At 51.3% G+C, this 269587-nt stretch overlaps 22 protein-coding genes and 1 long non-coding RNA gene across 50 annotated transcripts; 13 read left to right on the top strand and 10 right to left on the bottom strand.

Annotated features, from left to right (window-relative positions):
- The first annotated feature begins 44111 nt into the window (after positions 1-44111).
- LOC125135344 (dehydrogenase/reductase SDR family member 4) lies at positions 44112-57807 on the top strand. 2 transcript variants are annotated; one of them, XM_047795375.1, is made up of 8 exons: positions 44112-44358; positions 45781-45958; positions 51195-51296; positions 53901-53971; positions 54326-54377; positions 54650-54784; positions 55227-55282; positions 57404-57807. In XM_047795375.1, exons 1-8 carry the CDS (start codon positions 44228-44230, stop codon positions 57516-57518), a joined length of 840 nt encoding a protein of 279 aa, XP_047651331.1. In that variant the 5' UTR covers positions 44112-44227; the 3' UTR covers positions 57519-57807. The 2 variants fall into 2 exon arrangements, with proteins under 2 accessions (XP_047651331.1, XP_047651332.1); XM_047795376.1 differs by lacking the exon at positions 54650-54784 and having other exon boundaries at positions 44145-44358.
- An 869-nt stretch (positions 57808-58676) lies between these two features.
- On the top strand, positions 58677-77167 carry CARMIL3 (capping protein regulator and myosin 1 linker 3). Of its 6 annotated transcripts, XM_047795371.1 has the most exons (40): positions 58677-58868; positions 60314-60408; positions 60701-60751; positions 60870-60929; positions 61015-61130; positions 61335-61432; positions 61676-61746; positions 61848-61921; positions 62156-62231; positions 62312-62400; positions 62861-62955; positions 63165-63251; positions 63478-63587; positions 63727-63804; positions 64334-64410; positions 64487-64591; positions 64686-64755; positions 65527-65608; positions 65737-65833; positions 65983-66037; positions 66118-66290; positions 66769-66837; positions 67057-67150; positions 67245-67343; positions 67781-67909; positions 68086-68199; positions 68611-68786; positions 69524-69611; positions 69733-69870; positions 70155-70218; positions 70336-70544; positions 70942-71042; positions 71919-72234; positions 72581-72709; positions 74228-74294; positions 74403-74492; positions 76028-76146; positions 76233-76413; positions 76585-76695; positions 76821-77167. In XM_047795371.1, the coding sequence occupies exons 1-40, from the start codon at positions 58829-58831 to the stop codon at positions 76844-76846; spliced, it is 4119 nt and encodes a 1372-aa protein (XP_047651327.1). In that variant the 5' UTR covers positions 58677-58828; the 3' UTR covers positions 76847-77167. The 6 variants fall into 6 exon arrangements, with proteins under 6 accessions (XP_047651327.1, XP_047651326.1, XP_047651325.1 ...); XM_047795370.1 differs by having other exon boundaries at positions 58684-58868; positions 70155-70544; positions 70939-71042; XM_047795369.1 differs by having other exon boundaries at positions 58684-58868; positions 70155-70544; positions 70939-71042; positions 76818-77167.
- A 2008-nt stretch (positions 77168-79175) lies between these two features.
- Positions 79176-86413, top strand: CPNE6 (copine 6). 2 transcript variants are annotated; one of them, XM_047795510.1, is made up of 17 exons: positions 79176-79381; positions 80692-80863; positions 81621-81800; positions 82449-82523; positions 82679-82753; positions 82929-83012; positions 83105-83194; positions 83538-83642; positions 83872-83958; positions 84198-84257; positions 84497-84630; positions 84707-84761; positions 84854-84905; positions 85219-85352; positions 85467-85703; positions 85927-86102; positions 86209-86413. In XM_047795510.1, the coding sequence occupies exons 2-16, from the start codon at positions 80696-80698 to the stop codon at positions 86062-86064; spliced, it is 1674 nt and encodes a 557-aa protein (XP_047651466.1). In that variant the 5' UTR covers positions 79176-79381; positions 80692-80695; the 3' UTR covers positions 86065-86102; positions 86209-86413. The 2 variants fall into 2 exon arrangements, with proteins under 2 accessions (XP_047651466.1, XP_047651467.1); XM_047795511.1 differs by having other exon boundaries at positions 79373-79391.
- Positions 86414-88333: 1920 nt separating this feature from the next.
- Positions 88334-93196, bottom strand: NRL (neural retina leucine zipper). Its single transcript, XM_047796158.1, is given in 4 exon segments — positions 88334-89504; positions 89507-89798; positions 90732-91140; positions 93040-93196. Coding segments are annotated over 3 exon segments (798 nt in total). The 5' UTR covers positions 91113-91140; positions 93040-93196; the 3' UTR covers positions 88334-89379.
- An 8851-nt stretch (positions 93197-102047) lies between these two features.
- Positions 102048-112113, top strand: PCK2 (phosphoenolpyruvate carboxykinase 2, mitochondrial). 2 transcript variants are annotated; one of them, XM_047796281.1, is made up of 10 exons: positions 102048-102246; positions 104404-104649; positions 105391-105575; positions 105662-105865; positions 106433-106620; positions 106939-107101; positions 107381-107599; positions 110688-110825; positions 111125-111220; positions 111458-112113. In XM_047796281.1, the coding sequence occupies exons 1-10, from the start codon at positions 102218-102220 to the stop codon at positions 111910-111912; spliced, it is 1923 nt and encodes a 640-aa protein (XP_047652237.1). In that variant the 5' UTR covers positions 102048-102217; the 3' UTR covers positions 111913-112113. The 2 variants fall into 2 exon arrangements, with proteins under 2 accessions (XP_047652237.1, XP_047652238.1); XM_047796282.1 differs by lacking the exon at positions 105391-105575 and having other exon boundaries at positions 102105-102246.
- Positions 112114-118181: 6068 nt separating this feature from the next.
- On the top strand, positions 118182-128087 carry DCAF11 (DDB1 and CUL4 associated factor 11). Of its 7 annotated transcripts, none has more exons than XM_047795706.1 (15): positions 118182-118490; positions 119023-119257; positions 120149-120276; positions 120969-121096; positions 121330-121394; positions 121913-122013; positions 122244-122390; positions 122602-122656; positions 123101-123169; positions 123772-123829; positions 123926-124111; positions 124558-124711; positions 125355-125507; positions 127030-127136; positions 127239-128087. In XM_047795706.1, the coding sequence occupies exons 2-15, from the start codon at positions 119103-119105 to the stop codon at positions 127371-127373; spliced, it is 1641 nt and encodes a 546-aa protein (XP_047651662.1). In that variant the 5' UTR covers positions 118182-118490; positions 119023-119102; the 3' UTR covers positions 127374-128087. The 7 variants fall into 7 exon arrangements, with proteins under 7 accessions (XP_047651662.1, XP_047651663.1, XP_047651665.1 ...); XM_047795707.1 differs by having other exon boundaries at positions 118345-118490; positions 119051-119257; XM_047795709.1 differs by having other exon boundaries at positions 118348-118490; positions 118890-119234.
- Positions 128088-130423: 2336 nt separating this feature from the next.
- On the top strand, positions 130424-132343 carry FITM1 (fat storage inducing transmembrane protein 1). The gene is made up of 2 exons (XM_047796973.1): positions 130424-131329; positions 131704-132343. Exons 1-2 carry the CDS (start codon positions 131064-131066, stop codon positions 132314-132316), a joined length of 879 nt encoding a protein of 292 aa, XP_047652929.1. The 5' UTR covers positions 130424-131063; the 3' UTR covers positions 132317-132343.
- Positions 132344-134773: 2430 nt separating this feature from the next.
- Positions 134774-137492, top strand: PSME1 (proteasome activator subunit 1). The gene is made up of 11 exons (XM_047796091.1): positions 134774-134933; positions 135518-135550; positions 135692-135754; positions 135872-135982; positions 136071-136116; positions 136234-136331; positions 136581-136649; positions 136735-136802; positions 136896-136950; positions 137026-137112; positions 137274-137492. The coding sequence occupies exons 1-11, from the start codon at positions 134895-134897 to the stop codon at positions 137352-137354; spliced, it is 750 nt and encodes a 249-aa protein (XP_047652047.1). The 5' UTR covers positions 134774-134894; the 3' UTR covers positions 137355-137492.
- On the bottom strand, positions 137491-139909 carry EMC9 (ER membrane protein complex subunit 9). Its single transcript, XM_047796092.1, has 5 exons — positions 139421-139909; positions 139206-139282; positions 138076-138145; positions 137889-137983; positions 137491-137727 (listed from the first exon to the last, which is right to left on the bottom strand). The coding sequence occupies exons 1-5, from the start codon at positions 139616-139618 to the stop codon at positions 137547-137549; spliced, it is 621 nt and encodes a 206-aa protein (XP_047652048.1). The 5' UTR covers positions 139619-139909; the 3' UTR covers positions 137491-137546.
- Positions 139910-141155: 1246 nt separating this feature from the next.
- Positions 141156-144500, bottom strand: PSME2 (proteasome activator subunit 2). Of its 2 annotated transcripts, XM_047796416.1 has the most exons (11): positions 144360-144500; positions 144021-144053; positions 143527-143589; positions 143199-143285; positions 143064-143094; positions 142878-142975; positions 142204-142272; positions 141981-142048; positions 141762-141816; positions 141373-141459; positions 141156-141283 (listed from the first exon to the last, which is right to left on the bottom strand). In XM_047796416.1, the coding sequence occupies exons 1-11, from the start codon at positions 144405-144407 to the stop codon at positions 141203-141205; spliced, it is 720 nt and encodes a 239-aa protein (XP_047652372.1). In that variant the 5' UTR covers positions 144408-144500; the 3' UTR covers positions 141156-141202. The 2 variants fall into 2 exon arrangements, with proteins under 2 accessions (XP_047652372.1, XP_047652373.1); XM_047796417.1 differs by lacking the exon at positions 143527-143589.
- Positions 144501-145277: 777 nt separating this feature from the next.
- On the top strand, positions 145278-158428 carry RNF31 (ring finger protein 31). Its single transcript, XM_047796423.1, is given in 24 exon segments — positions 145278-145664; positions 145751-145871; positions 145874-145896; positions 146046-146201; positions 146408-146467; positions 146563-146638; positions 147098-147132; positions 147134-147276; positions 148011-148152; positions 148154-148405; positions 148574-148864; positions 149109-149357; positions 149478-149663; positions 149774-149980; positions 152789-152962; positions 153046-153144; positions 153238-153327; positions 155077-155191; positions 155297-155415; positions 155663-155776; positions 155924-155981; positions 157681-157777; positions 158024-158192; positions 158304-158428. Coding segments are annotated over 24 exon segments (3222 nt in total). The 5' UTR covers positions 145278-145472; the 3' UTR covers positions 158358-158428.
- Positions 158429-158957: 529 nt separating this feature from the next.
- On the top strand, positions 158958-164986 carry IRF9 (interferon regulatory factor 9). The gene is made up of 9 exons (XM_047796411.1): positions 158958-159074; positions 160112-160292; positions 160619-160802; positions 161034-161164; positions 161267-161357; positions 161746-161817; positions 162703-163044; positions 164351-164466; positions 164601-164986. The coding sequence occupies exons 2-9, from the start codon at positions 160113-160115 to the stop codon at positions 164727-164729; spliced, it is 1245 nt and encodes a 414-aa protein (XP_047652367.1). The 5' UTR covers positions 158958-159074; position 160112; the 3' UTR covers positions 164730-164986.
- A 7103-nt stretch (positions 164987-172089) lies between these two features.
- On the top strand, positions 172090-179892 carry REC8 (REC8 meiotic recombination protein). 2 transcript variants are annotated; one of them, XM_047796406.1, is made up of 20 exons: positions 172091-173201; positions 173359-173515; positions 173615-173683; positions 173788-173930; positions 174016-174091; positions 174504-174624; positions 176197-176281; positions 176638-176717; positions 176937-177051; positions 177134-177206; positions 177292-177368; positions 177535-177584; positions 177812-177961; positions 178262-178328; positions 178433-178566; positions 178752-178800; positions 179059-179125; positions 179238-179369; positions 179442-179548; positions 179672-179892. In XM_047796406.1, the coding sequence occupies exons 2-20, from the start codon at positions 173460-173462 to the stop codon at positions 179761-179763; spliced, it is 1743 nt and encodes a 580-aa protein (XP_047652362.1). In that variant the 5' UTR covers positions 172091-173201; positions 173359-173459; the 3' UTR covers positions 179764-179892. The 2 variants fall into 2 exon arrangements, with proteins under 2 accessions (XP_047652363.1, XP_047652362.1); XM_047796407.1 differs by lacking the exon at positions 179059-179125 and having other exon boundaries at positions 172090-173201.
- A 3-nt stretch (positions 179893-179895) lies between these two features.
- On the bottom strand, positions 179896-188741 carry IPO4 (importin 4). Its single transcript, XM_047796401.1, has 30 exons — positions 188554-188741; positions 188380-188466; positions 188144-188223; positions 188025-188066; positions 187408-187537; positions 187137-187316; positions 186828-186893; positions 186622-186723; positions 186167-186250; positions 185751-185915; positions 185598-185651; positions 185339-185448; positions 184952-185060; positions 184663-184792; positions 184362-184475; positions 184138-184251; positions 183783-183903; positions 183544-183655; positions 183325-183434; positions 183113-183190; positions 182977-183034; positions 182775-182880; positions 182482-182675; positions 182290-182331; positions 181940-182065; positions 181623-181831; positions 181385-181517; positions 181193-181297; positions 180348-180417; positions 179896-180223 (listed from the first exon to the last, which is right to left on the bottom strand). The coding sequence occupies exons 1-30, from the start codon at positions 188620-188622 to the stop codon at positions 180093-180095; spliced, it is 3231 nt and encodes a 1076-aa protein (XP_047652357.1). The 5' UTR covers positions 188623-188741; the 3' UTR covers positions 179896-180092.
- Positions 188012-191943, top strand: LOC125135917 (uncharacterized). Of its 2 annotated transcripts, none has more exons than XR_007137075.1 (3): positions 188012-188334; positions 188760-188969; positions 191858-191943. It is a non-coding gene; the product is annotated as an uncharacterized LOC125135917 (long non-coding RNA). The 2 variants fall into 2 exon arrangements; XR_007137076.1 differs by having other exon boundaries at positions 188013-188277.
- TM9SF1 (transmembrane 9 superfamily member 1) lies at positions 188976-195124 on the bottom strand. 4 transcript variants are annotated; one of them, XM_047796403.1, is made up of 6 exons: positions 194984-195124; positions 193992-194349; positions 192358-192979; positions 191876-192061; positions 190203-190476; positions 188976-189636 (listed from the first exon to the last, which is right to left on the bottom strand). In XM_047796403.1, exons 2-6 carry the CDS (start codon positions 194331-194333, stop codon positions 189243-189245), a joined length of 1818 nt encoding a protein of 605 aa, XP_047652359.1. In that variant the 5' UTR covers positions 194334-194349; positions 194984-195124; the 3' UTR covers positions 188976-189242. The 4 variants fall into 4 exon arrangements, with proteins under 4 accessions (XP_047652359.1, XP_047652361.1, XP_047652358.1 ...); XM_047796405.1 differs by lacking the exon at positions 194984-195124 and adding an exon at positions 194771-194896; XM_047796402.1 differs by lacking the exon at positions 194984-195124 and adding an exon at positions 194614-194739.
- A 276-nt stretch (positions 195125-195400) lies between these two features.
- Positions 195401-204549, top strand: TSSK4 (testis specific serine kinase 4). The gene is made up of 5 exons (XM_047796424.1): positions 195401-195668; positions 202067-202609; positions 202939-203153; positions 203533-203932; positions 204367-204549. Exons 2-5 carry the CDS (start codon positions 202385-202387, stop codon positions 204547-204549), a joined length of 1023 nt encoding a protein of 340 aa, XP_047652380.1. The 5' UTR covers positions 195401-195668; positions 202067-202384.
- Positions 204550-205768: 1219 nt separating this feature from the next.
- On the bottom strand, positions 205769-210742 carry CHMP4A (charged multivesicular body protein 4A). 2 transcript variants are annotated; one of them, XM_047796418.1, is made up of 7 exons: positions 210676-210742; positions 210046-210590; positions 208104-208253; positions 207842-208019; positions 206816-206930; positions 206533-206668; positions 205769-206118 (listed from the first exon to the last, which is right to left on the bottom strand). In XM_047796418.1, the coding sequence occupies exons 2-7, from the start codon at positions 210104-210106 to the stop codon at positions 206060-206062; spliced, it is 699 nt and encodes a 232-aa protein (XP_047652374.1). In that variant the 5' UTR covers positions 210107-210590; positions 210676-210742; the 3' UTR covers positions 205769-206059. The 2 variants fall into 2 exon arrangements, with proteins under 2 accessions (XP_047652374.1, XP_047652375.1); XM_047796419.1 differs by lacking the exon at positions 210676-210742 and having other exon boundaries at positions 210076-210202.
- MDP1 (magnesium dependent phosphatase 1) lies at positions 210622-212095 on the bottom strand. Its single transcript, XM_047796420.1, has 6 exons — positions 211958-212095; positions 211782-211842; positions 211598-211708; positions 211184-211291; positions 210998-211083; positions 210622-210835 (listed from the first exon to the last, which is right to left on the bottom strand). Exons 1-6 carry the CDS (start codon positions 211992-211994, stop codon positions 210744-210746), a joined length of 495 nt encoding a protein of 164 aa, XP_047652376.1. The 5' UTR covers positions 211995-212095; the 3' UTR covers positions 210622-210743.
- Positions 212096-213370: 1275 nt separating this feature from the next.
- NEDD8 (NEDD8 ubiquitin like modifier) lies at positions 213371-227785 on the bottom strand. Its single transcript, XM_047796421.1, has 4 exons — positions 227654-227785; positions 214744-214791; positions 214493-214575; positions 213371-213739 (listed from the first exon to the last, which is right to left on the bottom strand). Exons 1-4 carry the CDS (start codon positions 227669-227671, stop codon positions 213643-213645), a joined length of 246 nt encoding a protein of 81 aa, XP_047652377.1. The 5' UTR covers positions 227672-227785; the 3' UTR covers positions 213371-213642.
- Positions 227786-227944: 159 nt separating this feature from the next.
- On the top strand, positions 227945-237492 carry GMPR2 (guanosine monophosphate reductase 2). 3 transcript variants are annotated; one of them, XM_047796412.1, is made up of 10 exons: positions 228018-228255; positions 228593-228713; positions 228860-228979; positions 232794-232877; positions 233027-233200; positions 234686-234767; positions 234859-234965; positions 235152-235194; positions 236518-236677; positions 236883-237492. In XM_047796412.1, exons 2-10 carry the CDS (start codon positions 228627-228629, stop codon positions 237070-237072), a joined length of 1047 nt encoding a protein of 348 aa, XP_047652368.1. In that variant the 5' UTR covers positions 228018-228255; positions 228593-228626; the 3' UTR covers positions 237073-237492. The 3 variants fall into 3 exon arrangements, with proteins under 3 accessions (XP_047652370.1, XP_047652368.1, XP_047652371.1); XM_047796414.1 differs by lacking the exon at positions 236518-236677 and having other exon boundaries at positions 227945-228255; positions 234686-234965; XM_047796415.1 differs by lacking the exons at positions 228018-228255; positions 228593-228713; positions 228860-228979 and adding an exon at positions 230336-230483.
- Positions 234197-241362, bottom strand: TINF2 (TERF1 interacting nuclear factor 2). 3 transcript variants are annotated; one of them, XM_047796409.1, is made up of 9 exons: positions 240829-241360; positions 240582-240686; positions 240361-240462; positions 240175-240282; positions 239993-240086; positions 239181-239643; positions 239027-239094; positions 238823-238920; positions 234197-235269 (listed from the first exon to the last, which is right to left on the bottom strand). In XM_047796409.1, exons 1-9 carry the CDS (start codon positions 241018-241020, stop codon positions 235141-235143), a joined length of 1359 nt encoding a protein of 452 aa, XP_047652365.1. In that variant the 5' UTR covers positions 241021-241360; the 3' UTR covers positions 234197-235140. The 3 variants fall into 3 exon arrangements, with proteins under 3 accessions (XP_047652365.1, XP_047652366.1, XP_047652364.1); XM_047796410.1 differs by lacking the exon at positions 234197-235269 and adding an exon at positions 235904-236207 and having other exon boundaries at positions 240829-241361; XM_047796408.1 differs by lacking the exon at positions 234197-235269 and adding an exon at positions 238454-238683 and having other exon boundaries at positions 240829-241362.
- An 11017-nt stretch (positions 241363-252379) lies between these two features.
- Positions 252380-268117, bottom strand: TGM1 (transglutaminase 1). Of its 3 annotated transcripts, XM_047795677.1 has the most exons (16): positions 267721-268117; positions 267425-267505; positions 266418-266741; positions 266104-266292; positions 264909-265157; positions 264398-264516; positions 264183-264290; positions 263559-263733; positions 263013-263151; positions 262773-262876; positions 260100-260188; positions 259456-259609; positions 259070-259351; positions 258791-258951; positions 258061-258197; positions 252380-252771 (listed from the first exon to the last, which is right to left on the bottom strand). In XM_047795677.1, the coding sequence occupies exons 2-16, from the start codon at positions 267447-267449 to the stop codon at positions 252546-252548; spliced, it is 2481 nt and encodes an 826-aa protein (XP_047651633.1). In that variant the 5' UTR covers positions 267450-267505; positions 267721-268117; the 3' UTR covers positions 252380-252545. The 3 variants fall into 3 exon arrangements, with proteins under 3 accessions (XP_047651633.1, XP_047651632.1, XP_047651634.1); XM_047795676.1 differs by lacking the exon at positions 267721-268117 and having other exon boundaries at positions 267425-267632; XM_047795678.1 differs by lacking the exons at positions 264909-265157; positions 267721-268117 and having other exon boundaries at positions 267425-267633.
- Between the last annotated feature and the right edge of the window lie 1470 nt (positions 268118-269587).

Below are 269587 nucleotides of genomic sequence, written 5' to 3'. Positions count from 1 at the left end.
TCCTCACACAGCAGGCCTGTGAATAGATGTTCATTCTCTTAGGGGTTCTCAGTGAATAAATGATTTTTGAATCTATGTGTATGTGTGTATAGGTCAGAATTTGATTCTAGACAGCAGAAACCACTCCAGTGAATTTAAACAAACGATTTCATATGGGTAAATCTGTGTTCAGAAAAACCACTGAAAGGCCTAGAGGAGCAGGCTCTAGGCTAAGCTTCCCAGGCAATTCTCCAAACACCCCAGTTCTAGCCCAACCAGGGAAATGCTACCTCAGCTCCTTACACAGAGCAACTACTGATTGGAATTATGATTATCTGTCTGGAGGCCTCTCTGGACCAAGATCACCAAGAAGAAGGCCAAAGAGAAAACCACAATGGTTTGGCCCCTGACCAGAGCTTGGAGGGCCCTCCTACCCCCTGCAGCCCTACTCACCATGAGGAGCATGAGCAGCAGAGCCAGTGATGGAGCCAAACTAGCCAACAAAATCACCGTGGTCACAGGATCCTCAAAGGGGTTAGAGAACACTGGTGGGAGGAGGGGAGCTCTGGGAAGTGTGGGTAGCTCTGGGCTCTGTTGACCTCATGGTCTTTGCCTCATCCCCACAAAGCAGAGCCTTCCAGGCTGAAGTGATCATAGTTTATCTGGGAATGTGATCTTCAGGAGAAACAGGAAGGAACAGGGGAGGGAGGCTGGAAAGGAGAGAAAGCCAGTGCAGGCCATGCATGGAGATGGCCACCACTACAGATCACTGCGTGTTGGATTCCACAGGTCCTCCGTGACACAGGAAATGCATCTCCAAGCAACCGCTAGGAAAAGACAGGGGGGGTACGTTTCATCTATTTGCTCCCTTTTCTCCTTTGGTCAAGATTTGCCCTGTCCAAGATTTGTGGCTCAGTGGTTAACGAACCCAGCTAGCATCCCTGAGGATGTGGGTTCCATCCCTGACCTCGCTCAGTGGGTTAAGGATCCAGCGTTGCTATGAGCTCTGGTGTAGGTTGCAGATAAGGCTTGGCTCTGGCATCGCTGTGCCTGTGGCATAGGCTAGCAGCTGTAGCTCCAATTCGACCCCAGCCTGGGAACCTCCATATGCCAAGGATGCGGCCCTAAAAAGACCAAAAAAAGAAGGAAGGTAGGTAGGTGCGGGGAGCCAAGGAGATGCAGGAGGCCAAGGAAGGGAACTAGCCTGACGGCACAGTTCCGAAGGCAGGGTTCCTAACCGAGGAAAAAAAAGCCTACCTGCCGGCACAGTTCCAAGGGCAGGTTTAGAAATAGGGGAAAGGGCTTACCCGGTGGCACAGTTCCGAGGGCAAGTTCTAAAAATAATGAGGCTCACCTGCTAACCTGACAACAATGGCTACAATAACAAAATGAAGGCTTTGCACAACAGTGCAAGAATAAAATCGCTTCTCGGAAAAAATCAGTCTTTCTTGTCATTTACTTATTATTCAATCTTTCCTGTTATTTGTTTGTTAATTTTTGTTGTTTTTCTATATTGTTTTGTGATTCAATAAAATTGGAACAACAAACATTGGAACAGTAATAAAATAATAAGAGTTTCACCTTGGTGAAATTCCCCCTATTCAGATCTAATGTAAGCAAAAACTAAGTGTTCATTGGTTTGTTACAAGTAAGAATAGGTTTTAGAGTTAGGTAATTGTGGAGTGTACAATAGGTTAGAACAGGTTAAACATACATTATTCTTGATGGAAAAAATAATAATCTTGCTTTTAATAAATTTTGTAGGGGGCTTTTAAGTTTTATGAAATTAAGTTGCTTTGATATAAAAAATATTTTCTCATACTGTCCCCTGACCATAACGCTTTGAAGTTAGTACCCCAAGCTGTAATCTAAAAAATGAGTTTTTGTAAATGTTAAATCCTTGTGCTTGTGACCTTTCTAGTTGTTAAAGATTAGCTTAAAACAATAATGGGTGGCACTTGCTAAGAGTAACCATGAGATGTTTTATACCGAATTGCCTTATTTTCATATAATGTTTTTTCCACATAATGTTTTGTACCCATTATAATTTTACATGATGCATTATATCTGTCAGTTTTAATTAGAATTCTTAGAAAACAATGTAGGAGTTCCCGTCGTGGCACAGTGGTTAACAAATCCAACTAGGAACCATGAGGTTGCAGGTTCGGTCCCTGCCCTTGCTCAGTGGGTTAAGGATCCGGCATTGCCGTGAGCTGTAGTGTAGGTTGCAGATGCGGCTTGGATCCTGCGTTGCTGTGGCTCTGGCGTAGGCCAGTGGCTAAAGCTCTGATTCGACCCCTAGCCTGGGGACCTCCATATGCCATGGGAGCAGCCCAAAAAATAGCAAAAAGACAAAAAAAAAAGAAAACAATGTATATCTACTGTACCATGTAGTCTAAAATCTAACCTTTGAAAATATAACCTAAGCACTGTGATGTAAGTTACAATTAAGCTGTCTATATAAACTGTTACCTACACTAATAAAAATTTTTTTTTGTCTTTTGTCTTTTGTCTTTTTGTTGTTGTTGTTGTTGCTATTTCTTGGGCCGCTCCCGCGGCATATGGAGGTTCCCAGGCTAGGGGTTGAATCGGAGCTGTAGCCACCGGCCTACGCCAGAGCCACAGCAACGCGGGATCCGAGCTGCGTCTGCAACCTACACCACAGCTCACGGCAACGCCGGATCGTTAACCCACTGAGCAAGGGCAGGGACCGAACCCTCAACCGCATGGTTCCTAGTCGGATTTGTTAACCACTGTGCCACGACGGGAACTCCCTATGCTAATAAAATTTGAGCAGTCCAGCGCCCTGAAAGAAGGGACAAAGAGGCTGTCTCCGTGTGCTTCGCCGACACTGTCCATCCCCGGAGGGACACCCTGGCTGCTGGAGCTGGACTCTGGCAGGAAGGAAGGAAGGGAAGGGAAGGAAGGAAAGGAAAGAAGGAAGGAAGGAAGGAAGGAAGGAAGGGAAGTGAAGGACAGGAAAGTCCATATAGGAGAAGGAATTAAGTAAGGCTTCCTTCCTTCCCTCCTTCCTTCCTTCCTTTCCTTCCTTCCCTTCCCTCTCCTTCCTTCCTGCCTTCCTTCCTTCCTTCTTCCTCCTTCCCTCCTCCTCCCTCCCTCCCCTCCCTCCCTCCCTCCCTCCCTCCCCTCCCTCCCTCCCTCCCTCCTCCCCCCTCCTCCTAAAAGCAGTTGGCCTTATTTAATTAGCGCCCCCACACCTCCATGTTGTGAGGTTGTAGGTGCTCAGTGGTCTCACAGGCCTGAGGCAACAAGCTCTGAAGGTGCAGCTGCAAAACAAACCAAAGCCTTGAGATATTGAGAACCTGTTTTCACAGTAGTAGTTTGAGCAGGAGGTGAAGCCAAGATCTGATATGCCCAGGCAGGGAGGTCCAAACACTCCTGAACCAAAGTGTTCCCTCTTGATGCTCTTCTGGTCCTCTGACCACCCATAAGCAGAGCACGGGGTTCGCTGCTCTGGGGTAATAGGAAATTCACTTGGGCCCTTAGGGCTAGAAATGCAGCAAGAAAAGAAGGGCTCACCCCTAGGCTGATTGTCGTACTTTCTCCACCTCTGCCTGCAGGTTCGGGAATCAAGAATTCTGAAATGATGGAGTTGCAAGATAGAAGCAGCCAGACTCCCTGGATTTCTACTTGAAGAAAACCTGCCCAGGAGCATCACAGACCCCACACTGGGCAGTGACACGAGCAACAAATTCTTATTGAGTTTAAGCCAAAAAGATTTGGGGATTGCTATGTATCCAATAGTTTGTCCTACTACCATAAGCGAATGTAGATGGGGAGGGTCATGCAACCACTTTTCTCCGCAACTGGTGATGACCTCCAGCATAGGCTCCTTGAAGCCTAGAAAAGAGAAGGAACTGGATTCACTAGGCAGGTCTAAGGCAGGGACAGGGGTCTCCTAATGGCCTCCAGCCTCCCTGGTGATTGTCACTGGGATGGCCATGGCTTCCCCTTCTGGCGAAATACCTCCTACTCACAGGGCTACAGCCTTCCCAGTTGGCCTTCCAGGTAGATGGTGGTACCACTTGCCACCACTTTCAGAGGAAGAACAGCTTAAAAGAGAAGCAAACGCAGAGATTCAGATGTGTGATGCTGCAATGGACACCTATCCACCAGGGCGCCAGAGCTGGGAGCCTGTTTCTAGAAGTCACCCAAGATATGAGTGAAGTAGGTTTCTTCATTCCTCCTGTTCAGAACATTCCCTGATCCTTCCCAGCTCCATCCTAGCTAACCTGTAGCTTCATGCCCTTTTGGCCTCGAAGCTATAAACTTCTCAGATGCCCAGATGCCCTCTCCCACCCTGGACACCTGCCTCGCTTTTTTCACTGCAGTGGTACTGTTTACCAATGGCATGTATGCTTCCCCAGCCTAAGGCAGCCTGGGATCATTCGGCCGTCACATAGCAGCCCCTCGATAAATTTCTGCTGAATTTTTAGGGAGGACTGAGAGAGCTTGGATTGGAGGCACACCCTCTTACATTTCTGGTAGCCACACCTCCAAATCAGATGTGAGGAGGAGCCAGTGGCCAGACTCATCCCCAGGCAGAGAGAGAACAGCTGATCCCACAGCAGGATCAAGGGTTCCATAGTCAAGTGCAGACTCATGAAGTTCTGGCGTAAGAAGGAAGAATTCTTCCCTTCCCCAGTCCCGCACATGGTCCAATTGTGTTTCCTGTGTCTGAGCCAGGATGCTGGAGTCGCAGAATCATTAATCTGAGGAACTGACACTCCCCGGGAAGGGCATGACTTTCCCAGGGAGACAAAGAGAGACGGAACTGGGGGCTACTGACCAAACCCAGTAATTTTGTGGCGAATCTAACCCTGGTCAGGGGGAATGTAACAGAATTTAACAATGGAGACTTTCACTCCATTGTACCTTGTTGTTATAGGAGTCAAAGGATATTAAACTGAAGGAAGGCCTGGATTCACACTCTGTAGGCAAACGGAGTCACCTCAGCCTCCCCTGAAGTACCCACTGGAATATGATGTGTGGTTCCTGGATGCTACCAGCCATCGAGACATGTCTCTCTTTGCTCCTATGCATTTACGTGGACACACAATTCTTGAGTCCCTCTGACAGCCAAGGTTACTGAGGAGCTGGAGTCTCCCTGTCAAGACCAGCTGACAGGACAACTGACATGAGAGAAAATCACGGACGGAGAGAAGGAGGCAGTCACTGTGGAAAGAGGGCTCTGCTGATGCCAGAACCTGCCCTAAGCCTGCCAGCCCCAAGACAGAAGGGCTCAGGGCTGCTCTGAGTGGTTACAGAGGGAGGCTCTATCAATCATTATGTGGTATGATTCACACACACACACACACACATACACACACACACATTTTGTAACCACACATAACCCAGTAAGAGACAGCTTCACTTACTGGTAAGCCTGAGGTGGTGGGTGGGAAGTGAAGTTGCCAGGAGATGACACGCAAACAGATTCTTCACCACGCTGCTTCATCTGAACTTTTGGAATTTAACCAACAAATGATTTGAAGCCCAAAAGGCAGGAACAAAATATTAACCCCACTCCCACTTCTTTTCCTCATTTCTGGATATTCTTAAATAGCATTTGATCATTTTTTAAAACAAAAAAATGTAAAGAATAAAATTTAAATGGCTTGTAATCCCACATCTCAGACATTTGCTATGAACCATTTACAAATGAAAGCAACGTATTATGTGGATGTGATAAGTCAAATATCAGAAAAAGGTATCAGGAGTTCCTGTTGTGGCTCAGTGGTTAATGAATCCAACTGGGTAGGAACCATGAGGTTGCAGGCTTGATCCCTGGCCTCGCCCAGTGGGTTGAATATCCGGCGTTACCATTAGCTGTGGTGTAGGTCGCAAACACGGCTCAGATCCCAAGTTGCTGTGGCTCTGGGGTAGACCTGAGGCTGTAGCTCTGATTAGACCCCTAGCCTCCATATGCTGCAGATGTGGCCCTAGAAAAAGACAAAAAGACTGAAAAAAAAAAAGAAGAAAGAAAAAGACAAAAAACAACCTTCCAATGTCATTCCCAAAAGTCAACCACCCCTCCCAGGGAGGCCAGCCGGGTGGCCAATAATCCAGCTCTAAAATCCTATCTCATCATCGGCTTTCTTAGAACACTCCTGGTACACACCGTCTTTGCTTGGATTTCCCCAGATGCGGACTCGGAGATGGAGATTAACAGGCAGGAGGTGTATTAAGGAGAGCTTTTGATGTTAACATCTGTGTAGGGAGTTCCCGTGGTGGCCCAGCGGACATGAATCTGACTAATAAACATGAGGTTGCGTGTTCGATCCCTGGCCTCCCTCAGTGGGTTAAGGATCCGGTGTAGCCATGAGCTGTGGTGTGGGTCGCAGATGCGGCTTGGATCCTGTGTTGCTGTGGCTGTGGTGTAGGCTGGTGGCTACAGCTCCGATTTGACCCCTAACCTGGGAACTTCCATATGCCATGCGTGCAGCCCTAAAAAGAACAACAAAAGAGAGAGAGAGAGAGAGAAAATAAAAAAAAAAAAACCACCTGTGCAAGGGAAGGGATGGAGGCAGGTCAGGGCAGAGGATGAAGTCTAGCTGAATGTAGTCCCAGCAGAACACTTCAGTCAGGCCTACAATGGGATGACTCTTCTGAGCTCTCCTGAGTTGGGGTGAGAGGGCTGGACTTCATACCACACATTCATCAATCATTGGATGTGAGCTGCTGGGAAGGGACAGGACCTTGGGCAAGAGGGCTCTCTTCAGGTAAAGAAACCCCTCAGGGGGTTGACTGTTGAGGGCTTTGCGCAGCAGCACTCCCAGCGGCTGAGAAGATAAATCTAATCCTAAAGGGTAACTTGGACAGCAAATATAAGCAACTACCACATAACCCAACATCTGGAACACGGCACACCGTGATATAAACCCTTAGGTACTCTTTGACAACAGAAAAATGTATCTTGGGATTACCCGTGCCATCCTCTACTTATCACCAGGAACAGGGAACCTTGATATCAAAGAACCTGTGGACTTGCCAGTGGCAGAATCTATCACAATGGTTTTTTTTTTAATGGCCTGCAACATATGGAAGTTCCCAGGCCAGGGGGTTGAATCTGATCTGCAGCTGTGACCTACATGGCAGTTGTGGCAATGCCAGATCCTTTAACCCACTGCACTGGGCTGGGGATCCAACACAGGCCTCTGCAGCCACAAGCTGCTGCAATTGGTTTCGTTACCCACTGTGCCACAGGGGGAACTCCCTCACAATAGTTTCTTTATGGCTCCTGGCTTTTGGCGGGAGGCCTCAATTTCCCACCACAGGGGCCTCTCCTTAGGGCTACCTGAGTGTCCTCACAACATGGTATCTGGCTTCCCCCAGAGCAGGTGGTCCCAGAGAGCAAGAGAAAGGAGAAAGACCAATAGCATCCCAGTCCTAATCTCACACATCACAAACCACCACTTCCGCCACATTCTATGCTTTGAAAGCAAGACACTAAATAACTCCTACACTTAAGGTGAGGCGAATTAGGCTTCACCTTTTGAAGGAAGTAGTATCAAATAATGGTGAACATATTTTCAAACCACACATAGGTAGAGAAGGATATTTCCCAAATCAACAATGCTAGATACTTCTAAGGAAAGGAGAAGTATCTAGCAGGAGTCAAGTAAAAAGTTTTTTTGTTTTGTCTCTTTAAATGAGTGTATTCTGTTGTACTCCTCTAATTAAAAAAAAAAAAAAAAAAGTGTTATCAGCTATTGCAAATGTGGCCAGCAGTGGAACTGGTAGGAAACCAGAAGCTCACCTAAGGGGCAGCCAGGGCTTACTGCCCACTTCTGTCATGGTTTCTCCTGCCTGCCCCCACCCAGTAGACACGAGGGAACAAGGAACAAAATGATTATTGCTAAGAGCTTCTCAGAGGAGTCATCATTTTCCTAGCACACAAACAAGGAGTCAGATGATGGCACTTTATTGAAACGTGAAAGGTCGGGAAAAAGCATTAGAACCATTAGTCAGTTTCCTCCATCCCCATTCTTCATCCACAATTTCATTTAATGCGGAAATCATCCTATTAGTTTTGATGGCTTGATTACAGGCTTTGGATGGGGCACAGACATCCAGGGAAAGTGTCCAAGAGGGCTTAGCTGGGGGATTCTGCACCCTTGCACCCCGCCCCCCAGGCCCTTGGGCCACTCCCTTTCCTGCATCCCATGTGGACTCTCATTCTTCAACATCCAGGGCCAGCCCCACTGTCTCCAAACAGAGACAGGCGGCCAGGTAGGGGCTGTCCCCTGGGACCTGACGGCCTGTTAGGAATTTTCTCTCTCCTGGGAGCCAAGATGCCTCCGCCCTTCCTGGGTCTTTGCTGACCCCTTCAGGGTAGGGAAGGAACTTCAGCCGAGTCCACACCAGCACACCACACCCCTCTCTCCAACCCCCACCCCTACCCCACATCGCACTTACCTGACCCTTTGCATAAGAGGCAGCCAGAGCCGCCAGGCCCAGTCCCACAAGGAGGAAACCGGGCCTGTTAGGGCAGGAGGCAGGAATAGGACCTTCTCCTCTTCTCCTCCAGAGGAACGTACTTTGTAAATATGCCTATCCCACTCACTTTACAGATGAAGAATCGTTGTTAGGGCACCCAAGTTTCAACCTAGCTAGCCCTAGTCTAGGTTCAAGTCTTGCATTTGTCTTATGGGTGTGACACTCTCCCTTTTGGAGGCGATCATACATTGGAGAACTCCCAGCTTGGAGGAATTTTTGGAACTGAATTAGGAATTTTTGAATTTTGCAATTTCCAGCAGTGAATACTGGAAGTGCCATGGTCGCCACCTCTGGCTTGAAGGGTCTCAGAAAGGGAGAGTTGGGGCACCCAGACTGTAGCTACAGGAAAGGGCCATCCACAGAAAATGAGATGCAGGCATCCTTCTTGAACTGGAAAGGGAGTGAGCCTCTGTAACAAGCACCTCCAGCTCCCTCTGCCCCACTCCATCTCCTTGTCCCGCTGATTGTTTCTGCCAGCCAAACCCAACCAGAGGCCAGGAGGCATCGGCGTATGTTGATGATGTCCATATGGCAGCCTCCCCGGGTGGGAGTGGAGGGGTGGAGAGTAGGTCTGGAGGGGCAAAGAGAAGACACCCAATGCAGGAGCCAACAGAGGAAAGAACAAAGAGCTAAACTGCTTTTCCATCTGCCTCTATTCATGACAAGCACAGATTGGGAAAACAATACATCACGCGTTAGAAGCACGCCCAGGGAAAGCAGTGCCTTGTGATGTGCAGGGCTGTGCACCAGAATCTTGATTACAATTGGTCCATTCAGTTTTGAGATTTATTTGGAAGGAGTTATTAACTTGGGCTTTAAAAACGAACAAGCAGAATGATTAATTCTAAAACTGCTACTGTTGCAGATCTTATCCTGAGTGTATCCTCATTAAAAAGGGAAAAACTTTGTTAAGTCATGAAACACGGTGCCGGTAGATTAGTGTGAGTGTGGAACAAGGAAGCAGGTGTCTATGGCAAGAAGGCTTGAGCAAGGACACCGGAGAAGCTTAGTGGGAAAGAGAAGGGTCTGGAGTTCCTGTCGTGGCTCAGCGCTTGGCAAACCTGACTAGCATCCACGAGGACATGGGTTAGATCCCTGGCCTTGCTCAGTGGGTTCAGGATCCAGCCTTGCCATGAGCTGTGGTGTAGGTCGCAGACGCGGCTCAGGTCCAGCATTGCTGTCGCTGTGGTGCAGGCTGGCAGCTGTAGCTCTGATTCAACCCCTAGCCAGGGAACCTCCATATACCTCGGGTGCAGTCCCAAAAGACAAAAAAACAAAAACAAAAAAAAAAGAGAGAGAGAGAGAAGTGTCTGTAAAGCTTAGAGGAGAGGCAGAAGATTTAGTAGGACAATTTCTGCTGGCAGATGGTTTTCTTCTTCTTGGTCAGATGACCTGCCTGTTTGGGGGTTAATCATCTCCATTTTATTCATTTCAACATGAAGGCTGCTGGTAAAAGAACAAGATAATTGAGGCAAGAATTCAGTCATCCATCTGATCTACTAAAAGAGCTGGAACTTTTCTCTGCCCTTTTTTTTTTTTTTTTTTTTAATCTCATAAAACCCTAAACTTCATCTCCCATCTTCCTTAAATTATATCGACATTTCTTTCACATTGTATGGACTCTCTTGGGTGTTCATAAACAAGTCATTCAAAATAAGATATGTTTAAAACCTTTTCTTATCTCGAGTGGGCTTATCTCAAGTGGGAAAACCGAGATCTTTTTGTCACCGATTTTAATAAAAACTGAAGGTATCAGCGCCTGATCTGGATGAATTCACCAACCACTTCTCACAAAGTGGACACTGAAGGGGAAGCTTTGGTTGATTGGCAGCAATTGTAACACCTGGATATGCAGTCAGATTCCCTTTAATTGGAGCGTTCAGGGGAGCTGGAGTTTCGTCTCTTTGCTCAGAACCTCTGAAGGGGAAAGTTAAGAAAAGTTGAGTTTATTGCTATTAATTGCTTCTTCTAGTTCCTGCAGTCCAAGAGTCTAATGAGGTGACACTAATAGCACAGCATTTGCTGTGGTTCCACACGCTCTGATAGGTGGAAAGATAGTCAACCAAAGTTTCCATTCATTTGCTCACAAGTATGAGCCAGTTCCAGGGTACAGTAGAAAGGATCATTAAATGTGAGGTCAGGGGTTTGGTGTTCTAATTCCACTGTTTTACTAATGAGCTGTGTATGCTCGGGTAAAATTCCCTTAATTCTGCATGTGTTTTCTATAACTTTATACTTAATCTACATTTAAGAAACTAAAATGCCAGGTCTTAAGAAAAAGGGAGAGGGATGTGGTAGATGATGCTGGCCATGAGGACAGGGACTGGACCACAGGACCTCAGAGACCTGGTTAAGGATTTTACTCTTTTTTTTTTTTTTTTTTTTTTGCTTTTTAGGGCCATACCCGTGGCATATGGAGGTTTGAAGGCTAAGAGTCTAATCAGAACTACAGCTGCTGGCCTACACCACAGCCACAGCAACACGGAATCAGACCTGCGTCTCCAACCTACACCACAGCTCATAGCAACACTGGATCCTTAACCCACTGATCAAGGCCTGGGATCGAACCTTCAACGTCGTGGTTCCTAGTCGGATTCGTTAACCACTGTGCCATGACAGGAACTCCAAGGATTTTACTCTTTATTCTAAGATCATTAAGAGGCCCCTGAAGGGTTTCAAGCAGGGGTTGACATGGCTGGATATTGGCTTTGAAAAGATCATGGCTCCATTTGGGGAGACGTAACAGAACCCCCACCTAGCATTTAAAGTTCATTATAGGAGTTCCCACTGTGGCTCTGACTAGCATCCATGCAGACATGGGTTCAATCCCTGGCCTCGCTCAGTGAGTTAAGCATCTGGGGTTGCCCTGAGCTGTGATGTAGGTCGCAGACGTGGCTCAGATCCTGCGTTGCTGTGGCTGTGGCTGTGGTGTAGGCCAGCACCTACAGCTCCAATTTGACCCCTAGCCTGGGAACTTCTGTATGCCTTGGGTATGCCCCTAAAAAGACCAAATAAATAAATAAATAGAGAGAGAGAGAAAGAGAATTATCAAAACTAAGGGACGCTCCTGGATTCATAGCTATTTGGTCAAAAATGTGTGTGACCTGGGGACCAGTGAAGTATGTCCAGCATCTGAGGTGGGAGTAGTTTTCTGGAGGACTGAGTCCCACCAGTGGAGTCTGCACCAACTCCAGAGGGTTAGCGCCAGAACGGGACTGCAGTACGCCAGGTGGTGTTAGACCAGTGCAGACTGACACAGAATCCAGGCTATTTTGGTTTCTTAATCATTCTTTTTTTTTTTGTCTTTTTGCCTTTTCTTGGGCCGCTCCCGTGGCATATGGAGGTTCCCAGGCTAGGGGTCGAATGGGAGCTGTAGCCACCGGCCTACGCCAGAGCCACAGCAGCGCAGGATCCGAGCCATGTCTGCGACCTACACCACAGCTCACGGCAACGCCGGATCGTTTACCCACTGAGGAAGGGCAGGGACCGAACCCTCAACCTCATGGTTCCTAGTCGGATTCGTTAACCATTGCGCCACGACGGGAACTCCCTTAATCATTCTTAATTTCAAATCAAAAGAACGTTTTGTCGAAAGTATTAAAAAAAAAAAAAAACTTGTCTGAAAATTAAGAAATGGGCAAACTTATCTGCCTTTGAGAAAAATTGGTTTTGCATGCTCAAAATTCAGACCCAGTCACCTACGTGTTCCCTCTATGTCACAGTGGGTTAAGAATCCACTGCAGCATCTCAGGTCATTGTGGAGGAGTAGGTTTGATCTGCAGCCCAGCACAGTGGGTTAAAGGATCCAGCGTTGTTGTAGCTGCAGCTTGGTTTCATCCTTGGCCCGGGGGATTTCTACATGCCATGGGTGCAGACACAAAATTTTTTTTAGGAGTTCCCGTCGTGGCACAGTGGTTAACGAATCCGACTAGGAACCATGAGGTTGTGGGTTCGGTCCCTGCCCTTGCTCAGTGGGTAAACGATCCGGCGTTGCCATGAGCTGTGGTGTAGGTCGCAGACATGGCTCGGGTCCTGCGTTGCTGTGGCTCTGGCATAGGCCGGTGGCTACAGCTCCGATTTGACCCCTAGCCTGGGAACCTCCATATGCCACGGAAGCGGCCCAAAGACGTAGCAAAAAGACAAAAAAAAAAAAAATTTTTTTTAAATGACAGACCTGGTCAGGTAATTAGCTCTATTGTAACTGGGGGGTGAAATCTTGCTATTCCATTAATGGCCATACTGTAGCCACTTGTCATGTGCTTCTGAGACGTGTTAATTTCACTGGTCCTGGGGAGCTGCATGCCTGTCATCTCAGGCCATGACTTTCTTCTCAGCAAACAATACAGACTAAATGTTTTGGTGATCTTTGAAATGAAACTGCAAAGTTTCATAGTTCTTTAAAACCAGCTGCTTACATAAGCATTGTTTGCCAGCTCTAAAATCTTTCCATCTTCATACCCTATTTAGACCAGCACACTCCTTAGTTTCCCTGCTGACAAATTAATAAATGTTGAATTATACTTTGCAGTCAATTCATCTAGGAAATCGTGTCAAATACCTTCTAGAAATATTTATAGTAAGACTTCAGGTTAGTAGTGGACAGAAGTAAAAAATCTCTTCCAGACTATCTTACATGGCCCATTTCAATCCAAGCGAGGCGCATGAATCAGAAAGATACTGGTCTTTATGATTAATATATCATTTAAAAAATTCTACCATTAAAACTTTTTAGCCCTTTTTTGAAGTTCTCCTGTGGCTCAGTGGGTTAAGGATCTGGCATTGGCATTGCAGAGGTTCAGGTCGCTACTGAGTCCCTGGCCCAGGAACTTCCTCATGCTTCAGGTACCCCCCCACAAAAAAATTTTAGGCCTTTTTAATCATTTGTATTACGAATTTGGTTATCAAATTTTTCACAACTACAAGTAAAATCCCATTACTTCTTAAGCTGTTCTCAAGAATATCTCTCTTCCTTAACAAGGGCCTACTGTATGGCACAGGGAACTCTACTCAATATTCTGTAATAACCCATACGAGAAAAGAATCTGAAAAAGAATAGACATATGTATATGCATAACTGAACAACTTTGCTATACACTGGAAACTAACACAACATTGCAAATCAACTCTACAATACAAAAAAAAATTTTATTATGTCCTCAGTTTGAATATAATACAAAAGTTTAAGAAAGGAATTCCCACTGTGGCTCTGCTGGTTAAGAATCTAACTAGTATCCATGGGGATGCAGGTTCAATGTCTGGCCTCAATCAATGGGTTGAGGATCCAGCGTTGCAGTGAGCTGTGATGTAGGTCACAGATGCCGCTCAGATCTGGCATTGCTGTGGCTATGGTGTAGGCCAGTAGCTGTAGCTCTGATTTGACCCCTCACCTGGGAACTTCCATATGCCACAGGTAAGCCCTAAAAAGCAATAAAATAAAAATAAATTTAAAGAAAACTGGAGTTCCTATTATGGCTCAGGGGGTTATGAACCCAACATTGTCTCTGTGAGGATGTGGGTTTGATCCCTGGCCTCACTCAGTGGGTTAAGTATCAGGCGTTCCTGCAAGATGCAGCATAGGATGTAGGTCACAGAGGTAGCTCTGGCCCTTTGTTGCTGTGGCTGTGGTGTAGGCCTCAGCTGCAGCTCTGATTCAACCACTAGCCTAGGAACCAAGGAAAAAAAATTTGTGGAAAAAAATAAAAAGAGCTAGTAGATCCTGCCCTAAGCTTCCTTGCTACCTTCTTTATTTCATGCCACTAAAAGGAAGCTTAACTGCAGGTTCTTACCTATAGTCAACCTTATCAAGATTTCCAGGGAATAACCAGAAATACGTCATTACTAATTGTGTTCCTGGGAATACAAGACAAGAATGATATCCTCTATTGCAGAGTAGAAGGAAGAAAGTGTATGGTATATAATATATATATATGTGTAGAGTTATGTGTGTATATTTCTATACAGATGCACACATACACATGCACATACTGTTTATATATTTGGCCCCTTTTTTTTTCTATGTGATTTCCATACCTTCTCATATAACTTTTCCCGTTTTAAAAAATATTTTCCCTTATGGACGGTATTCAGAGATATTTTCAGGTAGTAGTTACCAGGAAAAAAAAGAAAGTCAAAGGGCTTTAATAAGAATTATGGGTTTCATCAAAATGAATGCTTTTAAGTACAATGAGTCCTTATGATTATATAAATATGGTCATATTAAACCTGGTAATGTCGTTGATGAGATTTTTTTTTTTGCTCTCCAATAATTGGACCAACTACAAAGCCAAGTAAGGTTTTTAAGTGTTATTTTTATTCCTACAGAAAAGAAAGGGAATAAAAAAAGATAAAATCTGCTTGGTCACAGCAAGAACCCAGAAGACTAGTCCCCCTGTCTCTTGGCATGAGTTTTGCCCAAACACACACAGACAAAATTCAAACAAACCACTCCCAAACCCGATCAATAAAGTCAGCAGAAGAGGGGTCCTCTCTGTGCCATTACAGAGAAGATACACCCCCATTATTTGGGAGACCTGGGGAGGAAGAGATCTAAAAAATTTTCCCCTTGAAAATAGTAAGGAAAGTAAAGAGCCGTCTTTTATGTTCTGTGAGTGGGGTGATACGGCTGGAACTTGTTATAAGGGTCTTCAGGAAATTCTTGTGCTAAAGTTTCCATTGTGGTTCCGGTCGTGGTTAAGACCCCAGCTAGGATCCATAAGGAGACGGGTTTCATCCCTGGTCTCCCTCATTGGGTTAAGGATCCAGAGTTGCCACAACAGATGAAACTCAGATCCGGTATGGCTGTGGCTGTGACTATGGCCAGCAGCTGAAGCTCTGATTCCACCCCTAGCCTGGGAACTTCCATATGTCACAGGCATGGTCCTAAAAGGGAAAAAAAAAAGATTGTGCTGCTTTATTTGTTTAACCTTTTTTTTTTTTTTTTGGTCTTTTTAGGGCCATACCCCTTGCATATGGAATCGCCTTACCCAAGCCACATCTGCGACCTACACCACAGCTCACAGCAATGCCGGATCCTTAACCCACTGAACGAGGTCAGGGATCAGACCTGCGCCTTCATGAATACTAGTCAGATTTGCTTCCACTGAGCCACAACGGGAACTCCTGTTTAACCATTTTTTTAAATTGAAGTATAGTTAATTTACAATGTTGTGTTAGTTTCAGGTGTACAACAAGGTAATTCGGTTTTATATATATATATACACACATATATGTATAACTGACTATGTATAGTCTTTTTCAGGTACTTTTCCATTATGGTTTGTTACAAGATATTGAAAATAGTTCCCTTTGCTATGCAATAGCACCTTGCTGGTTATCTATTTTCTATCTAATGGTGTGTATGTGTTAATCCCAAACTCTTAATTTATCTCCTCCCAACAACCCCCTTGGTAAACATAAGTCTCTTTTCTATGTCTATGAATCTATCTCTGTTTTGTAAATAAGTTCACTTATATCCTTTTTTAAGATTCCACATATACGTGATATCTTTGATATTTGTCCTTCTTTGGCTTACTTCACTTAATATTTCACTTCACTTATTATACAGGGTCTTTAGAAAAATCCTTGTGCTATTTAATTCTAAAGTTTTGTTCAGTCTGGGAATAATTAAAACAAGAGTTATGAGACGAAACAATAAATTCCCCTCTGCTAGCAAAAATGGACTTCCACACTGCAAGTCACAGGACAGAGCTGGTCCTCTTAGCTACATAAATTATTCATTTCTCAGGATTTGAACCAAGAGAGCACAGCTGTTCTGTAAAGGGCTCAGGGCAGACGCCAACCTGGGTCCCTTGATGCGAGCGGGACTCAGGGGAACAGGGTCAGCAGGGCCGGGTCCCTACCATTTCTGTTTCCTGTGGAAAAAAAGGCATGTGTCACGGAGTTCCCTTCGTGGCTCATCAGTTAACGAACCCGACTAGGGATCCATGAGGATGGGGGTTCAATCCCTGGCCTTGCTAAGTGGGCTAAGGATCCAGTTGCTGTGAGCTTTGGTGTCGGTCACAGACTAGGCTCGGATCCCAGGCTGTTGCTGTGGCTGTGGCTGTGATTCAACCCCTAGCCTGGGAACTTCCATATGCCTCAGGTGTGGCCCTAAAAAGCAAAAAAAGAAAAGAAAAAGAAAGAAAAAAAAAAGAGGCATGTTTCACAGAGTCATGGAGCACTTGTACCACCCCTGTTTTATGAGATGTGTACAAAAGTGGCCTCACCTGGGAGATTAGACACTTGAGATGTACACCAAACAGTTCTCCTCTTAGGTGCCACTGTCCGGGGGGATTCTCTGGGATGCTCTGGTTACCAGACCTTGGAGACTTCGAGAGCCCTCAGTCCCACGGGCCATTGAGTCTGAGAGCTGGCTCATTGCCACGCAACTTAGAGAGGGGGGGCCCCAAGGTCAGAGTCACACACCAAACCGAGCTGCCTGCCTCCACAACACACAGCATATACAGTTGCACACAAATGTATACACAACATACACGAATCTACAGTTGGGGGGAGGCGGTAATGAATAGATTTTATTTTTAAGAGCAGTTTTAGGTTCCAGATGATGATGATGGGTCCATGTAGTTTCATCAATTGCAACCGTATCTACTTAGGTTTCAGTGTTTCAAGCAGACCGCAGTCAGAAGCAGTCCCCAGAGCCAGCTGGAATAAGGTGAGTGACCGCTTGTCTTTTTAAGACCTTGAAGAGCTGGCTTAATGAGTCTTTGTTCATCCCGCAAGAAGGGCACTTTGTCAAGGTCAAGAAAGAACAGGCTCCCTCTCCCTTCCTCACTTTCTCTCTCTCTTTTTCAGATTCTTGTTACTAGGGTTCCATATCCTCCAAGCTCTTTTATGTTACTAGAAAAGGCAATAGTCTTTCTAATTTACCTCGTTTTAAGAATGTTCTTCTCAGTGGGTCAAGGATCCAGCATTGTCACTGCAGCGACTTGGGTCACTGCTGTGGCTTGGGTTCCATCCCTGGCCCAGGAATTTCCATATGCCACTTGCGAAGTCAAAATAATTTTTTTGATAAAAATTGTAAAAATGCTCTTCTCGTTTTGCTTGTTATTGCAGCTGTATTTTCCTTATTATTTAAAGTGTGTATAAGACCCTCCCACTTTGGAGAGCAAGACCTCAGCCTCTTCATTTTCTAGTTATATTCCTGGGGCAAATCATTCAGCCTTTCAGAGGTTATTTTCTATTAGTAATTTGAGAGAAAAATAGTATCTGTCCACCTCACATAGTTGTGGTGAAGATCAAAAGAAAAGATGTATGAGTCTGATTAACAAAGTGAAGGATAAAAACCGCATATGATCATTGCAACAGGAGAACTATTTTGTAAAGACATGTCATTCCTCAAATGTTCAGATGCGTTCTCTTAGACCATATGACTCTTCTGTATCTAAAATCTAATCTCTTATCGGTTCTGGGAAAATGTATTATTGCTTCTTTAATTATTGATTTCATGTCTTCTATTTTTGGTTGCTTATTCAGGAAGACCAACTATTCAGAAATTGCAATGCTGAGCTCTATTCCCCAGATCTGCCCTTCTGAAATGTTTCATTTCTTTACTCAGTTTCTTAAAATTCTGGCTATATCGCTCAAGTTTTCTTTTTACTTATTTAAATGCCATTTCTGCTCCATGCAGCTGAAACAACATTTTCAGTCTGTCTCTTGCAAAGATCATTACCTTCATTTTTTTTCATTCTGACCTTCGCTCACTCGAGAGGATGTAGAGTCCATTTTATTTCTTTGAAAAGAGGCTCCAACCATTTTCTGAATTCTGTAGGAGGGTCCCTGTGGTTGCTCTTTTTCCAGATGGATTAAAGTTTTCTGTATACTCTTTGGTCTTTTTGGAGTGATAAAACTTTTTTAGGGAGCCCACATTAATTTTTCCAGTTTAATGCATTTTCCCTTAAGTTACCTTAGTGACTGATCCCTGCTATACTGATGAAAATTCTTTAGTAGAATTTCTGATTGATTTTGATAGACTTTGTGATTAGGATTTTGATTGGATTTCTACTCACTCCACCATCTTCCTGGATAATTTTCTTACCGTGTCAGATCTTTCTACTCTCTGGTTCAATACAGTCTAGAAAGACTCCAAAGACCAAAGGTAGGATTAAAACCAGAGAGCCAAATATTTTCCATAGAAAATGTCTTTTTGTGCTTTGCTAATGCTGTTAAGGCTGAGACTGGGCCAAGAAAGGGGACTCAAGGATGGGACACTGAAATAAAATCTTACCACATGAATCAACTATAATGGAAAAAATAAAAGTCATAAAAATAAAATAAAAACAATTACAATTTAGAAAATCTTACCACAAACCCATTAATAACTCTACTTATTAACCCCATTCCTAAAAATCTCTGAACTTTCCAGGCATCTTGCAAGCAGCGAAGGCTGCATTGGTTTCCTTAGCTATAAACAAGGGGGGTGTTAAATTATTGCCAAGGTTTTTATTTCCAGCTCTGAATTTCTAGATTAAAGAATATTTAAGCTATAGGTTCAACCATGAGTTGATGTGACCAGAATTACCCCCACTTCCTGCTATCCCACCTTCAAAATGTACACATACAGGTCTGTGTGCATGTGTGCACACGCACACACACACACACACACACACACACACACACACACACACACACACACACACACACACACATATGCCTACTTTGGTTTCCCCACTTGTAAATTTTTCAAATCAACTGTTATTAAACAAAATAAACCAGTGAAAGGGCAAATAAAGGAACTGAATAGAAAAGTCATCCCTCTAGAGTCAGGGCAGCCTCTGCTCCCCAAGATCTACTCTAACATGTCTGCCTAAGAGTAGACCCTAAAGGCAGCAAAGGCCAGGGTGAAGCGCCAAGTCTCAACCCAGTCTGGACTCTGTGAGGGGGAGCCCTACGGCCCTCTGGTGGACGCATTCTGGAACTGCAGCCTTCTCTGCATCCAGAAAGGCACCAGTGACCTGAAACACTAACCAAGGGCCTACCTGAGGGACAGGCCGGGGTCTTTGCCACAAAAAAATTGTACCTTATGTCATTTTGAGGCACACTATCTATGAATTTGTTATATCTGAGGCTCCAGAAAAATAGGATGGATTTCGAACTGGGTAATCATAAATGGCCTATATCTTTACTAGTATTTTGGGTACTCCCAGCAGAAGAAAATTTTTCAGTTCAAGTGTGTTTCAAAATAAAATTAATCAGAATGAAGTTGCTGGCCCCAGGGCTCTTGTCTCTCCTTTGAATTTCAATTACACTTCATTTACATTATCCAAATTCATGTCTCAAGAAAATACCTGTGGAAACTTATAGCAGAACAGTGAGAGATGGAATTGCTTTGACAGGATGTGAATGAGAAGGTTAAGACAATTTTTAATGATCAGCCTTTTTTTTTTTTTTTTTTGCGCTGTAGCTGCCAGCCTACACCACAGCCACAGCAACGCCGGATCCTTAACCCACTGAGTGAGGCCAAGGATGAAACCCACATCTGCATGGATACTAGTCAGGCTTGTTACCACTGAGCCACAATGGGGATTCCTGGTTCAGCCAAAATTTAATGCATGCCCATAGGCCTTTTCACTGATGTAAGCAACAAATATTTACAAGTTTATATTGTACCAGACATTGCCTGTTTGCTCTCACATCTCTTCTCATCCTTCTCCTGAAAACTGCTCCTGTTTATCTTGGCCAACGATCGGGATTAAGATGGCAGAATAGGAGTTCCCGTCGTGGTGCAGTGGTTAACAAATCCGACTAGGAACCATGAGGTTGTGGGTTCAATCCCTGGCCTTGCTCAGTGGGTTAAGGATCTGGCATTGCCGTGAGCTGTGGTGTAGGTTGCAGATGCAGGTCTGATCCTGAGTTGCTGTGGCTCTGGCGTAGGCCAGCGGCTGCAGCTCCAATTAGACCCCTAGCCCGGGAACCTCCATATGTGGTGGGAACAGCCCTAGAAAAGGCAAAAAGACAAAAAAAAATGGCAGAATAGAAGGACTGGAGCTCAACTTCTCTCTTAAAACAACAAATTAACAACCAAATACTCAGCAATTTTCAACCAAATGGACCAGAAACTTTCGAAAAGATATCCTACTCCAGAAGACAAAGAGGAGGCCACATCAAGAGGTATGGGGGGTGATTACGCGATATAAGCAACCCCATACTCCCGGGTGGGAAGCCCCACAGACTGGAAAGTAACTAGTTCACAGAGACTCACCTACAGGAGTGAGAGTTCTGAGCCCCACATCAAACTCTCACGTGTGGGGATCTGGCACTGGGAGTAAGAGCCCCCGAGCATCTGGCATTGAAAGCCAGTGGGGCTTGTGCACAGGAGCTCCACAGGACTGGGGGAAATGGAGACCCCATTCTTAAAAGGCACACACAAACTTTCACATGCACTGGGTCCCAGGGCAAAGCAAAGTCAAAACTGGGTCAAAACTGACTGCAATTCTTGGAGGACCTCCTGAGAAAACAGGGGTGAATGTGGCTTGTTGTGGGGAAAAAACATTGGAAGCAAAGCTCTTGGGAATATTCAGCAGCCTGACTTTCTCTGGAGGGGGACATTTTGGGAAAATCTGGCCCCACCCATCAGCACTGAGAAGTCCCAGTGCAAACAACAATCCAGGTGGGATCACAGCCCCGCCCCTCAGTAAACAGGCTACCCAAAGACCCCTCAGGCACACAGCTGCCTCTAATCCCATCCAGAGACTAAATAAGCCCCACCCACCAGAGGGATTAGAATCGGCTCCACCTACCAGTGGGCAGGCATCAGCCCCTCCCATCAGGAAGCCTACAGCAAGCCCCCATACTGACTTCAGCCACAAGGGGGGCAGACACCAGAAGTAAGAGAGGCTACAACTTTATTATCTATAAAAAGGTCACCACACCAAAAACCTATAAAAATGAAAAGACAGAGAATTATAACTCAGATGAAGGAGAAAGAAAGAACCCCAGAAAAACAGTCAAGTGATCAGAAGACTCTCAGCCTCCAGGAAAAAGACTTTAGACTGTTGATGCTGAAGATGATGCAAGACATTGGAAATATCTTGCCCAATGATCTTCCAGCAAGAATGGCCAATGGCAGACACAAGCAGGAGACCAGAGGTTGAGAAGTAAGGAGAAGACAGATTCTTTTTCCTGGCCCTCTTTTTGCTTTTTTTGTTGTTCATTTGTTCATTTTTAATTTTATGGCCATACCTGTGGCATACAGAGTTCCTGGGCCAGGGATTGAATTTGAGCCACTGTTCCAGGTAGGGTTTTATTTATTTATTTATTTATTTATTTAGGCCACTCTGCAGCATATGAAGTTCCCAGTCCAGGGATCAGATCATAGCCATAGTTGTGACCTAAGCCACAGCTGCGGCAATGCTGGATCCTTAACCTACTGAGTGAGGCTAGGGATCAAACCTGCATCCTCATGGACATTAATCAGATTCCTTTCCGCTGAGCCACCACAGGAACTCCTGCAGCTAGATTCTTAATCCACTGCACCACAGTGGGAACCCACCTCTCTGTTTTGAGCACCATTTTCCTACAGTGATTCAGCTTCCCATCAGACAGCCCTTCCCTCCAGGGTCCTTGGCAGTTCCATCCACAGGACAGCCTCAGCCTCTGACTCTGGTGACACCAACCCTCTCCTGTGTCCTTCACCCTCGTGGTAGTAGCCTTCTGATTCTCACCCCTGTGGTTTCCTGTGTATTCCATTCTCTGGGGTTTTTTTTTGGGGGGGGGGTGGTTGTTTGCTTGCTTGCTTTTTAGGGCCACACATACTGCATATGGAAGTTCCCAGGCTAGGGGTCGAATTGGAGTGATAGCAGCCAGCCCACACCACAGCCACAGCCATGTAGGATCAGAGCCACCTCTGTGACCTACGTCAGAGCTGACGGCAACGCTGGATCCTTAATTCCCTGATCAAGGCCAGGGATCAAATCTGCATCCTCGTGGATACTAGTCAGATTTGTTTCTGCTGAGCCATGGTGGGAACTCCTCATTCCCTGTTTTAAATTCCCTCTCTGAAATGCCCAGGATGATTGTGTTGTGCTTGGTAAGAAGCATGTGGCAATGAGTAAGAAAGGCTCATTTCCAGTGTCATGGAGCTCGGAATCTATCAGAGAAAACAAATGCTACATAAACAATCAGTAGCGTGATGAGTACCTGAAAAGAGAAGTCTATGAGAACATGAAGCAGAGAGACATAATCTAGAATAAGAATGAATTTTAGAGTTCCATGGGTGACACTAGAGACCACAAGTCAATGTGTCTTTATGCAAACATAATTCCACCAGCTGTAGTTGCATCACAGCAGGTTTTAAGGCTACCTTCCTGGATCTGGCAGGGAAGAAAGGAAGGGTCCTTAGCCAAAGAGGGAAGTTAGGGGTTTCAAGCAGAATTCAGTTCACAGAAGTGGCAGAGGAGCAGAGAAGTTATTCTGGCAGCCTGCAGGAGTCCAAGAAAATTAGGCTTTACCTGGTTCAGGCAGGGGAGAAACCAGAATCTTGGAAGAATGTATCGTCCCCCTGGCAACCATCAAAACCCGAGTCAAATGTCCAGGCCAAGCCTGACTCAGAGAAAATCCCTTCCCAGAGATTTAAGCTCCAACAGTCCAGTATTTCCCCCCTCACCAACACCACGTGGTGGGGAATGGGGCCAGGCAGGCCAGTCAGCTGCTGGCTCTTTTGACCCAACAGGTTTCTGCTCATGTCTTGATGAGCTCAGGGTGCCCTTATCCCCTCCATCTACCCTCCATCCTGAAGAAGTCCAGATTTACTCAACAGCTTGATTCCTCTTGCCAAATCATAAAACTCTGGATTTATATATCACATGGAATAAGCATACTCTCTTCACTTTTGCCCCTTAAATCACTGTTTACCAGATCTGCCCCTTAAATCACTGTTTACCAGATCTAACGTGTGTGTTTTTAGGAGTTCCCATTGTGGCTCAGTGGGTTGAGTTTCCGGCATTGTCACAGCTGTGGCATGGGTTCAATCTCTGGCCTGGGGGACTTCGTCATGCTGTGGGTGTGGCCAGATAATTCATTAATTAATTTTTAAAAGTAAAAAAATAAAGCATAGTTTTCTGTTTGTCTTTTTAGGGCTGCACCCACGGCATGTGGAAGTTCCCAGGTTATGCAGCTAATTGAAGCTGTAGTTGCTGGCCTACACTGCAGCCACAGCGATGCAGGATCTGAGCTGTGTCGGCAAACCTACACCACAGCTCATGGCAATGCCAGATCCTTAACCCACTGAGCAAGACCAGGGGTCCTCATGGATACTACTCCGGTTCATTATTGCTGAGCCACTATGGGAACTCCTACAATGCAGTTTTTAAATGGGGGGTTTCCTATTCTATACTATAGGGAAAGTCATTGCTCAAATGCACAGGCATTCTGAGACACCCTGCCTTTTAGGAGCTCCTCAGTGCAGAAGGAGAGAGCGTGGAGTTTGGGGGTCTGCTCCTCCCTCCCAGCTCACTGCCCACTTGAGGTCAATACTAGAACGTAGCAGGTCTAAAAACATTATAACTCCACCTACTACCACCCACAGGCTCCAGCCTCTCCTTCCAACTCCAGTTATTCCTCACAATCAAAACTCAGGACTCAAGAAGTCATTATGGGGAGTTCCCTTCATGACTCAGTAGTTAACGAAAATGACTAGGATCCATGAGGATGTGGGTTCAATCCCTGGCCTCACTCAGTGGGTTGTTGTGAGCTGTGGTGTAGGTCGCAGACATGGCTTGGAACCTCATCAAGAAAGGCTGGCCCACTAGCAGGAGCTGGTTCCAGTAATGCTTTTGTCACTCTCTTGAACATGTCTCCTTCAAAGGATCATTATGAATGATTCCACCCATAAGCACTAGCGCAAGTTGCAGGGGGCGGGGGGTGTTTATTTTGAGAATATGGGTAAAAAACATAGTGAGAGAGCCTGGCAAAACAGCCAGAGGAGCCCCCAAGAAGTCCACACCTGGGTCTCCTAATGGTATTTTATCTTCCCTCTAACCCATTCAACTAAGCAAATCTGTTCAATGTTAACAGATGATTGAAGAATTGAACCTGGAGTTCCCATCATGGCTCAGCGGTTAACGAACCTGACTAGCATCTATGAGGATGCAGGTTCGATCCCTGGCCTTCCTCCGTGGGTTAAGGATCTGGTGTTGCCATGAGCTATGGTGTAGGTCACAGATGTGGCTCGGATCCCGAGTGGTTGTTGTTGCGGAAACTGCAAAAACCGTGGCAATGGAAGGAGAGAAACAGCACTCGGAGATATGGAAAAGCAAGGTTTATGCAGCACTCGTGTGGGCTCAGAGGAGTCACCTCCAGAGTCTGAGCACCAGGTCTTTGTTCTCAGTAACTTTTATACACTACAAGGTCTTGATTTTCCCATGTAAGCATCCCAGACCTCCCCCATCCCCAAGCAGACAGTGTTCCTCCCTAAGAAATTAAGCAAGCAAGGTTACAGAAGCAGAACTGATAAGCAATGCTAGGTACCTAATTAGCAGGGCTGCTGGCTTGGACAGAGAGCACACAGTTGTTACATTATTACAAGAAGGGTGGCATAGTGATTAGCACAGCTGGAAAGGCTTGCAGCTGCCTTCTTAGCCAAGGGGGGTTGTTCTTTAGTTAAAACTCCATTTCATTCCCCCCTCTTGATGTTCAGGGTGCATCTGCACCCTTTACAGATCATCATCAGTCATAACCCTTTGGTAGCCTCTAATAAGTAGCAGGTGGGAGGCTGTTTTTCTTTCAACCATGGTTCTTATAAAACCTTTTATAATACTTATCAGGAGAGGTTACAAGGCAGGGAACAAGTAGGCACCCTGCGAGTATAACCATGATTATTCCGACTATTGTCTTAATTCCTCCCAACCAAGAGAACCATTTACCAAAGAGACTGTCTGCATCCCATCCTTTCCAAGTTTGTACAGGCACATGGGCAAGTTTAGTCATGCAGTCAGCAATTTCTTCTACCACCTTTTCAGTGTCATCTATTTGTAGACAGCAATTACTTAAGTTAAATTTTTTACAAACCCCTCCTTCAGAAGCAAGTAAGTAATCCAAGGCCAAGTGATTTTGGTAGATTGCACTGTGCATTTTAGTTTGTTGTTGGGCCAATATAGTCAAGGCCCTTGCAGTGTCATTTGTTATAAGTTCCAAAACCGCCTGTAGTTTGATGATGCGGTTCAGCATATAGACAGGGGTGCGATATCCCCAAGAGCCATCCTCTGCCCAGGTGGCAGGCCCATAATATTGAATTATCCATTCTGGGGGCCATTCATCATCTTTCCAGTCTCCAATTTGGAGAGCCCTCCAGTCTCTCTGGGCACCCTGTGCCCTATATATAGGAACGCCCAGTTGCTCCCCTAGTGACAGCGGGAGCAGGAAGAAGGAAGGTCTGATTGTTCCCAGTACACATGCCCCAGCCCAATTTGGGGGGAGTATGGAATAGGCCATTTTTTCACAAATCCAGTATAATCCCTTTGGTGCCCGCCACTGGATATTAGTACTGATATCTTCCCATGCTTGTCGAAGGTGGGAAAAGTTAGACAAGGGATTAGGCTTGGGCTCTGAGCGATTGGAGGATGACCACCATTGAGTCTTTTGGGCAGTCAGATTATAATACCTTAGGCCTAAACATGTTAGGTTTCCAACTGAAACATTAAACCATCCTCCCTGCCTCGCAAGACAATTTCTCCCAATAATAGCAGTTTTGAGGAGCCATATCCCATCGGTGAGTTGGGGGTATGCAGTCTCATTATGAGGCTCTAATGGGTTCAGTTTTCTGGCTTGCCAAGGCCAGTGGTCTCCTGTGTTCGTTCCCCCGCATACATAACAAGAGGAGACCTTGAGAGTTTGTGCAATAGTTTCTGCTAGGGCTAAGAACAAGTTCTTAGTTGTGGCCGGAATGGGAGGTGGGGTGTTTCTTATCTCTTCATAAAAGGAATGAAAGACGCTGTAAGAGGCAGCTTGGAGCACAAACGTGATTCTCTAAAAATGTAGCACAGCTCCAAGGTCAAGGCCTCTTTCGTTAATGCGAATGTTTATTTTGAAACCCTCCTTTCATTTGGGCTCACAGGCTGCCGATTCCTCAAGCTTCAGCCGTGCTTTGACTGACCAGCTTCCGGTGTGGTCAGACCAGGGCTTTGAGATCATCCTCCCGTCTCTGTATTGTCAGGCGAAGAGGTCTCTCCGGATGGAGGGCAGTATCCCACTCTCCATGGTCGTCAGCTGGGCCAGCCTGTTTAACCCTAGAATGATGGATCCAAGCATCTATTCCTGTTACTTTAAGAGCAGTGGGGGAGTTCCCGTCGTGGCACAGTGGTTAACGAATCCGACTAGGAACCATGAGGTTGCGGGTTCGATCCCTGCCCTTGCTCAGTGGGTTAACGTTCCGGCGGTGCCATGAGCTGTGGTGTAGGTCGCAGATGCGGCTCGGATCCTCTGTTGCTGTGGCTCTGGCGTAGGCCGGTGGCTCCAGCTCCAATTCGACCCCTAGCCTGGGAACCTCCATATGCCGTGGGAGCGGCCCAAGAAATGGCAAAAAAAAGACAAAAAAAAAAAAAGAGCAGTGGGGGTGGTTAGAATTACAGTATTAGGGGCCCTTCCATATCGGCCTCAAAGTCTCCTTTTTCCAGTCCTTTATCCACACCTGGTCCCCCGGCTTGTGGGAGTGTACTGTTATACCTAAGGACACAGGTATGCTGTCTGTGACCCATTTATGTATCCGAGAAATAGTGAGCCCCCGTCCTTGTAATTGTTTATGTAATTCCAAGTCTCCCAACTCCCTGGTGTTTCCTTTAAAACTGATTAGTGGAGGTGGCCTTCCATATAAGATTTTAAATGGCAAGAATCCTATTCCCGCTTGGGGTGAGCATCTCACTTTTAAGAGGGCCACCAGCAACATGTCTATCCAGGGCAAGTCAGTTTCCTGACATAACTTTGCCAGGGTCTGTTTAAGGGTCCGGTTCATGCATTCTACTTTCCCTGAACTTTGAGGGCAATAAGCAGAATGTAGTTTCCATCGGATCTGTAAAGCTTTTGCCACCTGTTGTACTGTTTCCGCCACAAATGCCAGTCTAGTATCTAACCCAATTGTCAGAGGCATTCCATGTCTGGGAATAATGTCTCTCAGGAGTGCCTTGGTTACTTCTCTTGTCTTTTCAGTTTGGGTAGGGAAGGCCTCTACCCATCCCCTAGGCAGTTGTGGTCTGGGAGCCCCTCTTCATTTGGCAGAAAGGTGGCTGGGTTCAGAGTTCATACAACCTCCAGTCTTACCCATGGATTTTCACATAGTAACCCTTGATATTGAGTTATTTGTGTATGTGTGAGCCAAGGGTGGCCCCTGGTATCCATTAGGGTTACAACTGAGTGTGGGACTTTAACATTGAGATTTTGTCCCAGGGTCAACTTGTCAGCCTCTCTTACCAACAAGGTGGTAGCTGCCAGCACTCAGAGGCAGGGAGGCCATCCAGCAGCAACTGAGTCAATTTGTTTAGACAGGTATGTCACTGGCCTCTGCCAAGGCCCAAACTCTTGAGTTAAGACTCCCAAAGCCATCCCATTTTTTTTCATGAACAAAAAGGTTAAATTCTCTGGTTACATCAGAAAGTCCCAAGGCTGGAGCCTCAGTGAGTTTGGTTTTGGTTGTCTGAAACGCTGTCTCCTGGCTTGGTCCCCATTCAAGGGGAGCCTTTTCTTCCCCTTTTAGAGCCTCATACAGAGGCCTGGACAGGTCTGAAAACCCAGGGATCCATATCCAGCAGAATCCTGCTGCCCCTAGGAACTCACGAACCTTCCGGCAGGTAGTAGGGACAGGAATGGCACAAACTGCCTGCTTTCTTTCCGTCCCCAGCATTCGTTGGCCCTGCATGATGTTGAAGCCCAGATACTTGACTTGTTTTTTGCAGATTTGTGCCTTTTTCTTTGATACCCAATACCCTGTCTCCATCAGTAGGGAAAGGAGAGTTCGTGTTCCCTCTAAGCACTGAGCCTCCGTGGTGCCAGCTAGTAAGAGGTCGTCAACATACTGTAGCAAAACACAGCCCAGTTTTTGTCCAGGAAATTTAGCCAGGTCAGCAGCTAAAGCACCGCTAAAAAGAGTGGGAGAGTTTTTGAACACTTGTGGGAGTCTAGTCCAGGTGAGCTGTTCCTTTGTCCCTGTATGTGGATTCTCCCATTCAAAAGCAAACAAGGGCTGACTGGCAGGTGCCACCCGGAGGCAGAAAAAGGTGTTTTTTAAGTCCAGGCAATTAAACCACTTAGCAGTGGAGGAGATCAGCCCTAGCAGGGTATACAGGTTAGGGATGGACGGGTGTAATGTGACTGTTGCTTCATTTATGGCTCTCAAGTCCTGTACTAGGCAATAGTCCTGCGTTCCCGGTTTTTTCACGGGCAGTAAAGGGGTGTTCCAAGGGGACTGACATTTTATTAACAGTCTGTGCTGAAGCAGCCTATCCAGGGGAACCTGGATTCCCAGTCGAGCTTCTGTGGGAATTGAGTATTCCCGTAGCTTTACCGGTTGAGCTCTGGGTTTTAGATCAATCAAGACAGGAGCGTGGCATTTTGCCAGTCCTGGTGGGTTTCCTTCAGCCCAAACCAATGGGTATTTAGTCTCTAGTTCTGGGGGAATGGTCCCCATTTCTGAAGGGGAAGAGTACAAGCGCCATTCCTCTTCTCTTTTTACAGCAAGAGCCATGATTAAAGGAGAGGGGGGTTCTGTCAATTTAAGTTGGGCTGATCCATCAGTAGAAAAGGAAATTTGTGCCCCCATTTTAGCCAGCAGGTCTCTTCACATCAGGGGGACTGGGCAGTCAGGTAAAGAAATTCATGTATTACTTCATGGCCTCCTTACCGACATCATCGAGGACCGCAGAAGGGCCTGTGGGTTTGGTTACCTGTGGCCCCAACAATGGTGGTTTCTTTCCCCGAGAGGGGAGCCACAGGTTGTGTAACCACAGAAAGTTCAGCACCTGTGTCAACCATAAAGTCTATGGGGTGGCCCCCTACTTGAATTCCGACCATAGGCTCTCGGGGGCCCAGTTGGAGAGAGCCTGGTCCCCCCTAATCAGACTCAGCTAGGCCGATCAGGTTGGTGCTGAATAGCTCAGATCGGTACCGGCTAGGTGGGGCCTTGGTCTTTTTCTCAGGACGGTTGGGGCATTCATTTTTCCAATGTCCCTTTTCTTTGCAGTAAGCGCATTGGTCATGTTCCAGGGGACTCCTTTTCCCTGGCCTTGTGCCTTGTCCCCTACAGGGTGGTCCAACTGGGGGCACCAGTTTTGACAGGGCTGCTGCCAGAAGAGTCACTTTTTGTTTCATTCTCTTTTCTGCATCATGGTGGGCCACCTGGTCTCGGTTAATAAAAAAACTTGTTGGCTATTTCCAACAGTTTAGTGGCATTCTCTCCTGCAAAGCCTTCTAATTTCTGTAGCTTTGTATGGATATCTGATTGGGCTTGTCCCACAAAAGCAGCATTTATCATCCATTGGTTCTCAGGGGACTCGGGATCAAAAGGGGTGTAGATTCGGAAAGACTCACATAGTCTCTCATAGAATTTGGCTGGGCTTTCATTCGGCTCTTGTAGTATCTCACTGATCTTAGCTATATTAGTGGGCCTTTTAGCCCCAGCTTTTGCCCCCTGTAGGAAGACCTGCCGGTACCTCTCTCAGTTACGTTTCCCTTCTTCAGTGTCATAGTCCCAGTGGGGGTTTTCTTCTGGGAAGACTTCCCTCACCCAGTTTGCCAAGTCTGCTCGACCCCCCGCATTGGCCTGAAGCCATTTTTGGGCTTCTGTTACAATTCGCCAGCGCTCTTCAGTGTCAAACAGAGTGAAAAGGAGTTGCCGGCAGTCTACCCAGGTGGGACAGTGTGTCTGGAAAACGAATTCTAAGAGATCAATCAGTGCCTGAGGCTTTTCAGAATATGAGGGAGTATGGTGTTTCCAGTTGAGGAGATCGGCAGTGGAAAAGGGCTGGTAATAATAAAAACGTCCCCCCTCTTGCATGGTCCCTTAAGGGCATTTGCAATGTTGGAGTAGCTGCTCCCTGAGCTGACCGGAGACGCCTGCTCATAGGTTCTGGAGAATCTGGCTGCGGGGGTGATATCGCCTCGGGAACTTCAGAAGCAGAAGGAGGAGGAGAAACAGAAGGCAGTGGGCTATCTGGCATCTGGGGACCTTCGGCTCCTGGAGCTGGGGCCGGCAGCACATAAGGTGGTGGCATAGGGGGCGAGTCCTCAGGTTCCCCTTGATAAATAGGTGGCACCTTCTTTTGAGACAAGGTTTTCTTCTTGGACTGGGCTACTAGCACCCTACACTGTCCCCGGTCAGTGGTGCAGAACCGAACCCATGGGGGCCTCAAATAGGCAATTTCCAACCATTGATCAATATACGGAAATGGGTCTGGGTGTCCAGGGTCTCCTGTTATAACATTAAATACTGCTGTAACTGTGAACACATCTAAGGTCCCTCCCGGAGGCCAGCCAACACCAAAGGAGGGCCACTCTAGGGTACAGAGGGTACACGGTTTTCCAGGACTCAACACCATAATCTCTAGAAAATCCTTTCTTAAAATTCTTAACCATATACTCTAAGACAGTGGGCTTGGAAGCCGATTTACCCATTGTGAAGTCGCACCCTGTGCCGGTGACGCAAGACAAACAGTGAGGGCAAGGCCTCAGGTAACAATCACTTCATCCACCTGACTGCTCCCCCAGAGGAGATATTTCAGGCACCTCTTAGCATAGGTGGGGCTGTATAAACCCCAATATCAGGATCCCCCCGAAGAGGGCCACCATAAGCCGTATGAGGGTCGCCACGGAACTGCAGGTTAGGACTCACTCTGGCTCCGTAGTCCAAAGACGGTGGAGCACGGGCTCTCGTTCTCTCCAGTCGCTCACTCTCTCTCTCACACACACACACACACACACACACACACCAGAATTGACAAGCCTCCCGATCCCAAGGGAGCAAACCCTGACCTGAGTGATCACTGAGAGGTGATCAGTCTCTCCTTCCGCCGTATGGCAGGTTCTGACTTGGGCAGATGTCCCCGACGTCCTGTCCAGGAACCTGTTTCCATTCTCCTTCTGAGTCCGTTCAGGAAGCGGTGTGGGCCAAGGCCAGCACAGCCCAAGTGAGGGTCTGGATCCGGCAAAATGGCCGGTGCGTGCTATCCACCTGTCACCGGGCCGGCGACCATGGCCTCCCCTGGTTCCCCAACAACGGTGGCACAAGAGGCCAGCTCGGTTGTCAGCTTCCCAGCCAACGCACCAAAATGTTGCGGAAACCGCAAAAACCGTGGCAACGGAAGGAGAGAAACAGTACTCGGAGATATGGAAAAGCAAGGTTTATGCAGCACTGGTGTGGGCTCAGAGGAGTCACCTCCAGAGTCTGAGCACCAGGTCTTTGTTCTCAGTAGCTTTTATACACTACAAGGTCTTGATTTTCCCATGTAAGCATCCCGGACCTCCCCCATCCCCAAGCAGACAGTGTTCCTCCCTAAGAAACTGAGCGGGCAAGGTTACAGAAGCAGAACTGATAAGCAATGCTGGGTACCTGATTAGCAGGGCTGCTGGCTTGGACATAGGGCACACAGTTGTTACATTATTACAAGAAGGGTGGTATAGTGATGAGCACAGCTGGAAAGGCTTGCAGCTGCCTTCTTAGCCAAGGGGGGTTGTTTTTAGTTAAAACTCTATTTCAGTTGTGGCATAGGCCGGCAGCTTCAGCTCTAATTCAACCCCTAGCCTGGGAATTTCCATATGCCACAGGTATGCCCCTAAAAAGACAAAAAAAAAAAAAAAGATTAAACCTATTTTCATCTGGGCTGGATCCCCTTTGCAGTGTCCATTTTCTGGAATTATCTCCGCGTGATCTCTCACTCCTGGCCACCAGCACTGAGCCCAGTGGAAGGCAGGGGACTAAGTCCCCAGCATGAGGAGCAGTGGGGCCCGGCATTACCTGCCTGGTGTCCCTAGGGTTCTGCCGTCTGGGGCCAGGGAGAGTCTCCCTATAGGAAAGAGGCGGAGGCAGGGTTAGGAAGGAGTTTTGGATAAATAACACTCAGCCGAGCTCTAGTCTTTTTTTTTTTTTTTTTTGTCTTTTTGCCATTTCCAGGGCCGCTCCTGCGGCATATGAAGGTTCCCAGGCTAGGGGTCGAATTGGAGCTATAGCCACTGGCCTACACCAGAACCACAGCAACTTGGGATCAGACCCACATCTGCAACTTAAACCACAGTTCACGGCAATGCCAGATCCGTAACCCACTGAGCAAGGCCAGGGATGGAACCCGCAACCTCATGGTTCCCAGTCAGATTCATTAACCACTGAGCCACGACAGGAACTCCTCCGAGCACTATTCTTAGCAGTTGTTTTCTAGGTGTTTCATTGACATGTCCAACTCTGCAGCTAGACTGTAAATTCCTGAGTGCAAGGACTAAGTTTACACTGTAAATCTTTAATCTCCTACAGTGTTCAGCCCAGTGCCTCTCCTACAGATGTTTAATCAGCATAGTATTGATTGATTAGAATCTGCTTGGGGGGAAAAACTGTGTATCTTGCAACAATTACAGTCTAAGGTTTATGGGAAAGTACTGTACAGATATAATAAGGTTTAAAACCCAAGAGAAAGACAAATACCATATGATATCACTTATATCTGGAATCTGATATACAGCCCAAATGAACCTTTCCACAGAAAAGAAAATCATGGACATGGAGAACAGACTTGTGGTTGCCAATGGGGAGGGGGAGGGCATGGGATGGACTGGGAATTTGGGGTTAATAGATGCAAACTATTGCTTTGGAATGGATAAGCAATGAGATCCTGCTGTATAGCATTGGGAACTATATCTGGTCACTTATGATGGCACATGATGGAGGATAATGTGAGAAAAAGACAGTATATATGTATGTGTGACTGGGTCACTTTGCTGTACAGTAGAAAATTGACAGAACACTGTAAACCCGCTATAATGGAAAAAATAAAAATCATTTAAAAGTAAGAAAAAAATTAATTAATTAATTAATTAATTAAAAAAACACAGAATACTGGTGCACCATGAGCCAGATCTCCCCATATTACCCATCACCAGGCCTCAGAGGAACCACGCACCCCACCCTGGACGTCAGACAGAGAAGCCCAAATGTAGGAGAAGCTCCTCATGGCTGGAAGTGAGCAGAACTTCCCCTGGAGACAGAGCCCAAAGACCTCTTTTTGCCTAACTTTCCAGGAACAGCAGGTCAGACCGACACTGAGGATGAAACTGAGCTTCCCACTCCCTTTCTCTTCCACCCCTGCTCTGCTCCCAAGAGTCCAAGGTCTCTCCCACCCACCCCCATATGAACACCCCTTTCTTGTTGGACTTCAGAGTCTCGCCGGCAGTCCAAGCTTGCTGCTCCCCGTTGGGAATCAGCATGTACTTCTTCCCCCCACTCCGGGGTCTTAGCTCAGCCTCTGGATGAGGGGGGGCCAGCGCTCCTCCATGGTCTCAGAGCCTATGAGATCTCACTGCCCATTTCAGGCTGGGTCCCACTGGGTCCTGAGCTTCCTGTGGCCCTCAGACTGGTCAGCCAGGAACTTGGATCATCAACATTTGGGGTCAGGGGTATCATACTGATATTCCCACACCCCAAACCCACATGAAATTGATGTAGTCTCAAAAGCCAAAGGTTTCAGTTCAGATGGGGAACAGGCCCATCCAGTGAGGAGAAAAAGTGTTGTCTGTGATCTGGACCTCCTGTCTGGAGTAACAACCAGAAAGCAATGGAATGAATACAGAATCAGGTGAAAAGGAATGGGCTGGTGCTGAGGGTCCTTCAACCTGACCTTGAGGCCCCGCCACCCCCCCGATCAGCACCCCCCCCACGCTGAAGTACATCTTTGGGGGCAACTAGAATATCACATCTACCAGAAAGCCTGGCTCTTCTCCGGAACAGTACTACAGACCCTATGAGTTCTTAATTCGCAGCCGTCTTCATCGTAAACTTAGTGAACGGAAGTTACCATCCTTTTTGCTTAATCATTCCATTGGAGTTTTGACATAGTTTTGCTGTTTCCTAACTATGGAACCGATCTTACATTGTGTACCGACATATAAGGATCTTCAACGGATGCCAGGATGGCAGGGCTCCCAAGGTTTCCTGGGAAAATGAGGGTGTTTCCCTCTCCTCTGTACTACCTTCCAAAACTCCCCTCCTGTGTACTTTGGGAATTTTCCTCTCTGCCTTCCGCTCCCGGCCTCCAATAGATTCTGGCAGCCAGGCCTGCCCCAGGATCCACGCAGATCTGGCCGAAAGAGACTCACCTGACCTCTCACCTAGGTCTCATTGGTTGTAGTGAGTGGGTGATGTGTTCTCTTCCCTTCCTTTAACTGCACATCTCTGGGGGTCAGTGCAGAGCCATGCTAAGCACTCCCCTCTCCCCATCTGAGCCAAGCCTAGGGCCAGAGTTCTGGGATGACTACCCTGCCATGCAGTCAGGATGCCATCTGGCTCTGCTACAAGGCGAATGTGGTCTTCCAACTACTGCTAATCTGCAAAAAATTGATAATCAACCACCATGACCTTTAAACCACATTTATCAACCTTAGCAAAGGGAAATCTGGACTTTGAAAGCTGTTTGGCAGACTTGACTGCCTAAAGAAGTTCAAAGAACAGCCTAGCCAATTGTGTCAAAGTTGATGGCACTCTCTAGACCCCATGACTAATACATTTTTATTCAGTATATTTTAAGTCGCTGTGCTCAAGCAGGCAAGAAGGCCTAAAATCTGATCTGCAGTTCTCATTCTGGGGCGGCCAGGAAACTTTCTAGCTCAGTGAACCATACACAAATAGAGAAACAGTTCCATGTGGAATAGGACAGTGGCTTTCAATCTGTTTAGCTCCATAGTAAGAAATGCAGATTAAATGGCAACCCACTACACAGAGACAGACGTACAGACACACACACGCACGCGCACTCACACACACACACACACAGAGCCTGACACATAACTGAAACAAAAGTTTCTTGAAACAATACTGCCTTAGAAGAAGATGCACATGAAAGAAATTTATTTGGAAATATTTCCAGGGAAAAGAGTTAGAGAAGAGGGGAGTTGGGCCAGGAAGGGGGCGAACAGGGCTGCACTATTCAAGCCGAATCACACAGAGGGTAATTTTGACTCACTCCCACAGAGGGCTTGGGGGGCACTGTGGGTCACACCTCAAAGTCACCTCCACGAGAGGGCAATAGAGCTGGAGTGTGTATATCCCCATCACCAACAGTCATGGCCAAGAGCTGCAGAGGGAAGGAAGGGACACAAATTCTGAGGCCTCTCTTGATCTCCCGCACCTTCCAACAACATGCTGGGGCTGGGAGGAAAGAACTGGCCCTGGAATTCAGGTGCGCACAGAGGTGAGGAAATCCCAGGTGATGTGGGCGGAGAAGGGGCAGCACCTGTTATAAACATCCTAGCCATGACGGATTGACTGTGAGGTTTTCTATTCTGGTTTGGAACTGTTTCTTTAACTTGTTGGCCATGGATTAGAATCTCAGGGCAGGCACTCATGAGCTGTTATTTAACCTACTTGAGGTTTTTCCCTCATTCCTAAAATGGGAATAATAATATCAATTTTGCTCATTGTGGTGAATAAATGTACCCTCAAAATGCCTGGGAAAAGTAATACAAAAATTTCTGTATGCTCTTGACTGTAGTCAAGCCATGCATGCATAAAAGCACAAGTGGGGAGTTCCCGCTGCAGCTCAGCAGGTTAAGAACCTGACATAGAGTCCTGAGAATTCGGGTTTGATCCCTGGCCTCCCTGAGTGGGTTAAAGATCTGGCATTGCTATAAGCTGTGGCATTGTATGTCGCAGATGCAGCTCGGATCCCGCTAACATTTTCCTGTAGTTATTTAATGTGTGTGTGTGTATGTGTGTGTGTGTGTTAAAATCTTTGGGCCACGGAGTTCCCGTCTTGGCGCAGTGGTTAACGAATCCGACTAGGAACCATGAAGTTGCGGGTTCGATCCCTGCCCTGGTTAGGGATCCAGTGTTGCCGTGAGCCATGGCGTAGGTTGCAGACGCAGCTCAGATCCCGTGTTGCTGTGGCTGTGGCATAGGCCAGCGGCTACAGCTCCGATTGGACCCCTAGCCTGGGAACCTCCATATGCCGCAGGAGCGGCCCTAGAAAAAGGCAGAAAGACAATAAATAAATTAATTAATTAAATTAAATTAAATCTTTGAGCCATCTGATATTTGCTCTTATATGGAAAGTGAGATAGTGATCCAAGTTAATTTTTTCCCCAAATGGTTAATCAGTCATCTCAGTTCTGTTTGAGTTATCTGGTCATGCCTTGATTGTATTTATTATTCCCATACGCATTCAAGCCTATTTCTGGATTCTGTTTCATTCCATTGATTTGTCTATCTGTTTCCAAGGGAGGATTTTAATAGATATCGCAAAGAGGAAAAAGGAAAATGGAAAAAGTTCCATAAAATAATTTTAAATAGAACAGCATGGCAATTCAGGGGAGGGAGAGAGTATTTTTAGTTGGGGGTGATCTGGAAAAGCTTCATGAAAGAGGGACATTTAAGACAAAGCTTGAATGATGAGCAACATTTGTTAAGAGAACAAAGAGCAACGGCACGGAGGCAGGAGGTGGGGAACATTTGTGTGGATGCCTGTTGTGTTTCTGCAAAGAAGCCCGCACTCCACCACTCATGTTTTGTTTTTGTTTTTATTTTTCCTTTTTAGGGCCATACCTGCAGGGTATGGAAATTCAAAGGCTAGGGGTCCAATCGGAACTACAGGGGCCAGCCTATGCCACAGCCACAGCAACTCAGGATCCAAGCCACGTCTGTGACCTACACCACAGCTCACGGCAACACGGGATCGTTAACCCACTGAGCAAGGCGAGGGACCAACCCCGCAACCTCTTCGCTCCTGGTTGGATTCGTTTCTGCTGCGCCACAACAGGAACTCCAGGCACAGCTTTTCTGAGGGGCCATTGGTAACGTCTCTCAAAATGTCAAAGGCACATATCCTTGGCCCTATCGCTTCAATTATTTGCCTGGGCTCAACACAAACAAGTTCTATTGCAACATCATAGAAAAAGCCATAAAGAACTGAAGTGGACTTCAGTAGGTGACTGATGACTGATTGTCCATCCAAATAATAAAAGAAGGAATAAGGGCGAAGTAGATATATATGGTCAGAGATCACCAACAGGCACCCACAGCTAGGGAGCAGGGATGCACTAACACATACAAGTGAGAGCACGTAAAAAACGATGCACACAAGATAAAGTCTTCAGTCTGGTTAACAGGAGTTCCTGCTGTGGCACAACAGGATTGGCAGAGTCTTGGGATCCCTGGGATGCGGGTTCAATCCCTGGCCCGGCACAGTGGGTTAAGGATCTGGCATTACCACCACTATGGCTTAGGTAGTGACTATGGCTCGGATATGATCCCTTGTCCCATGTGCCGAGGGGTGGCTACCAAAAGAAAAAAGAAAGTCTGGTTAACAGTGTTACACCAGGAGTTCCCGTCATGGCTCAGTGGTAATGAAACCGAATAGAATCCATTAGGCTGTACGTTTGATCCCTGCCCTTGCTCAGTGGGCTAAGGATCCAGCATCGCCGTGAACTGTGGTGTAGGTCGCAGACGTGGCTCAGATCTGGTTTTGCTGTGGCTATGGCATAGGCCAGCAGCTATAGCTCCAATAGGACTGCTAGCCTGGAAACCTCCATATGACTCAGGTGTGGCCCTAAACAGACAAAAAGACACAGACACAGACACACAGACACACAGACACACAGACACACACACACACACACACACACATGAGAACTTTCCTAGTTTGTTCTAATCTCTGATCAAGAAGCCCTTTTCGCAAGTACTGTTATTCTAGGCAATAACCCAGAAGACCACCATCCTGATCGCCTCCTGACTCCAGCTTTGACGACTAAGATCCCCCCAAAGAAAGAAGAATGCGTGTTTGTCCCAATCCTGATTCTTATCCAGAAACCTGTTCTTCTCTTTTTAACTATAAAACTTCTCTCAATCCTTCCCAAAGGGGGGCACAGTCTTCAAGGCACTAGCCTGCTGTGACCCTCCTTTGCCTGGCAAAGCAATAAAGCTATTTTTCCCTCCTTTACCTAAAACTCTGTCTCTGCGTTTCAATTTGGCACTGGCAGACAGTGGCCGAATTCCAGCAATAGTACCTGCAACCAAACACACATCTTGGTAGAAAGTTGCTCCTGGTCAAGAAGGACAGATAGCCCCATCAATAATTTTAGTGCTTTTCTAGGTATGAGAAGATACAAGAAACTGGGTTCATAAAATTTTATCTTAAAATGGTCTTAACTGACAGCCTGTTACGCCAGATTTGCCCAGAACAGAATGTGTCCTTCCTTATCTCCACCCTGAACTCCTTCAGTATGTGTTAAAGGCCAGCAACTATTGCAGCTGATGACTTCATTGTTCCAGGTAGCATGTGACATTCTTTTTTTTTAGGGCTGCACTTGCAGCATATGGAAGCTCACAGGATAGGGGTCAAATTGGAGCTGCAGCTGCTGGACACAGCCACAGCAATGCTGAGCCGAAATAGCAATCTGTACTTCGACTTGCAGCAAGGCTGGATCCTTAGCCCACTGAGGCCAGACACTATGTCAGGTTCTTAACCCACTGAGCCATAAGGGGAACTCCCCTTCATGAATTTCTTGGTGCAGTGGCATTGTGAGAAAAAGAGGGTAAGGCAGCTGGGGAAGGGTGGTTTTCCCCACCCGCACCTGCCCCAAAGCCTGCATCTCAACATTCATGTGGAAATCCTGCAAGGGCTATAATCCTGGAGTTCCCCGAAGGGACCAGCAGCAGAGAGCACTAAAGCCCAAGACGAAACCAACTGCTACTTGAAAATTGACAGGGGGACCCCCACCCCTGTTGCCCCTTTGCAAATACAGCAGAAGAAAGCAATCCTGGGTATGAGGAAAAAGAGAGCCTGGTGCCTTGTCTTATAAGAACCTTGCCTGCTGCTGTACAGAGTTCTGGAAAAGTACCTGCACAACCACTGGGTAGATGATTTCTGAACAGTGTTTATAAGAAACTGCCTAAATACAGGGCAATTGGGGGAAAAAAATTGAAAAGCCAGAAATTGAATAAGCTATATAATAGAGTTATGAGATTCTAGATAGAGCAATAGCTCACAAACTTAATAAGCCATTACATGTAAATAGGCAAAGACTATATCGGTCTCTGGCACCTACAGATATAGTCACTGTTTTTGTTTGGGTTTTTTGTTTAGTAAATGTACTGCCAACATTTAAAATCAAATATTTCATATTAAAATCAAGATTTCTACCTTCTGTTTAAAATTCCTAAGATCTCAGGAGTTCCCTGGTGGCTCATCAGCTTAAGGATCCATCATGGTCACTGCTGTGGTACAGGTTCAATCCGTAACCTGCATGCTGCAGGCATAACCAATCAATCAATCAATCAATCAATCATCAATCAAATTCCTAAGATCTGTCAATGGAAGGCTGGCAGTGTCCATAACAAATGTGAGTGGAACTGAATGCACCTCAGGTATGCAGGCTGCAGGTTTGGGGGACCCACGGATCCCTGTGGATTCCTAGTCACCGAGGCCAATTAAGCTGGCTCTGATCACACTGAACTTACACCATCAACCACAGTTTAAACCATTCTGCATACAACATAGAAGAGGGTAGGGCAGCAGTTAAATTCACTTTAGAAAAACAAAACTATCAGAATCGGCTAAATCTCTCTCTCTATCTCTTTTTTTTTTTTTTTTTGGTCTTTTTGTCTTTTAGGGCTGCACCCTTGGCATATGAAGATTCCCAGGCTAGGGGTCTAATCCAAGCTGTAGCCACTGGGTTACACCAGAGCCACAGCAATGCCAGATCCAAGCCACATCTGTGACCTACACCACAGCTCACGGCAATGCCAGATCCTTAACCCACTGAGCAGCACCAGGGATCGAACCCACAACCTCAAGGTTCCTAGTCGGATTCGTTAACCACTGAGCCACGACGGGAACTCCAAATCTCTTTTAAGGCCATTTGACCATTGCAGTCAATTCAAAACATTTGACCCAGGATACAAACATATTTGCACCAAATACAAAATACATATACACCCAAGGTTTTTCTTTATAACAAAACACTGGAAGCTACTTACATGTTCATCAGTAGGAGCCTAGCTAAATAAATTATGGAATATCCACACAGTGAAATAGTACAGCTATTTTTAAAAGGGAGAGAGAGAATAAAAGAGGTCTATTGTGTACCACTCAGAACAGTCCAAGAATGTATTGTAAAAAACGAGAGAGAAATGGGAAGAAAGAAAAGAAACAAGCAATTTGAAGAACATTATGTATAGTGTCATCCCATTCATGGGAAATATTTTTAAGGGCAAAATGCATATAAATGCTGGAAACTTCTAGAAGGATACAAAAGACCAAGAGCTTATGAGGAGCAGTTAAAAGAAGCATAGGGAAGAGTTAGTTTTTTACTTTTCACTTTATAACCTTGTATCTCTTTTAAAAATCATGAACCTGTATTGTTTTGTAATTTAAAGAAGAGCTATTTTAATGATAAAAACAAAAATGCACTGATGCTGAAAGTAAAATTCCAGTTCAGAGATAATTAATTTCCAAGAAAACTGTCATTCTCCAACAACGTCAGAAAAATTAAGAGTAGCTATTCAACAGTGACAGCAGGTCAGGTTGTCATAACTCACTCTGATTTCACACATGGAAATAAAACTACCTCCCTCACTGGATTTGACATATTCGATAAAATCTATAAAAAGCACCCAACAGTTGCCAGCACTCAGTAAGTGTTCAATAAAAAACTGCTGTTATCACACAGCCCTCCCACGCCACCCAAACCTGACTTGTGTCAATAAGGTAAGAGGCAATGACCAACGTGGAATGGCTACTGCAAAACACAAGACTTCATCCCAGGTGAATTTCCTTCCAGACTGCAATCAGCCCTTGAGAAAGGTGGGTGTGTCCTCCTCAGTCGTGGCGGCCTTTCCTTAGGATCTGCAGCTGATCCACCTCCATGCAAGAACAACCCCACTGCCTGTTAAAGTTCCCACTTCAAAGGGACTCCTACTCGCCCATATATTTCCCTCAAAGGTTTCATACCCCCAACTCCAACAATCCAGCTTGATTCAGAGTAGGAACTGGAGACACCTACACTCTTGCCTTTCCGCTACCCTTTTCTGTTCACAGATCCCCTCCCTAATATCCCCTGTATTCTTCCAAAAGAAGAATGGTGCTGTGCCTCAGCTGGTTAAGAACCTGCATTGTTTCTGTGAGGATGTGAATTCAATCCCTGGCCTTGCTCATTGAGTTAAGGATCTGGCATCGCTGCAAGCTTCAGCATGGGTTGAAGATGTGGCTCGGAATTGGTCTTGCCGTGGCTGTGGCATAGGCCTTAGCTGCAGCCCTGACTCAACCCCTAGATCCCTAGCCCAGGAACTTCCATATGCCATAGGGGCAGCCATAAAAAAGAAAAGAAATGGTGCTAGAGGCCAAATAAAGACCTTGCCCAGACAGGGAGCAGCCATGTGATATTCCCAGGCCAGAATTCTCTTTCCCCAAAACCCTTTCCTCTTTGGGGTGTGGTCTCCCTCCACCTCAGCCCCCGGACCTGGCTGCCCACTTCTTCACTCTGGAGGTGAAGAGATCAAATGGGCCATGACAGCCCGTCCCTTTGAACCAAAAGCCCTGAGAGGCTGGCTCCAGCCTCCTACATCCCCTCCCCCAGGCTTGCCCGTAGGTGGAGAGCGCTGGGAAGGGTTCCCACAGTGCATTAGCTCTGAACAGGGCAGGAGGAAGAGGAGCGTCATGCTATCCAGCCTCAGTTGTCAATAATTCATGAGGTTCAGACTGAGGGGCACCAGTTAGAGAGGCAGTTTTCCTCGGACATGGGGGAAATTAGACTCAAGCTCTCTTATATCATAGGGATGTGCTGAGTACCGCAGCTGTAACGTCTCCGCAGAGGAATAAATGACAAAGCCAGCGCATGCTTGTTGTGTCATTCACTACGCAGACACCCCCTTCGAATGCTGAAATCCTTTTCAGCTCTTCAGCTGACCTACACATACACTAAATGAATCTTTCACAAGTATTACTTCTATTCAACAGCGATTCCCGGAACTGCATTTCACAGACCAGGATTGTTTCTCCTCTAATTGTAAGGACCGACATCGAGTTGTCAGACTGGTTTTTTCACCAACAATGCTTTTCTCAACTACCCATCTGCCTTCATCATCTTCTCTTAACCAAAAGACAAACTTCAAAAAAAAAAAAAGAGCAAAAGCCTTTCCCAGAAAAAAAGGACTATCAGTTAAGTTAAATGAGCTTATCTTTATGAAACTCACTATATGTTCTTTATTTTTCCTTTTTTGCCTTGAAGTAGTGAAAACACTGCCATGGATCAGCCCAACTTCTCAGCCTGGCATTTGGAGGCCATGGGGTTAAACCAATTCAGCTGCTGACACGGGGTCTGTCAGGGCCTTTCTACAAGGTACCATAAGCCATCCAGATTTATTAATTCTCCCAGAAGCCCAGGAGGGAGATCATTTCAGCTCAGTTGTCAGAAGTGGAGGCTGAAGTCTTGGACACAGAATTTATAGGCAGAGAGGACCTTATCCATCATCTACTCTAGCATCTTCAGCTTACAGACAAAGAGCCTGGCCTGTGGCGGCAATAATAATTACTCTATGGTGGCAATAATTACTATGTGTTTAGTAGTTTACAGTTTATGAAGTGCTTACACACTAAACAAATATTTATTGAGCTAGGATGGAGGCTAGGACCTGGGGACATAACGATTAAAGAGAACCTGAGTGCTCTCGACTTCCCTGGATTTCCACCACTGTTTAGGGGACCTTCTAGCCTCCTTGCTACTGCTTAATCCTTAAAATGGAGAAGGCCTCTTACGGTGTAGGGTATAAGAGCTCCTATCCTGTCAGGATCTTTCATTGCACACACTGGTCACTACTGGTGATCAGAGTCCGCCCTCCAGGCCTATGGGGATGGAGGAAAACTTGAGCTAGGGTGAAGGGTAGTGCCTAGTTCAGCTGCTCCCCATCATGTGTCTCTCCTGGGCTCCTCCACCCTCACCTGGGACCCTCACGTGGTGCTCTGTGGGGACCACAGGCCTCACTGCCATGGGCAATCTCAAAACATTTGCCCTCCCGTGGGCCGTTGCAATTGCAGAAGTGGACTTCCTTGGAAAACGAAGTCCATCTTGGGGTTCTGGGAAGCAAAAGCAAGCGACTCATAGTCCCCTCTCCCCCAAGAAAAGACGTAGAAGGAGGGGTGAGAAGCAGAAGTAGAAGGAGGAGTGGGAAGACAGATGAGTCTTCCGGCTCCCGGAGGTGCGGGCTGCCCTACAGGAAACCAGAACCGACAGCACGGTCCACACCCACCCGCCGCGTGGACTGGGAGACTGCAGGGCACCACGGCCGTGGCCAGCAGGGGGGGGCCGAGGCCACAGCGGGCCCTCAGCGCAAAGCGGGCGGGGAGCTGGAAAAGCCGTCCAAATCTAGGGCTGGTGGGGACAGTGGAGGCGGGGATAGAGGGGCGGGGAGCAGGGGGAGGGGAGAGGACAACTGGGAGCGGAATGCGCAGCTGCGCGGGGACGCGGCTCGCCCCACCCCCGCCGCTGGTTCTATTTTGTCAACTTCCCTGGGCGGGGCAGAACTCAGGACCTGGTCTGCAACATGCGGGTGGCGGGGCAGCTACTGAGGGACTGTGCCCAGACGTGGAAGTCGGTGCGGATGGCCAGCACCGGGGTGGTGCGCCGAAAACCGCTCGAGAATAAGGTGGCACTAGTAACAGCCTCCACTGACGGGTGAGTGCCCGGGGCCCAAGTCTCAAAGGCCCCCCGCTGTCTGCAAACAGGTACTAATTCCTTGTCCTTTGCCTCCTGTGCCCCCGTCCTCAGGCCTCACACATAGCCAGAGTTCCTCCCAGGCAGAAAGGAACCACTTGGTTGGCCTGGGACCCTTCGGAATGCCCGGGGCCTGATCACCACCCCACACTCATTGCCAGCCCTCTTGTCCCTGTTGCCTCTGGCTCTACTGCTCCACCTTGGTGCTGATCCTACCTCACCCCCATCAGTCCAACCTCCCAGGGTCCTGGACTGAAATCCAAAACAGTCCAGATGCCAAAAATCCATCCAGTGCCTCCACCCACTGTGGAAATGTTCCAGGCACCCCATTTTGACACCTAGGAGTCTCACAGAGCTGCACCCCTTACCTAGAACAGACACAAGACCCATATGCTGTCCAGATTTAATTTTTTTTCTCGCTTTTTAGGTTCCCAGGCTAGGGGTCTAATGGTAGCTACAGCTGCTGGCCTACACCACAGCCACAGCAAAGCTGGATCCTCAACCCACTGAGCAAGACTGAACCTGTGTCCTCATAGATACCAGTCGGATTTGTTAACCGCTGAGCCATGAAAGGAACTCCCAGATGTGTGTTTAGTTCTGTACATTTTGGCCTCCCTCACCTAGCCTGTTTCTCACTAACCACTTTTGTCTACGCTGTTTCTTATCCCCACAGAACCTTGCTAGATGCCAGCTCTTCACAAATCTCAAATACAAATGGGAAATGCTAATGGCTAACAAGGGCAATATATGTAACCTTTTCTCCAGAGGGGGTATGTAAAAAATTTACATTTGTGGAGTTCCCATTGTGGCTCAGCTGCAACCCAACTTCTATCCATGAGGACTCAGGTTCAATCCCTGGCCTCACTCAGCGGTTTAAGGATCCGGCATTGCCACGAGCTGTGGTATAGTTTGCAGACAAAGCTTGGATCTGGTGTTGCTGTGGCTGTGGTGTGGGCTGGCAGCTGCAGCTCCGATTTATTTGACAAAAGATAACTCTAAAAGATCACTAAGGAGAGAATATTGAGATGATGTAGACTAGTAGATATTTGGGCAAAGGGGCTTTTCTGGGTGAGTCTGTCCAATCAGAGTCTCACTGCTATACCCCTCCCTCATTTCTCTCCCCTTAATCCCTGAGGGATGGGGGGCCTGTGACCATGGGAACCTCACTTCAGGGTCCTGAGAAAAATAAGTAAACCAATGCCGAACATATGCTAAGCTTGTCCATCTTTATGGTAATGGCTATGCCATCAACCTTGTCTAACACAGGAGGTCATACAGAGGGAGAGCTGGAATTCAGAGCGGAGGCAGTCTGACTCAAGAGCCCATGCTCTTACTCGTTTCCTGTGCTAGACTTGACTATCCTTATCTCTCTCTGGCCCACAGGATCGGCCTCGCCATCGCCCGGCGTCTGGCCCAGGATGGGGCCCACGTGGTGGTCAGCAGCCGGAAGCAGCAGAATGTGGACCGGACAGTGGCAACACTGCAGGGGGAGGGGCTGAGCGTGACGGGCACCGTGTGCCATGTGGGGAAGGCTGAGGACCGGGAGCGACTGGTGGCCACGGTGAGCAATAGGATATGAGCACAGAGCCTGGACAACATGGGTGTGATCCATGCTGGCACTGTTAACTAAAAGATAACAGTGCTTTCCGCATACTCACACAAGTCCACCAGCACATTTTTATTGTGTGCCTTTCAGTTCTGTCTCCAAAAATCATCCCATCTCAGTCAAAAAATCAAAAACCACTCTAAGGCTGCAACCCTGCACTGTCCCTTGGGGCACCCAAAAAAAGCCAGCTGGTCCTGGCTTTTCAGTAGCTTCCAATCTCATTGGGCAGATGAGAAGGGTAATTACAATCACAAAGTGGGTATTCCCACTATGAGCTAATAAACTGTTTATTCATCTTTTAAAGTTGAGTCCCTAGGAGCCTGCAGGAGGCAGCCCACCATGTTTCAACCACCTACTGTGTGCCATTCACTTTGTTCAGAGCCTTATGTGGGTTATCTTTTTGTTTGTTTGTTTGTTGTGTTTTGTTTTTTAGGGCCGCACCTGCAGCCTATGGAGATTCCCTGGCTAGGGGTGGAATCAGAGCTATAGCTGCCAGCCTATACCACAGCCACAGCAACACCAGATCCAAGCTTCATCTGCAACCTACACCGTAGCCCATGGCAATGCCAGATCCTTAACCCACTGAGCGAGGCCAGGAACCAAAGCCATGTCCTCATGGATACTAGTCCGGTTTGTTACTGATGAGCCACAATAGGAACTCTGTGGGTTATCTTTAAACAGCAACCCAAACAAAGCCAGGACTAGTCTCCCTGTTTAAAGGCTGGTTTAGAAAGCTAGAGCAACATCCCCAGTCCTACAGCTGGTAAGAGAAGAGCTGTGAGTCAACCCAGACTTGCCAAGCTGCTTACAGATTACCAGGCATTTCCCCATCAGCTCAGGGCTTAGGTGCCCACTTTGACTTTAGTTTCAAAGACAGTGTCTAAGCCACCATCTGAGTTAGTACTTGGTACCAGCCTTCCAGCTGCACAAGAAAATATGACCATCTGGCAAAGGAGGCTGCTCTTTGCTAGGCTTGGGGCACATACTTTATCTTTTTTTTTTTTTTTTTTGGTCTTTCTGCCTTTTCTAGGGCCGCTCCCGCAGCATATGGAGGTTCCCAGGCTAGGGGTCCAATCGGAGCTGTAGCCACCGGCCTACGCCAGAGCCACAGCAACGCGGGATCCAAGCCACGTCTGCAACCTACACCACAGCTCACGGCAACGCTGGATCCTTAACCCACTGAGTAAGGCCAGGGATCGAACCTGCAACCTCATGGTTCCTAGTCGGATTCATGAACCACTGTGCCACGACGGGAACTCCCATACCTTTATCTTTTAGAACAGAAGGGAGGCTACCAAAGAATGGTAAGTAAAGGATATTGTGCTAACGGAATGGAAGGTGATGGCAATAATTTGGGTGATCATAGACAAGGACATGAAATGATGGTAGTATAATAGACAGCATAAGGTTGTTCCATGTGTAAGGACTCATTTGGCAAATGCTCACATATACGTTGGAGAGGAGTTTCCTGGTTGCCTAGGGGTTTGGGACTCAGCATTGTCACCACTGTGGCTCAGGTCACTGCTGTGGTGCAGGTTTGATCCCTGGCCTAGGAACTTCCGCGTGCCATGAGCATAGTGCACACGTGCGTGTGTGTGTGTGCGCACACACACACACACACACACATACACAAATGCATTAGAGAGAGCCCCATGGGGGTCCAAGAATGTCCTTGCCTGGTAGAGGCTGCTGGACAGAGCCTGAGATTGAAACCTTGCTCCTCAGGGTGAAGGGAGCCACCCCGGATTTGGGGCCCAACTAGTAATGACCTGGATGAAATGTACATAGCCACTTAATGTCAGATTCCTGCCGGGAAAAATTACCTCTGGCCCTTCACCAGGCCACTTTTCCCATCCTGCAGCTCTGGCCCAGAAGTGGGGTTTGAACTAGACCTTGAGGAGTGGCTGGATCTGGGCAGACGGTATAGGACCTGGATTCCAGATGACCCTGCAAAATGAGCAGATAGCCAAGGAGGGACAGAAGGGGAGGGGGGAGCACTGTGAACCCATAGTAAAGAGCAGAGGCTCAGGTGTGCTGGTAGGAAATGGTCCAGGAGGGAAGGATGGGGGACAAGGGCCTTTGTGGGCTCCCAAATGCATCTAGACGTTCATGGAGGAAGTAAGCCACATGTGGTTTTGAGCAAGGTGGAAATGGTTGTTAAAGAAAGATAACCTGGGGAGTTCCCATCGTGGCTCAGTGGTTAACAAATCCGACTAGGAACCATGAGGTTGAGGGTTCAATCCCTGGCCTTGCTCAGTGGGTTAAGGATCCAGCGTTGCCATGAGCTGTGGTGTAGGTTGCAGACGTGGCTCGGATCCCACGTTGCTGTGGTTGTGGCGTAGGCTGGCGGCTATGGCTCCGATTAGACCCCTAGCCTGGGAACCTCCATATGCTGCACGGGAGCGGCCCTAGAAAAAGACAAAAAAAAAAAGATAACCTGGCACTGGAAGGAAGGGTATATTGTAGAAAAGAAGACTCTGAGCCAAGGACATCAGTGAGGAAGCTGATGCTGTCATTTAGGTCCAGAGCAATGGTGGTGGGACCAAATGTGCCCAAGAGACATTTAGTGGGAAACAACCAAGATTTCCTTTTTTTTTTTTTTTTAAGCCACACTTGCAACATGTGCAAGTTCCCAGGCCAGAGATTGAACCGTTGCTGCAACAGCGACCAGAGCCACTGCAGTGACAACACTGGATCCTTAACCCGTTGTGCCACAAGAGAACTCCAAGACTTTTTTTTTTTCCTAACTGATGTCAAGAAATGGGAAATAGGAAGGATGAATCAAAAATGACCAACATGGAGTTGTTGTTGCCAGGTTGTGACTTAGCAAGTTAAGAACTCAATGTTGTCTTAGTGAGGATATAGGTTCAATCCCTAGCCTCTCTCAGTGGGTTAAGGATTCAGCATTGCCGCAAGCTGTGGTGCAGGTCACAGGTGCAGCTTGGATCAGGCGTGGCTGTGGCTGTGGCGTAGGCTGGCAGCTGCAGTTCCCATTCGACCCCTGGCCTGGGCACTTCCATATGCCACAGGTATGGCCCTAAAAAGAAAACAAAAAACAAAAATGACCAATGTTGGGTGGAGAATGATAGGACATTTGTTAACAATTTGAGATGTGTCCTGCCTACTGGCCACCGTTATCCTGGGATGAGGAAAGCTGCTTCCTTGAGGATAGTTACTCCCTAGTGGCTTCCTAATCTGCACCTCGAAGCTTTTCAAAGGCATCGTGAGCTGAAACCAGATTAGCTGCTTCTCCATTCCACTCTACGTTTTCTTAAAAATAGACCTGTCAGAACACAGAGCCAGCAACTCTTAACCACCTTAGTGTAGCAAGCACCCAATTTAGAACAAGGCTTCCAAAATACCTGGGTGGTCATAGTAGACTTGCCATTAATCTTCCACGGTTCTTGGTCTCTGTTCAGTCGGAAGCCAGCTTCCTCTCCTCTCCATGCTCATAGTCCTAGAGAGAGAAGGGCACAGTGCCCAGCAGAGGTGGAAAAATGCTCCAAGTGATTTCGGCTGCAGTCCACTGTCTTCTCACCCCCAAACACACACTCCCAGAGCCCAGCACACACCACATTCTGACACATCCTGCACTTTCCGCATCGCTGGTCCATGAGACTTACACAGAGCCATGGCAGGTGAGAGGGACTTTGTGCTCGGACACCAAAATTGAGAGAGTGCCAGAGTATTGATACAGGTTTTCAAAGATTGTGTGATTTTAAATTTTGTTAAATTTATATGTTGATAGCCCAGGCATTCCCTCAGCAGTGTGGAAGCAACCGAGCTTAGCACCTAGTTAGCAAGAATAATTAGTTAAAAAATGGGAGCTAGCAGATGGTACATATCGTTAATAACACCCCTCTGTGTGCCAAATCGTAAAGCACAAAGTTGATGGAGGGCCCATGTAGTGCGGCTTGCCCAAGGCATCAAAATTGCCAGTTCTGGGCAAACGCAAAGTCTGGTTTCAGGGTGCTGGGCTGTTGGCAGATTCTGTTTGGCTGCCCATTGCTCCAGCACATGCCTCACCACCGACTGACAATTTATTACGGAGGTGAGATGTCGCCTCTCTTGGTTTTCCCAGTTTAAATCTCAGTTTCTGCCTTGAATCTTCCCTGCCTCCAGGCCCCCTACCCCCCTGAAAAAAAACCGGGGTGGGGGTGGGGTATGTGTAGCAAATGCCATCATAACTGACTGTGAAACTGTGGCTCTTAGTAGTGAGTTTCATACTGATCTCAGCTCACGTGTGGAGGACTCTAGGAATTAGTTATGGGTTAAAAGTAAGTTCTGCCACCACTCACTAGCCTTGTGCTCTGAGCAATTCTCAAAGACCCAGTGAGCCGGCCTCCTGTTCTTAGCCAGCCCTACTGTTGTCATTACTTGAAAAATTGACTTCCCTGGACCTCAGTTTCATCCCCTTCACCATGAGGACATGGGTGAGGTGATTTCAAAGACCCCTCCTGGTGACAGTTGTCTGTGTGTCCCTTTAAACCCATTTCTCCATTCAGTACATGTGGAAAGGCTGCGTTGGAGATCACGGTAACTCATTCAAGGAGGAATGGACAGTAAGCCCTTGGAAAAATGGGGCTGGGACGCAGTTTGACAAGAAGAAGGGTCTAGAACGGGTCTCGAGGTGAGAGCCGACGCCAGGAGAATCAAGGAGCTCCCCAAAGGGAAAGTCTACAGAGCAAGGGGGAGCTCCTGTTGTGGCTCAGCAGTAATGAATCCGACTAGTATCCATGAGGATGGGGATTCGATCACTGGCCCTGGCTCTGTGGGCTAAGGATCTGGCATTGCCGTGAGCTGTGGTGTGGGTCGCAGACGTGGCTTGGATCCTTCATTGCTGTGGCTGGGGCATAGGCCAGCAGCTGCAGCTCCATTTTGACCCCTAGCCTGGGAACCTCCATATGCCTCCGTGGGGCCCTAAAAAAAAAATTTTAAAGCATAAATAAATAGAATGCAAAGGGTCAGTGACAGCCTGTGACGAAGGGGAGGAGGAAGAAAAGACTGCAAAAGAAATCCAATAAAATTAAATGTTTTAGCAGCAGAACCTGGGATACCTTTGGAGAGAAAAGGTTTCAAGGAAAAAAGGTCATTTTGACAACCGTTCCTAAGAAGGAATTCTTTCTCCACATTGATGAACGCACCCCCCTGACTGTCCTGCGGCCCTAATTCAGACCTTCCTCCTCGATAGGCTGTGAACCTTCACGGGGGCGTGGACATCCTGGTCTCCAATGCAGCCGTCAACCCATTCTTTGGAAGCATGCTGGATGCCACTGAGGAGGTGTGGGACAAGGTAAGAGGGGATGCACGCGGCAGGGGCCGGCCTCCGAAGACAGCACACACTCAGTCTGCTTTTAGAATGCATTTGTCAAGTACAGTATAAATGTGAGGAATCTTAGCAATTTGCCGCACACCTGGAGTGCACCTGGTAAAGGACGAATGGGGGGTGGCTTCCTCTGTCCCTGCCCTTCTCTTTCATTTCTGCTTCTCCCCAGTTTTATCTTCTTTATTTGCTCCTCGCTAGCCATCTCCTGCTCCCCTCCCCCAGCTCTCTCCCCACGGCAGCCTTAGCCGGGCTCCTCTCCCTGGTTCATTTCCAGCAGACCTGGCAGCTAATATGCCAATAACTAATACACTCAAACTTACACACCACCCCCTTCCTCTTTTCAGCTGCCAAAAAAGAATGATTTTTCATTAGTTGGAAAACTTTAATAGCTGCTGGTTAAGTGAAATATCAATTCTGATGAAATGAACAAAGTTGCTGCTTTGTAACATACAGCCTTTGAAAAAGACCTGGGATCTTTTCTTTTTAATTCAAATGTCAAGATAACCTGAGTTCCAGATGTCTGAATTCAAGGGCCAGAATGTTGGTTTTTATGTGCATGTGTATAACTATATTATATTTATATTTCTCATACCTATATCCTTTAATTATAAAGCCTTAACTAAAATATTTGTCTTTGTCTACTAAGGTTAATATTTCAATATGATTTGGAAATGCTAAATTTTTTATGATCTCCCATGGATTTTCTTTTTGCCCTAATGTCATCAATTTTTTCTCAACACTGAAGTTTAAGGGTATTAAAATATTCTAGTTTGTTTATCAGTGTTTCACAGACATAGAGTCCAAAGTGCCAAAACGCTCTTCAGTGAGTCAGTTCTTGATTGATATTCTTTAAAGCAGAGAGACGTCTTTCATGAGCAGTCTGAATAGAGACCACATGAAAATCAGTTACAAAACAAGTAATTTTTCTTTTAAGTTGGCTTTTTTTTTAATATCACAGTACCTCACATCTAAATGCAGTAGTTGGTCCCTTGATGGAACCCTGGACTTTTCAAACAAGGACATTTGGGCGACAATGGGGGAAGTTTTATTACAGACAGTCTACTAGGTAAAATCATGATTTTTTTTTTGCTATTTCTTGGGCCACTCCCGCGGCATATGGAGTTTCCCAGGCTACGGATCCAATCGGAGCTGTAGCCACCGGCCTACGCCAGAGCCACAGCAACTCGGGATCCGAGCCGCGTCTGCAACCTACACCACAGCTCACTGCAACGCCGGATCGTTAACTCACTGAGCAAGGACAGGGACCGAACCCGCAACCTCATGGTTCCTAGTCAGATTCGTTAACCACTGCGCCACGACGGGAACTCCCAAAATCATGATTACCAACGTTAAATTTCTTGGATGTGATAATGGATGGTGGTGTGTAAGAACATCCTTATTCTTTTGTTTTTGGGGGTCTTTTTTTTTTTTTTTGCCTTTTCTAGGGCCGCTCCCGCAGCATATGGAGGTTCCCAGGCTAGGGATCTAATCGGAGCTGTAGCCGCCGGCCTACACCAAAGCCACAGCAACGCAGGATCTGAGCCGCATCTGCGACCTACACCACAGCTCATGGCAACGCCGGATCCTTAACCCGCTGAGCAAGGCCAGGGATCGAACCTGCAACCTCTTGGTTCCTAGTCAGATTCGTTAACCACTGCGCCACGATGGGAACTCCAGAACATCCTTATTCTTTTGGAAATAACACTAAAGTTATTTTAAGGCTAGAGCATTGTGATGTCTGCACCTTACCTTCCAAGAGTAAGGAAAGAACTGCATAGATGCACAGATAGGGTGAACGGTACAAAATGTGAACCACGGCGAATGTAGGTAAAGGATATCTAGATAGTCAATGTCCTCCTTCAACTTTCTGTAAGAGTGACATTTTTCAAACTAAGAAGTCACTTGGGGGGGAGGATGTTATGGGAGGGGACCATCCCAGCAGCACCTACAACAATGTAAACAAGGGTCATGCCTTTGTTCCAAATTAGGGATGTGGGATTTTGATTGTAGACTATGTCCCAGCTCCCTCAAAAGTGCCTCCTCATGATCCCACTTGCCAACAAATGTCCAGCCATACAATTCATCCTGGGGGGCAGAGAGCATCTCACTCCCTAAGCTCAGAAGCCAGAAAAGTGCTGGAACAACCCCAAGTGTCTAAGGTTGGGCCGCATTTCCCCTGAGAAGCACAGCCATGCTGGGGCAGGTCCAGGAAGCCAGCATGGGCTCTCTCTAGTTGGAAGACACAGAAAATCTGGCTCAAATCCAAAGCAGCCCTGAGAGTTCAGGTTTGTTCTGGGCCAAATCACACTTAGCCGGTGAGGAAACAAGATAAACCAGGCTCTGTTCTTTCTCGCCTGAACCTAATGTGTCATTCATCTCTAGCTGAATAAGCCAGAGAAAGCCACTTCTGCCTGGGCCTCAGTTTCTCCACTTGTAAGGGCAGGATAAATCGTCTCTAAGATCTCCGCCAACCCTAACAGACAGATCTAGGGAACACACCCTAACTCCCCATCACCCTGCCTTCTCCAGTCCTATTCCCTCATGCTGTTCCCCCTCTTCTCTCCACTGCAGATTCTGGACATTAACGTGAAAGCCACAGTCCTGATGACAAAGGCAGTGGTGCCAGAGATGGAGAAACGAGGGTACAGAGAGTGAGAGGGAGCCTAGATGCAATAGACCCCACATGGGCTGAGGGCGGGGGGTATCCACCGGGAAGAGGATCATCTGTTCTTGTTTTTGTTTTAGGGCCACACACACAGCATATGGGGGTTCCCAGACTAGGGGTCAAATTGGAGCTGTAGCTGCTGGCCTACACCACAGCCGCAGCAACGCCAGATCCAAGCCACATCTGCAATCTACCCCACAGCTCACAGCAACACCGGATCCTTAACCCACTGAGCGAGGGTGGGGATTGAACCTGCATCCTCACGGATGCTAGTCAGATTTGTTTCCACTGAGCCACGACAGGAACTCTGATCATTCTGTTCTTTTTCCAGAGGCGGCTCAGTGTTGATCGTGTCCTCCATAGGAGCCTACCGCCCATTTCCCGTAAGAACCCCCTTCTCTGCTACTTTCACCCCTTCCTCCACCCTGTACCTCCCACCCCTCCAATCACCTGAAGAAGTTTGTGTCCCCTTTTGGAGTCACACCACCAAGTTCCTTTGCACAAAACAGAGGCCTTATGTCCACAAACCCTAAACACAAGACAGTTCTCTAACTGGGACCTTCCCTTACCAGAGATGCGCTGTTATCTGTTGCCCTTTATATCTTATGTTAAGAACCAAGAATGAAGAGACTAACCCATTCTCTCCTCTTTCAAGAATCTGGGCCCTTATAATGTTAGTAAAACAGCCTTGCTGGGTCTCACCAAGAACCTGGCCATAGAGCTGGCCCCAAGGAACATTAGGGTGAACTGCCTGGCGCCTGGACTCATCAAGACTAACTTCAGCCAGTTGGTGAGGAACGGGGGTCCTACATCCTGCTGGGACCCTAAGGGGCATTTGCTCAGATGGGGAAGCCAGTGCCTGGGTCTTGGGCCCCCAACCACATCCCCCCTCTCCTGGGCTCTTCCACATCCTTCCTCCATAGCAGCTGTGGATCTAGACCAGATCCCCACACGATTGTTTCCTGCGGTGCACTGTGAGGCTGAGGAATTCAGACTCCACTCAGGCCACTTCACTTCCCCTTACATGGGGGAGACCTGGGGCAACCCAGGAAAATCCCTCTCTAGAACCTGAAGAGAATGAAGCACAAGAGGATGGTGGGTGAAGATCGGGAACTGGGGAGGACTAGCAAGTGTAGGGGCTACCTCTCCACCCTTCCTCTCAGTTAATGTGAGGGTGGGCAGGTCCCCCCTCGCTGTCCCTCACAGGACAAGCATTCCCTTTTTACCTGCAGTTGTGGATGGATAAGGCAAGAGAGGAGTACATGAAAGAAAGCATGGGAATCAGAAGGTAAGACTCTCCCCGGGGAGGGGTAGGAGGGATAAAGATGGCAAGGTCTGGTCCTCACAGCACACAGCTCACTGACTCCGTCCCAGAGACAGCACGGGCATGCTTTCCTTTTGGGGGTTTTGTTTGTTTGTTTGGGGGGGGAGTTGCTTTTTTTGGCTGCATCTGCTGTGTGTAAAAGTTCAGGGTCAAGGATCAAACCTGCACCACAGCAGTGACAACACCAGATCCTTAACCTGCTGCTCCCCCAGAGAGCTCCCAGGCATGCTCTCCTTTGCTTCAAACACAGACTTCACAGGTTTGTGAACACTGCTTCACTACAGTGGCATGTGCAAGGAGTCTGCCACCACTGGAAAAACCAAACTCAGAGGTGTCCGAGTTTAGCAGAGCAGAACCCTGGGGGAGACCCTGACACTTCTCTCTCCACCTGGGGGTTTGCCTAACTCCCAGGCTTCCCTAACAATGAGAGGCCAAGCATGCTTTTTTAGTTCTCATTGAATAGAAAGAGTCATATTTTTCTTCCTTTTTTTTTTTTTTTTGCTTTTTAGGGCCACACCCTCAGCATATGGAAGTTCCTAGGCTAGGGGTCCAATCAGAGCCTACGCCACAGCCAGATCCAAGCCGCATCTGCAACCTACACCACAGGTCACAGTAACACCAGATCCCAACCCACGGAGCGAGGCCAGGGATCGAACCCTAGTCAGGTTTGTTTACCCCTGAGCCACAAAGGGAATTCCAAGAGTCGTTATTTCCCAAGTTCAGACTGATGATCCTACAATCCACATAAAAGGAATTGAAGAGCTTTCCTACGTCCCCAAACTCCCAAACTCCCGTTGCCTAAGAAAACTAGCCTCTTCCCCAAAGGATTAGCTGAATTTTGGGCACCTTTCTCTGGCTCCCTGACTCTCTCCAGCTTCTGGCTTCTGAGAACTCTCTTGTCTTTAGCTCCTCTACCTTGTCCCCTCAAGGACACATACCAGCAATGCCTACTTGAGGAGGGAGACCCCCTCAAGTGCCCCCAAAGCCGTTCTGCTGTGAGGCATGAGCTCCAAGGCCTGGTTCACAACTCATTATTGTCACGCTCCAGCCGCAGTGAATGATCTGGCCCCAGGCTCCTTAGTCTTGGATGCAAATTCAAATCAGCTGAGGTGCCTGTAAAACCACAAATACTAAAGCCCCACTCCCAGAGATTCTTTTTTTAACTGGCCTAAGGTAGGACCTAGGCATCTTTAAGGGGCAGGGGCAGGTGGAGAGGGAGAAGGTAAACCTCCCAGATGACTACATTGTGCAGTCAGAGTGGAAACCCACTAGTCCAGGCCTTCTAGGTTTGAGGTACCCATTCTACCCACCTCTAGAGCATTCTATGGTAGTTAGAGTGTTCCCTAACTATGTAATCACTGATACAAACACTGGGAATTAGCACAATCTCTCAAAATGACTTTGAGTGACAGAAACAGGTTCCTGAAAAAGTTGTCTGTGAATTGAAGCTGTACAAATGGAATCATTTTTTAAACAAATCATTTACTGTCTCACAGACTCCTTGGCACTTGAATAGTATGCACACATGTGAAACAAATTCTTTGAAGAATGAAATAGCTGCTCATCGGTTTATCTATGTAACTTTAGATTTTGGTGTCCTGAGTTCAGTAAAAAACAAAGTGTCTCTGGGTTCCCACTGTGGCTCAGCAGTAATGAAACCAACCATGAGGATGCAGGTTTGATCCCTGGTCTCACTCAGTGGGTCAAGGATCTGGCATTGCCATGAGCTGTGGTGTAGGTCACAGCCACAGCTCGGATCCTGCATTGCTGTGGCTGTGGCAGAGGCCAGCAGCTATAGCTCTGATTCGACCCCTAGCCAGGAGACCTTCCATATGCTGCAGGTGAAGCCCTAAAAAGCAAAAAATAAAAAAGAACAAAAAAACAAAGTGTCTCTATTTTACATGAATGTAATGTGTGGTGGCTTTTGCAAAGTACAGTGTTAATGCTTATAGTTACCTTTTCTTCATGGTAACCCTATTTGATGGACAGTACACTGGTCCTGAAAAATCATCTGATGCTTTTTGATTAAGCAGATTTCTTTCCCTGTTTGATTTTTACTCCCTTTCTGTTTCTCCTCCTCCCCAGGTTAGGCAATCCAGAGGACTGTGTGGGCATCGTGTCTTTCCTATGCTCTGAAGATGCCAGCTACATCACTGGGGAGACAGTGGTAGTGGGTGGAGGGACCGCATCCCGCCTCTGAGGACCTGGAGAGCATCCACCAGGGCAGAGATTGGGCTTCAGCTCCTGTTCCAGCATTCATCAACTGGTTTCCCACCTCTGCCTAGCATTCTGCTCACAATACACCATAACCCCTACCCAACCCCCCAAATCAGTTCTGCCCTGTGAAAAGAGCAAGCGTTCTTGTCCTCTGCTGTCAAGGTGTGGTCTAATGAGGATTTTCCCTGTTGCTGTAGCCTTCAATAAAGACCTCCCCTGAGAGCACAAGGTAGACCTGCTCAGAGGGCTGAGTCTACCTTGGCAAAGATCAACTAATTTTTTTTTTTTTTTTTCTGGGCATCAGGGTAATTTGAGGGATATGGGAGAAGGAAACCTGGATTGGAGGGAACAGGGTTAGAAATCAACGACGTGCAAATCTAGTGCAAAGAAAATGCAAATGATCACAGTGGTTTGAATCAATGTTCATTTTTCAGCGTAGGGTGCATAGGTGTGTTAGCCAAGCAGAGAGCCTAAATTTGAGTGGACGGGATGCCCTTAAGGTTCTCCTGGATCCCAAAGTCTGCATCCCCTTAGCCTTCCTCCCTGTCTCCAGGACCTGAGCGTAAGGCTCCGGGATGGGGATGGAGGTGTTTGCAGAGCTGCCAGCAGGGAGGAGGTGGCGCGGGAATTCCCAGGTGCTACTCTCGGCCGCACACCCTCGGGGACGGTGCCAAGGACGCCGCAGGGATCCCCAAGGCTGGGCAAGCGGGAAAAGAAGGATAAACTGCTCTAGATCCGGCCAGGTCCTCTCCCGACATTGCCCTCAGCCGCGAGTTCCTTCCTTCGCGGTTCAGCAAGGACAACCTGGACGGGTCCCGAGCAAGAAATGAAAAGGGAGGAGCCTTGCAAGAATGACCCGGCAAGGGGTACACAGAGCTACAAACAAAAGAAATGGGTTCTGCTCACAGTGCCCGAGGAGTGGGGTGACACGAAAAGTGGGGACCCTGCCCCCCGCCTGGGAGATGGCCGGGGCTCCAGGAGACAAGCACAGGGCGTCGCACGCGGGGGCCGGCGGGAGGGGTGGGCGCGAGCGCGCGCGGGGTCTCACGCGGCTCCGAGGCGCGGCGCGCATGCTCAGTCTGGCACCTCTCCGGGAGGGGCGGGAGACCCGGCGCTCCGAGGCGGGGGGAGGAGCGCTCGCGCAGCCGCCCCTGACAGGAGCGGGCTCCGCGGCTGCTGCAGCGCTCAGCTCCGGGGCCCTGCCGGAGCCGGGTCTAGCATGTGCCGCGGCTCCCCGGCGGCGGCAGCGGCGGCAGCGGCTCCTCTGAAGCAACACCGGCAGCAACGGCCGCCATGGCCAAGTCCAGCGCGGAGCTCACCCGCGAGCTGCAAGGTACGAGGCTGCGGTGGTGTCCGGGACGCCCCGTCCGGGAGCCTCCCAGACCCAGTGCGTTCCTCTCCGCGGTACACCCCGGTGCCTCCCGCCCCTCATGCATCCCCATTCCAAGGCACCCCCCTGCCCCTGCATCCCAGCTCGGGGTATCGCTGTCCCCAGAGCATCCTCCGCTGGCCCCCTCTTCTCACCCTGTCAGGACCTTCCTGTCCCAGAGCCGCCCGTCCCGATCTTCAGTGACAGGTGCAGTCCCTTTACGCTCCCTGGGGCTGACTCTCAGCAATCCTGGCCCAACCCTCGGCGAAGCATCCAGTCTCTCCTCCAGAGAGTCCCGGTTTCCCCGCCGGGCGGGGCCAGGCCCGCCCCGCCGGGTGATGGGAGCTGCCCCAGGTCCTGACCGCCTCTGGGCTCAACACCCTTCCTCCTCTGGGCCCCGCCCCGGAACTGGCTCCAGAGAGCCCCATGGCAGCCCGTCTCTGCACCCCGGCCAGTGGGGCAAAGAAGGGAGTCAGGGAAGAGGGCCCGAATTGGAGCAAAAACCAAGAGGAGGGTCTCTGCAGCTCTCCTACCACAGCCCCGGTCCCAGCCTGCCCTCTTCTCTCTACCCCACACCCAACACCTCAAGGCCTCTCCTGCCTTGCAGCAGTTCTTAGACTTGGTCCAAACCAAGGGCCGATCCCCTAGCTCTGCCACAACCCTGACCCCCAGAGGCGGGAGCACAGGCTAGCCCACGCAGAGACCAGGACGCTCAAGGATACTCAGAGGCATGCTCTGCACCGTTTCAATTTCCCACACCTCCACAGACACACAAGCACAATCTTGAGATGTGTGTACACATATCTTTGCAGAAACAGCACACACACACACACACATATGCACATACATACTGGGATATCTGGATGGTTCCGCCAGCAGATGGGTTTGGGACTCATTTAAACACTCCTTCCTACCTCCCTACCCCCTACTCAGAACTGGCTGGCTCTATGCCCCTTTCACAACTGCAAGCACAGCATACTCATTCACACTTAGCCATGCCCACCAATACCACACACGGGCTCCCTGGCATCTTCTTTACATGCATAGTAAAAGGCAGACACTCACACCCAGACCACCTAAAATATAGTCAAAGGGACACCCCCACACTCCCCACACTGACTCACTGTGGATGTGTCCATAGCTGCTGGACTACACGGGTCGGAAAAATCCTTCACATTCTCCCACAGTGTCACTCAGCTACTGTCCCCCCTCGGTTTTCTCCACACCCTCCAGCCTCTCTAATAAAAAAGAAAAGTCACCCAAGAAGGAAAGGTCTCAGTCCCGGTCCTTCTTTGCCTCTCTCTGATTCTCTCCCCTCCCCTCCCACCCGACCCCTGGAGCACCTTGGGTAAGTGGGGGTTGCCAGAGTAAGGAGAGCTCTGAGCAGCCCACCCCACCCCCGCCTGCAGACAGCATCCGAAGATGCCTGAGCCAAGGGGCTGTGCTCCAACAACACCGTGTGAAGCTGGAGACGAAGCCCAAGAAGTTCGAGGACCGAGTGCTGGTGAGGGCACTGGGCTGGGGGAGGAGAGGGGGTATCAAGGGCACCCGGGCAGAGAAGGGCAAGGAGGCTGGGCGACAGAGGAGACAGAGGTGGAAGAGAGCTGAAAAGACCTAGCCTGGGGCATGGGGAGGCTGGACTCCGTGGATGTCCAGGAGCCTAGGGTGGGGCATGATGGGGAGGAGCTTCCAGAGCAGAGGGTCACTGCCAACAGGGGTGCACACGGGCTGAAGGGGGCAGTGTGACTAGGGCCCAGGAAGCTCCTATGAGCTGCTGATGTTTCCTCTCTCTGAAGGCCCTGACCTCCTGGCGCCTCCACATCTTCCCCCTTAAAGTCCCAGCCAAGGTGAGTTGGGCTGACGAGCAGGAGAGCAGCTGGCATGCACCTCCCCCCTCCCCCCACCCCGAGCCTGGCAGCCAGGCTCTGACCATGAGCGGGGCATTCCCGTGCCCCCTCCCCACAGGTGGAGAGCTCCTTCAATGTCCTGGAGATCCGCGCCTTCAACACGCTCAGTCAGAACCAGGCGAGCATCAGGGCTTGGGCCTCACCCTTGGGCCGGCAGGAGGAGGGAGCCTGCATCTGAGGCCCCACTGCTTCCTCTCCCCTAGATCCTAGTGGAGACGGAGCGTGGCATGGTGAGCCTACGGCTGCCATCAGCTGAGAGTGTGGACCAGGTGACCCGACATGTGAGCTCTGCCCTCTCCAAGGTCTGCCCTGGCCCTGGGTGAGTGGCAAAGGAGGAGTCTCTCAACAGTGTGGAGACCTCCCTTCCTGCCTCCCTCCTTCCCCTGCACCTGGGCCCCTGAGACACCAAGGAGAAGAGCTCTCATGTCCCCGCTCCTGCTTTTCCTGGGGATCCAGAAGCTATAACAGAGAAAGAATTGAGAGCCTCTTTCCCCCTCTTGGGATGGATTTGTTCATTTTCCAGGAGTCTAATCCGGCGTGGAAATGCGGACACCCCAGAAGGGCCCCGAGACACATCCCCCAACTCTGAGACTTCCACATCCACCACGCACAGTGTCTGTGGTGAGCAGGGCAGACGTGAGGAAAGTGGGGCCCACACCCTACCCACCCTGCCCCTCGCTCTGAGTCCTCTGGGTGTAGGGCTCTGCCTCCCCTGAGACTCCACATTCCCGGACCTCAGAGGTTCACAATGTAGCAGGACCCCAGGACACGGGTACATACAATGACCTTGACCTTTCCTTAAACTCCAAGTCTGTTCCCCACCCCCTTACCCCTCAAGGAGCCAGCCCATCTCCTGCCCCACAGGTGGCTTCTCCGAGACCTACGCTGCCCTGTGTGACTACAACGGGCTGCACTGCCGTGAGGAGGTGCAATGGGTGCGTTGGGCAGGGACCTGGCAGGTGGGCAGGCGGGACCCAGAGGCAGGGGGCTGAGGAGGAGGAGGGGAGCAGGTGTGAGCCTGTTCCACCTCTCCAAGGACGTGGACACCATCTATCATGCCGAGGATAACCGGGAATTCAATCTTTTGGATTTCAGCCACTTGGAGAGCCGGTAAGCAGATGGAGGTGATACTCAACCCCCCCATTCCAAACCCTGTCCAGCCCCAGCCCTTTTAGGTTCTCTCTTCCGTTCCCACCCACAACCTCAGCTCTGTCTCCCAGCCCGCACCCCCACTGCCTTCCACTCCTCTAGGCTTTCCCCAGGCCAGCCATCCCTTCCTTAGTCTTTTCTTTCTGCCCCAGCCACCTGTTCACCACTTTCCTGCCCCTTTCAATCTCCCCATAGAGACTTGGCCCTAATGGTGGCAGCCCTGGCCTACAACCAATGGTTCACCAAACTCTACTGCAAGGACCTGCGGCTGGTAGGGTCTAGGAGGGGCAGGGTGGGGAGGGGAGAGCCATGCCTTCTCTGGCTCCTGATCACATGACCCACTCTCCTCAGGGCTCTGAAGTGCTCGAACAGGTGCTACACACCCTCAGCAAGTCGGGGAGCCTGGAAGAGCTGGTGCTGGACAACGCTGGGCTTAAGACGTGAGGCCAGCCTCCTCTTTGGGCAGTGGTGACCCCTTGATGTATTCTTAGGGTCCCGGAACCTCAGTGCATGCTATGGGCCTCTGAACTATCTAATTCGGCTCCTCGCTTTACAGAAGAGGAGACTGAGGCCCCAAGAGGGCTCCAGGCAAGGCACACCTAAGCCTCCTGCCCCCCCAACTCCATGGCTTTCCCCAGTATCTCCATATGCCCTGCCCCTTTTCCACCATCAACCACTGAGCAGAGTGCGCTGCTCTGGTCTGGAGGACCCAAAGCTAGGCTTTGTCTCTGCACAACTTCCCAGGTACTCCAGAGTGGTGACAAACTCCCTGGCAGGCCCCAAGCTGCTCCCCGCCGGTGGGGGCCTCTAAGCATTGCAGCCCCAGCCAGGCAGGCAGGTGGAGGAGGAGGGGAAGCCCGGGGCCTGGGACAAACACAACCTTCCTCCCCTCCCCTGAAGGGACTTTGTCCAGAAGCTGGCCGGGGTGTTTGGGGAGAACGGGAGCTGTGTGCTGCATGCCCTCACTCTGTCCCACAACCCCATCGAGGACAAGGGTGAGCCCCAGCCCTGAATCCTACCCCCACCGCAATGCAGACCCCTTGTCCCAACCCAGAGTCCAACCCGGCTCTCCGACCTGATGCCAGCCCCTGTCCCATTTCTGCCATTCTTGACCCAGGCCGGCATCCGCTCAAGCCCCCAGTCTGACTCTGTACCACCTGCCCCTACTGCCCACCTCTCAGGGGGCCCATTTCTCTCTCCTCAGGTTTCCTCAGTCTGAGCCAGCAGCTCCTCTGCTTTCCCACTGGCCTCACCAAGCTGTGCCTGGCCAAGACTGCCATTTCCCCTCGAGGTACTTGCCCCAGGACCCCTGATCTCTGACTCGGACCCACCCCCCCCACCCGGCCCCCACAGTGCTGCCTAGGTGTTGAGCCCCAGGGAGGGTACCCACGCAGTCGCACAGCATTCCAGGAATCAAGGAAGGGAAAGGAGCCACATTTCGGGAGCGGGGAAGAGCTGTGTACAAGGGAACGAGGTGGGGGTGGGGGCCAACCCAGCCCAGTGCCCGCTGTGCGCAGGGCTCCAGGCGCTGGGCCAGACCTTCGGGGCCAATCCGGCCTTTGCCAGCTCCCTTCGATACCTGGACCTGAGCAAGAACCCTGGGCTGCTCGCCACAGACGAGGCCAATGTGAGTGCATGAATGTAGCCTCAAGCCCCTGTAGAAGCACGTTCAGGCTTCAGAGCCTGGACTCTCTGCCCTTTTGCCCCTAGGAGGGGAGGGGCTCTGTCACCTCTTCCCCTGCAGCCCTTCTGTCCTTCCTTCCCAGGCCCTCTACAGTTTCCTGGCCCAGCCCAACGCCCTGGTACACCTGGACCTGGCGGGGACTGACTGTGCCATTGACTCGGTGAGGGCTTGGTGATGGGGGAACCCAGCCTGCAGGGATCTGGGGAGGCCAGAGTGGGTCTCTGCCTCACCCCCGCCTTGAGTATGGAGGTGGGCAGAGCTGGCCAGATGGTTTCAGGTTCAGCTGAATTACAAAGCAATGACAAAGCTCACACCTGTGCCACACTGTGTCTTGGTTGTTCTGGCTGTGCCTAAGAGCCAGCCCAGGTCCATTCCCCAGCTAGGCACTCCCACTCAGAGCAGAAGGAGGAGGACAGGATCCCTTCCCTAACTTGAACCAGGCACCTTATGAGCCTGCGGTGGCCCTGGCTTTCCATGTCCATTGCCTGTGAGCCTCTCACACCACTGGGGGCCAAGCGGGTGGGATAGACCCACTTTCCACAGAGGGAAAATTGAGGCTTGAAGGGGCTGCGTGGACAGGCACAGTGGGGCCCGCATAGACTGCCCACCGAGGGGGAAGCACCAGGACCTCAGTGGGGAGAGAGGAGGGAATCCTGGCCCCGCGAGACACACCCTGTCTCCCCTGACAGCTTCTGGGTGCCCTGCTCCATGGCTGCTGCTCCCACCTCACCTACCTCAACCTGGCGCGCAACAGCTGCTCCCACAGGTGGGGGCACAGGGGTGCAGAGGGCAGGGCCAGCCGTAGGCGCCCCCTCCCTTGCTGACCCCAGGTGTCTCCGCAGGAAGGGCCGGGAAGCCCCAGCGGCCTTCAAGCAGTTCTTCAGCAGCGCCTACACTCTGAGCCACGTCAACCTGTCGGCCACAAGGCTACCCCTGGAGGCCCTCAGGTCGGGTGGGTGCAGGGTTGGGGGGCGTCCAAGGGGGAACCTCGGGAGAACGGGGTGAGGGGTAAAGGTGGGCCTGCTGACCTTCCTCCCACAGGGCGCTGCTCCAGGGCCTCTCCCTCAACAGTCACCTCAGCGATCTGCATCTGGACCTCAGCAGCTGCGAGGTGAGCCCTCAGTCCCCCATCCATCGCCCCATCGTTCGTTCCTCTGACCTAAGTCAAGCCCTGGCTCCATCAGGCCTCCGCGCTACTCCTCTGTGACCCCCCCCAGACCTGACTACATTCCCTCTGTCCCCTCTTGGACTGTGGTCTGCGTCCCTCTATCTAGAGGTCGTTTTCAGTCTCCAGGAGCTCCTGCGTGACCTCTTTGAGGTGGGAGATACCACGCTCCCCCACCAGAGGGCAGGAGGAAGCTGTCTCCAGAGCAGCCGCCCCAGATTTTCCTGACGGAAGTGAGGGAAGAGAGCCCTAAGAAAGGATCTGGTGTAGAGAAAGGGTCCTGGAGTTCCCGTTGTGGCCCAGTGGAAACAAATCTGACTAGGAACCATGAGGTTGCGGGTTAGATCCCTGGCCTCACTCAGTGGGTTTAAGGATCTGGTATTGCCGTGACCTGCGGTGTAGGCTGCAGATGCGGCTCAGATCTGGCGCTGCTGCTGCTATGGCTGTGGCTGTGGTGTAGGCCAGCAGCTATAGCTCTGAACCCCTACCCTGATTGAACCCCTAGCCTGGGAATCTCCATATACTGCTAATGAGGCCCTAAAAAGAAAAAAAAAAAAAAAAAGAGAGAGAGAGAGAAAGGGTCTCCTGATTTTACACCAAGAGACCTGGTTTGACCTTGAATCCTGGCTGACTACTCTTATTTCTCAGCATTAAAAGTGCCCTCTCCTCCACCCCTACCCTGCCTCCCTGCCCCTCCCCCACACTGTGTCCCTGCAGCTGCGCTCAGCTGGAGCCCAGGCTTTGCAGGAGCAGCTGGGGGCTGTCACCTGTGTGGGCAGCCTAGATCTGTCAGACAATGGTGAGTGGGGGCACCTCCCTTCCTGGAGGCCAGGTGAGGACAGGGGCCTAGAGCATGGGGGAAAAGCCCTAAGGAGACTCTGGTGAGCCTTGGGCCTCAAGGCCAGCCCTCTCCCATCTGTTGGCCAGGGTTTGACTCGGACCTCCTGACGCTGGTGCCTGCACTTGGCAAGAACAAGTCTCTCAAGCACCTGTTCCTGGGCAAGAACTTCAACGTCAAAGCCAAGTGAGGCCCCCTCCCTCCACCCACAGACCCTCACGCCATCATCCTCCTATCCTTTGGGGCTCGCTGTATTGCCTCTGGCCACCTCTCTGCTGCTCCAATAGCATGACCCCAGCCCCCTCCCTCCTACTCTGAGCCCCCACTCCCCGCAGGACCCTGGAGGAGATCCTCCACAAGCTGGTGCAGCTGATCCAGGAAGAGGACTGCGTGAGTGCCTGGGCCTGGGAGGGGACCTGCGGTGATGGGATCTGTGGGGACAGGGCCCAACCCCCTACTTGCCCACACAGTCCCTGCAGTCACTGTCCGTGGCAGACTCCCGGCTGAAGCTTCGCACCAGCATCCTCATCAACGCCCTGGGCAGCAACACCTGCCTGGCTAAGGTGGATCTGAGCGGCAATGGCATGGAGGACATCGGGGCCAAGATGCTGTCTAAGGCCCTGCAGATAAACTCCTCCCTCAGGTGGGGCCCACACCTGGACCCTCTGATCTGAGCCCCAGCCCTCCACCCCGCCTTACACAGGCCCTCCCTGCTGCCTCACTGCTCTGTCCGCCAGTTTCTGGGAACCAGAGTTGGTTCCCAGAATCATCTGTGAGTCAGCCTCATTGCCTAGGGGGGTGGGGGGTGTCCCTGCCCTCTAAGAGAGGGAGGGGTGGACTTCCCGTCGAGGCGCAGCAGAAACAAATCTGATTAGGAACCATGAGGTTGTAGGTTTGATCCCTGGCCTCATTCAGTGGGTTAAGAATCCAGCGTTGCCGTGAGCTATGGTATAGGTCGCAGACGGGGCTTGGTTCCCACATTGCTGTGGCTCTGATATAGGCCGGCAGCTGTAGCTCCGACTGGACCCCTAGCCTGGGAACCTCCATATGCTGTGGGTACAGCACCCCCGAAAAAAAGAGGTGGGGGAGGGGTAACAGCCTAGTGCTCATCCTTTCCCCAGGACTATCCTGTGGGATCGGAACAATACATCTGCCCTGGGCTTTCTGGACATTGCAAGGGCCCTAGAGAGGTGAGTAGACCAGGGCCCGGCCCTGACCCAGGCCCCCAGCCTCCCTGAACCTGGACCAGGCCAGGACTACTCCAGCCCAAACCCAGCCCACTTGACCTAATTGCGCGGAAAGGTTAGGAAGGGCCCCAGGAGAGGGGGCTGGTCAGCAAGAGGTGGGGGTTGGAGCGGGTGCCTCTCCTGACACCTCTGCCCCCCCAGCTGTGCTGCTCTGTCCCACAGCAACCACACGCTGCGCTTCATGTCCTTCCCTGTGAGCGACATCTCCCAAGCCTACCGCAGCGCCCCCGAGCGCACCGAGGACGTCTGGCAGAAGGTGGCAGCCTAAGCAGGGTGGAACCCAAGGGGCAGGGGTCAGCCCGCACCACCTGGCCCTCACCCCCTCTCCCTGCCGAACCCATCATCTCCAGATCCAGTGGTGCTTGGTGAGGAATAACCATTCCCAGACGTGTCCCCAGGAACAGGCCTTCAGGCTGCAGCAGGGCCTGGTGACCAGCAGCGCCGAGCAAGTAAACGTTTCCCTCTGGGCCACAGGGGGCACGCCCAGGGCATGCTGGGCATGGGTGTCATGAGATGGAGCGCAGGGTGGGGAGGCAGCACGACAGAGGCATTGTGTGATGTCCACAACTGGATCGAGCACGTGGGAAAGCAAAAATACGAGATGTGCAGGATGTGGGTCCTCAAAGTGAGAGAAAATGTGGTCAAACAGCGAGGGGACAGCCGGCAAGGGGGCTGGCAAGGGGGCACAGGCCTGGGAGCTGCACCAAGCATGGAAGAGGGCAGCCCCAGAAGAGGGAACAGCCCCCCCCCCATCACACTTACCCGTCAGTGCTGGCACCAGTAGCACTGCCTAACTGGGCCCAGAAATGGGGAGCCCGGGGGGCTCACCTGGGAAGGTGAAGATGCCCGGGGTCTCCCCCTGACACTCTTGCCACCTGTGCCACAGATGCTGCAGAGGCTGTGCGGACGGGTGCAAGAGGAGGTTCGGGCCCTGAGGCTGTGCCCCCTGGAGCCTGTGCAGGATGAGCTGCTCTACGCCCGGGACCTCATCAAGGATGCCAAGAACTCCCGGGCGGTGAGCTCTCCGCAGCCCCACCTGCCCCTGATGGTCTGGACGGCCCAAGAAGGCCAGCATGCCAGCCCAGGAGTGTGCAGGCCCTGCTCCGGGCATCTGCCCTCCTAGCCCAGGGTCCCCAGGGACCTAGTGAGGCCTGATTCTGCCCTTCTGATCAGAGCCCCTTCCTTCCCCAGCTGTTTCCCAGCCTCTATGAGCTGGGCCACATGCTGGCCAATGACGGGCCTGTGCGGCAGAGGCTGGAGTCAGTAGCCAGTGAGGTATCCAAGGCTGTGGACAAGGAGCTGCAGGCAAGTCCCAGGGAGGAAGCCAGGGCTGCCCAAGGCCCTAAGCAGAAGGCTGAGGACAGCCTGGGGAGAGGACTGTGCGCAAGAAGGAAATGAAGAGAGGAGACCATACTCCCACTGGGAGAGGCATTGCTAGGAACCCGGGCTTGGATGTTTGTTGCTACCTTCAGCCTTAGCCCCTCATCTCTGACCTCTCCCTCTGGAGTCTGATCCTTGGACTGACTCCCCTCTGTCCATAGTCCATGTGTTAGGATGGCTAGGATGTGAGGAAGCCTGAGTGTCCAAGACTCTGCTGCTAACTAGCCCTGTGACCTTGGCAAGAGCTGGAATAGACAGGCTGGAGTCCCTTCCGCTGTGGTGCCAGCCCTGACCCTGCCCTCCCTGGGGCTCCGGCCTCCTTTCCCCTCCTACTAGGTGATCCTGGAGTCCATGGTCAGCCTAACGCAGGAGCTATGCCCCGTGGCCATGCGGGTGGCCGAAGGGCACAACAAGATGCTGAGCAATGTGGCCGAGCGTGTCACTGTGCCCCGGAACTTCATCCGAGGGGCGCTGCTGGAGCAGGCGGGCCAGGACATTCAGAACAAGCTGGAGTGAGAGGCGGGGGTGGGGCTGGGGCCGGCTGGACTTGGCCTCGAGCACTTAGGGACTTGGGGCCCAGTGATCAGCAATGAATAATGAATGACACACTCTCCATTATGAGGGATGAATCTTTAACCAACTGCAACCTTGCTCTTTAGGGTCTGACTGGTCTTTGCCCTCGAAGTCTAAGTGCTGAGCTGGGATTTTGGAGGCCAGGCAGTGCACACAGGTGTACACACACGTAGCCACACACCTACCCTAGGAATTACCCCCTAGACACAGAGGACAGCCTCCTCGGAGGCACAGGCAAAGAAGAGGGGTACATGGACGGCACAGCCTCTGCCCCCAAGTGTTCATGGCCCCTAGAGCTCTTCCATTCCAATCAGGGCGCAACCTGTCACCAAAGCAAAGGAAAATTATTACACCAACCTGCGTGGGAAACAGCCAGGTTCAAGATGCTGCCGATTTCTGCTCTCACAGCAGAGACCAGCAGGGTTCACTCGGCACCCCCAATTTACTCTCCCCTGTTCCACTGGAGCTCCGGGGACCTGACCCAGAGCCCCTCTCTTCCTCCTACCCCTCACTTCCTCTTCGTCCACCCTCCACATCCACACACCCCAAGGCGGGAGGGGCTGTGGGTGGAACTGGATGGTAGACCTCAGATGTCTCCGTGGCCCTCTGGGGGAGGCTGGGGCGGAGGCTCGGGGGCAGGGAGGGGGGAGCTGAGCAGCCCCACCTGTGCCCACAGTGAAGTGAAGCTCTCAGTCGTCACCTACCTGACCAACTCCATAGTGGACGAGATCCTGCAGGAGCTATACCACTCCCACAAGAGCCTGGTAAGGCCCAGGCAGGCCCTCCACCCCACATCACCCCATCTTCCCCCGCCGCCCCTCCCCAACAAGGTCCTGGGAGGGGGGCAGCTTCCTCAGGATCCTGTTCACACCTGTCCCTCCCCAGGCCCGACACTTGGCCCAGCTGAGGACACTGTCAGATCCACCAGGGGGGATGGGCCAAGGACAGGATCTGTCCTCCCGGGGTCGAGGCCGGAACCATGACCTTGAGGAGACCACGGATGATGAACTTGGGACCAACATCGTGAGTGCCCCCATGCCCACTCCCCTCCTTAACCTAGGTCCTGCCCCTGAACCTACAAAACGCTATCCCATTCTGCTTTCCTGGACTCTACTCTCTGCCCTTCACTGGGTCTCCTCCCTCACCCCGATCCCACCCAGCCTCTTCCCTCGTCCCAGTGCCTCAGCCACCTGAGGACAGGGAGGCAGGGTAGACTCTAAAGAGAAGGCTCGATGAGGAATGGGAGGCTCCAGGTGAGGCTGCTGGGACTTGCCACCTGTCCCCTCCATTCGCCTCCATCTCCGCAGGACACCATGGCCATCAAGAAGCAGAAACGCTGCCGCAAGATCCGGCCAGTGTCTGCCTTCATTAGTGAGTCTTCCAGCCTCCAAGCTCATGGCCCTGTTTCCCTTTCTTTGTTCTCCGTCTCACCTGCCTGCTTTCTCCCCAGACCTCCTGCCAGTCCCTCTAACACTGCTGTCCCCACAGGTGGGAGCCCTCAGGACATGGAAAGCCAGCTGGGGAGCCTGGGGATCCCCCCTGGCTGGTTCTCAGGACTCGGGAGCAGCCAGCCCACAGCTAGTGGCTCCTGGGAAGGCCTTTCTGAGCTGCCCACTCATGGCTATAAACTAAGGCATCAAACACAAGGGAGGCCCCGGCCCCCCAGGACCACCCCTCCGGGACCTGGACGGCCTAGCGTGAGTCCCTCAGGCCACACAAGAGGACCGACCTCACTTGGCAATGCCAGAGCCAGGGATTCTAGCTCTAGGACACCAGTGCCAGAGGCACTAGCTTTGGGGGATGGGGCAGGGGCCCAGGCAGACTATGGAAAAGGAATTAGCCAGATCGGGTAGATCTAGACCTTGGCACAGATAGAAAATCTCTTTCTGCTACACAGTGGGGTTCTCGTTTTGGTGAGAGAGTCAAGAGCTGCCAAGCTTAGGAAATGCCTAGGTGGCTTGAGGTCTAAGTTTCCATGGGGCCAAGCAAAGGTAAGTCCAAGTGCGGAGGGGAAGGCCCTTTGCACTTGGACTCGGATGGAGGGAAGGCCTCCTCACCCAGATGATATATCCTACAGGACTTCCCTCCCAGCAGGTGCCAGTACCTGGGTCTCGTCAGGAGAACGGGATGGCCACCCGCCTGGATGAGGGGCTGGAGGACTTCTTCAGCCGAAGGGTCATGGATGAAAGCTCCAGGTGTGGCTCCCAGGCACACCCCCACCCCAATTTCAGGAGGCCCCGAGGTCCTCAAAGGGCTTCCGGGTCTGCCTAGCTCTCAGGGAGACCTCTCAATGGCAGTGCCCCCAAGCTGGTTTTTCTGGAATATTTCCCCCACATTCTCATTCTGCCCCACTTGGCCCTGAGCTCCCGTGTTCTCTGAATCCCCTCAGGACAGCTGGAAAGAATGGGGCCGGAGCAAACCACCACAGCAGGGTTGGAGGGGTGGGGACAGCAGGCCCTGGGATGGAGTGGTGGTTAGTGGTACCAGGCCTGGAGGGGGTGCTCTGCCACCGTCCCACACAGACTCCCCAGCATCTCTCCAGAAGGATCTGGGGCCCTTGGAGAGCCTGAGAGGAGGTGGGGGAGGCATGCCTGGGAAGAAAGAGGTTGCTAAGGGCCATGGTGGGGAAGGGAAGTGCACCATGGCCGGAGAATACGTGGATAGGGTAACGGAGTGGCAGGAAAGACTAGATGAGAAAGGGAAGCCGGGAGTTCCAGTCGTGGCACAGCGGAAACCAATCTGACCAGCATCCATGAGGAAGGCAGGTTCGATCCCTGGTCTCGCTCAGTAGGTTAAGGATTCGGTGTTGCCGTGAGCTGCCGTGTAGGTCAAAGACACAGCTTGGATCCCGAGTTGCTGTGGCTCTGGCTGTGGTGTAGGCTGGCAGTTGCAGCTTTGATTTGACCTGTAGCCTGGGAACCTCCACATGCCGTGGGTGTGACCCTAAAAAGAAGACGAAAAAAGAGAGAGAGAAATGGAATCAGGAGGTCCTAAGAGCCAGGACTGGCCTAGCACCGGCACCACCCTGGACCCCCATGACCTTGGCACTAACTCATCCCCACCCTGCCCAGCTACCCCCGGACTCTGAGGACCCTGCGGCCAGGCCTCTCGGAGCCGCCACTGCCTCCACTCCAGAAGAAGAGGCGCCGGGGCCTGTTTCACTTTCGCCGGCCCCGGAGCTTCAAGGGGGACAGGGGGCCAGGGTCCCCCACCACTGGGCTCCTCCTGCCTCCTCCCCCACCCCCACCTCCCACTCAGGAGAGCCCCCCCAGCCCAGATCCCCCGAGCCTTGGCAATAACTCCTCCCCCTGCTGGAGCCCAGAGGAGGACAGCAGCCTTGTCCCCACATTTGGCGGGGGCCAGGGGCCTTCCTTCCGCAGGAAGATGGTAAGTGAGGCAGGAGGGCCAAATCCTCCTGGTTTGCTGTCCTACATGTAGCCCATCCACCCACCCCACCCGGGCTATCAATGAGAGAACGCTAGGACTTGGGGTTCAGGGGAACTTTTTCACCCCAATGCCCCACTCCTTGGCTCCCTGGGCTAAGCTTGGTGCCCTCAAAGCATGCTGGGAGTCCCAGCGTGCATACGAGAGCAGTGGAAGGACTCCTCACAGGGTCTGGGTAGGGCGGCCCCCAGGCAGGGGGAGTAGGGGTGGGGGGCTTCCCTGCTCCCTTGCTGTCCGTGGAGCCCCTTGTCCATCAGGAACTGCCTCTAAACCTGAAAACCTGTTCCAGGGCACTGAGGGGGCAGAGCCTGGGGAGGGGGGCCAGGCCCCTGCAACAGCACAGCAGCCAAGGGTCCATGGTGTCGCCCTTCCTGGGTTGGGAAGAGCCAAAGGTTGGAGCTTCGACGGGAAACGAGAGGTGAGGGGAGCCCTGGACAACCAACCGAGGGTCCTGTGGGTCCCTGCCTACCACCCTCCCCTTCCTACGGCCCTGCGGCTGGTAGGGCCGTGGAGAGAGCAGTGTTTTGGTGCTAGAAGGTGTTAGTTGGAGTTCCCGTCGTGGCTCATCGGGTTAAGAACCTGGCTAGTATCCATGAGGATGCAGGTTTGATCTCGGGCCTCCCTCAGTGAGTTAAGGATCTGCATCCATGACCTATACCTTTGCCATAAGCTGCGGTATAGGTCATGGATGCAGCTCAGATCCAGCGTTCCTGTGGCTGTGGTGTAGGCCAGCAGCTCCGATATAACCCCTAGCCCAGGAATTTCCACGGGCCGAAAGCGTGGCCCTAAAAAGAAAAAGGAAAAAAAAAATGTGTTAGCTTCAGTTTTGCCCCTACATGTGCAGTTTTGCCCCTGTGTTGTCATTTTAAGTGACCAGGATGCCACTTAACTTCCTGGAGCCTCTGCTCCCTTGTAAAGTGGGTAGGCCGAAAAATATTTACTTCCAGCTCTGTTTCCCAAATTTTGGTGACTTGATTACCACCATTGTGACTGCTTTTTACCTTCTCCACACACTACAGCCCTATTTACATAATATTTTTATTTAAATCAACTGACTTTTTTGGAGTTCCCGTTGTGGCACAGCAGAAACAAATCCAACTAGGAAGAGGTTGCCGGTTTGATCCCTGGCTTTGCTCAGTGGGTTAGGGATCTGGCATTGCCATGAGCTGTGGTGTAGATCACAGAGGTGGCTCGGATCTGGCATTGCTGTGGCTGTAGCTGTGGCTGTGGCTGGCAGCTACGGCTCTGATTAGATCCCTAGCCTGGGAACCTCCAAGTGCCGCAAGTGCAGCCCTAAAAAGATGAAAGACAAAAAAAAAAAAAAAAAAAAGTTACAAAACTAAATCAACTGACCTTTTTAAACTTAGTCTAGATCTAAGCCTTAGCATCCTTAAAATCACTAGCTTGTTGTACTACTCTTGTTTTTTCCTCCTACACATAAAATAAACACATAACTATTAAAACAACAGTATGTTCACTTGTGTAAACCATTTCTTATGCCCCCAGAGGTGGTGTGGGTGCCAGTCTGTGAGGAAAATGGTCCAAGTGTCTAGGGACTAATGACATGAGAAGATAGAGCAGAAGCCACTTGCTAACTGCAGTCCCCCATAGAGGGGACTTTTCTTTTATTTATTTATTTATTTATTTATTTTGCTTTTTTTAGGGCCACACCCACAGTATATGGAGGTTCCCAGGCTAGGGGTCTAATTGGAGCTACAGCTGCCAACCTACATACACCACAGCCACAGCAACACGGGATCCAAGCTGCATCTGCAACCTACACCACAGCTCACGGCAACACCGGATCCTTAACCCACTGAGGGGGGCCAGGGATCGAACCTGCAACCTCATGGTTCCTAGTTGGATTCTTTCCACTGCACCATGACGGGAACTCCAACGGGCCTTTTTTTATGACCTGACTCAGCTGTCCTTTCAGGGCACAGGCCCAGACCTGGAGGGCAGCGTCCAGGCTTGGCAGAAACGGCGCTCTTCGGACGATGCAGGTGAGAACGGGGGCCCTCGCTTCCTTCCTTCCTTCAACCCCACTCTCAGGGCCCCTCCTAACATGCCTTTTCCCCTTACCCCTTTCCCACCCCCTCCCTCCACTCCAGGGCCTGGAGCCTGGAAGCCCCCCCCACCGCCCCAAAGCACCAAGCCAAGCTTCAGTGCTATGCGCCGCGCGGAGGCCACGTGGCACATAGGTATGGAAAGCCCTGTCTTAGGCGGCAGCTCTGAAGGCCTGGGGTGTGTCCAAAGGACAGCAGCCAACCAGGGTGGGGCAGTGAGAAGTGACACAGTAAAACAGCTTCAGGATGTGTATAAAACTACACCCAAGAGAAACAAACAACCCAACCCAGAAAGGCCCCACAGAGCAGATGTGGCTTTGCCAGGTTTAGCAGACAGGAGCAACCCTGTATGGATGGCTCTGAGGAATTTTTAGGGCAGGGGCCAGCCGCTGAATGCACCCTCTGTAAAGAAGGCCTTCCATAGCACCCTGGCTGGGGAGAGGGTGTGCAGTACCAGCCAGGCCAGGCCCCCTCAAGCATTCCGGTCTCCTCCAAAAACAGTTGACTGGGCCATCCTCTGTTCGCTCAGAAAAGTCCCAGTCAGAAGGGGCAAGAGCCCCGCATTGGGGGTCAGACACCCCAGGTGTTAGGCCTAGCTCAGCCACCACCCTCCCCGACAGCATTCACGTCCAAGTTATTTAGCTTCCAGCATAAAGGGGAGGGGATCATAGTATGATACCTCCCTTCTGCTGGGTTCAGAGTACCTTTCCCTTAAGGAGTGGCAAAGAAAGGCCAGTCAGCTTGGCGTCAGCCTCAGTTCCCACAGGTCTGGAAAGTGACCCTCCAACAAAATTGACGGGGAGAGGTAGACACTCCCCTCCGCCACTCCCACCCCAGGGCAGGGTATGAGGGCGCGGTGCCCAAGCAGCCAGGCTGGCCTGAGGCTTGGCAAAGCCATGTCTGCTGCCCTATCCCCCAAGGCTGACCCAGCGTGGGGGCATCTTCACTGATTATCCCATCCCCCACACAGAGTGGTTAAGATACCTGCAACAGGGTACCATCCTTCATCTGGGGGAACCACAACAGTCAGGGGCTTCCCTCTGCCCACACATACCTACTGCCAGCCAGCACTCTCCAGGTCGTCCTCACCCGCGCCGCACAGATACAGGCACAGGCACACAGACAACCCCATCCAGGTGGTATATCCTCAGGCTCCGGTTACAGAAAGCCATGGGGTGGGGGGAGGGGCAGTGAGGGTGCCAGGCACCTCTCCTCCAGCCTCATCATCTAAATCAGACTGGCAGAGAGTCCTAAGAAATCCAGGCTGCAGCCTTGGCAGGGCCCTGGGGCACTGCAGCCCTGCATGGGCAACCAGGCCTGGGGACCCTGCCCTGGCTCTGTCCCTGCTCAAGGGGGTCAGCCTGGCCCAAGCCCCTCTGAGGTGACAGGCTAGGGAGGATCCAGAGGACCTAAGGCTAAGGAAATGTGAGAGCAGAAGGGGACATCCAAAGCAGAGACATAAATGCAGATGTGCCTGTGGGGTTGGGGGGAAGTCCTAACCTCTGTGGCTGTGGCGTAGGCTGGCACCTGCAGCTAAGGTTTGACCCCTAGCCTGGGAACTTCCATATGCAGAGAGTGTGACCCTAAAAAGACAAAAGACAAAAGACAAAAAAAAAAAAAAAAAAAAGAACGTCTTTTCCTGCAGTTTCTCCTCTCTTCCCATCCCCCAGCTGAGGAGAGTGCCCCCAACCCCAGCTGCAAGAGCCCCAGCCCAGCCTCTCAAGATGGGGAGGAAGAGAGAGAGGGAGCCCTATTCGCTGAGAGGCCGGCTCCTGCTAGGAACACTAAGGTGAGGGCCAGCAAGGCGGCGGAGTAGACACTCTGATAAGGCAGAAGGACTAACTCGCTGACGCAGCATCTCCCTTCTTCTGCTAGCTGCAGGACCCCCCTCTAGCTCCACGACCCCCCAAGCCAGTGGCTGTGCCCAGGGGCCGCTGTCCCCCCCAGGAGCCAGGGAGCAGGGAGGAGGCTGAGGCTGGGGGTGTGGCCCCAGGAATGAACAAACCCCGGCTGAGGCTTGGCTCACAGCAGGACCAAGAGGAGCCCGAGGTCCAAGGTCTGCCCCCTGGCTGGAAGGGGTGGGGGGCATCTCTGGGGCCTTGCTGCCCACATCGGGTCCCTTTCTGGTCTTGAGATGAGTGACAAACAACTGGCAGTCACAGCCTGTATGAGCCCTCAGTGTGTGAGCCCCACTCATGTGCCAGGCCTGCCCTGACTGTCATTTCAGGGCCCCCAGATCCAGGCCGCCGGACCGCCCCCCTGAAGCCCAAGAGGACACGGCGGGCACAGTCCTGTGACAAGCTGGAGCCTGATAGAAGACGGCCCCCTGACTCCACAGGTGCCAGAGGGGTGGGTGAGAGGGTGGTGCCTCTTCCCACCCATCCATCTGACGCAGTGTCCCCACACGGGGTGGCTGGCTCTCCCTGCCCAGGAAACAGGGCTCCCTGGATTTGTCCCCAGCAGGAACCAGTGAACCAGGAACCGACTGACAGCAGCTGCTGCACCCTCCCCTGCCCTCCTCTTGACATGTGCCTCACAAGGACTCAGACCACCCCCCCACCCGCCCCCACACCTCCAGGCCCCTCTGCCAGCCCCTGTCCCACAGGCTCAGGATGGCAGGATGAGGCGTGGGGGGCAGGGGTGAGGGACAGGAAGGGAGGAAGCGACCTGGAGAGAGGGAAGCTCCCAATGCCTTGCTTGCTCTGCAGAGCTTAGGGGTGGGGGCCCTCTCCTCCCCTGGGAGGGCAGAGCTGTCCCTCTATCCCCAGGGGCTCTCTCTCCACTTGTATAGAATAAAAAACCAAAATCACTGCCTGCCTGAATCTTTGCTGTCTTCCCCATTCGCTGCTCCCATTCCGCACCAGCTGCTCCCCTTCCCTCAAGCCCTCACAGTGAGGAACACCCCCCAGTCCCCCAGGGATGGGGCTGGGGCTCTGCAGGGAGAAGCAGAAAAGACCGGAGAGCTACTGGATGAGAGGGGACTGGGAAGTCCAGAAGCAGGGGAGGTATTTCCTGCTGGGCTGAGCTGGCTGGACAAGGGACCAAAATGGCAGAAATCAATGCCAGTGTGTATCGGGCTTTGCAGGGTGCAGTGAGATTGGGACAATCCCAGTGAACCAGAGGGAGGTTGGGAAGCAGTGTGCTCTGTGTGTGTGTGTGTGTGTGTGTGTGTGTACGCACAGGCAGGTTCACTAATGGTGAAGATAAATGGTGTTGTGTCATCCTCAAGGCACCATCAATAGTCAGAAATCTCGAGAGGAGAGCAGCCTACAGGTGATCAGAGTGCCTATGGCATGGGGAGATCAATGATTCAAATTAATTGTTTCCCTTGGTGTGCTAACAAATGTCCTAGCTTGGCATCAGGACTCTGCTGAGGAGCCTCTCCCTGTGAAGCCCTTCCTGATGTCTTCCCCCAACTCACCCTAATTGAGCCCTCTGTCTTTGTGGCCCCACTGCACCCTGAATAGGTCCACACTTTGCACCTGTCACACCTCATTGCATTTGTGCACTGGCTGGTCATCTCTGTCTCTGTGGGCTTTGTTCTATATACATGCACCTCTTCCAGGGGCAGGAGCTGTGTCTTAATTACCTGTGTAGCCCCACCCCTGGCACAGTGCCTGGCACCCAGAGATGCTCAGTAAACAGCAGCTAGGAGTTCCCACTGTGGCACAGCAGAAACGAATCCGACCAGTATCCAGGAGGATGCGAGTTTGATCCCTAGCCCTGCTCAGTGGGTTAAGGATCTGGCGTTCCCGTGAGCTGTGGTATAGGTCGCAGACGCGGCTCAGATCCTGCGTTGCTGTGGCTGTGGTGTAGGCTGTTCCCTAGCCTGGGAACTTCCATATGCTGCAGGCTTGGCCCTAAAAAAATAAAAATAAAAATAAACAGCCATTACCCTAATACACTAGCAGCTTTGGGGATAGAGGGTAATGATATCCTGGTGACCATTCTTGCATACACATCCCAGATATCCGTGTACCCAAATGTCTTCACATGTGGCATGCAGCTCCCTGGGCAATTGCTCACTTCCCCTGGTCTCATCAGAAAATGACTAACGTCTTCTTTGCTCAAGATCTGTGCCTGGCATGGCCCCTCCCACCAGGCTGTGGCCATATGGGCTGAATCTCAGGGTTGGGGGGTGAGTTGTGGCACCAGGAAGATGCCTCAGGAACCAGTCCTTCAGCATCTTGCTGCACTAGACAGCCCCTCTCTTCAGGGGTCTTTGCCATCAGAATGTGACCAGCAGTTGCGTCCATTTCCTTGTCTCCCTGTTAAAAGATGGCTGGGGCACTTTGAAGTCTCAGAGCTATGAGGTTCCTCATGGTGTGTGATGGTTTTTAAGGAGCATGTGAAGATCTCCGCTCTGCTGTTCTCCGGCTGGCGAGAGTGAGTGTGTGTGTGTGTGTGTGTGTGTCTGTGTGTGTGTGTGTGTGTGTGAGACAAGTACAGCCCAGTGTTCTTTTAGATGTGACTGTGAATGTCCTTAACGAATGTGATGTGGAGAGTGTGTGAGACTGAGTGTGTTTCCCTATGTGTATCTGTAGGGCTGTGACTGTCATGGTGTCACGGTGAGTTTATGTGCTGGCACCTGCGCGTGTCAAGATACGTGTGAGCCTGTGAGTCATGGGTGCGTGTGTCTCCATCCTCTCCTGGAATGAATGCGTGTGTGCGCACGTACCACCGCAACGTGTGCATCTCTGTGATGCTGGGTGTGGGTGTGGCATGAAGGAGAAGATGTGTGTCTCTGTGTCTGTGGGGGTCTTGCCTCTGAGCCACCCCCAGCCCGCCCTCCTTCTCGGCTCTGAGACTCCCTCCTAGGCAGTGGCCCTGCCCCTCCCCTCTTCTCCCTCCCAACCGGTCTGTGCTGGGGGGGAGCTGGTGCTGCGGCCCCCCCACCCCTCCCCATCCAGGACCCATAAATAGCAGCAGAGCCAGAGCCGGAGCCGGCGCCAGCGGCTGGAGCAGCAAGGGAGTCAAGGCCAGGGCCAGAGAACCGGAGACAGGAGCCCCCGACTAGAGCCCAGGTGAGCCCCCGCTTCCTCCCCAGCCCAGCCCCAGCCCAGCCCAGCCTGGCCCCGTCTCCATAACAACATCACCCCCAGCCTCCAGAGGGGTCTCCGGTCCTGCCCGATACCCTCACCATCTCATGCCCCTGCCCATCTCGGGGGACCTGTGAGAGCAGCGAGACTTGTGGCCAGAAGGCAAAGACCCCCCACCCCCCAACCCAGACCCTCCCTCATTTATCCAGAAAAGCACACGCTGTGGGGAGGGGGTACCCAGCCAGCAAAGGGTCTCAGTTCTGAGGGAGGTATGGGAACTGTCACACCCTCCTGGAGACAGACACCCCACTAGGGGACAGAAACACCGGGTGGGGGCATTCAGACACACCAACGCACACTCGCTGGAGAAGCACGACAGATCAGACAGCCTCACCCTGAGATGTGGGCAGACACAGATAGATGGATGGACCGGCCATGAACTCAGGCCAGCGGACCCCTGCCTGCTGCTGCCCGAGTCTTGGTACCACTGCTGGGGGAGGGTGGCGTGCGTGCATCCCACGGGCAACACGGAGGGGGCCAAGGCTCCCCCAAAAATCCTGTCGCTAAGAGACAGTGCCAGTGCTGGCAAGAAGTGTGAGAACAGGGGAGGTGGGGAGGAAGCTAGAGTTAGTTGTCATAGTGGCAGCCACTGCCAGGAACCTAGAGGAGATTTCAGCAGGGACTGGGCTCTGCTTCCAACTCCGCAAGCCCACCGCCCCTCCTCTTCCGTCAGCCAACCAGAAGGTGAGTCGGGGGAAGTGGATGGGGACAGCCCGGCAGGGCATCTTCCAACCTGCCTCCTCCTGCCCACCGCAGCCTCCATTCTTAGCTATCTTCTTCAGACTTGCCAGGGGCCCCTCCACCCCCTTCCCCACCCCCTTGTCCCAGTTCAGCTCCCTTGAGCCAAGACTGAGTGCAGCGCTGGCTCGAACATCAGTCGGGAAATAGCAGAAGGTGCTGAGGTAGCAGAAAGTATGGATCAATCGATGGCCTAGGAGCCAAGGCTGCCAGGAACCCTCAGGTCCTCCAGCGCCCTCCAGCCCCATCCAGGCATCCTAGGCCAGCAGGGGTGACAGGATCACTGGGCTGTGCAGAAGTGGGAGGCACGGGTCCCCTACCCTCTCTTGCTCAGCACTCCGGGAAAGCCTAGGGGGGTCAGAGGAAAGCAGGGCCATGTGATGCCAGGGCCTCGGGAAGAAAGGCAAGGGAGTGGGGCTCAGGCTTCAAAGATAGATACCCACCCTGGCAGGTGTCCCCCTTCCGGCGTCCAGGCCGTGTCTGCTCTGTCCCCACAGTGACATGTCAGATCCGGAGATGGCATGGGTGCCTGAGCCCCCAGCCATGACGCTGGGGGCCTCGCGAGTAGAGCTGCGGGTGTCCTGCCACGGCCTTCTAGACCGAGACACACTCACCAAGCCCCATCCCTGCGTGCTCCTCAAGCTCCACTCCGATGAGCAGTGGGTGGAGGTGAGAGCTGGGCTCTCCTTTGCTAGCCTCTGGGCCTGAGAGGGAGGAGGCTGGGTGGGGGCAGTAAAAGCCTCCTGGGGACTGTGAGGACTCCAAGGGGCCTCTTGCAGGCTGTGTGGGTAACCCTGGAGACAGGGGTGCCATCGTTACACACACAAACCATTTCACAGCTTCTAAGTCCACAGAGTCCCACTGGGTCCTAAGATCGCCCCCAAAGGCAGTGGCATTGCTCCCAAATATGAGAGCCCCAGGAGTTCCCATTGTGGTTCAGTGGGTTAAGAACCTGACTAGTATCTGTGAGGATGCAGGTTCCATCCGTGGCCTCACTCAGCAGATTAAGGATCCACCTTCACCACAAGCTGTGGCAGAGGTCGCAGATGCAGCTCAGATCCTGAGTCGCTGTGGCTGTGGCGCAGGCTGATGGCTATGGCTCTGATTCGACTCCTAGCCTGGGAACTTCCATATGCTGTGGTTTCGGCTCTGAAAAGGCCAAAATAAGGCAGGGGGGGAGAGAAAAAAAGAACATCCTCATCTGATAAATGGCACCTATGGGGTGGGGGGGGGGCAACAAATATGAAAGCCCCTGAAGGATGATGGCCCAGGGGACCAGCAGCACCCTGAGCTCAGGGTCTGGACCAGGGACGAAAGCTAGCCACTGAGAGTTCAGGAGCCTGAGGAAAACTGGCCAGACCCGGGTGGGCCAGGGCTGGGCCAAGCATCCCGGGTTCCCAGAGGGCGTGCTCCTCTCCTACTACAGGTGGATCGCACGGAGGTGCTGCGCTCCTGTTCCAGCCCTGTCTTCTCCCGGGTGCTGGCCCTGGAGTATTTCTTTGAGGAGAAGCAGCCCCTGCAGTTCCATGTGTTCGACGCTGAGGACGGAGCCACCAGTCCCCGCAATGACACCTTCCTGGGCTCTACCGAGTGCACCTTGGGCCAGGTCTGCATTTCCAACCCCAGCCCAACTCCCACCCCCACCCCATGGGCTCTGCCTCTGGAAGCCAAAAGAAAAGCAGAGCTTGGACCCCGTCTCTGCCATTCATCAGCTGTGCAGCCTTGGCCTAGACATTTAACCTCTCTGAGTCTTATTTTCCTCATCTAAACGATGGGGGTCACAGCTCTTAACTCTGTTGTGGAAATTAAGTCCAATTCTAGCCCAAGTGCAGCCCCTCCCTGTGAGCACTGAGAGGGCACTTTAAATTAGACCATCTCGGAGTTCCCGTCAGGGCGCAGCAGTTAACGAATCCAACTAGGAACCATGAGGTTGTGGGTTCGGTCCCTGCCCTTACTCAGTGGGTTAACGATCCGGCGTTGCCGTGAGCTGTGGTGTAGGTTGCAGACGCGGCTCAGATCCCGCGTTGCTGTGGCTCTGGCGTAGGCCGGCGGCTACAGCTCCGATTGGACCCCTAGCCTGGAAACCTCCATATGCCGCGGGAGCGGCCCAAGAAATAGCAACAACAACAACAATAACAACAACAACAACAACAACAAAAAAGACAAAAAATAAATAAATTAGACCATCTCTTGTACTCTTGCCAAAGCAGGTGGGGGGTATCACAGCTGGGTTTCCTTCCACCTCCATCCCCAGATTGTGTCACAAACCAAGGTCACAAAGCCGCTGATATTGAAGAATGGGAAGAACGCAGGAAAGTCCACCATCACGGTAGGCAAGGCCACCTGTACTCACCCTTGGGCCGGGCATTCAATGCCTCTGCATGGACATCCATGGTGACATCATGCCCGGGGCTGATCCCACCCGAGGGGAAAGGCCTTGTGGGGGTGGGGTGGGGGAGTCCTGCCACTTGTCTCCCCTTGCAGATCGTAGCCGAAGAGGTATCCGGCACCAATGACTACGTCCAACTCACGTTCAGAGCCCACAAGCTGGATAACAAGGTGGGAGCCCCAGAGCCCAGGCCCATCTCCCCCGTTAGGGGACCTAGGCACCCCCACCCAGGACAAATCCCAGGTCCCGGTGCTGCTCCCTTCTCACTGTTAGTGCCACTCACCCCCACCCCGCCCCCGCCACAGACCTCACCAGGTTCATGGGCCTTTTCCCGGGTGTCCCCAGGATCTGTTCAGCAAATCTGACCCTTTCATGGAGATCTATAAGACCAACGGAGACCAGAGCGACCAGCTGGTCTGGAGGACGGAGGTTGGTGCCTGGGGCCGTGGAGAAGGAGGGCGGAAGGGCAGAGTAGGGGAACCTAGGTCAGAGGTGACCAGCTCTCTGGGTGCCTCTCCAAGGTGGTGAAGAACAATCTGAACCCCAGCTGGGAGCCATTCCGTCTCTCCCTGCACTCCCTGTGCAGCTGTGATGTGCACCGGCCTCTCAAGGTGAGGGCCCTGCAAGCAAGGGCAGCCTGTTAGAGCATCCTGCCTCTGCCCAAGACCATCCCCCTGAGCGTGGCGAGCCCCTCTGTCTCCCCCAGGTGATACCCCTTCCCACGGTGGGGTAAAGAACCAGTCACAGCTCAGTGTTCCTAGGAGTGTGCCTTCTATCAGAGGCCAAAGTCCCTGCCAGGTGGAGCCAAAGGATGAATCGGTGGCCTCTCTGGGCAGGCTGAGGACATCTGTTTGGGCCTAGCGACTGTGAAGACCCTAAGTCCCTCCTCCTGCCCCAGGAGCCACTGCAAAGCCTCCCTGACCCTCCACCCCCACCCTCCTCCGGCCTTTTCAGTTCCTGGTGTATGACTACGACTCCAGCGGGAAGCATGACTTCATCGGCGAGTTCACCAGCACCTTCCAGGAGATGCAGGAAGGAACAGCAAAGCCTGGGCAGGAGGTGCCACCAAGACCTCCCCCATCCCAGAATCCCACCCAGATCCCTGGGAGAATCCCAAGGGTGATGCTAAAGAGCCCCTCACACGTGATAAGAGATGGAGCGGATAGAAACCCTCCAGGCTCAGCCTAGCCACTGAGCTGTGGGGGTCTTGCTGTGGGAGGCTCTGCGGGAAGGGAGCGGATGGGGTCACGTGATGTGACCCTGGGCTTATGGGATATGTGGGGTCTAGATGCAGTGGGACTGTATCAACCCCAAGTACCGGGACAAGAAGAAGAATTACAAGAGCTCGGGCACCGTAGTGCTGGCCCAGTGCACGGTAAATCCCAGGGCCCGCCTCAAGCCCTGCCCCACTCCAAACCCCACAGCATCCTCAGATTCGACCTGCCCTCATTTCCAAGACCAGATCCCTGCTCCTGCGAACGGAGACCCCTTTGCCCTATCCACCGCCAACTTAAACCTCAGAACCTCTGGCCCCTCCATTTCCCCCACAGAGGCCCCGCCCAGCTCCCCCCTCAAGGGGCCATCCTTCTACTTTATCTCCCCTCCTCCCACCAGGTGGAAAAGGTGCACACCTTCCTGGATTACATCATGGGCGGCTGTCAGATCAGCTTCACGGTAAAGGCCCAGGGGATGAGGACATAGGGAACAGAAGGAGCCCAGAATCCCCACAGCCACTGCTCGGACCTCTTATGTGCCTTAGCGGGGTCAGCTTATTTCCCTCCCCCGACCCCAAGATGGAGCGACCTGGGGACTTGCTCAGATTCACTTTAGTCTTCCCTACAGACCCTTGCTCTGGCCTGGCCTCTCCGCTGGTTCTCAGGGATGAAGCCTGACCCTCTCACCATCCCCACCAGGTGGCCATTGACTTCACCGCCTCCAACGGGGACCCAAGGAGCAGCCAGTCCCTGCACTGCCTGAGCCCCCGCCAGCCCAACCACTACCTGCAGGCCCTGCGTGCGGTGGGAGGCATCTGCCAGGACTACGACAGGTAGGAGGAACTGGGGGAGGGGGACTGGCAGGGAGGCCTTGCCCGATGGGCCCCCACAGCCTTTTCTTCTCCCCAGCGACAAGCGATTCCCAGCATTTGGCTTTGGAGCTCGAATTCCCCCCAACTTTGAGGTAGGCCGGGTGCAAAGGGAGGGGAAGAGATGATGGGAGAGTCCAACAGGAAAGAAAGACATCTCCCAGCTGGCCACACCCTGTCCTCACAGGTGTCCCATGACTTTGCTATCAACTTTGACCCAGAAAATCCTGAATGTGAAGGTAAGAGAGATTCCCGCCAGCACTGCCTCCCCGCGTACAGCTTGCTGCCCAGGCCTTACACCCCAGGCGGGGCAGATTCCAATCCCATGGGCCCGTCTCCCTGCGCCTTCATTCATCCAACACCTGCCTCCCTTTGGTAAGACTTCCAGCCCGTGGCCCAGCATCTGCCAACACAATTCAGCCAGCACTTAGGTCATCCAGCTCTTAGTGAGGAACTTGGTGGCAGGGCTGTCCTGAGACAGCCTCCTTGTGTTAAGGGATGTCAGGAAGAGCTTCCAGCTAATCTCTGCCCTCCTCACCTCTTTGCCCTCAGAGATCTCGGGGGTCATCACCTCCTACCGCCGTTGCCTGCCCCAGATCCAGCTCTATGGCCCCACCAACGTGGCCCCCATCATCAACCGAGTGGCCGGCCCAGCCCAGCGGGAGCAGAGCACTGGCCAGGCCACGGTGAGGAATCCAGGCACCCCAGGTGTCCTTGGGCGAGGCCAGGACCCAGACCGGGCTTGGGGTGAGTGCCAAGGCCGCAGGGCTGACCCACCCTTCCCCTCTGCCTGCCCTTAGAAGTACTCTGTGTTGCTGGTGCTCACAGACGGAGTGGTGAGTGACATGGCCGAGACCCGCGCAGCCATCGTGCGGGCCTCCCACCTGCCCATGTCCATCATCATCGTGGGCGTGGGCAATGCCGACTTCTCGGACATGCGGCTGCTGGACGGTGACGACGGTCCCTTGCGTTGCCCCCGAGGGGTGCCCGCGGCTCGCGACATCGTCCAGTTCGTGCCCTTCCGGGACTTCAAGGATGTGAGTGCCTGAAGTCCCCTCCCAGCAGGAGGACTCCTCAGCATCTCCTGCAACCCCCAAATCCAACCCATCTCTCCTACCCGAGTGACGTCCCAACCGAAGGACGCCAGGGCCCAGCGGGGGCCCCCCGAAGCTCCGCCCCTCACCCAACCACCCCCATCCCACCCCCACCCTTTCCCACTTTCCCCGCTTAACCATGTCCCCGCCCTCGCCCCCGCCCCAGGCCCCACCCTCTGCGCTCGCTAAGTGTGTCCTGGCCGAGGTGCCACGGCAGGTGGTGGAGTACTACGCAAGCCAGGGCATCAGCCCCGGGGCTCCCAGGCCCTGCACGCCGGCCACGACCCCCAGCCCTAGCCCGTGACCACCACCCACCGGACCGTCACTCCCTCCAGCCTCTCAGTGAGTCCTGGGACACTAGGGGGTGCAGAGTGGGGCTTGGCAGAGGCCATCGCAGGCTGGGTGTGGTGTAGATGAGGGGGTTTATGAAGATCCCATTCTCTCCCAGGTGCCTGTCCTGACCCTTGTGACTCAAGTGACCAGTGCCTCTCCCTCTTGGACCAGTTGTGCCCCCTGGGTCCTGGAAGTCAGTGGTGAGCCCTGCCCCATCTCTCCAGGTCCCATACTCCTCAGCCTCGGTGGCCCCTCAGTGACTTTCTTCAGTGATCCTGACTTTCTGGCCATTAATAAAGGGAACCACTCCTAGCACCTCAGTCTCTACCCATCATGCCTCAGATGCCCATTCGGCAGCCCGTGGCACCACACACACACACCATTAAGAAATGAGAAGCAGCATCCTTTGAATTCTATGCCAGAGCCCCCCAGGCAGACTGATATGTCTCTGCTATTTTCCTGCAACTATGTGCCAGTGACATCTGAGGAGTCCCTACCCTCACCTCCCAACCCCAGGGGGTCCAGGCTCCTTGGGGGTTAATTACCAGAGACGGAGGGGTAATAAGGGGCTGTCGAGGGGGCAAGCTGATGCCCTCTCAAGCTGTCTCCGAGAAGCCCAGCTGAGCCCGCCAGGGGCTGAACTTCAGCCCCCACACAGCTGTGGGGTGGGCTGAGAAGAGGCGGGGGTGGGGGACTGAAGAAGGACTGCCGATCTGCTAGTGAATTATGAATACAGCAGTAGGGGGGGACTGTCTAAGGTCTGTGCATCTTGGTGTTCCGTGTGTGTGTGTGTGTGTATGTATACATGCCCACATATCCCTGACTCTCCAGGGATATGCCTTTTGTGTAGCCTTAGTGGTTCAGGAAGTCCAGCTGTGTACTCTGAATAACATTAACAACAACAGCAAACATTACCCTTTAGCACGTGTGAAGCTTTGTGCTTAATGATTTAACTGCATCCATTCTCACCAGGTAGCTATCATTATTTTCCCCATTTTTCTGACAAAACAAATGAGGCTTGATTGAAGCTCACCCACGGTCAAAGAATGGGTAGGCCTGGAACTTGAACCTGGGCCCATCTAGCTAAAGGGCCCACACTCTTATTTACTTATTTATTTATTTATTGCCTTTTTAGGGCCACATCCATGGCATATGGAGGTTCCCAGGCTAGGGGTTGTGTCGGAGCTGTAGCCACCAGCCTATGCCACAGCAATGCCAGAGTAAAGGCCCGATACATTTAATCACGAGCAACAACTTCTGTTTGAGGTGTATCCATGTGACCCTTATCTTATGATCCGATTGTCTAGAAACATGGCCTGATTGTGTGTACGGGTGTAGGTCCCTGTGGATGGGCGTCTCTCCCCATGTGTGTGCCATGAAAGGCCCCAGCCAGTTAAGAAAGCAGGTAACAGCAGTAATGGGTCTGGATCACAGCTCCAGAGAGCAAGTGAAGAGCCAAGGGATGGCCCGAGTGCAGGAAGGAGAGCTGGGCTCCTAGAGGGATCTTCTCCATCCCAACCTCTCCCTTCGGGGATCATGTGCAAGGGGATGGAGGAGGAGAGGCTAAAGGTGCTGCGAGCTACTCAGAGAGAGAAGCTGGAGTCGAAGAGGGTGGGCAGGGGCCACTGATGGGAGAGGGAGGGGAGAAGATCAAGAAATCCTGGCAGAGATGGAGGAGAGGACTCGGGTCGCAGGTTCCTGAGTGGAGGAGGGATGAGCTCAGCTAGAAGAGGGGGAGGAGGAAATAAGAATGGGGATGGGAAGAGACAGCTGGGGAGGGGGCGGGTAGAGAGGGCAGAAAGGAAGGGAGACATATGGGATCCCCTTCCCCCACACCCAACTGCTTCTCCCATTTATTTTGTCCCTTAGAGGACCTACGACAGTGGCTGCTGAGGTAACTGCTCCCAGCCCAATGCCTCTGCTGTGCCCAGAGCCCCTGCCCACTCTCTCCATAGGCTGCTGAACCCGAGGGCTGGGTTACCATGGCAACTGTGAGCCTTTAGGATAACCAGGGCCAGGCCTGGCGGGTCCCTATGCTCCTGGGCTTCTGTGCAGTGGAGGTGGGAGGGGGAGGCTCCATCTGGCCCAATCCCTGCTCCCCCCTCATTTTCACTGGGCCTTCAGAACAGAGATGCTCCACTCAGCCCAGGTGGAGGCTCTTCAGTCTCTCTCTCTCTCTCACACACACACACACACACACAGCACGCATGCCTGGAGCAAGGATAAAGAACAAACACTTCTTAAATTGCAAGAACATCTAGCCAATAGCATAGAGTTCTGCCTGGGCTTCAAGTTTAATTCACAAAAGCTGAATTCTCTCAGCTCCTTGTCAGGCTGGGGAAAGTCTTACCTCAGCCCTCACAGAGGCAGAAGGGATCAAGGGCACCCTACGCAGGTTTGGAGGCCAAGGCAGCATAGAGGGAGCAACAGAGGACCAGTGCATGGGCTCATCCACGGCCTAGGCTTCAGTCAGGAAGCTGGAGCAGGACAGGAAGTCCCTGTGGTGAGGCCGAACTGGGGGCTTCTCAGGAGACCACTGGGGCTTCCACACTAAGGAGATGCCAGAACTGGAAAGGTGTCAGAAGTCATCCAAACCAAAGGAGGATTAGATGAGGTCATTGAAACCCTGGTAGCAAGTGATTTCCTCAGGGTGACAGAGGTATCCCGTGGCAGAGCTGAGACTAGCACCCAGGTTTTCAGACTCCTGCCCAGGGTTCTCCTCCAGTCCACACCAACCACCCCCAGAGCTCCTCAGGCCTTTGCAGTTCTGGGCTGCGGAGGCCACTAGGTTGGATAGGAGAAAAGCCTCTCGAGTGGAGTTCGTGGTCTGGCTTGGTATTGGGAATTGCAATCCTGAAAATGCAGTAGTCCTAAAACGGGGAGGTTGTAAGCCTTGGAATGAAAACATAGCTTCATTGCTAATTACCACCTTAATGCACTACAGGTTGAAAACCTTGAATTAAAATCTAAACCGAGCGGGGAGCTGCACCACTCCCTCACCTCCCAGTCGCTGTGCATCATGCGCTCCCCCTACCCCAACCTACACACACATACACACACACACAGTGCCTGACTGACTGGAGGGTCTGACTCCTGGAGATTCCGGTGTCCTGGCCAGGTGGAGTGGGATAGAAGGCGGAGGGTTTCCGTGCACCTCCTGCGTGTGGGAAGGGGACCCCTCTCTCAGAAAATGACCAGCATCTAACCTCAGAGCATGCCTGGAGGGTCCAGGAAGTTTGGGGATATTTGTGTTGCATCCAAAGAAGTATCTGGCACCAGAAGGCGCTCAGTAACCGTCTAGTGAATGGCACAGCCACCTCCCGAGTGGTGCCCGCCGCCCGCCCACCGACTCCACCATTCCGCAGCCAGAGGCGCGGAGGAAGAAGTGGGCGTGGCCTCCGGCCCCGGGACGCTCGGGGCCAGCCGGTCACAGCGAGCCTTGTAGAGGTCGCGCTCTCTGGCCAAGCGGGCCACTTCGGCCCGCAGCGCGTCCAGCTGGGCGGCCAGGCGGGCGCGCTCGGCCTCCAGCCCGCGCCGCTGCTGCAGCCGCTTGGAGCGACAGGCCTGCGCGTACCCGCGGTTCTTCAGCGTGCGGCGCCTCTGCTTCAGCCGCAGCGCCTCGTCGCGCCCGCAGCCCCGCAGCTGCCGGTTTAGCTCCCGCACAGACATCGACACCAGCGCCGCGTCCGAAAACCGCTCGGCCAGCTGCAGAGGACCGGGCAGGGCTGGGGTCAGCGGCGACTCCACGTTAGGGTGGCGGCGCAGCTGGCCCTGCCCCGCCCTCAGGAAGGCTCCATCCCCGGCTCCCACCTTTACATGAACGCTCGCATTCCCCACCCACCCCCACAATCTACCCCACACCCACAGTCTAGAACCCGCCCCCTGTCCCAACACACCCTCCGCTGCCCCCAACCCCCGCCACGAGTTCTCGACCCCTTTGGGTGGGTCCCTCGTCTCCCACCCACGGTCAAGCGAGCCATTCGCGCGCCTGAACCCCGCGCCACCCCTGTGCGGTCCTCAGCCTCTGACTGCACCTGCGTGTGTGTCCAGTGGGCCCGCGGCCAGCCAGACCCTGCCCTTCCGACACACCTCGTTCCTGTCCTGAAGGCCTCAACCCTGTGACCCTCAAAGGATTTGGATTACATCTTAATGCCCTCAACTCCCCCATCTGTGTCTATAATTAATAGGATGAGTCCCAATCCTTCCTGAGAAGGTTGGGGCCTGGGGAGGCACGAAGTCTTGAAAAGGCCAGCTTCCTTGCGGTTCCCACAGTCTCAACTCCATTCCAGGCACCAAACTTTCCCTGGTTTCCTCAAAGGGACTATCTATTTACCTCCCCTTAATCAACTGCTTCTGACGCCCTTTAATTCTCAGTTCTCCCCTTTGGGTCCTGTTCTAACTTTAGGGTCACCCTCTTCCTCCCAGTTCAACCTACTCATTTCTCTCCATTTGGGAAAAAAGGAGGGGCCGGAACATGTTTTTCTCTGATTTCTTTCAAGGGCCCTTCTTCCCTTCTCCTGTCCTTTGTCCCTTTCCCAGTCCATCACCCTTTGGCAGTGACCCTTCTTCCTCTCTCTCGGGTTGGCCTCCTCCCTCACGCTGCCCCCACCCCCTCAGCCCAGCTCACTGACGACTCACCTGGGCATGCTGGGCTCCTGTCTCCTCTGGACTCCCTGGGTAGTAGGCATGGGGCCCCTCAACAGGAACTGGGCCCTGACACTGCAGCAGCTCTGCCGCCTCCTCAGGACTTAGCCCCAGTGCCTCCCCAGCCCCCAGCTGCTGTTGCAGGGTGGCCAGCCAGTACAGCTCCTCCAGGCCTGGCCGGGGGCCCTCAGTAGCTCCCACCGTGCCTGGCTCACTGAAGGTGGGTGAAGGAGGCACTGAGCTGTAGGGTGTGGAGCCCAGTGAGGCTGTGGGGGGGCCAGATTGCCCCTCAGAGGGTTCCTGCTTTACCTCAAACTTCATCAAGTCAAAGTCATTGACATATTCCATGGCCAGGGGACTGGGAGGCAGTGCCATTCTGGGGTTGGATTGGGAGGGGGTGTACCTGAAAAAAAGAGGATAGGTTTGGAGCACCTGCAGGCTGCCTATCAGCCTCCTTCACCAAATCCCACTTCCCCCAAAGCCCATGTGCCCTGGAGACAGAGTTCTGCAAAGCTGAGGTGGCAACGCAGCCTGTTCCCTGCGTAGTCACCTCCGGGCTGAGGGACAGCTTCTCAGGTGGCAGGGGCTCCTGCCAGAGGGCAAGCACCTGAATGAGGAAGAGGATAAGCCAGCCTCTGGCCCACTAGTGCCTCTGGGATCTATGAAAAAGAAGAATATGGCAGCACTCCCAGCTCTAGTACTGGGACATGCTGAGCGGCTCTGTCATCTCAAGAGGCATCATTCCATTTCCAAGCAATTAAAAAGTGTTGCTTAATTAACTGTGACAGAGTATGTGTGTATTTTAAAGCAATGGGAAGGCACATATGCTGTGGCCTTTGATATATAGTGATAACATGCTGTTATGACTCTTTTTCTCAGAACACCCAGGCTAATGCCTATGCATGCATAGAAGACCCTCCGTGCCCATTCATTGTATGGATTAATCAATGAATCCCTTTTCTAGGAGCAAGAGACTTTCCATGGGAAAAGGAAAGGTCCCAGAATCAGTTCTAGAAAGATCAGGACAGAGCGTTGACCATCTTTCCTCAAAGTCAATCTCTCCAAGGGGAACCAACGAAGGCTTGTTTTCCTCCTTCTGTGGAGGACCTGCCACGTCAAGTGTGAACTTGAGAAGATCACCTTCCCCCTTCTGACCCCAGTTTCCCCTTCTGTTCAATGATGATAATTAGACTATAACATGTTCCAAAGAGTGTTCTGTGAAACATGGCGTCTGAGAAAGAGCCAAGAAGGGGGTCTGTGCTCAGATCATTTTGAGAAATGCTCCTGCGCCCCACCCTTGCAGTTCACAAAGCACAGCAGCAGAGTAATCTGAGAAGTCCTTCAGTAAACCATCTGTTCAGCTTCAGTAGTAGAGGGCCCCAAACTTATGTCACCCAGGAACTCTCCTCCCTGCTATCAACCCCAGAGCATGTGCCCACCTGAGACACCTCTGGCTAAGTGACCTCAGAGGTCCTTCCTAGCCTGGAAGTCCCCAGCTCTAGCCCAACTCCCAGTTCCAACAGCCCAGGACAGGACAGGCAGGGAAGGCTTATCCTTGAGGCTTAGAATTTGGCTCCGTATTGATGCCCCAAACCTAGGTTGCCCACTTTGCAACCACATCTCAGGCCCCAGGCTCTGCCCAGAGGTGGGAGAAAGGACATGTCTTCTATCTCTTCCTGTCCCAGGGAAGGGGTGTTACCCTATCTATTGAGCCCCTTACCCTTCGGAAGACAGAGGGGATGGGAACAAAAACACAGATTGGGAGTTCCTGTCGTGGTGCAGCAGAAACAAATCCAACTAGGAACCATGAGGTTGCGGGTTCGATCCCTGGCCTCACTCAGTGGGTTAAGGATCCGACGTTGCCATGAGCTGCGGTGTAGATCACAGACACGGCTCGGATCTGGCATTGCTGTGGTTGTGGCATAGGCCAGTGGCTACAGCTCCGATTCAGCCCCTAGTCTGGGAACATCCATATGCCACGGGTATGGCCCTACAAAAGACCAAAAAAGACAAAAAACAAAAAACAAACACAGATTGAAGGAACTGATCTTTGACAAGGAGGAGAAGGTGAGACACAGAGAGAGGTGTCCAGAAAGAACTGGATGAAGAGATAAGTGAGAAGGGCTGCTTATCTTCCTGATGTGATAACAATGAAGCCAGTCAGGGTGGGAGCAGAGCAGGGGACAGAAGTGTGAAGGTTCCTGAAAAGAGACAACAGAAAGCTGACAGCAGGTGTGGAAGGGTGGTGGTGGGGGCTCTAGGCGAGAGGCTGGGCATCCAGGTAGACTTCAGACATACTCACTTTAGGGGTGGCAGAGAGGACTGGTCAGTGTCAGAGCCAGGCAGGCACAGCTTCCCCAGAGACTGGAGGCCCCATTGAGCAGAGCCTGATGCCTCAGTGCTCAGAACAAGGGGCTGTGGGCACAGAGCCCACTGGGTACTCTTAAAGGGCCAGCTCTCTGAGGTCATCTGTGGTTCTCAGGCCTCCACCCAATGAGGCGAAGGGATCATTTGCATATCTCCTGGGCCTGGGGGTTGGGAAGGATAAGAGGAGAGGACAAGTATGCCGTTCTCAAGGAAGGGAAGGGGGCATCTTGCCCACCAAAGTTCCTCACTGTTCTCAGTTCCCCAGGACTGACAGCAGCATCGGCCCCTACCTGCACCCTCATGAGGACACAACCTTCAGCCCTTGGCGACTGAAACCCTGGGGCTGGAAAAGAGGCCCAGACAAGCTCCTGGCACCCTTACCCTCCAAGGCTCTGCGGTGCATTGTGGGTGTTTGGGGGGGGCAGTACAAGCTCTCCCAGGCTCACTCTCACCGGGCCTGTTGGGTCTGTTTCCTGTTTTCAGGAACCCCAACATTTCCGCCCCCCCCCATATCTGGCCTCAGGCATCTCTAAGGTATCCCACCAGAAAGACAAGCAAGCCTCCCCACGGTGAATCTCTGTGATTCAGCCACCCAATTCGTAGCCACTCCTGCTGACCCAGCCCCAGGACAAGTGGGCCAGCGCAGCAGGGCAGGGGAGGGGGGGATGAGAATCCCTGGTCCTTCCTTCCAGGCCGCCTCAGGCCACTGAAATCCAGTCACTACCAATCCATCTGAGACACTTTTGTAATTGCCCTCATCTGCCCTCCGCTTCCCCTCACCTTTTCCTTGTGTGTGTGTCTCTCTCTCTTCCTCTCTCACTCGTCCTGCTTCCCAGATGGCTGGGGGGTGACCTACATTTTCAGCCTAATCCCCTAACACCTCTTAGAGCTATCATCCCCAAGTAGAAGTTGGAACAGGGATACTGGGAATTAGCCAAGGAGATGTTTAAACCTGTCTGAAGCTGTTTAAATAAGGTCTGTACTAGAATAGGGCTCCAGGAGTTAAAGGCTATTTCCTACCTTCTAAAGACACCCAAACACCCCCATGGGGTTGATAGCCCCTTTTTCCCAGCCCAGACAGAGACCTGGATATCATCAATTATAAAAATTAACCTGGTCCCAGCCTTAGGTGTTCAGTGAAGAGCTGGTAGATTCAGGTTCTCAAACTGGAGTCCCCAGACCAGCAGCATCACCTGGGAACTTGCTAGAAATGCAAATTTTCTGGCTTCATCTCCAACCTACTGAGTAGTCACTTTGGGGATGGGAGCCAAGAAAATCTATGTTTTAATAAGCCCTCCAAACTTCTGGTGAACACTGAAGCTTGCTAACCCGTGGGCTACAGAGGGCCTACAGTCAACTCTGCTTCCTTAGGGGTGTGGGGGGGCAGGGGTACGGAGAGCAAAGATATGGTTCTCTCCTATCATACTCTCCACACACATACAAGAAGACCTACACCAGAGGACATCTCTCTTCCCACACTTGGCCTCCAATTTTTTTTTTTGTCTTTTTGTCTTTTAGGGCTGCACCAGCAGCATATGGAGGTTCCCAGGCTAGGGGTCTAATCGAAGCTGTAGCCACTGGCCTACACCAGAGCCACAGCAACACAGGATCTGAGGAACCTACACCACAGTTCATGCCAATGCTGGATCCTTAACCCACTGAGCAAGGCCAGGGATCGAACCCACAACCTCAGGGTTCCTAGTCGGATTCGTTTCTGCTGAGCCACGACGGGAACTCCTTGGCCTCCATTTTGTAGGGCAGAGTCCATTGTCATCATTCAAATGGAAGGGATTCTGGGTGTGATTGCCTGAACCTAGTGCTGTTTTCATAGAAAATCCAAAAACCCAAGGCCTGGGAACAAGGCCACAAAATGGGAATGGGGACCAGAAACGGAGACCAGAAATTCCACGCATATGCCCATGAAATGTGGTTCTAAGGTAAATACCCAGGAAAGAGACCCCAGAATCTCCCTGGCGAAGAAGGAATAGCGAGGGTTGACCACGGCCCCTTTTGCAGGCCTGGTTGGGTCCAGCCAGACACTTGCCCCCAGCAGCTGTCAGGTCTGCGCTGATCCTCTTGTTTACTGGAGCGCTCAGAGGAGAGGTGGGCAGCCTAAGCTGCTAACGGGCTAAAGGAGTCAGACTAAACAAGCTCAGGCGACTTGAGCCGCTCGGGGCTCAGACCAGGCACCACTGACCAGGGAAAGGAGTCTGGGGCCTGAGGGGTGGGCCAGGGGAAAGGACCCCAAGGACATAGAGAAGAGAGGCTGCAGTGTCAGCAGAGCCCCAGCAGGTGCTTCACGGGTTCTCTTGGCAGGAGGGGAGATGCATGCTGAGACTGACTGGCTCAAGAACATCTGGGGACAGGGAGATGGGGATGAAAAAGATGAAGCCACATGGACTTTGGGAAGGACAGAACAAAGGAAGGCAAGAAGGCAAGAAGTCAAGAAGACTTAGTTAAGGAGGCAGGAGATGTAGGCCTGGGAGAAAGGGCAGAACTAGTCAGGGGCTCCCCAGGGACCATGGAGACCAGAAATCCCATGCATATGCCCATGGAATGTGGTTCTAAGGTGACAGAAGGATGCAGGTGCATGAAAGGGATGGGCAAAGGCCCATGGGGAACAAAAACAGAGAGGAAGCCTTCTGGAGAGGGACCAAGAAGGGAGTAAGAGGAGTTCTCATCGTGGCTCAGTGGTTAATGAATCCGACTAGGAACCATGGGGTTGCGGGTTCAATCCCTGGCCTTGCTCAGTAGGTTAAGGATCCGGTGTTGCCGTGAGCTGTGGTGTAAGTCGCAGACGCGCAGACGCGGCTCAGATCCTGCGTTGCTGTGGCTCTGGCGTAGGCCGGCGGCTACAGCTCCGATTCAACTCCTAGCCTGGGAACTTCCATATGCCAGGGGTCCAGCCCTAAAAGGACAAAAAAAAAAAAAAAAAAAAGAAGGGAGTAAGAGGTTGATGGGAAGAGGGCGCTAGAAAAGAAAAGTGGTAGAGGAAGAGTCAGAGGAAAGTGAGACCAGGGGCCGAGAACTAGAAAAAGGAACAGACAGATGGATGGTCAGGCTATAGAGAAAGAACAATGAACAAAAGACAAAAAGATAAAAGGATATGGACAGAGGGATGCAGGACCATAGGGAGAGAGGGCCAGGCAGGCAAAGGACCTGGAGAAATAGGATAGAGAACAAAGAGGAAAGAGGGAAGACCGAGTCAGTCATCCAGGATTCTTTCCCCATCCGCTCTCTCCTGCAGGTGGGGACAGCCCTGTAAGACCTGTTCACATTCCTAGTGCTGGCTTCTGAAATCTCGATCTTCAGTAATGGATCCAAATCCTCAAACCTCTTCTTGGTCTACCGCATATATTCATTCACTTGACAACTACTTCTTAAGTACCTACTCTGCACCAGACACTGTGCTGGGTGCTAGGGACACCTCAGTAAATCAGACTGACTCCAGTCTTCATGGAGCTTATAGACTGATAAAACAGAGAAGGGTCAATTTATTGCTCTTAAGCCCAGGCAAGAGTGGCCCCTGTCCTGGCCCAGCGTTTTGGAAGGCTCCACTCTGTGTCCCTTGGAGCAAGGAGTCCTGGCCTCCTCTGCCCAATCCCAAACTCCTCTGAACCACACTCCAGATACCTAGGAATTTCCTGTCCAAAGTGTCCCAAGCCCACTTCTAGGGCCCACATACATCGCCTTCCTGGGTTTTCCCTCCCAAGGGGAGATCTCACTCATACACACATCCCTAGACCCAACAGGTGGCCAAGGGGTGCTGTTTGCAGGAAGTTGTGGACAGAATTGGGGTGTGCAGGTAGGAGGGTCTACATGTATGCACATGAGAGCCCTTGCAGTAGAAGATGGTGTCAGCAGTGGGGGGAAAATGTGGACCCAAAGGCCAGTGGCTGAAAGCCGCCTCTCCCCATACCACCACATTCTATTGTGGAATCCTCAAGACAAAAAAATAAAATCCAAATTTGGAGTTCCCGTTGCGGCCCAGTGAGTTTAGAACCCAAAAGAGTGTCCATTAAGATGCAGGTTCCATCCCTGGCCTCACTCATTGGGTTAAGGATCAGGCGATGCCTCAAGCTGAGGCAGAGGTTGCAGATGTGGCTCAGATCCAATGTTACCACGGCTGTGGTGCAGGCCAGCAGCTGCAGCTCCAATTCAACCCCTAGCCCAGGAACTTCCATATGCCACTAGCGTGGCCTTTGAAAAAATAAATTAGAGAGTTCCCTTTGTGACTCAGCAGTTAACGAACCTGACTAGGATCCATGAGGACGCGGGTTTGATTCCTGGCCTCGCTCAGTGAGTTAAGAATCCAGTGTTGCCATGACCTGTGGTGTAGGTCACAGACACAGCTCAGATCCTGTGTGGCTGTGGCTGCAGCTGTGGCATAGGCCGACAGCTTCAGATCCAATTCGACCCCTAGCCTGGGAATTTCCATATGCCACGGGTGCAGCCCTAAAAATAATAATCATAATTAAATAATCAATTTAATTAAAGCCAAATTTGAACTGAAATTTGAACCAAATTCCAGACCATTATGTATATATTTGTCAAGGTAGAATAGAACATTTTATTTAAAGTTTGTTAGCTTGAGTCATACATTTAAAATATTTAAGCACAAGGTTTGTGAGCCTCTATTTGTACTCTTGACCCAGGGCCTTCATATGTTAGGAATGGGACTACATAAAAACAAACCATTATAATGCGATGGGTGCTAACGCAGGAGAAGTGCATGGGGCCATGAGACTTTATTTCATGAGACCTAATCTAATGTGAGGGCAGAGGAGAAGGTGGTGATAGGGCTGAGTAGGCACAGGTGGTCGTGGAAGTCCCAATAGGGGGTCATAGATAAAGAGGGAAACCTGGGGGATGTTGGGAGACCACTGTAAGTTCAGGAAAACTATCAAAATAAGGCAGGCTTGCTTGACAAGTGGAGATGCGAGAATTGCCTCCAGTCATTGGGTGGGGGATGGGATGAGGCCTGCTGTCAAATTCAGACCAAGGGCAGAGTTTGAAGACCGCCCTTCAGCTGATTTGAATACACACCTTACTGGATACTAAGGAGGAGCTACTACTCCCGGAAAGGAAGAGGCGGGCCTTTCCAAACCCCCACGTCCCTTGGATGATAAAACTGTGGTCCACCAGTTCCTCGGGCAGAGCTTCCTTTTCTTCCCCGCTTGCATCTCTTACAAGCATCCTATCCTAATAAATCTGTTTCTCACATATCACTTTTTCTCTCACCGAATTCCTCTGCACGGAGGCATAAAGGACCTGAGCCTTGGTGAGTCCAGACACAGGGTGAGTAACTCAAATTTAAAACCATAGGTTTTGAGTTCCTGTTGTGGCTCAGTGGTTAACGAATCCAAATAGGAACCATGAGGTTGCGGGTTTGATCCCTGGCCTTGCTCAGTGGGTTAATGATCCGGCGTTGCCGTAAGCTGTGGTATAGGTTGCAGACGCGGCTCAGATCCCTCGTTGCTGTGGCTGTGGCATAAGCTGGTGGCTACAGCTCCAATTCGACCCCTAGCCTGGGAACCTCCATATGCCATGGGAGCGGCCCTAGAGAAGGCAAAAAGACAAAAAATTTTTAAAAAATTTTTAAATAAAAAAACCGTGGGTTTAAATCCCCATCTGGTTTTAGGCTGGGTTCGAGTTCCAGCAGGCAGGTTCAAGTCCCAATCTGGGCTTTGGCTGGGTTCAAGTCCCAATTTGGGTTCTGGCTAGGTTCAGGCCACTAGTGCTGTCAGTTTCAGTGCCACTGTGGGGACAGCTTGCCTAAGGAAGTCACATTAAACTGAGACTGGTCGGGGGAATAAGAAGCAACGGTGCCTGGAAGTGTGGAGAACATGGAGATTCCAAGCTGCGGGAATAATACATGCAAAGGCTCTGAGCAGGGAAGAGGTAGACACATTAATGAAACTGAAAAACACCAATGTAGCCAGAGAGCAGCAACTAAGGAAAGGGGGAAGAATGACGGCAGGTGAGGGCGAGGGTGAAGTCAAGCAGGGGCCAGATCCTACAGAGCCTTGTAGGCCAAGTTTAGTGTGTGGGCTCTACCCCAAGAGCTGTGAGAAGCTACTAAATATTTTTCAGCAGGGAGGTGGAATGATCAGATTGAGTTAGAAAAGATCACTTTGGGAGTTCCCATTGCGGCTCAGCACTAATGAACCTGACTAGTATCCATGAGGATGAGAGTTCGATCCCTGGCCTCTCTCAGCAGGTTAAGGAGCTGGCTTTGCTGTGAGCTGTGGTGTAGGTCACAGACACTGCTCAGATCTGGCATGGCTGTGGCTGTGGCTGGCAGATGCCACTCCGATTTGACCCCTAGCCTGGGAACTTCCATATGCCATGGGTGTGGCCCTAAAAAGACAAAGAAAGGAAGAAAGGAAGGAGACGAAAGGATGGAAGGAAGAAGGAGAAGGAAAGAAGGAGGGAGGGAGAAGGAAGGAAGGAGAGGGGAGGGAGGAAGAAGGGAGGGAGGAAGGAGAGGAAGGAAGGTCACTTTGGATCTAGTGTGGAAGAAGGTCAAAATGGAATCAGAGTCAAATTAGGGGGTTAATGCAGTATACAAGTTGAGAAGGGGGAATATCTTTAGTCGGAAACAAACTCCAAGATGGAAACTTGCATATAGGTGGTTTGTTGGGGGGCGGGGGGGAGAGTTAAAGTCAGTGAGAGAATCAGGACTGGGTAAAGAGAAGAGTTGAGCACTACAACTAAACAGAGGCTCCTCCGGCTGACCCCACAGGAGCTCCAGAGCTGGGATGGACCTTCAGAGTGCCCCAAATTGAGGCCAGGGGGCCAGGCCTTTGGACCTCTGCATCAACCAGACATTGGATCCAAGATGCCCCAGGAAAGAGGGACTGCATTTGGCAAGACAGCTCCCTTCAGCCAAAGGGAGTGCTCAGGGAAATGCTCAGCCGTGAGCCAAGAGCAGCCAACACTCAGCAGCTGGGACAAGCATCTGATCCTGAAGGTGGATCTGGGCAGCACTCCACAGCATCCACAGCATCCACAGCAGAGGGTCTGTGAGCAGGCCAAGGCCAAGGCCCAGAGGGCCCTGGGGAGGAGAAAATGCAGACCAAGGCAAGGCTGGTCACACCCTGCCCCCTGGTGGTGTGCTGCAGGATCACAGACGAGATGATGATCTTCAGTAGAATGACAATGATGCCACCAATATGCACATTTTTAGGCCCAGAGGGTGACCAAAGAGGCAGCCTTTTGCAGTGGAGGACGTACAGACAGAGTTTGGATATAGGGACTGAAGGGAAGTGTCCCAAATACTTACACATGAGGTCGAGTGCCTGGGTGGAAAAGATGAAGACCAGCAGCAAGCCCAAGACTGGCAGCCAGCTCTTCTCGTCCCATTCATTGTGTTCCAGCAGAGAACTCTAAAAAGTCTGAGAATCAGGATTGTTTTTGCTGTAAATGGCAGAAAGCCACTTAAAATTAGCTTGAGGAAGAGAAATTTATGGAGTTCCCTGGTAGCCTAGGGGTTAAGGATTAGGCATTATCACTGCTGTGGCATTGGGTTCAATCCCTTGCCCTGGAACTTCTGCATGCTGCAGGCACAGCCAAAAAAAAAAAAAAAAAAAAAAGGTGAGGGCGGGGAGAGGGAGGGAGAGAGAAGAAAAAATTTATTGGCTCCTAAACCTGGAATCAGAAATTTCATGATCTCCATCCCTTTGCCTGCTTCCTCTAGGCTTCCTTCCTTCTCAGGCAGGTTTCTGCTTTGGAGGGCCAAGCTGACATCCAGCAGCATCAGGCTTTGGTTCCACCAGCCCAGCAACCCCAGCAGAAAGAGAGCTCATTTTGAAAGCGGACAGAAGAAGCCCCAGAGAGGGACCTCATGCCCATCCGTGAACATTCCCAATGGCTGTGGCCAGAGCTCAGAACACATGAATTGGCCAAGCTGAGAGCTCACCCCCAAGAGACCCCCATGACCACACAGACCCAGGAGGTGGTCCCCCAAAGGAACATCAAGATGTTATTATCAGAAAGGGAGAGTGGATGCTGGGCAGATGCTTACCATTGCCATGTTGAATTTGAGGTGCTATGGCATTTAGGGTCTCAAGTTGAAGAGAGATGTCTGGATGGAGACATAACTTGAGAAATCACCAGAGGGAGTTCTGGTCGTGCGGCAGTGGAAACAAATCTGACTAGGAACAACGAGGTTGCGGGTTCGATCCCTGGCCTCGCTCAGTGAGTTAAGGATTCGGTGTTGTCAAGAGCTGTGGTGTAGGTCAAAGACGCAGCTCAGATCTGGTGTTGCTGTGGCTGTGTTGTAGGCCGGCAGCTGTAGCTCCAGTTAGACCCCTAGCCTGGGAACTTCCATGTGCTGCAGGTGCAGCTCTAAAAAGACAAAAAGACAAAAAAAAAAAGACAAAAGAAGGAAAAAAGAAATCACCAGAGGACTTCATTGTGGTGGTTGGGTGGGACAGATGCATTATCCAGGGGAATGTGGAGAGAATGACCAGGGCAGAAGCCAGTGAAGAGATTCCAAGGTGGAGAGAGACCACCACTTCATGGTTGGGCAGAAAGGAGCCCTCATCACGGAGAGAAGGAACAAAGATGTGGGAGTTGGGGACTGAGGAAACCTTAACGTTAGGGCGCTGGGCAACAGAAGAATCTGGGATCCCAGTGCCCAGGCCCGAGGAAGAAGGGGGAATGGTAATGCCCAGCCCCCAGCTTCTAGACTTCCAACCCCCCATGGGTTCTGGCCTCTGGTCTCGCCCCTTGTTCCTAGTTTACTCGCCACCCAATGTCTCCCTGTCGCTATCTTTCGGGAGCAAGAGTCCTCAAAGTTACATCATGTGCAGGGGGCGGGACTTCGGGGGAGAGGACCCAATTCTCCAATGGGAGACAAGGGTTTGGGGGCTAGGATGCAGGAGGTGGGGCTGTGGCTGGGAGGACCTGGGGCTAGAGCCCCGGGCGGAGAAAGGGTAGCATTGGCCTGGGCAGGGTCCCGCCCCTGCGCCCGCCCCGCTCCTTTTTAAGCACCTCCCGCCCAGTCTGTGCTCCTGCTCACTGCGCCCGCGCTCGCCTCCTTCCCCGCCTTCCACATCTCCCCGGCTCTTCGGTTTTCGCGGCCACCCCGCAGCCGTCGCCCAGGTGCCATGGCCGCTATGTACCGCCCCGGCCTGCGGTGAGTGACCCCCCGGTCCCCCAGTCCGGGGCCGACCCGCACCTTCCGCTGCGTTCGCCCCCTCGGGGCTGCCAGTTGTGCTCATCTGCTCACCCGCCTCGCCTGGTTTCCCGTCCCCGGAGGAGGCGGGCAGGGGGCAAGAGTGTCTGGATTCCCGGCCTCTCGGGGTCGTGTGTCTCGCTGGAGATCGCGGCAACCTGAACCGCTCTGGGTCGCTCCTCGGTTTCCGTCGCCTCCTCCCCCTCCGTTTTGCTAGTCCCTGGCCACACCGTCTCTATCTGCCCTTCTCAGAACTTCCTTTCCCCTCCTCACTGGGCCGTCTCCATGTCTCCTCCTTTGCTTTACAGATGTAACTCTTGTGCCCCGGGTTGGGCGAGGAGCAGTAGGGCACTGGGGACAAGGGTGCATGAGCCCCTGGGGATTGAGCTCCCTGAGAAAGGTAGAAGGTAAACAGCCACTCCCCGCCCCCCCACCCCCACCCCTGTACTGGATCCTGGCCGACTGGAACCTGGCGGAAAGCCCAGCAGCCAGAGGGACCTGGGGGGCGCCAGGGCCCCTGGGTGGAGGAGGGGGCCAAGTTGCTTTCATTCTTACAGGGCTGGCTTCCTGCCCTGCCCAGGATGAGCCCCTAGGCCCCAATTGCCTGCCCTCTCCCCCTTTTCACAGCTTCCTGTCTTTCCCTCCCTTCTCAGTTTAGTCCCAGGGTCTGAGCAGACCCCCTCTCCCTCCCACAGCTGGTTCCACTTGGCCAACCCTTGTGGGTGGTCTCTGGAGCAGAGGAAGAGGAGAAGGTCCCCCTCAGGGGACTGGAGGAGAGTGGGGGAGCCAGCCTCCCCCTGGAGAGAGGTTTTCCCCAACACTGTGCCTTTAGAATTAAGGCTCTGGGAGAACTTCTCTCTGAGGTGGAGGAGACTCAGGTCCCAAGAGCCTTGCTCATCTGGCCCTGGGGCCACATTGAGATTCCACGCTGCCCTGCTCAGTGGAGGCCACCCCAGCTCCCACACCCATGGTCTTAGGCTCACTCCCTCTGAATTGGAGCATCCTGCAGTCTGATGTTCTACCCGGTCACCACCATCCAAAGCTCTCTAGGCATGTGTTCTCCAGCAAAGAGAGCCAAGGGAGCAACAAGGTCATGTGATCCTGGGCGTATGGGGCACAATGTCTGGTGGGCGAGGCCCTGGCATCAGAGGAGGGCAACTTCCCTCTCTTGGCCTTTGCTCTCTGGGTCACTCGTCCCTGGGTCCAGGCCAATCAGAGCACACCTTACTTTTCCCTTTCCTAGGGGGTGTGAAGGAATAGACTACAGGGACCCTGAAAATTGGGGCATGGACCCCAGCTAGTGACATTCCCCAACAGTCAGTCTTCCACACAGTTCAGATGGCAACATTGTATGCAATCTTTGTTGGCCCAGATGGGCACCTGCAGATCCAATGCTTGGAACCCCAACATGGGGTCATCCACACTCTAGGAAACCTGGGACTCCACTGTGTCAAAGTCCAGGTCCTCTGCTTGAGGCTTTCACAGTCTTACAGCAGGCACATTGGAAGAAAAGAATAAAAACAGCTGACTTTTGGAGTTCTCTTATAGTGCAGCAGGTTAAGGATCTGGCATTGTCACTGCAGCAGCTTGGGTCACTGCTGTGGCACGAGTTCGATCCCTGGCCTGGGAACTTCCACATGCCATGGGCATGGCCAAAAAAAAAAAAAAAAAGACAGCTGCCTTTTTAACTTATAAAAACTATACTTGAAAATGAAAAGAACAGACATGAAAGCTTCAAACACCAGACACATGAAGCTGTCACCTGGGCACAAATTATTGATGTTTGAGCCATAGAAACCTGCTCATTTCCAAGCACTGGCCAGACATAGTAAAACCTGGGCATGGGCTAAGCCTACAATATCTTCGGCTTGTCTATACATGCACTTCCACACAGCCAGCCATGTGCCTTTATGCTCATTTTGTGACACCTGTCCCTTGCTAAGCAGGAGACACCCTCACTCAACCTCATAAAGGCCATCCCCCCCACCTATTCTGACCTCTTAATGGTGCCAGCACCCAGGCCTTTAGCACACCCCCAGCAGCCCAGCTGTCTGTCCCCTTGACTTGCCCATCTTCCATGAGAACACCTGGCCCATTACCTCTCTGTTTCTTCTACAGGCTTAGCTGGCATGGGCTGAGCTCCTGGGGCTGGTCATCACGGCGCAGCATCCAGGCCCTGCGAGTACTCAATGGAGATCTGGGCCAGCTGCCTGCTGGGGTTCGAGACTTTGTGGAGCGCAGTGCCCGCCTCTGCCAACCGGAGGGCATCCACATCTGTGATGGGACTGAGGCAGAGAACACTGCCACCCTGGCTCTGCTGGAACAGCAGGGCCTCATCCGAAAGCTCCCCAAGTACAACAACTGGTAAGCTCGGAGCCCAGCTACCTGCGAGATTGGGGCAGCTGCATGGACTGACGCCACTTTGGGTTTACTAAGACAAAATCAAGTTTAAATAGATCATCCCAATGGAATGAGAAAGAAGTGGAGCTTTAGGGGAGACAATCAGGAACTATTGGATTGGTCTGCATTTTTATGCTAAATGAAAACCATAGAAATAAAAGCTTTTGCCTTTTTTTTTTTTTTTTTTTTTTTAACTCACAAGTTCAGGAGTTCCCGTTGTAGCTTAGTGGTTAATGAATCCGACTAGGAACCATGACGTTGCGGGTTTGATCCCTGGCCTCGCTCATTGGGTTTGGGATCCAGCGTTGCCATGAGCTGTGGTATAGATCGCAGATGTGGCTCAGATCCTGAGTTGCTATGGCTGTGGTGTAGGCCGGCGGCTACAGCTCCGATTAGACCCCTAGCCTGGGAACCTCCATATGCTGTGGGTGTGGCCCTAGAAAAGACAAAATTAAATAAATAAATAAATAAATAAACTAACTAACTCACAAGTTCAGGGAGTTTTTGCCAGGGCAGAGGATTCTAGAGGGCCAAAACAAAACCCTTAGATGAGACAAAATCTGCAAGATGCAACTGAGATGCAAATGGATGGGGGAAAAATAAGGCCAACAGAAGACCTAGAGTCAAGGTTGAACTTGAAAGAGTGGGTCTGGGGATGAAGGGGATCTGCTGGCCACTGTCTTCTTCATATCTGCTCTCCCCCAGCTGGCTGGCCCGCACAGACCCCAAGGATGTGGCACGAGTAGAAAGCAAGACGGTGATTGTAACTCCTTCTCAACGGGACACGGTGCCCCTCCCAGCTGGTGGGGCCCATGGGCAGCTGGGCAACTGGATGTCCCCAGCTGAGTTCCAGCAAGCTGTGGATGAGAGGTTTCCAGGCTGCATGCAGGGTAACCAGGGCAGGGACCCAGAGGCAGGGGCGCCGAAAGTGTGAACAGGTTGGAGCCCTTCATCCACGTGCCGTTTTCCTCCACAGGCCGAACCATGTATGTGCTTCCATTCAGCATGGGTCCTGTGGGCTCCCCACTGTCCCGCATCGGAGTGCAGCTCACGGACTCAGCCTATGTGGTGGCTAGTATGCGGATTATGACCCGACTGGGGAAACCTGTGCTTCAGGCCCTGGGAGATGGCGACTTCGTCAAGTGTCTGCACTCCGTGGGCCAACCTCTGACTGGGCAAGGTAAGCACTTGCTCTGCCCAGGGGAAGACACAGGCCTGTGTGCTCTCAGAGGGGACCCCTAATCCTACCCATATTATTGGTGAGACACCTAATCCCCAAGATCTAGGGCAGCAGCCTGGGCTGGGGGTGAGGCTGCGTTGGCAGAGCAGTTTATGCAAGATTGAGAAGAATTGGAATTCCTGTCGTGGCTCAGTGGTAAGGAACCTGACTAGAATCCATGAGGACGTGAGTTCGATCCCTGACCTCGCTCATTGGGTTAAGGATCTGGCGTTGCTGTCTCTATGGTATTGGCCGGCAGCTATAGCTCCGATTTGACCCCTAGCCTGGAAACATCTTTATGCTGCATGTGAGGCCCTAAAAAAAAAAAAGTTGAGAAGAATCACCTATACACTTCCAAGAATAGGGGCGTGGGAGCTAATGGATATCATGAGGTGGGAGCTTCAGCCACCTACTGGCATTGCCACTGCTCCCAAGTGTCTCTCCTGCCAACTCCTGATCCCTCCGGCCCCCTGACACCCCAGTACCTGATGCCCCTGCCAGCAGCCCCCATCAACCAATTGTCCCCAGGGGAGCCGGTGAGCCAGTGGCCATGCAACCCAGAGAAAACCCTGATTGGCCACGTGCCCGACCAGCGGGAGATCGTCTCTTTCGGCAGCGGCTATGGTGGCAACTCCCTGCTGGGCAAGAAGTGCTTTGCCCTTCGCATCGCCTCTCGGCTGGCCCGGGATGAGGGCTGGCTGGCGGAGCACATGCTGGTGAGGGCCTGGTGAGGATCTGGGCAGCTTCTGGGGGCAGGGCAGGGGCAGGGCCTGTCCAGTCAGCCTCAGCCTCGCCTCTCCACTGTGAGGTGCCAGACTGGTGGCCAGGGACTCTGCCCAAATGCCTGAAGCTTTGGCCTGAGGCTGTGAATATCGGGGGGCTTCCCCTTGCCGCCACCCAGGCCATATGGCAAAGCAGTGCACCTGTTCAGTGAATAAACATTGGCCCTCCCTGTTGACCCCTAGTTGTCCTTCCCATGTAGACCATGCCTGACCTCTGGTGACCTCCTTGTTCCCTCTCTCCCCATCTCACAGATCCTGGGTATCACCAACCCCGCGGGGAAGAAGCGCTATGTGGCAGCTGCCTTCCCCAGTGCCTGTGGCAAGACGAACCTGGCCATGATGCGGCCAGCACTGCCAGGCTGGAAAGTGGAGTGTGTGGGGGATGACATCGCCTGGATGAGGTTTGACAGTGATGGTGAGAGGCCTGGAATCACACTCTGGGTCCTGGTTTTTACCAGAGCTTAGGGGTCCCCTTCCTTCATGGCTTAAGCTAAACTTTCTCAGTAAGAACCTGTTCCAGAACAATCACCCCAACCCATACCTCCTGGAAGCCCAGCCACCCTGAAGTCACAAAGCCTTTCCCCCTGAGATCTAGGGGTTAGCTTAAGGCAGGAAGGGCAGAGCAGGACCTTTCACAGCCAAAGCTCTCAACTCTGCCTCATTATTCCTTCCCTTCTTTCACTTCTCCTGACAGGTCAACTCCGGGCCATCAACCCTGAGAATGGCTTCTTTGGGGTGGCCCCTGGCACCTCTGCCACCACCAATCCCAATGCCATGGCCACAATCCAGAGTAACACTCTTTTTACCAATGTGGCTGAGACAAGCGATGGCGGCGTGTACTGGGAAGGCATTGATCAGCCTCTTCCCCCTGGTGTCACCGTGACCTCCTGGCTGGGCAAACCCTGGAAACCCGGTATGTGAGGTGGGGAAGTCATGACACAGCCGCCAGGGCTCAGTACCTTGGTGATATGAAAGCCTTCTCCACAACTGCAGCCATCTTCCAGGACCTCCGGGAGGCACAGGGAGCTATGACTGTTCACAGTTTCTAAGCCTAGGCAAGATCTCTGTTCAAGTCCTAGCACCACCAAGGTATTGGCTTTGTGACCTGGCTGAGTTGCTTAAACCTTCTGAGCTTCAGTTGCCCCATCAGTCCAGTGGGGATAGTTATTATAGTACCTGTCTCATAAGGTGGTGGAGGATTAAATTAAATAATGCAAGCAGAGGGCTTCAGCACACTGCCGAATACATGGTAAATTCTTAATAAATATCAGCTGGAATCGAAGGGCTATCTTGGAAATTATTGCAGAAGGAATTGGGCTCAAAGCACAAACCATAAGTTTGACCCATTAGGCAGAAGGAAGCCTGCCCCTGCCCCTGCCACTCAGCCCCCGACATTCCCCAATATGATAACCATTGTCTAAATGTCAGTATTGGAGTTTCCTAGTGGCTCAGCGGGTTAAAGATCTAGCATTGTCACTGCTGTGGCTCTGGTCCCTGGCCCAGGAACTTCCACATGCCATGGACATGGCCAAAAAAAAAAGTCAATATTATTACCCTTGGAGTTCCCGTCGTGGCGCAGTGGTTAACGAATCCGACTAGGAACCATGAGGTTGCGGGTTCGGTCCCTGCCCTTGCTCCGTGGGTTGACAATCCGGCGTTGCCGTGAGCTGTGGCGCAGGTTGCAGACGCGGCTCGGATCCCGTGTTGCTGTGGCTCTGGTGTAGGCTGGTGGCTACGGCTCCAATTAGACCCTAGCCTGGGAATCTCCATATGCCGCAGGAGCGGCCCAAGAAATAGCAAAAAGACCAAAAAAAAAATTATTACCCTTCCCCTGCCTGTCCAACACTTATACCCTAATTTTTCTTCCAAAAGACATCAGACCAGCTCTTTAGTCTCTCCCAGAAACTAGTGTCTCAACCCTGTCATTACCCCCTAGTGCCTTGGGGCTCTGCCCCCTCCACCTGCCCTGTGCTGTGGACCTTCAGCTTTCAGTGGCCTTTGGTATTCAGGGCTCCCAGACCTAGGAGTGGGAACAAGGAAAAGCCTGGCAGGGGAGGGTGGCCTGTGGTCACTGAAGCCTACATTCAAGTTTTCCAGGCTGGCCTAACAGTCACCCTCCTCATCTAATCACCCTTCATTTTCTATAACACCACCATTAAGCCCTCCTAGGCCTCCCCACCCAACTGAGAAATCCAAGAAACTCACATTTCCCCACAGGCTAGTTCCCCAACCCTTTCATCATCTCTAGATTCAGGGGTGTAACTAGGGCGTGTTGTGCCCAGCTTCAATTCCCAGAATAATACCTTGTGCTGGGTCCTGAATTGGGGGCTGATGAAAGTGCAAGAGAGAAGAATAAAGGATGGTGCTTCCCCCCCCCCCCCAGGGCTGCTCCCGTGGTATATGGAGATTCCCAGGCTAGGGGTCTAATCAGAGCTATAGCTGCCAGCCTACACCACAGCCACAGCAATACGGGATCCGAGCCACATCTGCAGCCTACACCACAGTTCACAGCAACACCAGATCCTTAACCCACTGAGTGAGGCCAAGGATTGAACCCTCAACCTTAAGGTTCCTAGTTGGATTCATTAACCACTGAGCCACGACAGGAATTCCAACGATGGCTCTTATATGAGTAGAGGCAGGAGCAGGGGCCAGAAGGGGGCAGGGAGCACTGATTCTATGACTCCTTTGCCTGCCAGGTCCAACCAGCAATCTCTGGCAGAGAAAGCACTGTCCATTCCAGGGCCCGCATGATGGTGCTTTTTTTTTTTGCCTTTTTTTTAGGGCTGCACCTGCGGCATATGGAGGTTCCCAGGCTAAGGGTCGAAATGGAGCTACAATTGCTGGCCACAGCCACAGCAATGGGGGATCCAAGCCGCCTCTGCAACCTATACCACAGCTCACAGCATGCTGGATCTCCAACCCACTGAGTGAGACCAGGAATCAAACCTGATGAATACCAGTCAGATTCGTTTCCACTGCGCCACAATGGGAACTCCTGATGGTGCTTTATACATATGCCACTGACTCAGTCCCAGCTGCTCTCCAGGGTACCTGAAGGGGCCACATGACCTGGGCTCCTTGAGTTACGCCTCCCCAGCTGATGTCCTCCTCTGAGTTCTTCAAGCCCTGTCACTCCAGCAGAGTCTGAGCAGACTCAGGGAAATCACCTAAATCTGCCAGCTTTAAAATCAATCCTTGTTTGCATTTTGATAGCTCAGGAGATTCTTTCTTCCCCCATTTGCTGATGGAAAGTCAATTGTCTGAAATACTGACCTGACAGTCTCAGTTTTTGCTTTAGGTGTATTTATTTAAATAATAATCCCATAGGAGTTCCTGTCGTGGGGCAGTGGTTAACGAATCTGACTAGGAACCATGAGGTTGCAGGTTTGATCCCTGGCCTTGCTCAGTGGGTTAAGGATCCGGCGTTGCCATGAGCTGCGGTGTAGGTCACAGATGCAGCTCAGATCCCACATTGCTGTGGCTGTGGTGTAGGCCGGCAGCTACAGCTCCAATTAGACCCCTAGAAGCGGCCCTAGAAAAGGCAAAGGACAAAATAATAATAATAATAATCCCATAAATTACAGAAATTGAAGAAACACTGTAAATCAACTATACTTTAATTAAAAAATTAATAATCATCCCATATATTAAAAGAGATTCTGGAAGAGAATTCTATTAACCCTATACCAATATGTAATGCCATTCCCTTGAGCACTGGTTAGTGCCAAGTGGCTGTAGCTTGGCGTCAACATTAGTGTCCTGCTAGATCCCAACCCCTCTCCCACTCTTCCCACTGTTCAGTTGACAGCACCATTAAAAACAACCCGATCTTTGGGGGAGATGTCCTGGCTCCCTTCTCCCTGCTCCCTACCAACCTCCAGCCTGAGGTTGCAGGGAGCTAATGAGGCAAAAAGAAATTGTGCAAGAGTGCCTGCAAATGTTTGTGTGTGTTGGGCTGGATGTGCCCTTGAACCTGATATTTGTATTTCCTCTACCAGGTGACAAGGAGCCCTGTGCACATCCTAACTCTCGCTTCTGTGCCCCGGCTCGCCAGTGCCCCATCATGGACCCAGCCTGGGAGGACCCTGAGGGTGTCCCCATTGATGCCATCATCTTTGGAGGCCGCAGACCCAAAGGTAAACATGCCTTCTGGGTTAAGGCTTAAGCTCTCTATCAGGACGCACATCCCTCTTGTACTTGAAGCTCAGAGAACCTCAGCCTGGATGGCCAACTACACCTGTCTGCCTCTAGAGCACCCCTCCACCCCACCCCCGTGCAAAATGGGGTGGGTGGGGTGGGGGTGGGGAGAGGCATGAGGTTTGAAAGTGAGCAGCTGAGGTCCTAGGGGAGAGAGTAGGAGTCAAGATCACCAGAAGGGGTGGAGTGACGGTGCAAAGATGAGGGCTGCCTTTGACTGTGCGCACTCATGTCCCAGGAGTCCCCCTGGTATATGAGGCCTTCAACTGGCGCCATGGGGTGTTTGTGGGCAGTGCCATGCGCTCAGAGTCTACTGCTGCAGCCGAACACAAAGGTGAGCGCCCTCCCTGCCCCTCCTGTGTGCCTTCGTTGCCTCTTCTCTCCCTTCCTAACCCAGCCCTTCCGCCCACTCTTTCCCTCCTGTATCTTTTGCCATTCCCTTCCCCTCACCCTGCCTCGAGAACATTCCGGAATTGCCAACATTTCACAACTTCCTCTGGCTGGAGGCAGGGTGACCTTCCTTCTCTCCAGTGAGGAGGAAAGTGCCTTACCCTCCTGCTTCCCTCCCCAGGGAAGGTCATCATGCATGACCCATTTGCCATGCGGCCCTTCTTCGGCTACAACTTTGGGCGCTACCTGGAACACTGGCTGAGCATGGAGGGGCGCAAGGGGGCCCGGCTGCCCCGCATCTTCCATGTCAACTGGTTCCGTCGCGACGAGGCGGGTCACTTCCTGTGGCCAGGCTTTGGAGAGAACGCGCGGGTGCTAGACTGGATCTGTCGGCGGCTCGAGCAGGAGGACAGTGCCCGAGAGACGCCCATTGGGCTGGTGCCAAAGGAAGGTGCCTTGGATCTCAGGGGCCTGGGAGCCATAGACACCACCCAGCTGTTCTCGATCCCCAAGGACTTCTGGGAACAGGAGGTTCGTGACATTCGGAGCTACCTGACAGAGCAGGTCAACCAGGATCTGCCCAAGGAGGTGTTGGCTGAGCTGGAGGCCCTGGAGGGACGCGTGCGCAGAATGTGACCTGAGGCTCCAGGGTAGCAAGTGAGCACAGCACCACCACCTCTCCGGCCCCCCACCCCCACCCCCAGGAATAAGCAAGCCACCAGGCTTGCAGAAAATATGAGCATTATGACATAACCATTATATTCTAGGTGCCATGAGACCAGGCCACAGACCTTCCCCCATATGGTATCCGATAATAAGAAATGCTCATTTATTTTATACAACATTTGTGCTGTTTTCATTTCCTGTCTGTCTTCATAGGCTTCCTTCTAACACCGATTTCACAATCTTCTTCCAACCCTTCCAAGCAGTGCAGTCCAGCCTGGCACAGTCTGGTGGTATAAGGATGTCTCTCACGGGCAGCTCCACCACTGGCCCATACAAGTATGAATTGCTGGGAGAAGGTACTATCTACTTGTGTCCTGAGGTCTTAAAAACTTGGGGCCTCTGTGATGCTCCGTATAGCCTCCTAAAATTCCTAATCTCCCATCAGAGATGCAGAAGTCTCTATTTTATTTATTTATTTATTTATTTATTTTTGTCTTTTTGCCTTTTCTAGGGCCGCTCCCGCAGCATACAGAGGTTCCCAGGCTAGGGGTCTAATCAGAGCTGTAGCCACCGGCCTATGCCAGAGCCACAGCAACGTGGATCTGAGCTGGGTCTATGATCTACACCACACACACACACACACGGCTCAGGGCAACGGCTGGATCCTTAACCCACTGAGCCAGGCCAGGGATTGAACCCGCAACCTCATGGTTCCTAGTCAGATTCATGAACCACGGGAACTCCAGAAGCCTCTATTTTAAAATAAAACACTGTGGTGTAGGTTGCAGATGCGGCTTGGATCCCGCGTTGCTGTGGCTCTGGCATAGGTCGGCGGCTACAGCTCCGATTCAACCCCTAGCCTGGGAAACTCCATATGCGGCCCTAGAAAAGGCAAAAAGACAAAAAATAAATAAAATAAAATAAAATAAAACACACAGTTACAGAAAACCATACAAAAAAAGAATAGCTTAATCCACTAAGACAAAGCGAACACCTTTGAAAACATTACCCAGAGAGAGAAACAGAACTTTGATGGACACCAAAAGCCACCCCCACCCCTTGCCGTGTTTTTCATCTTCATAGCCTCCTTCCTGGTATAAATGGACACTATGGTTCATGATAATCACAACCTTGGCTGGTTGTTTGTTTGTTTGTTTGTTTTTAAGGGCCCACACTTGCAGCATATGGAAGTTCCCAGGCTAGGGGTCTAATCAAGTTGCAGCTGAGGCCTATGCCACATGAGGTCCAAGCAGCATCTGTGACCTATGCCACACCTTCAGCAACAACACCAGATCCTTAACCCTGAGTGAGGCCAGGGATCAAACCTGCATCCTCATGGATATTAGATTCTTAACCCACTGAGCCACAATGGGAAATCCATATCCTTGGTTTTCTTTCCTTTTTTCTTTTTTGGAGTTGTATTACCCAAATCCAAAATTCCTAAACATTATAGTTTGGCCTTGCCCATTTAAAAAAATTTTGTATGCCATTTAAGTCTTTCAATCTACAGGTTCCCTCTCCTTCCTTTCTTTTCCTTCAGTTGAATCATTGAAGAATCCAGGCCTACACTCACAATGCCTAGATTCATTAATTTATTAGGGATTTCAAAACAGCTTTATTCAAACTCTGTCATAGTAGTTAGAATAGTTCCCACTGTGGTACAGTGAGTTAAGAATCCAACTGCAGGGGCCAGGTCCTTCTGTGGAGGCACAGGTTTGATCCCCCACCTCAAGCAGAGGGTTAAAGGATCCAGTGTTGCTACTGCTGGGTCCTAGATTGCAGCTGTGGCTTGGATTCAATCCCTGGCCCTGACACTTCCATATGCTGTGGGTGCAGCCATTAAAAAAAAAAAAGTTGGAATACTTTTACAAAGGTGTACTCTTTTTATCTATCTCACTACCCTGAGGGACCGTTTATATAAGAACAGCAAGATAACTGTTTGATTCTTCTCCTTTATTTACCATCTTCAGAATAATAATTTGGTTTTGTATCATCCTTCAAAATGGTGACAAATTAGTTATATACATACTCTATTATGAACTTATGGATCTAAACATCCTTAATGTTTATTAAATTATCTTCATTAATGCTCAAATTATCCCATCTTTGGTCATGAGAGCTTGGCTCCTGACTCCTTTTGTCATTACCCTGATAGCACTTGCTGGTTTCTTTGCAATCTGGCATGATGAATTGTTGTTCCATGCTCATAGTGTAAATTTCCTACCCAGGCCTGGAATCAGCCATTTCTCCAAGCTCCGTTTTCTTTCCAGGGGAAATGGTATTTTAAGATCTAGGTGGTAGGAGCGTTTGTTGCTACTAGATTGTTTCTAGATCTTATAGGGAGTTTTATCTTTCTGTGAACTCACCTCATGAGTTCATACTGATAATAACTCCTATTCCAACTCAGGACTAAAGGATTTTTAACTTCTATATCAAATCTCTACCTCCTATCTGCCACTCAAAAAGTTCTGTCTGGTTCCCTGGAGTTCCCGTCATGGCTCAGCAGTTAACGAACCCAACTAGTACCCATAAGGACTTGGGTTCAATCCCTGGCCTCACTCAGTGGGTTAAGGATCCAGCGTTACCCTGAGCTGTGTGTGTGTGGTGTAGGCTGTAGACCCAGCTCAGATCCATGTTGCTGTGGCTGTGGTGTAGGCTGGTGGCTACAACTCTGATTCGACCCTTAGCCTGGGAATCTCCATGTGCTGCGGGTGCAGCCCTAAAAAGACAAAAAAAAAAAATCTGGTTTCCAAGGATACAAGACACAAGAGTATTAGAAATTCTGTAATTACTCAATTGCTTTATAGTCAACACATTTTAAGTCCTGGGAAAATCAGCGTACTTCCCCCTCTCCTTCTACACTCAGCATGCTACACAGTGATAAACATATGTCATCAGTTCATCAATCACTTTAGAACACAGAATTTGCCCTTGTAGTGCCTGGAGCTGTACACGTGTCCCAGGAGCTCTGTGCAGTCACCTCTCTGGGAGCTGGGACCCGGGAGAAGGAGGACATGGTTAGCCAGAGAAAGAAAAATTTCCTTCCCTTCCCTCCTCTCAAGCCCAGCCCGCCCCCTGGTGGAGATGCTAATGAGCAGGAAACAGCCAAAAGCAGGTCAGACAGGAAGTCAACTAGCTGACATTTACAAAGCAATTACTAGAACCAGGCCTAAAATGGGGGCTAAAAGTAGAAAAATGGCTTTAAGTGTTGCTGGGGAGAGTGGAGGCTGCCCAGATGAAAAGCACTTACAAATTGTCAACAAGCAACATGCCAAATTCCAGAATCATGACAGAGAAGGCCAAAAAAGTTTATCAAAATGACTTAATTATTTTTAAAGATATGCCATGTTGGAGTTTCTTGGTGGCCTAGCAGTTAAGGATTCAGTATTGTCACTGCTGTGACTCTGGTTTGGTCCACCAAAAAAAAAAGTTTTTTTCTTCCAGTGGAACACATAATATATCCTAACATATAAATATTCATATATATTTTCAAAATATTGTAAGTCACAAGCGATATAATCAAGTTCACAGGCTTAAAAATCTTTTACATGCAAAAATCAACCAATGAATCCAGATGAAACCTTCTATTCTTTAGCATTTGACGTTAAGACTCGTTTTGGGAGTTCCCTTCGTGGCATAGAGGAAACGAATCTGAGTGGGAACCATGAGGTTGCGGGTTTGATCCCTGGCCTCACTCACTGGGTTAGGGATCTGGCGTTGCTGTGAGCTGTGGTGTAGGTCGCTGATATGGCTCAAATCTGGCGTTGCTGTGGCTCTGGCATAGGCTGGCAGTTGTAGCTCTGATTGGACCCCTAGCCTGGGTACCTCCAATGTGCTCAAAAGACAAAAAAAAAAAAAAAAGACTCAAATTTTGGCCACAAAAACCTCAGATTTTTAAAACCTTTTAACATTTACCATGACTTTTAAATGTTTTACTCAATAAAGTACAAGCTACATATTTCAAAAGCTTGATTTAGATTTTATTGAGTTTTAAACTGGATTTGTACATTAAAAGGATCTGTAAGCTAGGGAGGAGAAGAGGAAAGAGGCTCAGCAGAAATGAATCCGACTAGGAACTGACTAGGGTTCATTCCCTGTCCTCGCTCAGTGGGTTAAGGATACAGCCTTGTTGTGAGCTGTGGGGTAGGTCGCAGACGCAGCTCAGATCCAGCATTGCTCTGGCTTGGTGTAGGCTGGTAGCTATATCTCCGATTCTACTGCTAGCCTGGAAACCTCAATATGCTGTGGGTGGGGCCCCAACAATATAAATAAAAATAAAATCCATTATTGAGATTTTAACAAAAGTCTTTGTTTTCTATGTACCTCTGGTGGTCAAACTGTGTTAACCATAATTCTTTGTTCATGCTGTATCTTTTTTTTTTTCTTTTGTCTGTTTAGGGCTGCACCCGTGGCATATGGAGGTTCCCAGGCTAGGGGTCAAATCAGAGCTGTAGCTACCAGCCTACACCACAGCCACAGCAACGAGGATCCCAGGCACCTCTGTGACCTACACCACAGCTCATGGCAATGCCAGATCCTTAACCCAATGAGCAAGGCCAGGGATCGAACCTGCTTCCTCATACTAGTCAGTTTCTTTTCTGCTGGGCCAGGATGGGAACTCCCACACTGTATTTTTGTAATTAGTTCACATGAAAGGCCTTCTCCATTTTATTATTTGTTTAATGATATGAGCCTATTTTTATATTTTTAAATGCAAAACTGAAACCATATTGTTTTTGCATCCACCGCATATCAGCAGATCTACCACCTTTTTTAAGCCTAAAAAATGTAATTTGCACAATTTCCCAAGGCATGAAAATAGAAGACTACGTCATTTTTAATGGCTACCTGGTATTTCTGTGTCTACCATATGAACCATAATTTATTTAACCTGTAGCAGTGCGTTTGGATCTTTTGTTTCCAGTGTCTTACTACGGTCAATAATTGCTCTGTGGGAAGTTCCTTGTCATGGCGCAGCGGAAACTAATCCAACTAGAATCCAGGAGGACGCCTGTTAGATCCCTGGCCTCACTCAGTGGGGTAAAGGATCCGGCGTTGCTGTGACTGTGGTGTAGGCCGGCAGCTGTAGCTCCAATTTAACCCCTAGCCTGGGAACCTTCATATGTCGGGGGGGGGGGGGGGGGGCGGGGTGGTGCGGACCAAAGAGCAGAAAAAAAAAAAAAAGAATTTCAAAGTGTGATAACAGAACCTTAAACCAAGCGTGGGTTCTGTACAGTTCGCACACCCATGAAGCTGGCCCTGGTGACCAGAGATAATAAGCTAGCTCTGATCTAGCGATCTAGAAACCAAGGGGTATCACCAGAAAGATAACCACACCCTCGCCTACCCAGGGAGAGTGAGCCCCAGGAGAGCAGTCAAATTAAGGCCCGCCTCCCTCATCCCTCCCTCCCCCTCCTGCCCTCAGGAGGCTCTGGGCAGCACTTTTAATTAAGCGTCCCGGCTGGGGGCACTGAGAGGCAGCTTGGACCCCGGGCCTAGGCGCCCAGCACGGTCAATCGACCCACAACCCCCCAGCCTGGGCGAGGATCCCTAGGTACACAAGTCTCGTCCTTGAACTCTGCCGGGTTACTCATAAACCCGGAGGAAGGGGTAGGAGGGGGTAGGAGGCGCCGCGCGTGCACAGCCTGGTCCTGCGCAGAGGCGCCCCAAGGCCAGAGGGTCTAAGGAAAGTCTTCGAATCCTCCCAGGATTAGGGTTAGGGTTAGAATCAGAGGCGAACTGACCATAATGAAAGGTCAGTGAGGACCCCGCGGATGCATTAGGGAGCGTCTACAAAGACTGCGAAGCCAGGGGTCATCTAAAAAGTTGCCTGAGTGACTAACGGAAGGTCTAGAAAGGGCGGTCCCCATGAGAACAAGGCTTCCGGAAGCTACGCCCGGAAGGGAGGGTGTGAAGGCCTAGGTGCATCTGTGACGCGAACGCATTCCCAAAAGAGCCGCGCACCGCTTAGGACCGGACCGGCTGAAGCTGCAGCCTGAGAAAAAAAGCAGTGCTAGAGAGCGAAGTGGGGGCGGGGGAGGGGGTCGTGCCTAGGGGAGGAAAGAGGGGCCCCTTAGAGATCCTCCGAAAAGTGCGGAGCTAAATGTTGTTAAGGGACTGACAGCAAATTATTTCCCTTGTTAAGACACCTCTGGGCAGCGAATCACAAACTTCTTTTGTAAGCCCCGCCCCTCGCCCATGAGGTCTAGTTCCGTTGTTTCTGATTCAAGAAGCAGCCAGTTCCGCACTTAACGCCTCCCAACCAGAAGCGACCTCTCCTCCTGGATCGCTCGCTTTCCCCTCCCCTAGCACTCCTCACATACTTTCTCCCGCCCATCTGTCAATCACCGCTCTCAGCTGTCCAGTGAGCGGGCCAAGGGGGCGGGGCCGTCAGGGGCGTCGCGTGACGTCTGCAGTCCGCCGGCGGCAGAGCCTGGAGATGCGTGACGAAGGAAGCGCGTGACGAAGGAGCTGTTGGCCGACGCCGGAAGGCAGTCGATGTAAACAAGGCCTTGCGCCGCTGCGGGTCCTGAGACCTCTCCTGGCTGGTGGGTGGTCTCTCGCAGGCCTACCCCCCTTAGCTTACACATCCCCGGCACACCACGTGGGCGTGAGGCGAGGAAGGAGGGGGTTAAGTGGAGTTTTAACTTCATTGGTTGTCGCTGCCGCCGGCTTTTGGGAGGGAGTGTGCTGATTGGTCGGTAAGGGGGGCGTCGGGGGGTCCTAAGGCTTCTGATTGGTTAGATGGGATAAGCTAATGAGGCGCTTTCTTCTGCGAGGGTTTTTGATTGGTCGGCCTGAGAGGTTACCTGGGAATCCACCCCCACCCTCAGGGACTTTGATAGGTGAGTTTGAGGTAGAAAACTGAGAAATTTCTCTTCAAAGGATTCTCACTGGTGAGCTAAGGTCACGCCCTAGACTTCACTCTGTTTTTTTTTGCTTCACAGGATTGGGAAAGGTTTGTGTTCCCGAAGCCTTGGGAGTTGTTACAGGCCAAGGAGAAGGGCTCTCAGTCCCTAAGAAGTGTAGCCCCCCTAGTTATAGCTACTGCCGTATCTCAGGAGACCCTGGTATTTCTAGAGCAGGGTTTGCTTTCATCAAACCCAAGGAGGTGACAGGAGGAGTCCCTGCACAGGACTTAAGGATGCTGTGACCAGAAGATGGGATCACGGAACAGCAGCAGTGCAGGAACTGGGTCCGGAGACCCCTCCGAGGGCTTGCCCCGAAGAGGGGCTGGCCTGCGTCGGAGTGAGGAAGAGGAAGAGGAGGATGAAGATGTGGATCTGGCCCAGGTACTGGCCTATCTCCTACGCAGGTAACTTACCCTCTGGTGTGTCCCCACCAGGCGCCACCACAGTCCCTTGATCCCAGCTCCAATCAGGGAAGTTACAGATAATAGGAAGTGGGATTATCCCAGGACTACCTTTCTGTTTGAGCAGAACATCCCTCCCTGCTGGACACTCAGGGCACTCAGCTTCATACCCAGTAAGAGTGGGTTTTGCCTAGGGAGGGTCAGCTAGATGACTTGCTCTTATGTTTGAGGGAAGTGTTCAGGGGAGTTTTTTTAGTTATGACTACACAAATGTAGATTATTTTTCACGTAAATAAGAAATGGGGGGGGGGTTGCCTGGTGGAAAAGGAATGATGTGAGGGTTGAAAAGTGCTGGGAAGGTGGGTGTTGAACTTTAGTGAAGTTATTGACACATTATATGAGGCCATGTGGATTTACTTGAAACACAAGTTTAAATTAACTCTAATCCTGTTTTTGAGGAAAGATTGCTTTGAGGGAAGTGACCACCAGGAATTGACTGGAAAGGGGTGCAACTGGCTTTGGTTCTTAGCTATGGCTTCTTGGGGAGAAAACAACCTTGGGAGTCCCTTCAGAACACCATGTTCTATGCTGAACTCCTTGGGCAGAGGCTTGGAAGGAAATGCTCTCAATTTTTAGCTCTCCGAGGAGTCAGCTAACCCCGTGTGATGTCGGGGTTTTTCTACTCCTGCTATAAGAGGGAGAACTTATTGCCTAGTGTGTCTTATAGGAGACTGAAAATAACAGCCAAGGTCTAGTCAGCCCCCACCCTCAAAATGGCAACAGAATGAGAGTTTGAGGACTAGGTAGTCTAAGAACTAACATCACCACTGACTCTGAATTTGGTTGATTTGGGGATGGGATACTCCCCTTTATCATGGGGGGGTCTCTCCACAGAGGCCAGGTGAGGTTGGTGCAGGGAGGAGGTGCGGCAAATTTACAACTCATCCAGGCCCTCTCGGACTCAGAGGAAGAGCATGACAATGCCTGGGATGGTCGTCTCGGAGACCGATACAACCCACCTGGTAAGAGAAAAGACATAAATCAACTATACTTTAATTTAAAAAAATAAAAAAAGAGGAAGGGCAGACTGAAACTCCAACATCAGAAGACTTTCATCAGAGTTTTCTTATGGCACAGTGAATTAAGGATCTGGCTTTGTCACTGCAACAGCTTGAGTAGCTGCTGTGGTGCAAGTTCAGTCCCTTGCCTGGGAACTTCCACATGCCACGGGCACTGCCAAAAAAAAAAAAAAAAAAGACCCTCATCAGAAAACCTTTTATAAAAATTTTTATGGCCATTCCCATCGTGGTTCAGTGGTTAAAGAACCTGACTAACATCCATGAGGACGCAGGTTCAGTCCCTGGCCTCACTCAATGGGTTAAGGATCTGGTGTTGCCGTGAGCTGTGGTGTAGGTTGCAGACGCAGCTCGGATCCCACGTTGCTGTGTCTGTGGCGTAGGCCATCAGCTACAGCTCCAATCAGACCCCTAGCCTGGGAACCTCCATAAGCCGCAGGTGTGGCCCTAAAAAGACACACACACACACACACACACAAATTATGGCAAAAATTGAAAGAAAGATGCGATAATTCAGGGGATGAGGGAATTTTCACAGCCCCAGAATATTCAGCCACATTGAGTGGGTTGAGCACAGCTCTGTAACTGTCCTCTGGGGCTGGAAGACCTAAAACAAAACTTCTCTTTGGTATTCGCAGTGGATGCCACCCCTGACACCCGGGACCTGGAATGCAGTGAGATCAAGACACAGGTGGAATTGGCCACAGGGCGGCTAGGACATAGACGGGCAGCCCAGGAGCACAGCTTTCCTCAAATGCTGCTCCAGGTAGGCCTCTGCACTTCTATCCTGCCTGACAGTAGCCCTATCAATGTAGCCAGAAGCTGCAAGGGCTGGAACTGGAACACTCTTAGCCAACCTGCATTGGGCTTTGGTGGGATGAACTACTGGGTATGGGTATTTTGTCTGTAGCAAGAACAGTATCTTTGGAGGAGGGGGCTTGGTGTGCCTGAAGTGGCCCTCTGTTTCTGCTAGCAATATTCCCCAATCCCTTCCTTTAGAGAGAACGGGGCCTCTGCCACCGGGGAAGCTTCTCCCTTGGAGAACAGTCTCGAGTGATGTCTCAGTGAGTATGGGGCTTGGTGAAGAGATCCCAAGGGCCAGATAGGTCTTATCTCCTAAACTTTGAAGAGACCAATGTTAAAGGATCCTTAGGGATATTCAGGTGAGGTTACATGGGGTTGAGGCTTTGAGAATAAACAAAATGGCAAAATATAGCAATTGAGGGGATGATAGATGAATGAAAGAAAGAGACTTGTGGAGTTCCTACCATGGCACAAAGGGATCATTGGCGTCTTGGGGGCGCTGGGGCACAGGATTGATCGCTGGCCATCCGGGCACAGTGGGTTAAGGATCCAGCATTGCCGCAGCTTCAGCTTAGGTTGCAGCTACATCTTGGATCTGATCCCTGGCCCAGGAACTCCATATGCCATGGGGCAGCCAAAAAGCAAAAGAAAAGAAAGGGACTTGCCCAAGCCAAAAGGAAATATCCTCTGTACACACATCCAGCTCTGTTAGGATTCTACTAACCGGGACACTGCCTGTGCTGAGCTCCCCTTACACTCATTTCCTCTGCTTCCCCAGCTTCTTGCCCAATGATCTGGGCTTCATTGATACCTACTCCCAGAAGGCTTTCTGTGGCATCTACAGCAAAGATGGTCAGATCTTCATGTCTGCCTGCCAAGGTATCAGACCCTAGTCCTACAAACTGCCCTAGAACAAGAGGTGTTCCCCCTGACTAGGGCTAGAAAGCCCCAGGCCCCAGGGGCTCAGATCCTGGCTTAGGGATGCCTGGCCAGAACACATTGCCCATGATCAAGGGCAGATTCCACAGCTGCACTGAGTGAGAGAGGTCTGATCTAGGGAGGATTCTGGGAGAGTGTCCCCTAATTCTGCCTGATCCCCACTTACACAGACCAGGTAATCCGAATGTATGACTGCCGGTATGGCCGCTTTCATAAGTTCAAGAGCATCAAGGCCCGGGATGTCGGCTGGAGCGTCTTGGATGTGGCCTTCACCCCTGATGGGAATCATTTCCTTTACTCCAGCTGGTCTGATTACAGTGAGTAGGCCCCAGACCACCACGGTGGCTCCAGCCTGGGACCTGAGTTCTCCAAAGGCCCATCTCCTGGGAGCCAGGACTCTGCGCCTTCTCCTGGGCAGATCACCCCCCAGGGTGGACATCCTTGCCCTTTGTTCCATCACCTCCCAGCCTCACTTCCACCCTCCGTACCCCAGCCCTGAAAGAGTCTTGTTTCTCTTGCTTCTCTTAGTTCATATCTGCAACATCTACGGGGAGGGAGACACACACACAGCCCTGGATCTAAGGTACTGGCTTCCCTTCCTGGTCAGACTCATCAGAAACCTCTCAAGGTGTAGCTCCAATTCAGCCCCTAGCCTGGGAGCTCCTATATGCTGCAGGTGCGGCCCTGAAAAGCCAAAAACCCGAAAAACAAAACATCTCTCAAGGAAGGCTCTCTAGGAGCAAACGTCTTTAACTGGAACTCCTGCTTAGAGGGAAAAGTACACTGGTTGCAAGTTTCTCTGTGTGAATTCCCAGGAGGGAAGCATCCAGCCTGTCATGCAGAGGACCAGGGTGCAGTGGGCGGCTGTAGGCTTCTTCCCAGTGTCTCACTGAGGTGCTGCCCATTCTAGCACATGCTGGCAGGGGTCCTTTCCCCCACAGTGGTGTGCCTCACGGCCCTTGTCAGATTCTCTGTAGATGAGCTGGGGTGGAGGGACTTCACGCAGCCACTCCTTTGCTCTTTTCAGGCCTGTTGAGCGTCGTTTTGCCGTCTTCTCCATCGCCGTGTCTTCAGATGGACGAGAAGTGCTTGGAGGGTGAGTGTGTGTGGGGATGTGTCCCTTGCTTAATGAGACAGGAGTTCTTCCAGAAGCCATCTCTGCCATTACAGAGATGGCACTGGACCCAGGCAGCTGTGGAGAACAACCAGGCCTTCCCCAGGGTCAAGGTTTCTGAGTCACTTCACCCCTCGCTCACTGTTTCCCCAGCATGAGATGGGAGAGCTCATACCTCCTTGTAAACACAGCTAACTCTTCTCCCATCTCCTGCATAACTCTTCTCCCATCGTGGCTCAGCGGTAGTGAACCTGATTAGTATCCATGAGGACGCAGTTTGATCCCTGGCCTTGCTTAGTAGGTTGAGGTTCTGGCGTTGCCGTGAGCTGTGGTGTAGATCGCAGACGCCAGAACCTGTGGCTGTGGCTGTGGCATAGGTGGGCAGCTACAGTTCCAATTGGTCATCTGCCCTGAGAACTTCCATATGCCGAGGGTATGGTCCTAAAAAGACAAAAAAAAAAAAGAGAGACAAGCACTTGCTCCTCCATAGCTCTTTGAGACACGGTCTCTCCAGAGCACATGGAGCATTGGTCTGGCTCCATTGTGGTCCTGGCTCCATACCCTCTTTATCTCCTTCCTTTCAGGGCCAACGATGGCTGCCTGTATGTCTTTGATCGAGAACAGAATCGGCGTACCCTTCAGGTATTGCTCCCAAGACCGAGCCTCTGCCTCCTGGTCCTTGGCCTATGGGAAGACCTAGAAAGAGGTCGTAGGCACCCTGGCCTCCTTCTCCCCTAGATTGAATCCCATGAGGATGATGTGAATGCAGTGGCCTTTGCCGACATGAGCTCCCAGATCCTGTTCTCCGGGGGTGATGATGCCATCTGCAAAGTGTGGGATCGACGCACCATGCGGGAGGATGACCCCAAGCCTGTGGGTGCACTGGCTGGACACCAAGATGGCATCACTTTCATTGACAGCAAGGTGGGCACAGAGGCAGGACCTGCCTGCACAGCCAGGCTGCTGAGGTTCTTGTTGTCCAGGAGGGCGTCAGAGTGGATGGGCATGGGAACTCACCAACCTCCTCCTTAGCCAAGGTTTGCAAGAGCTGGAGGTTAAGGAAGAGGCTTAAGCCACGAGACATGAGATCCATTAGTACCACCACTCCTCAAGGAGCAGCTTTCTATACAAGGAAAGTAGAAGACAGTCTGATCCAGGATAGAATAGGAGCCCAGCCAGCGCCCTGGGCAAAGAAGGGGAAACCTAACCAGTGGGTGGGGTCTGTGGCTCGGTCTGCCTGGATGAAGAAAAGAGGCGACCAAAGTGAAAAGACCAGCACTCTTACTCCTTCACGGGGGAAGAGGAGCCAGCCTGACAGCCACTGACATTTGCAAGTTCTGACACTTAATCATCCATCTTGGGATTCACAGGGTGACGCCCGATATCTCATCTCCAACTCCAAAGACCAGACCATCAAGCTCTGGGATATCCGCCGCTTTTCTAGCCGGGAAGGTATGGAAGCCTCACGCCAGGCTGCCACACAGCAAGACTGGGACTACCGCTGGCAGCAAGTGCCCAAAAAAGGTGAGAGTGGAAGTAGAACCCGAGATCTGGAGAGTGAACAATTGGGGGTGGTAGTTAAAATATTTGACCCCTGGTAAGGCCTGGCCAGAGCACGGTAGGTAGGGGTAGGAGGAGGGCTGTAGCCTGGAGCGAGAGTCCTGGAGGCCCTTCCTGATTCACCTTTGCCAGGCATTAACTCTTTTTGCTGAACCATGGGAGAGCCAGGGGTTCCCAGTGGGGGCTAGGCATACTCAGAACTAGTGGATAGAAGAGTATTTCAGCATCTTAACAATCAGCAGAGGGAGTTCCTGTCATGGCTCTGTGGAAATGAATCCAACTAGTATCCATGAGGATGTGGGTTCGATCCCTGGTTTCACTCAGTGGGTTAAGGATCAGGCGATGCTGTGGCTGTGGCATAGGCTGGCAGCTACAGCTCTGATTCGACCCCTAGCTTGAGAACCTCCCATATGCTGCAGGTGTGGCCCTAAACAAGAAAAAAAGAATCAGAGCTATGTGAGGGTATATCAGCTGACATTAGGCGGCAAAGAGCCACTCGTGGGAACTGGAAAGGGGGCTGTCTGTGAGCCTCAGTCTGTGCCGAGGACAAGTGATACAGGAGAATCCAGGTTCCCTAACCTAGGGCTCACCCTGCCTCTCCCCCCAGCCTGGCGGAAGCTGAAGCTCCCGGGGGACAGCTCCTTGATGACCTACCGGGGCCACGGGGTGCTGCACACCCTCATCCGCTGCCGGTTCTCTCCCACCTACAGCACCGGCCAACAGTACATCTACAGTGGCTGCTCCACCGGCAAAGTGGTTGGTAAGGATTGTGTCGGAACAGGGGGCCTCGGGGAGGATAGGAAGGTTTCTCTGCATTCCATCTATAACCACCAGTGACCACCTTAAAAAACCCAGTGACAACTGCAAGCAAAATTTAATTTGCCCTGGAGCAGGGGAGGCTTAAACAGAGAAAGGAGAAAATATTCTATTCATTAGCATTTTAAATTAAGGAAAGGAACAGAGAATTCTAGTCAATAAATATAATCGGTGACCAGAAATACACCCAGTTCTGTTTTTTAGCCAGTCAAGGGAAAAGATTACAGACGAAAGGTAGGAGGGAACAGAGATGCAAAGAATGACACAAAAAGACAGCCACAAATAGTAAAAGATGTACAGCCACTGAACCAAGAGGAGCATGAGCAAAGAAACACAAACAGAGTCACAGACAGAAGTTCCTGTCGTGGCTCAGTGGTTAACGAACCCAACTAGCATCCATGAGGATTCAGGTTCGATCCCTGGCCTCGCTCAGTGGGTTAATGATCCAGCATTGCCGTGAGATGGGGTGTAGGTTGCAGATGCGGCTCAGATCCCATATGACTCTGGTATAGGCTGGCAGCTATGGCTCTGATTCAACCCTTAGCCTGGGAACCTCCATATGCCACAGGTGCGGCCCTAAAAAGACAAAAAAAATGAAAAACCCAGATTCACAGAAGAGGCCCAAGACAGCGCCATACCAAGGAAGGCCCCAAGATGGAGGCCCTTCCAGGGAGAGAGAAAAATATACCCAAGTCCAGAGAAGGGATGGTAGGTTCATACGTCTGTGGAGACACCCCGTTGTTCATTTCTGCAATGCCTTCCATATCTTAGGGACTTTTAGGAAAATTGGTGCTTTGAAGCCACATTGCATTTTCTTTTTGTTTTTTTGTTTTTTTATCTATTTATTTATTTATTTATTTTTGCAAGCAAAGTCTCTACTAAAAGAAAGCAAAGAACAACCAGGGCTCCTGGGAGTGGGGAGAAGAGCCCTTTTTTTTTTTTTTTCTATTTTTATTTTTTTTAGGGCCGCACCTGCGGCATATGGAGGTTCCCAGGCTAGGGGTCAAATCGGAGCTACAACTGCTGGCCTACACCACAGCCACAGCAATGTGGGATCCAAGCCGCGTCTGTGACCTACACCCCATCTCACGGCAACACTGGATCCTTAACCCACTGAGCAAGGCCAGGGGTCGAACCTGCATCCTCATGGGTGCTAGTCGGGTTCGTTAACCACTGAGACAGGATGGGAGCTCCACATTTTCTTAACTGTAGACCAACTGTAGACCCACTGTAGACGCTGTGAGATTTAGCTAAGGGTCAGAGGTTGCCTAGCTCTGCTCAAAGATACCCTCAACCCAAGGTAGGGAAAAGACACTGAGAAGTAACACTATCCTCAGGTGTGGGCTTTTCTCCCCTGGGAACGCGGCAAGTTGTCTGAAAGGTAGGTAAGTGGTGTTGCTCAGGGAGGGATGTGTGGCTAGATGTTCTCCCGGCAGCCCCTCTCCACTCTGGCCTTTCCTGGACAGTGTACGACCTCCTCAGTGGCCACATCGTAAAGAAGCTGACCAGCCATAAGGCCTGTGTGCGTGATGTCAGCTGGCACCCCTTTGAGGAGAAGATTGTCAGCAGTTCGGTGAGGATCCTGGGGCTGGGGGACGGGGGGCAATGTGTGTCTGGGACTTAGATCTGGGAGGCGGCGGCACCCTCTGAGTACTTGCCACCTTCTGCCCTGCAGTGGGACGGGAACCTGCGTCTGTGGCAGTACCGCCAGGCCGAGTACTTCCAGGACGACATGCCAGAGTCCGAGGAACACCCCAGCTCCCCTGCCTCAGTGTCCCACCCCTCTACAGCCTTTTCCTCACCCCAGTAGATCCGACCTCCAGCCCCACTCATGGGTGAGCCTCTTGACAAGCTCTCCACCTCCGCCTCCTCCCTTTCTCCCTTCTGGGGGATTTTTGAGGAATCACTGGCATTGGATGGGGAGAACCAGAAGCCCAGGCTTCGGACCCCTACCTGAGCCCTGGGAGATCATCCGCTTGGAGGAGAATGGTCTCCTTACAGGCTCACACCCAGTTGGCTTGGGTCTCTGTCTCTGGCCAGGGTCTGGCAGGACCACCACTGTCTCGGGTGTGGCTTTGTCAGAGGGAGAACCGTCCTGAGGGTCTTTAATCATGTTTGGATGTTATGTGTTAGCTCCGAGAGTAGATGCCGGCAGCTGTCAGCCAGGCCCATTGCTCAGGCCTTCACTCTGAGGATTAGACTGGCCGATCAGAGGGCCATGTTCCTGGGCCACTCCTCCCGAGGGAGGTCGAAGGGCTTTAACCCCAGCCGAGGGGGAGGTCCGAGGTGTCCTCAGCACCCTCCCGGGCAGGAATTCTGTCTTTTCTCTCACACATCTGAGTTTGTGGGGTGGGTAGGCAGGCTGGGCACGAGAAGCTCCGTATGGCCCCCACACAGGGCAGGCCCTCCCCTCCCAGAGTATTCCATTGGCCGGAGGCCAGCAGCTTCAAGGAGGGATATTGAAGTAGGACTCCTTCGTCCTCTCACTGGCTTTGGGTCCCTCAATAAACTCTGTGGGAACCTGGTTCAGCATCTGCCTGTCTCTCTCTTTTTCCTGCCTGAGATCTTTTATCTTCTCACTTCAGGGAAATAGTTTCAGCAGAGCCTTCAGGTATCTCCTCTGTGGGAGAAAACACTTCTTTGATGCCCCAAGATGAAGGGAAATACCAAAATCATTTTTTAACTGAGCTTTGCAACAGGGAGTCCCTCACTGATCTCAGAAACTTTCCAGCTGGTAAAAATTGAGATAACAAGAAAATAAGCACTTTTTTTTTTTTTTTAAGCTTTTTAGGGCCACACCCGCAGCATATGGAGGTTCCCAGGCTAGGGGTCAAATCAGAGCTACAGGTGCCAGCCTATGCCACAGCCACAGCAACGCGGGATCCGAGCCACATCTGCCACCTACATCATGGTTCATGGCAAGGTCAGATCCTCAACCCACTGAGCAAGGCCAGGGATCGAACCCACGTCTTCATAGATACTAGTTCGTTACCACTGAGCCACAACAGGAACCCCTAAGCACATTTTAGTTTAGAGCACAGAACACCACATCAGCTCTGCCCTGGAGCTGGTCCAGTCCACGGACAGAAGTGGCCCAGAGCCAGAGAGAACCTGGTGGGCACTGATGCCAGGCCCCATCTGGCCACTTCACGCATAAGACATCATCCGCTGAAAATGAAGGTTTGCAGAGGACAGGCCCCAGAGCAGACCCACGATGTGGTCAATTAGGGAGCTGGGGTTCACTTGATCTTCCCCTTACTTCTAAGGCAGTTTTCAGACTGAGATACTCACCTCCAGGGAGTCTTAAAGACACAGCAAGGGATAAAAGATGTACTTACTTAACAGTGAAACGGGTGGCTTTTAAAAGAATAAATTGTCCAGATGCTCTACCTCCATGTGCTTCTCGCCTCCAGTTTATCTCCCTGCATGAAACTGTCGTGCCAGATCTCCTTTCGCACTGGTCCTTTTCATTCCCTCTCTGCCTCTTCACCCCAGAGATGCCACCATCTCACCCAGAACTGTTTTACCTCCAGGGTGCCAAAGGGAGAGGTCAATTAAAATTACTAGTGTTGTTCCTGCTGTATAGCACTGGGAATTATAACTAGTCACTTATGATGGAGGATAATATGAGAAAAAGAGTGTATATATGTATGTGTGATTGGGTCACTCTGCTGTACAGTAGAAAATTGACAGAACACTGTAAACCAGCTATAATGGAAAAAATAAAAATTAAAAAATGTAAATCAGTCATCCTAAGGTAAAAATAAAATAAATAAAATTACTAGAGTTGGGAGTTGCCATTGTGGTTCAGCAGAAACTAATCTGACTAGCATCCATGAGGACACAGGTTTGATCCCTGGCCTTGCTCAGTGGGTTAAGGATCTGGCATTGCCATGAGCTGTGGTGTAGGTCACAGATATGGCTTGGATCTGGCATTGCTGTTGCTGTGGCATAGGCCAGCAGCTGCACCTCCAGTTCAACACCTAGCCTGGGAACCTCCATATGCCATAGTTGCAGCCCTAAAAAGACAAAAATAAAGTAAAATAAAATTACTAGTGTCCCCGAAGCCTCATTTAATCAAGGCCCCAAGGGAGCTGTTCATTTTTCTCATCAAGAAGTGGATTTCCGGAGTTCCTGTCGTGGCTCAGTGGGTAACGAATCTGACTAGGAACCTTGAGGTTGTGGGCTCAACCCCTGGCCTCACTCCCTGGGTTAAGGATCTGGCATTGCTGTAGGTCACAGTCACGGCTCCGATCTTGGGTTGCTGTGGCATAGGCTGGCGGCTACAGCTCCAATTCAACACATAGCCTGGGAACCTCCATATGTCTCATACTGAGTGAAATAAATCAGAAAGAAAGACAAATGCCATATGATATCACTTATATCTGGAATCTAATGTATGGCACAAACGAACCTTTCCACAGAAAAGAAAATCATGGACTTGAAGAGTAGACTTGTGGCTGCCAAGGGGGAGGGAGTGGGATGGATGTGGTGCTTGGGGTTAGTAGATGCAAACTATTGCCTTTGGAATGGATTAGCAATGAGATCCTGCTGTATAGCACTGGGAACTATGTCTGGTCACTTACGATGGAGCATGATAATGTGAGAAAAAAGAATGTATACATGTAGGTGTAACTGGGTCACCATGCTGTACAGTAGAAAATCGACTGTAAACCAGCTATAATGGAAAAAAAAATAATAATCATTATATTAAAGTTAATTTAATAATAAAAGAAATGGATTTCCAATATAATCTTAGTTCATTGTTAATTACCAAATTGTGTGAATTGTTTGTTGTACTAATAGTACATTTTATACTAACAATTTTTAAATTTGTACTACTAACAATATATGGAAATTCAACCTAGAAGAAAAAAATTGTTAACTTTTAGCACCGTATGATCACAGGAAATGTGTAAAAATTGTTTCGGCATTCTCACCACTGAGACTCAGGTTCAATCCCTGGCGCAGGAACCTCTGTATGTCATGGTTCTACAACCTAAGTTTTCATGGACTCCAAGCTGGGGATTTTCCTTGTAGGGTCTCCACCCCCCCATCACCTAGGAGTGAACCTGACCTTTGGGGCTCTGAGAGTCCAGCCTGGGTGAGGTGGGGATGACTTTGACCAAACAGGGACAGGCAGACCCAAGCTGGCTAAGGACAAAAACAGCCCTGAACAGCAGGCATGGCCCTGAAATGTGAACTAGAACATAGTCTGAGCTGAAGACACAGACCTAGAGGGTCAAGGGGACACAGGACTAAAGGAAGGATACAGGCCGCTGTCAGGACACACACCCATGGCAGGAACCCTGCTGACGTGGCAGCCCTCTGCCCTGGCCCCTTATTGCCCCCCGCCCCTCTCCCCCGCCTGCCAGCTGCCAACACAGCTCTGCTCTATGTCTGCCACACCTGTCACTGCCTGTCCTTGTCCAGGGGGGGCCCCATCAGCCCCTCCTCAGCTGCCCAGCAGAGTGAGCTGTTAGTGGGGAGGGGAGGGAACATGGAGCGGGGGCCGGTGGTGGGGGCAGGGCTGGGGGCCGGGGCCCGGATCCGGACGCTGCTGGGCTGCCTGGTCAAGGTGCTGCTGTGGGTGGCCTCTGCTTTGCTATACTTTGGAAGTGAACAGGCTGCCCGCCTCCTGGGCAGCCCCTGCTTGCGGCGCCTCTACCACGCCTGGCTGGCAGCCGTGGTCATCTTCGGGCCCCTTCTGCAGTTCCATGTCAACCCTCGGACCATCTTCGCCAGCCACGGCAACTTCTTCAACATGTGAGTCCACTCGAGGCCGTGGGCGCTGACTCCCTGGGCTCTGGGATCCCAGCTCCCTCCAGGTTTCTGTCCTCCTGCCAGTCCAGGATACTAAAAATAAGCTGGGAGGTTGAAGAGAAGGTCAAGGGGGGAGGGGAGCAGAGTAATGGGAGTACAGGAGCAGGGCCGAAGAGGAAACACAGGCCCCAGAAGGCTGAGTGGGCCGCTGAGGAGTTGGCCAAGTTTAAATGCATGCGGTTGGTGGCTGGAGAGCACAGGAGACAGAGACCCAGGGATGATAGGTGGGACTGGAGACAAAGCTGTAATGGAAACAGAGCAGGGTGGGGAGATGGGGCCCAGGGACCTCAGGAGCTCTCCCTCTTCTCTGCCCACAGAAAGTTTGTGAATTCGGCATGGGGCTGGACGTGCACCTTCTTGGGGGGCTTCGTGTTGCTGGTGGTGTTCCTGGCTACACGGCGCGTGGCAGTGACAGCGAGGCACCTGAGCCGGCTGGTGGTGGGGGCCGCTGTGTGGCGAGGGGCCGGACGGGCCTTCCTGCTCATTGAGGACCTGACCGGCTCCTGCTTCGAGCCTCTGCCCCAGGGCCTGCTGCTCCACGAGCTGCCAGACCGCCGCAGCTGCCTGGCGGCCGGCCACCAGTGGCGAGGCTACACCGTCTCCTCCCACACCTTCCTGCTCACCTTCTGCTGCCTGCTCATGGCCGAGGAAGCAGCCGTGTTCGCCAAGTACCTGGCCCATGGGCTGCCCGCCGGTGCGCCCCTGCGCCTCGTCTTTCTGCTCAACGTGCTGTTGCTGGGCCTCTGGAACTTCTTGCTGCTCTGTACGGTCATCTATTTCCACCAGTATACCCACAAGGTGGTGGGTGCCGCAGTGGGCACCTTTGCCTGGTACCTAACCTACGGCAGCTGGTATCATCAGCCCTGGTCTCCAGGGAGCCCGGGCCATGGGCTCTTCCCTCACCCCCACTCCAGCCGCAAGCATAACTGAAAGAAATAAAGGCATGTCGGGTCTGGCTCTGGCTCCACTCATCATTTGCTTGGTGGGACCTGCAAAGGGTGGGAAGGGTAAGGAAAGGGTAATTGTCACCAGGGTTCCTCAGCCATTGCTTGCTGTCACTGACCTTGAATATCCTTATGCTGATTGCTATCCCTCCTGTTGTCCCTTCAGTCTCCTAGTGCCTGCAAATGTCAAGCTATGTGGGGCTCTGATGTCAAGGACTGGCACTGCTAGGCCAGGTGACAGTGCCCTTAAGTATGGGTGGCATTCCTGCTGAGCAGTGCTCCATCTCCAGCCTGGTTGATTCGTTTTTCCTGCCTCCACCACCAAATCCCCCCTCTGCCCTCCTCAGGGGCCTGCCTACTGGGCACTGTATGTACTCAGGGATCCGTCCTACCTTGTCTTCCTGTAGGAGGTCTAGGTGTGCTCATCTATTTAGCATATGATTCTTCATTGAGCCAAGTGAATGAGAAGGACAAGGTTTCTGCCATTTGCAGGTCCACGTGTTACTGCCTGATGATAAACTCACAAATAATAATAGCAAACTTTTATTGTGCTTACTCTGTGTCAGGCACCATTCTAAGTTCCTCTAAATTCTTTCTATAAATTTACATATTTAGCTCTCACAACAACACTATGAGCTAGGTTTGGTAGTGTTCCCATTGCAGAGTTGTGAAAATGGAGGCACAGAGGTTAAGTAACTTTTCACAGCTAGTAAATATCAGAGCCAGAATTACTAACCCAGGCGGTATGGGTCTGTTGTCTGTGCTCTAAATCATGGATAAGCAAATGAAAGCCCTCTTGTGGCCACTGTTTGTATGGCCTGAGAACTAAGAAATGGTTTTACACTTTTTGTTTTTTGTTTGGAGGGGGTTGGCTGTGCCCACAGCATGTGGGAGTTCCTGGGCCAGGGAATGAACCCACTGAACCCATGCCACACCAGCAACCTGAGCTGCTTTAGTGACAATGCCAGATCCTTAATCCATTGAGCCATAAGGGAACTCTGGTTTTACTTTTTTTGTTTGTTTTTTTGTCTTTTTGCCTTTTCTAGGGCCGCTCCCGCAGCACATGGAGGTTCCCAGGCTAGGGATCTAATCAAACCTGTAGCCGCCAGCCTACACCAGAGCCACAGCAATGCCAGATCTGAGCCGTGTCTGTGATCTACACCACAGCTCACGGCAACGCCAGATCCTTACCCCACTGAGCAAGGCCAGGGGTCGAACCCGCAACCTCATGGTTCCTAGTCGGATTCTTTCACCACTGAACCATGACGGGAACTCCCTGGTTTTACATTTTTTAATGGTTGAAAAAAAAAATCAAAGAATATTTCATAACATGAAAAGTCAATGAAATTCCAATGCCAGTGGTCATAAATAAAATTTTATGGGAACTAGCCATGTTAATTCATTTAGGCATAGCTATTTACCTGCTACAGTGGCAGAGTTGGGTGGTTTCTAGAAGCACTACAAAGCCTAAAATATTTACTATCTATCCTTTTATAGGAAAGTTTGCCAACCCCTGGTCTGAACCACACTATCCTCAAAAAATAAACCGGCTACTATCAGAGAAATAGTGCTATGAAGGTCCATAAAACAGGCTGCTTTCTAACAGACTTGCAGGGAGTTAGGAGCATTCTCTGAAGAGGTGACATTTAAACTGAGAATAGGAATGACGTCCTGGGCAGGGGAAGGGTGTGTCTGGCAAAAGGATTATCCAGGGCAAAGGACCCGAGGCAAGAATGATCCTGACACTGACAGGTCTGAAAACAAAAGTAAAGCCTGGGTAAATGAAATGAAAGAAGGACAAAGCAGTGGAAAGTGAAGATGAAGGGCAGTTAAGTGCCAGGCACACCTCCTGGGCCAGGAAAATCGTTTGGACTTCTAAGGTCAGAAGGAAGCTGAGAAAGTTTTAAGCAAGAGCAGCGAGGTGGAGTCCCACTGCCCTGTGGAAAGTGGGTTACAGAGGACTGGAGTCCACAAGGGTCAGAAGAGAGCTGACGGCGGCCTACAATGGGCTGATGCTAGAGTCTGAATGTCACTGCATGAGCCAGACGATGCCCGTGGAGCCAGGGTCCACACTGGCAGGGCAAAGGAAAGGAGGCCAGGTCTTGCTCCACCACCAAGTAAAGAAGGAAGAGAGCCAGATAAGGTTTATCACTTATCACGGTCCCAGGCCGAGTTGGGAAAGAAGAGAGGCAGAGGGCAGTCAAGAGGAAGGGAGACGGGGACGCGGAGGTGGGAGGCGGGGAATGCAGAGGCGGGCACCGGCCTGGGGGCGGGGGGGGGTGGGCGGAGTCGGTAGGCGGGGAGTCAAAAGAGTGGCGGAGATGGGGAGGCGGGGCGGGGCGGTGTCGGGACGGTGGAAGCGCTCCTCTCCGGCTCTAGGGGGAGCCGCGACTGGGCCGCTTCCCCGAGCCCCTCCTCCCCCGCGTCTCTCCTGTCCCCGCCTCCTCCAGTACCTCCACTCCCACTACCCAGGAAGGCGGTGCGGGGAGCGAGCGCTGCTTTCGCTTTCCCTTCCCCGTGCCCACTCCTCGCTCCGCGTGCGGCGCTAGGCCCCCTCCCCGGCCATGGCCACGCTCAGGGTCCAGCCCGAAGCCCAAGCCAAGGTGAGCGCTGCGGGTTCGAGGAAGATGCCCATCAGGGAGGCGTGGCTCCGAAAGGCTGAAGGTGTCCGTGACCCGCCCCCCAGCCCCCCGACTCGAGTCGGGGTCAGTCATCCGAGCCCTCGTGAACCCTGCTGCCCCGAGCACCTGAGCCTGGGGAACCTGGCCAGGTCTGCTTGTCGGGAGAGGGAGAGGCGAGGCGAGGCGGTTGAGGTTCAGCGAGGTGAGGTGAAGCAGAGCGCCGGCGTGGAGGGGAAGCCCGCTGGCCCCGGGCCCACACACAGACGGGGTGCCGGCCCTGCTCTGCCCCCACGGGAGGCCCGGGGCCCCACTCCACAGAGCGCTTGGACCCCGCTGGAGTCGCAGTGTCTTGCTTCCATCACTCCTCACGCAGCCCAGGAGACCTGAGGGGTCAGTTCCCACTTGAACCCCTCAGCCTTCACCGCCAGGAACGTTCTCGTTCCCCAAACTTCTCCCCACCCGGGATCCTCTCCACCCTTCCCTAGGTCAGGCCCTACACAATCCTTAGGGTCCTCGAATGAACTGGCCATAACGCCAGGTGTCTGAGGGCTGCCTATGTCCTGCAGGTCGATGTGTTCCGTGAAGACCTGTGTACCAAGGTAAGACCTGCCTGCCCCGACCCACCCTTACCCAATCCCGCTGCTCAGCCCTTCCTCGCTGGACAGTGGCAGCCCTGCTTCACTGCCTAGAAAGGGCATTTGATTCTGAACCCCCCATCCCTCCCCACCCACACCACACAGACAGAGAACCTACTCGGGAGCTATTTCCCCAAGAAGATTTCTGAGTTGGATGCATTTTTAAAGGTACTGGGGCTGGGCGGGGAGTAGAGTGTAAGGTCTCCAAGGGAGAGCCTGGGGGGCTATGAGAGGGAGGAGGTGAGAGCTTGCCCTGCCCCCATTCCTTCTCCCACTCTGCACCAGGAGCCAGCTCTCAATGAAGCCAACCTGAGCAATCTGAAGGCCCCATTGGACATTCCAGTGCCTGATCCGGTCAAGGAGAAAGAGAAGGAGGAAAGGAAGAAACAGCAGGAGGCAAGTTGGGAAGAGCCAGAAGGAGGGACCCAACCCTCGGGAAAATCAGGCTGAGGCCTGACTCCCAAGTGCCCCCCTCTCCCTGCAGAAGGAAGACAAAGATGAAAAGAAGAAGGGGGAAGATGAGGATAAAGGTATCATTGTGGTGGAAGGGATTTGCATTTTACCTCCCAGGAGTTCCTTCCTAAGGATGCTTCTTCCCTGCCCCTCACAGCCCCAGCCATGTGACTGACCCAGTGTCCACCTCCTAGGTCCTCCCTGTGGCCCAGTGAACTGCAATGAGAAGATCGTGGTCCTCCTGCAGCGCCTGAAGCCTGAAATCAAGGATGTCATTGAGCAGCTCAACATGGTGAGCCCTCCTCGTTCTACTCCCAGACTTCAGATCAAACCCTTTGTCCTCCTTTGTCCATGCCAGTTAGGGCATGGCACCTGCCAGCTCTTTACAGGCGAGGGCACAACAAGTGAAGCCAGAATACCCTGGGGCTCCGAACAGACCTGACATACTTCTCCCCACTGTGGTCAGAGAAACAAAGAAGGACAGGAACCTGGGATTTGGGGCGGGGACTAATGGGGCTTTGATGCCATTCCTTCCTCCCAGGTTACCACCTGGTTGCAGCTGCAGATACCTCGGATTGAAGACGGTAATAATTTTGGAGTGGCTGTCCAGGTGAGAGCGCTACCCCACTCTCTTGCCTTCCTTCTCTCTCCAGTCCATGCTGTCTTCCACTTCCCCCCTTGCTTTCTTTCCCCAGGAGAAGGTTTTCGAGCTGATGACCGCCCTTCACACCAAGCTGGAAGGCTTCCACACTCAAATCTCCAAGTGAGTGACTTGCACCCACATGCTCTGCCTTTGGCCGGGATTGAGGCCTGGGCTCCCTCCTCCTCCCACTCCACACCCTTCTGCTTCCCACAGGTATTTCTCTGAGCGGGGCGATGCTGTGGCCAAAGCAGCTAAGCAGCCTCATGTGGTAGGTGAGGCCTAGGTCAGGGTGCATGGGAGGAGGGACACCTTTGAAGTCAGGCCTGACCCGTGTCTCCCACAGGGTGATTATCGGCAGCTAGTGCACGAGCTGGATGAGGCAGAGTACCGGGATATCCGGCTGATGGTCATGGAGATCCGCAATGCTTACGTGAGCAGGGAAGGGCAGGGGTGGGCAGGGACCGCTTTCCCAGGCCACCCACTCCCTGATGCACGCCAGGGGGGTGAAGGGTAGCAGAGCTCCCAAGGCTAGAAACGGGGAACATCCACTGAGGGCCTGCGGCTGACCGCCACTCCTCCCCGGCCCTGTAGGCTGTGTTATATGACATCATCCTGAAGAACTTTGAGAAACTCAAGAAGCCCAGGGGAGAAACAAAAGGCATGATCTATTGAGAGCCTCCCCTCCTTCTGTGATGGGTCCAGCAGACCTTCCTGACTTTTACTGGGGACTCCAGGCTTTCCCCACCTTCTGCCTGTTGAGGTTTCTCCCTCACCTTGCCTCCCAGGCACAATAAATATAGTCATACCGTTGCCCAACAGCCCAAGTCTCTTTATTGGATCCTGGGCCTCCCCTCTGGCCCTGGCTCAGGTCTTTCCACTGGTGGAACCAACCCACTGGGTGATCTGGACGTTGAGCTGCTGGTTGGTCCAGTCCTCCCGGATGTCATCAAGGTGGCAGTCAAAGTCCACAAGGTGCTGGTGGGCCCGGCCCTCTAGTAAGGCTCCCACCATCTGCCGTGACTCTTCCCAGTCCCTCCACATCACTCTGAAATAATAACCCCCATGGAGGTCAAACTCAGCAGGCATTGGGGCCAGACACTTGGCAGAGGTTGGGGTCTAGAGAAGGACCCTTGGGCAGAACCAATGACAGAGGAGGCCCAGGAGCTGTGGGCTTCTAAGAAGAGGTGGAGGGAGTGGGGCACTCACAAGTTCTTGTCCTTGGGGACCCAGCGGAGACCATGGTTCTCCAGGACGATAACTGGGGGCACATGAGGCTGGGGCACCAGTTTCTGATTATCCAACTGTGTGGACAAGGAAGGGCAGGTAAGGGTTTCAAGGATCCCTCTTCCTACTACTTTCTTTCCAACTCCCCACTCTGAAACCCAAGCCTCACCATAACGAGTACTGCATCAGGAAAGAATTCTGCAATCCGCCCAGCGATTTTCAAGGCCAGGGGCCCAGGGCTGTGTAGAGGGAAGATCAGAGTCGTGAGGAGCCTACTGTGGATAGACCCCATCCGTCTGAGCTGGGCCTCCCAGGTCCCATAGATGTGGTTGCAGCGATGGCATTTCCCTGTAGCTGGCCTGGGGGGGCATCAGGCTTACTTGATGCTTCACGCTTAACTGCCCAAAGCTTGAGTGCTGTGGAAAATAGGTGCTCGGATACTGCTGGTGAGAGTGGAAATCTAAGATAGTCTTTTCTGGAGAGTAAGTTGGTGTAACCAACCAAATTTATACTGTATACTATACATATGCTGACCCAGAAATTCTACTTATTAAAGAATTTACTGTAATAATAGGACAGTGTCTATAATAACGAAAAACTGGAAACAACCTCAATGTTTAATGTAAGGCATTAAATAAATTATGGTACATCCATACTGATGCTGTATAGCTGTTACGGTAAGGTAGATAATAGTGTAGTGATGGAAAGGTGTCAGATATTTATTAAGGAGGAAAAAGCAAATTACAAAACAGTATCAGTTGATCCAGATACATGAGTACTATGTAAGTAGATAACTTTTTCTACATACAGCTGACCGGTGAACAACGAAGGGGTTAGGAGCAGAGACCCTCCTGCAGTTGAAAATCTGCAGGTAACTTTATAGTGGTCCCTCCATTACAGATTCTGCATGGGTATTCAACCAACTGTTTCACCTATTAAGGTCCGCAGGCAGCTCAAAACCATCTTGTTCAATGGTCAACTGTATATATAAAAAGAAACTTTCTTTTTTAAAAAGTTGCTGCTTGGGTTTCCTTTGTGTTTTTTCAGCACTTGTGGGGGGGGGGGCGGTGCATCTCAGTTAAAGCAGGTGTCAGCCTGTTCTTACTGAAACGTAGTTGTCCTCCCCACCCCCAGGAAAACATGTTCCCTTACATTTCCTCACTGCAGTACCAGCCTAGTGCCTGATGTACAGTGCCTACTCCTAAGCTTTTGATGAAGGAAAAATGGAGAGAATGACTAAGAAGGGTTCTCTTGACTCCCCCACCCCATAACCCTTAGCCTTCTGCCTCTGGCACTCACCTCTGGTCGTCCAAAGCTGCATTGGCATGGTAGTACCCTGCCACTACCAGCCCGGCCTGCGCGCCCCACACATCCACCTGCCATGGGAAAGGGGCCATCAGTAACTAAATCGTGCCGCCCGCCCCGTGGGTGCGCACTATTGCCAAGAGGCCAGGGATGGGCGTAGGGCTGTTAGGGGCTGGTTAGGGTGGTAGGTGGGCGTCCAGCGGCGGCACCTGGTTGAGGGCGACCTCCAGCATGACAGACAAGGCCAGGTGGCTGTGGAACAGGGGGACACAGTCGGTGAGGCACAGGCATTCTCCCGACCGCGGCGCGGGCGCCAGCAATAGCCCGTTGACAGCGGCGTGCGGGTAGCGGGCGGCGTGCAGACACATCTTCACGTAGGCCCGGGCGGAGATCTCCACCTCCCCCATGGCGAGCGGGGCCCCCAGCTCTCGTCCGCGAAGCCCCCTCCAACGCCCGAGGGCCCGCTTGGGCCCTTCCCCGTGCCTCCTCACTTAGGTTCGACAGTGGCGCTGACCCAGCTCAAAGACAGCCCACGGGCTCCCGCCGATCTTAGCCTAGCGACCGGCCCCCACCTGGCCCGGAATGCGGGCGGCCTGGATTGCATGCTGCAGCACCGAGCTCCGCCTCCCCCCGCCCCCAAGTGGCGGCCACAGAGAAACGCTGGCCTCGGGGACACGGAACCTGCGCCTCCAAGCCTGACCAGCTTCTGGAGTCCCGCCCATGTAATGATCTTTGATAGGTTTAGAGTGTCTCGTTTTGCCCAATCACCAACCGCATCCAATCTTGCCCCGCCTTTGTCTCCAGCGGTTGAAAAAGAACCCACAACGGTAGAGAGAGCTTCCCTCAAGCTGATTGGCTAGGCTACCCCACTTCGGCTCCGGATTGCAGGATGACTGCGTCTGTTATCTCTGCCGCCCGCCCCTACAGGCCCAGCTGGGTGGAGCCCGCGTCCCGCGTCGGGTGTCTTTGGAACCTTGGAACTTCGAACCAATGTGACTCCTACTATAGAATGAATGGGTTTGTGCTCTAGGGCGGCTCTGCCACTAACTAATGAGCCATGTTACTTTTGCAACCACAGGTTATTGGGCCGTTGGTTTCCTCAGTGTAATATCTACAGAAATAAAAACGGCTTTGACTGCAAGCGGGGGTAAAGGTGAAAAAGATTTTTATAGGCCCATCCTTCCGATAATGTCCTGTGGTATAATTTCCTTAAACCAAAATGTTTTGGGAGCGTTTTTTTCCCCTCCCAGCTCTTGAGAAGGAACCCAAGCATAATTTTCCCGGGGAAGCCTCATTCTCTCTTCAGGCTTGCTCTGAGCTGATGGCAAGGGTGGTTTCTTTCTTCATTCCCTGACCTCAGCCGCAGAGCTTTCCCTCTATCTGTCCAAAGCCTGATTATTCCTATAAGGTTCTGCCCAAATGCCGCCTCTTTCAGGAAGAACTCATGAGACCTTCCACATGGAAAAAATCTTGTGAAATCCCCAAATACAGGTTATCTTCATGGCTGTCAGGCCATGTAACTGTTATTTAGGATAACTTCTTAAGAACAGGATGGACCTCTTAACTCATCTCTGTCTTCCTGGCACCCCTCCCTTTCCCATCATCGCATTCACATTTAGTAGCTGGACAGAGGTGACACTTTGCTTTCTTTTTTTTTTTCATCTTTTTGTCCTTTTAGGACCGCACCCGCGGCACATGGAGGTTCCCAGGCTAGGGGTCCAATTGGCGTTGTAGCCGCCGGCCTACGCCAGAGCCACTGCAATGCGGGATCCGAGCCATGTCTGCAACTACACCACAGCTCACAGGCAACGCCGGATCCTTAACCCACTGAGCGAGGCCAGCGATCAAACTCACAACCTCATGGTTCTTAGTTGGATTCGTTAACCACTGAGCCATGACGGGAACTCCCACTTTGCTTTCTGAATAAATGACACACACCAGAGGTGATCCACACAAAGTACAGGTCATTTATTTCCCTTACAACCCTGGGCTCAGTACATTGATGGCTTTTCTTCACCCTTTGGGTTGACAATTTTCTCCAGGTTGCTGCTGATAATATGGTAAAGCTCAGCCTGGAAGAAAGCCAGAGGGCAACAGTCAGGTTCCTGGCCTTTCCCTTGCCCCCTCATCCACCTCCCTTAGGGGCTTACTCCAGACTCACATAGAAGGCCCTCAGGTCCAGCACCATGGCCCTGAGCTCCCCATGGGCTGCCTCATCTCGTTCGTGCACCAGGGCCCGGTAATCCATCTGGGATGTGGGAGACAAAGCTGAGTCAGCCCCATGGGAGCTTGGGACATTCGTCTGGTTTCCTCATATAGGGAATAGGTAACTTGAGGAATGAGCCCCTTCTCAGCACCAGGAAATGGGATCCACAAGATCCAGCAGAGAAAGGAGGTAAAGTTTTTGAAGCCCAAGTTTGGGGCAATGGTTTTGGCTTAATATTCTCCACATTGGGAAGGTCACAGACAAAACAAGGAGGACCTCTGTGCCCTCTTCCTCTCCCACCCCCAGCCAGTCTCCAATAACAGGCTGGTGGACTATCCACTCACTACATGGGTCTCCTTGGAGGCCTTGGCCACAGCATCCCCGCGTTCTGAGAAGTACCTGCCGGAAGCAAGGGGAGTAACCATAGGAGTGGGTGTTCAGAGAGAGATAGTCCCTCAGACCCTTCCCAAGGCCCCCCATTATCCCGATGGGCGTGTCCCGCTTTGGGAGTCCCCACAAAATGTCCTTGCAGACCCCTGTGCTGGCCCTCCAGCTGCCCTCACTTGGAAATGGTGGTCTGGAAGGCTTCTACTTTGGTCTTGACTGCATTTACCCTCTCCAGCACCTTTTCCTGTGGTGACAAAAGAGATGGGAGGCAAAGAAAACACTTCATCTTCTCCCTTTTTCACTCACTGTCTACCTCCTCCTCGCAGTTCATATCTAGTCTCTATCCCTTACTCCCCAAGACTCTTCCTGCTCTCAGCATCCTCACAGACCCTTTCTCACCTGGACTGCCACCCCAAAGTCATTTCCATCCTCAATTTTGGGGATCAGGTGCTGGATCCATGTGATCACCTACAATAAGAGACATCATGTAAGAATCATTCAACAAAATTCTGTTCTTAGTACGTTACTTCCTAAAAATAGCTACATTTAACTGAGTACTTATTATTTGACAGGCACTGTGCTATGTATTATATATCTCATTTAATCTTCAGAGCAACCTTTCAGGCTTGTACCCATTTAAACAGATGAAAATGCTGAGTCACAGAATGTCTAAGTGACTTACTTAAGGTAACCAGTTAGGTAAGTGATAGAGTCAGGATTCGAATGAAGGCAGGCTCTGATAGAGTCAGGATTCGAATGAAGGCAGTCTCCCTCTAGGGTCCAAGCTCTTAAACCAACTCACTGTATCAGAGCACCTGCACTGTGTACCTGCTACAGCAGTAGGTTCTGAGGTTATGGAGGGGGATGCAACACAGTTTGATTTAGAGGGTACCACTGTAATATCAGAGGTCTAGCAGAACAAGGAGAGCAAAAGTTATCTAAACACAAGGCACAGAAGGAAGCTCCCTATTTTGAGAATAGGTTCCTAAATGAAGGACTTGGAACTCTGAAGGAGATCAAGGCATGGCCTTGCTTGTCTTCTCTTTCTATGTTCCCCAGTTTCCCAAGCTTACCAGAATGCATTTTTCTTTGAGAGTCCAGACTTCTGGCTTAACCAGGCCAAGCAAGGCCAGGATCTTCTCGTTCCCAGGGAGAAAGCCACACTTAGGGACTGTGAGAAAGAGGAGATTTAGATCCCTTCACATCCAGCAATCAGTGTGCCATTTCTCTTTCCCTAACCTCCCCCCTTCCCCTCTTACCTTCTTTCTTCTCCTGCTTATCTGTTTCCATCTAAGGAGAAAAGGGGGGAAGAAACTTTAGAAAAGTCGTGGAGGTTGGCAGACCATTATGTACAGTGGATTTATAGCCCAAGCCCTATGCCCTAAGTGCCTCACCTCATCATCCTTGGGTGGGGGGTCTGGGATGGGGATGTCCAGCGGGGCCCGGAGAGAAGTGAGGTCGGTCACGTTGAGGGAGTCCTCCTGCACAGAGCTCACTGTCAGGGACTGCCCAGCCTCTTCCCGTCCTCCTGAGTCAGCCTTCCCCCACACATCGTAGCCACCCTCCTCCTCCCAACCTAGGCTGAGGCTTGGCACTATCCTAATGTTCCCAGTCCACTACTCGCAACTCTTCTCTGCAGTTGGAGCCCAGCTGTTAGCTAGAGAGAGTGGATGGAGAGGAGAGGGGCCATGGGTTGGGACAGAAGAGGTTCACTCTACTCACTTGCAAGAGCTGACTCAGGTATATGATTTTCTGAGGCAAAAATCTGTAGAGGAATTCCTCAGCCTGCGGGTTATGTTTCAAGGGTAAGAATCACAGAAGACACTCAGTGAGAAGTCTGAGGAGTGGGACTGGAAGGGCCCTTGGAAATCTTTGAATCCAATACTTACAAATGAGGAAACTGAATCCCTGAAAAGTGAAGGGAGCAAGCTGGGAAGTGGTAGAACCGAGGTTAGAACTGTGGTTTTCCCGCTTTGGGGCTACAGCTTTTCCCTTCACACCAAAAGATGGGAGAGGAAGTGGCAGAAGTGGGGAAGGTATTAAGAGGGGTCAAAGTAAAAGAAGAGATTAGTAACTAGGAGCTTATCTTGGGTGAAGGTTGATAAGGGAAGTAGGGCCTAGGTTGAGGGTGGGTTTAGGGGTCAGTCTGGGAAGTTGCAATGCTCAGGAATTGGTCTGAGATTCTGCGTCAAATCACTTGAATCCAGAAGACTTACCTCCTGGAAAAGATTTTGCCTGAAGACATCCACCTGCAGAGAGAGCAGTACCCGGATGTTGGTTAAGGGTCTCACTTGCCCACAGTAAGATCCCACCCCCAACAGGATGCCCTCCAACTTGGCTCAGGCCTTTCCCACTACAAGCCGCATTTCCCTGGAAGCCCCTGCCCAAGGTAGAGACTGCTCAGAGGGCAGGAATCTGGGACTCTCGGGTCAGAAGTGAAAGCACTTAGGGAGGTTGGGGGAATTCTCTGGCACGGCCTTGGTCCCCTGGAGCACCCAGTTTGGCTTCCATTCGGGAGGGCTTTTGGACCCTTCCTGGCCTCCCGTTCCCCATACCTGTTTGCGGGCTTCCCCACTCAGGCGCACCCCACAAGGCTTGGCCATGCTGCTCCAGTTGCTGCTAGATCTCCGGTCTCCCCGCTCACAGCCTAGGCTTTCGCTTTCACTCCCACGTCCAGGCCCGCCCCCCTCAACCCCGCCCCCTTCCTTCTTTTCCCCCTCCCCCTGGAAGGCAGCAAACCGTTGGGAGCCCCTCTGCCATTCTCGTCCTGTGCGACTAGGAGAGGCGGTGCTGACTTGGTCACAAGCCCAGGGGCTGTCCAGGGGAGGGGCTAGGACAAGTTGGACCGCGGAGACTGAACAGGGGCTGTCCCTTGGAGAAGGGGCGGGGCTTGTGGGGGGGTGGGGGAAGAACGTCAAGGGGATGTCCAGGTTTGGGGTGAGAAGGTGGAAGAGTGGGAAAGGGGGTGTTTAGTGGTGGGGCTCCCCTAGGAAGGCTCGACTGAGGGGAGGGGCCTGAGAGAGATCAGAGTCGGGTAGGAGAAGTAGTAGGCGGGAGAAGGGATAGCAGGATATGGAAGGGAACAGGCGGGTCTTCCTCCCGGAGGACGCCCTGTCTTCAAGACCGACTGGAAAAGGGACTTGTGTAGGGCTCAGGCTGGCAGAGTTGAGTTCCTGACTGAGTGGGATTTCCCTGTGGGGTTCGGGTAGAGAGAAGGGCTTTGAGGGAAATAAAATAACACCGAACCTGGGGCTATCCACAGGGGTTGGCACCGGACTGGACCAAGGTAGGGAAGAGCGCTAGAACAAGGTTTAAAGCCTAGACGCTCTGAGGGAGGAGCCAGTGACTATTTACCGTTCTCATTGGCTGGGGCTGTGTTGGCCACGCCCCGGTTTCCTGGGCCCCGCCCCTCCTTAAGTTTAAACTCCTCCCCTTCCCCTGAAACTGGGTCGCAATCCCGCCCTCTTCTCTAGTACTTCCTGTTCCCGCTAATCCTGGCGTGGGGCCCGAGGCCCAAGAGTGACCGTGGCCTGAGTGACTTGGGGTTCCCGTGCCGACCGTGTCGCTCCGCGAAGCCAGACCCCAGGTGCTCGGGGCGGCTCTCGGGCCGCGCCCAACCTGCTCTGGGTTCCGGCGGGCAGCGGGCTGGGGCGGACTCCTGTCTTAGGATGCCTAGGGAGGAGGAGGAGCGAGCCTTCCTGGAGGCCCGCGAGGAGCTGGCGAATGCCCTGAGGAGGGATTCCGGGCAGGCGTTTTCGGTGGAGCAGCTTCGGCCACTACTGGTCACCTCTCTGCCGCCAGCAGCCCGCTACTTGCAGCTGAACGCTGCACGCCTGGTCCGCTGCAACGCTCATGGGGAGGTGAGGCCCAGCCCCGCCTAGGAGGGGGACAGGGGAGCAGAGGCCCGGTCGGGGCTCACAGCTCTCTGCTCTCTGACTGCTCTCAGCCCCGAAACTACCTCAGCACCCTCTCCACGGCCCTGAACATCCTGGAGAAATATGGCCGCAACCTTCTCAGTCCTCAGCGGCCCCGGTACTGGCGCGGGGTCAAGTTTAATAATCCTGTCTTCGCAGTACGGTGGATGCTGTGCAGGTGAAGCCTCTGGGCCCCTTATGGGGGAAGGGGACTTAACCTGGGCTGGGGGTTGGCTAGAAAGGCCCTGAGGCTGTGCTGAATGGGGAGAGGTCCAGCCCTATTGGGAAGGGGGCCTGCTGGCCCTGACTAGTTTGAATGTGTGGCAGGGGGGCCGGGATGTTCTGCGATTATATGGCTACACAGAGGAGCAGCCAGATGGATTAAGCTTCCCTGAGGGGCAGGAGGAACCAGATGAGCACCAAGTTGCCACAGTCACACTGGAAGTACTGCTGCTCCGGACAGAGCTCAGTCTTCTGTTACAGGTGAGGTATCTTTAGTCCCGAGCACCAGGGCTGGTGAGCCCAGCCTAACAACAAAGACCCCCATGCTGCTGAACCATGGGCATAGTCCCCATAGTGACTTGGGAACTCCTTGTACTTTTCACCTTGTAAATGTTGGGGGGTCAAGGCTTTGAGGGAGGGCCTTGCTCCTGGGCTGTAGGTGGGAACTCTTCTTATCTCGTCTGCAGAATACTCATCCAAAACCTCAAGCACTGGAGCAGCTGCTGAAAGACAAGGTTGAAGATGATGTAAGGAAGGCAGGAATGGGGCCCTGGATGAACAAAGGGGACCTGCTGTGGGCCTGTATCCCCAAGCCCTTGCTCATTCCCTGCCATTTTTTCAGATATTGCAGCTCTCAGAGTTTGCCCCCTTACTGAGACAGATTGCTCCTGGCCCCCTCACCACACCCTCTGCCCCAGGTATTACTGTCCTCAACTGGGGGGAGGGAGTGCTAGTAGATCATACTGATGGAAGTTTCCTCTATTTTCTTGGTTCTCTATCTTCTTCCTTTCTTTTTAGAAAGAGATTATAGTTTCCTTGGGTTGAAAAGATATGCTGAAAAGTAGTCTGTGATTTGTCAGGTAACCTGGTCTTTTTCAGAAGGGTGTTCCATTCCCTTTTTTTTCTTTTTTTTTTTCTTTTTTTTTTTTTTAAATGGCTGCACCTGCAATCTATGGACATCCCCAGGCCAGGGATTGAATCTGAGCTACAGTTGTGACCCATGGCACAGATGCAGCCACACCAGATCTAACCTGCTGCCCCAGGCCAGGGATTGAACTTGCACCTCCACAGCAACCTGAGCCACTGCAATCATGTTCTTAACCCACTGTGCCACAGCGAGATCTCCGAGTTGTTTTTCTTTCTTTCTTGATCTCCAGGCTCCACACCTGGTCCCTGCTTCCTCTGCGGTTCTTGCTCCAGGCACACTGCACTGCTCATCCTGTAAACAGGCCTTGTGCCCAACTTGCGATTGTCTCTTCCATGGACACCCAGACCGAGCACATCACCTCCGCCAGACCTTGCCAGGGGTCCCCCAGGCTACCCACCTGACCCCCAGGTGAGAGGCTTTCTCTTCTGTGTGGGAGCAAAATTGAGGAAACTTAAAATTACTTGATTATTGGAGTTCCCATCATGGCTCAGCAGAAATGAATCTGGCTAGTATCTATGAGGACACAGGTTCGATCTCTGGCCTCGCTCAGTGGGTTAAGGATCCCGAGTTGCCATCAGCTGTGGTGTAGGTCGCAGACACAACTCGGATCTGGCGTTGCTGTGGCGTAGGCTGGCAGCTGCAGCTCTGATTAAACCCCTAGCCTAGGAACCTCCATTTGCCATGGGTGCAGCCCTAAAAGAAAAAAAATTATTTGACTGTGTGCTGGATTCTATGCTAAAGACTGTTTCATAGAGGGCAAACAGCCAGTTACTGCCCTCCAGAAGATCGTAGACATACATAACAAGCAAGTAGCAGTCACAGCAAGATAGATTATTGTGGTATGCAAATAGTAAGAGAATACAGCCCAGTCAGAAAGATCACCTCAGTCAGTGGGCAGTGTTTTAAGCACTTAGGAGGGATCAGGCCCTATGTTAGGAATATTTGCAGCCAGATATGAACCTTAAGGTGTCTTTTAAATGTTAAACAGGCTGTGGGTAGGGGAGTGTTTCCAGACAGTGAGAACACGTGCAAAGGCCAGAGCCATGTGTTGTACTGCAGGGAATGAGGGATGGCCCATGGGTAAGGGGCCCAGGCCACAGGCGGGCCCCCCTCAGCAGGCCACGTCTGCTTTTCCATTACAGCTTACCTGCCTCGGCTCCACCACGGCCTCAGTCAGCCTCCCTGCTGGCCCTGGGGGACAGCTCTCTTTCTTCCCCTGATCCTGCAAGTGCCTGTCTGCCCTGGCACTGTTCTGCCTGTGCCATGCTAAATGAACCTTGGGCAAGTACTATGTGTGGCCTGTGATCGGCCCCGCGGCTGTAAGGGGTTGGGGCTGGGGGTTGAGGGCCCCCAAGGAGCTGGGGGCCTAGAACCTGAGCTTGCACGGGGTCACTGGGCCTGCCAGAGCTGCACCTTTGAAAATGAGGCAGCAGCTGTGCTATGTGCCATATGTGAGCGACCTCGGCTGGCTCAGCCTCCTAGCTTGGTGGTGGATTCTCAGGATTCCGGCATTTGCCTGCAGCCCTTCAGGTAACCTGTTCCTGGCTTTCCCAGCTATTTATTTACAACCCGTTACCACAGGCCATTGTCTACTTTTTCATCCCCTGTTTTCCTTTAGTTACCCGGTATCTTCCCCCCAGCTTCCTGTATTTCTGTCTTGAGCCTTAGCCAGACTTCAATGGAGTAATTCTTTCTGCCTTCCCAGCAGGGGCAGACTTTGCTCTCCTCTGCCCAGACTCCCGTGTGGTACTGTATTCACTGTACCTTCTGCAACTCGGGCCCTGGCTGGGTGTGTGCCATGTGCAACCGGACCAGCAGCCCCATCCCAGTAAAGCACAGCCCTCGGCCCCATGCCAGCTCTTTGGAAGAGCGACTCCCTGAAGCAGGGCCTCTACGCCGCCTCAGTGGCCCCCTCCCCAGTTCCTCTGGGGACCTTGAGAAGCAGCGCCAAGACAAGATGCGAGAGGAAGGTCTCCAGCTGGTGATCAAGATCCGGGTGAGGATTTGGGCCTGGGCTGAGCTAATGAGGGAGGGGAGGGGCTGCAGTTGATTGATGCAAGTTCTCATAAAACCTGTCATTATGAGCAGCAGCTGTCTCTTATTGAACACCTCTCCCATGATGGCTATCATGCTGTGCACTGCTCCTGCTCTAGAGTCTGAACTCAAGCACTATCAGCATTTTGGTTCCAGCTGAGGGTGGGCAGGCGCCCCTCCTGATGGCTCCTCTGTCTGTGCCTTAGGAAGGAGAAGCTGGAGGAGCTAGTCCAGAAGAGGTCTTCTCAGCTCTGCAGTACTCGGGCACCGAGGTGCCCCTGCAGTGGCTGCGCTCAGAGCTACCCTACGTGCTGGAGATGGTGGCCGAGCTGGCTGGACAGCAAGACCCGGGGCTGGGTGTCTTTTCCTGTCAGGAGGCCCGGAAAGCCTGGCTGGATCGTCACGGCAATCTGGATGAGGCTGTGGAAGAGTGTGTGAGGGCCCGGCGGAGGAAGGTAGTAGCAGCTGGGCTGGAGATCAGGCGGGGCTGAGAGGCTGTGGATCTCAGAGCCTCTCACACTCTCCTTTGCCGGCTTTTTCCCTCTTCACTCCTCCTGACCACTCCCAACTCATAGGTGCAGGAGCTCCGGTCCCTGGGCTTTGGGCCCGAGGAGGGGTCTCTTCAAGCCTTGTTTCAACACGGGGGTGATGTGGCACGAGCCCTGACTGAGCTACAGCGCCAGCGCCTAGAGCCCTTCCATCAGCGCCTCTGGGACAGTGGCCCTGAGCCCACGCCTTCCTGGGATGGGCCTGATAAGCAGGTGCTGGAAGGAGGTGAAGAGCCCACTTAGTAGGGGAGAGGGCAGGCTGAGCGGTAGGCTCCCTGGTGTCTGACAGCTGCTCTTCCCTCTCCCCCCGAACCACATTGCAGAGCCTGGTCAGACGGCTTTTGGCAGTCCATGCACTCCCCAGCTGGGGCCGGGCAGAGCTGGCACTGTCATTGCTGCAGGAGACACCCAGGAACTATGAGTTGGGGGACGTGGTGGAGGCTGTGAGGCAGAGCCAGGACCGGGCCTTCCTGCGCCGCTTGCTTGCCCAGGAGTGTGCCGTGTGCGGCTGGGCCTTGCCCCGAAACCGGGTGAGCTGCCCCCCACCCCTACCCCTGTCCCTGGCCTTAGAACTACTCTATTCCCTTTGGACCCCCACTCTAACCCCAGCCCCTGTCTCTGGTCTTGTCTTTTGCTCTGCAGTTGCCCAAGAGCCCTGAAGGATGCTGAGAAGGGCAGGGCAGGAATAGAAATAGGCCTTTTTCTTAGTGTTCTATTGTAGGAAATTTCAAATACACCATAATAGAGAAAACTCCTCCCACCACGCATTCATCACCAAGCTTCAGCCATTATTAATGTATGGGCAGTCTTTACTTCATCTGCACATACATAGGATTATTTTTTTTTCTTTTTTTTTTTTTAGGGTCACACCCGCAGCATATGGAGGTTCTCAGGCTAGGGGTCAAATCAGAGGTACCACTGCCGGCCTACACCACAGCCACAGCAACGCAGGATCCGAGCCACGTCTGCCAGTTAGACCACGCTCAAGGCAATGCCAGATCCTTAACCCACTGAGAGAGGCCGGGGATCAAACCCGCAACCTTGTGGTTCCTAGTCGGATTCATTTCTGCTGTGCCACGATGGGAACTCCTATATAGGATTATTTCGAAGCAAATCTCAGATATCAAGATAGTTTATCTGTAATAATTCGTTTGATGTCTCTAAAATATAAAACTCTTTGAAAATTAACAGTTACCACTGTCATGCCAAAAAAAATTAACAGTAATTCTTTTTTTACAGCCACATCTGCAGCACATGGACGTTCCCAGGCTAGGGGTGGAATCCAGCCACAGCTACAGCCACAGCATTGCAGGGTCCAAGCCACATATGTGATCTACACTGCAACTTTCGGCAATGCCAGATGCTTAAAACCCACTGAGCAAGGCCAAGACTTAACCCGCATCCTCATGGATATTAGTTGGGTTCCTTTTTTTTTTTTTGTCTTTTCTAGGGCCAAACCCTCAGCATATGGAGGTTCCCAGGCTGGGGGTCCAATCAGAGCTGTAGCTACCGGCCTACACCAGCGCCACAGCAGCGCGGGATCCGAGCTGCGTCTGCGACCTACACCACAGCTCACGGCAACACTGGATCCTTAACCCACTGAGCAAGGCCAGGGATTGAACCGTCAACCTCATGGTTCCTAGTTGGATTCGTTAACCACTGTACCACGATGGAAACTCCGACAGTAATTCTTTAATGTCATCATCAAATACCCAATTGGTGGGAATAGGCCCCTCTTATATCCTGAGCCACCCCTTAACCTTAGGTCAGAAGTGGCAGTTTTTTTGCCACATAGAGCCCAGTTTAGTTGGGCTGGCTCTGTATGTTTTTTATTTTGTTTTTTACTCTTTATTTTAAAATAATTATAGGAGTTCCTGTTGTGTCTGAGTGGGTTAAGAACCTAACATAGTGTCAGTGAGGATGCAGGTTCAATCCCTGGCCTAGCCGAGTGGGTTAAGCATCTGGTGTTGCCTCAAGCTGTAGCGTAGGTCACAGGTACTGCTCAGATCCATTATTGCCATGGCTGTGGTGTAGGCATGCAGTTGCAGTTGTGATTTGACCCCTAGCCCAAGAACTTCCATATGCTGCAGGTGTGGCTGTAAAAAGAAAAATACATTTAACAAAATAATCATAGAGAAGTTCCCATCATGGCACAGTGGAAACGAATCTGACTGGGAACCATGAGATTGCAGGTTTGATCCCTGGTCTCGCTCAGTGGGTTAAGGATCCGGCATTGCCATGAGCTGTGGTATAGATTGCAGATGCTGCTCAGATCTGGCATTGCTGTGGCTCTGGCGTAGGCCAGCGGCTACAGCTCAGCTCCGTTTAGACCTCTAGCCTGGGAACCTCCATGTGCCATGGGCGCAGCCCTAGAAAAGACAAAAAAAAAGTCATAGATTCACAGGAAGTTGTAAAAATTGTACAGAGTCTTCACCTACCTTCTCTCAATAGTGAAGTTTTATATAATTGTTTTGAAATATCAAGGCCAAGAAAAAGACATTGACACAGTGCTAGCTAGACAGCAGACCTTGTTCATTTATGCACAGATGTGTATGTGTGTAGTTCTGTGCACTTTCATCCCATGTATAGATTCAGGTAACCACCACAATCAAGTTGCCAGTTATTCCATCACCATAAAGGAACCCCTTGTGCTGCTGCTTTAGAGTTGCAACCTTCCCCTCCTCCTGTCATATGGCAACTCCTGGTCAGTTCTTCATCTCTATAGTTTTATCATTTCAAGTATGTTATATGCAGAGTTCCCTTCGTGGCTCAGTGGTTAACCCAGCTAGGATTCATGAGGACATGGGTTTGATCCCTGGCCTCGCTCAGTGGGTTAAGGATGGTGCATAGCCCTCAGCTGTGGTGTACGTCAAAAGTGCAGCTCAGAGCCCTTGATGCTATGGCTGTGGTGTACGCCAGCAGCTTTAGCTCCGATTTGACCCCTAGCCTGGGAACCTAAAAAGCCAAAAAAAAAAAAAGTGTTATTTGCATGTTTCTTTTTTTTTTTTTTGCCTTTTAGGGCCAAGCCCATGGCATATCAAAGTTCCCAGGCTAGGGACCGAATCAGAGCTTCAGCTGCCGTTCTATACCACAGCCACAGCAACATTGGATCCTTAACCCACTGAGCGAGGCCAGGGATCGAACCCTCATCCTCATGGATATTAGTCGGGTTTGTTACTGCTGAGCCACGATAGAAACTCCATCTGAAGGTGTTTAGACATTTAGGTTGCCCGCCCAGTTGTTAATTACAGCCCAGTTTCCTAGGAGACACCTGGCTACTGCCCCTTCCCCCGCTAGCAGCTGTAGCTCCTGAGCCCCTCCATCCTCCCCTCCACCAGATGCAGGCCCTGACCTCCTGTGAGTGCACCATCTGTCCCGACTGCTTCCGCCAGCACTTCACCATTGCCTTGAAGGAGAAGCACATCACAGACATGGTGTGCCCTGCCTGTGGCCGCCCCGACCTCACAGATGACACACAGTTGCTCAGCTACTTCTCCACCCTCGATATCCAGGTACTGCAATCCTTAGGCCTTGGGGTACCCTGGGCTTTGAACAGGAACCTTGCCCACCCACCACCTCTGCCTCCTGTCCCCAGCTTCGAGAGAGCCTAGAGCCAGATGCCTATGCGCTGTTCCACAAGAAGCTGACTGAGGGCGTGCTCATGCGGGACCCCAAGTTCCTGTGGTGTGCCCAGGTCAGTGGTCTGTCTAGAGGAGCTGCCCAGAGGGAGGAGCAGGGATGGTTGCCTGGTCAGGCCCCGGTCAGCGTTATGCTCTCGTACCCACAGTGCTCCTTCGGCTTCATATATGAGCGTGAGCAGCTGGAGGCAACATGTCCCCAGTGTCACCAGACCTTCTGTGTGCGCTGTAAGCGTCAGGTGAGGTACCTCCATCCTTTTGGAAATACTTGTGGGTATCCTGTTAGAGTCGAGTGCTGGAGAGCAGAACAGACATGAGCTCTGGGCTCAAAGAGCTTACAGACTAGCCACGGAGGGACGGAGAGCAGAATTATACATGCCATAATTTCTATGAAGAAAACAAATAGAGGAATTCACCGGTGGCTCAGCATGTTAAGGATCTGGTGGTGTTACTGCTATGGCTCTGGTTACTACTGTGGCGCACGTTCTATCCCTGGTCCAGGAACTTCTGCATGCTGTGGACATAACCAAAAAAAAAGAAAACAAATAGGAGTCTGAGCCTAGGAATAACGGAGTGGACCTACATATAAAAGGAGGTCAGACAAGTCATCTCTAAAATGGTTTGAAGGGAGTTCCCGCTGTAGCGCAATAGATTAATGATCAGGCTGGTCTCTGTGGAGGTGCCAGTTTGATCCCTGGTTCAGGTACAGTTGGTCGAGGATCCAGTGTTACTGCAACTGTGGTGTAGGTTGCAGCTCTGTCTTGGTTTCAATCCCCAGCCTAGGAACTTCCATATGCCATGAGGGCCGCTGAAAAATAAAATAACTTTCAGGCCTGAAAGAGCAAGGGTGAGGAGTTCCCATTGTGCCTCAGTGGTAACGAACCCAACTAGTATCCATGAGGATGCAAGTTCGATCTCTGGCCTCACTCAGTGGGTGAAGGATCCAGCGTTGCTCTGAGCTCTGGTGAAAGTCGAAGACAGCTTGGATCCCGTATGACTGTGGCTGTGGTGTAGGCTGATAGCTACAGCTCTGATTGGACCCCTAGCCTGGGAACCTCCATATGCCACGGGTATGGCCCTAGAAAGAGAGAATGAGCGAGCAAAGGTGAGGAGGCAGGTGGTTAGAGAGGAGCCAGCTGCTAGATCAGGAGCAGCCCTGAGGCCTAACAGGACTGGATTGGTCTTTCATTCTCAGACTAAGCAAGGAGTAATGCTCTCTCATTTTTTTAAAAAGTTTAGTATTTGAGGAGTATCTGTTGTAGCTCAGAGGCTTAAGAATCCGACTAGTATCCATGAGGATGCAGGTTCGATCCCTGGTCTCACTCAGTGGGTTGAGGATCCCGCATTACCACAAGCTGTGGTGTAGATTGCAGATGCAGCTTAGATCCCACATTGCTGTGGCTCTGGTGTAGGCCGGCAGCTGCAGCTCCAATTCAACCCCTAGCCTGGGAACTTCCACATGCCACAGGTTCGGCTCTAAAAAGGAAAAAAAAAAAGTTTAATGTTTGATACCAGAAAGTTGTATCTATTTTATGAAACACAATAATTAACTGAACACTTGCAACCCTACCACCAAATCTCCAAGTTAGAACTCTCCCAGTGCTGTTGAAGTTGCCTGATTTACATATTCAAAGGCACCCTGGCCACAAGGGGGAGGCTGAACCATAGGGGAGCAGGACTGGAGCAGAGAGACTAGTAATCGAGGCAAGTAACTGAGGTGAGACCTGACCTGGCTCAGAGTAAGGTGGTCATAGTCCAAATGAAGAAAAGAGGACAGGGCTGAGCTAGGCTTGGGTGGCGGACAGACTTAATAGTGAATGGGTGGGGAGTTGAGATGAGAGCCAGGGCTGGTCCCTTGGTTTGGGATTTGAGCAAATGGTGGAAGGCAGTGCCATGAACTAAGCCAGGGAGCACTGGATCTGAGTGGAGGGACCAGCAAGACGGGCCTGGGATGGAGCTTTTATGGGAAGCATCCTTCCTTCCGGCAGTGGGAGGAGCAGCACCGAGGCCGGAGCTGTGAAGATTTCCAGAACTGGAAACGCACCAATGACCCGGAGTACCAGGCCCAGGGCTTGGCGATGTACCTTCAGGAAAATGGCATAGGTGAGGCTGCCTGTTTGCCCGGTAAATCTCTCCTTGCCAGCAACTCTCTTCCTGAGGGCCTGAAGTACAGTGGCAGCCCCAGCCCTGACCCGCTCTCCCTTGCAGACTGCCCCAAGTGCAAGTTCTCGTACGCACTGGCCCGAGGAGGCTGCATGCACTTTCACTGCACCCAGTGCCGCCACCAGTTCTGCAGTGGCTGCTACAATGCCTTTTATGCCAAGAATGTAAGCCCAGAGGATGGGGACGGAAGGGATAGCAGGATGGGGGCAGAGGCTGTTGAGGAAGAGCCCGGGGGAGGGGGAGAATGGTGGGGGTAAAGCGCCTTTCTCTGTCCTCTCTCCCCTTCTGCTTGCTCCAGACCCTCCAATGTCTCCATCTCCCCTGGCCCCCACACCCCTCACGCAGGGGTTCCTGAGAGACCAGGCCCCCAACAGTCTCCAACTGCCCCTCTCCCATCTGGGTTTCTGCCAGAAATGTCCAGACCCTAACTGCAGGGTGAAGAAGTCCCTGCATGGCCACCACCCTCGAGACTGCCTCTTCTACCTGCGGGACTGGACTGCTCGCCGGCTCCAGAAGCTGCTGCAGGTCAGGGGTGGCCAGCCTGGCTGGGCTGGCCAGTTGCCTGGGGAAGGAGGCAGGGTGCAGGGTGGCAAGAAGGGAAAGATGAGATGCCCAGAAATCCAACCAGCTGGCATCACAGGAACCTGACGCCCGCCCTTCTGCCCTCTTCAGGACAATAACGTCATGTTCAACACAGAACCCCCAGTAGGGGCCCGGGCAGTGCCTGGAGGTGAGTGTTAGGACAGGCCTCGGAGAGGACAAGAGGAAGGGCTGGACTCCTGCTGTGTGACAGGTGAAGGGGAGGCTTGGGGCAGCTTGGACCAAGGCCTAGAGCCTGTCCTGGGCTTGCTTGTTGTGCTCTCTGGCCAATCAGCCTCCTCAGCTTCCCCCCTAGGTCAGGGATCAGATCTGAGCCGTAGTTGTGACCTAAGCCACAGCTATGGCGACACCAGATCCTTAACCCACTGTGCCTGCATCAAACCTCCATCCCAGTGCTCCCAAGATGCTGCCGATCCCATTGCACCACAGTGGGAACTCCTGTTTTGTTTTTAATTTTTTTTTTGGACTTTTTTGGTTTTTTTAGGGCAGCAACCCCTGCATATGGAGTTTCCCAGGTGAGGGGTCCAATCAGAACTGTAGCTGCCAGCCTATGCCAGAGCCACAGCAACTTGGGATCCGAGCTGCATTTTTGACCTACACCACAGCTCATGGCAACACCAGATCCTTAATCCACTGAGCGAGGCAAGGCATTGAACTCATATCCTCAAGGATGCTAATCCGGTTTGCGAACCACTGAGCCACAATGGGAACTCCTTTAATTTTTTTGTTTCTTTGTTTTTTGTCTTCCGAGGGCCGCACCCACAGCATATGGAGGTTCCCAGGCTAGGGGTCGAATCAGAGCTACAGCTGCCAGCCTAAACCATAGCCACAGCAACGCCAGATCCAAGCCGTGTCTGCGACCTACACCACATTTCACAGCAATGCCAGATCCTTAACCCACTCAGTGAGGCCAGGGATCGAACCTGCAACCTCATGGTTTCTAGTCGGATTTGTTTCCGCTGCGCCACAACAAGAACTCCTAATTTATTTTTTGACTGCACCCTCAGCATGCGAAAGTTCCTGGGCCAGGAATCAAACTGAGCCATGGCAGTGACAATGCCAGATTCTTACCCACTAGACCACTAGGGAACTCCCTTAGATAAGGCCATATTATAGTGCCCAGCACCTTGACGCAAATTTTATTCTCCCATTCCCAAAAGATAACGATTCATTAGGTAACTCAATGACTATTTAATGAAACTTGCTAGTTGTACTGTTTTAGGTTCCAAGAGGGCAAAAGAAAAATGTTCTGATTCTAATCTCCACTTCTTACCATCTCATAGACTAAGACCTTCAGAGAATAAGTTAACCTTGCAGGGGCTAAATCACAACCAGAAGAGCTGCCTCAAGCAAGTATATGATTACAGACCAAAAATCAGCTTGGATAAAAGCAAGAACAGCAGGGGCCCTGCCTCTACATCAGAAGTGGTTTGGGAGTTCCCTTTGTGGCTCAGTGGTTAATGAACCTAACTAGGATCCATGAGGATTCGGGTTCAATCCCTGGCCCTGCTCAGTGGGCTAAGGATCCGGCATTGTCCTGAGCTGTGGTGTAGATCACAGATGTGGCTCAGATCCCAAGTGGCTGTGGCTGTGGCATAGGCCAGCAGCTACAGCTCTGATTTGACTCCTAGCCTGGGAACCTCCATATGCAGCAGATGCAGCCCTAAAAAACAAAAACAAACAAAAAAAAGTGGTCTGCATGATGGCATCTCTGTGTCCCCTCCCTGGAGGCTGCCTCCCATGCCTCTGTCATATCCCAGCTCTCTTGGGGCTTTGTGGTCCATGGCCTTCCTCCCCCTGACAGAGTCCCTTCCTTCCCTTACCCCTAGGTGGCTGCCGAGTGATGGAGCAGAAGGAGGTGCCCAATGGCTTCCGGGATGAAGCCTGTGGCAAGGAGACTCCTGCTGGCTATGCTGGCCTCTGCCAGTGAGTGGCAGGCAGGGCACAAAGCATGGCAGTGGGGGAGACAGAGGGACTGGGTCTCTGGGATCAGTAGGTCCTGCAAGGAGTGGGAGATGGGACCCTTCCAGGCAAGAGGCAAAGAGAGGTAGTAGCAGGCAGTGGGCGCAGGTTGGCAAGCGCCTACCGAGCCACAGGTGAGGGGTGTTGGTCTTGTTCATCCGAGGATCAGCCAAACAGAAGAACAAATATTTCACTCTATCATCTCCCCAGGGCACACTACAAAGAATATCTTGTGAGCCTCATCAATGCCCACTCTCTGGACCCAGCCACCCTGTATGAGGTGGAGGAGCTGGAGACAGCTGCCGAGCGCTACCTGCACATGCACCCCCAGCCGCTGCCTGGGGAGGATCCCCCAACCTATCACGCACGCTTATTGCAGGTAAAGCCTTCCCCCGGCCTGGCCCCTGAGCCCACTCCCTAGAAGTCCCCTGTCCTGCCTGTGCCTGAGCCCCATGCTTCCAGTATCATCATCTTCTCTCTCCTTCTGCAGAAGCTGATAGAAGAGGTGCCCTTGGGACAGAGTATCCCCCGCAGGAGGAAGTAGCTGAGGGCGAGGGTCCCTTGGTCCGACTTCCTCAGGAGCAGCTCCAGCACTAATAAAGAGGCATTTCCTTGCCCAGGCTTCTTGGTGGTCCTTCTTCCTGACCCCACCATCTGGGGGCACCAGGGAAAGGGGGTGGAGTGAACAGAGCTTTGCCAAAAGGGCTCCCTCAGCCCGCTGTCCAGCCCACTCTGGACTCAGGCCAAGAAGGAACTGGCCTCGTGGCTGGCCAGGGGAGGCCCTCCGCATCCAGCCCCCTGGCCTGGGCTTCTCTTTCCCTGCCTCCTTGCTTTCACCAAATCCAGCTGATGTGTGGGCTCACCTAGTAGGTAGCAAGCAGGCACTGTAGGGGAAGGCAGATGCCCAAGTGGTACAGAGCTAACCAGCGGCCCCAGGCCAGACTCCAGGATACTGCAGCCTCCCTGGGGAAGCAGCTGTGTCACAGAGGTGGTGGGATCCGAGCAAGAAGTGTCCTGAGGGAGGAAAGGGAATGAGGCCCAACGGGCCAACCATAAGCGTCTCAGCTGCTGCTTCCCCCTAGTGGCAACCAGTTGCCCTGCAACTCGGAGACCACGTGATTTCGGGGAAACGGACCTCCCTGGAGGAGAACTGAAACTTAGGGTGGGGACTGTAGAAAGGGGCGGAGAAATCCAGAAGCTGCCTAGCCGGGAGCTGAGCTGTGGTCGGCTGAGCCCTGGGACAGTCTGCACAGCAGCTCAGGTAGGATTAACCAAAAACGGCTGTCAGTCTGGGTCAAGGTCGGGGAAGCCCTGCGGGATTGGGAGGTGGTGGGTGGGGGCTCCTGGGGACCCCCCTGCTAGACAGAGGAATACCAGAAGGCTTGTGAACCAGGGAGCTGGAAGTTTGGCTTGAGTGAAAAACTGGTCAGGGGCCGGTGTCCCACACCTTATCTGTTGGCAAAGGACAGGAGGACGGACCTACTACCGGGTTCTTGAGGGAAGAAGGCTCTGCCCCATCCCGGATTGTTTTGCTGCCTTCTGGCCCTGCCCACTTCCGCCCCAGCTCTGCCCCCTCTCTCTGCCCCACCTACCCCTGGGACAAGCAGGGGGGAGGGTTAGGGGGCATCAAAGGATAAGTTGTGGGGATGGTGGGTGAAGAGGGTTGATGAGGCATCTCAAGCAGCTACTGTCTCTGCAAATGCTTGGGGGTGTCAAGCTCTCTCACTGGGAGCAGGACACCAGGGCATTTTCCTTCCAAACAATAGAGTCCTAAAAAGTCTTAAGACCAATTCCTGTTGCCTTCCAGATGCTACATCTTGGTAGTTTGCTTGTTTGTTTGTCTTTTTGCCTTTTCTAAGGCCGTTTCCGAGGCTCATGGAGGTTCCCAGGCTAGGGGTCTAATCAGAGCTGTATCCACCGGCCACAGCCAGAGCCACAGCAGCGCGGGATCCGAGCTGCGTCTGCGACCTACACCACAGCTCACGGCAACGCTGGATCCTTAACTCACTGAGCAAGGCCAGGGATCGAACCTGCAACCTCATGGTACCTAGTCGGATTTGTTAACCACTGCGCCACAACAGGAACTCCAGATGCTACATCTTGGGATGTTAAAGTATTTCCAGTGATTGCTAGTGATGACAGAAACAAAACAATTCAGCCTCAGAATTCTGAGATATGTCCAGAAACAAAAGACAGAGGGGGTCTCTGGCAGCCTTTTGTCAGAATCCAGTCCCTCTGGCTAGGATCTCACTCTTCCCAAAATGTCCAGTGACAGCTTCCCACTGATCTTATCCCCAGGATGGCTTCAGGCAGGGCTCGCTGCACCCGAAAGCTCCGGAACTGGGTGGTGGAGCAAGTGGAGAGCGGGCAGTTCCCAGGAGTATGCTGGGACGACGCCGCCAAGACCATGTTCCGGATTCCCTGGAAGCATGCGGGCAAGCAGGATTTCCGGGAGGATCAGGATGCCGCCTTCTTCAAGGTGAAGGGCCTGGAAACCGGCCCCTCAGAGGGAGGGACGGAGTATATACACTGGCGCTCTCCCCCTCGAGGCGTTGTGTCCGCCTGGGTTTCAGATAAAGAGGAGATGGAGTGTAGGATCGGCTACGTAATTATCAGAGGCCAGTGCAAAATGAAAATGCAAAACTCAGCCAGCGTCTCAAGACAGCAACAATGGAGCATAAGCCTAGTACGGGCCGTTGTGTGCGCGCACTCTCAGGCCACACGTCCATCCATGAAGCCAGCCTGGTAGAGGGTCAGCAGGGGTCTGTAACAGGCTGCCTTCTCTTTACTTCTGCTGTTTCCTAGGCCTGGGCGATATTTAAGGGAAAGTACAAGGAAGGGGACTCTGAAGGCCCTGCCATCTGGAAGACTCGTCTGCGCTGTGCCCTCAACAAGAGTACTGAGTTTGAGGAGGTTCCTGAGAATGGCCACAGGGATGGGGCTGAGCCCTACAAGGTGTACCGGCTGCTGCCACCAGGCACCCTCCCCGGTGGGTGGCCCCGGCCCCGCCATGCCTAGGATCGGCAGATGGGGGGAGCAGAGATGAAGCTCTGCGCCTCCTGGGACGGGGGAGCACCGGGTCAGAGTTCTGCCCTGTCCCTGGGGAGCTGTAACTCAGGCACTTGCCCCTTCCTGCCCATCCTTTCACTGCCTCCTGTCTCCCCTCCCCTCTGTGCCCACTTAAGGTTCTGACCTTTCTCTCCCCATCAATGTTCCACAGCTCAGCCAGGAAGCCAGAAATTACCATCAAAGCGACGCCACAGTTCTGTGACCTGTGAGAAGGAGGAGGACGAGGTTACCACGAAGAACTGCACACTCAGCCCCTCCATCCTCCAGGACCCCTTCAAAAATGTGAGAGCTCAGGAGGGAACTGGGGGTGGGGACACTGAGGGTAGGACAGAAACTAGGGGAGAGGTGCACCAGTGATAGAAACTGTACCGACTGTATCTACAGGAGTTGGCAGAGACCAATGGGGGAGCAGGCCATTCAGAATTGGGGAGCAGCAGCAGCAGCAGCAGCAGCAACAGCCCTGAGTCTCCGGAAGGTACCACCTGCCCTGCCTCTTTTGTCATCCTCCATGCCACATCCCCTGGACCTTGGACTCGGCTCCTCCAGTCCGCTCTGTTTGTTTGCTTTTTTTTTTTTTTTTTTTTTTAAGAGCCACACCCGCAGCATATGGAGGTTCCCAGACTAGGGGTCAAATCGGAGTGGTAGCCACTGGCCTGCACTACAGGCACAGCAACACAGGATCCAGGCCGCATCTACAACCTACACCACCACTCACGGCAACACCGGATCCTTAACCCACTGAGTGAGGCCAGGGATCGAACCCAAATCCTCACAGATACTAGCCGGATTTGCTTCCACTGCGCCACAATAGGAACTCCCTCCCAGTCCGCTCTGAATCACCAGTGCCTTTTCTTCCCTTCTAGATAGGGTTACCACTGAGGCCCCTTTCCAAGGAGATCAAGTGTCCCTGGAGCATCTACTCCCTCCAAATTCAGGTACTTGGTATTTCTGACTCGCCCCTGCTCTCTGTCCCCTGACGTCCTCTTCCCGTGGCCGTGTGCGCATTGTCTAATCTGTCGGGGCTTGCAGCACTGGTGTCTCGGCCCTGCCCCTGACCAGACTCCAGACAACTAATGTCTCAAAAATTATGCACTCTGTTTCCTGGAATTTACTTTGAGGCAGTGATTCTGTGGACTAAGTAGAGACCCAATTTTTGGGACTTTCTTATAAACTCTTAAGAGCCTGGGCATTCAGCCCCGAGGCCTCAGTGGGAATCTGTGGATTAGTTATTCTCCTGAGTGACAGGAAAGTCTGACAGGAAGCCCCTGGCTGCAGAGGGCTGGGCTGTGTAGATAATGAGAGAGGGCACCTTCTCTAATCTCGGAAGGTGCCGCCGCTGCCCCCACCCCGCTGCCCGCCTGGTCCTCACCAGCCCTCATTTGGTTTCCCTCTCTGAGGCTCACGTTCCTGTTGGCACACGAGGGTGTTGTATTATTATTATTATTTTATTTATTTATTTATTTATTTTGGTGTTTTTAGGGCCACAGCCATGGCATATGGAGGTTTCCAGGCTTAGGGTCAAATTAGAGCTGTAGCTGCCGGCCTATGACACAGCCACAGCAACACAGTATCCGAGCTGCATCTTTGACCTGCACCACAGCTCTTTGCTGGATCGTTAACCCGCTGAGCGAGGCCAGGGATCGAACCTGTGTCCTCATGGATATGAGTCAGATTAGTTTCTTCTGAGCCACGACGGGAACTCTCAAGGGTGTTGGATTTGCAAGGAGCCCCTCTTCGTTTCCTCAGAGGCTCCTGCTGGCCACTGACCAGTGGGCCCCCAGGATGGGGCACCTGTGCAGCGGCCTTTTCTCTGTCCTCAGACTACTCGTTGCTGCTCACCTTCATCTACGACGGGCATGTGGTGGGCGAGGCCCAGGTGCAGAGCCTGGACTGTCGCCTTGTGGCCGAGCCGTCTGGCTCCCAGTGCAGCATAGAGCAGGTGATCTTTCCCAAGCCCGGCCCACGAGAGCCCACCCAGCGCCTACTGAGCCAGCTCAAGAGAGGTGTCCTGGTGGCCAGCAACTCCCGAGGCCTGTTCGTGCAGCGCCTTTGCCCCGTCCCCATCTCCTGGAACGCGCCCCAGGCTCCCCCTGGTCCAGGCCCGCATCTGCTGCCCAGCAACGAGTGTGTGGAGCTCTTCAGAACCGCCTACTTCTGCAGAGGTGAGGCTGCTCCAGCCGAGGTGCTTGAGCCCCTTCCCCCGCCCCCCCCCCTCCCCCCCGTCGGCTGGGCCCCCACCCTGCACTCTCTCCAGCAGATCCTCCGTCACAGCCCAGGCACGGCACCCTTGTGCTTGCACTGGGCACGTCCCTGTGCTTAGCCCTGTCAGCCCTCCTTCCCCAGCCAAGGTGGCGGAAGGTGAGGCCCAGGTGGAGCCCAGCAGCAGCGTGTCACATCTCAGGAGCACCACCACATAGACGCGTGCAGTAATGGGAAGGTGCACCTCGTGAAACTGTACCTCATGGACCCCCACCCCCGCCCGACACACTTGCACACACAACTGTCCACGCAGTCATGAGAGCAGGTGCAGATTACATGTCCTGGCTGCCACCCCAGCATTACTCAGGTTCCCCCTCCCAGCAATGTTTAGAATTCCACTTCCCGAAGTTCCTGTCATGGCTGAGTGGTTCACAAATCCGACTAGGAACCATGAGGTTGTGGGTTCGATCCCTGGCCTCGCTCAGTGGGTTAAGGATCCAGCGTTGCTGTGGCGTAGGCTAGCAGCCACAGCGCCGATTTGACCCCTAGCCTGGGAACCTCCATACGCCAAGGGTGCGGCCCTACAAAGACAAAAAGACCAAAAAAAGAAGTTCCCGTTGTGAAGCAGCGGAAACAATCCGACGAGGAACCGTGATGTTTCGGGTTCAATCCCTGGCCTTTCTCAGTGGGTCAGGGATCCGGCGTTGCTGTGAGCTGTGGTGTAGGTTGCAGACGCAGCTCGGATCCTGCATTGCTGTGGCTCTGGTGTAGGCCAGCAGCTGTAGCTCCGATTAGACTCCTAGCCTGGGAACTTCCGCATGCCACAGGTGTGGCTCTAAAAAGCAAAAAAAAAAAAAAAAAAAAAAAGAATTCCACTTCCTGCCTCCGTTCAACTCTCACTCGGACCTTGGAAGGGAAGCCAGGACACAGAGCGTGAATGTCCCCAGGGCTATGTGCAGGAAGGGTCTGAACAGTGTTAGTGCCAGAGGACCCCAGCAGAGAGGGATTCAGGTTGAGGGATGCTCAGCCACCTCTAAAAAGGGGGCGCCTGTTCCTATTTGTCCACAAGTGAGTGGCATCTTTGTTCCTGGCATTTCTCCTGGCGCAAGGCAACAGTCTGGCCACTTGCAGCCCCTGCTCCAGCCTTGGTCTCCGGGTGGCCTCTTTCCCACCTCTCTCTCTCTATCATGGGTCCTTCCCTAACCCCTCCCTGCCTTGGGCCCTTTCCCTTTTCCCTTTCTTCCAACTCTTGACCATTTTCTCTTTCAGACCTGGCCAGGTACTTCCAGGGCCTGGGCCCCCCACCCAAGTTCCAGGTGACACTGAATTTCTGGGAGGAGAACACCAGCCCCAGCCACACCCCACAGAGTCCTATCACAGTGCAGGTGAGTGTGGGCAGGGTTTATGAACAGCCTGCCTGTGCCGGGGGGCAGGGGGGCGGGTGTTGAAGAAGGAGCCCCTGGGCACAGTGTCTGCCCCCGCCGTGCTCACGGACCACCCCCCCCACCTCTTTGTGCAGATGGAGCAGGCCTTCGCCCGGCGCTTACTAGAGGAGGCTCCAGAGGCGCAGGCAGCCACCATGTCCCTGGTACAGAGCCTGGGAGACCCAACCTCCTGCTCCCCTCTCTGCTCCTCCTATCTGCTTTGAAAGAACCTCATTCTCCACACTGTCGACCTCCTTACCACGTGATGATTTTGTCCTTGAACTCCTCATGGACCCTGATTGGTGGGGAACTCAAGATGACTCTTTTATTTTATTTTTTGCCTTTTCAGTCCTCTTTCATCTTGCCTAAACTAGGCACGTAAAATGGCCTTTCACGCTGCCCCCAACCCCAAAGCCCAGCACTTTATATTTTCTTCCTAGATCCTCGTTAAGGGTTTAAAATAAAATTTTATTGAAAGGAATCCGCATCGGCTTTGTTGAGAGAAGACGATAGCAGGGTCCCAGCCAGGGGATGGACCTGGAACCTGCAAGCGGGGGCTCAGGTTCTCTTCCTGCTGACCTCTTGCCCTCCTCCACCCTCAGGGCCTGGCAACTGTCTGGGCTCTTTGGGTCCTGGGCCTGGCTCTCTGTACCCCTAAGCAACTAGGATTAGGGCCAGCCACACTGAGCCTACAGCACCGAGTTGGGGTCAGCCACCAAGAGGGGCACTTGAGCCTACAGCCGCAGGAGTCACCTTCACAAGGGAAAATCCGGGCTCCACAGCCCTTGGCTAGAGGCCTTTGATTCAGCCTCAGCCTGGAGGTCTCAGTGAACAGACCTAAAACTATGAGCTCGAGCCCTGGGGCCTGGCACGGGAGGAAACCAGGACCGCTCCCAAACTGGTCCCCTCCTTCTGCCTGAGCCCCCCAGCAGACAACCCGGCCTGGGCTGCCGTGTCACCAACATCTGCCTGCTGGGATCTGAGGGATCCAAACCCACCAACACCTCTCTCCCTCGCCCCGTGTTTATCTTGCCGCCAACCTGGACATTCTTCACAAGCCACCTGCCCTCCCACTGCTCCGTACCCTCACCTCCACCAGACCAGTTCACCGTGTACCCGACTGCCATGGCTGCCAACTTCCCCTTCCTGGATGTGACAACACATCAATGGAGCAAGGGCCCTCCCAGACCTCCTTCCTGTCATGTCACTTTTAGAAGCTGTGAGTGGCTCACCTCCGTGCTCAAATCTAGATGTCTAGGTTCTCGAGGAATTTCTTATTGTCTCCCTTGACAAACTTCAGCGCTGCTTTGGAGACTTTCTGCCTCCTTGGACCTTCCTTGTCCTCAGTCTTGTCCATCGTCCTCCACAGAAGGCAAGAGTCCAGGCAGGCGTCTGCACTGGCCGTGAGGAAATCAGGTACTGAGTGCACAGGAAGCCCCACCGTGCCTGAGATCCCTCCTGGACCTTCTCCAGGCCGCCTTTCCTTCCGTCTTCTCTCATACCCCATCTCTAGCCCATCAGCAAATCCGAAATCAAAATCTATCCGGAATCTGACCTCTGCTTCCCTCACCAGCACTGGTTCAACCACCATCATCTCTCATGCCTCTTCTTTCTGCTTCCTTCCACATCTTGTCCACTTTCAGCCTATTGTCAACCTAGAAAAGATCCTCTTAACAACTAAATCTCATCACGTCATTCCTCTGCTCAAAACCCTCCTTTGGCTTTCTCCTTTTTTGGCTGAGGCAGGCCGGACTTGATGTCCTTTTTTTTTTTTTTTTGCCTTTTCTAGGGATGCTCTCGCAGCATATGGAGGTTCCCAGGCTAGGGGTCGAATCGGAGCTGTAGCCACTGGCCTCCGCCAGAGCCGCAGCCACATGGGATCCGGGCCATGTCTGCAACCTACACCACAGCTCGCGGCAACGCCGGATCGTTAACCCACTGAGCAAGGCCAGAGATCAAACCCGTAACCTCATGGTTCCTAGTCAGATTTGTTAACCACTGCGCCACGATGGGAATTCCATGGACTTGATGTGAGATCTCAGTTCCCAAATAAATGGTTGAACTCAGGCCACAAGTGGAGAAAATGCTGAATCCTAAACTATTAGGCCACCAGGGAACTCCCTCCATTGGCTTTCAGTTTGCTCAGGATAAAAGCCCACATCCTTACAATGGCCTCCAAGGTGCTCTAGCCCCTATCCTCCTCTCTCTTTCTTTTTTTTTTTTTTCTTTTTAGGGCCTCACCTGAAGCATATGGAGGCTCCTAGGCTAGAGTTCGAATTGGACCTGTAGACACTGGCCTACACCACAGCCACAGCAACGCCAGATCTTTAACCCACTGAGAGAGGCCAGGGATCGAACCTGCAACCTCATGGTTCCTAGTCAGGTTGGTTTCTGCTGCGCCACGATGGGAGCTCTCCTATCCTCGTTTCTAACCTCACCCTTTGCCATTCTTCTCAATCACTCTGCTCTAGACTCCCTGAATCCACCAAACACATTTCTGCCTCAGGACCTTTGCACTTGCTAATTCTTTTGTCTAGAACCCTCTTCCTCAGGTAAGCACGTGGCTTGCCCCCTCTCTTCCAAGAGGGCTTCCTTGCGTAACCTAAATAGCATCCGTTGCTTTACTCTCTATACGCTGCCTCGTTTTTCTTCATGGCACTGATTACCATTTCACACATTTCTATTTGTCTACTTGTTCATCATCACTCCTTCTCTACTCCTTGAGAACGGGGACTCGTTTTGTTCATGGCTATATTCTCAGTGCCTAGAGAAATGCCTGGCACATAGTAAGCAGGTAATAAATACTTGATGAATGAATGAATAGATGAATGAACCAATTCCTATGTCCTTTATCTCTTAAACTAGGTTCTAAGCACCTTAAGGGCAAGTCCCCCGAGTTTATCATACATGTGCCCATTGTGAACACTGACAGTATATGTATAGTGATGGAAACTTTTTTTGTCTTTTTAGGGCTGTACCCATGGCATGTGGAGGTTCTCAGGCTAGGGGTCGAATTGGACCTGTAGGCCTATGCCACAACCACAGCAACGTGGGACCTGAGCCGCATCTGTGACATAGACCACAGCTCGTGGCAACGCCAGATCCCTAACTCACTGAGCGAGGCCAGAGATTGAACCTGCGTCCTCATGGATGTTAGTCAGATTCATTTCCGCTGAGCCACGACAGGAACTCCATGATGGAAACAATTTGTAAGTGTCATGTAGAAGCCAATTTAGCCAAGCACCCTGGAATACAGATTGGGAACACTGGAATTCTAAAGAGCAGAGTTTCCACAGGCTGCCACTAAGGAACGATGTAGTCTGGGAGAAACAGTCTATGCGGGCCTCTGTTCTCTCATCTGTAAAGGCAAGGCTTGGACTAGATTTTGAAATCCCGTTCAAGGGCAATAGTGCATTCATCTGCCAAATATTTGCTGAGCTAATTTCAGGTACATATGGTAAAAAACAAGACCCCAGGAGTTCCCATTGTGGCTCAGTGGTTAGCGAATCCGACTAGGAACCATGAGGTTGAGGGTTTGATCCCTGGCCTTACTCAGTGGGTTAAGGATTGATCCAGCGTTGCCATGAGCTGTGGTGTAGGTTGCAGATGTGGCTCAGATCCCACGTTGCTGTGGCTCTGGTGTAGGCCGGCGGCTACAGCTCCGATTCGACCCTTAGCCTGGGAACCTTGATATGCCACAGAAGCGGCCCTAGAAATGGCAAAAAGACAAAAAAAAAAAAACCAGGACTCCAATCCCAAGAGTTCCCCAAATGAAGGAACAAAATAGAGGCAGTTCAGGAAGTTCCTGCCATGGCACTGTAGGATTAAGGATCCAGCATTGTTGGAGCTGTGGTGTAGGTCACAGCTGTGGCTCAGAGTTGATCCCTGGCCTGGGAACGTCCATATGCTGTGGGGTATAGCCAAAAAAAAAAAAAAAAAAAAAGAAAAGTCAGCTGCAGTAAGAGCCAAGTCTTTATTTTATTTTAATTTATTTATTTTTGTCTTTTGTCCTTTTAAGAGGTTCCCAGGCTAGGGGGCTAATCATAGCTGTAGCTGCCAGCCTACACCAGAGCCACAGAAATGCTAGATCCAAGCCACCTGTGCAACCTACATCACAGCTCATGGCAACCCTGGATCCTTAACCCACTGAACGAGGCCAAGGATCAGTCTTGAAAACCTCATGGTTCCTAGTCGGATTCATTTCTGCTGCCCCACAACGGGAACTCCCCAAGTCTTTTTTTTTTTAATTGATCTATAAATCAATTAAATTTTTAAAATTGATCTATTTTTTAAATTGATATATTGGTTTATAATGTGTGAATTTCAGGTTTACAGTAAAGTGATTCAGTTACATATACGTATTTTTTCAGATTCTCTTTTTTTTTTTTTTTAGAGCTGCATTCACAGCATGTGGAAGTTCTCAGGCTAGGGGTCTAATCGGAGCTACAGCTGCCAACCTATGCCACAGCCACAGCAACACCAGATCCAAGCTGCATCTGTGACCGTGTAGCTCACGGCAACGCCAGATCCCTAACCCACTGAGCAAGGCCAGGGATTGAACCTGCAACCTCCTGGTTCCTAGTCGGATTTGTTTCCACTGCACCATGATAGGAACTCCCATACTTTTTCAGATTCTTTTCCACTATAGGCGGATATATATAAGATAGAGAATATGGTTCCCTTTGCCATACAGTATATCTTAATTTTCCCTCCCTCCTCTTTCTGCTTTTGTAACCATAAGTTTGTTTTGTTTTGGTTTGGTTTTGGTTTTTTTTTGTTTGTTTGCTGGTTTTGCTTTTTAGGGTTACACCCTCGGCATCTGGAAGATCCTGGACTAGGGGTCAAGTTGGAGCTACAGCTGCTGGCCTATACCACAGCTCACAGCAATGCCGGATCCCCAACCCACTGAGCAAGGCCAGGGATCGAACCCACATCCTCATAGATACTAGTCAGATTCATTTCCGTTGCACCACAAAGGGAACTCTCGTAAGTTTGTTCCCTATATCTGTGGTCTGTGAGTCTTTTTTACTCATGCATCTCTTTTTTTTTTTTTTTTTTAATTTTAAATGTATTTTCCACAGTGGCACCTGCAGCGTATGGACGTTCCTGGACCAGGGATTGGATTTGAGCCACAGCTTCATGGTGCGGCAGTTCTGGCTCCTTTAACCCACTGCACCAGGCCAGGGATTGAACCTACACCTCTGCAGAAACCCAAGCCACTGCAGTCAGATTCCTTTTTTTTTTTTTTTTTCCAAGGCCATACCTCAGCATATAGAGGTCCCCAGGCTAGGGTTCAAATCAGAGCTGTAGCAGCCAGCCTACACTATAGCCACAGCAACGCCGCTAGATCCGAGCCTCATCTGCAGCCTACACCGCAGCGCAAAGCAATGCTGGATACTTTAACCCACTGAGCGAGGCCAGGGATCAAACCTGCGTCCTCACAGATGCTAGTCCTAGTCAGATTCTTTTCTGGCTGAGCCACATTGGGAACGCATGCAGTTGGATTCTTAATGCACTTAAGCCATGGTAGTAACTCCTACTCATGAATTTCTTGATGGATACTTAGGTTGCGTCCATGTTTCGGCTGTTGCAAATAATGCTATGAAAATTTAAGTGAATGTGTCTTTTAGAATGAGTATTCATTTCTTCCAGATATATATACCCAGGAATAGGATTGCTGGATCATATGGTAGCTCTATATTTAGTTTTTTAAGGCACCTCCATACTATTCCCCATAGTGGCTGTACAAATTTTCATACTCACCAACAGTGTAGGAGAGTTCTCTTCTCTCCATACCTTCTCCAGCATTTATGATTTGTAGACTGATTTTTTTTTTGTCTTTTTGCCTTTTCTAGGGCCGCTCCCTAGGCTAGAGGTCCAATCGGAGCTGTAGCCGCCAGCCTATGCCAAAGCCACAGCAACTTGGGATCTGAGCTGCGTCTGCAACCTACACCACAGCTCACGGCAACACTGGATCCTTAACCCACTGAGCAAGGCCAGGGATCGAACCCTCAACCTCATGGTTCCTAGTGGGATTTATTAACCACTGAGCCACGATGGGAATTCCTAGACTGTTTGATGATGGCCATTCTGACTGGTATGATATGATATGACATTGTAATTTTTATTTGCATATTTTCGTTTCTCTAACAATTAGCAGTGTTAAACATACTCTCATGTGCCTATTGGCCATCAGTATGTCTTATTTGGAGAAATGTCTTTTTTTTTCTCTTTTTTTGGCCACCCTCCGGTGTATGGAGTTGCCAGGTCAGGCATCAAATCAAGCCACTGCTGTGACCTCCACCACAGCTGTAGCAACTCTGGATCTTTTAAGGCACTGTGCCAGGCTGGGGATTGAACCTATGTCCTTCAGATTCCTTTTTTCTCTTTTTTTGGCCACCCTCCGGTGTATGGAGTTGCCAGGTCAGGCATCAAATCAAGCCACTGCTGTGACCTCCACCACAGCTGTAGCAACTCTGGATCTTTTAAGGCACTGTGCCAGGCTGGGGATTGAACATATGTCCTAGTGCTGCAGAGACACTGCAAATCCCACTGTGCTACAGCAGGAACTCTGAATGGCTCTTTAGGTCTTTAGGTCTTCTGCCCCGTCCCCCCCCACTTTGCCACACCTGCAATGTGTGGGTGTTCCTCTGTCAGGGATTGGATTGACCTGAGCCACAGCAGTGACAATGCCTTATCTTAAACAGCTAGGCCACCAGGGAACTCCTGCCCATTTTTTGATTGGGTGATTGTTTTTTTGATATTGAACTGTATGAACTGTTTTTGTATTTTGGAAATTAAGGCCTTGTCATTAGCAAATATTGCCCCTCAGTCTACAGGTTGTCTTTTCCTTTTGTTTATGGTTTACTTTGCTGAGCAAAAGCTTATAAGTTTCATTAGGTCCCATTTGTTTATTTTATTTTTATTTTGTCTTTTTGCCATTTGTTTATTTTTTTAAAATGTTTATTATAGTTGACTTACAATGTTCTGTCCATTTCTGCTGTACAACAAGGTGACCCAGCTATACATATATATATATATATATATATATATATATATATATATACACATTCTTTTTTTCACACTATCCTCCACCATGTGCCATCACAAGTGATTAGATACAGTTCCCTGTGCAATACACCAGGTGTCTCATTGCTTATTCACCCCAACGATAGTTTGCATCTACTACTTGTGTTTCGTTAGGTCCCATTTATTTATTTGTGTTTTATTTCTTTTGCTTTGGGAGACTGCCTTAAGAAAATATTGCCGTGGAGTTCCCGTCGTAGCTCAGTGGTTAACAAATCCAACTAGGAACCATGAGGTTGCAGGTTCGACCCCTGGCCTCTCTCAGTGGGTTAAGGATCCGGCGTTGCCATGAGCTGTGGTGTAGGTCGCAGACGTGTGTTTCTGTGGCTGTGGCATAGACCAGCAGCGGTAGCTCCAATTGGAAACTTTCCTAGCCTGGGAACTTCCATATGCTATAGGTGTGGCCCTAAAAAGACAAAAGACCACCCCCCCAAAAAAAAACAAAAGAAAATATTGCTGTGATTAATGTCAGAGAATGTTTTGCCTGTATTCTCTTCTAGGAGTTTTATGGCATTATGTCTTATATTTAAGTCTTTAAGCCATTTTATTTTTGTGTTAAGAAGTGCTGAGTATTAAAGAAGCAGAAGGGTGCCCTGGAGTCAAGCCTGGGGAGGGCATTCTAGCTAAAGAAATGACTGTGTAAAGGCAGGAGGTGTGGGAAAAGGGATATTCGTAACTACAACCATATAGCTTATATTACACAAAGAACTGTCTGAAACAAATGATTTTTGTATGCTGAGAAGTATACCCTGCCTCCAACAAAACTTTAAAAGTCTCAACCAGGAGAACGTTCACACTGCAAAACAACCAGGTGAAGAATGTCCACAACCTAAACTGTTCAAGCTTAGGAAACGACGGGCCAGTCCTCTCACTGCTTCCTGCGGGATCTGATTTCTTTCCCATTGATCCATGGCAGCTCCAAGGCCAACTCACACCCTTTCCACCTCCCCAGCTCATTACAGGCCCTAGGCTGGGCACAAAGGTGGACCAACCAATTGCTATTCGGTGAGATTTGGGGAAAGAGGCAACATCTAACTGCAGGTCAGGGTGCCAGGACCTGGCGGTTGCCCCGGGCATGACCTCACCTCCTGGGTTTGTAAAGGCGCCCTCGTTGCCAGGCTCCCTGCAGGCAGAGGCTGGGATTTGCTCCTCGCTCATTCGTCAGCGGAGAAGCGCCTCCAAGGAATCCCTGTTACCGAGGCGAGGACGAGAGCCCATTGGTCGGGACATCTCACAATGGCCCCACCACCCCCAGGGTTCTTCCCATTGGTTAGCTATCTGCCTCGGGAGACCCCTGTTGCCTTGAACCCAAGTGGGCGGGCTGCTTGGTGGCCTGGAACTAGCGCCCCCAAGCTAACCCTGTTTTCCATTGGCTGTTCCCGGAGCTGCTGCCATCTAATGAGGAGCGAAGGACAAAACACCCGAGCACGCGCTCCCTGCGGCGGGATCTAACCCTGCGGGAGGGGGACCCGGCTGGCACCGACGGGACCAAAGGTGTGCAGAGGCCGGAGGACACCCAATCTCCCTTGGGACCTGGTCTGGATTGCACCCCAGGCCTCCCATCGCGGAGTTCTGAATCTCCAACCCGGAACCCAACCCAGAAGTCTCCAGTAAGTTCAAAGCACCCACGTGGCGTGACCCGCTTCGGGCCCGCGGAGAGGGAGACCCTACACCCGTGTTTGCGTCTTCATTTCCTTATCCCTTTAGTCGTTTATCAGTTCATTTATTTGGCATTCTGGGTCCACCCTCCGCACCACCTTTTCACAGCCTTCTCTCCAATGCTGTTGGGAAACCCTGTGTCCTGAAGAATTCGGATTGAGATCCGAACGGAAGAGTGGTGGAGACGAGGGTGAGACCCAGGAGGGACCATGTTCTACTACCCCAGCGTGCTTCAGCGCCACACCGGCTGCTTCGCCACCATCTGGTAAGGGCAGACCAGGGCAGGCAGGGCTCGCCGGGAGGGGCCGCCACGGATCCCAGGCTGAGGGCTCCCCCTCCAACCATCCCCCCACCCTCTTTCCAGGCTTGCGGCGACGCGCGGCACCCGGCTGGTGAAGCGTGAATACCTGAAGGTGAACGTGGAGAAGACCTGGTAAGGCCCAGAAAAGGGAAGAGCGGCCTGGGGCCCGAGTGGGTCAGGGGATGGATTGGGCTGGTCTTTGGCATAGCGGCGATCGGGGCACGTTGTTCCCCCAGCGAGGAAATCCTCAATTATGTGCTGGTACGGGTGCAGCCCCCGCTGCCTGGTCTGCCGCGGCCCCGCTTCTCCCTGTACCTCTCAGCTCAGCTCCAGATCGGCGTCATCCGGGTCTACTTTCAACAGTGCCAGTACCTCGTAGGTAAGGCCAGGAAGGTTCTGAGGTGGGGCAGAGCTGAGTGGCCCTGGCCTGGGCAGGTTCTCTGCCTTATCCTTCCTGCCCACAGATGATATCCAGCATATTCTGGAGCGCCTGCACCGCGCCCAGCTGCAGATCCGCATAGACATGGTGGAGACTGACCTGTGAGTGTGCCCCTGGGACTAGAACCATCCGGCCTTTGCTGGCAAACCTCCCTGCTTGGCCTCAGCCCATTTCAGCCTCAATCCCCTTTTTAAAAACATTTTTTTTAATTTATTAATTTTTAATTTTTTTATTTTTTGCTTTTTAGGGCTGCACCCACGGCATACAGAGGTTCCCAGGTTAGGGCTTGAATCAGAGCTGTAGCTGCCAGCCTATGCTATAGCCACAGCAATGCAGGATCCAAGAGATATCTGCGAACTACACCACAGCTCACAGCAATGCCAGATCCTTAACCCACTGAGCAAAGCCAGGGATCGAACCTGCGTCCTCATGGACGCTAGTCAGATTCTTTAACTGCTGAGCCACAATGGGAACTCCCAGCCTCAGCCCTTGACACCCCACATTCCCCCTCAGACCTAGCCTGCTGCTTCCTAACCATCTGGCCATAATGGAGACTCTGGAAGATGCTCCAGATCCCTTTTTTGGGATGATGTCTGAGGAACCCAGATTGCCCAGTCCCTTCGATATCCCTCAGGTAGGTCTCATTCCCCTGGGGCACCTTGGACTGATGAGTTGACAGTGCACAGGGGAGGGCAGGAGCTTGCTGCAGTCAGTGCAGACCCATCCAGACAAGCCTGATGCACTTATCTATTCAGGACCAACCTAGAGGCAGCCCTTATCTCCACTGTCTCCACACTGTTCCAAGAGTCAAGGCCTTAATCCAGGCCCTCAGTGTGCCTCAGCATTGGGTTTCCCTACCCATGTCTTTGTCCATCCATTCCTAACACCCCTACCGTTTATACAGTGTTAACTCCCCTCCTTCAAAGACACCTCCAACGGCTCCTCACTGCAAACAGAATACTAACATTTAAGGCTTTCCATCCTGGTCCAGAGGTAGCCATCCCAGATGCCTCTCAGTGCATCCCCTGGGCATCTTTGTCTCCCAGACACCAGCCTGGCCCATTTGCCGCAAAGATGCCACATTCCCTTCTTTGTACTGTTTCTCTAGCCCATAAGGTTGTTTTCTTACAAACCTTGCTCAAATGCTACTCTTTTACATGAAGTCTTTTTTGTTTTATTTTGTTTTTAGGGCTGCACCTGCAGCATATGGAGGTTCCTAGGCTAGGGGTTGAATTGGAGCTGTAGCTGCCAGCCTATGCCACAGCCACACCATATCCGAGCCACGTCTGCGACCTACACCACAGCTCATGGCAACGCCGGATCCTTAACCCACTGAGTGAGGCCAGGGATTGAACCTACATTCTCATGGATGCTAATCAGATTTGTTTCTGCTACACCACGATGGGAATGCCTACATGAAGCCTTTATCCCACACCTGGCCAGAACCAAATGTTGTTCTGGAACTTGCATATCACCTGTGTTTTATCCTTTGTGTTTATTTATTTTGAAGAACAAATTAATTTAAAATTTATTGAATTATAGTTGATTTAAAATGTTGTATTAGTTTCAAGTGTTTCAAGTGTTCAGCATCATTTGTGTTGACTCTTGCTGGGGTCATAACAAAACTCCTCTCCCACTAAACCATACGCTTTTTCTTCTTCTTCTTTTCTTTTCTTTTTTTTTTTTTTTTTGGTCTTTTAGGGCCACATCCCCGGCATATGGAAGTTCCCAGGCTAGAGGTCAAATCGGAGCTGCAGCTGCCAGCCTACGTCACAGCCATAGCAATGTGGGATCCAAGCCGCATCTGCAACCTACACCACAGCTCACGGCAATGCCAGATCCTTAACCCACTGAGTGAGGCCAGGGAACCTGCGTCCTCCTAGATACCAGTCGGATTTGTTTCTGGTGAGCCACAACGGGGACTCCTTGAGATCATACACTTAAGATCAAGAATCCTTTTGGTTTGCTCTGTCCCCCACAACAGTTGACATAAGGATGCAGTACTTCTTTCACAGACAAACTGACACAGGCTAGATATTTGGGAAGAAAGGAAACCAACGGCTGGTGGGTTCACTGCATGCTGATGTCATTGCCACAGAATTAGGCATAAGGGGGTACCATGCACATTGTCTGACTGAAGTCGTGAAGGTGGGGGAGCAGGGGCTGAAGCCGAACTCTATCTTTTGTCCCCAATCCCTCCCTAAAGCTTCGACACCTCTTAGAGGCTGTGACCCCAGAGAAAGTTCTTGAGGAGATCCTTCCTGAAGTCCCTACAGAGCCTAGAGAGCCAGGTAAGCAGACAGAGGCTGCTTTTTGGTGAGAAACAGAGGAAGGTCCCTAGCTGAAGAAATAACTCTCTTTGAGCTTCTTTTAGGAGCCAGGCCCTGTGAGGGGCACTGAATGCATATAACCTCATCACTGCCTCACAAGAGTCCCAGGGGATTGGAGTTCTTATCCCCATTTTGCAGACGAGGAAAAGTGAAGCCCTTAGTGTTAGGTGATGTGTCCTGGGTCAGACTGCCAGTGGCCGGCCGGGGCCTGGCTAGAACCCAGGTTGACTTGACTCCAGAACCCATGCTTTTCCCCTGCCACATGGGTGTGTGAACTTGGAAAGAAATGGGCTGGTGTGACTTCCCTGCCCCTGCAGAGCGGATTCCGGTCACTGTGCGGTCTCCCGAGGCCATCACGCTCCTGGAAGTGGAGCCCATACGTATGCTGCAGGTTGAGGTGAGCCGTCCCGCTGCCCACGGAGCCAGAGTCCCACTTCTCACAGCCCAGCTGCCCTGCGTGGACTTCTCTCTGCCCCCGGGGTCCTCCCTTCTCTGCCTCCATTTCCCCAACCCTGCCTCTGGCATCTGAGCACCCATGGGCTTCCTCCCCTTGGCTGGCCCCGCCCTGTGGCATCGCTCTTAAACAGAAATGGAATTGAGTCCCCTCTCCTGACAGGGGGAACGGGAACTCCCAGAGGTCAGCCGCCGAGACCTGGACCTGCTGATTGCTGAGGAAGGTGAAGCCATTTTGTTAGAGGAACGTCGGCTGGAAAGGCCTCCCCCGATGGAAGGTCAGGCCCCTGGCTCAGGCAGTCTGGGCAGTGTTCCCACATCTTTTCTTCTGGGTTCTGAGCCCTGATCTTCTCTCTGCAGAGCTCAAGGAGGAACCCCGGGCCCCAGAGGTGGAGATTGCAGCCCCGCTGCCCTCACCTATAGCTCTTGCAGAGTAAGGGCAGGGGCCCTTGGGCCTGGGCCAGGTAGGGGTCAGTGCTGGGAGGGGTGTCTTCATTCTCTTGCCCATTTCCCCCCAGAGTGGAGAGGGCGGCAGAGCTGCTCCTGGCCCCTGAGGAGCTGAAGCCAGCAGTCTGGGAGCCTGGGGCCCTTCCTGGTGAGTACCTGCCATGCCCGGGTCCTTCCTGGGAGTCCCTGCATAGTGGCTGCAGATAATAGCCCTATATTCCAAATTGCTGAAGGGAGGACCCTCTAGCTTCTCTCCTGGGTGGCTCTGAGGGCAAAGGTGTGGGGCAGAGCCAGGACCTAGAGTCTTGTTGCAGAGGTGACCCCCCCACAGGAGCTGCGTCTGCCACCACCACGTAGCCCCGAGGTGAGTAGCAACCCTTCGAAGCCTCCTCCTCTTCCTTCTCCCCTCCCCACCCATGTTTAGTTTCCCGAAGTCCAAGCTTCCATAGGCTTTTGTGCAGACTAGTAAAGGTGCCCCCTGCCCACAACCCAGATGGGCACCTCTAGGAGTGGGAGTGTGCGGTGTTTGCAGTCCACCAGAACAGGAAAAGGCCTAATGGGGAGCCTTGCACCCTCCTGCCCTCCCCTCAGCGGAGGAGGCCCCCAGCCTCCCCACCTCCTGAGATCCCACCTGCTCGCCGCCGTCGCCGCCGCCGGTTATTATTCTGGGACAAGGAGACCCAGATCTCCCGGGAGAAATTCCAAGAACAACTGCAACCCAGAGCCCACTGCTGGGAGTGTGTGAGTGCACCCAGGCTCTGAGAGGATGGAGGGGAGCAGGTGCATGCTGGGCCTTCTAAGCTCCTGGGGAGGCCTTGAGAACAGTCCCCAAGTGCATGCACTGGGGGCTTGCCCACACCCCACTTTGTGACCCCCTCAGCACATCCAAGGGCACCAGTTCAAAGTCCGCCTTTTAGGAAAGATTGGACAGGCAGGGGCCCAAGCCTGAAAGAGTCAGAAGGCCCTGGAACCTGACACTGCAGGTGAAGGAGGGGCAGTGGCTCCTTCCTGACTAAGCCTCTGGCCTTCTCCACCACGCAGCCAATGGTGCAGCCTCCCGAGAGGATGATCCTGAGCCCTGCGGAGCTGTTCCAAACCCCGACTCACCGTAAGGAGTGGGGGGAGCTGGCGTGTGGCGTCCTCTGAAGCCCTGTTCAGCACTCTGGGTGTTCCTTACACCTCAAACTCTTTCCCTACTGTCCCTGTCCTCAGCTGGCCGGCTGCCCCGAGAACTGCTGGATTTCTGGACCCACTGCGCCCAGCCACCCCCGAGAGCACTCAGGGAAAGACTGCCCCCGGAGCTTGAGGAAGAGAGGAGAAAGGCTGAAACTCCAAGTGACATTGAGGTAACCACACCCTCACTCCTTCCTCAAGAGCCCCGTCTGCCCTGTGGGACCCAGCAGGCTGCCTTCCCCTGCCCACATGAGCCCACGGCACCAGGTCACGGCCAGGCTGGTTCCGAGCTGGGCCCGCTGCGGCTCCGTGCAGGTGCTTCTTGATACTTGGTACCTTAGTTTGCTCTCATCCCCAGGTCCTGAGGGAGGCCCAGGAGCCCAGCGGGCCCCTCCTGGTGTCATCAGGTAAGCACTCAGAGAAGGGACAGTGGACACCACTCTAACCACTGTCCCAGAAAACTGGCACCCCTACTGCTGACAGCCGTCAGAGCATTTAACATAAGGAAGCATAGATTCTCTTCGGCCCCCTCTTAACCCCTGGCCTTCCTGGGTGCTTTTAACAAGTGACTACACAGCTCTGGCAGCCAGTTTAATCAGGTGGCCCCCAAAGTCCCAACTGCTCAGATGCAAAGCCACCAGCTCAGGTCCTTTCCCTCCCATCAGAGATCTCCCTAGAAATGGCTGAGGAGGAGAAGTCCCGCATTAGCCTCGCCCCTCCGGAAGAGCGATGGTAAGCAGCAGCCCGGCCCTCAGCTCTGCCAGGAGGGAAGCAGCCAGGATGGGTTTGCTGCTCGTCACTGTCACAGCTGCCACCTTCCCTGCTCCACTGCATGTTTTCCCAGGGCCTGGGCTGAGGCAGAGCAGCCAGAGGTCCCTGCATTGCCTGTGGTGCCTGAACTTCCTGAGGTGCCCGTGGAGATGCCTATGGAGCTGCCCCTGGAGCCTGAGCTGCTCTCTCTGGAGGCCGTGCACAGGTACCGGGGAGGGTGTGCCTCCAGGGGTGGCCCTGGGCTGGAGCCTCAGCTAACAGTTCTCAATCCCCACAGGGCAGTGGCACTGGAGCTGCAGGCCAACAGGGAGCCCGACTTTAGCAGCCTGGTGCCGCCTCTCAGCCCCCGCAGGATGGCCGCCCGAGTCTTCTACCTGCTCCTGGGTGAGCATGGGCACCTGTGTGTGCCTGGGGCGGGGCGGAGAGGGGATGGGGGCAGTGGGCACACACGCCAGAGGCTGCTGTAAGGACTCCCTCTGACCAGCCCTCTCCTCCGCTCTTGACTAGTGCTCGCCGCGCAGCAAATTCTTTGCGTGAAACAAGAGAAGCCCTACGGGCGCCTCCTGATCCAGCCAGGGCCCCGATTCCACGTCCATTAGAGCCAGTTTACAAAGCTGCCAGGCAACCGGCAACATAGTAAACTATGTCTTGCTTCACTTCTGAACAAGCATCTCTATCCTTCCTGCTCTCAGCTACTGTTCAAGCGAAAATAAACTGCCTTGATTCCAGTATGGTGTCATGACTCCTTTTATACTGTCCCACAGAATGACAAATCCAGCCTCAGGGAAGGCAGCAAGTAAGGCTGAGACTCCAAGTGGGTAGGAGGCCCAGGCCCAGAATCTTTGGTAAGGCGTGAGCTGGAACTGGGCTGAGAGCTGGGCTTGGGCCTGGGCAGGCTCTGTTCTCTGGCCCAGCGGCTGCCCTTGGTCTACGTGAGGCCCAGGATGGCCTGGAGCTCTTGAGCCTTGTCAGCAGGCAGCGAGCCCAGTGCCGAATAGAAGCTGTCGGAGTGCTGTTTGGCCAAGAATGTCAGGAGCAGCAGCAGTGCCGCCTTGGTGTCTGGGTGGAGGGTGAGAAGGGAGAAATCTGGGGAGGGCTGGCCACCACCTCTAGCTGCCCCAGGCCCCCTGAGCCCTGCTGCCCCCCCCATCCCCCCATCCCTGCCCATGACTGCCACTCTCACCTGCTGGGATCTTGTTCTCAGCCAGAATGAGGCTACAAATGCGCAAGAGCTCGGGAGCCACATCTACAACCTGTGGGCAAAAAAGGATCGGCTCAGGGCAGACCTCCCCACCCCAACCCCCGCCAGGCCCCAGCACCAGGGTGGGTGGTAGGCGCCTGGGAGAGGCAGTCTCCCACCTGGGTCACTTGAGCTTGACACTGATTCACAGACATCTCAAGCAACTGTGAAACGTGAGAAGGACCCAAGTAACAGAGTAGTAGTAGTTTTCTTCTTTTTCTTTTCTTTTAGAGAGGATGGGATTGTGGCCAAAGATATTTGACATCATGGCCTCGGGACTGAAAGAAGCCCAGACACCCAAGAGCACCAACAACACAGAAGTCTCCAAAGGTGATGGACACAGGAGCACTGGGACAAGTCCAAAGCCAGCTACTTGGTGCAGACAAACCTCACTCTGAGAGAGCCATGGTATAGGAAATCAGCCTAGGAAAGCCGTGAGTTCTGGCTCAGACCAGAGAGAGGAAATGGAGCCTCCCTGAGGAAAAATGATACGTGGGAGTTCTCTTGTGGCACAGTAGGTTAAGGATCTGGCACTGGCACTGCAGCAGCTTCTGTCACTGCTGTGATGTGGGTTCAATCCCTGGCTTGGGAACTTCCACTTGCCACAGTGTGGCCAAAAAAAAAAAAAAAAAATGATACATGGCAAGAGGGTGCCCCTCCTTTCCCACTATAGGCCTGGCTGCCCATCCCTGAAGATCAACAAGAAAGCAGAGATTAGCAGCTTAAACTGATGTCAGCTCTGCCCGTCACTGAGACTGGAGCATCGAGCACCCCAGCACTGGGGTTACCTGGTCAGGGCTGCTCTGATGCAGGAAGCTGAAGAGATGTCCTATGGTGACCCACTCCTCCAAGTCCTCCTTCAGTGGCAGGGCATGCAGCAGAGCAGCCAGCACCTGGACACAGATGACTTTGGCCCCTTGCCCTGCACCCTCCACACCCACCTCAGCACCCTGGTCCTGGTGGACACCTCCACCCCTCACCTGGGGCTCCGGTTTCCTTGTGGGACTGGCCATCAGCAGGCGGGCAAGTGCCCCACAGATGTTGTCGTGGACACGATCATGGCGCTCCCGCGCCAGCAGGGGCAAGAGGAGCCCCAGCAGCTTGGGGAAGTGTCTGGTCCACAGTCAAGGAACAGGCGCACAGCAGACTGTTCCCATCCTGAGCCTCAGGGACACCCTCCCAACCCCACCCAGGCCCCCTTCTGCAAGCTGAGGATACTCCTGGGCAGGGCGGCCCCCGTGCTCTGCCAGCACGCCCAGCCCGAAGATGGCATTGCTCCGCACCTCGGGGTCTGTCTCCCGGGCAGTGCTCAGCAGTGCAGGGAACAGCCGGGACACAAACTGGGCCGAAGCGGCACCCAGGCCCTGGATAGACTCAGCCAGCGTCCCCACCGCAAAGGACTTCTCTGCCACTGTGCAGCCCTGTTTCTGGTGGGGGGAGAAGTGCAAGTCAGCCTGGGACTGGGACGGAGTATGGGAATGGGTACAGGACGCACTGGCAGAGTGGGGTTCAAAGCCAGAGGACAGAGCACTCACTGTCTTGCAGAGCAGTAACGGCAGGAAGCCAGAAAAGAAGGGGGCAAAGGCGTCCCCGCCAGCCGCAACTGCCAGGGCAGGGATGGCCTCGCCAGCGTGCTCCAGCAACATGGCATCGTATTCAGCCTGCGGGGCGGGAGCACCAGGGTCACCTCTGCAGGGCGGCACCTCCCAACCCTGCTCCTCTGCAGCCCCAGGAAGCCTTCCTTGAACCCCCACTGCCTGGTGGGAGCAGGGTTGGTCACTCGGAGCCACTGCCAATCTTTTAGCCACCCCGGTGGCCCCAGGCCAAGCCCAAGTGCACTGTCTACCCTGCCCTGTGGAGACGGCCTGGTCCCCATAGCTCTCACCTGGTCCTCTTCCTCCTCCTCGTCCGCATCCTGACAGGCTATCTGTGGGAGGGAGGAGCTCAGCTCAGCGTGGGCTCCCCTGCCCCTTCTTTCCTCTGGGTGGATGGAGGCGGGATCTGGACTGCCAGCATCTGGCCAGCCCCACCTGGGGCCAGGCCACCTCCTCACCCTGCAGCCTGCAGCCCTGCTCACCTTCCTCTGCAGCACAGCCTTGAGCATGTGGCAGAGCTCCGCAAGCCGCCCAGGGGGCTGCAGAGCCAGGTTCCCACAGCCACGAAGCACCGCTGTCAGGGCCTCCAGCACAGCCATCACCACCTGGCGCTCCTGCTCCCCGTTCACTGCCTGCATGTAGGATGGCACCACCCGGGCCAGGGCAGCCTGCAGAGCTGGGGACACGATTGGCTGAAAGCCTGGTCAGGCCCTGCCCTCTTCCACCTACCCCCTGCTTCCAGGAACCCCAGCCTGGCCCTGGCTCCCCTTCTCACCAGCAGCGTTGGGTTCCGAGGGGCAGCTTTGACAGGCTTTGTGCAGCGCACAGCAGAACTGACCCAGGGCCTCGTGGGCTGCCTTTCGCACGTTCAGGTGAGGGCACTGTGGCAGAAGGAGAGGCAGGACGTGCATGCTACATGCAGGGCCAACGTGCCTGGAGCCCTTGACCCCATCCCCTCCACCCAGTGGCCCACTCACCTCCAGCAGTTTGAACACTTCTTCAAAGACAGTCTCCATGTAGGGAAGGAAGGCCACACTGTGGACAGACACACGGCCATGAGGAAGGGGCTCCCAAGGGGGGGTTCCCAGTTCCAATGTGTGGGGGGATGCTCACCTGGCATTCACAGAGATCTCCCCCAAGGCAGCACAGGTGTCTTCCTTCTCATCGAAGAAGGCGTTTTCCACGCTGTACCTAAATCGAGGTGGGGAGGCAGCAGCCATCAGACGCCAGTGGAAGCACGGCTGGCCCCAGGCCCTTATCTGAGCCAGGACCTCCCCGCCACGCCCCCCCCCGCCCCCCCCCGACCAGAATGCCACCTTCCGCACCCTGAGATCTCTGAGTCCTCCTCCTCGTCCTCATCCATGAGCTCCTCCTCTTCTTCCCCATCGCTCTCGTCATCAAACAGAAGGAAGGCACTGTTTCCGTCGTACTGAGGCTGGAATGGGGAGGCACACCCAGCCTTTGGCTCCACTGGGCCCAGGAGAGTGATCCTATCCCAGGGCTGGCCTTCCCCAGCTGGTCCAGCCCACCCACTCCCCACTCACCACAATGCCCTCGGTGGAACGCAGGGACGACAGCATGAGTGTGGTGATTTGTGGCAAGTGGGGAGCCAGGCTCTCACCCATCAGCCCCGATAAGGCTGCAAACAGGCTGTACCTAGCAAGAGCAGGTGGAAGCTGTACAGTCCTGCCTGCTCTAGCCAGACAGGATGGGGGGCCCGGGGACCCACCGTCTAGAACCAGAGGACTGGGGTCTGGGTGGGGCAGGGTGAGGGCTCACTCACGTGCAGCGCCGCAAGTCAGGGTCGTCTACCTGGTCACACAGGCCCAGCCCCAACTGGCAGCATTCCTCAGCCAGGGGTCTCATGGGCTCCCCCACTGCTCGAACCAGCACCCCAAGTGTCTCTGTGGGAGCAAGGGCTTCGTTAGCCAGAATGTGGAATTAGGCCAGAGGCAGGGCAGAGCTGAGGCCTGGGGAACCAGAGATGGCAACAGGGGGAAATCAGAAACCCTTCCAACTCCTATGTTGGGTGCAGACAGAAGGCAAGCACCGGGGCCGTCCTGGGCGCTCTCTGAGTGCCAGGTGAGCATCAGCCCTTCCCCGGCACTGGGAAGCCTACCCGGGAGCCCCTTACTCACCCAGGCTCTGGATCCGCACAGGCTGAAGATCCTCGTGGCCTGTCAACAGGAACTCCCGCAGGTGCTCCATGATGGTGGGGAAGTAGGGCAGCACGGAGGCCTGGGCAGCAGTGGCTGCGGGATGGGGATGGAAGCAAAGAATCAGAGCTGGAGGGTGAGCCAGGATCACCGGCCGTGGGCACCCTGGGTGAACCCTGTGCCCCCGCCTCCTGCCTCCAACTCACCAATGGCCCCCAGGGCGCTCACAGCCAGTTCCTTGGCCCGGGGGCTGCTGGGTTTCCTCAGAGGCTGCAGCATACACTCCATAAGCTCCAGAAGGTAGGGCTGCACTTTAGGCCCTGTGGGAGAGGGCGCTCCTCTAACAACCAACCTAGGTCTCCTCCTGCCTCCAGCCCCATCCTCCTGGTGGCCCCACCACACCCCTCTCCCCACCACAGGCAGTGGTTCAGCGAGACACACATCCTGCTGCCTGTGGCAAGACTACAGGCCCATCCCCTCCTTCACACCCCCAAATGCCATCACTACCTAGGTTCTCCACAAAGTTCTCCAGGGCATAGCAGGCCTTGGCCAGGTGATGTGTGTGCCCGGAAGGCACTGATTTCAGGTAGGTGAGGAGCAGCGGCATCACCTCCCCGGAATAGCTACTGATGTGGGGCTGGGGGAAAGAAAAAAGGGGCCGAGTCAGCTCAGCCTCAGGACACACACCCAAGTGCTGATGGAGGCAGGGATGCCTGAGGAGATGAAGCTGAAGGGGAGATGGTCACCAGAACGTGTGGGGACTCAAACGGTGGGGGCCCACATGTGCCTTGCTGACCTGTAGGTTCTCCGAGAACTGGCCCAGAGTGAAGAGTGCAGCGTTGCGAACAACCAGGGACGGATCCTCCAGGCTCTTGCACACGATCTGCAGCAGTGGGGGCAGCAGTCTGGATGGGGCCAGACAAGAAGATGTGGTCTGAGAGGCAGGACCGAGACCTATATCCCCTGGGAAAACCCTGGCTTTCTGTTACCAGATAGTAAGCGCTGACCATTGGTGCCAAAGTCTGGGGCAGCCACTTATCCTCCAAACCAGAACACTTCTCAGAGGAGGAGGAGACTCTATTGATGATTACATTCCAACAACAAGCACGGACCAGCACGGCTGTGGGCGGTGTGGTCCTCCTCCCCACAGCCTACCCTCCCTCCAGGATGGGGGAACAAACACCTCTGCCTGATGTGGTCGCCAGCTCCATCGGAGAGCACCGCCAGCACCAGGAGCCCAGCCTTGCGCTGGTAGGGGTTCTCGCTCCTCAAGGCCTCTTCCAGCATGGGCATCTAGGGGAGCAGATGGCACTCCCTGAAACCCCAGCACGAGCCTGTCTGTTCCTGCAGCAACAAGCCTTCCACAGTTACCAAGCATCCTCAGCCTTGGGTGACTGGCAAACCCGGGGACAAGCACACCAGAAAGACAGAGCCACACTTACCAACAAGGGACAGAGCTTCTCAGGGGGCAAATGGAGTGCCAGCATGTCCACGACCTAGAAAAGAACGGGGAGACGTTGCTGGACTCCACCTTTGTCCTCAACGTTCCACAACCACCTAGCACACCTCCCCCCGGGCCCTGCCCCACATCCCACCTGTACAGCAAAGTGCTTGGGTGTCTCCCCCACCAGCCCAATCTCCAGCTCTTCCTCTTCTGAATCCTGGTCCTCAGGATCCAGCTGGCCCAGGGGGGGCTCAGCAGCCATGATGGGGAAAAGGGTGTGCAGCAAGGGTGGCAGGAGACGATTCTTCAGTAAAGCCTTAAGAGGGAGGGCGGAATAGTGACCCTGAAAATCTGTCCCCAAGATGGACTCACATTAAAAATTCCAGCCTTCCAGGCCACAGCGGGTCCAGCAAGAGATTCCCAATCTCCCAGCCAAGAGCTGGGGCTGACACCAAAATCAAAACATCTTAATGATAGTACTTCAGACATCCTAAGATGGACAGAGAGCCCCAGAGTGAGATGAAGGATGGAGATGGGGTGGGGTGGTATGTGTCAGAGGGCACTCACCTTGCTCTTCACTTTGACCAAGAATGTGAGGCAGCAGAGAACACGCACACGTATTGCGTCACCCAAGGCCACATTTTTAGCCACCTGCCCAGAGACCAACTCGAATCAGAAACAGACAAGGGAGTTCCCGTCGTGGCGCAGTGGTTAACGAAATCCGACTAGGAACCATGAGGTTGCGGGTTCGGTCCCTGCCCTTGCTCAGTGGGTTAACGATCCGGCATTGCCGTGAGCTGTGGTGTAGGTTGCAGACGAGGCTCGGATCCCGCGTTGCTGTTGCTCTGGCGTAGGCCGGTGGCTACAGCTCCGATTGGACCCCTAGCCTGGGAACCTCCATATGCCGCGGGAGCGGCCCAAGAAATAGCAAAAAGACAAAAAAAAAAAAAGAAAAGAAAAGAAACAGACAAGGAAACTCTCATCAAAACAATCAGCAGGGACAGCACCAACCCCGGGCTCACCTCCAGGCAGAATGTGAGGACCTCTGAGAGGTGGGAGGTGATGATGGGCACCTCTGACTCCAGCAGTTCATCCAGGGCCTCCAAGGCCTCACAGGCCTTTGCCTGCCAGAGAGAGAAGTCACAAGGCTTCAGTGCTCTCCTCTGGTGAACGAGGAGGAACACTCCCGCCCTTTCCTTCCAACAGAGCTCCTACCGAACGCTCTCACCTCATCTACAGGGATCAAAGCCTGCACGGCCGTGATGAGCCTGGGCACCAACATCCGCGCAAGAGGCTGGAGAACACAGGACAAGCTGAATTACAGAAAGCACAATGCAGCCTAATCTCAAGCTCGAGAATCTGGCAGCCTCCTCAAAGCCTGGATGTAGGAAAAGCCCAGGCAAACCCACCCACAGGATCCCCTTTCAATTGTTAGGCAGGACAAAAACTAGAAAGAATCTGAAGTACCTCTGGAACCCGCAAGGGTGAGGACATGAAAGCCCAAGGACAGGGAGCCAGGGTAGGTACCATATCTCACCACATCATCAGTGCCGAGGTAAGGAGCCATGGTGGTCAGAGTGCGCAGGGAATAGAAGAGGAGCCCAGGAGAGCCCACCTCACCCAGGGTCTCATTCAGAAGCCGAAGAAGCTCCCGGTGGTGGGGTCGGAAGGCTTCAGGCCGGGAGGTTACCACCACACTTAGCAGCAAAAGCCCCATCTGCCCAGGAGAAACAGGAGTTGAGAGGGAAAAGCTTACATGGTCCATCCAGCCTCTAGGTCCCTTCCTCCCACCAACCATGCGCTGGTACCTCTCTCTCTGGGATGTGGGGGCTGTGGGTACTGTGCTGAAGAAGCTGCATGAGCTGAGGCCAGGCCTCCAGGCCTTCCTTTCGAAAAATGGTAGCTGAGAGCTGGGCCAGGCTAAGGCTCACAGAATGCCTGCAAAGGGAGAGATTCCCCACCCCTAATCACCCTCCAATACCCTCCCCTGCACACAATGGCCCTGCCTCCACCGGGTGGCCACAAGAGAAACCTCCAGGTGTGGGCACAGGGTCTCTGCCAAATTGGAACACATAAGGCTCAAGGGGAAGCCAGCACCATGGTGGGTGTGCAATCTGGTGAGTTTGACATCACCCATACTGAATTTGAGTTCCATTCTTCGGACTCGGCTCAGGGGGAAGCCAGCACCATGGTGGGTGTGCAATCTGGTGAGTTTGAGATCACCCATACTGAATTTGAGTTCCATTCTTCGGACTCGGTTTTGACAAACAATCACAGCCCATGCTCAAGAACTTTCCTCCTTGGTCTAGAATTGTAGTCCCTGCCCCCCAAGATCCAGCCTAAAGCTGAAAAAGAAGGTAGAAACCTGAAGAAGGTCTTAGCCTGGAATCAGTTAGGACCCCGAGAGGGGGCGCTAGGCACTTACTCTGTCTCTCTTTGGAGGGCCGTCAGGATCAGGGACTTGAGGCTGGAACACAAGTGGCAGGTGTCAGGAACCCAAGAGCCGCCTCAGCCTGGCCCCGCCCCGCCCCTGGCCCAGCCCACCTCTCCCGTTGCTCCACCACCAGCCGCCGCCAGCCAGTGCTCAGTCGTCTGCGGGTCAGCACAGCTGCGAACTGCCGGATCTGGGATGAGGAAGCAAGCATGTGAGGGTTCCGGCAGGGAGAAGCAGCAGGCATGTGAGAGTCGGAGCAGGAAGGCGCGGGACGCCGGGGGCTGGAGCTGGGGCTGGATAGGTAGCGTACTAAGGGCAGCTCAGCGGGAAGGGGCAGGAGCCTCACCTGAGGGTCGCCCGCCGACGTCAGCAGGTCGCAGAGCGCGGGCAGGGCAGTGGGGTCCCGCAGAGCGGTCTGGAGCTGTTCGGTGGCCTGGGGAGAGCCTAGGGGTCAAGAGTCAGGCCGTTCCCGCAACCCTCCTCTCGCCCCGGCCCGGTCTGGTCCCGCCTGCCCCAGTACCCGCCGGATGCGGTCTGTGTCCGGCAGCAGCAGCTCCTGCAGTATCTGTTCCAGGCCGGCGGGCTCCATGGCAGCAGCCGAGCCGCCGCTACCGGGCCGGGCGGGGGGAGGGACAGCACGTGGAGGCTCTATAACCCATTTCCGGCGGAAGGGGCGTTGCTCCGCGCCCCTCCCGTCGCCAAGGTGATTCAACTCGCTTCCCGCAGAGCTCCGGCTCCGCCACTTCCGTTGGGCTGAGCTCAGGCTGAGCCGCTGAAAAAGGGCCCTGGTAATGGAGGTTCCCCCAGCCGAGAGTTCCCAAGCTCCGTGGAGAATTCGAATCCCGTGCTTTCCGCTGCCGACCCGGCTTTCTATGAGACAGTGCCCTTAACGGCAAGGCACGCGTTCCGATATCCAGACCAAATCCTCCAACTACAGTATCCTTTTTCTTAATAAATTTTATTTTGGCATTGTAAAAAGAAAAATCAGGAGCAAAACTAAAGGCAACTTAAAAAGTTCAAATATATACTCCTTATATAATAGAGATTTATAATTTCCAGGCCCTCCCTGGGGAAGGAAGGCCCAAAGGGCAAAGGGGAAGACAACAAAGCCATCACACCACTCATTCACTCAGTCAGAAAAGATGACGGTAAGAGATCGATGGGGTATGAAGAAAGGGAAAGAAGAGCAATAGTTTTGCCACCCCAAACTCAGTCCATCTTGAGGTTAACATAGATATAACGGATGAACTTTAGGGAAGAAAAAAAGGAGATGGTGCCCAGCATGAGGAAGAAGACGTATCCAGTGAGTAAGGAGTAGCCAAAGAACTCTACCGTCTGTACTACCCCTGACATGTTGGAGCGCCGGGCATAGTAGAAAACTGAGTAGAGGAAGATGAAGAGCCCAGTGGAGCCAACACTCAGCACAGATCGCCACCACCAGCGGTAATCCTCCCCAGACAGCTGGAAGTAGGTGAGTGCGATGGAGATGCAAGCCCCCACACTCAGCAGGATGGCGAAGACGAAGAAGAGGATGCCATACAAAGTGTACTGCTCCCGACCCCACACTGTGGCAAAGATGTAGTACAGCTCCACAGAGATGGCACTGTGAAGAGAAGAGACGATACACAGCATTAAAGGGCTGTGTGTTGCCAGCAGTGGCCAGGCAAAAATCCAGCCACCACCCCTCCATGTTATTGGATCACTGTGGAAAGCAGGTCCACTCCACTCCCTACCCTGGAGTTTCTGGCTTGATGGCGATTCTTTTACCTATGATTAGCTGCTCTCATTTCAAGAACATCTTTAGTAGGTTGAGAACAGGTATCTTATCTGTTTTACTTTCCCATTGTATTTGCCTGGTACTGAGAGGCACTCAACAAACCGAATGAGTATTCGAATGGGCTTTAAGCTCCACATGGTGTCCCTAAAGTCAGAAATGAGGAAGATGGTTTAAGGAGCAATGTCTCTGGAAAGCTTTACAAGTGAGACACCCTCATATTTGAACTGATTCAAGCTCAGTCCTGCTTAGAGAAAGGAGGAATCACTTAGTGATCTCTTAATGGTAATAGCCGAACTGGGGATTGATCCTGATACTGGGTTAGGGTATGGGGTGAGTAGGGAAGTTAAGGCCAAGAACCTGAGAGTGATGGCCATGGAATAAAGGGAGGATACCTGAAAGGCAGGAAGCCTCCAACAGTCATGTGGATGAGAGTAGACTTGTACCAGGGCTGGGGCGGGATTTCCCGAGCGATGTTCTTGGTGCGACAAGGTGCATCAAACAGGCTAGCATTGTTCTTCCCGAAGATGCCTCCAATGACAGTGAGGGGAAAGCCCACCAGCAGCCAAACCGTCAGAAGCAGCAGGATGGTGGTGGCTGGCAGAGCCTGTGTTGAACCATTGGCCCAGTGCACGGAGTTCACGACACTCCACGTCAGGAAGAAAGGCACTGCAGGGATGGTCCCCCAGAGGGAGGGTCAGCACTAGGAGCTGTATCCCTGGGAACACCTAATCAGACTAGATTTAAAGGCGTGAGGAATAAAACATCCCACTCCCAGGCTGACTCCACCCTTCATGTCTTTTTGTTCCTTGGTCCTTAGCTTACTAACACCCCCCACCCTTATCCATTATCCATTAAGGATCCAGGCAGCCATTAAATAGATCAGAGTGACACAAATCCACCTGCCTCCAAGGCCTGTCCTGCTGTGGTGTTGCTGAGTCCTAGCATGAGACATTCCTTTGAATTAAGGCCCTGTTTTCAGAAAGCCCTGGTTCAGACACAGATGTGATAGAATATAAATCACTTAGGGTTGAAAACACAAAAGGTTCAGAATGCAAACTACTACTGCTTTGAGAGGACAAGCTGGCTTGGAAAGCTACAGTAGGGTAGCCCACTTCAAAAATAAAAAACTTGGGAGAAAAAAGGAATATCAAAAAATTAGACTGTTACTACAGGAATTCCCACTGTGGCACGAAGGGATTGGTGGTGTCTCTGTAGTACTAGGACTCAACGTTCAATCCCCAGACTGGCACTGTGGGTTAAAAGGATCCGGTGTTGCTGCAGCTGTGATGCAGGTCACAACTGTGGCAGCTCAGGTCTGATCCCTTGCCCGGGAACTCTGTATGCCTTGGGGTGACCAAAAAAGAAAGGGGAAAAAAAGTGTTATTATTCTCAAGTATAACGGTTGAGAATACAGGCTCTAGAATTTGACTGCCAAGGGCTGAAACCTGATTCACTGCTTTTTAGGATAATCTCAGACAAGTTACCTAACCAGCCTAAAATTCAATTTCCTCATCTGTGTAAAATAGGGACAATATGACCTACTTCATACAGTCAATGTGAGGATTAAATGAGATGAAGGCATGTCGAGAGCTTATCACGTTGTCTAGAACATTTTATGGGCTTAGTTTCTTTTTTTTTTTTGTCTTTTTGCTATTTTTTGGGGCCACTTCCATGGCATATGGAGGTTCCCAGGCTAGGGGTCCAATCGGAGCTGTAGCCACTGGCCTACGCCAGAGCCACAGCAACGCGGGATCCGAGCCGCGTCTGCAACCTACACCGCAGCTCACGGCAATGCCGGATCGTTAACCCACTAAGCAGGGGCAGGGATCGAACCCGAAACCTTATGGTTCCTAGTCGGATTCGTTAACCGCTGCGCCATGACGGGAACTTCTATGGGCTTAGTTTCTAACTGCAAAAAAAAAAAAAAAAAAATTGCATTTTTGCCTTTTGAGTTTCTTGTTTCTTTTGCCTAATTTCCTTCCCTTAAAGCCTTACTGACTCTGTCAGGCTCCACAATGTGTTTGAAGTTCCTAAACTGGCCCACCAGGGAAAGGGCAGTCCTCACCAGAGAAGAGACTGGTGGTGAGAATGATGTTCCACACCCAACGCTCGCCTCCGATCTGCCGGTAGAAGTGGCTGGACACGTAGCCAGAGATGCAGCAAGTCAGGGCATACAGCAAGATGGCTGCTGAGTTAATGGCCCCGTGACGATGCACATTGAACATGCCTAGCAGCGCCATGACAATGATGCCTGCAGGTGGTAGTGGAAAGCCTGTGTTAGGTCTCTCCTATCCCTTTTCTGGCAATTTCAGAGGAATCACCCCCTTTCTCCCAGTCACAGGGCCTCCAGCAAAACCATATCCCCCAATTTTGTTGTCCAGAAAACCCACAATAGAATCTAGCCCTCCTTGCTGGAGCCATCCCTCCCCTTAGGGCTGCCCCCCTCCTTGGACAGAAGAGAAGATCCGGAGATCTCTTCCGAACAAATCACCTACTTAGTTCTACCCCTTGGGAGACATCCCTGATTAATTTCTTTTATCACCTCACCAGTGCCAAGGGCCAGGAACTGGGCACCCACACCAAGCACAGCACAGAGCAGACCACGGTATGGAGGGAAGCGGAAGACATCTGTATGGATAATTTTCCAGCCATTGTCACCTTGGTCAAAGTCATCACCAGAACCTCCTGAGGTTGTCTCCTCATCCAAGTTGTAACGAGCCAGGTCATTCCGAAGTACACGCATGAGAATGACAGCCACAAAACCCACCAGTAAAAACACAAGCACCATGGAATTGATGATGGACAACCAATGGATTTCCAGCGTTCGGGGAAAGAAACCACCATCATCACCACGGCGCCTGTCACTCCGACGCTCGACTGAAGTCTCAGACCAGCGCACACTGTAGGTGTGGGTGAGGCCTAGGAACTCATCAGGCCGTAACCCATCTAAACTGTGGGGCTTGACGTCTCGCACTGAGACATTGGCAAATATAATTCGATCTCCGTGGAATTCTAGGTGGAAGTCCAAATGGGTCCAGAGTCCTATCTTGTGGCTGTGAGGCAGGAAGCCACTCTCCTCCATGTAGCCCACAAAGCCACGGATTGGTAAGTCGTCCACCACAAATTCAAAGTAATACAGTTCCTCAATGGCCTGGCGCAGCTGTTCCACCTACAAAGAACAAGTCAGGAATCAGACAAGGCCTCCCAAGGCATTGAGTTAGAGCAGTGTTTCAACCTCAGCACTACTGACATTTGGAGCTGGATAATTCTTTGTTGTGGAGGTTATCCTATGCATTGTAAAGTGCTCCAGCCCCAGCTTTTTCTCACTAGATGTTAATAACATCCTCCAGTAATGACAATCAAAATATCTCCAGATGTTGCCAGTGTCTCTTGGGAGACAAAACTGCCTCCTGTCCAGAATCACTGTGTTGGGAGTTTCTGTCATGGCTCAGTGGTTAACAAACCCAACTAGCATCCATGAGGATGCGGGTTTGATCCCTGGCCTTGCTCAGTGGGTTAAGGATCTGGTGTTACCATGAGCTGTGGTGTAGGTTGCAGATATTGCTTGGATCCTGTGTTGCTGTGTCTGTGGCATAGGCCAGCAGCTACAGCTCTGACCCCTAGCGTGGGAACCTCCATATGCAGTGAGTATAGCTGTAAAAAGACAAAAGAAAGAACCACTGTGTTAGACCCCAGTAAGCTGGGATTCTCTGAAATGAACAAGTATTGATATGGTTAAGAACCAGAAAAAGGAGATGGGCAAGGCATAAGAAGGTCTGGAGTAGACCAAGGAAAAATTGAGATAGGAACTGCCGAAGAAAAAAGTATGCCAGGGAAAATTAGGTAGAGTGTAAAAGAGCCAGTTGGAAATGCCGAGAGGTAGGAATGGGAAGACATGACTACATAGGAGTGATAGTTGGTACCCTACTACCAACAGAGAAGCTCTGAGTCTGGAGCCCTGGGCACCAACATCAACTCTGCAATTTACTATCCCTGTAGTCCTGAAAAAGTTACTATGTTTGTTAATCAAATGCAAATATACCACTTCCCCGGCCTGCCACAAGGGGTTGTAGTTATTATCAACTCGGCCCATTTCCACAAAGCTGCTTTGCAAACCGTAAAGGCACGTTATTAGTCCCTGGCAGGGAGGGCTAAGTTCTAGTCAATGTGGAGAGGCTGACCTGCGCGGAATTGAGCTGCATGTGGCACAGAATTCTCTTCTCCACATTCTCCCGAAAGCGGATCTCGTACAAAGACTCAGCCATTCGGTCCCCATCCAGCACTTCACCCAGGCTAAGGCTTTTGTGACGTATCTTCTCAGGACAGCATACTGGAAGCTGATAGTAGTGGTAAGTCTCCTGAGGGTTATGATAAGGTCCCACTTTGTTGACATACAGAATGACGGGGTCGCCGGCCTTGTAGTGTGTCACACCTTCCACCCCTGGCTCACGGCCTGTGCCCAGCAGCAGCAAGAGTGGCAACCACCGGCAGCTCCAACTTCGAGGGTGCCCTAGGACTGTCATCCTTAGGCAGCGGAACCTGTTTGGGGGAATCCTGCAGTTATCGGAACCAGGGTCAAACGACGCCCAATGGCTCCAATTCCTCCCCTTGGCCCTTCCGACCCTCCCTCAGGAGGCCACCTCCCCAACCGCCACACCACACCATGTCTCTAAACCGAACACTGGGCTCTGCCTCTGCTCCCTAGTCTTCTCAACCTGGGGTACCCCCTCTGCTAGCCCTTCTGCTCCGGACCTCCCCGCGCGCCCCAGCCCGTTTCCATGGCAACGCCACGCGGCCTCGCACCTTCCCGCCGCAGCCCCAGGGTGCTCTCCGCGCGGGAAGGGCTGGCCGAGGCGCCGCCAGCGGCCTCTGCCGCCCCGCAGCAGCCCTTGCGCTCTTGCCGGGGTCTCCCCCAGAGCGGCGCGCTAGCGGGGGGCCTGGAGAGGACCTGACGACTGACCTCCACGGGGCTGGCCGCTGCAGTGCCTGATCGCAGCGGCTGCGGTCACACCGCGAGACACCGCTCCCAGCTCACTTAAGGGCTCTGCAAGGAGCTTTCCACTGCCAGAGGCCGGGCCCGGCTCTGGAGCCCCCGCGAGGCTTGCCTAGCCTGTCGCTTGGCAGGGGGCCCTCCAGGCGATCGGAAGGGCAGCTCAGGACACGTCAGTCTTACCACTTCCGCCTTCACCCGCGGGGACCTCGGCCCCTTCCTGGAGCCAGCAGGGGGCCACGCCCCCCCTGCGGCCGTCGCTATTCCAATCCTTCCCGCTTTCCCCGGGAGGGGGCTGCGGTTGAGAACTGGCTTTGGGGACACAGACGCCCCTTTTGGATAAGAGTCGCCGCCAAGCGGGCCGCCTGTTCCCGGAAAGGTTTGGGTTGGACGCCTGAGAACAGTTCCCGCAGCGCGCCCAGTGACTGCCCAGGACACGGAGCCCGGGCGGCGGCTGCGCCCACACCTGGTGTACGGCCGAAGCATTTGCGGGCTCAACCAATGGGACTCGCCACCCACTGCTGAGGCCAAGCCCCAAGAGGCGGTTCAGGGCCCCCAACCCGGGCGGGTGTGAGGCTTTGGGCGTCGCTATACTAGGACAGCGAGGACACAGCCCATGAAAGGGTCACAGAGTCTGGATCTCACCTGACTATTGCTCTACCAACCGTCATGAATGGCCTCTCGCCCCAAACCAAATATGTGATATATCTTCCGAAGGCTGTACTGGAGCCCTGATCTTTTAACGACCGTCCTGTGTCCAGCGATAGCTGAGCCTGGGCCAGGTCTGGTGTAGAAGCATGCAAAGAAATAGGATGTTTGCACTTTTACCCCGTGAGTTGGGCACCCTGACACTTAATGTAAATTGCAGGTAAAGAATCTCAACATGCTTTGATTTCTGTGTCTTTATTTTTATTTACCTGTGTGTATGTGTTTGAGCCTCGCTTAATTTTGTTTTTTGGGTTTGTTTGTTTGCTTTTGCTTTTTAGGGCCGCACCCGAGGCATATGGAGGTTCCCAGGCTATGGGTCTAATCGGAGCTACAGCTGCCGGTCTACACCACAGCCACAGCAACGCCAGATCCAGCAGTGTCTGCAACCTACACCACAGCTGACAGCAACGCCGGGTCCTTAACCCACTGAGCGAGGCCAGGGATGGAACCCGAAACCTCACACCTCCTAATCGGATTCGTTTCCGTTGCGCCAGGATGGGAACTCTGCCTCTCTTAATTTTGTATTGCAGATTACTCTGGAAAAGTTTACACTCATTTGTCAAGGGATCTGCCATTAGGCAAATTACCTGGAGATCAAAACCCAGGACTGTGACTTTGTTTGGCCCCCTGGGAGCAACATGTCAGGAAGCTGACTTAGGGGTCCCTCTCCCTGAGTAAAGAAAGCTACAAGTCTCGAGTTGCTTATGGCTTGAAAAGCCCTTCATTTACTCACTTCAGCCCTCCTCTCCACAGGAGGAGATGCCGATCCTGGAAGTAGGAGACTAAGATTTTTGGACAAAGAATTTTGTAATTAGAAAAGTAAGCTAGAGTGGCTTTGGGATAGTCTTGTAAGTGACAATCATCTGGTCTCTTTCACAATTAACCACACCGCCCCACCCCCACCCCACCGCTAAAATCAGAGCCACCAAGGTTCCCCTGCTTTTCTCTCAAATATCTTCGAAATTGCTCTCCATGCTGCCTAGGTTCTGGCCTCATGCCCTCACTTAAAATATGACAACCATCTTGCTAGTCTCTTAGTCACCTCTCCCCTTGGATCCATTTTCCACACTGCTGCTGTAAGGATTTTTTTCTTTTTTAATCTTAAGGATGTCCTATTTCCTGCAGCAGTGATTCTTTTTTTTTTTTTAATACAAGTTTTAAATGTTACTTTCCATATACAGTTATTACAAAATATTGGCTATATTTCCCATGTTGTGCAATACATCCTTGAGCCTATCTTACACCCAATAGTTTGTACCTCGCATTCTCCCCCTATATCGCCACCCCCACCACACACCCCCTCCCCATATCCACTAGCTTATTCTCTTATACCTGTGAGTCTGCTTTTGTGTTATATAACTAGTTTGCAATAGTGGTTTTTAAATCCTGTTGGGCATCATACATATTCAACTAGAAACATTAAAAACAGGTGCTTGGGTTCCACCAAGTCAGGATCTTGGGGAAGGAGGGGACTGGGCATCTATTTTTTAACAAGCTATGATTTTGATGCACACCAGAATTTAACTATGAGTAATATAGGAGTCCAGAAAGTTTGGCATATTAGCCCTCTCAGACATGGATCTAAATTACTTCTCTGGATACCTTTCCCTCTGGAACCCCATCCAGTTTTAAATTGAAACCTTTTTTTTTTTTTTTTTTAAATGGCTGCACCCAGGAGCTCCCGTTGTGGCTCATTGGTTAACGAATCTGACTAGGAACCATGAGGTTTTAGGTTCACTCCCTGGCCTTGCTCAATGGGTTAAGGATCCCGAGTTGCCATAAGCTGTAGTGTGGGTTGCAGATGAGACTCAGATCCCACGTTGCTGTGGCTCTGGTGTAGGCCCCCTAGCTTGAGAACCTCCATATGCCACAGGAGCAGCCCTAGAAAAGGCAAAAAGACAAAAACAAACAAACAAACAAAAATAAATGGCTGCACCCAGGAGTTCCTGTCGTGGCGCATCGGAAACACATCTGATTAGGAACCATGAGGTTGCATGTTTGATCCCTGGCCTCACTCAGTGGGTTAAGGATCTGGCATTGCTGTGAGCTGTAGTGTAGGTTGCATACATGGCTCAGATCTGGTGTGGCTGTGGCTGTGATGTAGGCTGGCAGCTGTAGCTCCAATTGGATCCCTAGCCTGGGAACCTCCATGTGCCTTGGGTGAGGCCCTAAAAAAGCAAAAAGCAAAAATATATATATGTGTGTGTGTGTGTGTGTGTGTGTGTGTGTGTGTGTGTGTGTGTGTGTGTGTGTGTGTGTGTATAAAATAAAATGGCTGCACCCCCAGCATATGGATGTTCCCAGGCCAGGGATCAAATGTGAGCCGCAGCTTCAACCTATGCCTCAGCTGCAGCAGTGCCAGACCCATCAATCCATGGGATCAAAATCTCCATAGTGACCCAAATGGGATTCTTAACCCATTTTGCTACAGCAGGAACTCCTCAAATTGAAATCTTTTTTTTTTTTTTTTTTGCTTTTTGGGGCTGTACTAGCAGCATATAGAGATTCCCAGGCTAGAGGTCTAATTGGAGCTGCAGCTGCCCGCCTATACCACAGCCACAGCCAAACCAGATCTGAGCCATGTCTGCAACCTACAGCACAGCTCATGGCAACGCCGATCCTTGACTCACTGAGCAAGGCCGGGAATCAACCCAGCAACCTCGTGGTTCCTAGTTGGATTCCTTTTCGCTGCGCCACAAAGGGAAGTCCCTCAAATTGCAGTCTTTTTTTTTTAATTTCTTTTTCTTTCTTTTTTTTTTTGTCCTTTTGCCTTTTCTAGGGCTGCTCCTGTGGAATATGGAGGTTCCCAGGCTAGGGGTCCAATCGGAGCTGTAGCCACCAGCCTACGCCACAACCACAGCAACTTGGGATCCGAGCCCATCTGCGACCTACACCACAGCTCTCGGCAATGCCAGATCCTTAACCCACTGAGAGAGGCCAGGGATCGAACCCGCAACCTCATGGTTCCTAGTCAGATTCGTTTAACCACTGTGCCACGATGGGAACTCCCTCAAATTGCAATCTTGACTGTCCTGTCCTCTCAAGCTTGCAAGCTTTATAGAGTTCCTTCTGCCTAGGCTGTCTAGTCTACCATTCCCTACTCACCTGCCTGGATACTTCTTTTGAACTGTGCAAATGCCACCTTCTCTATAAAGCCTCCCCTTAGAAAGCTCCTTCCAGGCTTTATTTACAGACTTTATCTGGTCATACTATTTTTTTTTTGTCTTTTTGCCATTTCTTGGGCCGATCCCTCAGCATATGGAGGTTCCCAGGCTAGGAGTCTAATCGGAGCTGTAGCCACTGGCCTACGCCAGAGCCACAGCAACTCGGGATCCGAGCCACGTCTGCAACCTACACCACAGCTCACGGCAACACCGGATCGTTAACCCACTGAGCAAGGGCAGGGATTGAACCCGCAACCTCATGGTTCCTAGTCAGATTCGTTAAGCACTGTGCCACAACGGGAACTCCAGTCATACTATTTTTTTTAACTTCTTATGTCTGTCTCCCTTGCTAATTTCTAAGTCCTTAGAGGAGGACTATAATTTATTCATCTTGGGATCCTTTGGATCTAATAGTGCTTTTGTATAAGAGGCAGCTTAATACACATTCCTTGAATGGACTGTTTACCTGCTATACATGATGAGAACAGAGCTGCCAGCAGAGCTATCCGGGGGAGCAGAAGTCAGGCAGGGCTGGGTGGGCCTCCTTACCACAGTGTGCCCTGGACAACTGCTCACCTTGAAAGATTGAAGATGTAGATCTGGCTTCCAACAGGACTTCAGAACCATCCTGCCAGCAGGATCAGTTTGTCAGTAAATGGGAATTTACCAGTAGCCTATGGCATAATCTGTTGGAGTTTGTTTTTTGTTTTGGAGAATGGAATGTAAAAGAAATCTGATTCTTCCTATTTTCTCTGTGTGCCAGCTCACCCTCCCAAAAATCTTAAAACTAGATAACCCCTCTGACCACAACCTTTTGTGCTCTGTCATTCCCACCAAGCGTGTTCTGGTTCACTGAGACCTGCAACCCCTTCCCCTGCCCTTTGGCCTTTTTCTAGCTTTCCTAACCCACACAGCTTAGAGTCTACATTTCATCATTTCAGCCACATTCTTGCCTGTGCTCTTTTTTGTTTTTTCAGCCACCTCTCGGCATACGGAGCTCCTGGGCCAGGGATCACATCCGAGCCGCAGTTGCGACCAGTACTGGATCCTTAACCCACTGTGTTGGGCATCAAACCTGTGTCTCATCAAACCCAGAGACACTGCTGATCCCCTTCCACCACAGCAGGAACTCTTCTTGCCTATGTTCTTGATGCCTCTCTCCTGTTATTCTTTCACTATAGCTGCCAAGTGAAACCTTAATCTTGGATCAATTTGTATGTCAACATTCAGCACCTATATTCAGGATGCTAAAGTAATCTTAACACTCTATATGTTAGGATTGTGTGTCTGCTGGGAATTCCCTGGTAGCACAGTGGGTTAAGGGTCCGGTGTTGTCACTGCTGTGGCTTGGGTCACTGCTGTAGCATGGGTTTGCTCCCCTAGCCTGGGAACATATGCATGCTGCAGGCGCAACCAAAAAAAAAAAAAAAAAAAAAGAAAAAAAAAAAGGAGTTCCCGTCATGGCTCAGTGGTTAACGAATCCCAACTAGGAACCATGAGGTTGTGGGTTCAATCCCTGGCCTTGCTCAGCGGGTTAAGGATCTGGCATTGCGGTGAGCTGTGGTGTAGGTTGCAGATGCAGCTCGGATCCCGCATTGCTGTGGCTCTGGCGTAGGCGGGAGGCTACAGCTCCGATTAGACCCCTAGCCTGGGAACCTCCATATGCTGCGGGAACGGCCCAAGAAAAAGGCAAAATGACACACACAAACCCCAAAACCTTGTGTCTATTAATTGTGTTCTCCAATCTCAGTTGGTCCCTTAATACTGCCCAGTTACACCCATTTTCTAAATCAGTTCTCCCGTCTACACAAGCATTCTTCTCAAATCTCTGACTTCACCTCCCTCCTCTCATCACTTGGCCTGCCTTCTAGCCTAGTGGGAGAGGCAAGTAAGAAAAACAATTACAGACTACATTCGAAAAAGTTTTGGGGCTGTGGGAGCATGCAGGAGGGAGGAACATCTAATTTGGGCTTGCGCAGTCAGTAAAGGCTTCTTCAAGACAGTTCATCAGCTACATCCTGACGGGAGAGTAGGAGTTTGCCAGAACAGAGGGAACAATGAAAGAAAAGCAATTGTTTAGCTGGAGCATTGCATGTACGTTAAGAGATAAAACTGAAGAGGTAAACAGGATCAAATCTTGAAGCCACATAAAAGAATTTGGACTTGATCCTGAGGAGAATGGGGAGGCACTGAATTTTTATGGGAATAAAATCAGCTTTATTCCTTGCACTTCAGGGCAAACAGTTTACTGGAGGGGAACAGAAGGCTTGCTGGAGAGATCAGTTAAAAAATAACAGGGTTTCCATGAGATCCTTAAGGGAGGATGTAAGAGTGAGGAAATAAGGCCTATGACAGAACCCTCGGGGTGTGGTTAAGGGATGGATGGTAGGGAAGGATCCAAAGGAACCTGAGGAATGGCTGGAGGGATGGAAGGACTGAAGAGTTAAAGGTCATGGAAGGCAAGATAAGATGCATTTCAAGGTTAAGAGGAGTCTGCATCACCATCCCTTTAGTCTGAGTGATCCTTGTAACCATCTTTACTCCTATAAAGGTATGGAAATGATGCTTTGTGATTTTGGTGCGTAGGCCTCTAAATGGTCATGAAATTTCCGCTTATTTTTTCTCTTGAAATTCGATGCTACTATGTGAGGGAACTCTCCTTGTCTAATGAATAAGGAGGCTGTGTGCAGAAACAACCCATCCTAGTTGAGATGATGCCACCAGACAAACCACCCGAGTCTAGCTCAATTTGTTTTTTTGTTTGTTTTCTTGTTTTGTTTTTTGTCTCTTTAGGGCCACATATGCAGCATATGGACGTTCCCAGGCTAGGGGTCCAATTTGAGCCACAGCCCGGCCTACACCAGAGCCACAGAAGCATGGGATCAGAGCCGTGTCTGCAACCTACACCACAGCAACACCAGATCCTTAACACACTGAGCAAGGCCAGGGATCAAACCCATGCCCTCATGGGTGCTAGTCAGGTTTGTTAACTGCTGAGCCATGGTGGGGACTCCTCAATTTGTTTAAAAAAAGAAAAAAAAAAAAAAAAGGAGGCTGTTTTAAGCCACCCACCACCACACCCCACCCCTCACCAGTGGGGAAGAAATACATTTAACGTTACGACTCCTTAAAATATGCTTCTACAATATTTTAATTCTCTGTAGTATTTTCACACTTAGGTGTTTCTCATGCTTGATTAGAAATGCTAGTAGCATAGGGTCTCTATTGGTCTTATTGGTTATTTTCTCCCAGCACTCAGCACACTGCCTGGCACATAGTAGGTGCTCAATAATCATGACTGGTTGAAAGGACCAGATCCATGGAGGGGGGTCTCACCAGATTACGAAGGTGCCTCCAGCGACGAATATGTTCCAAACTGCATTTCCTTCTCCAGCCTTGTGGCCAATGGTGGATAGAAGATGAATTATGATGTGTGTGGAACATGGAACCTTGGGGAGTTCCGTAACCAAGAGGAGAAAGAAGTAACAACAGCCAGTGGAGACAAAAAGAACCGCTTCTCTCTTCTTCCTCCTCCAAGTTCCTAGTGGCGAGCTGACCCCAGCATCCCAAACTTGTGTGACTACACAGGCAAGCTTTTGGAGACTAACTTCACTTTGGCACCCTAGCCTTCAGCGGCTCAAGGTGTTGGCTTTCTGAGCAGACAGGAGGCTTTTCCGTAGCAAAGCTCCCTGGTCTCAGCAAGCCCGACATCATGGGGAAGGGAGACACCTTGGAATCAGCACCACCCGCCACAGCCTATCGCTCCGTCATGGAGGAGTATGGTTACGAAGTGGGCAAGGTCATTGGCAATGGCTCCTATGGAACAGTGTATGAAGCTTACTACACAAAGCAGAAGGTCATGGTGGCTGTCAAGATCATCTCAAAAAAGAAGGCCTCTGAGGACTATCTTAACAAGTTCCTGCCCCGTGAGATACAGGTTGGAAAGGGGGCTAGAAGAGGGAACAGGTACCAAGCTGCTCAAGGCTTCCCAGAAGGGGTATGGTTGGGAGCGGGTGGAGTCAACGGAATGACTCAGCGGGCAGCTAGCAAAATGACTTGATGTTAACTCCGTCTCTTTCCACCTCACCTCCAGGCTCTTAAAAAGGTAGAGTGCAAAGCACAGGTTTGCCCATAGGCCATCGGCCCTCTGGGGTTTGTTCCTGTTGCAAAGTTCCAAGAAAGTAGCCGTAGGAGAGTAGGAGAGGGCTGGGAGCACAGCCGGGGCTCTCCCTGCCTGTGTGTGATGGATCCCTCTCCTGGGGCCAGGTGATGAAGGTCCTGCGGCACAAGTACCTCATCAACTTCTATCAGGCCATCGAGACCACGTCCCGAGTGTACATCATCCTGGAGCTGGCTCAGGGTGGTGACGTCCTTGAGTGGATCCAGCGCTACGGGGCCTGCTCTGAGCCCCTTGCTGGCAAGTGGTTCTCCCAGATGACCCTGGGCATCGCCTACCTGCACAGCAAGGGCATCGTGCACCGGTGAGGGCGCTGCCACCCCGACTGGGGCCTTTGGGCTCTCAAGGGGGTTTGATGCACATCTCCCATTTTCTGCCCTCTTTTTTCCTTCGCTTCACCTCTCCCTGCAGTATCTACACCCATTCATCCACTTTATTTTAGTCACCTGGTCAAGAACATTTATTAAGTACCCACTGTGAGCACAGCACTTTATTAAAAGCGATGGTGAGCTCCTAGTGGTCCTCAGGCACCATCCTCTCTCCCCTGTGGGCTCTGCTCATAGCTCCATGGCTTTCCTTCCTCTCTGCCCTGTGTCTTCATAATTGCATCTCTCTTCCCCCTTTGCCTCTCCTCACCTCTAGCCTCTGACCCCCGGCCCTTCAGCTCTGGGTCTAACGCTAAGCCCTCTCCTGACCCCCAGCCTTTCTGCTGCTGGTAGGGACTTAAAGTTGGAGAACCTGCTGCTGGACAAGCGGGAGAATGTGAAGATATCGGACTTTGGCTTCGCCAAGATGGTGCCTTCTAACCAGCCTGTGCGGAATAGCCCTTCCTATCGCCAAATGAACTGCTTTAACCACCTCAGCCAGACCTACTGTGGCAGCTTTGCTTATGCCTGCCCGGAGATCTTGCTAGGCTTGCCCTACAACCCTTTCCTGTCTGACACCTGGAGCATGGGTGTCATCCTCTACACTCTAGTGGTCGCCCGTCTGCCCTTTGATGACACCAATCTCAAGAAGTTACTGAAAGAGACTCAGAAGGAGGTCACTTTTCCACCTAGCTATGCCATCTCCCAGGAGTGCAAGGTGCTGGCTCCCCCAGGAGGGCTAAGGCCTCAGGGGTGACCCACAGGGAGGGGCTACCAACCTAGGCCTCCCAACCCGAGGGAAGGCTGTCCTTTCAGAGCCATCGCACCCCTTTACCCTGCCCTAGAATAGCGGGAGGGCTCCAAGGGCCAACCCCTGGCATGTGGGTGATGAGCAGGTTTCAGCCTCTATCTCCTTAGGCCAGAAGGGGATTCTGAGAGGATTCCCCTCAAGGAACACTTCCTCCCCCTTCCCTCAAGGTGTGGGCTTTCTGAGCAGACAGGAGGCTTTTCAGGGTAAAGTCAGGGTCACACTCCTTTTCACCAGAGTGGTGTGATGGGCTATCCTGCTTCTTTCTTAGGTCCAGCTGCTTATTGCCTGTGTAGCACAATGGGGGGCCAGCTCAGCCAAGACCTCTCTCTCCCCTGCCCTAGAACCTGGTCCTCCAGACGCTACGCCAAGCCACCAAGCGTGCCACCATCCTGGACATCATCAAGGATCCCTGGGTGCTCAAGTTTCAGCCTGAGCAAGCCACCCATGAGATCAGGCTGCTCGAGGCCATGTGCCAGCCCCCCAGCACCACTCATCATCACCAGTCCTTGGAAATTAGTACCTGAAAGTGGCTGAGGGAGGGAGGGGGTGGAGAGGGAGCAAAACAGCAGGGTCTGGGGCTAAAAATCTTTTATACCAAAAATAAATCTAATTGTGTTTTAGTTTCATCAGCTGGAGTCACAGAACATTCATTCTTCAGGGAAACTTTAGCAGGGAACACCGCCAAGGGTAAGAGGTGGATTTCTGCTCCAAGCCTGAACCAGTCATTTTGACAAGGGTCGACACAGTAATCTACACTGTAGCTCATATGGGGCTCATTGGGGGTGGGGTGGGCATGCTCAGAGGTTGCACCTGCTTTGGGGAAGCTTCATCATTCTGGCTGAGTACATGCTCATTATTTTATATCTCTGTGAGCTCTTAATGTTCAAGCAGTGGAGTGGAGGCCCTTGGTTGCTCTGCTTAGTCATGGCTCTGCCTGTGTATAGTCCAAAGGGATGGCACTGTTCCTTCTTTTATTTATTATTATTTTTTTGCTTTGTAGGGCCACACTGCAGCATACGGAGGTTCCCAGGCTAGGGGTCAAATCAGAGCTGCAGCTTCCGGCTTACACCAGAGCAACGCCAGATCTGAGCCTCATCTGCAACCCTCACCACAGCTCACAGCAACACCAGATCCTTTAACCTGCTGAGTGAGGCCAGGGATCGAACCCGTGTCCTCATGGATACTAGTCAGGTTTGTTACCACTGAGCCACAATGGGAACTCCTATCCCTTCTTTTAGAAATGGGTATCAGGAGGTGGTTCCTTCCTCCTCCAAATGCCACCTTAACCACTACTGAAACAATCGCAGTGACTCATGGCCCATCTCATTATTGCTCCTACACATGCAAGTGACAGTTCACACCAAGCCTATTAACTATGCGTTCCAGAGAAGGGAAAGCTACTTGCCCCCCTCCCCCTTTCCTGTCCTTGAAAATAGGCTTTGTCAAAGGAAAACGGGTGGTAAATCATGGTGCTCTCTTGGCAGAGGCACGACTGGGTGAAAAGTGATGGGGGAGGACTCAGGGACAGAGCCACATGATTCTAGGATAAATAAGAGATGGCAGTTTCCTCACCCTCAGCACTTGGCAACTCTAGGACAAACCAGCTGGAAAGATGGAACAATATCTGCCTGGAACAGAGGTTAAGATATTGGAAGCTCCCATTTGTTCTAGGTGCCAACTCCCCTTCAGTATGCTCATTATTAGCCATTTCTTGAAACAAAGCTCCAAGGAACAGCAGACAAATTTCAGGTTTAGACAAGGCAGTATTAGCACTAGGATTCCATCTGCCCCATTTTATTGGGAACAAGGGCACTGTAACTGCTATCGAAGGGAGCCCAGGGGCTCCTCCCACACCGAGATCCTTCTTCAGAGTTGAGCCAGGGATGGGAGGGCAACAGACCCTTTTCTCACACAGGGTCATACTGCCACCCTCAGCAGGACCTCCCAACAAGGCTAGGTTCCTTTAGCTCAGCACTTGGCACTTAAGGAAAAGAGAACAACGTAGGCAGCATTGGGCAGACAAGCCCAGACTCATCAGGACACCCATTCAGCCAACTGCTTTAGTTCTTCTTCATCTTCATCTGCTTTGGGAGCTTTGGGGACAAGGACACCCAGAGAAAGAAGTGTTAAGACCTAAGCAACTTCCAACCATCCCTGCTACAACACCCAGAGTCTTCAGAATGCTCTCTCCCAGCAAAGAAGCCAAGGGTGTGGTCTTGCTTTCTGGGCTGCTGCTAAATCAGCACCTTTGTGCAAATCAGAAGGTACTTTTCTCCCAGCATTTGCAGCCCCAGACCAAGGGACACAGTTTGCTAAGTGAAGCACAGGCTGGATTTCAGTCCCCAATCCCTTACAGCCAGGTACCCTTATGCAGTCAACAACCTGTACAACTTCAGCAGCAGCCCTCTCTGCCTGGATTCTTTGAGGCAGGATAGATGAGGAATAATTTTGCCCCATATATATCCCACCCTGTCAAATCCTTGAGAAGATAGAACAGCCCTGGGTACCTGGCTCTGCAGGCAGATGTGTAGACGGTACACTGGGAAGTTTGATTGGGGGTTCCTCTGCCTTTTCGCCCACTTGTAACAATTCTTGGGCCAATTCCTCCTGCTCGAGCTCCTCTAGTTCCTCCAACAGTTCATCCTGGATATGGGATGATAAGACAACTCAAGACGAAGAAAGGAAAATTCTACTTCCAAAAACATCCCACTTTTGGAGCGCCCCAAACCTGCCCCACGATTTTCCCAGGCACGCTTTCTCCAATATTCCCGACTCCTCACTCCCAATCACCTCATCCACATCATCTCCAAAGCCCATGGGCCGAGAAATGGCATCTGAGATCTGCTGGGCCACCTCCTGTTGTTCTGTGATGTCAGCCATCAGTTCATCCACCTTGTCAATGTCCCTGAGAACAAGATATATAGTAGCCCAGAAATGAGGTGACAATCCCCATCCCCCCAGACTTTTTCATCTCATATGATGTCCCTCTTGCCTGTGGCTTCAGACTGATAAATCCATGGCTACCAGGTAAAAGAGACCCCTGGAAAAGTGCAAAGAGGCAAGTCTGGGCTGAGAAATGGCAAGAAGCCACAATGGGGAGGATTGGTTGCACTCTCTGAAGGGTCTTTTTTTCTCTTTTTCATTTTTGGCCACCCCAAAGCATATGGAGTTCCCCGTCCAGGGAACAGATCTGAGCCACAGTCTTGACCTAAGCTGAAGCTATGGCAATGCTGGAGCCTTAACCCGCTGTGCCAGGCCAGGAATCGAACCCACATTCCAGCGCTCCCAAGATGCCACCAATTCCGTTGCACCATAGCAGGAGCTCCTGAAGGATCTTTAAAAATGAGGAGAATCATCTTTCCTCCCCAGAACGCCCCAACCAATAAAGAGATGGTATTGCAACAAATGAGGAGGCTGATAGATGGCTAGCCAGCACAGGAGTCTCTACTTCAAATTCACATTTGGAGAGGGTTTTTTGCTTTTTTTTGGTTTTTTTTTTTTGCGCTTTTCAGGGCTGCACTTGCGGCATATGGAGATTCTCAGGCTAGGGGTCCAATCGGAGCTACAGCTGCCGGCCTACACCACAGCAATGCCAGATCTAAGCTGCGTCTGTGACCTACACCATAGCTCACAGCAATGCCAGATCCTTAACTCACTGAGGGAGGACAAGACTGAAACCCGCAACCTCATGGTTCCTAGTGGATTTGTTTCCATTGCACGACAAGAACTCCCACATTCAGAGAGGTTTTAAAGTTCAAAGTACAATACCAAGCTACCAGTGCCTGGGCCCCCTCCTGCCCTCCCCCCCATACCCACATGTCCTGGTAGGCCTTCTTCATGCCTTGGGCAGCAATCTCCATGGTACGAAGCACTTCTGCATTGGTGGTGGCATTCTCAATGGCTTCACGCTGAAACTCCAGGGTGGATAACGTCCCGTCGGTTTGTGCCAGCTGCCGTTCCAACCTCTTCTTTCTCCGCAAAGCCTGTAGGGCGGCTGACCCAGCCCAAACTGAACATCAGAGCCAGAAGCCTCAGCTTCCCACCAGGCCCTCCCTGTTGGTGCCTTTCCCCCCATTACCTCTCTTATTCTTGGTCCCATGCTTCTTGGCGGCTTGTAGCTCCTGTTGAATCTTCTGCTCCAGAAACTCCTGTTTCTTGATCAATATTTTCTCTGTCTCCTTCAGTTTCTGTATTGCCTCTTCAGGGGTTGGCCCCTTCTCTTTCTTCCCTGGAATCCGTGAGGAAGCCCATGTTGTGCGAAGTACAAATATTAGCCACTGATCACTGAGTATATAGGAGGTGCTATGCAATTGACCACGTTATTACGAATTCCCAAATGACTGTCTACAACCAAAGTACTATCTCCACCTTACAAATACACAAGGCACAAGGAGGTTAACATTTTGGTCTAAAGATCACCAGGAGTAAGAGATTGCTCAGGAATTGAAAGGCAGCAGTATAACTTGCAAGGTCAGCATTCTTTTGCTATTCCAAGCTACCTTTCAAGTCACTCCCAGTCTTTTTTTTCTTCTTCCCCCAAATAGACTATTCTTTAGAGCAGTTTTGAGTTCACAGCAAACTGAGTGGAAGGTGCAAAGACTTCCCTTACACTCCCTAAACCCACACATGCATAACTTCTTCATTATCATGTCCTCCACCAGAGTTCACTTGCTTTTTTTTTTCCTTTTTACAGCCACACCTGCCACATATGGAAATCGCAGAGGGCTAGAGAAAAAAAAACCTCTTCTCAACTTCTCCCTTCATCTTCTGCACCTCTAACAGATTTATTTAAAAAAAAAAAAAAAATCTGATGGCCCCTGCCTGCTTAATATCGTTCCATATTCTCCATTGCCTACAGGATAAAATCCAAAACACTTTTTCTTTTTCCTTTTGATGGCCATGCCTGTGACATATGAATGTTCCCAGGCCAGGTGTCTAATTGGAGCTGTAGCCGCAGGCCTAAGCCACAGTTATGGCAACATCAGATCTGAGCAGCATTTGTGACCTATGTTGCAACCTGCAGCAATGTCAGATCCTTAATCCAATGAGCAAGGCCAGGGATTGAACCCTTACAGAGGCAACATCTGGTCCTTAACTGGCTTAGCCAACAACTGGAAGTCTCAAAAAACTTATTATTATTATTTTTTCTTTTTAGGGCCACACCCACAGCATGTGGAGGTTCCCAGGCTAGGGGTCTATAATTGGAGCTACAGCTGGCGGCCTATACCACAGCCACAGCAACGCCAGATCCTTAACCCACTCAGCGAGGCCAAGGTTTGGACCCTCATGGTCCCTAGTCAGATTCATTTCTGCTGCGCCACGACAGGAACTCTCCCAAAAACGCTTTTTACAAGACATGCAAGGTCCTTTGTGACCTGGCCCTTGTTAACCTCTCCATCCACACATCCACTTTTCTCTTCACTACACACATGTGCACTCCTTCACTCACTACCTATGCACACACTCACTCCCAGGGCAGCCTAAACTCGTTTCCCTAAATATACCATACTTTTCCCTGCTTCTGATTTGCACACAGTTACCTCTTCCTGGAGAACCTCAATCCTCCACCTGGCATACTTCTAGCCTTCCGGATCACCACCCGCCACGCCTGCTTCTTTTGTGGGCCCCTGGTTTTTAGGAACATGTCATCACGGAGTTGCTACACTATACCGTAAATGCCAGTTTTTGCTTGCTTTCCTCCCCCACCGAAGAACTTCAAGAAGGCAATCTTTCTTCAGTCACTTCAGATTGCCTGTGGCCCAGCATAAAGTAAGCGGCAGTGATTTGGAAAGGACTGGATGCTGACAGGCAGGAACTCGTCCCGCAAGCCTCACCACCGGCAGCCCGCACAGTCGCCACGCCCTCCACTCGCGCCCCCTCCCGGCCTCCAGTTCTTCCCTCGGAGCTGGGGGAAGGCAGGCAGCCGGAGCCAGGCGCCCTGACAAGGCGGCGCCTGCTGGCCCAGCAGGGTTTTCGGGACGGCGTCTCCTGGGTCTTCCCCCGCCCCTTGTGGCCCGCACCTCCCGGTGACCAGTCTCGCTCGGGCTCACCCCTCCCGAAGAGCCGGCCGAGACCACTCATCGCGCGTCTCGCTTCTCCCGCCTCCGCCCCACCGCGTTCGGCGCGCTTCCGCCTTGCTTCTGGGAGGGTGCTGCGCTCATCGCTTAGAGACCGGCTTTGGCCAATCCCTCCTTGGAGCGCCACGGAGACATCATCAGCAAGCGTCAGGGAGACCACTGCTGTCACGTGTGACCCAAAACACCAGACCCAAACCCATGCTTGTCTTAAAGCCGCTGCTTAGTTTCCCACTATATAAAAACGGCGCCCCACCCCTACCCCAAGAACAAAGTCTTGGTTTCCTGGAAGGAAATGTGCAGGGTAACGTATCCCAATACTTGGGGCCAGTGAAAGAGCTCTTCTTGCCCTTGACAAAGCTTAGGACAGGGGTGGAGATGGGGCGAGCACAAGGGGATCACAGTCTTGGGTTTGCCACACGTTCAAAAGGCAGAACTTGATGCAGTCCAGTGCCTTGGCATCTCCAGATGGCCCACCCTGGGGTCATACACTGGAAAAACAGAAAAATAGCCCACACTGGGTAAGATTTCTTGTGCCACAAACAAATACACTTTAATAATAATTTACAAATGCACCTGAAAATGCCCTCCTGATTTCCTCTCAGTTCTATGCCTCCAAAGAGGCTCATCCACAAGACTGGACCTCAGAGTCCAGCCTGGGCCTTTGCAAACACCTCTAATCCTTGAGTTAGGGTCTGAAGGTTCATTCCATTCTGGACATGAACACAGGCAACACCTAGAAAGAAAAGAAGCCACATTTCATCAGGCTTATTGTGACTGACCTCTTTGGGGTGTCACATGCATGCAAACTATCCATTCAGTACATATCTACCTAACCCTTTCCCTGTTAGGAATCTTTCTTCTCACTCCCCAAACGGCTATCCTCACCACTCAGTACCTAGTTTGCTGACGTCTACAATATTCCGCTTCTCATCATCAAAGAAGATCATCTGGGAGAAAGGAACTCCAGTTTTCCGATGCAACCTGTGCAAGACAGGCAGTGGGTAGGGTGGGTAATAACCTCAAAGCTCTTCCAGCCTTTCTGGTTTTCTCTTTCCCTGCTTCTCCCCTTATGTCCGTGTACCTCTCAAAGTGCGTGACCTTGCTGCCTGGATAGATTTCCCGATGAACAAAATGTCTGACCAGGTCGAAGAGCTCCAGCAGCTGGTTGGCTCCTTCAACCTCACCTGTCCTGCAAAAAGGCATAGTAGGTGGGATCAGGAGAGTGGAAGGCCAGGGCTGGGGGAAACTGACTTGCTATTCTTCCAGCATGGGTAGACACCTTGGCCTTTATTCAACTCCATATCCTTCCTATCTGACACAGGTGGCACTGAGCCAGTAAACAAAAGGCACAGGAGTGGGTACAATTCGGAAAATATGGAAATACCTTCAAATTTGGACCACCTAAATTTTTGTAGCCAAGGGGTTACACGGTAAGTCTGCCTGTGCATGCATCTGTCAGCATTACACGGGCAGTATTTTCAGATGCTCTTCGTACCGTGAAGCTGCCGCGACGGGAATCCCCAGGCCCTGCAATCTTTCCAGGACCTCAGGCACCTCTGGGTACAGTCGGACGGTTTGGCCGCGCCTGTCTCGTACAGTTCCATCACTGGAGAGGGAGAGAGGGCGCTCAGCTCCCGCAGGGCTCTGCCCGGCCCCAGGCCTCCCGGACCCTGTCTCACCTGCTCTTGTGGAACGGGGGGTCTACGTGCGTGTCCACCCAGAACGGCCAGATCGTGTAATCTACGAGGAAGGAGGGGGAGGTCTCAGCCTGAGCGGGCGCAGGGCCTCGAGAGCAGCAACTGGGGTTGGAGAAAGAGAGCGCCAATCTGAAACTCTTCCCAGTCCTGTCCCTCACCCAGATCGAAGACTGCGAGCTTTGGGAGACGCTCCATGACTCGCGTAGGCAAGATGCACGCCCCGAGGCTGGCTGGGCTTTCTCTAGCGGCTTGGCGGTCAACCGGCTGGCCTTAGAGAAGCGTTGACTAGAGCGTCGCCAAGCGGGGCTGGGGCGGTCGGCCCGGAGACAGCGCAGGAGCGCCTTCTGGTGGTGGAGGGGGATGAACCGCAGCAAAACTCCATCGCAACTGCTCACAGAACCGCAGCGGTCCTCAAAACTCTTCAAGGGATTTTCTTCCTTCTTCTCCACCCGACCCGGCCTCGCCAGTTTCTACTGAACTAGAGGAGCCAAGGAAGGGGAGCCCATTCTGCTGGCTCTCTTTTTATCTCACAGAGATCCATCACAGCTTGTCACTTACTTTCCCTAATGAGTCTCTCCACTGTACAGAACCCAGAAGCCTCAGCAATATTCCAACCGTAAAAGAAGCCCCCCCTCCTTTTTGTCTTTTTAGGGCCACGCCCACGGCACATGGAGGTTCCCAGGCTAGGAGTCCAGTCGGAGCTGTTGCTGCTGGCCTATGCAAGAGCCACAGCAATGCCAGATCTGAGCCACCTCTTGACCTACTTCACAGCTCATGGCAATGCCGGATCCGTAACCCAGTGAGTGAGGCCGGAGATCAAACCCACAAGCTCACGGTTCCTAGTTGGATTCGTTTCCGCTGTGCCACGAAGGGAATGCCTCTCGAGGCCTTTCTTGAACCAGGCTCAAATAAATGTTCAGTAGGGTCACAGTGGGAGAAAATTCACTCTCCTGTTTTCTACCACTCACATCAGTAGGATGCTGACGGATATGTAATCGCCAGTTTGGGGAGAAGGACTTAATTGTACCATCAACTTCTATAAGTATTTCTACCATGGCCAATACCAAGCTGCCAAAGTTAAGTCACCTAATGTGGGATTGGGAAGAGGTGTCAACAATTACCTATGGAGCAGGTAAGAGCTGGCTCCAGCACGTCAATGAGTGTAGGTTTTCATAGAGTCTGATAACCCCTCTAAGTGCACATTCCCTTCCATTGTCCTACTCTTTCAGCCTGGTGTAACTGGGAGTGCATTGGATCCTTTTTTTTTTTTTTTTTTTTTGCTTTTAAGGGCCATACCCGAGGCATATGGAGGTTCCCAGGGTAGGGTTCCGAATCAGAGCCACAGCTGCCAGCCTACACCACAGCCACAGCCACATCAGATCTAAGCCGCATCTGCAACCTACACCACGGCTCAAGGGAACACCCAATCCTTAATCCACCGAGCAAGGTCAGGGATTGAACTTGCAACCACATGGTTCCTACTCGGATTCGTTTCCACTGCACCATGACGGGAACTCCAACGTTGGCTCCATCTTGATTTCAGTCATATTTGTGCAACAGAAGAAAGATTCTAGGAGGCCAGGAAATATTTTATTGACAACCTGGGACATAGCCATAAGGGAGGGAAGCACACAGGACTGCAAACTAAAACCCAACAGCCAGCAAAGGCCCTTTGGGTCAGGAACACTGCATCCTGGGGTCCTCACAGTCTCCCACCAGTAGACACACAAGACTGGGCATCCAGGAGAGGGGGCGGTGGCTCTGGTGTCCCACAGAGTGAGAGGATATATGATGCCTCATTACGAGTGACAGGGCAAGGAGGTAAAATGGAGGGGGGGGTCCATCACTGCCTAAGACCACCTCCTCCTCTCAGAGCCAACACCAGGTGGAGGACAGAGCCACCTAGTATCTTGTAATCAGCTGCTGTCTTCTCATCGTTCCTGCAGGATGGGGGGAAAAAAAGCATTAGAAATACCATCTAGAGCAGGGCTCCTAAGCTGGGTTTCTTGGGTGTCTCTGGCGATCTATGCATGCAGATGAGGAAAAAAAAAAAATTACACCTTTATATTTTTACCACCCCCTAACTGATATTTCTTTCAATTTTGAACACAGGCCAAAAACCATATTAGCAATATGGGCAAGCTGTTAACAGAAATTAGATATTTTTGTATCATTTCACAACTGTCTGCAGATATCTTGAAAATATTTCACAACTATAGCAGTTATTACACCTATCATTTGATCTTAATGTAACAGTGAAGCAGCACGTATATTATTTCAACTGCCCCTACAATATATGGAAGTTTCCACGCCAGGGATCAAATCTGAGAGGGAGCTGTAACCTATGCCACAGCTGCAGCAATGCTGGATCCTTAATCCATTGCGCCAGGCTGGGGATGGAACCAGCACCTCCCCAGAGACATGCCAGATTGTTAACCTGCTGCGCCATAGTGGGAATGCCACCGATTTGTTTTAGTAGTTTGATAACTGTTATTTCAATGTAGTAGTTTGTCATTCTGTGTATTATTATGTTATGTCTGCAAAAATCTGATTTGGAGGAAGGGTTCTTAGGCTTTGTTAAACTGCCAAAGGGTCCGAGGCAACAGAAAAGAGGCAGGCCTGCTCCACCTCCAGTATCTGGTTTCCTCGTGTCACATAAGATTGCCACTCTCTCACTCCCATTCCCAACTTACATCTGTTTACCACTGTAGATGAGCCGCTGCTGCTGTGGGGGAATTCCCTCTTTCTCCTCCACACGCTCTTTGATTCGCTCCACCTTTAGGGGTACAAGTAGTCAGGGGCTGCTCAGGGGGTAGGACCATGGAAGTGGAAAGAATGAGAACTATGCAGATAACATGAGAGCTAAAGGACTAAGTTCATCAGCGTTCCCAAGCAAATATACAGGCAGGGAGACAGGCATGGAGAGGTACTGGGCAGACATTACCTTGTCTGTGGGTTCAATGTCAATCTCAATCTCCTTTCCCGTCAGCGTCTGAAACAGGCAAGGGTTTCATGAGTCCTATAGTCCAATCTACAATTTGTCTGCTAGGTAAAATATCCTGTCCTAGTCTCTGGGGAATTGACTACCTTCTGAGAAATGCAGATTCTCAGCAAAGCTGATTTGAAGTATCAGAAGTCTTTTCCTATAAAATTGGGTTGTGATGATCATTGTACAACTATAAATGTAATAAATTCACTGAGTAATAAAAAAAAAAAAAGAAAAGAAAAAAAAAAGAAGTCTTTGACCATACTGGATTTCAGATATTTTTAGGCTGTGGACAACTGTGACAAGGGGAAGATTCTGTGAACCATGTGACCGTCTCAGTCTCATAGGTCATCTCACCCCACTCCACTAGAATCGCTGAGAATACTGTAATACCTCTGGATAAGGCCACAATGAGAGCTCTCCTGAGGAAAGTATCCTACTGAGTGAGAAGGACTTTCTGTACCAATGCTACAAATAACTGAAAGAACTCTCAAGGACACCAGAGCTATCTCTGACCAGCTTTTTTTTTTTTGTCTTTTTGCCATTTCTAGGGCCGTTCCTGCAGCATATGGAGGTTCCCAGGCTAGGGGTCTTATCGGAGCTGTAGCCTCTGGGCTACACCAGAGGCACAGCAATGCCAGATCTGAGCCGTGTCTGCAACCTACACCACAGCTCACAGCCATGCTGGATCCTTAACCCGCTGAGCAAGGGCAGGGATCGAACCCGCAACCTCATGGTTTCTAGTCGGATTCGTTAACCACTGCGCCACGACGGGAACTCCTGACCAGCTTTTAAAGTGGTGCTAGAATTCAACATTCTACTCTCCCATATCTTCTCCAGACTTCTATCTAAATCCTAAATTACAGCTGAACTTCCTGACTTCTTTCATAGGCTAAGGGCTGCTGTTATCCAAACACAATAATTATGCTCATTAGACACTTCTAAACATTGTGCTTTGTCCAGTCTAATCTCCCATCCATCCTTGCTCTTAAAGCTGTCTGATTTAGGATAATTTTTTTTGCTTCTACTTTGCTTTCCTTTACATCATGCTCTCTTCTGTTTTTTTCTCAAACTTTCAAGGGATACTTTCAGATTGATGATTTATCCCCAGTGCATGTTAATACCTGGTACGCCTAATAGTTTTTTAAGGAGTTCCCTTTGTGGCACAGAAGAAATGAATCTGATTAATAACCACGAGGTTGCGGGTTCGATCCCTGGCCTTGCTCATTGGGTTAAGGATCCAGCATTGCCGTGAGCTATGGTGTAGGTTGCAGACACAGCTTGGATCCTATGTTGTTGTGGTGTAGGCTGGCAGCTGCATCTCTGATTTGACTTCTAGCTTGGGAACCTCCATAGGCCTCAGGTGCAGGCCTAAAAAGACAAAAATAGTCTTTTAAGTGTCAAACTCTCCAATTTACGCTACAACTTCCTAAAGGACAGAGACTGTTCAATTTATCTTCCTAATCTAAGCACAAAGCACAGTGTTTGACATATACGTAAATATTGGTCAATAAATACTTGTGGAAGAGCTAAACATACGGATGGTCATGGTATGATCACTGCCAACATTTACTGAACCCTTTCCAAGAGTCAGAATCTATGCTGAGTGTCTTACATGCATTAATGCATTTAATCTTTGCATGTATTAAATGAGATGGATACTGTTAGTATCACCATTTATAGATGAGGAAAACAGAGCTAGGATGGGTTGAACAGCATGCCTGGAGTTCCTGTCGTGGCTCAGTGGAAATGAATCTGCCTAGTATTCATGAGGACGCAGGTTCGATCCCTGGCCTTGCTCAGTGGGTTAAGGATCCGGTGTTGCCGTGAGCTGTGGTGTAGGTCACAGATACGGATCAGATCTGGCATTGCTGTGGCTGTGGTGTAGGCCGGCAGCTGTAGCTCTGATTCGACCCCTAGCCTGGGAACTTCCACATGCTGTGGGTGTAGCCCTAAAAAGACAGAAAAATAAAACTAACTAAATAAAAAGCATGCCTATGAAGTCAAGAGAAGAGTGTGGATCCAAACACAGACACTCTGGGCCCAGAACCTGAGCTTTTAACTCTGTACTCCATACTACCTACATCTGGCTGACCTAGTATTGGGATCCAGTGTACACTTCCATGGTGGACTCACAAAATAACATATGGTTTCCACTTACAGCTTCACAAAGACCAGCATGAAGAAAGTACTTAGGACCTAATTTCTCAGCCATGAGAATGTTCAGCATTAAGGCTATTTCAAAAGATGCAAGAGTAACTCCTTTGGATTGCCCTGTCTGGATGCAAAAGAATGAATTACAACAGTGATTCTCAAATTTCTATCCCAACTCAAGCCGGTCTGAATGAAAATTTTCAATGGTCTATTGAAAATGAAAAAAATAAAACAGTGAGATTTTCATGAAACTAAATATATTCAGGTATTAAAATGTCCTTTTATGAAGTGATGACAATTTATGGTATTTTTTTAGGCTCTTTCCTGACAAAATGAAAAGTATGTAATTCTGTGTTGTCCACAAATTATTTACTTTATTGATCTTAATACTTAAAATGCAAAGACTTTTTTTTTTTTGTCTTTTTGCCTTTTCTAGGGCTGCTCCGCGGCATATGGAGGTTCCCAGGCTAGGGGTCGAATCAGAGCCATAGCCACCGGCCTACGCCAGAGCCACAGCAACGCAGGATCCGAGCCGCATCTGCAACCTACACCACAGCTCACGGCAACGCCGGATCCTTTAACCCACTGAGCAAGGGCAGGGATCGAACCTGCAACCTCATGGTTCCTAGTCGGATTTCGTTAACCACTGCACCACAACAGGAACTCCCTGCAAAGACTCTTTAACAAGACAATTCTATTTCTAGGTAACTAATCTGGAGAAAAAACTCGAAATTTGAGCATGTATTCAGAGAGGAACATGTGAGGTTTACTGCAGCAGCTTTCATAAAAGCAAAACACTAGAAATAATCTAATGCCTACTAATGAGAAAACTATTAAACTATGGCACATCCATAGAATATTTATTATACAAGAGCTTCTATACTAACATGGAAAGATCTAAAGAATGCATAGTTATCATTTTCTATATGTAGATACAAACATATATACATGCATAGAAAAAAGGATTAAAAGTATACTATCTCTTAAAATAGTGATTATCCTTGAGAAGAGAGGCAGGACTGAGGGGAGGGTTTATCAAAGCTAATTTTCCTTTGATCTGTACTAATTAAATTTCTAATAAAAATATATTCCTTGGGAGTTCCCGCCATGGCTCAGTGGTAATGAATTAGTATCCATGAGAAGGTGGGTTCAATCTCTGGCCTCACTCAGTGGGTTAGGTATCCTCATTGCTGTGGTTGTGGCTGGCAGCTGCAGCTCTGATTCTACCCCTAGCCTGGGAACTTCCATATGCTGCAGTTGCAGCACTGAAAAAAAAAATTATACACACACACACACACACTCCTTTATCACATGAATATTCCTTCTGATTTAATAATAAAAATTTTTAAAGAGTACAAAAGGCCCTAACAGAAGACCTAGAACTGTTCTCCCAAAAGTCAGATGCTTGGGCCTAAAAACAATTATTGGTTTATAAAATCTCTAACTCTAGGACTGGTCTTTTGTTTCTGAAATTGACTACAGAAGCCCATGAATATATCCACAGCACAGTATGTCATATGGTGTCCCAGCAACACTTCTGGGCAAAATAATCCTATGTCTGAAAATAGACCTATGACAGCAGTGATTAAAGCCTTTTGAACCTGAAAAATTAGAAATATAATCTAAACATCAAACAATTGAGGGTTAAATAAATTATGGTACAGACACATAGGGAAAAATCACACAGTCCTCCAACAATGTTTAGACTAATAGTATAATTCCAATTTTGTAAAATAAATAAATAAATAAACACATATGTGTATTTATATGGTTTTTTTTTTGTCTTTTTGAGATTTCTTGGGCCGCTCCCGCGGCATATGGAGGTTCCCAGGCTTAGGGGTCGAATCAGAGCTGTAGCCAGAGCCACAGCAATGTGGTATCCGAGCCACATCTGCAACCCACACTACAGCTCACAGCAACACCGGATCGTTAACCCACTGAGCAAGGGAAGGAATCGAACCAGCAACCTCATGGTTCCTAGTCGGATTCATTAACCACTGCGCCATGACGGGAACTCCATATTTATATGCTTTCATAAAAGTTTGGAAAGGAATTCTTATTGTGGCTCAGCAGTAATGAACCTGGTAAGTATCTATGGGGATGCGGGTTTGATTCCTGCCCTCTCACTCAGTGGGTTAATGATCCAGCCTTGCTGTGAGCTGTGGTGTGGGTCACAGATGAGGCTTGGATCCCGCGTTGTTGTGGCAGCTGCAGCTCTGATTCGACCCCTAGCCTGAGAACTTCCACATGTGGCCCTAAAAAGCAAAAAACCAAAAAAAAAAAAAGGTAAAAAAAGAAGTTTGGAAGGATAGAGACATCAGGGCTCAAGTTGTGAAATTATGAGTGATTTCTTTCTTTCCTTTGTGCCTTTCTGTATTTTCCTTTTTTTAATACCATGAATGCACTGGAATGAGGAAAAAACTTTTTTTTTTTTTGTCTTTTGTTGTTGTCATTGTTGTTGTTGTTGCTATTTCTTGGGCCGCTCCCTCGGCATATGGAGGTTCCCAGGCTAGGGGTCCAATCGGAGCTGCAGCCACCGGCCTACACCAGGGCCACAGCAATGCGGGATCCGAGCCGCGTCTGCAACCTACACCACAGCTCACGGCAACACCGGATCGTTAACCCACCGAGCAAGGGCAGGGACCGAACCCGCAACCTCATGGTTCCTAGTCGGATTCGTTAACCACTGCGCCACGATGGGAACTCCGAGGAAAAAACTTTTAAGACAATATCATTGATGAGAATATAAGGAAACAATTGTGTAAAGTAGCATTGACCACTAGAAATGGAAATTCAGTGAAAATCACAGATACAACATTAAACATCCTAGTAGCCACAATTTTAAAAGGTGAAATTAATTTTAATATTCTTCAAGGCAGCATATTCAAAACATTATACTTCAACATGTAACCATGCTAATATATTTTACATTCTTCTTTTTTGGCTGTTCTCATGGCACGTGGAGGTTCCTGGGCTAGGAACTGAATGGTGCCACAATGGTGATCTGAGCCACAGCAGTGACACCACCTCCAGATCCTTAACCTTTAGGCCACCAGAGAATTTCTTGATCTGTTTTTAAATTTCATAATTCACAGGTGAAAAACTAGATTTACATTTCCAACTTGTTCCAAACATGCTGTTTTCCAAAGACTGAAAAAAGTTTTAGTGCCTATTTTTAAATTAATAGAAATTAAATACAAATAAATTATTTATTTATTTATTTTTGGTCTTTTTGCTATTTCTTTGGGCCGCTCCCGCGGCATATGGAGGTTCCCAGGCTAGGGGTCGAATCAGAGCTGTAGGCATCGGCCTACGCCAGAGCCACAGCAACGCGGGATCCAAGCCACATCTGGGACCCACACCACAGCTCACGGCAACGCCGGATTGTTAACCCACTGAGCAAGGGCAGGGACTGAACCCGCAACCGTATGGTTCCTAATCGGATTCGTTAACCACTGCGCCACGACGGGAACGCCCCAAATAAATAATTTAAATTAAAAAAGTTTTTTGGGGTAAGTTCCCGTCATGGCGCAGAGGAAATGAATCCAACTAGGAACCATGAGGTTGCAGATTTGATCCCTGGTCTTGCTCAGTGGGTTAAGCATCCGGTATCGCTGTGAGCTGTGGTGTAGGTGGCAGACTCGGCTCGGGTCTGGCATTGTTGTGGCTGTGGCGTAGGCTGGCTGCTGTAGCTCCGATTAGACCCCTAGCCTGGGAAACTCCATATGCTGCAAGTGCGTCCCTAAAAAGCAAAAAATAAAAATAAAGTGTATTTAAATAAAATTTTTTTTGATCATCACACAACATACCACTTTCTTTTTTTATAACCTCTGCAAAATTTTGAAGGGGAGATGGTAGCATGAAATGAAATGTCAATTCGTCAGTCTCACTAGCTACATTTCAAGTGCTTGATAGTCCATAGGGGCTAATGGCCACCATACTGACACTGCTCAAGCATTCCAGCTAATATATGAAGCAACAATAAAACTACAATATCCCCATTTTATAACTTCCAGTGAAATAACGGATCTAGGCAATGACATCACAGAAAGCAAAACAACCTGACAGAAGTATATATCACAACACCACCTTTGAATTACTCCAACACATGAACAGATAAAAAAGACTAACAGGGAGTTCCCACTGTGGCGCAGCAGAAACGAATTCGACTAGTATCCATGAGGAAGAGAGTTCCATCCCTGGCCTTGCTCAGAGGGTTAAGGATCTGGCACTGCCGTGAGCTGTGGTATATAGGTTGCAGACACGGTTCGGACCCTGCATTGCTGTGGCAAATGCTGGCAGCTGTAGCTACAATTTGACTCCTAGCCTGGGAACTTCCATATGCCATGGGTGTGGCCCTAAAAAGCAAAAAAAAAAAAAAAAAAGACAGACTAACCAAGCCTTTAGATCTTATTACCAACTGATAAGAAATACAGAGGAAAGAGAAATGTATTAAAAGACAACATAGCGGAGTTCCGGTCGTCATGCAGTGGTTAACAAATCCGACTAGGAACCATGAGGTTGAGGGTTCGGTCCCTGCCCTTGCTCAGTGGGTTAACAATCCGGCGTTGCTGTGAGCTGTGGTGTAGGTTGCAGACGCGGCTCGGATCCCACATTGCTATGGCTCTGGTGTAGGCTGGGGGCTGCAGCTCCGATTGGACCCCTAGCCTGGGAACCTCCATATGCCGCGGGAGCGGCCCAAAGAAATAGCAAAAAAGACAAAAAAAAAAAAAGAGCATGTCATACTGGGTTTCTTCTTCAATCTGGTCACTGTCACCTGGGAATAGTCTATGATGAACCTAAGCCCAACATTCTGCTATAAACACTGAAGAGGATATAAAAGAAATTAAGTGACTCAGCCTTTGCCAACAATCTTTTTTCCAAGTGAAGATTAACAGCCAAGAGACAATGAGCATACAATTAATAGAACCAACCAACATACAAGGAAATGCCACACTGCTGTTACTGTCCAAATACAAGGTGCAGTGACAAAATGCTGTGGTGAGAGAAAATCAACAGTGATTAATTTAACCTGGCTGACACAACATTTCACACCCACTACAACAGCTAAAATAAAAATGGATGCAGAGCAGCCAGAATGCTCATTCACTACTGGTCATAAAATGGTGCAACCCTTTGGAGAACTGTTTGGCAGTTTCTTTTAAAGTTCACATGATCCAGCAATTCCATTCCTAGGTATTTATCCAAAGGAAATGAAAACATAGGTCCACAAAAAACAATGTTCATAAAAGTCTTATTCATTATAGCCAGAAACTGGAAATAATGCTGAGTAAAAGAAGTCACACATAAAAATTATATATTCTATAATTCCATTTATGTGAAATTCCAAAACAAGCAAAACTAACCTAAGGAACTTTCCGAGGATATGGGTGAAAATGTTCTAGATCTTGTGGTTACATGGGTGTATACTGTTGACCCTGGCCTAGTGCAGTGGGTTAATGATTCAGCATTGCTGAAGCTATGGCTTGGATCTGATGCCCCCTCTCCCCCCCAGCTTGGGAACTTTCATATGCCACGGGTATGACAAAACAAACAAACAAACAAAAAATCTCCTTGAACACCTACAATTAATCTTCGACAAAGGAGTCAAGTATATGAAATGCTAAAACAGGACTGCTGCATCTAAATCAATGAAACCGGAACACACCCTCACACCATGCACAAAAATGGACTCAAAATGGCTTAAAGACCTAAACATAAGGCAAGATACCAGAAAACTCCTAAAAGAGAACATACACAAAACATTCTCTGACATCAACCATACAAATGTTTTCTTAGGTCAGTCTCCAAAAGCAATAGAAATAAAAACAAAAATAAACCAAAGGGACCTAATCAAACTTACAAGCTTTAGCATAGCAAAGAAAACCAAAAGGACAACCTACGGAGTGGGAGAAAATAGCTGCAAATGATGCAACCAACAGGGGCTTAATCTCCAAAGCATACAAACAACTCTACAGCAAAAAAACAAACGACCCAATTGGAAAATGGGCAGAAGACCTGAACAGACATGTCTCCAAAGAAGACATACAGATGGCCAACAGGCATGTGAAAAAATGCTCAACATCATTAGTAGGGAAATGCAAATCAAAACTACAGTGAGATACCACTTCACACCAGTCAGAATGGCCATCATTAGTAAGTCTACAAATAACAAATGCTGGAGAGGGTGTGGAGAAAAGGGAACCCAACTACACTGTTGGTGGGAATGTAAATTGATAAAACCACTATGGAAAACAGTAAGAGATACCTCAGAAACTAAACACAGAACTACCATATCATCCAGCAATCCCACTCCTGGGCATATATCTGGACAAAACTTTCACTGAAAAAGATACATGCATCCCTATGTTCACTGAAGCACAAATCATAACAGCCAAGTCACGGAAACAACTTAAATGTCCATCAACAGATGAATGGATTAAGAAGATGCGTACATAATACTCAGCCATAAAAAAAGAATGAAATAATGCCATTTGCAGCAACGTGGATGAAACTAGAGACTCATACAAAGTGAAGTAAGTCATGAAGAGAAAGGCAAATACCACAGGATATCACTTATACTGGAATCTAATATATGGCACAAATGAACCTATCTACAGAAAAGAAATGAACTTGTGGACATGGAAGACAGACCTGTGGTTGCCAAGGGGGAGGGGGAGGGAGGGAGATGAACAGGGAGTTTGGGGTTAGCAGATGCAAACTACTGCATTTGGGGTGGATAAGCAATGAGATCCTGCTGTATAGCACAGGGAACTATATCTAATCACTTGTGATGGAACATGTTGGAGGATAATGTGAGAAAAATAATGTATATATCTGTATAACTGGGTCACTTTGCTGTACAGCAGAAATTGACAGAACATTGCAAATAAACTATAACAAAAATTTTTTTTGAAAAGGAGAATCGATCATACACACACAAACAAATCTCCTTGAACTGAACACTTAAGAACTCTGTGTTTTATTTTAATAAAGCATGAAGAAGCAAACTGGAGCTTAGATAGAAGACAGTTGCCTCGAGTAATTTGCTAAGAGGATAGCAATGAAGCATCTGAGATTAGGGAGTAATATGATGAAAAAAGAAGTTTAAAGAGGACCTGTATGCTATGATTTTGTACACTATGTCTTGGTATAGACTCTAAAGTCTAGAGGGGATATGGCCGTAGGAAAACTTTGTTGGAGGTATCACACAGAAATAAAGACATAAATTAATGAGAAAAAGGGTAATGGGAATGGAAAGAAACATGAGAACAAGGGTAAAGGGAATGCAAAGAAAATCAAGCAGAAAGGTACCAAAGGAAAAAAATAGTTTTTAAAAGAGAATAATGACTCTAAAGAACTAGGTTCCAGATACCTCACAGACTGATGGGATCAATATATGAGAGGAATATTGGGAAGATGGCTTAAGACAGGAAATGATGTATATAATTTTAGAAAGACAGAGATGAGGTATCAAGAGAAGATTTAAATTGGGGGGGTGCCAACTAAAGAATGTCACTGTGCCACCTGGTTCTACAAGAATTAAGTCATTAGCCACTGCATTAAGTCATCATCACCGACCTTCAACACACCCTAAAAGGGGTTCAAGGTGGAATGCTCAGGAATGTTCTCTGTGCTCTGGGAAAACTGGAAGAGGCGGCCTTTAGATAGATATCTTCAGGAGAAAATTTTATGAACCCAAATTCTTGTATCTTCCCATACTTAGAAAGGCACTATGACCATTAACTAAGATATCTGTTCTTCCTGACTAGCAACAATTTTCGACAGAGATGTGTGTTTGATTATAGGTACCCTTCTCCAAAATCACATAGAAGCTGACCTCCTCCACTTACCTCTTCGGAGCAGTTCCTCAGAGCTATCTAACAGGCTGTCTCCCGGGCTACAGTCCTCAGTAGGTCCCCAAATAAAACTGAACTCACAGCTCTCATGTTGTGTGTGCTTTTTCTTCACTCAACAAGGGATTTGATAGTACAGGATTACAGAAAGAAATATGGAGTAACTCAGCTACGGAGAATGAAAGTTGAAGAACGAATAATTCACAAAGAAACCCTGTTCATAAAACCTATTATGTGTATAGTAATTCACAGCTAACTAATTGCTTTCAAATGTATTTAACATACACAAAAGAAAGAGAATGATGGACAGAGAAAGATATTTGAAGGCAGAAAGTAAAGTATTTTGGGAAAGGAGACCGAAAATTTTAGAGAAGTACTGAATAAATATGGATTCAAAGAAAATAGAACCTTGCTACTCAAAGGCTAGTCCCCAGACAAGCAGCATCAGCATCACCTGGAAGTGCTGCAAAAAAGTAGAATCTCAGGTTCCACAGGCCACCTGAATTAGAATAAGCATTTTAACAAGATCCCCACATGATTCTTATGCATTTCTAAGTTGAGAAGCCCAGCCGAAACACAGTATTTCCTTAAACTGCAGGTCTCAACCTATCAGTGGGTTATGAAATCAACCTGGAATAAAATTCAAAATGCCGGAGCATATCACACACAGTTCTTTTTGTGTTTGTATGGCACCATGAGGTAAAAATTTTTTGTGTAGGTTGAAAATTTTTAAAAGGTTTACAAAACATTGACCATAAGTATAGTAATAACCTCTTCTTTGGACTAAAGGAGGACTAAGAGGACACGAGAATCTATATGTATGGAAAAGATAAAAGCATTCACGTGCTAATGTTTTAGACTTTTGGGACAGTGACCCACACTAAGAAATACATATGAACTAATAACACATACCTGTTATAATAAATATACAAAATAAAAATAAAAATTTCACAATACTCTTACCCAGAAGTAAAACCTGATTTTTTTTTTCTTTTGTTGCCCGTGACATACTGACTTATTAAACTGATTTTACAATCAGTGACTCTTTTACAGGTCACTACTTAAAATTTGAAAAATAACAGCCTTACAACTTCTACAGCTCCATACCAAAAAAACAGACAACCCCATCAAAAAATGGGCAGAAGATCTAAACAGACAGTTCTCCAAAGAAGACATACAGATGGCCAAAAAACACATGAAAAGATGTTCAATATCACTCATTATTAGAGAAATGCAAATCAAAACCACTAGGAGGTAACACCTTACAATAGCCAGAATGGCCATCATCAAAAAGTCTACAAACAATAAGTGCTGGAGAAGGTGTGGAGAAAAAGGAACCCTAGTACACTATTGGTGGGATTGTAAATTGGTGCGACCACTGTGGAGAGCAGTATGGAGATTCCTCAGAAAACTAAACATAGAACTACCATTTGATCCAGCAATCCTACTCCTGGGCATCTATCCAGAGAAAACCACGACTCGCAAAGACACATGTACTCCAATGTTCACTGCAGCACTATTTACAATAGCCAAGACATGGAAACAACCTAAATGTCCATGGACACAGGAGTGGATCAAGATGTGGTACATATACACAATGGAATATCACTCAGCCATTAAAAAGAACGAAATACCGGCATTTTTAGTCACGTGGATGGACCTAGAAATTATCATGCCATACAATGAGACACCAACATCAAATGATTTCACTGACATGTGGAATCTGAAAAAAGGACAGACTGAACTTCTTTGCAGAACAGATGCTGACTCACAGGCACTGAAAAACTTATGGTTTCTGGAGGAGACAGTTTGGGGGGTGGGGGGATGTGCTTGGGCTGTGGGATGGAAATCCTGTGAAATCAGATTGTTATGATCATTATACAACTACAAATGTGATAAATTCACTTGAGTAATAATAATAAAAAATAATAGCCTTTAACATGCCTCCTGGCCTCAATCCTTAGCTAAGAGGTGGAGGTGGATCAGAAGGACTAAAGAGGTTAATGGTTATTATGCATGGTAAATACACTAAGGAGCTCATGAAATAACGATAGACTTACTTAGCTGTAATAAAAGCTAAATAACGTTGCACTGCATCAATTGTTCGTTTTTGCCTCTCTGTCTGAGGGTACACAGGAGGAAATAGTAGATAAGATTAATGAGGGTTGGTGAGGAATCACAGGAGGCGGGATAGAGATGAAGGAAACACTTGAAAGTAACAAGAACTAGGGCACTGATAACTAACCTGCCTCAGTCAAGGAAGTGAGGCTGGTCCAGGATGCTGGGTCAGAAAGACAGGTGCTGACTGAACACGCTCCCAGCTTTGTTTCCTGAAGGCCGGCTGAGGCACTACACCTTGGCGACAACTAGCAAAGGCTTACAGTCTAGTTCCTGGGAGGCTCCCAGTTCCCTAGGCTAACCTTTTGGTGCTGTGCTCAGAGGAGCCTACGTTAGGGGCTGGGAGAAGCAGGTTATCTGGGTATGAAGGATGGAGAACAGAGCTTATTCCAAGAATACGAGAGAGAAAGAGGCCAAAATGCTGCTAGGCCTTCTCTATGACTGCGGCGGTTCGAATACAGAGAGAGCCCAAACAAAGGCGGCCTCTTTCTGGGTCAAGGCACACACCTGGAGTGAAAGCAACCACTGCCGAGACCCCAGGGTCCGCTGGCTGGGCCAACCCCTAGCTCTCAAAGCCCTCTTGCCCCCCTCCCCATCCCATCACCCCTCGCGCGGAGTCCCGAGGCTGTCAGCCCCCTCCAGGCTCGGGAAAGGCATGGTTTTCCTTCCCGGCTTCTCCCTTAAGGCACTGCGGCCAGCCCAGTACCACTGAGTCTTGGCAAGGGTAGCAGTGCTCCCACCTTCACTTTAATTAGCATCTTCCTCCCAGTTTAGAGCTGCACACAGGTAAATTGCTGCTTCTGCCGCTGCGGTCGCCGCTACCGCTCCCCAGCACTCCGCCTGTAGAAGTCACTTCTGCTTCCGGGTCACTGTCTGGCTCCACCCACCCGCTCCACCCCCTCCTTTCCGCGGGGTTCTGGAAAGGCTCAGAAGTGCTCTCGCGTTTCTTTTTGGTGGCATAAAAAAAGAAGGCAGTCCGCTTAGTTACAGCAGAGATGACGCCACTCCGATCCTGAGAGTCCCTAGCGAGCCAGGGCTAATGGAAAGTGGGGGCGGGGCGAACTACTTCTCCCATCATGCCAAGGAGCAGGCCAACGCGTCCCACACTGGGAGTTGTAGTCTCCTGTCCCTTGAATCCAACGGCATTCTCAGCGTGTGAACTCTGTTACCCAGAAGTCTTCTCAGGTCCTCCACCGAAGCTGGAATTCCTTGGTTAATTGTTCTCTCTGGCTATTAGCGGAACCTGTTAGTGTGGCCCACGAAGGTCAGCGGAGCAGCGCGAGGCTAGTTGCTAAGCAAGAGGACCTTCGGTCAACTGCCACCTGGGCCTCGGCGAGAGGAAGTAAGTACCCCTACTCCGGAAGCTGGTTATGGGACCCCACTGTTCCCTCTCGGTCGGCTTCTTACCCCAAATTTCTCTTTGCAAGGGTAGGAAAAAGAAGAGTGACCTTTCTAGGGTCACTCACGACTCCGCTCCAGTTCTTCTCCTCCAGCAAATAGTACGTGGGATGGAAACACCAAGAATAATTGAAACCACGGGACAGGTCTGAGGTGACTGTCTTCACGGACCGTGCCTCGGCCAGTGCTCTGATCTTCCACATCTAAGCAAGAAGCCCTGCCATTAAGGCCTAAGAGGAGATTGGTTCAGCTACCACTTCCTTACTTTTCCTACCCTCCAGGTCTCAAATTCGTCACTACCCCGAAGTCCCTGCCATGCCTCACATCGACAACGACGTCAAACTGGACTTCAAGGATGTCCTGCTGAGACCCAAACGCAGTACCCTTAAGTCTCGAAGTGAGGTGAGCCTGCTTCCTCTGTTGCTTCTTCTTGAGCCCACCTAATTGCTCCTGGTGGGCCAGGACTGAGACAGATTCCTGGCTCTTGCCCTCCTGCAATACTTGTCTTTTGGATCAATAAATGCTCAGTGTCCTGTTCCTATCTGCAGGTGGATCTCACAAGATCCTTTTCATTTCGGAACTCAAAGCATATGTACACTGGGATCCCCATTATCGCTGCCAATATGGATACTGTGGGCACCTTTGAGATGGCCAAGGTTCTTTGTAAGGTAGGACTTCCCTTGTGCCCCTTCCTCATAGTGTCCAGGTTTGGGGGCTGACTGCAGAGGTATCTGCATCTCCACCCCTATCTCAGGTCAACTCTAGCAATTAACAGTGAGGATGCTCAATTTACTGTTTTAAAGCAGTACTAAGACCCCTTTATCTGGATTCAAAAGGCCGTCTGGATTTTTAAGTTGGTTTTTTGTGGGGTTTTTTTTTCGCTTTTGAGTTGTATGAGTTCTTTATATGTTTGAATATTAACACCTTATCAGATATATAGTTTTAATTTTTTTTTCCCATTCAGTAGGTTGACTTTTCACTTCGTTGATGGTTTCCTTTACTATGAAGAAACTTGTAGAGGTATCATGAAGGGATGTTGAATTTAGTCAAATGCTTTTTCTGCATCTCATGAGATAATCATATGGTTTAATTTTTAATTTTTGTCTTTTGGAGCTGCACCAGCGATATATGAAGGTTCCCAGCCTAGGGGTTGAAATCGGAGCTACAGCCACAGCAACCCAAGATCCGAGCTGCCCTGTCTGTGACCTACACCACAGCTCACGGTAACACCAGATCATTAACCCACTGAGCGAGGCTGGAGATTGAACTTGCGTCCTCATGGATACTAGTCAGATTCATTTTCACTGAGCCACAATGGGAACTCTGATGATCATATAATTTTTGTTTTGTTGATATGGTGTAGCATGTTGATTTCACCCAGTAGGTATTGTTTAATTGCCACACATTTTTGAATTTTTCAGTTTAATTTTTGTAATTGGTTTTTTAAATTTCATGTCATTGTGGTTGGAAAAGATGCTTGGGTATTCCCATTGTGATCCAGCCTTGCCTTGAGCTGTGGTGTTGGGTGCTGACATGGCTCGGATCCTGCCTTCTTGTGGTGTGGCGTAGGCCGGCAGCTATAGCTCCGATTAGACCCCTAGCTTGGGAACTTCATATGTTGCTAGTGCTAAAAAGCAAAAAAAAAAAAAAAAGAGAGAGAGAGAAAAAAAAGAAAAAGAGAAAAGATGTTTGACACTTCAATCTTTTAAATTTTATTAAGATTAAAAAAAAAAGGCCGAGTTGTGAAATTCACAGCTAAGTTTTGCTCCCATTTTTCTGATATGTGAATGAATGGAACTTTCCCTTTTCTCCTGTCCAGCAATTTATACATCCTGACAACTTTTAACATCCAGGTCATCTTCTCCAAATCATATGCATCTCTCTTTACACTACTGTTAGGACACTGAGCATTTACTGTTTTAGTCCAGAAACTAAATATAGAGTATTGAAAAATTCCTAACTAGAAGATCCTAGAGAGAAGCAGCTTATTTCCTTTCATGTCTATTTTTTTTTTTAAACCTTTCTCTTAAGTCCTAGGTTCCTGGGAGTTTCTGAGATGAGCCCCAAAATAGAATGTGTTTTTTCTTATATACAGATTATTGTTCAGTTTCAAAATGGAAGATGCCGCTCCTGTCAGTAGTATTACCTGCCTGTATACTTGTAGCTGAGAAGGTAGATAGCTACTTTGGGTGCCCTGAGAACGTTGGACCCTTCTGGTTAATGTAGCCCTGGTTGATGGATTCTGCTGCTGCTTGTGGTTCTCTTAGCCTTAAAGACTTCATCTCCTTTTCTGTTTTCAATTGCTGTAAGTCTTTATGGAATGTCTGCTGTCCTTTCTCTGAGGTTCATGGTTATGCAGTTTTACTACTGTATTACTGTTGTCATTCATCAAGTGCTTAGGAATCCTGCCGTTGCCCACTGTCCACCTGGCCTGTGCAAGAGAGGTAAGGAATAGTGAATCTGACCTCAGTGTTGTTTTTGTTTTTTGGTTTTGTTTCTTTTTTTTTTTTTAATGGCTGCACCCATGGCATATAGATGTTCCTGGGCCAGGGGTTGAATTTGAGCCGCAGCTTTGGTCTACGCTGCAGCTGCGGCAGCGCTGGATCCTTTAACTCACTGTGCCAAGCTGGGGATTGAACCTGTGCCTCCACAGTGGCTCAAGGCACTGCAGTTAGATTCTTAACCCACTGGGCCACAGCAGGAACTCCTGACTTCAGGGTTAACAGATGTTCTGTTTTTTGTCATTTTATGGCTGCACCCGTGGCATATAGTTTCCCAGGCTAGGCGTCAAATCTGAGCTGTAGCCACTGGCCTATGCCACAGCCACAGCAATGTGGGATCCTTAACCCACTGAGTGAGGCCAGGGATTGAACCTGCGTCCTCAAGGACACTAGTCAGATTTGTTAACTGCTGAGCCACAGTGGGAACTCCAATCCTTGCTAGGATTGCCTTGATGCTTTATGTTGAGGCTGGCTTTTCATTACTGCTAATGAGTGCTAAAGAAGTCAGATTTGAGAGATACAATCAAGTCTCTCAGTAATAATTAAAAAGTTGGTTGCAAGCAAAGATCTTTTGAGATCTTTGAGTATGCTCATCATGCCACCTGTGCCAGTATATCTCTAGGGTCTGCTGACTTCCTAGAGTGATTTTTGTCTTTTTGGCATGTTGATGGCAGAGTTGCTGAGAAAGCAGAATTCAGTACCAGCTTTAGCTCAGTAGTTTTTGATGAACTCCGAGAGTAGCATTTACCCTTCCTTACGGCTGGCTGATGCGTGACTCCCTTGGATTTCTTGTCAGTTGCAAGATTTGTGCTGTCTCAGTCAACTGTTTCTTGTCTTTTTGAATGTCTGCACTTATTGGGGTGGGGGTGGGGGCACCCAGAGCACCTGGAAGTTCCCAAGCCAGGGACTGAACCTGTGCCGTAGCAGTGACACAAGCAGTAGCAAAGCCGGATCCTTAACCCACAGGGAAATCCCTGCATGTCTGCACTTTTTAAAGCAAAAATGCTAGCAGTCACAGTAGCCTTGGAATGCCTTTCTCAAAGTACAGGGATGTTGTCTGCAATTTGTTGAGCTAGGCAATACAAGTCTGATGAGTCATTATATCCTTAAGCTTGGTTGACTGAAATAGACTTTTCGAGTTGGTCCCTGTCTCAAGAAAATTTGTCTTACTCCAGAGGAGATGGAGAAAGGGTAGCACCTTACTGGCTCTGTTAACCTTTAGACTTTACCTTTTGTGATTCTGTGAGCATTTAGACTCATTGAATTACTGGTGGGCCAGAAGAGACCAAAAAAGAGGTTAGTTCTGTCATAGGTTATCATAGGAGGAAGGGCTGAGTCAGTGCAGGCGGGCAGTGGTTCAGTCCAGTCTCTTCATGGTTCTTTTTTTTTTTTTTTGTCTTTTTGCCATTTCTAGGGCCGCTCCCTCGGCATATGGAGGTTCCCAGGCTAGGGGTCGAATCGGAGCTGTAGCCTCCGGCCTACGCCAGAGCCACAGCAACGAGGGATCCGAGCCGCATCTGCAACCTATACCACAGCTCACGGCAACGCCGGATCGTTAACCCACTGAGCAAGGGACCGAACCCGCAACCTCATGGTTCCTAGTCGGATTCGTTAACCACTGCGCCACAATGGGAACTCCATGGTTCTTTCTTGTCTACTGCTTGTCCCAGTGCACCAACAGCTTGTCCTTGTTACCTGTTAAATCAGAAGCACGGGATATGCTGGTGGGTGAAGTCCAAACCAGGTAACTTTGTACATTGGCGGGAGTGTATGACAAGTACTAGCTTATGGCAAAAAGCCCTACTGGATTCATGGGGAGAGTAATGGCTGAAGTGAAATCACAGCTCAACCACTGACTTCTTCAAGTTGCTCCTTACAGACTTCAGTCCTTTTGTCTTCAGATAGGATGGTATGAAGGTTTGTTTTTAGAAAAAGAGACTCTTTTAACAGAATTCTCTCCTTTATGATGGCTTCTCCCCAGTTCTCCCTCTTCACGGCTGTCCATAAACACTACAGCCTCGAGCAGTGGAAAGAGTTTGCCAGCCAGAACCCTGACTGTCTTGAGGTAACACTGGTCCTCCCAAATACCTTCCTTATCCTAGTCTTCTAGGAATCCTTGTTTGGCTTCCTGGGGACCAACCCTTACCTCCCTACCCCTGTTTGCTACTCAGCCAGGCGGTTTCTGACATGCCAATGGCCCTGTTTCTCTCACAGCATCTGGCCGCCAGCTCAGGCACAGGCTCTTCTGATTTTGAGCAGCTGGAACAGATCCTCGATGCTATTCCCCAGGTGAAATACATATGCCTGGACGTTGCCAATGGCTACTCTGAACACTTTGTTGAATTTGTAAAGGATGTGCGGAAGCGCTTCCCCGAACACACCATCATGGTACGTCGCCGTGGCCCTGAAGCTGGCCCATTCCTCTCCTTCCTCCACTCTTCCCTGCCACTCCATTTTGTTACAGTTCATCTGAGCAGCAGTTCATCTCTCCTCTGCTGTGTTACGATTTTCCTAGTTCACTTAATCATGTCACTGGGTGATCATCCATGGCTGCATGCTTTAAATGTTTGTTTACTGGCCAGGGCAGTTTTCTCTGACCCTTGATACAGTCTTTGTAAATCCAAATGGAGATACACTTGCAATTAAGAGACCAACAATTTAAAATAGTCTCATATATATATATATATGTATGTACATATAGACTCCTATATCAAAACTGCAGGGTGACTGCAAACCAAACATCTATAATTGACACACACACACATAAGAAAAATCAACTCAAATACAACACTAAAGATAGTCATCAAACCACAAGAGGAGAGAACAAGAGAAGAAGGGAAGAAAAAAGAGCAACAAAAATCCCAAACAGTTAATAAAATGGCAGTAATTACTTCAAATGTAAATAGACTAAACGCCCAACCAAAAGACATAGACTGGCTGAAAGGATACAAAACCAAGACCCATATATATGCTGTCTTCAAGAGACCCACTTCGCTTCTAGGAACACACAAACTGAAAGTGAGAGGATGAAAGAAAATATTCCATGCAAACGAATCGAAAGAAAGCTGGAGTAGCAATACTCGTATCAAACAAAACAGACCTTAATAAGAGGCAGGAAGGACGTTACGTAATGATCAAAGGATCAATCCAGGAAGAAGATATAACAGTTGTAAATATATATACACCCAGCATAGGATCACCTCAATATATACGGCAACTGCTAACAACCTTAAAAGAAGAAATTGACAATAACACAGTCTTTGCAAATCCATTGCCCGACATCACACACCAGATCACAAGGGAACGCTTACGCATTGTACGTACTTCTGGTACATATACACCTGCCCACAGAAATGGGCAGGCACTACAATCCTACCAAAGAGGTTGCATGAGAGAGTGTTTTATTTATTTATATTTTTTACAAGCTCAGGAGAGTGATGACAAGGCCTCCTTTTCATCACAGCATCGAGTGGTCTCTCTGTCCTGTCCACCAAAAGCAAATACAATTGTGTAGATGGGTATTTAGCCTGTATTTCCATGTTTTCCCCTTTTTTCCTGAAGCCAGAGAGGTTTCATAACATAACAGCTAAAACACAAGATATGTTTGGGTCTGTGGGCATGGAGAGGGAGAGAAATCTGCTGTAAATTAGTTGTGGGTTTAGTCCAGTTGGACCCCAGCTTTACCTTAGTACAACAGTGACACTGGCTCCTTACCTCAGCTTGGGAAGTGGGCTCCTTTGAAGAGGCTCATTTCAAAGCCCTCAGAGGGCCCAACAGAAGGAACCCAGGCACCCATCTTTGTAGTAATGTTGGAAGCACAAAGCTTCCTCTGTTTCGGGTCCCAAGAATGCTGACTGGATGGTTCTGTCCCAGGCAGGGAATGTAGTAACAGGAGAGATGGTGGAAGAGCTGATCCTCTCTGGGGCTGACATCATCAAAGTGGGAATTGGACCAGGTAAGCCGGTTCACTGGGGGCCACCAGCCACCCATTCAGTGGCCAGCACCCCTGGAGAACCTGACTCTCATCCTTGTCACGTTCTTCACAGGCTCTGTGTGTACCACCCGGAAGAAAACCGGAGTGGGGTATCCACAGCTGAGTGCGGTGATGGAGTGTGCAGATGCTGCGCACGGTCTCAAAGGCCACATCATCTCGGTAAGGCCCACAGGCAGGGTAGAGTGTGAGGCTGCCAAACAATGGGGTTTTCTGCCAGGTCTGGAGGCTCTGGGAGAGGTGGATCAGGACTCTTGGGTTCCTGTCAGCTTGGAGGTGGGCCATTGGGAACCTCCTAGAAGGCTTGGGAAATGATGCTCTCTCTTCACAGATCTCCTTACTTTGCAGGATGGAGGTTGCAGCTGTCCCGGCGATGTGGCCAAGGCTTTTGGTAAGGACGTTGGGAGGGCATGGAAGGAGGATCTTGTTGAAGAGGATGAGTCACCTCTGAGGATCTAGGATCAGGCTAGGGAAGTCCAAGAAAGCTGTTCAGATTTTTTTTTTTGTCTTGTCTTTTTAGGGCCACACCTGCGGCATATGGAGGTTCCCAGGCTAGGGGTCGAATCAGGAGCTGTAGCTGCCAGCCTACGCCACAGCAACATCAGATCCGAGCTGCATCTGCAGCCTACACCACAGCTCATGGCAACGCCAGATCCCTTAACCCACTGAGCCAGCCTAGGGATCGAACCCGCGTCCTCATGGATGTTAGTTGGGTTCATTAAGCGCTGAGCCATGACGTGAACTCCCAGATTTTTTTTTTTTTTTGGTCTTTTTGCTATTTCTTGGGCCACTCCCGTGGCATATGGAGGTTCCCAGGCTAGGGGTCTAATCGGAGCTGTAGCCACTGGCCTACACCAGAGCCACAGCAACGCGGGACCAAGCCGCGTCTGCAACCTACACCACAGCTCACGGCAACGCCGGGTCATTAACCCACTCAGCAAGGGCAGGGATCGAACCCACAACCTCATGGTTCCTAGTCGGATTCGTTAACCACTGCGCCACGACAGGAACTCCCCCAGATTTTTAACGGCCGCACCTGCAGCATATGGAAGTTCCTGGGCCAGGGACTGAATCTGAGCCACAGCTGCAACCTGAGCTGCTACAGTCAGGTTCATAATCCACTATACCACAGCGGGAACTCCTCAGATTCTTTTATAATCTGACTAGAGACCCGAAGCCTGTGATGTCACCTGGGGCAAGCCAGCAGGGGAAATCCTGAGATTCTCATCCCGACTCTCCAAGTGCACCATCTGCAGTGTCCCTGGAACTGCTGGATAGTGTAGATGCCCGAGCCCTGCCCCCAGACCCACAGACTCTGGCTCTGGAGAGTGGGGCTGCAGATCTTCACTCCCACAGCTTCCTGGGTGATCCTTGCTCACACTAAAGTTGGAGACCTTTGCTCAGCTGGGGACAGTAAAAAAAAAAAAAAAAAAAGTGGTCAGAAGATGAAAGCAGCAAAAAGGAGAGAGCAGAATCCAGGCAAGGCACCTCCAGAGGCTCTTTTTAAATTCTTGGAAAAGTCAGGCTCACTGAGGAATAGAAGCCAGGGCAAAGCAGGCCTGTGTGCTGGGTTGTGGACCAGCTAGGGAAACAAAACCAGGAAGATACTGGAATCATTGTCAGCCCTGAGACTTTGATGTGAGTTGCTTTTGGGGGCACGTAGGCGGGCGCCTGAGCGAGATTCATCTCTTTCCCCTCTTCTTGGTGCTGGCAGGGGCAGGGGCTGACTTTGTGATGCTGGGTGGCATGCTGGCGGGGCACAGTGAGTCAGGTGGTGAGCTCATCGAGAGGAATGGCAAGAAGTACAAGCTCTTCTATGGAATGAGTTCTGAAATGGCCATGAAGAAGTATGCGGGGGGCGTGGCTGAGTACAGGTAGGTGTCGGGGCCAGAAGCCGAGGGTTCTGATGAAGTGTGACTTTCCAAGTAAGGTGGTGACAGACCTCAGGGCTGCTGGGAGATGGATGGTACAGTTCTTGGAGGAAGAGGGGAAAATGGGGTAAATGATAGAGACTGGGGAAGAGTCATTTGGCTTAAGGAATCCAGAAAGAAAAGCTAAAAAAGCTTTTCCTCCTCTAAGGGCCTCAGAGGGAAAGACTGTGGAGGTGCCCTTTAAAGGGGCTGTGGAGCACACCATCCGGGACATCCTTGGAGGGATCCGTTCCACCTGCACCTATGTGGGAGCAGCTAAGCTAAAGGAGCTGAGCCGGAGAACTACCTTCATCCGTGTCACCCAGCAGGTGAATCCCATCTTCAGTGACGAGAGCTAGACCTGACAGTTCTGCCCTCAAAGGGCACCAGCACCCCTTCTGCAATTCCCAACTCCTAGGACTCTTACTTGGTCATTTCCTACCCTCTCTCTGCTGAGGGCTCCTGCAGTGATTCTGCACTTCTCTATCTGCACGTGCAAAATGCCCAGGGTACTCACTGGGGAGAAAGCAAGGAAGGCAGGCTGAGAAAATGAAGTAAGATAATCAAATGGGAATCTGGGGACCCGGCATTCTGAAGATTATTAAAAGGAAGAGATGCTGATTCATACATAAGAGCTTTATGTGACCTTGGTCTGGAAGAGACAGGTCTTTAGAATCATGTTTTGTTCATCAGATTCGTTAAATAGAATCTGGAATATCTACAAAGCTCAGAAGTGTTTATATATTTTAAGTACCTCAATAAAGAGAGATCCCAGAGTTCCCATGGTGGCTAGTATTGAAACTGACTAGTATCCCTGAGGATGCAGGTTCGATCCCTGGCCTCGCTCAGTGGGTTAAGGATCTGGCATTGCTGTGACCTGTGGTATAGGTCACAGATGCGGCTCGGATCCCGTGTTGCTATGGCTGTGGGGTAGGATGGCAGCTACAGCTCTGATTCAGCTGCTAGCCTGGGAACCTCCATATGCCATGGATGTGGCTCTGAAACTCAGTGACATCAACATAGGTTCACTTCCAGGAAGAAATCACCCAAAATTAGTGGGAACAGCTGAGATCTGGTCTGACTACCAAAAAAGCACATTATAATTAAGAAAACTGCTCTTCACTATAGCAACAGAAGAGGGAGCACTTGCACTGAAAAAACAGGAAAGGCCCATAAAACTCCTTTCTCTCTGAAAGATACATCTGTAAAAGCTGACCCAGAAAAATCCAACATATACTCAAACATGAAGATAATGACAAAAAAAAAAAAAAGAGAGAGATCCCAATGACTTAAAGAGATTCTGGGGTTTTTTGCACAAGGCTAGCATCTGGGTGCTGCTCTAAGGCACTGACCCAGCAGAGCCAAGGACAGTGCATACTCTTCCCACAAAGCATCTCTGTCCTAGTGCCACCACTCCCAGGGAACCTGGCAGTAGGAGGCCTTACAAAAGTCTATTCTGGTATCAGGACTCACATAGTATTTTCAGAGTAGCCAAAGGAAACTTCTTATCCAGGCTCAGCTCTGGTAACCTTTTTGGGCACATCTGAACAGCACTCTCCAGGGGAAGTGAAATGGCAAAGGGATCCCCTTCCAGCCCTGGAGAGGCCGGTTCTGTTTCTAAGGAATAACCTACAGTGACCTTAGAGAAGCCTTAATTCCCCTCCCTCACACCAAGACAGTCTTTTAAAAAATCCCAAATTTAATTATCAAGCTTCACAAAGTGATTTTTTAACTATGTAGTCAGTCCAAGCCTAGGCTTCCACTTTATTCCCCCAAACTGCATACAGAACTGAGGAGGAAGGAACTGGCTGAGTACCGCGAGCACGCCAGTCCTATCACAGGAGTCTAGAACTGTCTATATGGTCAGGGAAAGGGACAGACTCAGCACTGGGGTCAGAAGGGGGGAGGTATTCACAGAAGGTGGGGATCAGGGTGTCAAACTTTGTCTTCTGATAGTTTTCCAGAGATTCCTGCAGAGAAGGGAGCAGGGACATCCTATCATCACTGACACATGCCCTGAGCCCCTGTCCTCCAGACCATGTGGCTTTCTACTTGGTTCTGCCACTAAGCGCCCCCGCCTCCCCCAGCTTTCCATTGCTTCCTACTCACCTTTCCTTCTCTCGGGCCATTTTCCTCCTCCTCCTCCTCCGAGTCCAAAACCAGGTCCCCTATGGTAATGTCAGAGCTGCACAGAGATGGAGGACACGCTGCAGGGAGGAAACCAGAGTCCAAGTACTCTTCTCGGTGAACATCGACCCTCGAGTCTCCAAGAGAAGGGGCTGTCTGACCCGGTCCTGACTCAGGATGACCTACCTGGCTTCCTGGCCCTCGGAGGTGATAATGACAGTCTCAGGGGGCCCATGGGGCAATCCAAGCAGTTCCTGAGGCAAGAGCAAACAAAGACAGGGTGAAGGGAAAGCAGGCAGGGAATGTGCCGCTAGGAGGGAGAAACAACTGGTGTACTCACTCCTTTTGCTCTGAGGCAGACAAGTCAATTGGGTTCTCCTTCAGAGCCCTTCCCCCCAGGGTCTTGGATGGACTCCTAGACTTGCCAGCAGAGGCCGCTCTGGTGCCCACTGCACCTGCTGGATCTGCCATGTGTGTCCCATGTTCTTCCCTGTTTTCAGGCTTAGATGTGACTTGTGTTGGTGAACCCAGATTCCTAAAGGGGAACAGCATAACTGTGGGGCGCTCCTTATGGCCTCTGCTAGTGGATGCCCACCGAGACTGGATTCTTCGCCGGCCTAGAGGGGCCAGATTGAAGTGGTGGCCAGCCAGAGGTTCCGGGTGCTTCCTTGAGATTGGTCCCTGTGTAAGGTGTGGGCCAGGCTGGGCTTTTGGCAGAGGGTTGTCGAGTGCTGGTCTTGGCTGCTGAGGAGGACTCTGCCCCATGGTCTCTGAGGTGGTCGCTGAATCAGTAGCAGAGCACTCTGAAAAAGCAAGCAGAGCTGCTTAAAAAGGCAACCTACTGGAGTTCCCCTCCTGGCTCAGTGGTTAAGGAATCCGACTAGGAACCATGAGGTTGCAGGTTCGATCCCGGCCTCGCTCAATGGGATACAGTGTGGCCTTGACCTGTGCTGTAGGTTGCAGGTGCGGCTCGGATCCCGTGTTGCTGTGGCTCTGGCATAGGCTGGTGGCTACATTTCTGATTAGACCCTAGCCTGGGAATCTCCATATGCCGCGGAAGCAGCCCTAGAAAAGGCAAAAAAGACAAAAAAAAAAGTCTCAGGCTAGACATTCCACCCCCAAATTCTTAGTTTTCGGAGATGGTCCTGGTACCTGGAGGTGGCCACCCCATGTCCACAATATACTGGCTCAGGACAAAAGAAGTGACAGAAGCTCCAGGCTGCATCCAATTCAGCACATCCTGAAGCTGTGGGCAAGGAGAGAGAGGCATAAAGACCACAGTCCTTGACACAACCACCCACATTCTACCCTTAATGTGTTTTGTTCCCAGAAACCTGCTGTGCCTGCAGTGTAGGCAGTGCTTTTTCCAGCTGACACAAGTATTCAAAAAACAGCTTTTCCATGGCAGCCAGGAAAGTTTCCCCATACTCTTGCTCAAGTCCCTGCAGGAAGGAAAGAAGCAGGTCAGAAAAGGACTAGAGAAAAAGCTACACCATAGCTTCCAAAGCTGCCAGTCCCACCTGTAGGTTCGAAGCCAAATCAACAGAATCCTTTGCTAGTTGCTTCACCTGCTGGCAAAAGGTTTCCTGGGCCTCTGAGATTTTCCTCAGATCCTGCTTTGTCTGTTGGGAGTAAGGAAAGCAAACAAGTTAGGGATACCAGGACCAGTGACAGGAAGGAGGAGCAACTTTGCTGCCCTAAGTGTTAACTGGGGGTAGGGCTTCTTCCAGGGACGACTCACGGCTTTGGGGTCCCGCACCACAGGTCCAGACTCTGGGAAGTGGTGATTCAGGGCATTCAGAACCTGGGCCCAAGGCCGGCCCTGCAGGATCAGCTCCACCACCAGCTGTGAAGAATACTGAGCTCAGAATCCCCACGTCGGGGCAAGCTACCCTTTTCCAACCAGTCCCACTCCAGAGCGGTCGGTCCAGCAGAGGACCTCTTATCCCTCCCCTTTCCCCTCAACCAGGTCCTACTGACTCCAATACCTTGGCCTTTAGGCCCATACACAGGCGTTCATGGTGCCGGTAGCGAACCAAGCCAGGGGCAGCAGCGCGCAGGGATCGCAGAAACTCCAATACTCGCGGAAAATGCTCCACGCGCCGTCCGCGCACAACTTGCCAGCTGGCTGCGGCTGCGAAGCGCAGGGCTGCGGGACCAGCCTCCGGGGGCGCGGCCATGGCCGGCGGGCTCCACCCCAGGGGCCGTCCCTTTTGGTTCCTACCTCCAAGGCGAGGCTTCGCGACTCCTCCTAGGGGTGGGGCTTCCGGTGGCCCTCCGACTCCGCTATTTTGGTCTGCGCCGCATAGTTCGCGATCTGAGTCCACACCCTCCCGTGGGTCACTAGAATTCTAGGGTTTTTTCCCCCAACTCTGGATGCAGCCTGAATGGAGAAGCTGGCCAGCTACACTGGCACCAGGTTGCTGTGTCTTAGACGCCGCCGCAGTCTCTAACCGGACGGCTACCTCGCTTCGGCTCTGCCACCAGTTTCCCTACCCCGGAAAAGGGTGGCGGTGGAGAACCAATGGGCCTTCAGGCAGGGGAGACGTGACGTCGCGTCATAAGGCCACGCCCCCGCAGATCCGGCTGCGCCGCTGCCGGCTCCCGCCCACTGTGACCCGCTCTGCTGACGGCCGGTGGGTGGCGGCGAGTGCAGTTTTGGGTCCCGCCCCTGGCCTCGGTGTCTTTTTGCGGAGCCTATAGAGAAGTCACGTCTTTCTTTGAGGTCTAGCTTTTTGGTCTTTAAAGGAGGTCTATGCCACTTCCTTTCTCCATTGTCTTCACCTCTTAAATACGATTCTTTAAATCCCGGCACCCAAACCAGCGCCTGCAAAGCCTTTCCCGACGGCGCGCCGCTTCCATTAAGAATTCAACTGTTCTTCCTTTTACAGAACAGAAGAGGGCGCCCGCCTTTAAAAAATAAAATACAGGGAGTTCCTGGTGTGGTTCAGCGGGTTACGGACCTGACTAGTATGCTTGAGGATGCAGGTTCGATCCTTGACCCTGCTTAGTGGGTTGAGGGTCAGTTGCCTTGAGCTTTGCTGTAGGTTGCAGACGCGCCTCAGATCTAGCGTTGCTTTGGGTGTGGTGGAGGCCAGCAGCAGTAGCTCCCATTCGACCCCTAGCCTGAGAACTTCCATATGCCACGGGTGTGGCCCTAAAAAAGCAAAGGAAAACCAACCAAACAAACAAAAACAAACCCGAAAACAAAGTTTAAAAAGATACATCAGATTGTTAACCTGTTTTTCTCTAGATGGTGAAACTAGGTAATATTCTATGTTTTCTATGTTTGCTATCTTTTCTTTTTTAATCATGAAGTGCTAAAGTAAATAATAAAAATAGATTTTCTTTTTCAAATTTCATCCGTGCACTTGCTACAGTCAGTCCCCTAATGTAAATGACTGTTTTACTTGTCTTTCTCCTTGTCACGGTTTCTGGTGCCTCTCATTTCCATTGCCAGGAACAGAACCTTGGCACACAATGTACATTTTCTGTTGATTGAATTAATTACCTTCTCTGACTGCCTTACAGGGGTTTAGTGAAATTACCCTTTCTTTGGGGCATCTCCTTTCCTAGATATAATGGCTTCCCACCGTCTCCACTTAAGATCAGTCTTCTGAGGTGCCCCACATATTCAGCTGCCCAGGGGGCATCTAATTGGAGGTCCCGAAGTACCCAGATCAGACATGTAGGAAATTCTAGTTATATTTCTTTCACTTTTGAGACATAATTTTGATATATACAGAAGTCTAGGTTGGTGGGCTTTTTTCCTTCAGCACTTTAAATTTACTGCACTCCACACAACTTATACAACTCAACAGCAAAAAAGCCAACAACCCAATGGAAAAATGGGCAAAAGACCTGAATAGATATTTCTCCAAGGAAGATATACAGATGGCCAACAAGCACTTGAAACAATGCTCAACATCACTGATTATTAGAGAAATGCAAATCAAAACTACCCTGAGATACCACCTCACACCAGTCAGAATGGCCATCATTAACAAGTCCACAAATAAATGCTGGAGGGGGTGTGGAGAAAAGAGAACCCTCCTGCACTGTTGGTGGGAATGTAAACTGGTACAACCACTATGGAGAACAGTATGGAGGTATCTTAGAAAACTATGCATAGAACTCCCATATGACCCAGCAGTCCCACTCTTGGGCATATATCCAGACAAAACTTTCCTTAAAAAAGACACATACACCCGCATGTTCATTGCAGCACTATTCACAATAGCCAAGACATGGAAACAACCCAAGTGTCCACTGACAGATGATTGGATTAGGAAGATGTGGTATATATACACAATGGAATACTACTCAGCCATAAAAAAGAACAACATAATGCCATTTGCAGCAACATGGATGGAACTAGAGATTCTCATCCTGAGTGAAGTAAGTCAGAAAGAGAAAGACAAATACCATATGATACCACTTATATCAGGAATCTAATATATGGCACAAATGAACCTTTCCACAGAAAAGAAAATCATGGTCTTGGAGAATAGACTGGTAGTTGCCAAGGGGGAGGGGGAGGGAGTGGGATGGACTGGGAGCTTGGGGTTAACAGATGCAGACTATTGCCTTTGGAATGGATTAGCAACAAGATCCTGCTGTGTAGCACTGGGAACTATGGTCACTTATGATGGAGCATGATAATGTGGGAAAAAAGAATGTATACATGTATGTGTAACTGGGTCATCATGCTGAACAGTAGGGAAAAAAAAGGTAAAGAAAGATAAATTTACTGCACTCTCTTCTTGCATAGTTTCTTTTTTTTTTTTTTTGTCTTTTTTGCCATTTCTTGGGCTGCTCCTGCGGCATATGGAGGTTCCCAGGCTAGGGGTCCATTCGGAGCTGTAGCCGCCAGCCTACACCACAGCTCACAGCAACGCCGGATCCTTAACCCACTGAGCAAGGCCAGGGCTTGAACTTGCAACCTCATGGTTCCTAGTCGGATTCGTTAACCACTGACCCACTATGGGAACTCTGAGAGGTCCAATGTAATTCTTATCCTTGCTCCTCTACAGGTAAGATGTCCCTCCTGCCACCTTTGTTCTTTGTTCAGGATTTTCTCTTAGTTTTGTATTTTCTGTTCATCCTTCTTATTGTGAGGACAAGAGAGAATGGTCTAAGCTCCTTACATGCCAGACCAAAAACTAGAAGTCAACTTCCATTTTATTTTATTTTATTTGTCTTTTTTTTTTTTTTTGCCTTTTCTAGGGCTGCTCCTGCAGCATATGGAGATTCCCAGGCTAGGGGTCTAATTGGAGCTGTAGCCGCTGGCCTACACCAAAGCAACAGCAACGAAGGATCTGAGCTGTGTCTGCAACCTACACCACAGCTCACAGAAACGCCGGATCCTTAACCCACTGAGCAAGGTCAGGGATGGAACCTGCAACCTCATGTTCCTAGTCGGATTCGTTAGCCACTGAGCCACGACAGGAACTCTTCAACTTCCATTTTAAATGTTGTTCTTTCTCCTGGGCTTTGTATTTTTCTGCTTGGCATCTTTCTTTGACCATGGTCAGAAACCCAGACCACTGTCCTTAACTCTCTCCTCCCTCCTCTCCAAATTTAATCTCTCACCAACTCTAGTCAATTCTACCTCCTGAAGAATCTTCAGACCTATTGCTCTCCCCCCCTCCTTTTGTCATTCTGTTGTTATCCTATTTCAGGCTGTCTCTCACATTGAGAAGACTCTGTAGTCTCCTGACCCCCAGCCCAAATCCTAATTTCTTTTCCATTTTTCTTTGGCCACGCCCACAGCAGATGTTCTCAGGGCCAGGGATAGAACCCATGCCACAGCAGCAACACAAGCTGCAGCAGTGACAACTCCAGCTCCTTAAACCAATGAGCCACACAGGAACTCCACCCATGTTGCTTTCATCATAAATCTTGGGAGGGAGTCCCGGTTGTGGCGCAGCAGGAACGAATCTGACTAGGAACCATGAGGTTTTGGGTTTGATCCCTGGTCTCCCCCAGTGGGTTAAGGATCCAGCGTTGCCGTGAGCTGTGGTGTAGGTCACAGATGTGGCTCTGATCTGGCATTGCTATGGCTCCAGCATAGGCTGGTGGCCACAGCTCTGATTGGACCCCTAGCCTGGGAACCTCCGCATGCCATGGGTGCGGTCCTAGAAAAGACAAAAGACAAATCAATCAATCAATCTTGGGAAATGCAAAACTGATCATATCATCCCTTTCCACCCACTCATTGTCCTCTTAGAAAACCAACAACACAGGTTGATACTTGAGCTCTCAGGATTCTACATCCAGGTCCAGACTTTGCTCCTTGGCCTAAGGGGATGCAGAAGCTTCTAGCATTAGCCCCAGGCTTTGCCAAATCAAACCCACCCACATGGGCTTCATGCACCCTTGTATCCAGCCCAGTTCCCCAAGGCTAGGATGGTTGGGCTTCAGTTGAAGCTACCATAGTCCACACTAATGTCTCCAACTTTAAATCTTGGGGCAAGAAGGCATTCATAATATTGATCCTTTACATTCAGGAAAACTTTGGCTACTGATATAAAGACTCCATCTCCACCCTAGTGGTCAACTTTGTAAATCAGGTGTCCCAGGAGAACCAAAACTGGTGACCAAGACTCAGAGATGATGACTGTCTCATCACTGTCCAGGGATATCTCCTAAGAGGGCAACTCCAGTGGATTTCTTAAAGTCAAGACTAAGACCACCTCCTCTTTATTAAAAAAAATGCACTCTGTTAATATAAAGGATGATGTAAAGGAAGTAATCACATGAATAAATGTAAATGGCTTAAAAGTAAATTTCCCTAGGAGTTCCTGTTGTGGCACAGCAGAAATGAATCCAACTAGGAACCAGGAGGTTGTGGGTTCGATACCTGGCCTCGCTCAGTGGGTTAAGGATCTGGCGTTTCTGTGAGCTGTGGTGGAGTTTGCAGAGGCGACTTGGATCTGGTGTTGCTGTGGCTGTGGCATAGGCCAATGGCTATAGCTCTGATTCAACTCCTAGCCTGGGAACCTCCACGTGCTGCAGGTGTGGCCCTAAGAAGACAAAAAAAAAAAAAAAAAAGGTAAATTTCCCTAGTATAGTTTTAAGAGGTGCAGTCCCAATAAGAGCTCTGCTCTGCTGGTCATGACTCAGCTTCCCCTGGTTCCCACTTCTCTCTCTCTTTCCCAGAACTGGTCTAGTTTTCCATCATGCATTCTCCCCACAAATGCTCCAAAACACAATCCTGTTGCACTCCTTCGCCTCAAGACTTAGTTCGTTCCAATTTAGTTCATTTTCAGGTATGTATTGAGTGCTATGATGAGTCATGGACTATGAATCAGTGTAAAAGAGATAAGGTGAGGCGTATATTTAGTGGGAGGCGAACCTGGCTAGGACAAGTTAAGCTGGGATGACTGAGATTCTGATACCCACTCCCAGAGAATTAAAGATCATCCCCATGAGCCCCATGAAGCACCCAGATTGAGCTGAACTCATACTAGGAGCTTTTTTTTTTTTTTTTTTGTCTTTTTAGGGCTGCACCTGCGGTATGTGGAGGTTCCCAGGCTACGAGTCGAATCAGAGCTGTAGCTGCCAGCCTACACCACAGCCACAGCAATGCCAGATCTGAGCTGCATCTTCGACCTACACCACAGCTCATAGCAACGCAGGATCCTTAACTCACTGAGTGAGGCCAAGGATCGAACCTGCGTCCTCATGGATGCTAGTCAGATTCATTTCTGCTGAGCCATGACAGGAACTCCTGCTTCGCTTTGCTTTTTGAAGATTTCAAGAGTTTTTGAGCTCTAATACATACAGGGGACCAGGATAAAATGAACAAATGTGAAGCAAGTTACAAAGTTGTTAGAAACCTTAAGCTCTCACATTTTCTCCAGAGTTCAATAAAAAGAGATATTGTTGAGTTCTGGTTCAACCTTTCTGGAAATAAATTTAATAAAATGTATCAACCACCTTAAACATGCTCAATCCTGTTTACACAATAATTCTCACTTGGGGGGGTTATCTTAAGGAAGTAGTGGAAAATGAGCATAAAGGTTTATGTGCTTGAACAGGATATTTATCACAGTTCTGTTTAGAATAGCAAAACTTTGGGAAGACTTAAAATTAACAGGAATGAGAAATAAATCAAATAAATCATGTTCTTTGTTCATTTTTGCTAAAAACATAATACAGCTATTGGAGTTTGCTCCACAAATTCAAGCAATAAGTTACATCTTGCAAATTGTTGCATTTAAATTTATAAGTAGCAAACAGTAGCTCTGTGCTGGGCCCTGTTCTAGGTCCTGGGTTGCAGGTGTGATCAAGATAGATAAGATCTTATCTTTTTTTTTTTTTGTCTTTTTAGGGCTGAGCCTGCAGCATATGGACGTTCCCAGGCTAGTGGTCACATCAGAGCTGCAGCTACAACTACGCCAGATCCAAACCGAGTCTGCGACCTACACCACAACCCACGGCAATGCTGGATCCTTAACCCACTGAGTGAGGCCAGGGATCAAAGCCGAGTCCTCAGGTATGCTAGTCTGATTCGTTACCACTGCACCACAATGGGAACTCCCGATAAGGTCTCATCTTTTAAGGAGCATGCCTTTTAGAGCAAAGAGACAGAATTCAATAAATGGACATGCTGATGTTAAACAGTAAGTGCTAGGTAGGCTATGAAATAAAACAGGGTGAGGTGCCAAAGGGACTGGAGGCAGTACGCTGATCAGACTGATGGACAGGGAAGAGCTCTATGGGGAGGTGACGTTTGAGTTGAGACCTGAATGTCATGGGATCAGCCATTCACCTGGGCGAAGAGTGTTCCTCCAGGAGTTCCCTTGGTGGTGCAGTGGTTAACGAATCTGAGTAGAAACCATGAGGTTGCGGGTTTGATCCCTGGCCTTGCTCAATGGGTTAAGGATCTGGCGTTGCTGTGAGCTGTGGTGTAGGTCACAAACGTGGTTCGGATCCCGTGTTGCTGTGGCTCTGGTGTAGGCCGGCGGCTACAGCTCTGATTCGACCCCTGCCCTGGGAACCTCCATATGCCGTGGGAGCGCCCCAAGAAAAGGCAAAAAGACAAAAAATAAAAATAAAAAAAAAGAGTGTTCCTCCAGAAGAAAGAGCAGATTTCAGTCTTAGGTAGAAGGTTGGTGAGTTAGAGAAGCAGAAGGACTGCGGGGCTGAGGCAGCAGGGCCAGGGGCACATGTGGAGTTGAGGTTGGAGAGGTCTGCAAGGTCAGAGAGAAGGGGTAGGACTTTGGACTGTTCCCAAGGCACTGGGAAAGCACTGGAAGTGTAGCTATAACCTAAGCTGCTCCATCTTGAGCAGCAGAGTTTAACATTTACATGCTATCTTCCTTTTCTACTGATCCTGGCATGTCTTAAGAGATATTTAGATAATGACAAGTTGACTAAGAGACAATTAATCTTGCTTGCTTAAGAATTCCAGGGACTGGCCTTAAGGAGGTGGGAGCAGACCAGTCCTGAAGTGGGGGATTAATTGTGCATAAAACCATCAAAATGACACTGGCCAGACCACCACAACACCAATTTTGAGATGGTTATTGGAGCTGACTGTGCTGTTCAGCACGTAGCCCCCCACCTGTACACCCCTGAAACTCCCCTTTAAAACCTTGGTCCCCTAACTGGTACCTTGGAGATAGTTTTACGACACTAGTCCACCATCTTCCCAGGTTGCCAGCATCCTGAATAAAGCAGGCTTTCCCATCCCATCAACACTTGTCTCTCGAGTACTAGCTTTTCAAGGAGCAACCAGCTGAACTTGGGTTTGGTGAAGGTTTGAAGCTGGAGAGTACCAGGATTTAGAGTTAAATGACAAGGACCCACTGTATAACACAGGAAATTATTCTCAATAACCTATAATGGAAAAGAATCTGAAATATGTAAAAATATAAATACATATATCTGAATCACTTGATATGTACTTGAAAATACAACAGCATTGTAAACTAACTATATTTCAATTTAAAAAATGGTTAATAGAATTTAGAAAGCTCACTGGCTGTAAAGAACCTGGATTATTCAGGAATAAGAGTAGAAACATGCCAGGAGCCTATGGCAGTTCTGTAGGGAGAGAGCACAGTGACAGTGCTACGTGCAAAAAAAAATTGACAGATTTAGATGTACTCTGAATGTAGAACTGGTAAGAATTGCTGATGGATTGAATATTGGAGGAGAGGAAAGGGAGGGATCAAGGGTGATTTGTAGGGTTTTGGTGGGGACAACTGGGTCATTATAGTGACAATGAGATGGGAAAAACCAAGGGAAGAAGAATTTGGGATGGAATTAAGAACTCTGAGGGGCCACTTTCCATTTGAGATAAAATACAGACTGTGGAGTCAAACTGCCCAGGTTCTATTTCCAGTCTAGACTGCTAAATGATTTTGGACAGGTCACCTAACTCCTTGTCTCAGTTTCATCATCTATAGCTGGGGCATTAAAACACAGCCTACTTTAAGAGGCTGTGGTGAAAATTACAGGTGTTATTATATATAAATAGATTAGCACCAATTTTTTCTTCATTCCGCAATTATTTACTGAGCATTTGTAGGTACTAAATTCTGAGCCTACAGCAGAGACCAAATTAGACAAGAAGCACCACTCTTGTGGAGTTTATAGTCCAGGTGGGGGAAGGGGAGACGCAATAAATAAATGCATTGTCAAAATATTTAGTACGTTGGGAGCTCCCATTGCGGCTCAGCAGAAACTAATCTGATTAGCATCCATGAGGGTTCGATCCCTGGCCTTGCTCAGTGGGTTAACGATCTGGTGTTGCCGTGAGCTGTGGTGTAGGTCGCAAACGTGGCTCAGATCCCGTGTTGCTGTGGCTCTGGCGTAGGCCGGTGGCTACAGCTCCGATTGGACCCCTAGACTGGGAACCTCCATATGCCGTGGGAGTGGCCCTAGAAAAGGCAAAAGGCCAAAAAAAAAAAAAAAAAATAGGATGGCCTCAAAGGCCCCATGAAGACAGTAATATTTGAGGAAAGACCTCAAAGGAGGGGAGGGTGCCAGCCACGTGGGTATCGGGAGAAGAGTGTGCTGGGCAGGGGAAAGGCTGGCGAGTCCAAAGGCTGAGGCTTTGAGAAACAACCAGAAGGGTGAAGGCAGCCATGGGTGTTATTCTGTGAGAGGTGAGGAGCCACTGGGGGGTGTGAGCAGACTGGTGACATGATCTGACTGACATTTAAAAACATCCCTCTGACTGCCAAATTGAGACTAGACAGGGCAGGGCAACGGCTGGTGAGGGACGGGGGCGGCTTGGACTGGTATGGGGCAGCACTGGTAGAGAGAATTTGATAACTAACAAATAATACAAAGAATTCAATATATAGAACATCAGATGGTAACACGTACTACAAAGAAAAATAATGAGCAAGTGGGGACAGGAAACATGGAAAGTGTTGCAATTTTTTTTTTTTTTTGGCTGTGCCCACAGCATGAGGAAGTTCCCAGGCCAGGAATCAAACCACGCCACAGCCATAATTAGAGCCACGGCAGGGAACCAGATCATTAACCTGCTGAGCCACCAGGGAACTCCAGGTGTTGCAATTTTAAAATGAGATAGTAAGAGTTCCCGTTGTGACTCAGCAAGTTAAGGACCTGATGTTGTCTCTGTGAGGATGCAGGTTCGATCCCAGTCCTCCATCAATGGGCTAAGGATCTAGAGTTGCTGCAAAGCTGCAGCTTAGTTCGCTGATGCAGCTCTGACTCGACCCCTAGCCCAGGAACTTCCATATACCACAGGTGCAGCGGTAAAAAGGTTTAAAAGAAAAAATTAAAAAAACAGAGAAGACCATAAGATGGGGGCACTCAAGGAAGAACTGAAGGAGAAAAAGAAGTGAGCCATGGGGCCATGCAGGGAAGATCTCTCAGGAAGAGCACAGCCCCGAGGAGCACCTGGAGCAGGAGTGTACCTCATACTGTCCAGGTGGGAAGGGGCCAGCCAGCTGGACAGTTTGAGCCAGGGAGGGAGGGATGATCTGAGTGGGGGGAGTCACAGAGCACTGCAAGGACTTTGACTTTGGTGGAGGCCAGTGAATGTTTTTGAGCAGAGAAGTGACACCATTTGGTCCATGTGCTCGTTCTGGCTGCTGTATGAAGAACAGGGTACCGAAGCACAGGAGTGGAAAGTGGGGAAATGATTAGGAAGTGGGTAAAACAGTCCAGCCGAGAGATGACGGCAGCTCTGGTGGTGGTAGCTGCTGAGATGACAAGGAGTGGTCAGATTCTGGACATCTATGGATGAGAGAGAGACCCAGCAAGATTTGCTGACAGATGAAAGGTGGGATGCGAGAGAAAGAAAGGAGACAAGGATGACTCTAAGAGTTTGGGCCCAAGAAACTGGAAAGATGCAGGTACCATCTTTCCAGGAGAGTATATGCTGGGGGTCTGAAGCTTGACCTTGGACGTGTTACACTTGTGGTGTCTATGAGACATCCAACAGAGATACTGAGAAAGCAGTAAATGTACAAGTTTGAGGCTCACGGAAAACACACAATTTTGGGAGGTTAGCAATGCTCACTTTGGCAGAGCATGGCTGGATGAGAGAGAGCCTGGGGTGGAGGCCCGAGTCACCCCAACACTCCAAGTCTGAGCAGAGGCAGAGGCACCAGCTGAGGAACTGAGAAGGGCAGCCAGAGACCTGGGAGGGCCAGCGGGTGACCTGGAAGCCTAGTCTCTTGTCTAGTCTCTAAGCATGATGTTTTCAAAGAATATTTAATGCTGTAGGAGAATGCTCACCAGTGGCTATGTGGAGGGAAGAGCGGCATATGAGACACACATCATTAATAGTTACTTTCTGTACATGGTGGGGTTGAGGATAATTGTTATTTTCTGCTTTACAAATTTCTATATTTTCTTAACACTGAACACATACTACTTTTTTTTTTGTCTTTTTGTCTTTTTAGGGCCGCACCTGCACAATATGGAGGTTCCCAGGCTAGGGGTCTAATCGGAGATGCAGCTGCCACCCTATACCACAGCCACAGCAACATCAGATCCGAGCCACATCTGTGACCTACACCACAGCTCAGGGCAACGCTGGAATCCTTAACCCACTGAGAGAGGCCAGGGATCGAACCTGCAACCTCATGGCTCCTAGTCGGATTGTTTCCGTTGCACCATGATGGGAACTCCAACACATACTTCTTTTGTAAAAATTCTCAGACAAGAGTATTTGAAGATAAATATGGGAATGTGGCTTTTGCTCAGAGAGAACTCCAGACTATTTCTATCTCAGATGTGTGCCCATCTGGGTCCTGCTGTCCCACAGGGCATGCCATAGAGAGGGCAGTCCCATCCAGCTCAGGGAGCTTGCAAAGGGCTTTGGTTAGCAGCCCTGGGGTGGGGGGAGACTGGTCAGGCAAGCACTGGAGGCCGTCCCGATGCCCAGCAGCCCCGCCTCAGCAGCTGCTGAGTGGTAACATCACTGAACTGCCAGCCATGCTTCTTAGAACCAGGAGCGTTAGAAACGCCAAATGCATCCCCAGGACAAGCCATGGGGCACACTCCTTGGTCTGGCATAGACTGACAGATGGACAGAAGAGCAGCTTCATTAAAAAACAGTTTATTAGCATCCGTGCACGTGGGATCGGCTCCTCCCCAGGTGCCCCGGTCTCCCCACCTGTGTCCGGGGGGAGCTGCTCTGCAGTGGGCCCCTGTCTTAAGGCAGAGTCCTTGCTCATCTGACTCCAGTCCCGTTGGTCCTGGTGGAGGGCTAAGCCTCACCTCGAGATGCCATAGGGATGGTCTCTCCCGAGCGACTGTTGCCTCTGGCATCTGAGAAGACCCCACCTCCAGCGGCTGGGGCCACATCCACCTGGATGACACCATGCACCTGGGAGAGCTGTGGGCTGTCCAAGCTGGCGATGAGCTGGCGGGGGCCTGGTCTCACAGGCACAAACGTCTGGCGCAGTGTCACTGTCTCGTTGCCCCCAATGTCCCTGTGGGCAGAGATAGGGTCAGGGGCCTGGGGTCACTGGGGGTGTACTAAGGGCTGATAGGGCAGCCAGGAAAGAAGGAGCAGAAGGTGGAGCCCTTCAGGCATTTCTGGGCTCAGGTGGAATCTCCACACCCACGACCTATCAACCTACCAGCCAACTGGGACAAGGCTGCCTTTGCAACGCCAGATCAGTGGCCACCTACCCAGCTTCTGAAGCTGGAAGTCTCCTCAGCCTCCAGGACTTCTCCCCCTCTGCTCCCACAAACATCTGGACAAAGACTGCGGCACTGCGGCCCCTCCTCTCCATCACCAATAATCCTGCCCCAACCAGATCGTCTCAGTCTCCTGTAAGGTTTCTGAGAATGAGGAAACTTTTTTTTTTTTTTTTGCTTTTTAGGGCCACACCCTCAGCATATGGAGATTCCCAGGCTAGGGGTAAATCAGAGCTGCAGCTGCTGGTCTATACCACAGCCATAGCAACATGGGATCCAAGCTGCATCTTCGACCTACACCACAGCTCACGGCAACACCAGATCCTTAACCCACTGAGCGAGGCCAGGGCTCGAACCCGAATCCTTGTGGATCCTAGTCGGGTTGGTTAACCGCTGAGCCACAAAGGGAACTTTAAAATGGGACTTTGCAGCTCAACATGGTATTGCCAAATACTTTCAGGTTTGCCAAGGAAGAAAGTGGAAGAAAGTTAATTATTCTCTGCTATGGTCATCTTTCAGAAGGATGTTATCTCAAAACAAACAAACAAACAAACAAAAAAAACGTAAAGTCCTTCCCAAGAATGACAATTAGTATGGTCAAACTGACATATACTCCGTGTGTGTACATCAGCACATGTTTCTCACTCTCTCACTCAACATACACACACACCAGTGTATTTTCTCCCTTCCCATGGACCTCTGAAAATCTAGTCCCAGACTACCCCTCTGGGAATCACAAATTCACCAACCTTCTAACTGGCCTCCTTGCCTCCCATCTCATCTCACATTCTACTCTCCAACCACTCAGAGGTGAACGGAGCCCTTCAAGGCCTTGGCCTCCGTGGTGCTTATGAGATAGATGAAACTGCAGCTCCCTAATCTGACACACAGGCTCACTCTGACTCACCCTGCATGGCCTCCTCATCTTCCACAATTTCTCCTGCCCAGCAGCCCCACCGGGCTCCTTCTCTCCCCTGAACCACCTCCGTTTTCATGCTCTGCCCTGGGCTGCCTCCAGGCTTACACTGCCTCCTCGGTGAGGGTTCCCTGGAGCACCTCCTGCCCTCAGAGTCAGTCTCACCCTTCTCTGAGCTCTTCCAGCCATCTGTGTGTGTGCCTGTGCACTGCTGTGATTGCATTTCTGTTACACCTGCTCATACCTGTTAGCCTCGGTCCTTTCCTGACTCTGCCCTAAGCCCTTACCTCTGGCTGCTTGCTCAACCTGAGTCTGCCTTGGGGATCACCTCTGCAGCCAGACTCTGTCCAAATCCCACAGTCCTCCAAGGGAGTGAACCAACACCCCAATGCTGAGAATGAGTTCTCCTTGGGGTGAAACACTTAGCTTGGAGCCTGTTTCAAGGCTCCCTGGACTCCTCTGTACTCCTTCTACCACTGTTAACTGTATGGCTTCAGACAAGTTATTGATCATTTCTGATCTTTTTTTTTTGTCTTTTTAGGGCCACACCCGCAGCATATGAAAGTTCCTGGGCTAGGGGTTGAATCAGAGCTATAGCTGCCGGCCTACACCACAGCCACAGCAACACGGGATCCAAGCCATGTCTGTGAACACCACCACAGCTCAGAGCAATGCCGGTTCCTTAACCAGTGATCGAGGCCAGGGATCGAACCCATGTCCTCATGGATACTAACTGGGTTTGTTATGGCTGAGCCACTGTGGGAACTCCCATGATCCTCACTTTCTGGTGTAACATGGAAGCAGAGGTAAAATGAGGGGTGGGATCAAATGGTCTTTGTGGGGTTTTTTTTTGTCTTTTTTGTTGTTGTTGTTGTTGTTGCTATTTCTTGGGCCGCTCCCGCGGCATATGGAGGTTCCCAGGCTAGAGGTCGAATCGGAGCTGTAGCCACCGGCCTACGCCAGAGCCACAGCAACGCGGGATCCGAGCCGCGTCTGCAACCTACACCACAGCTCACGGCAACGCTGGATCGTTAACCCACTGAGCAAGGGCAGGGACCGAACCTGCAACCTCATGGTTCCTAGTCAGATTCGTTAACCACTGCGCCACGACGGGAACTCCCCCTTTGTGTTTTTAATTGTGCCCACTTTTCCATAAATACAAGGTTAAAGGTTGTTTAGGTTCAGATAAGCCTTCAATAGTCTATTTCACCCATACTCTAATTGAACTGTACTATTTCAGAGCCTGGCTTTTTTTTTTTTTTTTTTGATAGACAAGAAATAGATTTACTGGAGTTCCCATTGTGACTCTGTGGCAATGAACTCAACTAATATCCATGAGGACATGGGTTTGATCCTTGGCCTTGCTCAATGGGTTAAGCATCCAGCGTTGCCATGAGCTGTGGTGTAGGCTTGGATCTGGCATTGTTGTGGTTGTGGCTGTGGCCGGTGGCTGTAGCTCCAATTTGACCCCTAGCCTGGGAACTTCCATATGCCACATGCGTGGTCCTAAAAAGACCAAAAAAAGGGAAAAAAAGAAATACGTTTTTTGTTTTTTGTTTGTTTGTTTTTGTGTTTTAGGACCGCAGCATATGGAAGTTCCCAGGCTAGGGGTCTAATCAGAGCTACATCTGCTGGCCTAAGCCACAGCCACGGAAACTCAGGATCCGAGCTGCATCTGTGACCTATACCATGGTTCACCGCAATGCTGGATCCTTAACCCACTGAGCAAGGCCAGGTATCGAACCCACATCCTCATGGTTCCTAGTTGGGTTCGTTACTGCTGAGCCATGATGGGAACTCCTGAAATAGATTTATTAAGATAGGACTTTGTGAGGGAGGCAAGCGGGCAGGTGAGGAAGCTCTGCCCAGGGCCTAGCCTTTACTTATAACGTTATTTCCAAGAGAGGCTGCCCTCCTGGTTCCAGCTAGGGATGTCAAGATCTCTCTCTACCCTGGGCTTAGGTGTCCGGCGAGACTTTTGTTGCACCCCAGTTGGCAAATATATGCCAAGCGCATCAGCTGCTAATGCTGGAATGTGCCTGTGAGGGAGGGTCATAAAACCAGCTCCCTAACAAGGACACCAGAAAACTTAAACATCCACATTAGCATTATCCTCCAATTATGTACTTGCTCAACTACACTGAACATTTTAAAAAACTCCTCTCAGACTTTCCTTCACAGCCATTTAAAACCACACACACATCATGTGCACCTGGTTGGGTGCACACGCGCACTCAAGACGAGTCACGGTCCCTCCTTTAGAGCCAAGCTTCATTTCTGATTGAAAAAGGCATCATTACCCACCTTGATCACTTACCTTATTAATTAGTCTTAGTTCTAAGTGACTTGAGGCTGTTTCCCCAAAGTCAAATCCACCCCTTTGGAAGGTCACCCAGGGACATTCTAGAGAATATGATTCAGGTTCTGGGGGGAATTCCCGAGAAGGGTTTGGAGAGACTTCCAGCCTCTCCTGGGGACTGCTTTGGTGGTGACAATGGCCATCTGGAGGAGTAGGTTCTGGAATGTTTATTAAGGCTGGGTGGAACACCTTATGCTATAATGGGGTTCCATACCTCAGCCTTTGATGTGCAGACGAGAGCAAAGGAACGCCCATCTTGGAATCTAATATATCCAAACCAGCAGCCAGGGCACTTCCCCCTCAGGGCGCTCAGCTGTCCTGGAGGCCCAGCCTGGGCTCACTGCAGCTGAGGCGCCACAGAATGCCCAGGGAGGACCTGCTTTGGGAAGCCATCATCCAACCCTTTCACTTGTGGGAAGACTTGGCGGGGGGCTTAAGTCGGGGGAGACTCACACAAGCCCCACAGCTGAAGAGAGAGGCTGGGGCTCCCCTGCTCAGTGCACTGATCCTGTTCTTACTCCCCACCGGCATAAGAAGATCTGGTGGGGCTGCTGAGGAGAGTCCACCTCTGGGTGTCCCTCAGGACAGGGGCCCCTCCCTCTGCACCTGCGGGTGAGAGACACCAGCAGGCAAGCTGTATCGGAGGCCCAAGCTCCACTCTCTAAGCTGCCAGAGATCCTTGTAAGGGGACACAAGGAGAACCCTCCTTTGTGACACATCTCATCGTCCCGGGAGCCAGGCTGTGGCAAAGGGCAGGGCAGCAACCTTCTCAGCTCTGGCCTGTCAGCGAAAGTGGAGGCCACCCCTGGTAGGGCCTGCTGTGTGTGGGAAGAGGGAAGAGCAGGGTGGCAGGGGCCCTCCAGCTTCCCTACCCAGCTGCTCCCTCTGGTGCTCTTTGTCAAATGAGGGAAATGCCTGCCCCTGTCCCCAGAAAGCTGATCTTAAAGGTCAGCCTCTGGCCTTCTCTGCTTTCCTCTGTGCTGATCTTGCATGTGTGGGTTCGTGTCAGAGATGACAGCACAGGTCCAGGAACACGGCTGCAGGCATTCTGGGCGCAGAGCCTTGCCTGGCTCGGATCAGGCCCGGGCAGCCTGGTTGAGGGCCCAAGTCTCAGGGTCCTCTCCTCCGGAACTGCTGTGCCTCCCTCACAGCCCCGCCCCAGCCACAAGCTTGAGAGCCGGTGCCTGGTACGCACCGCGGCAGTTGGGCAGTTCGGCACCTGCGCCTTAGGAGTTGTGAGCCCCAGAGAGGCGTGGCCGCCAGCTGCCCATCTTGTATGGGCAGTGGGGTGGGGGGGCTACCACTGACACTGCCGAGCGCCACACTCAGTGCTCTATGTGCACGTTTCCTCTGACTCTCAGACCAGGTATTATTGTTATCCCCACTTTACAGGTAAGAAAACTGAGGTGTAGAGGAAATCAGTCACTTGCCCCAGGGCACATGGTGGGTGAGTGATGGAGCCCGGACTTGAAGCTAATCATATGATGACCTCTAATGTACTTTAAAGAGTTTTTATGGTCTCTAAATGAGGTAATATTCCTGCAAGCGCCTGCTCAATTCCTGAGGGCTAGGAGATAGTAGTGATGAGTTGCTAGTGATTCCCAGGGGAGGTTTTAGTTCCCAAAGAGCTGGTAAGGCAGGTAGGGCAGGGACACAGCACAGTGCTGCCTGCAGGAGGTCTTCTCAGCACTGGCTGGCCCTGACAAACCTTAGTGATCCAGAGAGAAAGCAAAGCTGGGACCTGAGGCAGCCTGGGAGGCAGGCAAGGGCAGTGCCAGGGGCAGGAGGAAGGGCCAGACTCACCCAACGTTGAGGATCTTGGGTCTCTGCAGCCCGGAGCCCTCTAGCCGGAAGACGACATTGGTGAGGGTGACAGGCAGGGGGTTCTTGAAGACGATCTGTACTTCGCACTCCTGGCCAACCACAGCTGCTCCCAATAACTGAGAGAAAAAGAGGCCCCCTTTCATCAGAGACGTTGGCCAAACTCATGGGACCAGACACTCCACCAGCAAGGAAAAGCTCCTTAGAATCAAGACCTGCCTGACCCTGGGAGTTCCCTTTGTGGCTCGGGGGGTTAAGAACCCAACTAGTATCCATGAGGATACAGGTTTGATCCCTGCCTTGTTCAGTGGATTAAAGGATCCGGTGTTGCCGCAAGCTACAGCCTAGGTCACAGATGTGGCTCAGATCTGTCGATGCTGTGGCTGTGGCATAGGCCGGTGGCTATGGCTCCAATTCAGTCCCCAGCCTGGGAAGCTCCATATGCTGAGGGTGTGGCCCTTAAAAAAAAAAAAGACCCCCGAGCCCACATTTATGCCCCCTAGAAAGGGCTCCCCCAAAGCCAGAGGGGAAACTCCAACTCACTCCCCAATTGAAGCCAGCACACCATCAGGGATATGAGATCTGACTGCAGAGGAGGAAACCAAAGCCCAAGGGCCCAGAGCCAGCCCCTGACCTCCTGCCGCTGCTCGTCATGCCTGGTGCCCCCTCCCCCTGCCCTCTGGTCCCCCCCAGCCCCAGCCAGCTGCTCTACCGTGAGGGAGAGGTCCGGGGTGCGCAGACGGAAGGTGTGCTGCTTGGCCAGCACCTGCCCGTTCTCCTTGACGTGGCCCGAGACATTGAGCAGCATGGCCCCCTGGTCCACGAGGTGGGGCTGGTACTCCTTGTAGGCCACGGGCATAGTCACCCGCTCCGCTGGGGGGAAGAGGCATGGCGTCACCGAGGCCTGCTTCCTCAGACCCAGCCTCCCGGGTCTCCATGCCCCCAGCCCCGGGGTGCCCAGCTGTCAAGGGGCTAGGGCAGGAGCACTTACAGGCCCCTGGCTCCAGCACTACTTCCTTCTTGCTCTCCTTAAAGACGGACCCAGTGACACCAGTGTAGAAGGTAACGGAGAGGTAGAGGTGCAGCTTCACAGTGCGACGGCTGCCACCTCGGTTGGTCAGCACCACACAGACCGTCAGGTCCTGCCCCATCACTGCGTCCTGCGCCTCCACCTGCACGGCCACATCCTCAGCCGAGTCCCGGGTGGCATACACATTGGGTTTGCTGCCATGGGCAGCTGCTGTCTCCACTGCTTTCCTCTCTGCTTCGGAGCCTGGGGATTGAGGGTCAAGGGCGAGGTTACAGCTGGTAGGTGAGCGCTCGGCAGGAACACTTGGCATGGCCAGAGCTGGCCGGGGGGTGGGGTGGGGCTTGTACCTTCCGGGTGCTTATAGATGTGGGTGACATCTTCCCGCATATTGGAGCCGATGGCCTTGGTGACAATGAGCGTGCCAATGGCCTTCTCCTCCACGTACACGATCTTGAAGCTGCCATCATTCTGCCGCTGCCAGTAAACCTTGTCACTGTTCACCTGTTGGGGCAGTACAGTGGTGTGGGGGGGCGGTGAGCCAGGAATGAGTGGGCCTGACCCCAGCTGCCTCCCCCTGATCCTCGGAACTGCAGGGAGGACTAGATGCAAAGGGTGGATGGAAGATTCCTGGCAGAGCCAGACTGGGTCTTTCCACGCTGAGCCAGACAAGGCTGGACAGCAGGGAAGAAGCTGGTTTGGGAGGCTCCTTACACTGTATCTGACAGTAATAATAATAATCCCTCATGCGTGTTCGCTGACTTTACAATTTACAAAGCAGTTTCATCCCCATTATTTCTTTTGATCCTGAGCACAGGAAGCACGGCAGCCATTATTATTCCCCTTTTACTGTTGGGGAAACTAAGGGTAGTTTAGGGTGAGTGACTTGCCCGAGGTGGCCAGCTGTGAGGTTAGGACCAGAGAACCCAGGACCGACGCTGGTGCCCTGGTCTCCCCAGGCTGTCCAAGAAGTCACCTGGAGCATCACCCTCACCTCAGCAAAAATGAAGGGCGTGTCGTATTTCATGTAGACCAGGCCATTCTTGATGGACTCCACGGAGCAGGGGCCACAGCAGAAGATGCCTGGGGGAGTGAAGGCAGGTCGGAGGTGAGACCCAAGGAGGCTGACGGGGACCCCCAGGTCCTGGGCCCGTCACCAGGGGTCAGACCCCACCCAGTCCAATTCAGGCAGGGCAAAAGGAGGAGAGCTCGGTTCTGTTTGGTCCCATCATCGGGTGGGGGATGAGGGGCAGAGACAACCGTGGGGACAAGCCTGCCTTGGTCACCAAACCACTGGCACACTTCCTGCACTGGCTGAAGCTGGGTGTCAGCCATCTGTGAAGTCAAGACCACCCCCTGCCCCCGCCCATCACCATCCTGCATCAAGACAAATCCAGAGCCCAGGGTGGCTCTGCTTGCCAGCTGGGAGAGCAATGACATCCTGGTCACCATTCCAGAAAGATCCAGAACAATCCCTAAGCTCTGCGGCCCACTGTGTTCTCTCTGTGGGGAGGTAGGAAGGGAGTTGGTGGGGAATAGAGTCTGTCCTCATCGGGTCAGGAGGTTTTCTGGAGGTGAGGGGCTGACACGGAGGAGGGGGCACAGCAGGAAGTGAGGGCCATCAAACAGGAAAGCATCTTAGAAAATACCTTGCACCGTGGTCTCCTTTTACGGATGGGGAAACAGGTTCAGCAAGGCAAAGCAGATGCCAGGATTTCATAAGACAGTGGACACAGAGAGACCGGAAAGAGCTAATATTTACTGAGTAGCTACAATATTTACTGAGTCGTTCCAGCCATGCTGCTAGTCTAATATGACTTCCTATTTGAGTCTTCCAACTACCCTATATGGTATATCTCATCTCCATATCACAAATAAGAACACCGAAGCCCAAAGGTGCAAGGAAATGGCCTAAAATGACACATCTAAGAAGTGATCAAGCTGGAATTCATTCTGGGTCTGGCTGGCCTCTGAGCCCCTGTCTACTGCCCAGCCCACTACCTCCCAGAGTGGGGACTGGAACTCAGATCTCTGATGACAGCTGCCAGGCTGTTGCAGCATCGCAGGCATCACTGGGTTGCACAGCTCGGGGGCCACTGTTCACAGAGAAGATTGAGAGGGAGAGAAGGAGACCACAGGAGGAATGTAGGCTAGGGGATGGCTACCTGACCCAGGGTGAGGAAGAGCGAGGTGTGTGTGGGGGGAAGGCATCAGGAAGGGCAGGTGTGGCTGCCCTGGGCCAGAGTGTTAAGGTTGGAAGTGGGTGAGAGACCCATTTGAGAACAGAAGGTATGGGAAGTCTAATTTTTTTTTTTTTTGGTCTTTTTGCCTTTTCTAGGGCCACTCCCGCAGCATATGGGGGTTCCCAGGCTAGGGGTCTAATCAGAGCTGAAGCTGCCAGCCTACACCAGAGCCACAGCAATGCGGGATTTGAGCCTCATCTGTGACCTACACCACAGCTCATGGCAATGCTGGATCCTTAACCCATTGAGCAAGGCCAGGGATCAAACCCGCAACCTCATGGTTCCTACTCGAATTCGTTAACCACTGAGCCACAACGGGAACTCCCAGGAAGTCTAATTTTTACAGAAACTAAAGGGACTAGTAGGTTATGTCATTAGTGATTATCTTTTAGGCTGGACTGCGTTATACAAGCTGTTTTCTCCTTTGAACCGACATGAACCCTGATTTTTTTTCCATACTGTACCTCATGGCGATCAGTGGAAAAGCGAGAATATGTGTCAAAAAGAGCGAGTCAGGAGCTGGGTCTGCTCTGCTGCTGACCTAATGCTCCAGTCCTAGAGAAAATCTCAAACCCAGCTGATTTGTGACATCACCAGGGAAACTTTTAAAAATGCAGATTCCTAACATTGGTTCTCGGGATGTCTGATGTATCAGGTCTGGGGTAGGACTCAGAATTTTCTCAAAACAAAACAGAAACCTCCTGAAAGAAATTGGGGAAATTTTATGTTATACAATTCTATACCTCCCCCCCCAGGCAGGTTTCACTTATAATAATGACTTTTTAAGCTTTAAAAAATGTATATATAGAAGTTCCTGTTGTGGCTCAGCAGAAACAAAACTGACTAGTATCAACGAGGATGCGGGTTCAATCCCTGGCCTTGCTCCGTGGGTTAAAGGATCTGGTGTTGCCCTGATTGTGGTGTAGGCTGCAGACACAGCTCAGATCCCAAGTTGCTGTGGCTGTGGTGCAGGTCAGCAGCTACAGCTCCCATTCAACCCCTAGCCTGAGAACTTCCATATACTGTGGGTGAGGCCCTAGGGGGAAAAAAAAAAAAGAGCCAAAAAAAAAATGTACACATAAACAAAAAGGTCCTGCAATGAATTATCTCCAGGACATGTAAGTAACAAAGCAAGTGGGAAGAATGGATTTGAGGGACCCTCTCACTGAATTCTCTCAAGTCTTTGGACTTCTGAACCATCTGAGAATATTAATGATCATACATAAATAAAGTGTAGGCAGCTAGTTATGCAGATGAAAATATATGAAGGGCCACCTGGTGATTGCTCTGCTGAGCCCCGTCTGAAGAACTGTGGGGTCAAGGGACCTGGCTCAAAGTCCCCAACCAGGACACCACAGTTTGTTACCCAGGCTGGGGAGAGAGGGAGGGCCCCCAGGTGGGGTCCAGGCAGGGCCCCATCTCACCACTGCTGGTCTCCTGGGGTGTGGCATCCACAACCTGCCACCCGTTGAAGCCTGAGGGCAGATCCGGCCTCTTCATCCAGCAGTCATTCCACACATGGAAGTTCCTGGATGGATGTGGACAGAGGGCTCCATGAGCAGTCCCCCCAACTCCCAGGGCCTCCACATCATCCCTGGGCATCCAGGCTTTGGGCCACCAGTCCTCAGCAGGGATGGGCAGCCCAGCCCTAACCCCACCCTCACCAAACAGAGTCGTGGTTCAGGTGCTCAAGTGGCTTCATGTTCTCATCAAAGTAGATGTCCATGGTGAGGGATGTGTCCGTGTCATGTGCAGAGTTGAAGTTGGTGACAGTGCGGGTGGCCAGGCCCAGGCAGCGCAGCACTGTGGGGAAGGCCAGGGTTGGGGTTGAGGGCCTGGGGCCAGGTCAGGGGTGGGAGGGTAGGTCAGGCATTGGGTCAGGAATAGCAGGGGGCCAAGGACAACTGGGGTTGCCAAGCTGGGTCAGGGGTCACTAGGACCAGGAAGTCTTTGGGTCAGGGAGTACTGGAAGTTAGGGGATGCCTGGCCACCTGCCTGCCCTTGTCCCTGCCTGTCCCTTTTCCCTCCTCTCCTCTAGGCCTCTCTTGGTTGTTAACACTAATTAATGATAATTAAGGCCAACCTACCATCCACCCCCGCCTGGCCTGCCCCCTCTGCAGCCACAACTGGGCTGGGCTCCTGAAGGTGGAGCCTGCCTTCCCTCCCTCCTTCCTGGAGCCCAGGCCGTTCCTGTCCCATCCCTCCACTACCTGTGGTGGTCACACCGGCGAAGACCCAGCACTGGCCATAGGGGACAGAATAGCCGGTGCGGAGATAGCTGAGTAGGATCTCCACGCTGCCCACCCACGCTGATGGGTTGGTGCCACGGGAGTAATCGCCAGACCAGTTCCCAATCAGGACCCCATTGTCATCCAAGGAGTTCACCTGCCGGGGACAGGATGGGGTGGGGCAGAGTTGGAGGAGAGGCTCACGACCTGCCTGCCCTGTAGCCACCAGCCCAGCCCCTGACCCTGCAGCCATCCCTCAGCCCTAAAGGTTTCAGGATCCCAGGGCAGCCGGAGCCCTGCCCTCCCCTCCCAGAGCCCTCTGCCCCTCCCCCCACCCTAGTCTGACACAGGAATGTGAATCCTGGGTGTGCCAAGTTTTGGGTTTGGCCCTACATTCCACAAGAGCTGGGACTGGAGCCAGGAAGGGTACGGTGGGGGGCAGGCAAGGGAGGCAAGAGGACTGAGACCCTGCCCACAGTATCCTTTGCAAGGGCAGGGACAGGGTTGGGGTCCTCCAAGAATCAGAAAGGGTAGGAATGGGGGAGGAGGGGTAGGGGAGGCAGCAGGCAGACACACAGTAGGGCTCAGAGACACGAGGGTGCTCACCATGGCAGAGATGACCCGGGAGACACTGACTGGGTCCCCTCGGCCTGCATATGGCATGCCCCGCCGGTCCAGGATGTACAGGCAGGCATCCAGCACTCCGTGGTCAAACTGGAGGGAGGAAGGGCAGAGGTGATGCCTGGGCCAGCACCTGCTCCCCCACCCCGCTCCTCCTGCCTCTAGTGCCTCCGAGTGCACCAGGCCCTGGACAGCCATACCTGGCCGTAGTTCCATGTCCGCTCGCCAATCTGTGCTTCAGTCCCATAGTAAATTCTCCCGGACTCATTAAGCACGTACTCCTGCCGCCAATCCTCGTGGTCCACATACACGATGTCCTCTGTGTCCCCAAAACATACATTCCTGGTCCCCTCCAGCCCTCTCCCTGGGTCCCACCTGCCCCTGGGCTGATTCTGCAGGGCTCATGATCACAGAGGAAGAGCAAGGACACCTCCAGCCTGATGACACTGCTCCCAGAAAGGATGGAGCCAGTGTGACAGAGATGGTGGGAGGAGGGTAGCTGTAACCAGGGCTCTTCCCCAGGAGAGGTGAGGCTCTGTGACCCTGGGTAGGTCACCTCTCTACACTGGATCTGGGTCCCCTCAGCTGGACAATGGAGGCTGGCGTCTCCTAGGGCCAGGCACCCAGGCACGCAGGCAGATCCCGGGAAAGGAAGCCCTGACTTGCCCACCCCTCCTGTCCATGCCTTGCTCCTGACTCCAGCAGGCTCACCTGGGCACCAGGGATTGAAGAGGATGTAGATCTCATTGCGGGGGTTAAAGGGCAACTGGAACTCGCCAGCTTCCGAGCGTGTGCGGACCGTGAACTGAAACTTGCCGATGATAGCGTTGGGGGAGGTGTGGACCCGCAGATTTAGATTCTGCCCGCTGGACTTGGTCACCTGGGCCTTCCAGCCTCCACTGCCCCCCTTGCCCACTGGGATGATGATGTGTGTGCCCTTGCCCACCTCAGGGTTGTTTCCTGGAGGGAGGGAAGCCCCGATAAGCTGGTGCAGCCTCCCTGAAGAGGGGGGAATGGAGACTTGGACTTCTCCCAGCCCCACCCAGGATGTGTATGAGCCACCGTGTGTGTCCCTGAATTGGGCCATTGCCCAGATCAGTCTGAGAGTAGCTCTGTCCCCACCCGATGCTGGCTCACGTGTCAGGGCAGAGCTCCAGTCCAACATCCCAAACCTGTTCCCCTGACACTGAACTCAGAGATGGTAGAAGAGACCAGAAAAAGGTCACCCTCTGCCTGCCTGTCTGTCCCAGGACCTGGGCTGGAGGAGCAGAACCACTCTAGCTGGGTCCTATGAGCTCCTGCCCCACGTGAAAGGGCAGTTCACATCCTGAAGGTCATCCCCATCCGCCCTCTGGGGCTGCAGCTTCCAGAGCCCAGGGCATCCCTGCTGGAGGTGGTGGGGGTACCTGGGAAATTAGAGACTCGGGTGGGCAAGGTTAAGCTCTAATCAAAGGATATGAGGAGTCGCCTGCCCCCGGCAGCAGTATAATCACCAGCCTAGGCAGTCATTGGTCACTGAGCACTGCAGTGAGGGAGGCACCTGCCCTGGGCCATGGGGGTAGAGAGATAGAGGGACAGAGTTGGACAGAGAGCAGAGCCACACCCTGGGGAAGAAGGGCAGATCCAGAAAGAAAGATACATTAAGGCAGCCACACTGAAGGAGGTGCACCCAAAGAGAAAATATTTTGAGACAGATGCCCTGAGAGGCTTGAAGAAGATGAGCTTTGGAAAACAGGAACATCAAGACCCCCCCTGAGGCACCCCAAGGGACACACATGTATGTCCCTAGAGCCTAGAGATGCCTCTTTCACCCTGATACCTGGGCCAGGGAGCCCTGTTAGCCAGCCCCTTCCCCCACCCTGCCCTGCCTAGGGCCTTCACCCCTCCCACTGCAGGCCCCACTGACCGATGAGCAGCTCCAGGGCGACATAATCAGAGGATTCGTAGGGCCGAGACAGGAGGAGGACCATGTAGAAAGGCTGACCACGGCGGATAATCAGCTCATCGTACTCAAACTCATCTGTGTGGTGCTCTCGGCGGTTCTGATCCGAGCGGGAACTCAGCAGATCCACACCCTTCACCACCAGCATGCCCTCTGCGATGCCAGGGATCCATGTCAGTGAAACCCCAGGGGGAGTCCATCATTAGCCTCTGGGCCCCCCAGAGATGCCAGAATGGCTCTCAGACAGGTTCTCAGGCAATGTGACAGGCAGGCCTCACCTCGGATGGTGCCATCTCCAGCTGCGTTCACGCCGCTGCCCCGGGAACCAGGCCGACGGGAGTCTGAGCCCCGGGAGTCGGGTCTTCGACTCCCAGAGCCGGACCCTCGATCCCTGGAGCCAGCCCCTCGGTCTCCACGAGGTCCCCAGTCATCGTCTGTATTCCTGCATGAGCAGCAGCCACAGCAGCGAGCCCAGAAGGAACGGCCATCTCGGCGAGAACGTCTGTCTGGCTCTGGCTCCGGCTCCGGAGAAGGTGTGGTGGGGGGCTGCCAGGGGTTCCCACCCCAGCGGCCCACATCTGAACGAGCACCATCCGTTGTGCCTGTGTGCAAGAGGCAAGGCGGCTCTCATCACCCATTCAGACTAGGATGCCCCAGTCAGCTCACCCAGAAATCCTCCATCCAGCTGATTCCATCCCAGCTGGATGCACAGAGATGATCTGACCTTGATCTAGAGATTCCCTCAGACCCATCCAGAAACCTTCCCCAGACTCCCTTTAAACTCATCTAGAGAAGCTTCACACATTACAGAGAAGAGTCTTCCCCTTCTTTCCCTCACATAGGCATCCACCAAACCAGATGCCCATCAAGAAACTTGTTCAAGGATCCATCCCAGGAAATGAGTGGACACTTGTCACAGTCTCAAAATCCAGCAGCAAGGACCATCCCGGGCACCTCCCTCTACCCGCCCGGTCCTCAGTCTAGAGATGCAGGGCTGACCACCTCAAGGACCATTTCTTAGCAGAGATCCCCCACCCAGGATTCCTTGCAGAAGACAAGCGAGGGACATTCGTGACTTGGGGTCCTGACATTCCCCAGGTCGGGTCAAACACCCCTGCGGAGCAGCCGGGAGGCGCGGGCGCGAGATGCCAAGACACGGGATCTCGGGGGAAGGAGCTTAGGAGTTCGGGGAGCCCCGCTGGGACCGATAGACTGGGACCGGACCTCGGCGCATCCCCCGCCAGGACGCAACACCGCCGTGCCAGCGCCCGTCGGAGCTGCTCACCTGAAGGAGGCGTTGGCGACGGCATCTCCGAGTCCCGCGGCCGGGATGGAACAGGACGGGACTGATGGGACAAGACAGACGCTGCCGCAGCAACGGAAGGTGTGGGATTGAGGGGCGGGCCGGCAAGTGGTTTATGAGAAGGGGAGGGCGGGGCCAAGCTTCTGGGAAGTAGGGGAAGCGGGGTTGCTCCATGCCCCCTTGCGGGAGGGGGCCAGCCTCCGGGGGCTGCGTCTGTAGGGCTGGGAAATAAAGCTTTGCCCCGCCCTCTCTCCCCTTTCGAGGAACCCAGAACCTACTTGATGCGGGGTGCGGCCGAACTAGAGAGGGGGCGGCGTCTGTCAGGTCTTAGTTGGAAGACCTTGATGAGGGCAGGGCTGTGAGGGACCCCACACCAGGGGAGGCGCGAGTCAGACTGGGCGAGTCAGCAACCCCCTCTCCTGGGAGGAGAAGCTCTGAGGGCAAAGATGCAGGGAGCCCCTTCCACCCACACCCCGCCCGGCAGACCCTCTTTGTTCCCCAAGCTCAGACTCCTGCCTCTGTCTCTTAGGTACCAGCTGCCAGGCTCACCCCTGTGAAACTGCCCATGGGCCTGGCTCTGGAACTCATCCTGCCCTGAGAGGCCCCTGGATCCCAAACTGGTGACATCAGCAGCCAGGCCCTCAGACTGGCTCCACCAGCCACCCCTTGACCTGCCAGCTCTACACCCCTTGACCTGCCAGCTCTACCAGGTCCCATGATCCCACCAACCATCTGCTCCTCGTTCTCCCTCTAGCTACTCCACAATCCCACTCCCACATGAGCAAGTGCCCCCTGTTTCCTGTACCCCTCCAAGTTTGAGATTAGGAGGTTCAGAGCAGGAGCAATCTCTTGGTTTTTCACCCCTTTTGCCCCCACTCCCGCATCCTAGGAGGTCTGGAGGAGACTTAAGCCTTTGCTCTGAGGCTCGGGTTGGAACTAAAGCCTCCTCTCCAGGCTGCAGAGAACCCCCTTCTCTCTCACTGAAAGGCTGGGCAGCTGGAGTCCAGCGTCCTCCAACTTGGAATTCTTCCTGGGAATTCCTGACCAACCGGCTCCAGACACCTGCCACAACTCCACCCTGACACTGGGAGAACCACCCGAGAGGCCACCAAGAGAACCTCAAGACAGGGAGAATGTCAGATATCTTCTAGAAGGCTGAGCCTATTGCTGGGGTCTCTTCCCTCCATCCCGCTGTTGTGCCAGCTCTGCCCATGGGCCACTGAACAGAAATCAGTGAAAACAGGGCTGGCAAGAAGACACAAGGAAGCTGACAGGAGGAGAGGCTGAGCGTGGTGATGCATCAGGCAGGGAGGTGCCCCAGGGGGTGGGGACAGAGGCTCCAGGAGCTGGCAGGGAACCCTCCACACCCCTGCTGACTTTTTTCTGTTCACATCCAAGCCCCAGCCCTGGTGAGATGGGGGAGCCTGCCCCCACCTCCAACACTCAGAAGATGCACTAGCGGAAATCAAAATTCCAAGCAGGTGTGAGGCAGGTAAGCCAAAGGGCTTTGGTAAAGGGCTATTTATGAATCACTGTGAGAGTCTGGATATGTGAGCCCAGGTAGATACTGAGGGAACCTTGCCACACTTTCTCCCCCTTGTTTCAATCGGTCTTTCTTTTCCACACCCAGCCAGGTTTGACTCAGTGCCCTCACCCCTGAGCCACTCCCCTTTCCTCCCTCCTGGAGGATCAAGGACCTCAGGGCTTTCAGTCAGGACAAGGTGTATGTTGGAGGGGGCACATGGCAAAGGACACCACCTTGTTACCTCGGGAGGCCCCATCCAGAAGCAAGAACGTGAGTCTGGAAGCCCAGACCATGCTGCAGAGACAGCCTTGGCTCCAGCACTTGAGCTCAGCAACCTTGGGTGCGTCTTCATGGCAGTTTCCTCATCAGTACAATGGGCCCAATCATCTCATCCCTGAGAGCTTGTCAGGATCAAATGGGATCAAGTATTTTCAAGGGCTCTTTAACCAGAAGATGCTACTCATGGAGACTAAGGGTTGTTATAAGAGGGTGGAGCCAGGCCGCCTGGCCCGACTCCTCCTGGGAACGGCTTTCTCAGCTGTGGTGAAGGGGAGCCAGGGCCAGAGAGGGCGTCTGGAAGAGGTAGGGATCACAGCAGAAAATTTTATGAGGCCTCTCAG

Source organism: Phacochoerus africanus, chromosome 9 (genome assembly GCF_016906955.1).
Source record: "Phacochoerus africanus isolate WHEZ1 chromosome 9, ROS_Pafr_v1, whole genome shotgun sequence".
Lineage (NCBI taxonomy): Eukaryota > Metazoa > Chordata > Mammalia > Artiodactyla > Suidae > Phacochoerus > Phacochoerus africanus.
Note: the sequence above shows the minus strand (reverse complement) of the source record. Positions and strands in the feature narration are given on the sequence as shown.

What these genes read in the sequence shown, in the direction of transcription:
- NEDD8 (XM_047796421.1), bottom strand. An exon ending in ACATTGAACCCACAGACAAG is followed by an intron (nt 214,576 to 214,743) that starts GTAATGTCTGCC and finishes GTACCCCTAAAG; the next exon opens with GTGGAGCGAATCAAAGAGCG. An exon ending in ATCTACAGTGGTAAACAGAT is followed by an intron (nt 213,740 to 214,492) that starts GTAAGTTGGGAA and finishes CCCATCCTGCAG; the next exon opens with GAACGATGAGAAGACAGCAG.
- CPNE6 (XM_047795510.1), top strand. Translation starts at nt 80,696, where the DNA reads ATGTCAGATCCGGAGATGGCATGGGTGCCTGAGCCCCCAGCCATGACG. An exon ending in ATGTGCACCGGCCTCTCAAG is followed by an intron (nt 83,195 to 83,537) that starts GTGAGGGCCCTG and finishes CGGCCTTTTCAG; the next exon opens with TTCCTGGTGTATGACTACGA. An exon ending in ATCTGCCAGGACTACGACAG is followed by an intron (nt 84,631 to 84,706) that starts GTAGGAGGAACT and finishes TCTTCTCCCCAG; the next exon opens with CGACAAGCGATTCCCAGCAT.
- CARMIL3 (XM_047795369.1), top strand. Translation starts at nt 58,829, where the DNA reads ATGGCCAAGTCCAGCGCGGAGCTCACCCGCGAGCTGCAAG. An exon ending in AGTTCGAGGACCGAGTGCTG is followed by an intron (nt 60,409 to 60,700) that starts GTGAGGGCACTG and finishes CTCTCTCTGAAG; the next exon opens with GCCCTGACCTCCTGGCGCCT. An exon ending in ACGGCCCCCTGACTCCACAG is followed by an intron (nt 76,696 to 76,817) that starts GTGCCAGAGGGG and finishes ATTTGTCCCCAG; the next exon opens with CAGGAACCAGTGAACCAGGA.
- TINF2 (XM_047796408.1), bottom strand. Translation starts at nt 241,020, where the DNA reads ATGGCCGCGCCCCCGGAGGCTGGTCCCGCAGCCCTGCGCTTCGCAGCC. An exon ending in TGGTGCGGGACCCCAAAGCC is followed by an intron (nt 240,463 to 240,581) that starts GTGAGTCGTCCC and finishes TACTCCCAACAG; the next exon opens with ACAAAGCAGGATCTGAGGAA. An exon ending in ATTTGGCTTCGAACCTACAG is followed by an intron (nt 240,283 to 240,360) that starts GTGGGACTGGCA and finishes TCCTTCCTGCAG; the next exon opens with GGACTTGAGCAAGAGTATGG.
- TSSK4 (XM_047796424.1), top strand. Translation starts at nt 202,385, where the DNA reads ATGGGGAAGGGAGACACCTTGGAATCAGCACCACCCGCCACAGCCTAT. An exon ending in TCCTGCCCCGTGAGATACAG is followed by an intron (nt 202,610 to 202,938) that starts GTTGGAAAGGGG and finishes TCCTGGGGCCAG; the next exon opens with GTGATGAAGGTCCTGCGGCA. An exon ending in AGCAAGGGCATCGTGCACCG is followed by an intron (nt 203,154 to 203,532) that starts GTGAGGGCGCTG and finishes TCTAACGCTAAG; the next exon opens with CCCTCTCCTGACCCCCAGCC.
- CHMP4A (XM_047796418.1), bottom strand. Translation starts at nt 210,106, where the DNA reads ATGAGTGGTCTCGGCCGGCTCTTCGGGAGGGGTGAGCCCGAGCGAGAC. An exon ending in GCGAGACTGGTCACCGGGAG is followed by an intron (nt 208,254 to 210,045) that starts GTGCGGGCCACA and finishes CACGGATTCCAG; the next exon opens with GGAAGAAAGAGAAGGGGCCA. An exon ending in TGGGACCAAGAATAAGAGAG is followed by an intron (nt 208,020 to 208,103) that starts GTAATGGGGGGA and finishes GGGCTGGGTCAG; the next exon opens with CCGCCCTACAGGCTTTGCGG.
- LOC125135344 (XM_047795375.1), top strand. Translation starts at nt 44,228, where the DNA reads ATGCGGGTGGCGGGGCAGCTACTGAGGGACTGTGCCCAGACGTGGAAG. An exon ending in CCAGAGATGGAGAAACGAGG is followed by an intron (nt 53,972 to 54,325) that starts GTACAGAGAGTG and finishes TTCTTTTTCCAG; the next exon opens with AGGCGGCTCAGTGTTGATCG. An exon ending in GAAAGCATGGGAATCAGAAG is followed by an intron (nt 55,283 to 57,403) that starts GTAAGACTCTCC and finishes CCTCCTCCCCAG; the next exon opens with GTTAGGCAATCCAGAGGACT.
- IRF9 (XM_047796411.1), top strand. Translation starts at nt 160,113, where the DNA reads ATGGCTTCAGGCAGGGCTCGCTGCACCCGAAAGCTCCGGAACTGGGTG. An exon ending in AGGATGCCGCCTTCTTCAAG is followed by an intron (nt 160,293 to 160,618) that starts GTGAAGGGCCTG and finishes GCTGTTTCCTAG; the next exon opens with GCCTGGGCGATATTTAAGGG. An exon ending in TCCAGGACCCCTTCAAAAAT is followed by an intron (nt 161,165 to 161,266) that starts GTGAGAGCTCAG and finishes CTGTATCTACAG; the next exon opens with GAGTTGGCAGAGACCAATGG.
- PSME2 (XM_047796416.1), bottom strand. Translation starts at nt 144,407, where the DNA reads ATGGCCAAGCCTTGTGGGGTGCGCCTGAGTGGGGAAGCCCGCAAACAG. An exon ending in GGCAAAATCTTTTCCAGGAG is followed by an intron (nt 143,590 to 144,020) that starts GTAAGTCTTCTG and finishes CATAACCCGCAG; the next exon opens with GCTGAGGAATTCCTCTACAG. An exon ending in TCAAAGAAAAATGCATTCTG is followed by an intron (nt 142,273 to 142,877) that starts GTAAGCTTGGGA and finishes CTCTTATTGTAG; the next exon opens with GTGATCACATGGATCCAGCA.
- EMC9 (XM_047796092.1), bottom strand. Translation starts at nt 139,618, where the DNA reads ATGGGGGAGGTGGAGATCTCCGCCCGGGCCTACGTGAAGATGTGTCTG. An exon ending in TGGAGGTCGCCCTCAACCAG is followed by an intron (nt 139,283 to 139,420) that starts GTGCCGCCGCTG and finishes TTCCCATGGCAG; the next exon opens with GTGGATGTGTGGGGCGCGCA. An exon ending in GTCCCCAAGGACAAGAACTT is followed by an intron (nt 137,728 to 137,888) that starts GTGAGTGCCCCA and finishes TTATTATTTCAG; the next exon opens with AGTGATGTGGAGGGACTGGG.
- REC8 (XM_047796406.1), top strand. Translation starts at nt 173,460, where the DNA reads ATGTTCTACTACCCCAGCGTGCTTCAGCGCCACACCGGCTGCTTCGCC. An exon ending in GAGCCCACTGCTGGGAGTGT is followed by an intron (nt 177,962 to 178,261) that starts GTGAGTGCACCC and finishes TCCACCACGCAG; the next exon opens with CCAATGGTGCAGCCTCCCGA. An exon ending in AGTCTTCTACCTGCTCCTGG is followed by an intron (nt 179,549 to 179,671) that starts GTGAGCATGGGC and finishes GCTCTTGACTAG; the next exon opens with TGCTCGCCGCGCAGCAAATT.
- GMPR2 (XM_047796412.1), top strand. Translation starts at nt 228,627, where the DNA reads ATGCCTCACATCGACAACGACGTCAAACTGGACTTCAAGGATGTCCTG. An exon ending in CAAAGTGGGAATTGGACCAG is followed by an intron (nt 234,768 to 234,858) that starts GTAAGCCGGTTC and finishes CGTTCTTCACAG; the next exon opens with GCTCTGTGTGTACCACCCGG. An exon ending in TCAAAGGCCACATCATCTCG is followed by an intron (nt 234,966 to 235,151) that starts GTAAGGCCCACA and finishes CTTACTTTGCAG; the next exon opens with GATGGAGGTTGCAGCTGTCC.
- DCAF11 (XM_047795704.1), top strand. Translation starts at nt 119,103, where the DNA reads ATGGGATCACGGAACAGCAGCAGTGCAGGAACTGGGTCCGGAGACCCC. An exon ending in AGAATCGGCGTACCCTTCAG is followed by an intron (nt 123,830 to 123,925) that starts GTATTGCTCCCA and finishes CTTCTCCCCTAG; the next exon opens with ATTGAATCCCATGAGGATGA. An exon ending in AGAAGATTGTCAGCAGTTCG is followed by an intron (nt 127,137 to 127,238) that starts GTGAGGATCCTG and finishes TCTGCCCTGCAG; the next exon opens with TGGGACGGGAACCTGCGTCT.
- IPO4 (XM_047796401.1), bottom strand. Translation starts at nt 188,622, where the DNA reads ATGGAGCCCGCCGGCCTGGAACAGATACTGCAGGAGCTGCTGCTGCCG. An exon ending in GAGCGCCCTGGGGGCCATTG is followed by an intron (nt 184,252 to 184,361) that starts GTGAGTTGGAGG and finishes CCCATCCCGCAG; the next exon opens with CCACTGCTGCCCAGGCCTCC. An exon ending in GAGATCTCTGTGAATGCCAG is followed by an intron (nt 183,035 to 183,112) that starts GTGAGCATCCCC and finishes GTCTGTCCACAG; the next exon opens with TGTGGCCTTCCTTCCCTACA.
- MDP1 (XM_047796420.1), bottom strand. Translation starts at nt 211,994, where the DNA reads ATGGAGCGTCTCCCAAAGCTCGCAGTCTTCGATCTGG. An exon ending in CCCGTCGCGGCAGCTTCACG is followed by an intron (nt 211,292 to 211,597) that starts GTACGAAGAGCA and finishes GCCTTTTTGCAG; the next exon opens with GACAGGTGAGGTTGAAGGAG. An exon ending in AAGGTCACGCACTTTGAGAG is followed by an intron (nt 211,084 to 211,183) that starts GTACACGGACAT and finishes TGTCTTGCACAG; the next exon opens with GTTGCATCGGAAAACTGGAG.
- FITM1 (XM_047796973.1), top strand. Translation starts at nt 131,064, where the DNA reads ATGGAGCGGGGGCCGGTGGTGGGGGCAGGGCTGGGGGCCGGGGCCCGG. An exon ending in CACGGCAACTTCTTCAACAT is followed by an intron (nt 131,330 to 131,703) that starts GTGAGTCCACTC and finishes CTCTGCCCACAG; the next exon opens with AAAGTTTGTGAATTCGGCAT.
- TGM1 (XM_047795677.1), bottom strand. Translation starts at nt 267,449, where the DNA reads ATGCCGTCGCCAACGCCTCCTTCAG. An exon ending in CGCCCTGGAGCTGCTCATCG is followed by an intron (nt 265,158 to 266,103) that starts GTCAGTGGGGCC and finishes CCCTCCCTCCAG; the next exon opens with GAAACAACCCTGAGGTGGGC. An exon ending in CTGAACCACGACTCTGTTTG is followed by an intron (nt 262,877 to 263,012) that starts GTGAGGGTGGGG and finishes ACATCCATCCAG; the next exon opens with GAACTTCCATGTGTGGAATG.
- PCK2 (XM_047796281.1), top strand. Translation starts at nt 102,218, where the DNA reads ATGGCCGCTATGTACCGCCCCGGCCTGCG. An exon ending in ATGTACCGCCCCGGCCTGCG is followed by an intron (nt 102,247 to 104,403) that starts GTGAGTGACCCC and finishes TTTCTTCTACAG; the next exon opens with GCTTAGCTGGCATGGGCTGA. An exon ending in TGGAGGCCGCAGACCCAAAG is followed by an intron (nt 110,826 to 111,124) that starts GTAAACATGCCT and finishes CTCATGTCCCAG; the next exon opens with GAGTCCCCCTGGTATATGAG.
- TM9SF1 (XM_047796403.1), bottom strand. Translation starts at nt 194,333, where the DNA reads ATGACAGTCCTAGGGCACCCTCGAAGTTGGAGCTGCCGGTGGTTGCCA. An exon ending in TGCAGCTCAATTCCGCGCAG is followed by an intron (nt 192,980 to 193,991) that starts GTCAGCCTCTCC and finishes TGTTCTTTGTAG; the next exon opens with GTGGAACAGCTGCGCCAGGC. An exon ending in CACCACCAGTCTCTTCTCTG is followed by an intron (nt 190,477 to 191,875) that starts GTGAGGACTGCC and finishes CCATCCCTGCAG; the next exon opens with TGCCTTTCTTCCTGACGTGG.
- PSME1 (XM_047796091.1), top strand. Translation starts at nt 134,895, where the DNA reads ATGGCCACGCTCAGGGTCCAGCCCGAAGCCCAAGCCAAG. An exon ending in ATTTTGGAGTGGCTGTCCAG is followed by an intron (nt 136,650 to 136,734) that starts GTGAGAGCGCTA and finishes TTCTTTCCCCAG; the next exon opens with GAGAAGGTTTTCGAGCTGAT. An exon ending in TTCCACACTCAAATCTCCAA is followed by an intron (nt 136,803 to 136,895) that starts GTGAGTGACTTG and finishes TGCTTCCCACAG; the next exon opens with GTATTTCTCTGAGCGGGGCG.